The sequence below is a fragment of the Ceratotherium simum genome, chromosome 17, assembly GCF_057802395.1.
Source record: "Ceratotherium simum simum isolate JZ-2026a chromosome 17, ASM5780239v1, whole genome shotgun sequence".
NCBI lineage: Eukaryota > Metazoa > Chordata > Mammalia > Perissodactyla > Rhinocerotidae > Ceratotherium > Ceratotherium simum.
In genome coordinates this window covers 27,475,621-27,730,018 of record NC_141916.1, presented here as the reverse complement: position 1 = coordinate 27,730,018, position 254,398 = coordinate 27,475,621, and the positions used below count along the sequence as shown (strand labels likewise).

Here is a 254,398-nt window from a genome sequence, read left to right as displayed (position 1 = left end):
AAAACAGCATGGTACTGGCACAAAAACAGACACACAGATCAATGGAATAGAATCGAAAGCCCAGAAATAAACCCACACATCTATGGACAGCTAATCTTTGACAAAGGAGCCAAGAACATACAATGGGGAAAAGAAAGTCTCTTCAACAAATGGTGTTGGGAAAACTGGATAGCCATATGCAAAAAAATGAAAGTAGACCCTTACCTTACACCATACACAAAAATTAACTCCAAATGGATTAAAGACTTGAATGTAAGACCTGAAACTGTGAAACTTCTAGAAGAAAACATAGGCAGTACGCTCTTCGACATCAGTCTTAGAAACATCTTTTCAAACACCACGTCTGACCGGGCAAGAGAAACAATAGAAAAAATAAGCAAATGGGACTACATCAAACTAAAAAGCTTCTGCACAGCAAAGGAAACCATCAACAAAACGAAAAGACAACCTAACAATTGGGAGAAGATATTTGCAAACCATACTTCTGATAAGGGCTTAATCTCCAAAATATATAAAGAACTCATGCAGCTCAACAACAAAAAAACTACCAACCCAATTAAAAAATGGGCAAAAGACCTGAACAGACGTTTCTCCAAAGAAGATATACAGATGGCCAACAGACACATGAAAAGATGTTCAAAATCACTAACTATCAGGGAAATGCAAATCAAAACTACAATGAGATATCACCTCACGCCCAGTCAGAATGGCTATAATTAACAAGACAGGAAACAACATGTGTTGGAGAGGATGTGGAGAGAAGGGAACTCTCATACACTGCTGGTGGGAGTGCAAACTGGTGCAGCCACTATGGAAAACAGTATGGAGATTCCTCAAAAAATCAAGGATAGAACTACCATATGACCCAGCTATTCCACTGTTGGGTATTTATCCAAAGAACTTGAAAACACCAATTTGCAAAGGTACATGCACCCCTGTGTTCATTGCAGCATTATTCACAATAGCCAAGACTTGGAAGCAACCTAAATGCCCATCAAGGGACGAATGGGTAAAGAAGATGTGGTATATATACACAATGGAATACTACTCAGCCATAAGAAACGATGAAATCCAGTCATTTGTGACAACATGGATCGACATTGAGGGTACAATGCAAAGTGAAATAAGTCAGAGGGAGAAGGTCAAATCCCATATGATTTCCTTCATTAAGTAGTAGATAATAACAACAATAAACAAACACATAGGGACAGAGATTGGATTGGTGGTTACCAGAGGGGAAGGGGGGAGGGACGAGGGTGAAAGGGATATTTCGGTACATGTGTGTGGTGATGGGTTGTAATTAGTATTTTGGTGGTGAACATGATGTAATCTATGCAGAAATAGAAGTACAATGATGTACACCTGAAATTTTTACAATGTCATAAACCAATGTTACGCAATAAACAAAAAATTAAAAAAAAAATTTATAAAATATAAAATGGTATTTTTTTCTCCGGTTCAAAGTGATAACATAAAAACCAAAACTGTTACAACAACAGAATTATTCTTATTCCTGATTGGTACCAATATTGTTGAGGAAATGTCAACTGACCAAACTAAAGAGTAAATCATTTTATTTTGCTTAGGTTTTATAATCTACTTGGTTTTTACGTCTGTCTGGCCTTTTAGTGGTCACTGTCTGTTTCCCCATTAATTTGGGATGCCCTAAGTTACAACCTCTGTGTGCTACCTCCAAATTAATAAACATCTTACCCAGCTACTAACCAGACATGTGATTACCTTGCTTATCACTCTGTGGTTTTGCATTTTATTCTGAAGTAAAATTGTCAAATAAAAGAAAAACTGCCTAAATCCCAAACCATAGAGTAGGAATACATACTTTAAAATCTTTGAAAAGAAAATCTTGACAATTTTAAAGCTGAAAGCTGTCAATATACTTATCAATCAATGGTCTGTCATCTTGGAAAATTACTCTGAACTCCATTATGGAGAACAAGAAAGAGATAACCTATTTTAGCAGCTTTTCCCAATACCAAAGAGACAAATCTTCCAAGAGCAAAAAGCATCTCTTAGATTGCAATACAAAAACAAATGTGTTTCTGAGCTCAAGAGCTAAGATAATTTCATTATTGTTTCTGAATCATTGAATTGTTGTAAGAGATGTTTGGATGAGTATAGAAAAATTTAGTAAATACGTTACAGCCACTGGCTAATGATGATGGATATTCATCAGGGAGTGATTTGGGAAGAAAAGAATGTAATAGCGCACTGACAAGAAAAGCAAAGTCAATTTCTTCTGTATGATCTTTGTTTTGTAAAATTGCCATGAAATTTCCATGCAAGAGCCCTGGGGTAATCACAGCTATTTCTCATAGACCTACAGGCTAAGTGTAGACCCAGCTTTCAATTGTCATCCTGATGGATGAGAGCCCCACACTGTGAATGATAGGCAGAAAAGCAGTCAACTATATATACTCATAATTTTAAAGCCCTTGTTGACATTGAAAGATAATGCTTCACGTTTCTATTATAGTTTAGGTATGTAGCAAAATTACTTTGTGTCTTTTATTTTTAAAACCTTATGTTCTTCTAAATTTTTCTTTTTAAAATTATGTTCTAATACCACCTGTACTTTTTTTTTATCTCCCAACTTGTAGTAGACATTTATCATACTTTGTGATCTCCTCGCACATTTGGACACCCTTTATTTGGGGAATTGCCTATATTATGACTCGCACTTTGCCAAAATAGAAGCCAGAAGCTCACTTTCCCAGCATACCTTGGAATTAGGAGCGGGTATGTGACCCAGGCTTAGCCAATCAAACACATCCGCTCAAAACTTTGATTGGAAGAGAATAACAAGAAGAAGAGGCTCTCCATGAAGTCTGTCCTAGTGAGGGTGGCAGAGACTGCTGGAGAGAAGACATATAGCCTGAAAAGATGGCAGCAGGAGGCCTAGTAGGGATGTACTGTGTCCAAACTTGGCAGTGGGAGCTGTGGTGTCTTTACCCAGTAGCAGCAGAAGGGTCTATGCTGCAGCAGCCAGGATGTGGTTGGAAGCATAGTGTCCAAGGATGATTCTCTGGCCTTTGCAAAATTCTGTGATTTTATATATACATGATGTATGACAGCCATAGCACAAATGCCAGGAGAGGAGAAATGAAAGTATATACTTGTAACATTCTCATACTATATGTGAAGTGGTATAATATCACATATTAAAGATATATACTATAAAACTTCAAACAATCACCAAAACAGCAAAAGAGATTAGAGTAACTCAGCCAACAAAGGAGATAGAGTGGAATTAAAAAAAAAAAAAAAGGGCCGGCCCTGTGGCTTGGTGGTTAAGTGCGCGCGCTGCGATGCTGGTGGCCCGGGTTCGGATCCCGGGTGCGCATCGAGGCACCACTTCTCCGTTCATCCTGAGGCCAAGTCCCACATACAGCAACTAGAAGGATGTGCAGCTACGACACACAACTATCCACTGGGGCTTTGGGGGGAAAAATAAAATAAATAAAATCTTTAAAAAAAAAAAAAAAAAAAAAAAACTCTATCCAAAAGAAGGCAAAAAAAGAGAAAAAAGGGAAATGAACACCTGGTGGGGAAAATAGAAAAAAAATAGCAAGATGGTAGATTTAAGCCCAACCATATCAATAATCACATTGAAGGTAAATAGTCCAGGCACACCAACAAAAAGACAAAGATTATCAGACTGAATATAAAACACAAAACTCAACCACATGCTGTCTACGAGAAAGCAACATTAAATATAAAGGGTATGTTAAATATTATTATATTTATTTATTATATATTGAATATAAAAGCATGGACAAAGATGCATCATGCTAACACAGTCAAAACAAAGCTAGAGTGACTATATTAATACAGACAAAAAAGATTTGGCAGCAAACAATATTACCAGGATCATTTCATAATAATAAAGGAGTCTATCCATCGAGATTACATACTCTGAAAAGTTTAAGCATCTAAAAACAGACCTTGAAAATACATGACAGAAATGCAAGAAAAACAGACAAAACCACAATTACAGTCAGAGATACAACACTCCTTTCTCAATAATTGATAGAACTAGTATACAGAAAAATAGCATATCATAAATGTATAAAAGATTTGAATAACACTATCAACAACATTAACCTTTTTGACAGAAAACACTCCATTCAACAATAGCAGAATACACATTCCTTTCAAGTATACAAGGAACATTTACTGAAAGTAGACCATATCTTGGGCTTCAAAACTAGTGTTAATAAATTTACGATGATTAAAGACATTCAAAGTATATTCTCTGACCACATGGAATTAAATTGAAATCAATACCAGAAAGCCCCCAAATAAAAATTAGATTAAAGACATTCAAAGTATATTCTCTGACCACATGGAATTAAATTGAAATCAATACCAGAAAGCCCCCAAATATTTAGAAACTAAATAGCATACTTCTAAATAAACCGTGGGTCAAAGAAGGAATCAAATGGGAGATTAGAAAATATTTTGAACTGAATGAAAATGTGAAGACAATAAATCAAAATTGTGGGTTCCCACTGAAGCAACTCTTAGAAGTTCGTAGCACTAAACACCTATAATAGAAAGAAAAAAAGATCTCAAATCAATGACCTTAGCTTCAACCTCCAGATATAAGAAAAGGAAGAGTAAATGAAACTTTAAGTAGAAGAAAGGAAACAATAAAGGTCAGAGTGGAAATCAGGGAAATGGAAAACGGAAACAACAGAGAGAAATCAATGAAACTAAAAGCTGGTCCTTTAAAAAGATTAATAAAATTGATAATTTTCTCACTAGACTCCTCAAGGAAAAAGGATAGAAGACACAAAGTACCAGTATCAAGAACGGGAGATGTTACATCACTATATATTCAACAAATATTAAAGGAATAATAAAAGAATATTACAAACATTTTGTGCCAAAAATTTTGATGAAATGGACATATTTCTTGAAATAGACAAACTACTCAAAAAGAAATACATAATCAGAATAGCCTTAGATCTATTAAGAAACTATTTGTAATTTAAAACTTTTCCATGAGGAAAATTCCAGACCCAGTGGGTTCACTGATGAAGTCCACAAAATATTTAAGGAAGAAATAATATGATTCCACACCAATTCTTTGAGAAAATTGAAGAGGAGGGAATACTTCAGCATTATCCTAATTCCAAAATAAAAGACATTATAAGAAAGCTACAAAACTTGCATGCGCATGGATGAAAAATTTCTAAATAAAATTTTAGCAAATCAAACCCAACAATATATTAAAAGGATAATACATCATAACTAAATGGTGTCAGTCCTAGGAATGCAAAGTTGGTTTTACGTTCAAAAATCAAGGGGCCAGCCCAGTGGCATAGCGATTAAGTTTGCACATTCCACTTCCTGGGGTTAGCCAGTTTGGATCCTGGGCACGGACCTACTCACCGCTCATCAAGCCATGCCGAGGCAGCCTCCCACATGGAAGAAATGGAAGGACCTACAGCTGGGATATACAACTATGTACTGGGGCTTTGGGGAGAAAAAGAGGAAGATTGGCAACAGATGTTAGCTCAGGCCCAATCTTCCTCAAAAAAAAAAAATCAATCAATATAATTCACTATATTAAAAATTTATTTTTAAAAAAGCCGTATGATCATCTCAACAGATGCAGAAAAAACATTTGAAAAAATACACCCATTTCTGATTTAAAAATAAAAACTCTGAGCAAGCTAGGAATAGAAGGGAACTTTCTCCGCTTGATAAAGAGCACCTACAACAAACAAATTTAGTGATGAAAGCCTGAACGCTTTCTTCTTAGAATCAGGGGCAACGTAAGGACGTGCCGTCTCATCAGTTCTGTTAAGTGGAGAAAGGATAGTCTTTTCAATAAATGATGCCGTAACATTTGGTTATCCACATGCACAAAAATTAACTTTGATCCATCCCTTGCATCATATACAAATATGAATTCAAAATGGATCATAGACCTAAATGTAAGAACCTGAAACTAAAAATCTTCCAGAAGAAAATCTTTGCTACTTTGGGTGAGGCAAAAAGTTCTTAAATACAATACGAAAAGCACAATCTATAAAATAACAAATTGATAAATTGGATTTCGTCAAAATTGGAAGTTTCTGCGTTTCAAAAGACACTTCTTGTTTTAATTGAACTTGTTATTTTGAGATAATGGTAGATTCATGTGCATTGTAAGAAATAACACAGAAAGATCCTATGTGTCCTTTACCCAGTTTCCCCCAATGGTTACATTTTGCAAAATTTGTGCAATATCACAATGAGGATATTGACAGTGATACATAGTCAAGACTTAGAGTATTTCCATCACCACAAGGATCACTTATGTTGTCCATTTAGCGCCACACTGACTTTCCTCCTGTCCTCATCTCCTCCTTAACCTTGGAGACCACTAATCTGTTCTCCATTTCTATAATCTTGCCATTTGAAAATTTTATTTAAATGGAATCATGCACTATGTAAACTCTTGCTATTGGCTTTTTTCACTCAGCATAATTCTTTGGAGATAATCCAGGTTGTTGAAAATATCAATATTTTCTTCCTTTTTCTTACTGCGTAGTATTCCATGGTTTGGTACACGACGGTATGTTTACTCATTCACCCACTGAAGAACATTTGGGTTGTTTCTAGTTTTTGGCTATTATAAAGAAAGCTGCTAAACCATTTGTGAACAGGTTTTTGTGTGAACACAAATTTTCATTTCTCTTAGATAAATGCCCTAGAGTATAATTGCTAGGTTATATGGTAGTTGCATATTTAGTTTCTCAAGAAACTGCCAAAATGATTTCCAGAGTGGTTGTACCGTCTTACATTCCCACCAGCAATATATTCTTTCTCTAGATCCTCATCAGCATTTGATGTTGTAGCTTTGCTTTCTTTTAGCCATTGTTATAGGTGTGTCGTGATATCTCATTGCGGTTTCAATTTGCATTTTATTTTTAGCTGCAATATGTTTTATTTCACTGGAAAAATCTATACAAAGAACCACATCTGGTTCCCTCGAAAGAAGCATTTACCACAGCTTAAATAAAGGTGAAGGGAAGAGAGAGAGCAAGAGCTCCCTGCCTTAGGCTGGCTCTGTCACTACCTTACCTCGTACTCTGAGGCCCTGTGTGATGGAGATCACAGGCGTCCAAGAGAATTCTCTGTTGGCCCTCTGGTAAGGGCTTGAGAGCAGCTGTGACATCGTCTCTCTGGCTCACAGACCACAGAAATCCTGAGAGCTGTCATGGTAGTTATCAAAAATGTTTGGGTAAGCAGAATGCAGTGGGGACTGCACTGGTGTTTGCAGCTAGCTACACACAGGCAGGAACACTTCAACTAGGAAGGAAAATATATAATTTATCAAAAATTAATTCTAATATGTAGAAAAACATCTAAATCCTCTGGAGCCAAGACCTGCCCCTTATTTACATTTACAAAACCCCTGAGTGAACCCAGGACTGACAGGGGAGCAGTGGGAAGGGGCCTCCTCGAGGGGACAGTCCCCTACTCTGTAAGCAGATGAAGAGAAGTTAAAGGTGTAGGAGAGGAGATATCTCATTTGTTTATTTTGTGATAGGGCAGAGTGGAATCACTGGAGGAGAGACAAGCAAGACTTAGTCCTGAATTAGTTCCGACTCCTCACAAACTCTAAGACAGATTTTTTGAAAGCTTGGACCAGTTCCTGTGTCCTTGAGAACCAGTGTTAACAAGTGGCTGATCTGAATGCTTTGTTGCCATGGAACCAACGTGGCTTATATTTTTTTTTCAGTTTTTCCCCTCAAAATCCAGGTGGATAAAGTATTGGGTGGGGAAAGTACCAAATAATTGAGGTGAAAAGGAAGGGCAATATGGAGAGGACACTACACCAGCTTCTTGGCCTCAAAGAAGGTCAGATACCAGTGAGGCTGACGATGATGGTCTGAGTGGACCACCACAGGACTCGCTGGTTGGTGCTCTTGCTGGTCAGACGAAAGCTCTCGTCGCCGCCCCAACACCTGCCATAAGGAACCCTCTGCCCACAATTTGCATTTTCCTTTTTTTCTTTTTTGTGAGGAAGATCAGCCCTGAGCTAACATCTATTGCCAATCCTCCTCCTTTTTGTTTTTTTTCCCTTTTTCTCCCCAAAGCCCCAGTAGATAGTTGTATGTCATAGTTGCACATCCTTCTAGTTGCTGTATGTGGGACGCCGCCTCAGCGTGGCTGGACAAGCGTGAATGGGTGCGCACCCGGGATCTGAACCCCGGCCACCAGTAGCAGAGCGCATGCACTTAACCACTAAACCACGGGGCCGGCCCCCAATTTCCATTTTCTTAAAGTGTAATGATGTTCAACAGTTTTTGTGTCCTTACTTGCCATCTGTATACTGTCTTCAGTGAAAAGCTCTTCACGTCATTTGCCTGTTTTCTAATAGATTGTTTTTTTACTCTTGTGTTTTGAGAATTCTTTATATAGTCTAGATAATAGTCTTCTTTTGTTGTTGGATATGTGGTTAGCAAATATTTTCTCCCGGTTTGTAGCTTGTCTTTTCACCTGTTTCACAGAGCAAAAGTTTTCAATTTTGATAAAGTCCAATTTATTATTTTTTCCTTGTAGGGATTATGTGTTGGTTTTGAGGCTAAGAACTCTTTGTTTAGCCTTAGGTCTCAAAGATTTTCTCCTGTGTTTTTTCTAAAAGTGTGACGATTTTACGTTTTACATTTAATCCGGTGATCCATTTTAAGTTAATGTGTGTATAATGTGTGTGATTTAGGTCAATATTGATTTTTTTGCCTATGGATGCCCACTTACTCCAGCATCATTTTGTTGAAAAGGCTTCTTCTTCCGCTGAATTACTTTTGCACTTTTGTCAAAAATTAGTTGAGCCTATTTCTGGGATCGGTTTCTGGGTTCTCTATTTTGTTTCATTGATTTATGTGTCTATACTTCCCCCAATATCACATAGTCTTAATTACCACAGCTGTCTAATAATTCTTGAAATTGGGTAAACTGATTCTTCCCAATTTATTATTCTTTTTTAAAATAGTTTTAGCTATTCTAGTTCCTTTCCATTTCCATTTAAATTTTAGAACAATTTTGTCTATATCTATAAAAAAATCTTGCTGGAATTTTGACAGGAATTGTGTTACACCTATATGTCAATTTGAGGAGAACCGACATCTTTACTAAATTGAATATGTTGAGTCTTCAAATCCATGAATACAGTTTGTCTTTCCATTTATTTAGATCCTCTTCAATTTCTTTAATCAGCATCTTGGAGATTTGAGCATACAAGGCCTGTACATGTTTTATTAGATATACATCTAAGTACTTCATTTTTTTTGAGTGATTGTAAATGGTATGCATTTATAATTTTGGTGTCTACATTTTCATTACTAGTATATAGAAATATAATTGATTTTTGTATGTTTATCTTGTATCATGAAACCTTGCTGAACTCACTCATTTGTTCCAGATGTTTTGTCAAAAGACACTTTTAAGAAAATAAAAAGACAAGTAACAGACTGGTAGAAAATATTTGCAAATTTTATATCTGATAGAAGACTCACATCCAGAATAAATAAAACATTCTCGAAATTCAATAATAAAGCAAACAACTCAATTAAAATATGGGCAAAATAGGGCCGGCCCGGTGGCTTAGCGGTTAAGTGCTCACGCTCTGCTGCTGGCGGCCCGTGTTGGGATCCCGGGCGCGCACCGACGCACTGCTTCTCTGGCCATGCTGAGGCCGCGTCCCACGTACAGCAACTAGAAGGATGTGCGGCTGTGACATGCAACTATCTACTGGGGCTTTGGGGGAAAAAAAAAATTAAACTATGGGCAAAATAATGAGAAAAACACTTCACCAAAGACCATATATAGATTGCAAATATGTATATGAAAAGATGCTTAACATTCATTAGTCATTAGGGAAATGTAAAATAAAACCCATGACAAGGTATTACTACATACCTAATAGAACGGCTAAAAATAAACCTACTGATTATATCAAGTGTTGGCAAGGATGTGGTGGGACTGGAGCATTCGTCTGCAGGTAGGAATGTAAAATGATTCTATCACTTTTGAAAATAGCTTGGCATTTTCTTTAAAAAGTTAAAAATACACCTAGTATATTATCCAACCATTCCACTTCTATGGAGATGAAAGCATATGTCCATACAACATTTTGTTAACGTTCATTAACAAAACGTTAAGGTAGTAGACAAAAAAAGAAAACAATCCAAATGTCCACCAACAGATGAATAGACAAACTGTGGTATATCTAGACATGGAAAACTAATCAACAATGAAAAACAACGAACTATTGGTATATGTTACGATGTAGATGAATCTCAAAATAATTACACTGAGTGAAATAAGCCAGACAAAAATAGTACATACGGTACAATTCCATTTATATAAAGTTATATTTAATGGAAACTAATCTATTGTAAACGAAAGCAGATATTAGTTGTCTGGGAATGGCATTGGGGTAGGGGGACAGCAGGAAGAGATTTCAAAGGGTTTCGAGGAAGCATTGGAGATGGATGGTTATGTTCATTCTTTTTCATTGTGGTGATGGGTTCTCAGATGTACACACATGTAAAAATCTTACCAAATTTGTACAGTTTAAATATGTACAGTTTATTGAATGTCAATTACACCTTAATAAGGCTGTTTTAAAAAGCTTAAATATTTATATGTCATGCTAAAAAAAGACATAAATATCTTTTCTTTTTAATATGCTGACTTTATTATTATTATTTTAAGCACGTAAAACCTTTTTCTGTGAAGGTTGGAAGGTTGGGGGAAAGATAGAAAGGGTTTAGGTATCATTGTGAAGCTGCCATATCACTCATTTTCTGCCCAGCTCTATATTCCTCATACATGAGAAAATTAAAGGCACCAATATTTTTAAAACCACTCATCTTTGGATGTTTTCTTTTTTTTTTGGTTACAAGCAGTTTAACTCAAATCCTGACTGATTTAGAAGTTGTACCTGAATAGTCAGACTAAACCATTAAAATATTAAAAATTGAATTGTTTATCGTTATAATATCCAAAGAGTCGTGTATCCTAAGAAATAGGAAGTATATATTTTAAATGTAGGATTCCTTCCAGATCAAAGGTAGCCAGAAAATACATGTACATATCTTAAGTGCTTAAAAACTATGAAACCCAGTCATGTGATATAAGCAGCCAGAATAGGGTTAGGGCTATGAGACTTCTATGATTAGGCAGAAGAATCAGATACCTCTAAATTGAACCCAGTGATGTGATTTATATAAGCTGTAAATCACATCAATATAGGAGTATAAGCAACGCCAAACCTGTTCCATCAGTCACTAACAAGAAATCAGTCAGCATCAGAGCCAAAAGCTCTGGTTGTGAAACCAACCAGTGATAAGAGTTACAATGAAATTTGATTGAGATGACACAATTATTTCCTTATCAAGTAAGCATCTCTCAACTACTGAAAGAACTAGAATTACAGAAATATTAAAGACAATCAGAATCGTCATATTAACATTTTCATGTTATGGAATCTGAGTATATTTAGAATGTCCTTGTAATAAAAAAAATGGCCTTTTAGAGCAACATATGTCAAGCATTTAATTGTAATTTAAAATGAGTAATTTTTGTGATTGATTTAGACTTTTGGTTTTAAATTAAGCCCCTACTAAATGCAATATTGAAACACTTATGAGAACTTAAGAATCAAATTATTTAGAAGTTTAATTTAATATCTATATAAAAACTAATTTTATACTTGAGGATTTTGTGTAAGTCATACAATCGAAGGACTTAAGGAAATTGAATATTTTATAATTATAAATGTAGATTAAAATATTTTAAAATATTAGATGGGACCTATCAAACATTATTCAGAAGCTGCTAAAATTTACTAGACTTTAAAGTAGAATAGATTTGTACGTTCCACTTAAAACTTTAAAGAACCTTGATAAACTTCAAATTTTAATATCAAAGGAAATCCTTGGATGATCTCTTTTGTGCTGAAAAACTGTTCTTAAGGCTATAAAAATCTCACATTTGGGGCTGGCCTGGTGGCACAGTGGTTAAGTGCCCGTGCTCCGCTTCAGCAGCCCAGGGTTTGCTGGTTCGGATCCTGGGTGTGCACTGACGCACCCCTTGTCAAGCCATGCTGTAGCAGCGTCCCATATAAAGTAGAGGAAGATGGGCACGAATGTTAGCCCAGGGCCAATCTTCCTCAGCAAAAAAGAGGAGGATTGGCATCGGATGATCAGGGCTGATCTTCCTCACACACACACACAAATCTCACATTTAATAAGACTTTTCTGTTTTTATTATGAACTTTGTCCCACCTTCATATTGTCCTTTAAACACTTAGATTTTTAGCCTACAAATTATCCTGTCAGAGAATTTTCAAGAACATAATGCTCAGGGTTACAGAGAACTATATATATATACATGTGTGTTTCTTCTATTAGACTCTGAGTTTCATGAAAGCCAAAATTGCTTCTTAATCTTCTTTGTCTTCTATGGACTTGGTATGAGCTTGGCACAAAGTAGGTTCTCAGTAGGTACTCAGCAGGAGCTCGGTAATAACTGTTGAATGAATTCACTTGTTTTTCTTCCCTAGCCCTTGTACACAGTCCCAGTATGAGGACCCTTGGCTCTTGTTGTGAACATATCTTGGGAGGCTTTTGGTTGCTTAGTATCTGACTCCTCCTCTGATGTTCGGAATATCTGCTACTCTGCTGATCTTGGTGGAGGCCTCCACAGTTACCAAAAAGGCCAAACAATAGTTCTCCATAATCTTGGGCACCTATACCATGGACATATGGTCTAAGGTAAGCCAGAAAACATGCTATGGGAAAACATGCTATGTGTGCAAAAGGCAACCTTAGAACAAATGTTTCCCTATTCCATTATATTTTACATCTTATTACTTATATGTTTTGTTTATTAACTCATTAATCAATTCACTAATTCATTCAATCATTCTTTATTTTGTGTCTACTGTATGCCAAGTACTATAGTAGGTCTTGGGCTCAAAACAGTGAAAAGGAGAGATATAGACCCTTCCCTCATTGAGCTTAATTTCTAGTTTTGAAAATAGTTACCAGTCTTAAAAAATAAAATAATTGCAAATTTTGAAATGTGTTCTGCAGAAAACAAATAGAAGGATAGCTGAGGTAGAAAATAATGGCAGTCAGTAGCCATGGGGTAGCATTGGGATGCTTAGACCTTTCTTTAATAGGGATCATAAAGGGACAAGATAATATTTTAAGCTAAGACTAAAAGATAAGAAAGCTGGCCCAGCAGAGTAGGAGGACAACCAATTGCAGCAGAGGAAATGGCATCATCAGGAGACCTGAGGTTGGGCAGAGTTTGTCATGTGCAAATAAGTGAAAGAAGATCTTGTGACTGCAACACAGGGTGTGATGGAGGAAGGTGATGGGGAAAGAGATGATTTTGGAGAAATAGCAAGGACGAGATCACAGTATCTTGTAGAATGAGTGTCCTCTACTGATAAACTCTTAATAAATTTTTTATTGATCCTCCTTGATATTTTCCTCTCTTCCCGTGATCTTTTGAACTCTAGAATATGATGCTAAATCACTCATTTAGTCTTTACTATTCTTGCATGGCATTCTGCTCCTCCTAGCACTTTCATTGTTATTGTATAGTAATTATAATTACTCATTCTTTTGTAGTTCAAAATAACTCATGCAATTTTTATTTTTACTGTTAATTCTGCTCTCATCAACTTCTCTGGGGCTTTTAAATGCCTGCTTCTAAAATAATTCCTCTAATGATGTTCCACCTGTAGGTATTTTGCCTACATATTCTTACATTTTTTCCTCTGTTCCACAACTTCCCTAAGGCATATATTTTTTGTTCATTCTTACAAACAGACCAATTTTTTCATGAATTACCTCTCAAGCCAACTGTAGCCTACCACATCATTATAGTTAAATATTTTTCAAGAGTGCTTTAGAATTTAAAAAAAATTCAACTGTGTATTTTCACATCTGAATTTCCTCACGTAGTCTTTTCTTGTTACTCAAACAAACATAGACTTGAGTGGACCTTGGAGATTCTTGGTCTCCCACCTTCATTTTACTAACAAGCTCTTTTTAATTTTTCATCCATTATGCAATGTTGAACAATCTCATACGTAACGCTTCCATATCTTAATATCTTTTCATTTAAAATGGCCCAACATTTCCCAATACTTTACAGAGGCCTGTTGGTATTATAAATGTCCATGTAGGCCTTCTTAGCAAATCTGAAAATAAAATATTTAACACACACACATACACATATGTTAAAGTTAAAACATATGCTACTATAAAGCTATAATAATTAAAATAGTGTGATACAGATACAAGAAAAGGCAGAACAACAAAACAGTCCCAGGAGTATTAAGTATTTGGCATATGATAAATGTGACATTTGAAATCAGCATAGAAATTTTGAATGATTTAATAATGGTATTGGGACAACTGACTAATTTATCGGGGGAAAAATATGAGCTGAATTGTGTCCCTCAAAAAGATATGTTGAAGTCCTAACCCCTGGTACCTATGAATGCCATCTTATTTGGAAATAGCATCTTTGTAAATCCAATCAAATTAAGATGAGGTCATACTGGATTAGAGCAGGCCATGATCCAATGACTAGTATCTTTATAAAGAGAGAGATTTGGACACAGCAACATACAAGTAAGAACGCCATGTGACAACAAAGGCAGAGATTGGAATGATACAGCTATGAATCAAGGAATGCCAAGGATTGCCAGCAACCACCAGAAGCTAGGAAGAGGCAAGGAAGGATCCTCCTCTGGAGCCTTGAGAGATTCCGGCCCTGCCTCCAAACTGTGAGAGAACAAACTTCTGTTGTTTTAAGCCACCCAAGTCTATGGTAATTTATTATGGCAGCCCTAGAAACTAAAATAATTAAGCTGGATCTCACTCTTTATATGCAAAAAAAAATCTAGATGGATAAAAGAATTAAATGCAGAAGTGAAACTAACCATGACCCCCAAATAGTAGGAAAAACATGGATGAAAATTTGTATCTTCATGGAAAAGGGAAAGGTTTTTTTTTAAAAATGGAAGGAAAAGATGAATAAGTTTGACATTATGAACATTTTAAACATCTGTGTGGTAAAAGACTTAGTCAAAAGGCAAGAAATCATAAAATAAATGCACAACTCATGGCAGACCAAAAAAAAAAAAATAAAATGGCTAAACTTTTCACAATTCTTTACAGAGGCCAGTTGATATTATAAATGTCCATGTAGGCTTTCTTAGCAAAACTCAAAAGTAAAATATTTAAAACACACACACACATTGAGGATTAATCATCCCTAAACTCCCAGGTAAACAGATTTGTCAGATCTTTTATACCAAATTTACATTCATATCCATAAAGTAATAAAAATGTTATTGATAACAGTAATCGTTCAACTGAAAGTAAGCAATGTGACAAGTAAATTAAAAGACAGGTATTTACATTGCTTAATTAAATTAGGCCCTCTTTTTATACTCTGCCATCCCTTGCAAAGCTGTCCGGGAGATAAGCAAAAGGAAGGCAGGGAGGCTCCCCAGTTACCAGCTGGGATGCTCCAGCCGATCTGCTCTCACCTCAGGGCTGGAGGGAAAACTACACATGTCTACCTCTCTGTTCTGCTTCGTTTGCCAAGGCAGTCCTTTCTTGTTTGAGTAGCTGAATGACCCAATAATACTTTCCAGTTTAAACATGTTTAAACGTCTCCTTTGTCACTAGCTGTCTAATGTGTTACTGAGAAGAAATGCCTTAGCAGAATTTCAGAGAAATGACCTTTCCCAGGTGTCAAAAAGGAAAATGCTGATCTGCATGTTACCATGGAATTGTGTCTGCTTACAGCTGTGTTCCTTCAACGGCAGGTAAAGAACAGTTTAATTATTTCCAAATGCAACACTTCATGTTGGCAAGGTGGTTCATTAGACTTTGAAATATCTCCATAAATCGGTTGTTTTCCTACTCAACTGCAAGCTCTAAATAGATCTGTCTCAAACAATGTTACTGACTATTTATAAGAGCAAAATCCTGTTGCTATAATGCTACAGAGATTCTATGATGAAAATCATGAATTTCTTTTTTAAAATATCTTGGGAAAGAATAAGATTCCATTTATGAGAAAACTCTTTATAAGAAGAAAGTACTCCTGTATTTGTAAGCGTCCTATCACTAATACAATGTATTTGATAAGAAAAGACCACCAGTGATGCTTTCAGTGGTTGCTCTTCCTAAAGACAAGAATATAATGCCAGATGTTTTTATTTCCTGCTATCTTATGCACTGCTGCTTTCACATGTGGAATTTCTATTAACTTGAAAGGTAGCACTGAACCCAGAACAAACGTGTGTAAGGAGAAAATAAGGATTGTCACCACAGTTGTGGAAAAAAATGTATAAAATATACATATATACATTGCAGCCCTATCTTTTGCTGCAATGTATACAAAGGTTTAGTACACATGAAAGAGGGAAGTGCATGTTGATTAATAAATTATAAATTAATTGCTGCTATTAAAAAATGCATGTAGAGGTTAATAAATAAAATCACACCAGTGCTATAAAATGAAAAGTACAAATGTCTCTCTTCCTTTTTCCCCACCCCTCCCAGTTCTACCAAGACCCAGAAGCAATCGGGCCAATGATTTCTACTTCTAGTTATTTTAGTGGTTACCCGACATCTAAGGAAACTTCAGTTTCAGGGTCCTCCAGGTGCATAGGTCTCTCCCAAAGCCCTGGGCATGGCCCAGGAGTGGATCAAAGTTATGTGGAACCTAAAATCTATACATTTGAGAGGACACACTTTCAAGAAAAACAATGCAAAATTACAAATACAACATTGCTGCGCCTCCTCCCAGTGCCTGGCAAGTGAAGATTCCAGAAGCTTAAGCTTCGTTAGTTTCAGGGTCAATCCACCCCTGGTTGCCGTTTTTAGAGTCACCAACAACAGGAGACAGTATCTGTTGATTGCCTACTCATAAGCATGAGACATTTAGCACAGCTACCCTACCTACCAATTTCTCTTTCCCTCATTTACTTTCTGGTTTTTATAGTTGTGTTATTGTGCCATTATGTTGATAGTTAAAGTTTATGACAGTCACTAAAATTATGTTTCTTTTCCTTTGTAGATTCGTTCCAAACGAATAAACAGCAAACGCAATATTACCAAATAAATGATATTTTCTGTTGAATCAGGTAATGTGATTGGATGCCTAAAGTGTTTTCAATCTTGTATCATTAAATCTTCCTACTCTAAGGGGAATCTTCCAAGTAGCTTGGATTTATGATATTCTTAATTTTTCTCTAGATTTCTTTTTAACTTCTTCTGGATCAGATGTAGCTGGCCCTGTTTCTTATATCCCTGTTTTCTTTTTTTCTATTTTTTTACACACTCCCTGGATTAACTCCTCAAATAACATTTTATGTAGTTTTGTAGGAGGCGGAGTTCATGAATGTCCTTCAAAATCAAACGACTTCACAGACAATTGCTAGTTTCAGAAAATGTTCTTTATGCAAAAATTTCAAAGATATGTTTAATTTAGTTATCCCTTATGTACTTTACCATAATAACATGCCTTTAAGAAAAGTTTCAGAGAAAATTATGGGAATGAAAGAAAGCATGGTAGGGATAGTGTGGTAATGCTTAATTCATCTCAAAGCAAATGAGACCATTCTGAGATGGAGTCACTTTTTGTAATTAAAATACAAAGCAGGCATTTATACGGATAAAAGCAAAGAGAAAACAATAGACATTACACTATTCAACCAGAAGAGTTACTATTTTCAAAAAATCTAAACATTTTTCCTAAAGGGTTTTTCTTCCTTTTTGTTCTCTCAATATTCAGGTTAAGAACAGACATGCCTTGTAAACAACACACAAATGCTCTTAATTGATACCTCAGAATGACTTCAGCAATAGCATAAACACTCCTTCGACACTTCAATATACTATTGAATCACCCTTTCCTATTGAGTTTTTGTGAAATAAATTGTTTACTCTGCAAGCTGAGGAAAATTGGCTGTTTTACTACAATTTTAAAAACTCTTCAAAATGCTACACTTACAGAGTCTAATAAGAGATCATATCTTCTTCCTGGCAATTTCCTTAATATTTTCAATAATCATTAATCCTGGTGAAAGGTAAGAATACCTCTTTATGTAACTTTTTATGTATTTGTGCAAAAAAATGTGTTCATGACTCATTATTCCATGGGCATCCAAAGATTCCAACTTTTTCCCCATGTAGGAGAGAGTGGGTTTGAGTCAACACAGCTGACACAACCAGCATGATTGTTTTTACGTACTTATTGTTAATCTGAATAGCTGTCCAGTGGAGAATTGTGTTTTTGCAATAGTTGTGAGTGGGTTGAAGCAGGATATAAGGAGAAGACTCTGGATTTCTGCCTTGGCACTCCCTGATCTTTATGTTCATTTTCTATCCCTAACTTACCAAACACCCACCCTTTACCATTGTATCCATCTTAATACATTTTTAAAGTCTACCCATCAATTTAGTACATAGCCCTGTGCTAGGTCATATGAGGGAACCCAGAAGAATAATAATAGAAATGCCCAAGTAGTTTACACTCAAGCTAGGGAGGCAATATTCGTGGTGGAATTAGGGAACATTTGTGCTGAATTGTATTGTCTCAATACAATAGGTTTTGGAGAAAGAAATGGTCACTCTCGGTTGTAATTGTATATAATTTAGGGTTCTTTGATTGCTAGCAACAGGAACCGACTCTGCCAAATGTAAGAAAGAAAAGGTTTACTGGAAGGAGATCATGATATCCTTACAAAATCCACAGGAAGACTAAAGAGCTGCCCACAAAAATGACAGAATCCAATGGCTAAGCTGTCTGAACTGCTTGATCGTGCTGTAAGAATGCTGCCCCCAGAATAAGAATGCTCCATCTGTTTTCCATGTGTGTCACTCCACTCACATATCAAAATCTCTGGAGAGAAAAATGTGACTGCTCAGACTTAATTCAAATGACAACTCTTTGGCTATGGTAGACCAGGACACTGTGACTGACAACCCACAACAACTATACGTGGACTTCTGCTTTTGCCTGTGATGGAATAGGCCATGATGAAATAATACAAAAGCCAGCCGTTTGAAAGCAACAGTCTGTGAATTACCTCTTTGTTCTTCATTAAACCTCTGTTCTTCATTTGGAATCACAAAATGACCCTCCAAAGAATCCAAATCTAAACAGATTTCTCACAATATTTACAATCATAAACTGAATGATTCCTTTTACTATTCCAGATGATGGTTTGAAGGCGACAGGTCTGAACTGGAATTCTACCTTAGGTGTTTAGTAACTGTTTGACTTTGGATAACTTACCTCCTATAACCCTTCAGTTTCTTACCTTGCAGGGTTATTGTGAGGATTAAGGCCAATTCATATCAGAGTCTATCACAACAGATGCACAAAATAAATGGAAGGATTTTTATTATTATTGAATAAGCAAATGCATCTACAATAGACATAACTGATGAGGTAGATAAGATTCCAATTTTCTATTAAATAAGCTTTCTTAGGCTTCTGTCCACGCTTACTAAAATTCATTAATCCAATGCATCTCCTTCAAATCCTTATTGAATGAGAAAAAAGCATAAATTATTTTAAATGGAAAGAAAAAATAAACAAAGACAGGAATTTGAGTTTTCTAAAATGGTTTATGGGAAGAAATTTTCATTCAGCATAGCCTTGTATTTTGAAACATATTCACCCACCTTTTTTGTTTTGTTTTTTGTATTTTAAGGTGATTGATGGTTTGAGGTCAAGTTTACAGAAGTATAACATGTCACCTGCTGCTGCTAATTAGACTGTTTGTGACCTTGATCACTTTTCTGTCACCACATTCAATATTACATCTGAGTGTCTCATTGATAACCTGTACACTGTTATGTTTGGACACTTATAGTCCTGAAATCTAACAAAAGGCAAAGAAAGGCATATTGTACTGGTAGTGGTAATTATTACTGATTTTTTACAATGAGGAATAGGCTTCCTGCTACAAAATAAAGGCAGGGAGATATATCTGTGGGACCAACAGTGTGTCTAGGGGATGCTCAGTGGGTGCCTCTTGGCACTACCACGCCCAGTGAAAACTGTGGATGGAAAATTGCAGTGACCACAGCCTGACAAGTGCAAGGAAATCAAAGGCACAGACTCTTTGGGATGAAGGTCTGGGTCACCCCAGCAGGCAAACAACATAGACCAGCCAAGGTGCAGGCCTAGGGTGAGAGAATTCTAAAATTGGTAGTGGAGGAGGAAGGTAAATAATATCTATTATGGCCTCGGAGTGAGGGGCAGTACTGGGGACTGCAGCTTGTTTCACCGACTTGCTTGCATTCCGTCTTTGCAGAGATTCCAGCTGGCCACCATATTGAAGGGAATTCTGGAACCAACTGGACTTAATGGAAGGAAAAAGGAGATATGAGTGGTAGGCACAGAGAATGGACTGTATTGGAACAACTCTTAGGTGCCTCTTCTAAGCCTCTTATTCTGATCTTAGCTGTGGAGACAAGTTCCCGTGAAGACTTCAACCAGATTAATTCAGGTACAGCCTGACAGCATGTTGCCTCAGGTCAATGCTGGGCATCTTACTTCCTGCTGGAGGGTTTCCATTATGCCTAGTCATTAGATATCAGAGAAGTCTTTCAGCATTCATGCTTGTGTAACTAAGTAGTTCAGAAGTGTTAATGCCTTGTGGCCTAGCCCTTGACCAATGGGGAAGGGAGGTGATTGATAAATGCTTTCTCTTTTCTTCCACAGTGGATGGTTCTAAGACCATTTCATGAGGCTTTCAGCTGTTCTTACAGAGTTGAGGTCCCTCTCATCCAAAAGTGGTAGCCAACTCAAGATGTATTCCTCGAATGGCTGTCTCTTCTTCCCCATTTTCACTCTCTCTGGCAGTCAATGCTGTTCCCTGGGGTCACATTTCCAAATAAATAACTCTCCAATATGCTTTTCCCTCATTTGCTACTTTTGAAAGAACCCGGACTGAGACAAGAATATAATTTGTATTCATTTAAACCTTATTAGAAACTTACTGTAATTCAGGGTATGCTTTATTTTTCTTACTTACTTTTAAACTGATAAACTTATTTGTTCACAAATAAAATGAGTAAATCTGGACTATTTTAAAGCAAATATCTGACATTCTATCACTTCATCTATAAATATATTAATATGTATCTCTAATATATAAGGCCTTTTAAAAAATGTAACTACATCCCATTATCACATTCCTAAAACTAACAATATTTCCTTAATATTAACTAATGTCTAATCTGTGTTTAGTTTTCCCTAATTGTCTCATAAATGTCTTTTTACAATTAGTTTATTGGAGCTAGGATCGTAACAAGGTTATACATTGTATTTGGTCAATATCTATCTTAAAACTCTCAATCTGGAGTGGTTCTTTTTCCTTACTTCCTCCCTCTCTCGCTCCCTCCCTCTCTTCCTTCCTTCCTTCTTTTCTTTTTCACCATTTATTTATTGAAGAAATTAGATCATTTGTTCTGCAGAATTTTCCATATTCTGGGTTTGGCTGATTGTTTCAAGGTTCACTTTAAATATCAACCCTTTTAAAAATATATAAGCGTCATTCCCAAAAAGTTTGCTTTGCAAAAATGTGTGTTGCTGATTACTCTGGGAATGGTTTCTATCTTTGCTTCCTTGGTGCGGGCTTTCTGATTTCCGACTTGAGTGCTTTGCATTCTCTGATGTTCTGAGGCAAACGAGAGCTCATTTCCTGTTCACTTAGAGGAAAGAGTGACTTCTTTATTGTATGCATGCTGAAAATGTACTTCTACACTGAGTTGTATTCAGTTATTTATATCATACCTCATTCCATAATGATTTGAGGTGTCATACAAATGTGCATGCAAATCAAGAATGTTAAAATAACTTATTAAGTAATTAAGGGCAAAATGAACACTAAAGTAGGAAAAATAAATATAAAACTTCAGGTGTCACTCTGAACAGAATAATGGGCACCACCAAGATGCTCCATGTAAGACACTATTGGTCATTCTGTATGATTGTAACATATCAAGGATAGTACTGTTTGTTCACTACTGAATGCCATGGCTTATAACAGTGCCTGGCCCATAAGAGTCAAAAACAAGTTGTTGACTGACTATTTTATGCCCAGTCACACAGTCTCCATATGAAACTGAGTGAAGCTACATGAGCTATACAGACAATTGAAAACATAAATTCTATTATGTATGCATTCTTGGTTTTGTCCTTCTGGGATTTAAATATGAAGACATTGAGAGTAGTAGCATGTAAGAAGAAGGCCAGAAGGTTTCAAAGGTTTAGGTTCAAGGGTAAATAGGAGAGAAAGTTATTTCTAAGCTTAGAAATAACAATTACTGCTTTCCTTTCATTAAAGATAAGATGATATTTATAAGAGCTTTGCAATGATGCAAGAATAAGGAGTAACTTCAAAATAAAGTCATGACTTGACATTTTACCTTAGTAACTCAGAAAAATATGTCCTGTGATAAACAAAGAATAATAATCTTCAGCTTTCAGTTCATAGAAGTAATTTGGAGCTGAAGGTCATCCACTGAAGTGATTGGAATACTTTAGATTAGGGCTATATGTTTCCCTGAGTGATGCCTACACTTTAAAAATAGAAAACAAGTAATTTAAAGCCCATTTAAAAGTATTATAAAGCACAAGACATTTTTTTAAAATTCAAAACAAAGCTGAAACATAATGAAAATCTTTTTAAAATATTCAGACAAAATAGAATTTCAATGTTTAGATATAGTAAAATGACTCCATAGTTTTGTTTCTTGTTAGAACCATTGGAAATTCAGAGGGATTAAATAAAATTGACATATCAACGAATGTTTCAAAGAGGAAAAGTAACTTGAAAGTACTTTGTAATGTAAATTGCTATATAAACGTAAAATAAAATTATTACTCAGCTCTTACTCCTTACTTAGCATTGTCAGGCAGTGGGGGCAAGGAAAAAATAAATGAACAAATAAACAACCATAACATTTTATTCTTGCCTGAGAGCTGCTGATAGGAAACCCCTGTCATTATAACAGTGTAATAAACTTTTCTGGAAGTCTCTTGTCCCTTTGCTTCACTATTTGGATCAGGATATTCTGATGGCCAGAGATTTTTATATTAGTGCCCGCACAAATGTTTACCAACTGAATGTGTAAGTCAATCTCAAATATTTTTTTCACTAGAGTATATATATGTGTCAATCTCAAGTATTTTTTCCACTAGAGTATACATAAGTGACAGAAAAATAAAACTGTCTAAAGTTTAATGAAGTGACTTCTATGGTACACTAAGCCTTCTTGTAAAAGAATTAAACTGAAACCTAAACATTTAGTAGATTCGATTTATGACCGAGTATTTTGAGTGGAAGGACAATAATTCAGGGTCCTGATGTTACCATATAGTTGGCCATATATTTAAGTCAAAAAAAGTTCAGTTGATTAAATTCATTCCCGTATTCATTAATTCAACAAACTTTTAGTGCTCACTACCACAGCCAAAAACTGTACTTAGTTCTAGCACTATAGAGGGAAGTGAAGCACATTCCTTTCCCTCAAGAGTCGACAATTTAGTAGAGGAAATAAAAGCAAATCTAGGGTTACAATTTACTCTGATGTGAGCCAAGTTAGGAAGAGGTATGTAGAGGCAGCGTTAGGTGAACAAATGAGGGACATCAAGGTCAGCCTGGTGGGGGGGGGGTCGAGTGGGGTAAGAGGGAACAACACTTTATGGGGGTAGTGATACTTTAGCTTATTTTTAATGAATGAGGGAAAAGTGAGAAGGGTAGTCTAAGAAAAGGAAAACTGCATTACACATTGGAGGAAATTCTATAAATTCCATTTGGCTCAAGCAAGGGATGATGATTGGCAACAATTAGAGTGGAAGATATTGTGGAAAGTAGGAGGCAGGTAGTTTTAGGACCTTCAGGCACGTTTACAGTTAATTCTCTTATGTTGAGGTGTTGATTGATTTTTAAGTAAGGGAGCGACATGATCAGATTTAAATACTAGAAAGATGACTCTGGAGCAGTGTGGAGAATAGAACTGAGTGAGAGGGCAACTGGTTAGAGACTATTGCAGTAAACCAGTTCTGAACATGAGGCATAGCATGGTGAGGGAGAGTGCTCATGAACAGGGTAGTGGAAGAACTCAACAGGACCTGGTAACTGATGCCATGTGGGAGGGGAGGGAAAAGGAGAAGTCGAGGGTGGTGCTCAGACTTGAACATCCGGGTGAATGGTGGTGCCCTTCACTGAGATAGAAAACATCAAAAGGGGGAAGATTGGGGAGAAAATAAAGAATTGAATTTTTCAATTGAGTTTGAGACGCGTTGTCCAATTATAGATGTTTAGTAAGGAGTTGAATACATGGCAAACGTCAACATTTAAGAGGACAGAGAAGGAAGAGTCCACAAGAGAAACTGCAAAGGAGTGAGAAATGTGAACTGAGAAAGTGGCCAGTGCAGGAGAGTTTCAAGAGTAAGGCTCCGTAAAACCATCAAAGGCAGAGAGAGGTCAAGTAAGAAAACAAAAACGTATCCATTGGCCTTAGTTGCCTCAGCATGGGCAATTTCAGTAGACGCAACATTCCAGTAGATTAAGGATAGAATCTTAGTGAGAAAGTGGAGATGGATGTCTATTTCTCTTTAAAGAAGTTTGGCTATAAAGTACAGTAGAGATCTTAAATGCTAGCTTGGTAGGAATATAAGAAGTAAGAAAAGAGATTTTGATTTTTCATTTTTTTTTTTTTCCTTTTCAAAGTGTGAAAATGTGAGAGGAAAGAACCTGTGAAGTTTGAAGATAAAGGCACAGAAAATGATTGATAGCAAGTTCCTAAGGACCAAGAGGGAATGGAAAAAAGAGCCAGGCATCAAGAAAGAAGGACATGAAAAGAGAGGAAAAGCTGAGGAAATTCTGGCTTAATTGGATAATTCTCTTAGTCAAGTGATAGCTGTATTTTGACCTGTCTGATATGGTCAGGTAGACATGACCTTAGATTTTGATGTCTTGTCAAGAGAAAAGAAACAGTAGCAGATGGTACCACAATAAGAAACACAGTGGATGGTATATTGATTATAGATGTTTTTGCTTAGAATATCTTGTAAGAACTTCTGTCTAACACTTCCAAAGAGCTATTAATAATCTTACCCATTAAAGAAAAACATTGTCATTTTTCCTTAATGAAAATGTATTCTCTGCCACAGCTGCTATTATCTTATCAACATCTGTCCATACCTTCTGGAAAACCTTGTTTTTCAAATGAAATGAGAATAACAAGCCTGACATTTAATATACTTAATGTGCAATCTGTCTCATGATGCATCAATGGATTTATTTTCAATATTAGCTCCAGATGAAAATCTTTGGGTTGTAAAAGGAAATTACAAGTGTAAATATATTTTAAATATGGTTCCATAAATAATAATGTCAGATTTATCAACAGAGTTACTAGTTTATCTGAAGCCTTGTGATAAGGTTTTCCAAAATGGCTGCACCATTTTACATTCCTATCAGCAAAGCTCCAATTCCTCTATATTCTTGTTGACACATGTTCTTGTTTGTCTTTTTATTTTAGCCATTCTTGTTGGTTGGAGGTGGTATCTCATTGTGGTTTTGATTTGCATATCTCTGATAGCTAATGATTTTGAGCAACTTTTCATGTGTTTACTGGTCAGTTGACTATTTTCTTTGGAGAATGTGTATTCATATCATTTGCCAATTTTTAAATTAGGTTATTTGTCTTATTATTGAATGGTGATAGTTGTTTATATATAGATAGATACCAGTTCCTTGTCAGTTATATGGTTTTCAAATATTTCCCCCCATTCTATGGGTTGTCTTTTCACTTCCTTGGTGGTATCCTTTGAAGCACAAAACATTTAATTTTAATGACATCCAATGTGTCAATTTTTTTTGTTATTTGTGCTGGTGGTGTCATATCTAAGAAGACTGCTTGACCCAACATCATGAAATTTTACTTCTATATTTTCTTCTAAGAGTTTTAGCTCATTAATGTAGGTCTATGATCTATTTTGAATTATTTTTGTGTATGTTATGAGGAAGGCATCCAACTTTGTTCTTTTGTATATGGATATCTAGTTGTCCCAGTATCATTTATTGAAAAGACTATTCTTTCAAAGCATAGCTCTTCTTTTTTAAGATTATTTTGACTCTTCTGAGTCCTTTGAATTTCTATATGAATTTTAGGATCAGCTTGTCAATTTCTGCAAAAAAGCCAGCTTGGGTTTTGAGAGGAATTGGACTGACTCTGTAGATCAGTTTGAGGACTACTGCCATCTTAACTATATTAAGTTTTCCAAACCATGATTATAGGATGTCCTTCTATTCATTTATATTTTGTAGTTTTCAGTATGTATGTCTTACTTTTCTTTCATTAAATTTATTCCTAAGCATTTTATTCTTTTTTGATGCTATTGTAAATGGAATTGTTTCCTTAGTTTCATTTTCATATTGATCATTGCTAGTATATAGAAATATAATTGATTTTTGTATGTTGATATGTAGTTAAATAAATATAGAAAATTTAGTTCATTCAATTTTATGTGGCTTTTCTATAAAGTTATCTTTTTTATAGTCATCTTCATAATCACGATCCTTAGAAACTTGAATGGTCTGAATAATGATTTAGCAGATTGTCTAGCTGCCTTTCATACAAATTCTGCATCTAATAATGCTTTATATCAGAAAGCCACATGTACATTTAGGAGAGGGGTCTGAAGACCAAAACTGATAGGTCTTCAGAAACACCTGGGGAATTTTTAAATATATATTGTCTCTCTTTTCACCCTAGACTGACTAAATCAGAATCTTCGGGGGTGGGGCCTAGATTCTGTACTTTGAAAAATATCCTGACTTAATTTGATGCAGACTATCTGTGAACTTTCATTTAAGAAACACTATGTTATGTTTCCATGAGGCAAATATATTCTTGTGAATTCACTTTGGTGGGGCTATTGGAATGCAATTTATTCACTCATTCAAAAAATTTTCATTGGGGTACGGCCCAGCAATGTAGTGGTTAAGTTCGTGCACTCTGCTTCAGTGGCCTGGGGTTCATGGGTTCGGATCCTGGGCACAGACCTATGCACCACTCATCAAACCATGCTGTGGCAGCATTCCACATACAAAAAATAGAGGAATATTGGCATAGATGTTAGCTCAGTGACAATCTTCCTCAAGCAAAAAGAGGAAGATTCACAACGGATGTTAGCTCAGGGCCAATCTTCCTCACCAAAAAAAAAAAAAAATTCATTTCATGCAGTAAAAGAAAAAGCAGTAAGCAAAGTCAAATCCCTGGTTTCATGGCACTGACATTCTGGTGTTGGGGGAGTTAGGCAATAAACAAACAAATAAATAAATGGCAAAAAGGAAACTAAGCAGGCTAAGGGTTTAAAGGGTGATGGCGATGCAGTTGTAGATTGTGGTCAGAGGGAGCCTTTCTGTAAGGTGATATTTAAACAGAAACTTAAATGAAGAGAGAAAATGAGCCATGAAAATCTCTGAGGAAAAAAAAAATGCCCTGTACAGAAAGAATAGAAAGTTAAAGACTCACTGAGGAGGAGCATGCTTAAAGTGTTCAAGAACAAGGAGGCCACTAGATATGAGGAAGGCGAGCAATTGAGAAAGTAGTAGGAAATGAGATCAGAAAGATCAGAATACTCCACCTCACTTGCATGAGATGAGAAGTTTGTGTATAGGTTTGTAAAGAAGGGTAACATGATCTGATTTAGAGTGTTATGGGGAGAACAGATTATAGAAGGGCAGGCAGGAGGCTGTGGCAATAGTCTTGTTGTGTCGTTCTTAATCTATAGTCTAAGAAACCCCAGGAGAATACCATGAACCTTTCAGGGGTCCATCAAGTCAAAACTATTCTCGTGATGAGTTAAATATTTGCCATTTTCACTGTGTGGACATATGCATGGTGGGGCAAAAGCAATAATGAATAACCCTGCTGGCACCTTAGCACAAATCAAGATGGTGGCATCGAACTCTACCAAAAGTCTTTGTATTCTCCACAACCACAAACTCGCATTAAAAAAAAAGTCTGTTTCACTTAAATATATCCTTGACGAAGTTGTAGAAATTATTAACGTTATTAAATCTCAACCTTGAGAACATGTCTTGTTAATATTCTGTGTGACGAAATGGGAAGTACACATAAAGCTCCTCTGCTATTTACTAAAGTATGATGATTGTCTTGAAGAAAAGCATTCGTGCGAGTGAGTTGTAAGTTGAACTAGCCACCTTCTTTCACTGAATGGAACATCATTAAAAGAACATTGACAAACTATATTCAGACTTGGATACTTGGCAAATATTTTCCTGAAAATGAACAAAATGAGTTTGTTACTTCAGGGAAAACAACTGACAGTATTTGTTGCCAATGATAAAATATGATTTTCACAGAAGAATTAAATTTTGGAAAATGTGTGTCTGCCAGCATGAACTTGATGCTTCCTGATGGTTCAAACACCTTAATGAGATTGGTGGTGATATGTAAAACTATGCCACTCTTCTTACTAATTTTTTGAAAATACAATTATTGTTCATGAATTTGTTATTTATGTTATTTATGTTATTTTGTTATTTATGTTATTTGATATTTATGTTAACATGTTAGGGTTTATTATTGCTATTTTTCAAAGAGTCAATAAATTAAGACACAGCCTTTTATAAGGACAAATACTGCATGATTCCACTTATATGAGGTATCTAAAATAGTCAAACACATAGAAGTAGAGAGTAGAATGGTGGTTGCCGGGGGCTGGGGAGAGGGGGAAATGGGAAGTTATTGTCTAATGGGTACAGAGTTTCAGTCATTCAAGATGATTAAGTTCTAGAGATCTGCTATACAACATTGTGCCTATAGTTAACAGTACTGCAGCATACACTTAAAATTTTGTTAAGAGGGTGAATCTCATGTTAAGTGTTCTTACTACAATAAAAAAAAAAAAAGATAAAGAAAACAAAGACCCTTGGGCTTTCATATCAGAAAGACCAGAGTCAGAGTCACTCGGTGCAACTTTGGGAAAGTTTCCTTATCTGCACATGAGGAAAATATCAACAAACCTTATAAGCTTGTTATGCATATTAAATTAAATAAGGTAACATATTTAAAGAATACAGTACAATTACAGGCATATAAATGGCACATTATAATAGTGTCTTTATATAGGTATTCTTTCTTTTCAAGATTTTTTAAGTTTTACTCCAGCATTATGTCAAACATTGTAAACAAAGTGCACTGTGTTGTTTTAGATATGCCTTTTCTATGTTATGACATACTATAATGTGTTTCTTTAACCTTTATAGAGATTATTTATCCCACATGTGCTAGGAACAAATGAAAAGGAAAAAGTAATGTCTAATGTGTGCAACTGATTTCATTTAACACAAGTCTAAATTTCAAAATATGGAAGAATAAAATTAATACCTTTACTAATCAAGTATGAAATCACTGATGGAGATACAGGCATTCCTTTATTCATTCATTCATTTCCTTAAGATGAATTCATTGAGTTCATACTTTGAGTCAGACAGTGCTAGGTGCTAGTAATCCAAAGGTGGGCAATACGGTTTTTGCCTCCAAATAATTTATGGTCGCTCAGTGAGAACCACAAGTGCAGACAAGTCAATATAGTGTTACAGGTACCATGGTAGAAAGGTCTAGAGCGGAGAGAGGGAGTACCAAAGATAAAGTAGTTATTTTGCTTGTGGGGGATGAATGGCAGTCAGAGGAGTTTTTCTAGGACAAGTGATGTTGGCCTGAATCTGAAAACATAGTATGTATTACGTATTTGTGTGGTAGATAATGGCAGTGGGGATTAGGGGAGAGTATTCTAGGGAAAGAGAACAATGTGAGTGAAATCACAAAGGTGTAAAATAGTATGAAAGGCTTTAGGAGATGACGGAAGTTCCACATGATTGGAAGAGGATTTGAAGATAGGAGGTGGCAAGAATTAAGCTGTTTCTAGGTCATGGAGAGTCCTATATGTTTACACATGAGTGAGCCACTACAAGACAAAATAAAGATCCATATCGACCTCATTTCCATCCAAATCCATCTAAGATATATTTCCAGGAATAGTACTTCAGATTTCAAAAGTGCTTTTTAGATGAAATTTAGGAAGGTCTTTAAAAGTACTTAAAAACAATTGAATATCTACTTCAAAAGATGCTTGGGTATGGTGGGAAAATTTGCAAACACTGGATTTGAATTTTTCTTTGTGACTCCCAGTGCTTTTTTCTGGCAGTTACATGATGAACATCTGCTTGAATCATCTTAGTTTTTATGAAATTTTGCTTACCCACAGAGAGAAACACATATTGTTGGCCCAATTCCAACACGAAGTTTCTTCCTAAGATTTTGAAAAAAGAACAGAAGTTATTAAATTTCTGAGGTGCTTAAGAGACTTTGAAAAATATCAATGAAAGGAGATGTCTAGGGTTGAGCATTTGGAAATATTTAGAAATTCTACACACAGTGGGGCTGACGATGATAGCAGTGATGATGGAACTCTGCTACAATTTTTGAAAACTTTTTTGGTCATATTTTCCATTGAATAAGAGTCTAATCTTTATAGCAAACAAAAGAAAACAACAAGCAAGACATCAATAAAATAAACTATAGAAAAAGATATAACTCTGTGTTATCCTTACACATCAAAATGTTTGTGAAGGCCTCGATGAAATACAACACATTGAGCTAAACATACTTAGCAGGAGGGCTCAATTATACACGCCAAAAGTTCCAAAGAAGAAATGGGAGTCGTGGAAAAGGAAAAGACAAGTTGATATAAGATGCCATTTTATACTCTTTTGAAGTTATTTTTTTAGATCCTGTATTACTTTATCAGTGTCACACTGAGGTAAGAACTGGAAACACAGTGTTCCTTATTGTGGGGGAAAAATTCCCTAAGTACCTAAGTAAAATGGTATCTGAAATAGATAAGTTATAGGTAGGCATACTGGTCACTTCAAAAATAAATGATAGAGGTTCATCCTTTTATTTATTCATTCATAAACCTGCTTTAAGATATTTATTGAGTGCTTACTATGTGCCAGTTTCTGGCTTGAGCAATTTGTTACATTTTATACTATTTAAAATTGTATCTTCTTTAAAGTTTCATTTTATAATACTTCATGTTGGTGTATAAAAATGAAATACGTAGGGGCTGGCCTGGTGGCGTAGTGGTTAAGTTTGCATGCTCCGCTTTGGCGGCCCAGGTTTGAGAGTTCAGGTCCTACACACTGCTTATCAAGCCGTGCTGTGGCGGCACCCCACATAAAAAGTAGAGGAAGATGGGCATGGATGTTAGCCCAGGGCCAATCTTCCTCAGCAAAAAGAGGAGGATAGGCAACAGATGTTAGCTCAGGGCTAATGTTCCCCACCAAAAAAAAAAAAAAAACAAAAAGAGAGAGATACCTAGGAATAAAGTATTTAATTAGGAATGACGCTGCAGTCAAAATGTTAGCCAAGTTCTACAGTCTTCTGAAAGCATGACTGAGATGGGAGGATCCACTTCTAAGATGGCTTATCCATATGGCTGTTGTCAACCAGTCCATCACTGGCTCTTGCCTGGGGGGTTCAGTTCCTAATTACATGAACTGCTCCATAGGGCTGCATGAGTGTCCTCACAACTTGGGAGCTGGCTTCTCCCATAGGTAGTGATACAAGAGAGAGCAAAGGGGAAACCGTAATGTCTTTTATTATCTAGGCTCAGAGGTCAAACCCCATCATTTCTGCATACCCTCTTTATTACACAGGTTAGCCTTATTCAGTGTGAATGGATAACCCACAATGGTATGAATAATGGATGCAGGGATTATTGGAGACTATCGTGGAAGCTGGCTACCAAACAGTCAAAATAAATTATAGATGATTAGAGAATTCTATAGTACTTTTATACGACAATCTATGAGAATATCTTCATGATCTCAGAGCAAAGATTTCTCAAACAAGAAACAAAATACTCAAATTATAAAGGAAAAGATTGATAAATTCAATTACATTAAAAATAAGACCTCTCTTCATCAAAAGACAGCATATAAAAAGTGAAAAACATCATAAATAGAAGATATTTGCAACAACTTTAATTAAAAAGTATTAATATCCAGAATATATAAAGAACTGCAAGCCAACACTAAAAAAATAAACAGCCCAAAAGAAAAATGGGCAAAATATTTGAACAAACTCCTCACAGAAGAAAGAAGAATGGCCTGTAAACATTAAAAGATGGTCAACTTCATTAATAATCAGAAAAATGCAAATTATAGCCGAAGTATAATACCATAACACACTCATCTGATTTGCAAAAACTAAGAAATCTGAGAAAATCAACTTGTGATGACGTGGAGCTAAAGAAATCCTTACAAATGGCTGGCGGAAGTGTAAAGGGTCCAACCATTTTGGATCACAATCTGGTATTATGTAGTAAAGTTGAGGATGTGCATAACGAGTGACGAAGCAATTCCTCTTCCAGAGAAAATATTACAGATATGCACCAGGAAACATGCACAAGTATCTTTGTAGAAGCACTGTAATAGCAAAAAACTGGAAACAACTCAAATGACCAACAGTAGAATGGACAAAGAAATTACAGGATATTTATACAGTGAATACTATACAGCTGTGGGAGGGTGGGTGTAAGGCTGAAGGGAGATTTTTAAAAAAAACTTAGAGACACTATAGCATATTTAAATGCCTGTCAGTAAGGAGCGGGAGGTTGAAAATATAAAAGAGTCAGGTGGAAGGGACATTTCTTCATCATACACGAAGAAAGATTAAGAATAGGTGTGTATTTATTCAACAAATATTTATTGTGTACCCACTCTACGCCAGGCCCTGTTGTTGATACAAGGGATGCAGGTAGATTTGACAACTGGGTGATAGGAATTTGATGGAATGTCTATGTAAAGGCTTTCATTTTCCTACTGAAGTAGGTGGTGAAGTCATTTCCTGAGCGTGATGGAAAAGCTTGGGGCTTAAGGTTTAAGGAGAGTGAAGATTTAAAATTGCGTGGAGAAGAGAGCAAACAAGGCATTGGGTTGGGCAGTGTTGAGAGTCCAGCTAAGGTTGGTGAATTTATAGCAGAATTCCCCATTGTACAATTTTCTCCAGCAATGCTCCGTGCGGGTATATTATTCTAGGATTTTTTTCCCCAAAATGTTGTGACAAAAGGATAACAGGTTAGAAGAATTAAGGATATTGGTAAGAGGTTGTTTGAAATGACAGAGAATGGATGTCACTGAGTTTGCTAATTAAACTTCTAAGGCAGAGTTTATCATTTAAGCATATCCAGGAATCAAGTAATGTTGTTACATATATATCTGATGAGGAATGTTGGTGTTTAAAACCATGATTGAAAGGAAGTTAATGCCCCAGTGGAAACTGACCAAGGAAAGACAGGAGATGGAAAGGGTCCTGCAGATACATTTTGTTCACTTCCTCCCGACTAGAGATGCAAAAATTTCCACATGTCCTGCAATACCAAGTTATGTTTTCTTGTGAAACCAGTCAGGTCAGTAATGCACCCCCTCGTATTTTCTTTTCTTCCTTCCCCACTTCACTTTCCTTTTTACCTCATTCTTGCTTCCTTGGGATTTCACTTCCTGATAAAACAGTAGCTGGAAAGTTTTCTTCAGCCTCTATTTTTTAGGGTCCTTGGAGGAAGACAAAATGAATTTCTCTGCTGAATTTGGAGTTCTAGGTGGCAATTCAGGAAGTGGGGGAGGCAAGGAAGAGGCAAGATAGAAGTGGGAAAATGAATGAGGAGCCAAAGAGGTAGTATGAGGCTCGGGCTGAAGATTTTTAATAACTAGGATGGCTTTTATTCAATTTAAGATGATCATGTTGCTTCAATGTAAAGTCTTTCCTATCCCTTTCCTCCACGCAAATTTAGTAGATTATATTACCTACATATGGGTCTTATTAGATTTTTTTATTTTGTAAGCTACAATAAATGACCAAGTTTTATATCTGGGTTAACATGACCTGGAACAGAAAGGATATTTCCAGATGGCAAGGTTATCCATTAGCTAAACTAATTCAAAGGGCAAAAAGTTAGAAGCCAGAAGAACCAAGAAAATGCAAGACATGGGTAATTTTCAGAAAAGTTGAGAAAAGTTTTATACTGACATAAGGCATGGAATGGGATGATGGAGGAAATTTTATTCAGACATCAAGGTGTCTGGAGATCCCAATGACATTTGGGCTACATATAAAATACATACTTTGTCAAGCAGTGTTCCTAAGCAGAGACTACTACTGCAATTATATGGATTCTTAGCTGTCTCTTTTTATGAGCATATATATATTCATTTATATGCAAAGTCTTTTTTGAAAAAAGGTACATTTTCTTTAATCAATAGTATTCATGCAACTATATATTGATATTAGAATTATTATGGATGTTAATTCCAGCTATGAGATTTTGCTGCTATGACGGTCAATACGTGGGAATTGCTATTTGAGACAATTTATTCAGTCCTGTGCACAGTTGTATTAGGCATGCTATAAGCTCTTCACAAAAATCTTTAGGTTCACAAGGCAATAGTTGGTGATGTCCATGCTCATCTATTATAAGTAACATCACTCTTTATTTTAAATAGGGTGGGGAAAAAAGCATTATGTCTACTAAAAAGACTATATTGTAAATGTTGGAAAAATTATTTCTTCTTGTTCTAGTAGAAATTTCTATTTCTCAGTTTATTAAACAAGCAATAATTTTCAAGAATAAAACCACATACGTTTATAATATATAGAGAAAATGACAAAAATCCTCCTAAAATCTTTCATAAGTCACGCTTTATGCATCTCAATTAAGTTCACAGACACCTGGCATTTCCTAAATCAGAATAACAGCGAAAGCTGCTGTCATTTCTACAACAATTCAAAATATTGCAAATAATTCATGTGAAACATATATACCTTATCTTTATGTTTTGATTGAGAAAAGACTTCTTAGTGACATTGCATTGACCTAAGGTCATAAACTCATGCAAATCAAATGTCAGTTTAAACTGTTATATTCATCTAGAAATTTATATCATTTAGCAATGTGATTTACTCCTATCAGTAGGTAGGAAAACATCTTTTCATTTTTCACTAAGAGTATAACAGTATTACTCAACTTTTTTTAAACCCTTTTTCTAAAGCGTCTTTTGATAAAATACGAGCCCTATAATTTCCTTTAATGTTATTTAGCAAGAAAACAATTCGGTGAGGTGAGTAGGGACATAGATCCTGGAATCAGACACACTCGGTTTTGAATACCAGCACTTATTAGATATGCGAGTTCACACTTCTACATTTGAGTTCCTCATCTTTTAAATGCAGACACTGAGTAGCTACTGCAAAGTATTATTGTGACAAGTCAATGTTATGATACTTTTACAGTGCTTAGATTATTGCCTGGAACATGGAACACGTCTATTATTATCACCGTTACCAACTTTCAAAGAAAATTAAATATATTGATCAAAAGTCATTATAATTCTAATATGATTTTTTTAAACTGCATATTCTCCCATGAATTCTGACACTCTCCTACTTCTTCTTCTCTCTACCCCATATTCTCTCATACCACCCCAAGAATCTGTGCACTATATTCTTAAGATGTTGAATCACATCCTGAAAATTAATCTTTTATCATACTAGTCTATAAACTTAGGACCCATTCACAATTTAATTGTTTTTCCAAAGTTTATTCCTTTACATGGTATATATGGGTGAAAATTTGGCCAATCCTGAAACTTGCTAGCCTAGAACTGATAGTAAGAATGCCATTATACTCTTTGCGCATCAACCCTTGAAACTGAAATATGCTTTTTACTACCTAAACATAATACAACAAATGAACACCGGCTGGTATTTCATGGCACATATTGCAATAACAAACCATTCAATTTAGAAAGAAAAAATATTTTATTCTATTCTTCCAGTGGGTTGTATCAATTAAGACTGTGTTCAACTTACATAACAGACTATAGTAGCTTAAACAACTATGAGCTCAGTTCCCCCATGTAACAAGAAGTCTGGAAGTGCCAGTCTAAGCTGCTGCAGTTGCTTAGAGAACTCATCAGGCTAGCCTCCTTCCATCTGGCTGCTCTGCCATCCTTAGGGTGTGGCCTTTGACCTCTTGGTTATAAGGTGGATGTTCTACCTCCAGACGTCATGTGCATGTCTCAGATGGGAGGAAGAGAGCAGAACGAAGAGCAAAAATGTATTTTATTGGGAAAACAATAGCTTTCCCTTAAGCTCCACCTAGGAAGCTTCCTCTTGTATCTCATAAATCGAGATTACACGGGGACAGCTCTAGCTTAAAGAGAGTCTGGGGAGGAGAATTTTTCTATTGGACACATTGCTGCCCCTAAAATTTGGGGAATGAAGAAGAGATGAACAAATATTAGGTAGACAATCAGCAGTATCTGCCACATGGGTCAAAAAACTTTTACTTGACTTGCAGATATTAAAAAAAATTCTCACAGAAGGCTAGAATGAACCCTGTGGTACTGGATTAGTGTCAGAGACTTTGCTATGAATATCTATCTATTATCTATCTATCTATCTATCTATCTATCTATCTATCTATCCATCCATCCATCCATCCATATATCATCTATCTACATATGGAGAGATACAGAAATAATTATAGAGCTATGTGTATACATAGGTTAATATACATATGTATGTTTCCTAGTTCTATTTGCTGAGAGGGCCTAGAAGCAGTGACACCCAATAGCAACAAACACACTGAGTGCCCAGATCTTGGTTTCTACATACCATTTGCCATTAAAAGCAATCAGAACTTCTTGGAAAAATGGTTGATTCTAGGGCTGGGGCAGGGTAAATACTGGATGAACCTGGAGCATCTTGTAATGCCAGAAAGTAAGGAAGTGCATAAGAATACAAAAGAAAGGGGGCATGTCGAAAGGTCACAGGAACAAGTCTGAAGGAGATCCCAATGGCCAAAGCTGCAACAATTTGGGCAACAAAATAAATAATATGGCATTGGATTATAAACCAAAGTATAAAATATACATGAGTCCATATTGACATAAAGAAATCATTGAATAAACATATAGGGGAGAAGAGATAAATCGTCCTTATAGAAAATTCCAAATAATGTATGCAGAGACTTCCCCCTCCAGGAGGTGGTGCTTAATTCTCCGCCATCTCCTCCACCTTCAGTGTGGGCTGGACACAGCTATCCCCTTCCAAAAGATAGTGAAAAGGAAAAATGGAAAAAATAGCAACTTTACAGTGAAAAAACTTGGCAAGCACTATCTTAACCTAGCGGTCAAGGTTATCTTACTAGTGATACGCCATGTTCATATCGTGCATCTCTGATATGACATGATGAGAAGGGCATTGCCACCTTTTAAGTATTCTACACAAAAACCCATAACTCCAGCCTAATCGTGAGAAAAACATCAGATGAAACCAAATTTGGGGACAAATCTACAAAATACATGTCAAGGTCATGAGAAACAGGCAAAGTCTGAGAAATTGTCACAGACCAGAGGAGGCTAAGGAGACATGACGACTAAATGCAATGTGATATCCTGGATGGGAATCTGGGATAGAAAAAAACATTAGTGGAAAAATGGAATAAATTTCGGAACTTAGTTAACAATGTACCAATATTAGCTTCTAAATTTTGACAAATGTAACACTGTAATGTAAAATGTTAACATAAGGGGAAACTGGGTGAAGGGTATATGGAAATTATCTATACTATCTTTGAAACTTTTCAGTAAATACAAAATTATTCCAAAATAAAAACTTTTTAAAAATCCCCACATAGAGGCCAGCCCGGCAGCGTAGCAGTTAAGTGCGCGCACTCCTCTGTGGCAGCCCAGGGTTCACAGGTTCGGATCCCAGGCGCACATCGACGTGCTGCTTGTCAAGCCATGCTGTGGTGGCGTCCCGCATAAAGTAGAGGAAGCTGGGCACGGATGTTAGCCCAGGGCCAGTCTTCCTCAGCAAAAAAGAGGAGGATTGGCAGATGTTAGCTCAGGGCTGCTCTTCCTCACAAAAAAAATAACAAAAAAGTCCCCACATAGTTACAATTGGAAATGATAATAGCCTGTTAATGAGATGTTATAATGACATCATGAACTTATAACTAATGGTCTCCAAAGCATCTCAGGATGGATAACTACAAATTGCTTAATACTTACAGTTATTGCGTTAATACTAGACTGGTTCAGGTTCCAGATCCTAAGGAAACAGAAGCCCAAGAGTAGAAAGATATTTAATTTGAACTTTTCACTAAACGGTATTTCTAATGAGATTTCTGGATGACTCTAACCTTTTTGAGGTCAAGTGAAAGCTGCCAGTAGGTGCAATTAGCATTTCTATTGTCTTCTTCAAAATTAGGATATTCGTGGTTGAAACCTATGTTTGCAAAAGAAATTGTTATCAAATCCTGCAAGTTATTTCTCCCCACAATCATAGAATTACCTTGAAAAATCCCAACTAAAAATTGCTTCTACTTAAGAACATGCATTTTTAGAGCCTAAGCATTGGCAATCAGCTAAGATTAGTGTAGGAAATCAGTACATCAGAATTTTAATCTTGCTTTGCCACTCATTCTTTCAACGACCTTGAAAAACTTACTTAACGTGTTCCTAGGCCACCAAATGAGGTTGACGAAATTCTCTAGCTTGGGAAAAAAGAAACAATTATGCAATCAGCAAAACAGCAACTTAAAAGAAAGTGTTAAATAAAAATATCTGTTGTGGAAGGACATCATATCACTTTGGTATGTGGTATGTGGTGATCAAAGAGAGATTTATTTTCTCTAGTTACCTATATATTAATAGGAAAGTTCGAGGGCAGTAACAAAAAGAAGTCATTCCTGTTGAGAAATAGAACAAAATGCAGTGATGAATGACATAAAGCTAATCTTCAAAAAAAACCCCTCCCCCCAAAAAACACACTCCAAATATCTTTTTCTTTTTTCTTATAGAGAAGCTTCTTCCAGAAACCCAATATAAATTTAAACATCCTAGGTTATAATTAGCATAACAGCCACGGAGCTTCAACCTTTAAAACTTTCAAAATGAAAGTTTTAGTCTTTCAACTCTGTCACTAAAAATTAAGAGAAAAGAATCTCTCCGAGATATATCAGCATCCTTCCTTTAGTCTCTGACTTTGGATGAACCTTTGGGAGATGTTTGAGTCCTCTGCTATCATGGCATGCAAGCATAGGGGTTATGCGCAAGAGCTAGAACATATAATTCAGAAGAGCTGTGTAATTTTAGAGGAACATCCAGGCTTATTCATTACGTATTTTGCCACCTCACAGAGGTCCACAAGGGGGCACTCTTTTGCTGAGATTTTCTATACATTTTAAGGTAAAAACAGATTTTCTGATAAGGAAATTTGGTAACACTAAATATATACATATGTTTAGTTTCTCATGATTATTTCAATTGTATCATACTAATCAGTTTCTCCCTTTGACATCTTTTTCCAGGTGATTTTTAAAATTGTGATAAAATATACATAACAAAATTTACCATTTTAATCATTTTAAAGTGTACAGTTCAGTGGTATTAAGTACATTCACATTGTGCAACCATCATCACCATCCATCTCCAAAACTTTTTCGTCTTTCCCAACTGAAACTCTATACCCATTAAACAATCCCATTTCCCCCTCTCTCCATCTCCTGGCAACCACCAGACTTTCTGTCTCTATGAATTTGACTACTCTAGGTACCTCATATAAGTGGAATCATATAATATTTGTCTTTTTATGACTCAGTTATTTCCCTTTGCATAATTCTTCAAAGTTCATACGTGTTGTTCCAGATAATTCTTAAACGATCTTTCTCTAACCTACTAAGTACCCAAAGCTTTAGAAACAACTAGGTTAAATGAGGCCCGTGTTATTGGCACTTCTATATTTGTGCTAGATCTTTATTGATCTGTTATCCATTTTTTTCTCCATTTGTTCACATCCCTCAACTTCCTAACTGACTCACCATCATCTGGTGAGTCAAATGCACAACTACCTTCTTTACTAAATTTATCACAGAAATTCATGCCTTACTGTGGGCTTCAATTCTCATTTAAAGGACTTATCATTCGACATTTGCAGTCGAACATAGTAGCAACTTTTATACAAGGTCACAGCATCAAAAAGCAAAAATAATTGACTATAAAATGCTTCCTGATCCAGTATTAATGAAGACAGGTGGGGGATGAGGGTGGTGGTGTGGCCCAGATTAAGTTTGCTTTGAGAGTTCTCTCACCTAGTACCGTACCCCTCTAAACAACAAATATGTAAATTTCTTCACATAGCAAGAGAAGAAAGTATCAACTGGGAAAATTTTAACCAGCTTAATGTACATTAAGACTATAGGCCTTTATTATTATCATTTCCTCTTCTGCATTGATGATGTTTCTAGAAACAAACCAATCAAACAAATAATCAAACAAAAAGACCCACAATGTGTTTCAGGGTTCACCGCATCATCAAGGAAATGAAAGAAATATTTTTGGAGTAGCAGATTGTAATATTGTAAGGAGGTTGGCCTGAGAATACCATAGCCATCTCCTTATATGAGTGAGAAAAATTACTCCAGGGGCAGGCCCCGTGGCTTAGCAGTTAGGTGCGCGCGCTCTGCTGCTGGCAGCCCGGGTTCGGATCCCGGGCGCGCACCCACGCACTGCTTCTCTGGCCATGCTGAGGCCGCGTCCCACATACAGCAACTAGAAGGATGTGCAGCTATGACATACAACTATCTACTGGGGCTTTGGGGGAAAAAAAGTAAATAAAATTATAAAAAGAAAAAAAAAAAGAAAAATTACTCCAGAAGAAATATGAAAGATCGGAAAGCTCCAGCTAAGTGCCCCAATTGCTTGATGCAGCCATGTTGGAGGAGGCCATTGAGAGGACATGACCACTGCTTGACCTCGAGCTGGCCCTGGGCAATTGCAGGCTCCTTACCCCCTCCCCTGTCCTTGGAATGTACGTTCAGCCCATTGTTCTCATGCTAGGAGCCATGAGAGAGCAACATGTTGTTGAGACCATCTGGACTGCATGCACGACTGAACCCAGTTAAGGGCTCTATATAACAACAATAAACAAACACATAGGGACAGAGATTGGATTGGTGGTTACCAGAGGGGAAGGGGGGAGGGAGGAGGGTGAAAGGGATAATTCGGTACATGTGTGTGGTGATGGGTTGTAATTAGTATTTTGGTGGTGAACATGATGTAGTCCATGCAGAAATAGAAGTACAATGATGTACACCTGAAATTTTTACAATGTTATAAACCAATGTTACTGCAATAAACAAAAAATAAAACACAGATTTATTCTTCTCAAAAAAAAAAAAAAAAAAAAAAACTTTTTAAGATCCTGGTGGTTGGGTGCAGAGATCTACTCATCTTGCGCCCGTCCAAGATAAGCCTTGTAGGTAAGTTCCCTTGCTTATTAAACCTGCCATCTACCAGTCTGGAGTGGTCTGCCTCTTTCTTTGATCTCTCCTTGCTCTCTGTGTATGGGGGCTAGTTTCGGATTTCGCCGAGGGAATTCCTAAGGTAGTGAACCAACAAGCCACTTCTGATAGCCTCTGTTTTTATGTAGGTGGTAAAATGATACTTAGAAATTGTTTGAGAAAACATACCTGGTACCAGAGAGGTAAGCTAAATGGCAGCTTGAGATCTCTTGAAGATTTATTCTCATATTTCTTATCTTAGAGGTTGGAAAAGGAATGGGTCTCCCTTACTAGGCAAAGGAAAGATGATTGTAGAAGAAGATGTCCAAAATCCATAATTACGTCATCAATAAGCATGGCCAGGCCTAAGAGTAATACTCAAAATGATTTTTTTCAAAGAATCGACTTAAAGCAGTGAGCTACATAAGTCCCTCCATCCCGTGTTTTTTTGTTATTTTTTGGGCGGGGGAAACAACCCACCTTGGTCTTTTTTGAAAATCCTGATCTTTGATAGAATAGCTTCTGAAATCTTTTCCACACTCCCTTCCCACCCCCCAACTATTCTGGCTAAGATTAATAGGCTAACCAAAAATAAATTCTCCCAAATGATACATATAGTTGATTATTGATCTCCTAGAGAAAAAAAGTATAATTAGTGATAATTACCATGGAAGCTTTCTTTAAAAGAATGTTTAAACCATGGCTCAAGGCAAATTAGGCAGAGTTCCTCATATTTCATAAATTTTTGTTTTATTTTGTTTCCTTTTATTTCTACAAAAATGTTAGAATCTGATTAAAAGGTCAAATGAGAGTTTTAGATAGAAATAAAAACTTTTATTTCTTAAGCTCTGTATTATATGTGGTTACTGTTTTGGGCCAGCTGAATTTGCTGAAAGCTTAGGATAGTCGTTCCAAAGGTAGGGAAGAGAGAATTGTAAAGGGACTGAATAGTTGGTGATCTAGATATAGCTTTAAATTTTGGAAGTTTATTTGACTTTACAGTTCCATTGATTGTAGGATGTTCCCTTCTTTTGAAGGTATCAATAGTTATTTTGGGCCTTGACAGGTTTAGATTTTCTGGACCATTGAATAATACTAATAATTGCTAAGATGTACTTATGTAAGGTGCAATTACACGAATATGTTGTGGATTGTCTCATGTACTCTTCAAAAGGACCCTGTAAGGTAGCATCGCGGAAATTGAAGTCCCTAAAGGTTAACTTGGTAGCTTATGTATAATTGGAGAATTAGAATACAAGCCAAAGTAGTCTCACTCAATATGGGTACTGTGTTCTTAAAATACAATGTCGTGCTGCCGCCCTGGAAGAATCCTTATTTTAAGTAGAAAGGTTTTTACTCATCCTATTTTTTGCAACTAGATAACTATTTTGTGACCTTGGGCAAAACATTTGAGCTGAATTCTGATCTGTACAATGAGGGTCTTGATTTACATTATTTCTCAAGTCTCTTTTTCTTTCTTTTGGCAAGGGAAAGTCCTCCTGCTGAGTGAAGTCATTTTTCTGTCAATGGCTGGCAGAATGGCTTTGGCTCACCCGTACTTCACAGTTTAGCAGAGCCTGCAGACTATAATGTCTGTTTCACTCCACCAGCCAAGAAGGAGCAGGTGGCTGTCAATTTCTTACGTTCTGGGGGAAGCTATTTGTCAGCGATAACCTAGATAACTTTGGATAGCTGCAATGACAGCTCTCCCTTGGCATATGGTATATTTAGATGCTAATCGCCGCCTCACCTGTGAGCATTTCACTTCTTGTTTTACACACAAGCCTGGTGAATATAAAAATGGAGGTAAATAAAAAATAACTGAATCAGCAACTTGGAATTTTATCTCCTCTCTTCCTGGATAAAGACTTTTGTTAGCTGAAAATGCTCCACTAGTTGTCTAGAGGTTTAAGATAGAAGAGGTGGAATGGAGATGCTTGATAATGTGGTTGCTATGCAACCACTTTACAATTATATAGGTTCCTACCACATTAGGTGATACAGAGGGGGTGATAAAGTATGCTCACGCAGTGAGCACATGGAAGATATTTTTCACGTGACAGAGCACAGTCTGAGATCTGGAGTTGGGGAATATATGGGTAAGAAATGCCACAAATGACAAAGGCCTCCATTTATAGCAAGAGTATGGGGCTTCTATTACACGGTTGGATGGGCAGAAGCTCACCAGAAACAGCCTTAGCTTCAATGAAGGGAGACATACACATTGGTCCTTTGAAGCAAGATTTGCTCTAACCAAATGTCAGGAAAGATGAAAAAAAAAAAAAGAAACTAAGAGTATAGTACGCTTTACTCTCATTTAATAAGCTTTGCCTAATTTAGTCTTTACAGCAATTTTGTGATGTAGGTGGTACTAATCTCATTGTAGAAATGAGAAAATGGAGACTTGAGAGATGCTCAGTAACTTGCTCAAGATCACATTATAATTGAGAGTAAATCTGGGATACGAACACAAAACTTTTAGTTCAAGTCCGGTATTTCTCTCATTACATTGTACTTGGTAGGTAATCATTCACATTTATTGTTTCTTTCATATTAGTGGTGTTCTGTTGTATGAATTCCAGAGAATTTTGTTGTGAATTTTGTTTTTAATTTGTACTAAATATCAGGGCTTACTCAATTTCAGAACAGGCTACATACTGATTTTATTGCATTCTGTTGCTTATGTCATTTCCTCAAAGTAGTACATTAACTTAAATAGGGAAATTGTGCATAGTCTAAGAAATAAACTTAAAGTGGTCTTTACAATTTAGCCAGTCCAATCTCTGACTCCTGGGTCGAAGCCCAGGATGGCATGGCCCCACTGAGGGAGTTTCTGGTCCGTCTGTGTATAGCCTGGCCAAGGGCAGGTGGAGATTCCTTTTGGAAGGTGTGGTGTCATGCTGTCTGGAGTTAGAATAAAAGAAGGAACCTGATTGTTTAACATCATAGAGCTAGAGCTAAATAAGTATGATGTCATGTAGAGCATAGTATGCTCTAATCTATTGTCACAATAATGATGAGGATGATGGTTTACCACATTGTGTAATGTCTGTATGGCTTTCACATACCCCAACTCAGTTCATTCTCACTATCACTCAGTGAGGCAAACAGAAGATATTTATTCCCCCTTTTCCTTGATATTCCCCCATTTTATAGAAAATTCAAATGATCAAGGGAAATGAGGCTTACAGACATTAGGTGACTTATCTGAGGTCCCATAGGTGCAAGAGGGCAAGTCAGCAATCAGCTTTATCTTCTGGTTTTTCCATGTCCCTTTGCTATTAGAATCACTGGTGTGTGACGTTGCCACCGACCTTCATTCTTCTCATTTCTCATCTACAACTTACCTCTCCCACGTAGTCTTTGTACTTTTGTTGTGGGGAACCTGGGCCAATGATACTAAATTTATAGTTGCATGAAATTAGATTAAGTAGTTTACATTTTTAAAATGAACCATATACAACTAAACATAGACTTCTGTGTCAATTTCAAACATTTGAATGTGGCTTCCAGCAAAATCTTGGATGAGAATTCTCGCATAGAACTAAAAAGAATTACAAAGTAATTGTTCCATAATTGTCCAGCTCAATTCAACAAACCATACACTGAGTGCCAATTTATGTGCAAATCACAATATTAGGTAGTATGGGGGATAAAATAAATAGATAAATAAAATATTGTCTCTGCCCTTAGTGGTTGATTAATTATGGGGAAAAGAAACACACTCTTTACTTTCTATTCTTTACTTCCTCTGTTGTTCCATTAAGGATTCAAGAAACTCAAGATAATAAAATTTAATAAAATAAGGTCCCCAAATCCTCTGGCTTTCTAAGGTTACTCTCTCTTTCTTAAAAAATGATGTAATATAATATTTTTTGTTACCAAGTGACATCTGGCTGTAGGAAATTTAGCTCCCACCACATCCACAATATTTCTTGAGAATTCACAGGGAATATTTAAATATCTTGATGAACACCTTTCTGTTCTTCCTAACTCCTGCTCAAGGTTCTTCTCTCAATCTGACATTCTCATCATTGCTGCCTCTACAAGATATTCCAAATGTCTTCAATTCACTTGATTGTAAAACAGCGCCAACACAATGCTGATTAGTTATAAATTGCCACAATAATGATGGGTAACAAACAACCACAAAACCTTACTGGCAAACAACACTGTATGCTTTTTGCTCATGTGTCCTGGGTGGTCAGCTAAGTGGCTTTGCTGATCTCATTTGGGCTTGCTCTCGTGTCTAGGAGTCAACTGGCTGTCATGTGATTTAGTAGGACCTTGCTTGTGACATCTGGGGAGGCTCGCCTGTGCTTTCCATGGCTCTCCTCTTCCAGCAGGCTAGCTCGCACATGTTCTCACAGCAGGGGAAGGGGGCAAGAGCAGGCAAGCGCACTCCGGCAGATGCTTTTCAAGATCTGCTTGCATTATGTTATCTAACCTCCCATTGCCCAATGCCAGTCACGTGGCCAAGCCCCACTGTCAGAGTGCAAAAGGACATGGATATGGGGATAAATTCAAGAAAAGAGCATAAAGTAGTTTGAGAAGACATTGAGCCATTGAGAAGACCACATTTCTGTCATTTTGAAAAATCTACCACAGAGTGAGAAAAAGTGAGAATTACAGTTAGGAAGGCAGTTACCATCCAAATAACTTAAGTTTTTCCTTTCCAAAAAGTAGTTATTTAGAAGTTATCTGAAGTGATATAGACGAGTTCAAATGTCCTGTTTCAGTTTTGGAAAATGCCTGAAGTGATTTTTTGAACTTAAAAGTAACTCAAATGCCATATGTTTATTTTTAATATCCAAAATAATAGGAGAAGAGGTGGCTGGTTTGGTTTTGCTTTCTTTTCTCTTATTTTCTTTTTGTTATTGTTATTTTTAAAAGACTAGTTAAGAACTGGATCTAGGAGTGAATATGAATTATGTTATGTTCAGATTATTAACTCTTTTAATAGAATGCTGAAATTACAGATTGGATATATGTTGAAAAACCCTTATAATTTATGCTTTAGAATCTAACTTTATCAGTTAGATTTAGGAAATGCCCAGAGAAAGCAAAATTAAAGTACACTTAGGGAAAAACATTAGAAAATGTGTTTCCAAAACACTATGTCCTTCATTATAAAAAAAATGTGGCCCTTTTCTTCTCACTAAAATGAAAAAAACGTTCTATTATCACCTGTACATAAAAAATACTTCTAGCATCTATTTTCCCTTTAAACATCTGTTGTTCAGTATACTGAACAAAGTAGATATTATATAGCCATGACATTTATAGTGGAATTGAGAATATTTTCTATTCTTAATTTTATTGAAGTGAATTTTGATTTGAAAAATAATTTTAAGAAAACATCATACAATAAAACCATCTCCAGTATAATTTATTTATTCTTTTTTTGAATATTTGAAAGTTTTGTAAGGTAGAAAATCAGAAATGGAACAAGAAAACTATTTCCTCAAACAAGAGAAATCAGGTTATAGCAATGCTGTCCCTGGTTGCCTTGCTAATTTTCCTGAAGATAAGGAGTCATTAACGTTCTCTGAACATCATTAATGTCTATTTAATTTTTAAAAATCATTTAGATATTTATTGTAAAATATGAAATAAGACAGTGGACATAAGTGCCCAGTGATCAGCACTACTAGTGATTTATATTTTTTAGACATTTTTCATAGACCCATTTTATCTTTACTGTAGAGAATTTAGAAAATACCAGCAAGAAAGAAGAAGATAAAGAATCTGCTAGAATCTCATGTCAGGGAGCAGGAATATATCCTTCCAGTTTTTTCTCTGCTTATATTCACATATTGATTCATACACATCTCTACAGGAGTGGAATCATATGCTGGTTTGCAACCTTCCTTTTTCACTTTACAACATATTGTGAATATTTTCTATGTTACTACATGTTTTTCTGCTATGTAGTTATAATTGTAGCATAGTTTCTACTTTATGAATGTACCACAATTTTTAAACAATGTATTGTTGAACTTTCAGATTATTTGCATTTTTCCCTATTATGAACAAATTTATGATGAATATTTCTCTAGCTAAGAGAAATTGCTGTGAGTTCTGAGGCCAGCTTATTTCTTGTTTCACTTCAAAATCTACTTCTTTTTAATTTTTTAGTTATGGTTGTAATTTTTTTGGTCTTGTTTTGATTTTGTTCAGTTTTATTTTTCTTTAGTTTGCTGAAATAGGTCCAAGAACATTTCACTGAATTTTGCACATAAAGAGGTAGTACCTCTTTTCTACACTCTCAGTTCTCTCTGAACCTCAGGAAAATTTTCTTCAATTGTACATTCAATTACTGCCACTGTTGCATTGGTTCTGATCTCTCCTTTAGAAACAAGAACATCCATAGGTATCATTTTCTGAACTTCTCAAGTTTGTTCTCTACACCCATGCCGCCTAAACACCATATGTGGTGCTCAGACCAGCAGCAGTGGAGCTGGTTAGAAATACACAATCTCAGACCCCAGACTCAGCTGATCAGAATCTGGATTTTTAACCAGAACCTCAGGTGATTCCCGTGTACACGAAAGTGTGAGAAACACTACTCTAAATTGCTGATTACATTTTCTTCAACATAAATCCTGCTGTTTCTGACCTTTAGTGCAGATTTTAATTTAGTTGTTCTATTTTGGGCTTCTTTGCAGACACTTTCTCATCTCAGTGTATTAGTCTGCTCAAGCCGCCACAACAAAATACCACAGACTGAATGGCTCAAACAACAGAAATTTATCGTCTCACAGTTCTGGAGGCTAGAAATCTGAGATCAAGATGACAGCGTGGTAGGTTTCTGATGAGGTCACTTTTTCTGGCTGGTGGACAGCCTCCTTCTCACTGTGTCCTCACATGGCCTTTCCTCCGTGTACACACACATAGAGCAATTTCTCTGGGGTCTCTTCTTATGAGGACCTATCGGATCAGGACCCCAACCTTATGACCTCATTTAACCTTAATTACTTCCTCAGAGGCCCCATCTCCAGACACAGCCACACTGGGGGTTAGGGCTTCCACATAAGAATTTTGGGAGGACACAAATGTTCAGTCCATAACACTCAGCATCTTTCCTTTTCATCTTATTTTATTAACCTTCCCTTTACTTCTCATGCTACCGCTTTTTCATCTCATAACATTGCTTTTGGTTTCTCTGTTATTTTTCTCTGACTCTCTCTTCATAGAAACCATGACTCCTTTGTTGATAATACCAGCTTATGGAAATTTTCTCCAGGATCTTATATTTTTTGAAATATTTTTCCTGTAAAAATTTTAATTACCACCCTTTCTTATAAAGCAAAATTCACTTCCCCTCCCCCCAGAGGTCCAATATTTTTTCTGTGTGTCTTACTAATAATTCTCACACAAAGAGATTCAGTCTTAAGTCTCCGTGTTTGTCAATAGACCAGAGAATAAACGGCTAAGCTTCCACTCTTGGTAAACTTTCCAAATCTCTAGCCGAAATGTGGACTGATGTGCTCAGATCTGTTTCATTTCCAGTTTCTTGCTGGCTTTCACGAAGTGTTTTGATTGTCTTCTGAGGTAGTTTTCTTCCCTACGCTACTGGTTCTTTGATACTTTGAACTAATGGGATACATGAAGAATTTTCACCTCCAGGCTTTTTTTCCCTGTATCTCTGGCCATAATTCTTTCCTTTTGGAACTGGTACATTCTTTAGCTCAAAGAGCTACAACCAGTTGCCCCTACATGCTGGGAGTTTCTTCTTTATATATACATAGGAAACAAACAGGAATGGAGCTGGGCATGTCTCCTCTCTGCCGTGTTAGAGAGCAGCACGGTGAAGTAGAGTTTGGCTGCTGATCTTATACACAGAGGGGCAGGTATAAAGCACTTTCTAGACTTTTTCAAGTTCTCTCTCTCTCAAATAAAGTCTACATATGAGGCAAAACAAAGCACTTTCTCCTAATCCTTTGCCACCAGCCTTTTCATTGTCGGACTTTACTACACGATTCCAGCACAAAGTGGTCCAACAATATTAGGTTTCAATATTGTGAGTTTTCATGTGCTTTTCTGTGTTTTCCTTGGCATTTTAAAGGGAAATCAAGTGAAGCTTCCTTCAAGTTATTAACTAATTCCTATTTTGAACCAATAATCTCAATGCTTTTTGTTTATTTCATGTTTTATGCAGGGAAAGGTTGAGGCTTCCTTTACAAAATTGAAAAATGTCTGCCAAATTACTTAAAGTATTTGCTTTGTAATTCTTGGCACCTTCCCAATTTATTCCAAAATATTTTGTCTTTTTTGCCACACATGACATCTTTACTTACTAGTTGAAAATCTTACTTTGCATCTTCCCTACATCACCTACAAAATTCAAGCTCAACTTATTGAGTTTTGTGCCAATAAAAGCAAACAAGAAAACACTAGTGTCAAAATACAAAGTTAAAATGAGTATTTTCCTTCATTAAAGAATACAAAATTGTCTTAAATACGCATTAATGCTAAAATAACTTACTCTAGGACAACAATTTAACACATCAATTTTCTCTTTCAATACAGCTTACATATCATAAATCAACCTCTGATTAATTGATCACAAGGCCATATTCTCCATTGGTTTCTACTCGTGATGTTGGAATTTTTTACATGAAGACAGAAATTGGAGTGCAGCTAACCACTCTTTCTAGATTTATAATGTATGAATGAATAAATAAAACTTGGGAAAAAATGGCCAGAATATTAACAACTAACATTTCTTTAAGGGAACAAATACATTTACTCTAAGAATAGGAAGATAAAAGGCCAGAGCTGTAATACAAGACATATTATGGAAATACTTATACATACTTATGAAATCATGCTTTTTATTTTTTATTTTTTTTAATAATTTTATTTATTTATTTATTTTCCCCCAAAGCCCCAGTAGATAGTTGTATGTCATAGCTGCACATCCTTCTAGTTACTGTATGTGGGACACGGCCTCAGCATGGCCGGAGAAGCAGTGCGTCTGTGCGCGCCCGGGATCCGAACCCGGGCCGCCAGCAGCGGAGTGCGTGCACTTAACTGCTAGGCCATGGGGCTGGCCCTGAAATCATGCTTTTTAAAAAGAATTCTCTCATTTGGGTGAGGAAAGAAGTTATCTATAAACAAAAAAGAAGTTGTTTCACGTGGAAAGAGGCAGAGTATAAACAAAGAAGAAAGATTTCTATTTATTGCAACTATGTTGTAGCTCTCACAGGCTGGTTCTTTTACTCAAATGGACCCCTGGCCTTGAACTGATGATACAATTAAAAAAATTAACAAAAAGAGAAAGAAAGAGAATAAAGGGGAATTTTTTTTCCTCTATTTGGTTTTAACTCAAAGAGCACAATAAATTGCTCCAAATCAGAGCTGAGAACTAGAACTAATATATTTTGTCAAAATTTTCATAGTTTTACTGAATATATCAGTAATCTTTCACTTGAATATTTACATTAGTTATAATCAATTTTGTTACATTCATTGAATTATTCATAATGTATCATCAAACAAAATGTGAAGAATCATCTAATATACAAAATTTATTTGGCTGTGTTTGGTAAATCTCTTTATAGATGTCCCACCGAGATGTGTGAAAAAATCACCTTGATTGCAAAACTATTTAAAAATACAAGCTTTGTGATTTATGGCAATGGATGCTGTTTGTGGCTCATCTGGTCTTTGTTCTGTCTGATTAACACTCAGATCTGCTTCTTTCAAACTTCTACTGGACCTTTGAGTTCCTCTCTCTCTCACTCTCCCCCGCTTTCTTTTTTTAGAAAAAGGATGCTGAACATTACCAATAATGACAAGAAAGAGAAGAAAAAGTGAGATCCATGGGTAATTTTTAAGTTAAAAAATGGTAATATTTATTCATTATTGTCTCTATAGGATAAAATAATTTAAATCCTTATAAATCTAAGTAGATTTACAATTACCTATATCCTAAGATGACACAACAAAATGAGATTTGAACTTAATTGTATGTGGCTTACTCCCCACTCATACCTCCCCCACTCTCCGTCTATCTTTAGAGCTAGCTTTTTTTTAAAAGATAGAAATAATACATTCTTCAAAGTTAAGTTTTTCTTAAGTCGAAGAATTCAAAAGGCAGAGAATGAAGACGAATAATCTCTCTTCCCAAGTGCCAGGTTCAGTTTCATTTCCCAGAGGCAAGCACTCTCAACAATTTGCTTTTGTTCTTTTTGTGGTTACATTTATTCCTATATATGGTAATCATTGGCCTCAATTCCTTGCTGCATTTATCTGCTATGAGGTTTGAGGAATTTAGTTCACTTGCACTTCCACTTTCCAAATTGTTATTTATAGTATCAGTATTAGTTTCCTTTGAAATAATACACCTAAACTTCCTATTTATACTGATTTATGCAATACCTACCACCTTCTGCTATGAAAGATGAAGAACTTAGTACATTTAACTTGTCCTTCATTCCAGTTGTCTTCTTTGATTATCCTTGACTTATATTATTTTACATTTCTGCGAATTATAATGAATGCATTTTTACTGTAACTATAATTATCATTCATATACTCGCTTATAAGTATTGCTTATTTGGCTTCAATTTGCACAAGCAACTTATGTACAAAGCATGGAAGAACTAATTCACTAGTTGATGGGTAGTATGTTCTCTAAGTTTTTGCATGTAAAAAAAATCTTTAATTTTTGCTCATATCTGATTGATAATTTGGATGAATAGAGAATTCTAGGTTTAAATAATTTTTCTCAGAACCTGTCTGATAGCACGCTTCTGAGAACTCTAGATTCTTAGTTCTTTTACTTCTCCAGTGATCGTGTCCTCCACGTCATGCCAATCACTCACTTCCATGATCTTAGCTTAGACATTGTCATTACCAACTCTTCTCTACCATAGTCTCAGACATCCTACTCTCCCACCACCACTATCTTTCCAGCTAAAAACCTGCACCCCAAATTCCTGAACCCCAGTGGACCTCCACTCCATTGATTCTACCACCTTTTTACTGTTCATCATTTCTGTCTTGTTCTCACTTCTTATTACCCACTCTAGAGTCCGTGGTCTATCATAATATATCCCTTGCCTTGCTTTCCCTCTAGTTACTTCTAGCAAAACCCCAACTATAGTTCAAATTGAACTCTTTCTATTCATTGCCTGTCCCCAAGCAGCTGAATGTGGTTGGAGAAAACCAATTAATCATTCTGATTATTGTCACTTTAAATTCATGACCACTAATTTCAAGGGGGCCTTTGCCTGGCACTGCAGTCTGTTACTTCTCCCTAGTTAACTATCCCCTACTTGTCAACTCTCCCAAACAACTCTTTCTCTCCTTTGTTTCTCTTTATAAACTTTCAACTCCCTCTGTATGCCGCACTTTCAGGTGGTGACTGTGCTGATGATACTTTTGCCCTATTTTTCAGCACTGTTGGGTTTTATTCTTTTGAAATCTTCTGTTACATCTCTTCTCAGATAGAGAGAGAGAAGAGGGAGAGAGTGAAAGAGAGAGAGAGAGAGGCAACAGATGGATATACCAGTCACTTCTACTCAATACCTTTATCTCCTTATTAATTTTCATTTATGTCATAGTTTACTCTATTTTCTTATGAAAATTACTCACCATAATTTTTTTCCATAACTTTTCAGAACACAATATGTAATATTTTTATTAAATCCCTGATTTTACCTTATGAATATGATGGGAAATGCTAGATCCAACAATCCTAAACAAAAAGAGAGGAAAATAGATGCTTCATTTATATCCTTACTAAACATTTATTGAATGCCAATCAAGGTAAGACATAATGCAAACTCTAAGGCTGTAGAGATAAATGAACAAAAACAACAAAAATTCCCAAATCTCAAAGCCCAGTAAGATCTTGACAATCTAGTACATCAAAGCCTTCATGCTTAACCACTGTTGTAGTGATGGTGAAAGTAGGAAAGGCTTATATGTTGAATAGCAATAAAATTATGAGAAAGATTCTTCAGGATATACAAGGTTGTTAAGTAAGTTTGCTGAGAAATTTGGGGGAAATATTTGAGAAAGATAAATTATCTATTACTAGAATTTTAGGGTTATGTTATATTTTTTTTATAATAAGGGATAAAGTAAGTGACACTGTAGTGGTTTAAAAACATGTCCACACATTTTTGACACCTCTCCCTTCAAAAGGTGGGGCATAATTTCCCTTCCCTTGAATGTGAGCCAGACTTAATGACTGTCTTCCAACAGCTAGAATGTGGTGGAAGTGACAGTGTGTGACTTCTGAGTTTAGGTCATAAACGACATTGCAGATCGGACTTTGCTGTCTCTTGGATCATTTGCTCTGAGGAAGCAAGCCATCTGTTATGTCATGAGGAAACTCAAGAAGCATGTGGATAGGCTCACATGGGGAGGAACTGAGGCCTCCTGCCAAAACCAGCAACAACTTGGCAGCCGTGTGAGTGAGTCACCTTGGAAGTGGAACCTGCAGCCCAGTCAAGCCTTCAGATGATTGCAGCCCCTGTCATCTCTGATTGCAACCTCATAAGAGATCCTAGGCCAGAACTGTCCTACTAACATGTTCCCAAGTTTCCTGACCCACAGAAACTGTGAGGATACTAAATGTTTATTGCAAAGTTACTAAGTTTTGGGCTAATTTGCTATGCTGCAATAAATAACTGAATACAAATTGAAGTTTATTAAATCAGGAATTGAAGGAGAGAAATAAAAATCAAATTTTAGTGCCCAGACAGTAAATTCTAAAAGCTTATGATATTAGTTATTTTCTATATCAAAGCATAATTGTTTCATTATTTTTTTCTTGGAAAAATTGGTTGTGGAAAAACCCACCTCAGCTGTTAGTGAAAGAGAATAGAATTTTCATTTAAAAAGGAAAGCATAGTTTTATTTTAGGTTCTAGATAAAACTGGGTTGTATAATTTCTTCTGAGCACCTCCTCACAACTTTTTTTGCTAGCTTATGTTAATTTATCCTATTATTAGATTATGAAACTGCTAACTAAAAGGTATTTCAGAAGTCAACTGCCAGAAGAGAGCTTTGAATTATTGCACAATGGATAGACTTATTTGCTATCTGTACAATATACTTCGTATGAAATGTAATTGTTTGCATGATTACAATTTGTGTAAGCTTCCTTACAAATAACTGTAGAAGTGTAGGTAGAAGCTTGACTTCAAAATTAGACTCCTCATAATCCACCTCTTCCCAACTAAGAAAACTGCTTAGTATTCTTGGGTACATAAGAAAATACCAGAATAGGGACGTTTGCCAGGACTTGTGGTTTTCTAAAGGACTGGGCAATGATCAGCTTCAGTTTTATAATAAAGCACATGGATTTTTCCTGTAAGGGACATTTGCCTAAGAAAGAATTCCTTTGATTTGAGAAATGGCACAGCCTGCATAGGTTGTTGTTATATTTTCAATAGACTACTGGGCAAATATACTTTCTTACTTAGGATCCCCACAAGAAATAAAAAAGAGTTCTCTGAAGAGGTTTTAGGTACATTATAAAAAAATGTCATGGTAAGAAGAACATGAAAACACAAAGCATTGTTGCTTAATAATTGTGAAATTTTAGTACGATCATTCTTCCTTTAGATAATTTAAATAACGATTTTATATAAATATATATATGCATATGTATATCTCACGGAAACAATAACAAAGACAAGTCAGATATGAAAGGTAAGTAGTCATTCTAGAAACAGTAGAAACATGAAGCAAAAATGAAGGAAGGTTTGTTGATAGAAACAAAAGAAGTACAAGCATTCCTTAGGAGAAACTGAGTGTTTAGATGTCAAGCTAGGAGAAAAGAAAAAGATAATGAGATACCTTCATATCCAATTGTTTTAAAGAATGATGCTCAGAGAAGGAGGCCAAATTTATCCGTGCCTAGATCAAAAAGTATGACTAGATCCCTTGGGGCCCACCTGGTAGCATAGTAGTTAAGTTGACGGGCTCTGCTTTGGCAGCCCTGGGTACTCGGATTCTAATCCCAGGTGCGGACCTACGGGTCGCTCATCAAGCCATGCTGTGGCCGTGTCCCACATATAAAATAGAGGAATATTGGCACAGATGTTAGCTTGGGGGCAATCCTCCTCACGAAAAAAAAAAAAATAGTATGACTGGGTCCCTCAAAAAATCAAACAAGGTTCGTAAAGGCAATATTATGAGATAATTAAGACTGTGGTCTCTGGAGCCACAAGCCGGGTTTGAACATTAGCTCTTGTTATTGTTATTATTTTTTAAGTCTCAGTGCTTTAGTTTCTTGATCTATAAAACAAGAGTAATAAGAAGGCGATCTCATCGGATTGTTGAAAGGATTAAGTGAGGTAAAACGTATAAAGACCTAGACTAGTACCTAAGCACATAGTAAGCACTCTATAATATGAGCTATTATAATATTATTATTAATATTAACAACACTAATAATAATAATACAAGAGGCAAGATCTCAAGGAAAACTAGAACGACTTCCCTGAAGGAACCCAGATCCAAAAACCCTATTGAGAGTTGTCTTCTCACAGAGGTACACACGAGAGCTTTAGGGTTGGATTAAATCAACTGAGGGGTTGAAAGAGCTGACCCGTTGCGAGGGAAGGTAGCCCAGGTCCGTGGCACCAGAGAGACTGAAGACCGAAGAGAAAACGAAATTAGAAAGAAGAGACTGTTGAGCTTTAATTTCTTTGAACTTAAATTTACAAACTGAAGGAGACTTTACTTTGGATGTTAATTTCTTTCTGGGAATTTAACAATGGGAGCAGGAGATTCGTTTTCAAAACTGGAGCTGAGGACATTATTTTAGTTCATAACCAATCTCTGGTGAGTATTTTAAGACTAGTGACTGAGCGAATTTTGAGATGGGAAATAGGAAAGAAAACGAATTTTTGGCTTAGGGTGTGCCATGTCTGTCGAGTTAAATAATTGATATCTCATTCTGACCAATTTCAGAGACCACTGGGGCCCACTGCTGAACTCCCCAGTTCACTGGTTCAGGGAGATGCAATGGAGAGGCTTTGTAGAAGTGTTATCAACCCATTCGTAGAAGCAGAAATGCAGGAGAGAAACAGAGAAGTTCTCACTCTCCAATATTTTATCGTCTCTTATCCCATTGGGCCAAAGTCTCTTTCCTCCATTTAAGGGAGAGCTGGAAGGGAAGGAACACTTCCAGACTTTTTCTGTCTTCCTATTCCTTATTTCTTATTCCTCCCTATATTAGTTTTTGTAGGGCTGCTGTAACAAAGTACCACAATGAGTGGCTTAAGACAGTAGAAAGTTATTCTCTCACAGTTCTGGTGGCTATAATTCTGAAATCAAGGTGTTGGTAGAACTATGCTCCCTTCTGAAGGCTCTAGAGAAAAATGCTTCCTTGCCTCTTCCTAGCTTCTCGTGACATGACTGCTGACAAACCTTGGCATTCTTGGCTTCCAGTTGCCTAATTCTAATCTCTGCCTCTGTCTTCACATGGCATTTTTCCCTCTGCATGTGTCTCTGTGACCAAATATCCCTCTTCTTATAAGGTCATTAGTCATTGGATTAGGTCCACCCTAATCCAGTATGACTTCATTTTAAATCGATTATATCTGCAAAGACCCTATTTCCAAATAAGGTTCCCTTCACAGGAACCAGGAGTTAGGACTTGAACCTATATTTTTGGGGGGATACAATTCAACCCGCAACAATCCCTAAGTGACGAGATGGTAATTCTGGTTACTTAGAACTTGACATTCATTGGTGCCCATTTAATATTGGGCAGGTTCTTTTTGCCTTAAGATTGAGACTTGAAGATACACCATCCTCATTTATTTCTTTCATCTGGCGCAAGTGGCTCTACTGTGCTTCATTCGTTGAATGGTGTCTATACCTGCTGGGCCTACCCACACAGGAGAAAGAATCACTGTTCTCTGACTCAGTTATAATTTTTCCTGCAATTTGGTGAGCAACTCAGGTTGGCCCTATGCTGTAGAATCAGCTGCGTTCAACTCAGAGGAGGGAATAGGAAACCTTAATTTAGCTGCAGATCTAAACTGCATTCTCCAGTACAGTTTACCAGAAGCACCAAATTTAGAGGGATTAAAGCATGCTTGTCCAGTTTAATCAAGTAGTACTTCATTTCCCATCTAGGCTGTGATCCTGTGTGTGTTCCGGTACTCAGTAATTGTATCTCACCGAAGCTGGTTTCTATCTTATTTCCGTGGCATCTCTTCTCTAGAAATTCTAATATAACAGGATGTCCACTTGAAAGTCTATTTCATGGTATATTTGGTCAGCACTGCCTACACTGGGATTAACACTTCTAAAGGGGAAGGACAAAAGTTATGCTCAGAGAGTATCCTAGGTGGGTGGAGAGCTCACTTGAGTAAGGAGAACGAAATGAAACACACAAATGTATAATTAGGTATAATGTGTATTATAATATAATGTGTTATAATATAATATATAATATACATTAGATCTATATATTAAACATACATTTATGTGTATATACGTACAGAAATAGGTAATATCAGATAGTGATAAATGCTATGAAGAACAATAAAGGAGACAAAGGCTATAGAGAGCGCTTAAGGAGTACTATTTTGGAAAAAGTGCTCAAGGAAGGACTCATGGAGAAAGTGATATTAGAGCAGAGATCTGAATGCAGTGAATTAGCCAGCCATGGTAAGCTCTTGAGGAAGACCATTCCAGACAGAGAGAATAGCAAGCGAAAATGGCTGCAAGTGGGAACATAGATACCCTATATGAAGATCAGAGTGACCTGAGAGGTGTGAACAAAAAGAAGAACAGTCAGAAATGAGACCAGAGAGAGACCCATGGTCTGGAGCACATAAGGCCTTGTACGATCTGACAAGGCCTTTGGACTCCATTCTAAGTGTGATGGGAAGTTCCTGACAGATTTCAAACAAAGAGGTGACATTCCATGATTGAGGTTTTGAAGGCTCACCCTGGCACAGTGTGGAGAAGAGAACGTAGGGAGGCAAGGGCAGAGACAGGAAACCAAGAAGGTGGCTGCTGCAGTAGCCCAGATGGGAGATGATGGTGAGAAGTCAGATTCAGAAGATATTTTAAACACAGTGTCAGAGGCTTGCTGATGACTGGATGTGGCATGAGAGACAGAGATGAGTCTCGATTGACTCAAAGTACTGGACATACCATTAGGTAAAAATCCTTGCTAACTGTATTGTGGTAAATAGTGTCCCCCCCAAATTTATGCCCACCTGGAACTTTAGAATCTGACTTTATTAGGAAGTAGGGTCTTTGAAGATGCAATCAAGTTGTGATGAAGTCATATTGGACTATGATGGACCCTAATCTAATGACTGGTGTCTGTATAGAGGAGGGAAATTTGGAGACAGAGCCACACACACAGAGGGAAGAAGGCCACAGGAAGATGGAGGCAGAGATTGGAGTGATGCAGCCCCAAGTCAAGAAACACCAAGGATTGCCAGAAGCTAGGAAGAGGCAAGGCAGGATTCTTCCCTAAAGCCTTCAGAGAGAACACGGCCCTGTCGACACCTTAATTTCAGATTTCTAGCCTCCAGAACTGAGAGTGAATAAATTTCTGTTGTTTTAAGCCATCCAGTTTGTGGCAATTTGTTAAGGCAGTCCTAGGAAACTAATACACTAATTAAGGTAAATATTGGTATTTTGTTTTAGTTTGCTTTCTTTGAGTGCTAAGAACATATTCTCATAAGTTGGCTGAGCAGTAGTTCCTCTTTTTAGTTTTCTTTTCATACCCTTAGCCTTCTTACTGATTGTTGTCTTTGTGTTTTCTTATTGATTTGTATGAGATTTTTTTTTTTTTTTGGTGAGGAAGATTAGCCCTGAGCTAACACCTGTCACCAATCCTCCTCTTTTTGTTGAGGAAGATTGGCCCTGAGCTAACATCTGTGCCCATTTTCCTCTATTTTATATGTGGGACGCCTGCCACAGCGTGGCTTGATAAGCAGTGCCTAGGTCCGTGCCCGGGATGCAAACCTGCAAACCCTGGGCTGCCACAGTGTAGCACGCACGCTTAACCTCTCTGTCACTGGGCTGGCCCCCGGTATGAGATCTTTCCTAAGAATGGTTTTAACTCTAGGTTACATTTCCTACAATATGGTAAGGTAGAGTAAGTATGGTAATCTTCTACAAACTTTTCAGACATTCTGTTCTTTATTTAAGCACGACTTTCAAAAGAAAAGGCATGAATATTTTGAAAAGGAATTTTAAAGAAAGTTTCTCCAAAAATAGAATTGCTCATTTTATCTGTATGTTATTACAATATTGGCATGCATAATAGCAAAGGTATTGCTTTCGGCAAAACTGAAAAAAAAAAGTATTGTGGAATATGTATTCTTTCATACACTATACCTGCATATGAGTTTTACCTCTTCATAGAAAAAGTCAGGGTTTTCTAGTACTTTTGTTCTGTATATATAGAGGAGGCAGAGAGGATGGGACTTCAAAATTATTGGTTTAGTATAAAAACTGAATTTCAACTGAGAGAATTTTTGGAATGAACTTTGAATTTAATAAAATACAATTCTTTAAATGTATAGTACATGGTATGCATTTTGAAGCTACGTAACGTCTTCTAAAAGTTGGTGTTTGTTTTACGTATAAAGATCTTGTTTATAGTTTTTCTGATTAGCTACATTAAGCTAAAACTGATTCCAACTATTTATTCATTCATCAAGTTAAACTTTTATTTTTTTATTTATTTTTTATTTTTATTATTTTCTTTTTTGTGAGGAGACCAACCCTATGCTAACATCTGCCAATCCTCCTCTTTTTTTGCTGAGGAAGACTGGCCCTGGGCTAACATCCGTGCCCATCCTCCTCCACTTTATATGGGACGCCGCCACAGCATGGCCTGACAAGCAGTGTGTCGGTGCGCACCCAGGATCGGAATCTGCGAACCCCGGGTCACCGCAGCGGAGCACGTGCACTTAACCGCTTGCGCCACTGGGCCGGCCCCAAGTTAAACTTTTAAATACGTCTGTATAAATATCCTTGGGTCTTTTCTGCATGTATATACTGTCTTCCCAAATTAAATTTCAAGTTTCCCCATCAAATATGAAGCCCAAAGTCATGGGCCATACTTACCTACTTCTTTTGTATAGGGAATAATTTATGCATGGATTATGTTATAAAAAGTTACCTGTAAATTGAAACTGTTGAGAAAAATTATCCAAAACTTAAAAATAAGGCATAGCGTCACTGAGTGCGCTTTCACTGCCGTACTAAAGCGTTGTCTGATCAGCCTGCTTAGGGGCATTTTAGAGATGGCACTTTTATTTGACCTACTCTTTGCTGTTAATTGGCCCAGACTCTGCAAAGTTAGATATTACTTTGTCAAAGATTATTAAGTTGCAAATTATTTTTGTCTGCTGGTGAATCAGATGATATCTTTCCAGTAGAAAAGATAATCCCAAAGATTATGGTTTTATTGTCCTGAAGGATATTAATCAGTGTCTTAGTCTGTTTGGGCTGCTATAACAAAATACCACAGGCTGGGTAGCTTATAAACAACAGAATTTATTTCTGATAGTTCTGGAGGCTGGAAGACTGAAATCAGAGTGCAGCATGGTCAGGTGAGGGCTCTCTTCCAGGTCACATGGCAGAAGGGGCTAGGGATCTCTCTGGAGCCCCTTTCATGAAGCCCTAATCCGATATACTGAGGGTTCACCCTCATGACTTAAGTACCTCCCAAAGGCCCCATACCATCACCTTTGGGGATTAGGATTTCAACATATAAATTTGGGGGGGACACAAACATTTATATTATAGCAATCAGTATTTTAAAATCAGACTTTTAGCTATCTTTTTTCAGTGTTCTTTCTTTCATTGACTATATATACTAGTCTCTCCTTTCCTCCTTGGAACCAGCTTTATCATTCTGCTTGTTCCCTAATTGAGCAGTTAAATATCTTTGACATATGCTCACTGTTTATTTTTATGAGAGTTTTGCTTTTAACTCTTTGAAATTCATACTTGACAAAAATGAGAACCTAGAAATAATATATATTGTGGTTAAGCCCCAAACTACCCACAAATAAATTCAGTCTATGATGTACCTGGTATAATACACAATTAAATTTTAGAAAATTAGACTGTTTTAATGACAATTTCAAAATAATATTAAGGAATTTTATCTTAATTGATTTTTTGATGACAGATAGGTTTGATTAGAGAATGAGAAGGAAGTAGGTAGTGAAGGGGAGGTATTTATTGTTATCTATTCTAATAGGACTTTTTAATTTTTTTAGCAGGGAAAGATTAGTCCTGAGCTAACATCTGTTGCCAATTTTCCTCTTTTTTTTCCTCCCCAAAACCCCAGTGCATGGTTGTATATCCTAGTTGTAAGTCGTTCTAGTTCGTCTGTGTGAGCCGCTGCCACAGCATGGCAACCAACAGACAGGTGGTGTGGTTCTGCGACCGGAAAGCAAACCGGGGCTGCCAAAGCAGAGTGCGCTGAACTTTAACCACTAGGCTACAAGGGCTGGCTTCTAATAGGACATTTTACATGTGCTCAATACTTTTAGACATTTGATCTCATTGATTCTTTATTGTCCATACTTATCTCAAATCTTCTGGTGTTTGTTTCCTCAATTTGAGTGTATTCTAATGATGACTCACATTTTTCAGTCACAGTGTCCTTGGTTACAAATAGTAACTTCACGTTATGAAGCAGGTACTCTTATCAACATTCCTGCTTTACAAATAGGAAATCAAGGTATGAAAAGTTGAGGAGCTCACCCGTAGCCATCAAACTAGTAACCGAGAGGCAGAGATTTGAACTCAGGCAGGTTGAGGTCAGAATTCACCTACTTAATCTCAACTCAAGCAGAGCTGACTCTCAATTCTGGCTTTGCAAATAGAGCTTACTCAACCTTGGCTACCAGGAGGGAAAATTGAGGTCCAGGAGAGTTCAAGCAATTTGTCCAAGGTTAACTAACCAATTAGTAGTGATTGGGCTTATTTTGCTAGTTCACAATAAAAAAAGAGAAGGAAAAGAGAAAGGCTAGTAGATATAAAGAGAGAGTGAGATATTGTGATAATTGAGCAAAAGCTGGAGGAGAGGAAATTTGAGGGAGAGGAAATTATTAACAAAGGTGAGTTTGCACATTGAAAAGTTACCTTGGGTAGAACTGATTGAATTGTGCATAAATAAAGGTAGATTGAATACAGAGATATGGCTGAAGGAAAAGCAGAAGATTGTGTAAGTGCCTGTCTGTTAGAACCTCAGTTCTCTGGGGTGGATGGATATTGTGCAACAACTTAACCCAGCACAGTTGAATTATTGTTTAGAGAAGCCGCGGAGCAAAGACTAGAGAAAAGTCAGCAGCGAGTAATAAAATTTGGAACACTGGGCTTCAGATCTTGCGAAGTGTCTACTCAGTCATTTATATCTTTCCACAGCTATATTGCTATATTAAAGCACACGTTTTCATGAATACTGTTGCTGATGATAAAACTCTAATTTAATAATAGAAGAGGTAATTTTTAAATTACTTATTGCATAAAACATTTTTCTTTATAAGCTTTCAGTAGTTCTTACTAGAGTTTGTTGTCTGCCAAGCCTGTAATTGCAAATTGGTGCTAGAAAAATGCAGACATTTCCAACTGAAGAAAAAGAATCTAGTGCCTAACAATTACAATTTGTTTACATCTACTTTTCCTGATTGACATATTAAAATAAATTCGCTCGTTGAATGTCCTTATTCTTAGGAAAGGCATGCTAAAATATTTAGGAGTGAATTGTCATGATATTTTCAAAAGGTAAGAAAATACGTGTGTGCGCGCGCGTGTGTGTGTATGTAATAGAACGAATGTGGCAAAATGTTATCAATTGTTGAATCTAGGTGAGGGGTATACAGGCATTCATTGTATTATTCTTCAATTTTTCTGTAAGCTTGAATTTTTTTATGCAAATAGAAAAATAAAATACAGCATATTGAGTAGAAAATACCACTTCAGATTGTGGATTACGCTCTGTATCTAGAATTGCAGTCCTGAATGCTCTTATTTTTAAATCAATGATTGTTCCATAATTTTGTTTTACTTTTAAACATTTCCTCATTTTGGAATGTTCGTTATAATTTTGATAATAGCTACTTTTTAATTTAACATTTATATTATATGTTAGGAATTTTACATTTATTATCACTAATCTTCACAACAATCCTGAAAGGTAAATGTTATTGTCTCCATTTTTCAGATGAGGAAAGAGAGGCTCTAACACATTGGTCTCTGCCCTTGGTCACATGTGACTGTAAATGTTGGTGCTCTGATTTATGCCCAAGTGGGTCAGAATCTAAACTCTGTGCTCTTTTCATTATATCACCTGCTTCTCATGCTAAGAGATTTATTTGTTGATGGGTGGGCAATGGTCCTTTGGGGGAGAGCCCCTTATGCCAACTAAAACCTATTATTAAAATGATACTCATGCAAGATGAGAAAAATAAACTAGTTTTGCCACTTTTATCTGTATCTCAAAGTTATCGGATTCTGAATGTCTCTCCAAAAAAACCTTCTAAATGCCTAAACCTTCTAACTCGCCTTATTTAATTGGCGTACACTAAACAAGAGGTAATATATCAATTGTGTGGTTGAGATTACTATTTCAAAATATGTTGGCATTTGGCTGTTTTTTTCAAATTCCCGAAATTTTCCATTTTCAAGTGTTCACATTCTTATCATTAAGTGGCACTTTCTTCCCATAAGGCAAAGCATCAGTCATTCACTCAACAAATATTTATCCAGCCCTTCATAAGCCCTTAGCATACTATGTATTCATTTTACTGAAAATCCTGCGGCAATCTTAACCACATTTTGCTTCCATTAAGCTCAACTGGTAACAATAATAACATTACATAATTTTTTTTCCTCATGACTTTAAAGTTTCTAGCATTAGCAAAAGTCTTATAGGATAGTTATTTAGTGGACTATTTTTATCATAACCATTTATTCATAAACTCCAAACTAAACAAGTAAGAATATTTATGTGTACAGTAAGAAAATTCACAAAGTTCTTGATAAAGCCCCTGGAATATTTTAAAATAAGAGATCTTGACTTTGGAAAGATTGCAATATGAGAGTACAGATGAAATGAGCCCTTAGAATCACCTCCAACATGTGCACCTAAGAGAGTAATGATGAGTGAAGAGATCACTGTTTAATTTTTAGGCTGTTAGAGGAAAAGGGTATTTGCTTGAAATCTTGCTAATAAAGCTTGGGTACATGATTGTATTTAAAGTAAAGAAACTTATCTGTAAAGGATAATTTCCTCAAGCTCTGATGACATGAGGTGCTGCTAAGATTCTCTTTCACAACAGCCCCAGGGATCGTTGAGTTCATTTCTGGACAGATCCTTATCCCTTTAAACACACAGGCTCATGACTGAATACACCTCAACTCGTGTTTGCATTTACTTATATTTTTTTCCCTTTTGTGGCTTGAACTGTAAACTCTCCTTTCGAAGTGGTGAGAGTCTTCCCCCGTCTTCCCTCTGTTCCCTACAACCCAGGAGCATTTCAGAGGGTAATGTTCTTAGAGGGTGAACCTGTGAAGGGAACTTTAAAGGCAAGCATTCACTCTAGGAAAAGGCAGAGCGACAACAGCTTTTGCTTCCAAGCCTACAATGGCTTTGTCAAGAGTAAGAAGTGTCTCAGAGACCCAACAAAAACTGGGAAATAGGCTATTTCTCTTGAGGCATGTCCTTGCCTACCTTTCCAGGTCCTTCCTTCATGCCATAGGAAGAGAGCTTCCGGATGGGCTTTAAAGTCTGTCATGGATTCATCTTTCTTTTGTTTGCAGGTTTGAATAATAGACCACTCAGTGTGGGCAGGGAAGACTTTAGGAATAGCTTTTAAAAGATCGGCTGCTATTTTGTGAGCTTTCTCTGGTTGGAGATTGAGGATCTTGAATATCACTCTTGAGGTTATGACATTCTGCTTTTTGAATCTATTTTTGAGCTTCACCAGGTCCTACCAAGATGTACACAAGCTGGTGAGGATCTGCCACACCAGAGTCATGGGTCTGATGAAGACTCTAAATTCTTCACAAAACTTTTGGGGATCCTCCCTGGGTTTAGGAAATTCTTTAACTATGGCCCTTCGTTTGGTTTCGACCAAGAAGTGAAAGATGCCTAAAGGGTATCACCTGCAGCCTCGGGTGGTCTTATTTTAAAAGGTAACTGTTTAATAGTCTCTGTTCAGAGTGGAAAGGCAATTCAGACAGAGGATTAGTAGACCATGAGTATTCGGGTGAAGGAGGATAAAGGGGAGCAGTAGGAGTCACGTCAGCCTTACAATCTTTTGTTTTGGGTTCCTCTTGTGTCTTTAATTTTTCATTAGCCTTTTGCAATGAATCTTTCAACAAAGCTATTTTGGAATCTTGAAGGCTTTTGGAGGCTTCTCCATGCCAATTAAAATAGGTGTCCCATCCTGTTTGTTTGGTTTGGGAACCCTTGCTTTCAAGTGTACTTCTTTAGTAAGATTTTGTCATGTTTGTAGATATCTACAGCTTTCAGAACCATAGTTCTTAAAAATAAGCAGGTATGCTGGAAGGTGGGGCACTCGATTCCTTAGAACTTAAGGATCTTATTTCTTTGGTTAAGCCTTGGGTCTCTCAGAATCAAATTAACACCTAAGAGGTATGTGCCTCTGGCTTGAGGATTTTGTGGTGTTTTACAGTGTACCTCATTGCCCAGAAATTTCTTTGAGGTTGCCTCATGACCTAGTGTCGATCTCACCTGTAGTGTGACCAACTTATCCTAGCACAGGAGTCTTAGATTTAGGTGGTAACTGCTCTAACGGCTTCTAAGTGCTTGACATATGCCCACCAATTTTGCAGCTTTGGCTTCTGAAATTTCTATTAACAATAGATCTATTATTTGTTTACCTCATGTGGACATTAGTGATAACGAACCTCTTATTCTCAAGTTTGTGTACCCAGTGCACAGCAAGCCAAACACTGAGACATCGGTGCTTGGAGATGGAGAAAGGCCCGATTTGAGTTGACCAAGATGAGAAGCTGGGAGCATGAGTTTGCTCAAATCCACCTCAACAAGAGCAGAAAACAGGGGGTTTTATAGAGCTAAGGGGCTTGGCAGGAGGAGCTTCTGAGAAACAAATTGGTCATTCCCAATAAGCCCCTGGGCAATCTGACTTCTGGGCCTCAACAGCTGCTGGGGCTGGCCATCTGGTGATCACAACCTCCCCAAAGGCATTCTCTTTCTTCTGCAAAACAAGCTCACAAATCCTCAAGACCTCTGAGTCACCCCTTAAGTTAGACAGGAAAACAGCAAATTGCTTATTGAATATCTAAAGTAACCCTCAGGTACTTGGCTTCATTAGCAGAAATCAACAGTAACTGAGGAAATGGAACAGTGGACACCAGCAGTAACCAAGGAAATATTGCTGCAGACTGGCCGAGGGCTAAGGACTGGAGTTCCAGGTGGAACCATCTGCCAGCTCAAGCTGATCCACTAAGCCCTGGACTCAACCGGGGACTAACCAAGGGCTAAGGACTGCTGCTCTATTGGAGTCTCCTGTCAGTCTAGACTGACTGATAACCTTGGACTGGAAAGCCAATAAAAGCAGAGAGCTTGGATGCAAAAAATGGAGTTCAGATCCAAGAGGAACTCACCCATGGCTCTCTAAGATGGTGAGAAAGACAGAGAACTCAAAGGGTTTAGTAGGTACCAATGCCTGTGTTTCTCATCGTTTCTGAAACTTCTGATCTCACTGCTACCACCACAACTGTTATAAAACAAAATTCAACTGATTAAAATTTAAAGATCTTATTGATTTTCTTCAACGAATCATGAATCGGGCAGCATCCAATCTAGCACATAGGAAGAAGCTCTGAAGAGCTACACAAGGTAAGAGATTTTATAGGCAGAAGAGAGCAAGAACAATGAAGTCGTACCAGGCAAAAAAGTGGATTGATTATTGCAAGGTTACTTTCCCTATAGGGGATGGCAGCGGTCTATCAGGCAGATTACCTAACTAGTGCTGATCAGATGATTCCTGATTGACTGGTTTAAGAGTCCATTTCTGGGAGAACCAACACTGTAATTAAGTTAATCTCGGTTTGGTGACATGGGCCTGTTATGAGAGGTTTGGGGATTCGATCAGAGACGTAAAAGAAACTTTCCACTCCAAACAAATGGACTGAAGGTATATTTTATTATATAGAGGAGAGTAAAGGCGATAGATCGCAAACAGATCCAAATAGGTCAAATAAAAAGAGGGAAAAACACCAGCTCGACTGGAAAGGGAAAACATCCACATCAGCTGAGATAGCAGCAGATTCGAATAGGTCATATAATGAGAGGGAAAAACATCAAATCGACTGGAAAGGGAAAACATCCACATCGACTGAAGGGAAATGACACAAATCAACCGGAAAGAGAAACACCAGGTTGACCAAAAAGAGAACACATCAGATCAGTTACTCACAACATCCACACCCCACTGCTGGGAGAGTCCCTTCAATTGACACGGCTGGGTGGGAATCACACGTCCTGAGCAAGGTTTCCCTTCCACAGGTGAGACTCTCACCAGGCCTCAGTTTCCAGCAGTTTATATAGACAGTTACAGAGTTTACAGAGCAAGCATCCAGTGTTCCCATGCACAAATGGTTATCAGTGGCATACGTGCACTGAGCCTCCTGGCTATCGTCCCAGCCCAGCAGTTGTGTACGTGCACTGTTTACCCTGGTTATCGTCCCAGCCCGGCACAGATGGCCAGTCTGCCCCAGGCTGTGGCGCCCAAAGGGCCTGGAAATTTTTACACGTTGCAACTATCTCCGTGGGAGAAGGGCTAGTTCCCGCCACGCAGAAAGCATCTTTTATATTTCTTTTTGTGCTGGTGGCTGTGGCTCAATGGAGCAGCCAAGCATGGCTGTACTCATGTCAAGACAGGGCCATAGCATAAGTGACTCCATTTTGAGCCTGTTGTCTTGTTTTTAACAGGACTTGGTTTCTAGATTGTATGATTTTAGAAAATCCAAGAGAGTGGCCCTGGCTCTCATTATCTCCCACATCCTAGAGTGGTGAGGTAGACATTTGACTCTTTGGTTTAGGACTTTCCCTTTTCAAGAGTGTTCACTAGAAATCCATAGAAGAGATAAGGCATACAGTTAATGCTCTTTTCACCTGGAAATAAATTACTTCATCTGTTGTCTGATTCAGCACTGCAAAAAGAGAAAGAACTGAACAGACCTGAAAGGAATTCCACAGTAGGCATCATTTACCAGCTGGGGTGCAATATGAGCCCTCTGAATAGAGTCAGGAGAGGTGGTCGGGTAGAGCAATAAGGCCTAGTCTCAGTTCTACTATTACCAACAGGATGTCCTTGGGAAAGCCACCTCACTTCTCTGGGTCTTAATTCCCTATTTTTTAATATGAAGATTGGATTAGAGTGACGGCTAAGTTCCTATCTTGTCCTGCTGTCCAATCAAGTCTGTCCTTTCCCACTCTAACACTCAGGGATCTGGTGAAGAAGTTTCCATGTGTCCTACATAAACCTGTCATATTATGAACTTTGATTTCATCTTCTTTCATCTTTTCACACTAAACAGTCATAAGTATTTTTTCATACAGAAACTCTTTTACCTTCTACATTACTTTAGTTACACGTTCTTCTCTCACCTTCTCGGGATGTGTTAAGTCATCTTTAAAGTTTCTTGACCTAGAACTTTATTTCACTGCCTTGGAGACAAGATGCATATTAAAGAAACTAAACAAGGCAGGTTTCCTGTTTCACAATTTGCTTCCTTTTTAAAAATGACTTGCGGTTTATTGCTTCTTTTGAGCAAATAACCCCCTATACTGATATTTTCAAGGCTTAAGGATGCTTCTATCTTTGCTAAGGGATGCATCATAGTCATTGTCTTATTATTAGACAACGGATTATTTTTAGCTCAGTAGGTTATGTTGCTTTGTCCTACTGAACCTTATCTGATACTTAAATGTCTGGCTGCATTGCTCAACCCACAGACTCTATTCTTGCTACCTCTTGCGCTGCCCTATTCTCAAGTAGAAAACAGGAGGAACAGACCTGCTTCCTCAAACTAAATAGTGCCTTTTCATCTTCCTACTTCATGCTCAGGAACATAAATCTCAGCAGAGTCTCTAGAGGGCCTGGGCCACAGACAGAATAATATCCCCCAATGTAAGCTCTAGGGCTTGAATGTTGATATGTACAAGATTAGTGAATGGTGCCTGTGTTTCTGGAACTGGACCAGGCGTTTTATATGGGTGGCTTTGACCCTGCTACATCAAACTCATCAATCACAGATGACCCCCGTCCTTTTCCTGAATGCTCTACTGTCATAGAGGTAAAACTGTCCACACTAGAGAGTGCGAGGGATACCTATAGCCAATGTGCTGCCATTTTTTTTTCCTTTTTGTGAGGGATATTAGCCCTGAGCTAACACCTGTTGCCAATCCTCCTCTTTTTTGCTGAGGAAGATTGGCCCTAGGGTAACATCTGTGCCCATCTTCCTCTACTTTATATGGGACGCCACCACAGCATGGCTTGATAAGCGGTGCAAATGTCCATGCATGGCATCCAAACCTGAGAACCCCAGGCCACCGAAGCGGAGCATGTGAACTTAACCACAATGCCACCGGGCTGGCCCCTATATGAGGCCATTCTTGACGCCACCCTGATGCATTTTCTATGGTTATGAGGGCATTGTCATCATACTCTTTGTCACCATTTCCTCTACTCCTCTTTCAACATCTTTTTGTGAGGTCAGTAGAAAAATAAGATTCAGATCTATAATCTGCACTATATCTTTAAGAATGTTCTTTTAAATAAATAGGACATGAATCCAGAGATGGGTGTGAAAGAACAAATGCTCAAATCAATTGGCCCATTTTTAGCAAAAATAATTTGGCAGAGCGTCTACCTTGGTCACGAGGGCTTCATTCATTTAGAAAATATTTAGTGAGTCCTTAATATGATCCAAACACTTTTCTATTTGAACAGGCCAATGTGGTAACTCCTCTTTTGGAGGCTTACAAATTAGCCAAAAGGGCAAACAATAAACAAGTAAATATAATTACATATAAGAAGGAAGTAAGATTACAGAATTGAAGATATAGAGAAATTGACTTGAAGGCAAGCAATAAAAGGAAACTCACCACGCCAATCACTTTATATATATTAACTTTTAATCTTCATAACAACCCTGTATTAGTTTGTTAGGGCTGCTGTAACAAAATACCACATCCTTGGCGGCTTAAATAACAGAAATTTATTTTCTCACAGTTCTGGAGGCTGGAAGTCTGAGATCGAGGTGTCAACAGATTTTCTTCCGAGGCCTCTCTCCTTGGCTTGCAGGTGGTTGACTCCTCGCTGTGTCCTCACGTGGTATTTCCTCTATGCACGCATCCCTGGTGTTTCTCTGTGTGTCCTAATCTCCTCCTACCAAGATACCAGTTGTATTGGATTAGGACCACCCCTAACTACCTCATTTTAATTTAATTACCTCTTTAAAGATCCTTTCTCCAAGTACAGTCACATTCTGTGGTACTAGGGGTTACAGCTTCAACACATAAATTTGCGGGGGACATAATTCAGCCTATAACAAATCCTGTGAGGTAGGTACAGTCATTGACTCCACACATGAGACTCAGAGAGGTAAAATAACTTGCCTGGGATTTGAACTCCAAAATCGGTGCATTTAATCACCATGGTCATGTTTAAGAAAACAACCAATTGAGGAATTTAGGAGATAAGTTATTGGAAACCAGCAGAATTGAGGTGCATCATGCAGCCAAAATCATATGGCATGGATTCAGATGGTCTGAATTCAAGTCCCAACTTTCCTACGTACGAGTTGTGTAGGATTAAAACTGTTAACCATACTGAGATTTTTTTTGTCCCTTCCCCTCTGAACCCCCCCCAAACCCCAATGCACTCTGAAATTTTCTATTCTTTTCCATTTCATTTTTTAAACAATCCTGGTAATAGTTTGTAAAACTGATTTATTGACACACTACTGGGTTGTGGGCCATATTTGAAAAAGTGCATCATGTAGCTTTTGTGGCCAATGTGAACTCTTCTTAACTAGTGATCCTAGCTCAGAGTTTTAGTGTGTTATAGTCTTCAGAAGAAGGAAGTTACATTCTCTTAAGGAAAAAGAAACACATACAATACGATGTTTTAATTTTATTTTTTATTTTATTTATTTTTCTCTGCTGAGTGCTGCTCCCCTGTCCTCACCTATAGTGTCCTGACTGACAGCATGGCCACACAGGAATTAACAGCAAAGTGATTGGATATCAGCTTTTTCATGACCCTCACCCTACATGGGCAAATGCTGCTGGGTCCCCTACCTCCCACTGTGGTTTGAATTTAACCTTCTTGGCCGAGGATGAGAACTGGGAGAAGTAACAGGCTCCACGTGTAGGGTATGGCAAGTGACATTTACTACCTCAAAACAGGAAATGGATAGAACACTTGTAGGCTTGCAAGGGTGTGTATGTGTGTGTGTATGCATGCACACACACACATTCACAGATGCACAAGCGCAAAGAACAGAGTGAAAGAATTAGCTCCAAGAAATAAGATCACTTATTGGCAATGATCTTTAATACATTAACTTGGCCAGTAAAGAAACCTGGGCCAGTGGATATCAGTCTCGCACCAATTTTCCCAATCAAGTAGGTCTCTCCTCTTTTCTTGGGAAGGAGCTAGCAAAAAGATGGAGAGAATGATGTCCTCCCCAGAACATCCTCCAGGGAGGTCAAATATGGAATGAAAATATCTAGCACTCCCTGTGAAGTCAGAACTATTGGTGAGAGTACCTATTTTATAACCCAAGAAAGGAATGTAGGAGAGGAAGAGAAGAGTTCTCTCTACATTTGTCACCCAGAATTTTTAGATGTGCTTTTATATATGCCACAAAATCAAAGAAATACTAAAGCTTTATAAATCTAGAAAGACTAGATATCACAAAAAGGTAAAAACAGTGTATTATGCCCCTAGGGCGATATCTCAGAATCTCCTGTAGGTCAGGGATGGAAGATGTGTAGTTTGAAAAAGTTCCCCTAGTAATTCTGAAAAGCCCCTTCGGCTCTTTTCCATCCCTCTCCCCCTACACACATAAACTGAGAACCACTGATCTCAAGCACGAAGGGCACAGTGCCAAGAATAAGCCCCTAGGGATGACCAGTATTTGAGATTTAAGCAAATGAAGATGAATTTATAAAATAGACCAAGAATATTCTAGACAATTGAGGAATGCCAAGAGAAGATGAAGTCCCAAAAGCCAAAAGTATACATTGTTTCAAGATAGAAAGAGTAATTAACGACATCAAATGCTGCTAATTGGTCAGTAATATTAATAATATTATCATTTTTAATGACAATAATGTACCAGGTGTTTTGTACATATCTCATTCGATCTCACAAGAATTGTGTGAGGTGAAACTGAAGATTAGAGACGTTAAATAACTTGCTAGGATTTAAATTCCAGTCTATATGATTCCAAAGCCCATCCTCTTTCCATGCTGTTCTGAGGTCGTTGGTGGCCTTGGAGCTGGTGGTTTTGATAGAATGTGGGGCATGGAGGTCAGAATGCTCTGAGTTGACACTGTCAATGGGATTTAAGGGAAGGTAGGCAATGAGGACACTGAAGTTTAATTGTGACAAAAAATGAGAGACGTGGAACCAGAGAGGGGAAATGGAGTCCAACTCATGCTTGTATTGTTTATAAGATGCGGTTTTGTATGGTGATTAAGATCACATGCTCTTCACCTAGCCTGTACTGATTGGAATCCAGGCTGCTCATCAGCTGTGTGTTACTTAGTCTCCCAGTGCCTTTGAGTGCTCACCTCACAGGGCGTTTGTGAGGATAAAAAGGGAGTGATACAGGGAAAGAGCTTAGTAAGTGTTATTATTTTACAAGTTTGTATGCTGAGAGAAAGGAAAGAGTGAAGAAGAAAATGTTGACAAGGTAAGAAAGAAAAGGATTCTCTCAGACATTCATCAATACCCTCCAGCCAAAGACCACTAGGAACACACCTGTGGTTGAAGACTTTAGATTTATCACTTTTGGCAGCAAAGGGGAATGCAAGCCTTGAAAAACTTAAGGGGATCTTTCTACTGAGGCTGGTGGAAAATACTTATTATAGAAATTTTGCTTGAGATAGGTGATTTGGTAAGAATTGGGGGGGTTGCTTTGGTAGGAGTAATTCTATGATTAGATATCTAAATAGATCTTATCTAGAAGAAAAGGCTAGATGGAGGCTAAAGATGTAATTGGTAAAGAAGCAGCAATCACTCCTATTAGCCAGCATCTTAGTCTGTTTGGGCTGCTCTAACACAACACCATAGACTGGGTGGCTTAAACAACAGAAATTTATTTCTCACAGTTATGGAGGCTGGGAAGTCCAAGATTCAGTGTCTGATGAAAACCTGTTTCCTGGTTCTCAGCATCTTCTTGCTGTCTCCTCACATGGCAGAAGAGGTAAGGGACCTCCCTGGGGTCTCTTTTATAAGGGCGCTAATCCCATTAGTAAGGACTCCACCCTCATGACCTAATCACCTCTCAAAGGCCCCACCTCCTAATACCATCACATTGGGGATTAGGTTTCAACACACTGTCAATAGCAGCTGGGAGGGGGAGTGTTTGGTCATTTTTTGTGAATTGGACAAAGTTCATGTTTTTGTATGTGTTCAAACATGATGGCAGAGTGGTCTAGTTTCTGTCTTGATCTGTCACAGTCACAGAGTGGCCTTGTCTGATGTTAATGTTCTATGAAATTTTAGGCTCAATAGAACAGAAGGACCAGCTGTGAGGGCCAGGTTGGCTCTTGGCATCCTCAAGGCCTACTTGAGTTTTTCTTCTGGGTTTGGCCTCTTCCCATTATGGGGTCTATATTCGAAGTGGTTCTTGACACTCATTAATAACTTAAAGGTTGACATATTGCAAAATGTTTTAGAGGATTTAAACCTTAAAACTTCAACACATAGTTGATAGACTACTTTTTAAAATATTATAAAATTTTAAAATACTAGTTGAGATGTGCCCACCAAAGAATTCATTTTAATCTCTCATTTAGGTTTTCTCTTTTACTTTAAGAAAATTTCCCAGAAATTTTCATCTCCAATTTTATCCAGAATATTTACAATCAGAAAACCTTTTAGAGAAAATGTTCACCTCAAATTGAAATAGCTTGCTCTAAGAAAAAAATCTAACGAAACAGTCCATGGTGGATATTGTAGTTCAAATACTGAAGTCATAATTGTCTTTTACTTTAATAGCGAGTTAATATGCACAGACATAATAATGGGTAAGATTTTTAAGAACTTCTATAAACATTATAACTTTTTTTTTCCCCCAGACTTAGAAATAACTATTTCATACAGTGGCTTAAGCCTTCTTCTTATATCTTTCCATAATACATCTTTAATATTGCTAAATTGCAAGGGCCACTTATTTTGGATAATTTTCTTTCAGTTAAATTCTACATATGTTTTTTGAGCACTTACTACAGGAAGACCATCACACTAGATGCTGACGCCAAATTTCATGTTTCGTATTTAAAACTGATTCAAAGTGCCCACAGTGTTGGACTCCTTGCTTGGGTTACAGAGATGTGGAGAGCAATATATAGACATTATTCACAAATACAGACCGTCTCTGACTAACGGTGGTTTGACTTTTATGATTTTTTGACGTTACGATGGTGCAAAAGTGGTACACATTCAGTAGAAACTGTACTTCGAATTTTGAATTTTGATCTTTGCCCGGGCTAGCGATATGCAGTACAAAACTCTCTCATGATGCTGGGCAGCGGCAGTGAGCCTCAGCTCCCAGGCAGCCACGTGATTATGAGGGTGAACAACCAATGTACTTACAGACATTCTGTCCTTGTACAACCATTCTGCTTTTCACTTTCAGTACAGTATTCAATAAATTACATTAGATATTCAACACTTTATTATAAAATAGGCTTTATGTTAGATGATTTTGCCCAACTGTGGGCTAATGTAAGTGTTCTGAGCACGATTAAGGTAGTCTTGGCTACGCTATGATGTTTGGTAGGTGAGGTGTATTAAATACATTTAATGCATTTTTGACTTATGATATTTTCAACTTACAATGGGTTTATCAGGATGTAATCCCATTGTAAGTTGAGGAAGATCTGTATTTCTTTGACAACAAAGCAGTAAATCTTAAACTGTTGTTGAACGGCAATCAGGAATAAGAACAATAAATGTAGCTTTTTTTCCATTAGATGCTGAGTTTGTAAAGCCTATTGAAAAATGTTGCAATGCTTATATTTTACATTTGTTAACTTTTCTTTCAAAGATCTTAAAATAAGTCATAAACACCAGAGATATTTTACTTCTAGAAGAGTCTCCTGGCAATGGGATGTGAGCACCCTGGAGAGAGTAAGTCATCTGTTGTGACATTAGCAGCCCAGTCAGTGGATGAGCTCTGGCGGAGGTTCCAGCCTCAAAGTGTTCCTCAGCTCTGCTAAGGACCAATGTGACTCAGCGCACGCTCTCTGCAGTAAGTTTTATATTCTCAAAGTGAATTTCAAGCACAACATATAATAGTCTCAAAAGCAATTGTTGGAAATCACATTTTAAAATTAGTATTATTCAGTAACTTTTTCTCGGAATCAGAATTTTTGAAATGGAGGAAATAATAATTATAATGTCATTATTAATGTGATAAATATCATTTGTTAGCGTCAAGCTTGTGTCATTTATACATTACTTATGGAATTTTAGCACTAGTTACCCAAAGTTTAGTGCGGAAGGATTTAAAGAAATGTTAAATAGACTGCCTGATGTTAAAAAAGGAGATAAATGGCGGAGCTGGGGTTAGAAACCAGATGTTTGACACCAAGGCTTATGATGTTCCCATCATAGTAATAAAGTTTAATAGTTTTGAGTGTTTACTATATGCCAGACACTGTTCTAATGCTACTGACAATAATATTTTATCATTTAATCCTCACAACAACCCTGAGAGATGGATATTATTTCATAGGCACCTAGAGGTTGGGCATGACTAGCCCAAAAGTCGTAGAACTAGTAACCAGCTCATTATTATGCCTCACTGACTCTTTTAGTTGAATAAGTTAGCTTAAAGGACTTTTAGTCAGCCCCACATCTGATGCCTGAACTCTTTCTCTAACTGCCTTTCTGAGAGAATGTCTAGTTGACATTTCCAGGGCTGGGTGAATTACAACTTCCCAAGGCAGCCTATTCCATCTCTGAAATATTTGTCTTCCTTGAGTTTATACCCCTTGGTCAGAGTTTTACCTCTTAAGACAATGTAAAGAAAGTCTTATACCTCTTCTATTTTGCAACTGAATATGGAGTTGGACATTTTGTTTCACGTGGCTTACTGATATTTGAAGTCACAACACAAATTTAAGTGTCTTTAGCATATTCATATTAACTAAAATTTGTAAGCTTCCTCTATGTCTCATGTAATGTATTGATCCCTTTCTTTAGGTTGTATTTATACTCTTTTTAAGAAATTCAAAATTTCCCTTCTACTCAAAAATATTTTGTTATAAAAACTTTCAAAACACACAATAAGCCCAAATATATCAATTACTCAAATTTAATAAACAAAGTTTTGCCACATATGCTTCATCCATCCCTTTTTTTGCTTTTTTTCCTGCTGCTAAAGTATTTTAAAGACAGTAGACATTATGTTATTCCACCCCTACCTATAAATTTCTAAAATTGTATATATTTTCTTACATAACTGCAATATGTTCTTTCCATTTTGAAAAGGTAAAGATGATTTTAGAAAAGATTGCTTCTAAGCTGTTTAAACTCCACACTATGGGAAGGCGATCAGCTTAAATAATTCTAAAAGTTGTGTTATGGTTTCAAGAATTTTATTAGTAGTTCTTTACATTTTTTCATTTCTAAATGAATCAGCAGCTTAAAAATCTTATTATGGAGTATCCATTGAATCACTCTTTTTTTCCTAAAAGTTGAAATTGCAAGAAGAACATAGGACTTTCAGAGCTGTGTATCATTTGCAAACAGCTTGCTTTCTCTTCTGAATGACTTAACATGAGTGAAAAAAAGTTTTCAACAGCTTGTGGCTCACCACAGGAAGTGCAGGGCATAAAATTAATTGTGTAAAATATTACACACACTTTTAAAAAAAGGGAACAAATGAAAAAGAAACCTAATGATCTACTAACTTTCAATATTCTAACTGCCAGGTCCTACATTTTCTTTCAGATGTTCAGTTTTGGGCATTTAAAAAAATTTTACAAATTTGCTTTAATCTTTTTTTCTCTAATGTATCCTTTCCTTTAATTGTAAAAATATTCAGATGCCTATACTACAGAAGAGTTTAATGAACAAAAAAATAAAGAAAAGATAAAAATCACCCACAAATGTCAACATCCAGAAATAAATAGATAATCAATGTCAATGTTATATAGATAGATATAGGTAGATATAAATAATATTTTGTTTTTATATCTTAAAATTATATTATGTAGTGTTTCACATATACTATTCCAACTTATATTTGTACCATGTTATTGTATAACCATTTTTAAATGTTTTGGATATTAGATCTTTCTTATTTGCTATCATATATACCGTTTTTTTAAAGCTTTATTGAGATATAATTCACATACCATATGATTCATCCATTTAAAATGTGCAATTCAGTGGTTTTTAGTATATTTACAAGTATATACGATCATCACTACAGTCAATTTTAGAACATTTTCATCATCTTAAAAGAAACCTGGGGCAGCCCAGTGGCATAACGTTTAAGTTTGCATGCTCTGCTTCGGCGGCCCGGGGTTCACAGGTTCGGATCCTGGGCACAGACTTACACACCACTCATCTAGCCATGTTGTGGCGGTGTCCCATACACAAAGTAGAGGAAGATTGGCACAGATGTTAGCCCAGGGCCAATCTTCCTCCCCTGCCAAAAAAGAAACCCATATCCTTTAGGGACCATCCCCCCGTCCACCTATCCCATTTCCTCCCCACCCTCCAACCCTAAGTAACCCCCACTACTCTACTTGGTCTTTTGTGACTGGTTTCTTTCATTTAGCAAAATGTTTTCAAGGATCACCCATGACATAGCATGTATTAGAACTTTATTCCACTGAATATACCACCTTTTGTTTATCCATTTATCAGTCGATGGCATACATAAAGTATGAAAATGAATAACCTTACACTTATATCTTTAAATCTCTATTATTATTGTTATGATTTGATATTAGAATTTTAAAAGTGAAATTACTTGAACAAAGAGTAGGAGCTCTTTCAGGGCTTTTAACACAAACCGTAAACTATTCTCAAGTTTATAGAAGAAAATTGATATCTCAACTGCTGGTTCAATTTGCATTTCTTTGATTACTTGGGAGGATGAGCAATTTTTCATGTTCTTTGATTAATAGTCTATGAATTTTAGTGTGTTTTGTCTAATTTTATTTTGTGATGCCGATTTTTTTCTTTATTCATTGCAAGAGCTCTTTACAAAATGAGGATCTCACCTTTGCACATATGCTGTTCTGTCTCCATGTGTAAATCTTGCTCATTCTTCAGTTCTCAATTTAATTGCACTCAGTTCAGGTTAAGTGAACCTTACTCTGTTCTGCCTTGCATCCTTGCATGGGATTGTTCAATTGACCTTTTTGCCTGTTTGGCTGTGAGCAGGAGAACTGGAGAGTTCCCAAATAGGGCTGAACACATTTCTTGCCCAGGGGCATCAACTGAGGAGAGCCAGTGGAGCCTGACATCCAGCCCTTCTTAATTCCACAGTCTGCAATCAACAGGGGTCACCTTTTTCTACAGTTCCCACAGAGGTACCCTGGGGGTAGCAGCGGCTCTGGGGACTGAATCTATGTTGTTTGCCATTGCACCTTCAATTCCTACACAGTGTTGGTCAGGAATTAATACATGTTTGCTGAAGGAAAGAAGGGAGAAAAGGAAAGAAGAAAGGATATTAACCTTTTGCCCACCAAATATTTTGCAAATATATACCCTCTGTTTGTCCTTTGCCAAATGTAATTTTAGTGCATTTTATGTACAGGATTAAAAAGAAATTTTAAATTCAATTAAACGTAATGTTCTTTTTTTTTCGCTGAGGAAGATTTGGCCTGAGCTAACATCTGTGCCAATCTTGCTCTATTTTGTATGTGTCACCACCACAGTATGGCCACTGATGAGTGGTGTAGGCCTGGGCCAGGGAACTAAACCTGGGCTGTGGAAGCGGAACGTGCTGAACTTAACCACTAGTCCATGGGGCCAGCCCTGTAATGTTCTTTTTTATGGCAGTCTTTTAAAAAATTTATACTGAGAAAGCACTTCCACAGTTTTATTTTTTACATTTAGTCCCATAATCCACCTGGAATTTATTGTAATGTATATTCTAATGTGAGAAATAAACTTGATACTCTCCTCCAATAATTTGAGCTTCTTCAGAACTATTTCACAATCCTCTTCTTCCCTATTGATTCATGATGTTTCCCTGATCACTGCTAAGCTCTCAAATACGCTAGGCTCTGTTTATGTCTATTGATTCTGTTTCATTGTCTAACAATATTTATGACGATTGTTTACTCTTCTATTATTTTTGCTTTACAATACATGTCACTGTCTAATAGGGAAAGTCTTCTCCCATAATTTTCTTTTTTCAGAATTTTCTTAGCTTTTCTCACAAACTTGCTTTTCTACATGAATTTTCAGAGACATCATGTTTAATTTCACTAATGATAATAAGACAACTGACATTTTGATTGGGATTATGTTAAATTTGTAAATTAATTTAGAATGAATTAATATCTTTATAGATCTTTATTATATTTAATTTTTTTGTCCAGAAACATGGAATATCCATTTATTCCAATCTCGTCATGTATTTTAACAAATTTAAGGGTGTTTTCTGTGTAGGTGTATGTGTATTTGTGTGTTTAATAGACCCTGTGCCCATTTCTTGTTAGGGCAATCCTTAGGGTTTTTTTTTTTTTTATTGTTCTTGTTGTTATTTATGTAAACTCTTTTTTCTGTTATATTTGCAAGTCTTTACTGTTGTTATATTGCAAACTATTGTTATATTGCAAAACATTAAACTTGTGTTCTATCACTTTAGTAAGCTCTTTACTAATTCTAAAAGATTTGTAATCACTCACTTAGGATTTTTAGACTCATAAATATATTTGCAAATAATGAAGCTCTTTCAAATAGTTACTTTTTTGTTGTTTCTGTTTATCTTTTGCCCTATCCAGACTATCCAAAAGAATGCTAAATAATGATAGCTATTTGCCTCATTAGACCTTGAAGTATGTTCCTGATGGCAAATTATAAGAGATTCTGAGTTTCTTGAGAACGGAGCTCATGTTTTTGTCCTTTTTTAAATCTTTAGCACCTACCACAATACCTAGAATAAGGGAGGTGCACTATAAATATTTATTTCATCAACAAGCTTGTTGAAGTGAATGGGAATGTCTCTAAAGTTTCCCCATGAATGATGATCCACATTAAGGGTATATCTTTCTTTTTTTTTTTTTTAAACTTTATTTATTTATTTTTCCCCCAAAGCCCCAGTAGATAGTTGTATGTCATAGTTGCACATCCTTCTAGTTGCTGTATGTGGGACTCAGCCTCAGCATGGCCGGAGAAGCGGTGCGTCGGTGCGAGCCCGGGATCCGAACCCGGGCCGCCAGCAGCGGAGCGCGTGCACTTAACCACTAAGCCATGGGGCCGGCCCAGGATATATCTTTCTATTCACAAATTTATGAGTTTGTTTTGTTTTTTAACTAATCTTTACTAAACTGCTTCCTAATTACAAGAGCAAGAATTACCAGCACTGCTTAGTTAAATGTTTCTAGAGGATTATTTTCACTAAAATATAGATGATCTGTATGTTTTTTTTTTTTTTTTTGGTGAGGAAGATTGGCCCTGAGCTAACATCTGTGCCAATCTTCCTCTATTTTGTATGTGGGATGCCACCACAGCATGGCTTGATGAGTGGTGTGTAGGTCCACACCTGGGATCCGAACCCTTGAACCCCAGGCCGCCGAGGCAGAGCTCGAGAACTGAACCACTACGCCACTGGGCCGTATGTAGGCTGTATGTTCTTTTTTTAGGATAAACTTTACTGTAAGGACTTATGTCAATAAAAATAAATCTATTAGGTGCCAATTCATACAAATATGCTTTGTTATGTTGTATTCAATAATGTAATCTCTACAAATATGGAGGTAAAGAATTTCTATCTGCCAAATGACATAGGTATATAAACATTAGTTTTTCTTGGAACGATGCCAGGCTTAATAAATAACAACAACCATTTTAAGCATATTTCAGACATTTTCTAGATATTTTACCCATGTTAATTTTTGTTCTTCCTGTTAATTTCATCAAAGAACTGTGATGAATAAATTTTTAAGTTTTCAAATATTTTTTAAACGTCACCAGTAGATCCACTTTTGTAAAACTGTCTTCAAAGGACTCATAATCTCTCCAGGAGAATAATAATCTCCAAACCTATATATTTTAGACAGCTATGGTAGAGATGAGCATCATGACTAGTGTTTTATTTTGTGATATCTTTTGTTACATCCTTTGTCTCAGATAGGATGTTTATTGGATTTGATTTATTCAGAAGCTCTGTATTTTATGCAAATAATATTCTAATATTATTTATTTCGGTACAGCGTTCATCTCTAATACAAGTCTAACTTAGCATTTCTTTGCTTACTTTTCTATAAACCCCAGCTTCCAGTTGTTTTGCCAGGAGTTCGAAAGCCTCTAACTTTGTTGGAATGAAAGATTTTTTTTCCCACTGGTTATTAATGTAAAAGGTTACAATGACATACTTCCCTCAAACTCTTTTTTTTTTCTTTTGTGAGGAGGACCAGCCCTGAGCTAACATCCAATGCCAATCCTCCTCTTTTTTTTTTTTGCTGAGGAAGACCGGCCCTGGGCCAACACCCGTGCCCATCCTCCCCCACCTTACATGGGACGCCGCCACAGCATGGCCCAACAAGCGGTGCGACGGTGCGTGCCCGGGATCTGAACCCGGGCTGCTGCAGCGAAGCGCGTGCACTTAACCACTTGCGCCACCGGGCCGGCCCCCCTCAAACTCTTTTTTTAAATGGATCTCACATTAAGAGGCCACAGTGGAGTCATGAGTGATTGTGGATTAAAGGTCTGCTTCTCCTGTGTCACACAGCAATGCTGCATCATTAAATGTTCAGTGTTGTCTCTTGTCCTGGAAGATGGCCAGACTGTGTGATGGCTCCTACCTTGCTGACATAATTGAAATGAGAGCTACCAAGTTGTGTCAGCAACCTCAGAAAAACTGTGAACTTACTGGTCTTCAAGGACCAAAGATTGAAACACATATAACATCTTTGGCCATGCACGTCCCTCACAGTGGCTGCCTGGTCCCCTCACAGACCAGACCATGTGGTAGTGGGTATTTGAGACTGGTGTGTAGTATCTGTTCTGTCATAAGGACCTGGTGGACAGCACTACCGGACATTTGGAGCAGGGAAAATATGGCATTTACATAAACTCTTTAGCAATCCATATCATGGCTCCCAAAGAGAATTTGCCCAAGAGGATCAAGTTCACATACAAAAAAGTATTAGATAAATTATCAACTAAATCAACACAAAAGCATATCACCTTATAAACTAATTTTACTCTCTCTCTGGCTGGAGATCATTGTGTGGGTTAACTTTTTCTCAGTTTGCTTCATGCCACTCAGGAGTATAAAAAATGGTTTGAGATGTCTTTTTGCATCCACTGTCTGCTCTCAAATGTTTGCAACTCTCTTTAAATTTTTAGCTTCAACTCTGTTGCACACTGTGAATATATACTCAGCTGAGAAATAATGGTTTGTTCATCCAACTGCCTTGAACAGGTAGAGCATGGAATCTTTCCAGCCCTTGGAAAAGGGAAATTTATAGCCCTCGGGAAGTCAACACTCCTTGCATTTGAACCAGTGACTACAAAGTTAATGTTTAAGCTGTCTTTAATTTTCCAGATGCTCATGACATTGAAAGAATATTTTTTACTAAGACCATATCAGAGTTTTACCTTAGGAGGGCTTACCTTATCCACCCTTGAGCAAACCACACACCAGTGCTGCCCCATGTTGCCTGGGCCTGTGTAGTTCTGGGTGTAAGACTTCTGCTTAGTCTAGCAAGTCAGTTAATCTGGTTAGTTTTTGAATGTAGGCTCATTTTCAGAAGTGAAATATTAAAAGGTGATAACATAAACCTGAACTGAAAGTAGAAGCACATTTCACCTTCCGTATTTCACACAGAAGTGGACCCGAGCGGCTGCAACCCCTCGGGAAATTTGATATTGCAACAAAGGAAGCAAAACAGAGATAAATGAATCCTGTGCAGTGAGGGCCCATTTTTCAGGTAACAGCCAGATTGGAAACTGCCCTTTTCTGGTTAAAAATATTTGTGATTCATAAAACTTCACGAACTGCTTACTACACAGCACAGCTCTGAGAAACAAACCAACAAATTTACAAATCAGAGAGGCTTTTCCTGCTGAATCAGTAGCTGTAGCCAGTATGTGTGAAAAATGCAATTGAAGTAAGAAAATCTCTTTAAAAACCTGATGAAAATTTGTACTAGATATGAAAAGTTTGAACAGTCACTTAAAAACCCAAGTCCCTTAACGTTGCTTTCAAGGCCATCAGTGGCTTGGACCTCGGGAGCCTCTATGGACTCATTTCTCGTCACTCTCCACCTTGAATTCCACGTTTCTCTGACTTTCTCCAGTTCTCAGTGCATTCTCCTCTCCAGGCCTGTTCCTGGAGGAACATTCTCTTCTCTGACTCCCTAAGTCTGAGTTAAGTGGTCTCCTATATCTTCCTTAACAAACACATCTTTCTCTATCATTATTCTTATTAGCATACTGTACTTAATTCTGTTTTCTAGTTCGCCCCACTGCTAGGCTGCAAGCACTGGCATATCTGTCCTCTCACCATTTGATCCCAAATGCCTGGCACTGACAAGTCCTTCAATAAATATTGGTTGAATGAAGGAGTTCATTGCATAAGCATTAAAGAATTTATTTAAAATTTAAAAAGTCTTAATAGCAGGATCAAATCTTAGATGGCACACTTGTTTGTGCAAACATTATCACTATCTTTATTTTCTTTAAATTAACTGAATTTTAATTCCAAACTATTCTTCCACCGGATGACAGGAAATCCAGTCTCTGTCATTTAGAGGCTGGATCTTTCCCTGGGGTTGCAAAGAATCAGAGAGTTTTATATGTGATCCAGGAAAAGGCTGAAAGGGCTCTGGGGTCCTTCTGGTTCTGCTCCTAGTCCGAGCCTGGAGAAGTCCCACCGATCTCTACTCTTGGGCTACACAGGGGTTCAGGAATCTGAGCTGCTTCTGGGAAGCCCCTGACCAGAGCCCATCCTCCTAGTTGGACTTGGAAGGAATTTGCTTCGAAGCCTGATCACTGCCCTGTCTCCCCAGCTCTATCACCCCTCACTTCTGACATTTTTTTAAATCTTAGGGAAATCTTACCTCTCCCACTCCCTTTCCCTTTCTCCCCACAATAACACCTTCTTGCTTTCATTGGCATTTAGCTTAATCTCTTCAAATAGGACAGGCCTTAGAATAACAAAAACTGGGAAGGAATCTTCTCTCTGAGCCCCATAAATCTTGGGCAAGAAATACAAAGGACACGAATAACCAGTTGGAAATGGGAAGTGGAAGTAAAAATACGGAGAGCAAAATCCAAAATAATTTCCAGCAAGATGACAATTACAAAATCCTGCTACCTCTTGACTCAGGTGATGACTTGGGCCAGATGGCCCGGGATATAAATAATGTTAGATACAGGATCAGAGATAACGCAGATGGGCAAAGAAGATCAGAACCACTTTCCTCAGGTATGAACTAAGGTGGGCACCAATTTCCAGTAAGGAACATCTAGAAATTAAAACCCCAAACACACTGTTTTATTTAAGGTTTTTCCCTCTCTCTTTCTCTTTCACATACATATGATATGTATATCATATTTTATGTTTATATGTACATAGACATATATATACACTCATATAATATATATAATAAATTATATATAATTATAAATTATAATACAATAAATTATATAAAATTATTTAACATAATTGTATAGCATAATAATGATATATAATATATAATGCATATTATGTATTGGATACAATATAATATATACTATATATAATATAGTATATACAATTATACATTATAATTATATATTATATAATAAACATGCAATATATACTATATATGTTATTATATATTATATACATATATGTATATATACATACATATGCATGTATTTATATGATAAGCTTATGTATAATAAACAAATGCATATACAATAAGCTTAAGAATAGGTATTCTAAGAGTTTGAAAAAGGAAGTATGGAGAAAGGGTTATTTCAAAGACAATGGGACAAAATTCAGACGGGTGAGGTGTTTCTAAGAACAGCACAGTATCTGTCATGTAGACTGTCCTCTAGCCTGAGGCATAAAACAAGAGGACTGCAGGAATCAGGTAAGTAAAAACTAAAATCACTATATCACTAAAATCATTTGTGGGGTATTCATTGCATACAGAGGGCATCAGCAGCTTTGGTATCAGCAGAATTTGGCACAATCAAAAGACATTCCTGCTGCTTTGAAGGGACTGGGGATGGTCTCCCTGACTTAGGCAGCAGTGGCCCATGGGGCCCTCAGTCATCGGCAGTAGTCTCATCTTGCTTTTGCTGGGGCAGAGAGGGGGCAATCCCTCTCTCGCTCAATATTTATTGACTCTCTTTGTGAGTTAAGGAACTTGGCTAAACTCCGGGGATACAAGAGTGAGAAAAACTCATAGAATATCATGCGTTTATAATCCAGTCAATAAGGAACAGAAAAAAATAAAGTTAGTTCCCCCTTTGTAGCCAAAAGAATACTTCTGGGAGGCACGTGTTCCTCCAGGCATATTTGGAGGGCCTGACGTTGGCCCAGAGCAGAGGTGACAGCTCCAGAGAACTGCTGTCTGCCTGCTGTGAGTCTCTGGATCCCTAGTCTGGCGTGGCCAGCAAAATGTGGGTTATGTTTTATGATGTGCAAATTAACTGTGTAGGAATCCAAACTTAGTTCTTAATTTTCAGAACAAGTCTTCTCATTTTGTTGTCTCTAAGTCATGAGTCAAAGTCAAAGAGACTCTTATCTGAGGTTCTGGTATTCTCTTAGCCAAAGCAAATCCTAACAATCATTGCAGTTAGGATCTGGGCCCCAGACCTGCCACGTTGTTGGGTGCTTCTTCCTTTCTGTGTCTATAGAGCGATGGCTTTCCATGGCCCACTTCTTCCTGGTGAGAATCGTCCCCAAGTTATATAGTTATGTGTTTGAATCCCAGCTCCACTTCTTACTGAGGCAATTTATAACTTCAACACGATTTCTTGAATTACAGGAGTAATAGCTGCCTCACAGGGCTGTTGAGCTCAAACACATTACATATGTAAAATGTCTTGCATAAAGTAAGATTCATAGATGCTCAGTAGATTTTGTCTCCCTTTATTTACAACTGCCCATCCTCCCTTTATTTCCTAGGTAGCCACCTAAATTGTGGCAAGAAATCCTTCCTGCCCAACATAATCATTGTTGACTGCTGACAAAAACGGCTTCCAGCTTTACCCAGGATGTTTTCATAATCTCCTTGAGCCAGAAGTATGAAGTATCCATACCAGAGAAGCATAGTCTCTCTCTTATGGTTAGTTCTACATTTGCAAACTGTGGTTTTTCTTTTTCTTCTTTCTGCTGTAGCAAGTGCTCTGGGCATCAAGATCTTAGGCTTTTAAAGAATTTTTTTACCCTTCTTTGGGATCATTTATAGACAGAATGTGTGTGTGTGTAGACTGCACAACCATAAAAAAAACTGAGTTTGCTTTTGCAGCCAGCATAATGTCTGTTACCACTTTCATCTTCCCGGTTTCTCTTATTCTTGCCAGAGCTCTACTATGGAATATGGTGAAATGGGTATTTTTATATTCTAAGGATCCTCTGTGACTTGCTTTTTCAGTATTCTTTTTTTTTTAGCCATGTTTCTAGAGACCTTCCTAAAGGAGGTTATACATTTTGATGATAAAATCCCACTTCGGATGTTTATATTAATTTATTATTTAATATTTTTTTTATCATTGAGACTTATCTTTGAGTTGCAATGTTTATACTAACCTGTTATATAAAAATGTCTTCTATCATTCTCTTCTGTTTATTCTTCAAATCAGAAAAATAAAGGCAATGATTCCTTGATGCATTACCCAACTTCAAGATATTTTTACTTCTTTCTTTTTAAGCAACACAAATTTCCTTTCCAAAAAAAATTTCTTTTTAAAAGATTCTTTAGTACCTGAGTATTATTTTCTATGGTGAATATAGCACAAGATTTTTTGGTTAATCTCTGTCAATTGTTCAGCAATTGGATTGAGTCGCAGAAGAAATTTATTAGCAAGAGACTAACATAGTTGAGTATCTTTTCTGTTCTATTATTTCTTCTGCAAACTTTTCATCTTGGCAGTAAATACTGCAAGGAAAGAAGCTTATCTTACTTGCTCAAAACCATCTTCCCAGTAGGTAACAGATGATCACTAAACATTTACTGAATGAGTAAATGAAGGGACAAATGGATGTGCCTTTTAGAGAAGAAGATGGTGGCCTTGACTATCAATACATCAGAAGTTTTATTCTATTTTCTATCAAAATTTTCCCTTTCTGATTCTTTTATTTTGGAATTGACCTAAACTGATTTCTATATCTTGTTGTGATACTTCCAGTTCTATTTACCCTAGTTTGGCTCTGGTTTTGAGTGTGTCCCATAATTGATAATGGGAAGCTTAAAAGAATAAATGAAATTCGAGACAGAGGAAACCAGGAATAGTCTGGTTGGCTCTCTTCCAAGAGGTCTTCTCCCAGAGTGAGTAGCAAACCTGGCATGGTCCCCTGTACTCCTGGAAGTGAAGGCCCAGATACCTCCCCTAAATAGTTAACACATTCACATTTAATTTGTTCAAGGGCATTCACATAAACCAAATTCACCATTCCAAGTAGTATAAAACAAAAATGTTCATGTACAGATTTATAATAAGAAATATAACTGCCATGTGGACCAGAATACACGTACCATCCTGCATAGTGCATTTCTTTCCTGTAAAAATAACAAGCATAATAATAACTAAAATTTTTTGAGAAAACTACAGGGAAGTCAACTTATAAATGCCAGTTTCTTGGTGAGTATGAAATTAGAAAAGCGACTAGATGATTTAAATGTTTAGAACCAACAGGCTGCCTAGTTAAGGGGCTCTCCCATTTGACACAAATTCAAAACTTTCTTTCTTCTAATTGCCAACTCCAACACCTTCCCCATCCTTCACTCTCACAGATGACCTCACTCACCTCCTACCATTACAATGGGAACTCTTCTTATTTCCTGTTATTCCACCTACAAACTCACCTGCCTCCATTGGTGGTGCCCCTTCCTTTTTCCTTTTGGTTACTCTAAAATCTTCCTGAGGTTAATTCCAACCCTGTTATTTATAATCCAGATCATATGCCCACAGGGGCTTCACTTGGAGTTCATGCAATAGATTATCTCCTCTTGGCCTTTCACTCTAAGTTGCTTTATCATAAGACAATACAAAATGGCCCACTCTTGATGCCATCCCAACATCACCTCCAGGATATATGCTTTTTTGGCCAGAGTTGAGCTTTGAGTTGAACTCACTGCCTCCTGACCCCTGAGTTCTGGCTTCAGCCCACACCACTATCCTGGTGTAGCTCTTGGCAGGGGAGCCACCAATCTCCCTGTTGTGAATGCTGAGACACGGTGGCACACTTGCCTCTTGAGCTCATTCTCTCCCTGATCCCTCATTCATCATTCTCCATGGGTTTTCCTCCTAGCTCTTTGGCTATTCTTTCTTTATCACCTTTTTTCGACTTCTCCTTTCCTGTCTCAAGTGTTCTTTTCCTACTCTACAGCTTTTTCTGGGAGATTTCAATTTTCCCTCTGGATCATTTATTATTTTGAAGTTGAAGGCAAACCTATCTATAGCCTACACTTTCCTCTTAGCTCCTGACCTGTCGGTATAAGCACTTACCAACTGTATGTACCCCAGACATGTAACATCTATGGTTCTAAAACTGAACTTGTTCCCCACCTCCTTACCCCTCCCCTCCAGGCCTTGCTCCATTTCTGGTGGTCCTTGGTGTGGTGAATAGCACCATCATCACTGAATTGGTAAGTTTCATACTTCCTCCTTTGCACCTTCACATCAAACTAATAACCAAGTTCAATTCATTCTGTGACTGAAATTTCTTTCAAATTCATCAACAGTTTTCCACCCCTACTGCCATGACCTCATTCAGGCCACCAATGTCTCTCTCCTGGGTTCCTTGAACAGTCTCCAAACACAATCTTCTTTTTCTCCAGTCTTGTCCTTTCAGTCTCTTTTCTCACCCTCAAAGAATATCCCTGCCATCGTGATCACTTGAAAACACAAATCTTTGTCTATCATTATCTTAAGTAAAACTCTGCAATGACCAACCTCTCGCTCTTAGATAAAGTCTAAAGTCCCTAACATGGCTAACAAGGCCCCTCATGATGTGGTCTTGGCTCACCTTCCCTGCTTTATCTCTCACCTCTCTTGCAGTCATGCCATAATTCAGCTACCAGATCTGCCTTGAGGACTGAAGGCTTTTTTCTGTCAGCTACTGTGACTACTTTTGGCAGACAGCCCTCAGTATTATACCTTTTCAGAATTGCCTTAGCTAAAGAGAATTCTCTCATACAAGGTCACACCATTTCACATTCCCAGAATTGCCTGGACCCAATGATGGTCCACATGGAGTAATAAAGACCTAGTCTCATTACCTCAACTTGGGACAACCCCAAGGGCCATCTCAGCTTCAGAGCTCCTGGTGGGTTTGGTGAGCCTTCTGTTGAGACTGTATCACAGCCCAACCTCTCTCTCTGCTCAATCCTGTCTCCTTCCCTCCCTTCCATACTCCCTAGTGAAGAATACTCTCTATTAAACCTCCCACACTAATCTCTGTCCCAGAATCTGTTTCCTGAGGAACTCAAGCTGCAACAACTCCCTGGTTTGCATTCCTGGCTCTTGCCATCCTAAATATTGTTGAGGGTCTAGCATGCCTGTGTTGCTCTCTTGCTCACCTCAGGACCTGTGCTTTCCAGATTAGAAGAAAGGCTTCTCTTATCTTATTTTCCTATTCTAAAAAGATTCCCTTTTTAACGTTTTCTCCTAGTAACTTATACATCTCTCATTACAGTACTTATTACCCAGCACTATAACAACCCTAGATTGTAAACTTCACATTTATCTTCATATCCTCAGTGCCTGGCACATAACAAATGCTCAATAAGCAATTGCTGAATTCATTCATTCATTTATCTTGGTAATAGAGTAGCTTCATCAGAGGGTCAAAAATCCAAGGGTCAAGACATGCTCTCCAATAGTGCAGTCTGCTTTTGCTCCACTCTTCTACCAAAATTTATCTTAATGACCTCTTCTGAATGGGCATTACTCGTTTGCCTATTTTATTCTTTATCTGTGCTTTCATGGTTGACCACCAACCCTCTACAGATAAATACATACATTTGTTCTTTAGATATGTTAATACATTTAATTTGCTAAATATAGTGTTGACAGTCTGGGTACATTTGTCTCTTAGAAGGGATTTTGGTGTATTCTGTCATCTTTTTTATTTTGGTCTTATCTGCTTTTGTTGATTTTATGCTTCATTTTTTTCCCCAAGTTCTTGTGGGGGCTGAGAGCTCTCCTCTGTAGTTCCCATGTTCTGGCTGCCAGTAACAACATACCCCTGCAGTGGAAGGGACTGTATAAACAATTTTTTCTCTTGGTTCTTTTTCTGGTTTGCAATGAAACAAATACATTTTCCAACTGTTGGTAGCAACTTACGTTTTTTAGCAGGCTTTTTGCTCGTCCATGGAAAGAAACACTAATTTGGGGAAAAGGTGACAGTGTCATGTAGAGATAATAAGAGGCAAGAAGTAGATTCAGACTCTTCTTACGCATACTTACAAGGTGAAAAATAACACCTCATTAATATCTAAAAAATACTCGAGGACTAACTCCACTTGTGAAACACTCACCCGTTCCTGTTCCTAGCTCAGTGTGCGCACTGCAGCTGGGCTTCAGAGCTCCCCACTGTGCAGAATTGTTCTCATAAGATCTCCAATGTTACCCAATCTGAAGCGCACTTTTCATTCCTTCCTCCTCTTGCCCTTAATAGCAAACACTTCCCTTTTTGCACACGTGCCTCCATTCTCCCCTTTGTCTCCCCTCACCTCCTCACTGTACCTTCTGGACCTCTTCTTCCTCTTTCACTCCTCACATTCCAGAGTCCCCTCTCTTCCTTCCTTCGCATGCACGGGGATTTCTTCAATCCTCAGGACTTTGTTAGGCAGTCTTAGAACCTTCCCTTTCTCCCGTTAGAGCAATTACTGTGTTGTATTTCTTCATAATTGTTTGAATATCTGTCTCACTAGACTGTGAGCTACTTCAGGGAAGAGATTGTGTCTTTTGGGTCCCTAACACGCAAAGCAGAGCTCAACACAGTAGGTACACAATAATTGTTGACTTAATGACAGAATATCCTGGAAGATACTTGTTTTTATAGTCCAAATTTGCCTTCTTATTAATCTCAAAAAAGTACTCTAAACTAATTAAACAATCAAATTTCTAAATAGTCTGCAAAGATGTGTGCTTCTTATAACATTTAAACAAAATCATCCACTTATGATAGTCATCTAAATTTTCCAGAACTCTAGTACTAGTGGTGAAAGATACGATTGATATACATCTCTTCATTTGGAACATAAACATTTGTGTGCCTTTATTTTATAACTACCTTTGGTAGGGATATGAAACTATGTTCTAAAGATACTGTTTAATTATTGAGTTGAAAAACAACGTTTTCCTAAAAAGACATTCAAGTTACTTTTTTCGTATAAAGGAATGTAATAAAAAGATTCATCATCATTATTCTTATTCTTAAAAGTATTTTACCAGTGGAGATTAAGTACCATGACTAATAATTTATTTTATTTAATCTAAGAAATATTTTTGATCACCTAGAATATGCCCAGCAACATAAAGGCAATGATCTATTTTGGGTGAAGTAGACATTGGATACTTTTTCTGTTTTCTTATGATACTCTTAATATACACAATCACTTGTAAAAATTTTAAACTAGAATATAATAAAAATGTACAAATATAGGAGACTGTTTTCCTGAGCAAACCAAGCATGAAGACTGTGGATACTCTGCTGTTCTAATCTCAGAGTAACTCGGATTTGACTTTAATGAGAGATTATTTCAATTGATAGGAGGAGACTATCACATCTATGATAGCCCTGTGTAATTTTTATCTCTAGTTCAGAAACCAGAAAAAAAGTTGCTTTCTGTATATATAAGGCCCAGATGATAAAGAGTAAGTGCAGATTCAGTGATTAGATAGCCTCTGGCTGGTTTAATGAAACTCACCTAAGAACAACAAAATGATGGAAAAAGTTTGGACAGAGTCTGGGAACTCAGTGTCACACAGTTCCGTTCTGCCTTTTAGTGATGATTTTGAGAAGATCATTTTACTCCTCTGGTCTTCCATTTCCATACATTCAGTTATTCATCCAAGTAACAGATATTCATGGAATGGCTACTCTGTGCCAGGGACTGTTTTGAAGTGTCGGTATAGAACAAAATCCAAGATGTCCTCATGCAATTTACAGCCATTGGTAAAGTATTTCTGAGAACCAGGCTATGTTACTTGGCTTATTGTCTGTGGGCTTTGTAGACTTTTGAATTGTAGCATATCTCCAATGAGTCCACTAGAATTCAGTTTGAATTTTCCTATGCCACATAAAATATGTTGCCTTATATTTATTAGTGTAGTAAGTCATATTCTCCAGCTAAGTTCTCTACTTTTAAAGTAAAAGATTATATTTTATAAATTTCTTTGCCTTTATTTCTAATTATAATATAATATATAATTGCTGTGGAGAACTTGAAAAATACAGAAAAATATAAAGACCATAAAAATCACTTACAATTCAATCACCTAACAAGAATGGCTGTTACACACTTGTTTTTGTTACCTACTTTCAGTAGTTTCATTAGGCATGTACTTTTTTGGTTATTTTTGCAAAATTTGGATCATAATTCTGTAATTTTATGGCATACTTTTATATATTATGAACAAGTTATTATTTCTTCATATATAAACTCCCATATAGATTTCAAATTTGCTAATTTGCTGAATAAAAGAAATTAATTCATTGTTTTATTTATTACTTTGAGCACCAATGGTGTTGAACGTACATGTAATTATTTTTATTATGAAATAAGTTAAAAATGCAGAGTATTATATAATGAACATCCATGTACCTAATAATAAGCTTGAGAAAAAAAATGTTACAGACACAATTGTAGCCTCCAATGTATTCTTCCTGGATGGGTTTCTACTTTTCTCTCCCCAGAGGTAACCACTAGCTAGAATTTATTATTTCCACACACAGTTTTTATACTTTTACTAAATGTATATATATCCCTAAAGTATATGCAACTTTGCATGCTTTATAGCATTAGAATATTGATATCACAGTAGGATATATATCATACTACAACTTTTTAAAAGCCCAGTATTATATTTTTTGCTATTCAGTTATGTTGATACATGGAGCTCTAGTTCATTAATTTTCACAGATTTATACAAGTCTATTATATGGATATATGCAATTTAAGTGTTGATGAATATTCAAGTGGTTTTCATTTTCAATATAAGCAAAAAATGTTGCACCAAGCATTTTTATATAAATTTCCCTATGCACATGGAGAGTTTCTCCAAGGAATGTTTTTGGAGTGTAAGTGCTGGGTCATCAGATACATACATCTTCAGCTCTACTAGATATTGCCATACTGCTCTACAAAGTGACTATTCTGATTTACACTCCTGCCTGTTTTGTATATGTATTCTAGTTGCTCCACATCAAAGCCGATCATTGGTATCATCAAACTTTAAATTTTTGGTTAATCTGAAGGCTATGAAATGGTATAGCATTATGGCTTTAATTTGTATTTTCCTGGTTACTAGTGGAGTTGAGCATCTTTTGATAGATTTAATGGCATTTCCTCTTCTGTAAATTGCCTTTTATATATTTTGTTCATATAAAAATTAGACTATTTAGGGGCCAGCCCTGTGGCCAAGTGGTTACAATTCCACGTGCTTCGCTTTGGTGGCCTGGGGTCATGGGTTCGGATCCCGGGCGTGGACGTACTCCACTCTTTAGCCATACTGTGGTGGTGACCCACATACCAAATAGAGGAAGATTGGCACAGATGTTAGCTCAGGGCTAATCTTCCTCAAGCAAAAAAAGAGGAAGACTGGCAACGGATGTTAGCTCAGGGCCAATCTTCTTCAGCAAAAAAAAAAAAAAATTAGACTATATTTTCCTCTATAATTTGTGATAGTTCTTTTTACATATTCTTATTCTTCTTTTGTGGGTTATATACATTGCAAAAATATTCCAGCCTGTGGTCATCTTTTAACTTTATTGATAAAGTCTCTTGTTATGTTGAGTTTTAAATTTTAGCTTATCTGAATTTAACAATCTTTTCCTTCATGGACTGTGATATTTATGTTTTGTCTTTCCGTACATGAAGGTCATAAAAAGGTCATTTTCCCCCCAAAAATTCTAGTTTCATTTTATATAAAAATATTCAATTCACATGGAATTTATTTTTTTATATGGTGTGAGGTAAAGGTATGATTTGATGTTTTTTCTACAATCATTGGTCTCAGATTCATTTATTACATAGTCCATTCTCTTCCCACTGATACACAATGCAACATTTCTCATATATATTTTCCACATATGTAAGGGTGTGTTTCTGGGTTCTCTGTACTCTTTCACTGGTCATTTTGTATAGCTGTGCCAATAATATGCAGATAAATTTTTATAGCTTCATAGTAAGATTCAACACACTGCTTCATATGTTGGACAAGTTATGCCTGGCATAAGGACATCAGGCGGAAGGGATGGGTGGAGTCTGAAATCCAAATCCTGCTTTGGACACCCTGGCACAGGGCTGTGTCTGCCTGGAAGGAGGGGCACATTTTTCTAATTCACAGGAAGACATTGTCAGACAATTTTTCCTCCTCTGGGAAATTGACAAAGGCTAGTACAGGCCCTGAATTAAGATCTAATTGGGCAATTTTCCCACTTCCTCCTTCTTCAAAAGTGTCTCCGTTGTTCTAGGTCCTTCACTCTTGTTGAAAGCTATAAAAAAATCTTGCTGAGATTTTCATTAGACATGCATTGTTTTTTTATTACTTTGTGGAGAACTGGCATCTTTTTGATATTTAATCTTCTTGTTAATTGATATCATCTATCCATTTATGTATGCCTTGTTAATGCCTTTTAATACAGTTTAATAATTTCTTCATAAAGGTCTTAAAAATATTTTGTTAGATCTGGTCCCAAGTTTTCTCTTTCTTCCTCATTGTTGTTACTGTGTGCAGACACACACACATACAATTACATTTTATAACTGCATGTTACTGATGTTTAGGAACACAATTTTGTATAATTATGAACATACTTTTTTATATTTGTACATTCACAGTGAATTTCCTGTTCAAAACTTTAGTCCATTTTTCTCCTGGGGTATCTATGGAGTGTGTAGGTGTTGTTTCCCCCACACCCCACTGTAATTTGTAAGAACTTTTGAAAGATTAAGGCTAATTGTTTTTTTGTCATATATATTGCAATTTTCTTTTAGTTTGCCATTTATTTTTTACTTTCATGTTTTTTCTTTGCAGGAAATTTAAATTTTTATGGAGTCACATGTACCAATCTTCTGTTGTTTCTTTCTTACTTTTTATGTTTCTTCATACCAACATTAAATAACTATCAATCTATATTTTCTTTTTTAAGTTATTTTCATTTAACTTTTTAATCCATCTGGAATTTGTTTTGGTGTTTGCTGTAATTAGCAATGTCCATTTTATTTTTTTCTTCCCAGGAAGTTAGCCTAATGTTCCAGCACTATTTTATTCTCCACTGAACACTACCTCTGTCATGAATTTGTGCCCGTAGCCTTCCTTTTCTGTCTTGTTAACTATCTGAAGAGTTAATAAGTCTTGGGATTTTAATCAATCAATTAAACATTTTTGAAAGCTAAGAGGATACTTTGCCCTACTACTGCAGTAGTTTGAGAGAATGCTCCCAACAGAGAATTCATGTTTCCACACCGCCTACCCCAAGTCTGGCTAATATAGAGTAGACAGTGAATAGGCAATGGATGGGTGAAAGAACTGAGGAAAAGAGGAGATAGCTTTTTACTTAGATTTAGTTTTCTTTGGACGGGAGCTAGGTTTTGATTTTTTGCGAGATAATAATCCAGTAGACAGAGAAGGAGAAACTGATGCAGAGGAATGGGAAGGCAGGCATGAAAGGGAACATTCCTAGGAATGTTTGAGATATCGATTGGTTAGTCAGAAGTTGAAACAAGTTCAGAAACCAGTTAGGAAGGATATTCTGCAGATATGATAAAGATGACAGGGTTGAGAATTTTTTCTTTTGTTTTGTTTTCATTATGGAAAATTTTATGCAGAGGAACTAGTACCATAGACCACATGAACCCATCACACATCTTCAACAATTATCAATTCAAAAGTTAGTATTGTTTTGTCTCTACCTCCACCCATTTCACCCCTTTCCCCAACACTGAATTACTTTGAAGCGAATCCTACCCATTCTATCATTTCAACTGTAAATATTTTAGCATGTGTCTGTAAAAGATAAAAAGTCTTTATGACAACAAAATATATTCACAATATCCAGGTCGAATTAGAATTGCTATCTTACTGACAATGTATTAAGGAAGCCTAGCTCATTTTGATTAAAGTGGTAGAGTGTAAAGAACCTTCAACTGGAGTTAAGAGATTCACCGGGGTTTGAGTTCTGGCTCTCAACTTTCCATCTGTGTGACTCCAACAATGCTCTTCGCTTAACTCCAAATCTCAATTTCCTCATTAGTAAAAGAAGGATATTGGTAGTTGTCTTATCCATTTCAGAATTGTCATCAGAATGAAATAATAGAAGTGAAAACAAACGATCTAATATTGTGAACCACTAATTTCCTGTCCAGTCATCTCCTTTGTAAATGATCCCCAGGACAGATCATCTTAGGCAATAGATCGTCTTTGTCCAGCCTTGTCTACAGTGTTGCTTGCTTTGGTTTCTCTTCCTAAAAAACATTACTTTGGTACTTATTTTTTAACTTGAGGGTTATAGACGCTGCGACTCGTAAGTAATTCTGAATACCAAGAGAACAATGCTTAGGCTTGTATCTTTCACCTTTTCATTTCATTTACGTTGTGTTTCTCTTAGTTTTAATAGCGCCAAGAACGAACTGATGTTTTTTGGTGCGCCCCCATTATCAGGATCCTACCGAGTGCAAACTCAGATTTTCAAGTTAATTTGGTCAACAGAGCTTCAGATAACAGGGAACAATTTTTTATTTCCTCCTCTACAAAGAGCCACAGCAATCATGGAAAAACATTTAGCTGAGCACATTTTGATTGCTAATATCTCTCTCCATCCTTGGGGGGGAAATTACTCATCTCCCTATAGGGGGAACTCGAAAGAGAATGTTTTCCTAAAAGGGGCCAAGTGGGCGGCGTCCTCTCTTCCCAACGCCCTGATTTCCATTCTTAGACCTGGAGATAGGCGGCGGCTTTAATTTTTCTTCTTCCTAGTTCCCAGGCCTTCCGCGCGGCTGAAGGTGCCCAGGCCGGCGGGTGGCGGCGGGTGGCGGGCCGGGCTGCAGACTGCGCGCCTCCTCCCGCCGCTGCAGGGCTCGGGGCCTGGGGCCGCGGGGGAGCCCGCTGAGTCAGTTTCTTCCTGCGCGACTCCCGGCCGCGCCGCCGCGGCGAGTGGGATCCGGTCCCGGGAGGCGGCGCCCGCCTGGGGTCCCGTCTCGGCCCGCGCAGGGACCCGCTCTCGCCGCGTCCGGACCGCCCACCGCGGTTCTGCACGGCGCCGTACCTCGGCCGAGCCTCTCGCAGGCCGCTGAGCTCGTTTTGGGGGCCTGAGCGGGGGAGGAGGAAGCCGAGGAGGAGGGCCCGGGGACGGGAAGGCGGCGCAGGGCGCGGAGCCGCCGCCTTCCTCATAAACAGGCGGGCGTGGGTGCCGATGGGGCTGGCGGGCAGCGCTGGCCGCGGGCGGTGAGCTGTGCTCGGCCCGGAGCGGCGGCCGGCGCCCCTGCCCCTGCCCGGAGCGGCCGGCCTTGGTGCGGGAGGCGCGGCAGGTTTGGAGCAGGGTCCATCATGGCCAGTGGCAGCTGTCAGGGGTGCGTGGAGGAGGACGAGGAAGCTCTGAAGAAGTTGATAGTCAGGCTGAACAATGTCCAAGAGGGAAAACAGATAGAGACGCTGGTCCAAATTCTGGAGGATATGCTGGTGTTGACGTACGCCGACCACGGTAATCATTTCCAAGGAAACTGTTCCTTTATCCCCCTCCCCCCCGCCTCTGTTGCAAACTTTTCTCCCCCGCACTTTGGAGCTGCACAAAGCCTGGACTTTTGAGAAGCCGCAAACTCTATACTTCTTAGGGTAGAAGAGAGCTGAGAATTCTAGGAAGGTCTTGCGCTCACTTCTTCTGCTTTCTCCCCCCCTTTTCAGACTTAAAAGGAGGGCCGTGAATCGTGACTTTGCTTCTTTTCCCTCACCCACTTTCTTTTCCAGCCTGCAAGATATTTCAAGGCAAAAATGTCCACGTGCCTCTGTTGATCGTCTTGGACTCGTATATGAGAGTCGCTAGCGTGCAGCAGGTAAAGTAGCTGTTTTCATTTCGCCCATTCCCCGATCACTTTGGAAATAGATGTTTTTCTGTCAATGTTATATGCCCAGAGTTCTGGATTGTTTCTGAGATTTGTCTTGACAAACCGCTGACTGATTTTAAGACGGAAGCGTTGTCAAATCATTATCAAATGTTAACGGTGTGAAAGGTCCCACTATGTGCTCCCTAATTGTCTTAAAGAAGTAACTTTATACAATTAACTGACAAAATATGGATGGTGGTGAGAGGAATAATAATGGGTTGAGTTTTCCGTTATTGGCTATGAGTTCATCAGTGTTTAGATCAGATTATCTAAGACTCTTCCCAATATACAGCATGCCCTAGAGATGACACCATTGTGAATAGTTTGGGAAAGGAGAATAGTTAACAATAATAAAATTAATAAAAATAAAATTAAGTAACTGGCAAACTGGCATAGGTTTCAGGGTTTTCTTTTTTTTTTTTTTAATTTGAAGACAGATTTCTAGCCTTCTTTAGTTGTAGTATACCTTGTATTATCTAAAGAAAGTGATGTTTTATGATTCTTCTATAAGTTTAAATTTATACTTTTCAACTGTTTTCATATAAAATGAATGTAAAAGTGAAACATTTAGAATCTGCCTCATAGGAAACCCAGAAATTTGCTAAATTCTTAGATATGTTAAAAAGGGAGCCCTAAGATGATAATTAAGGATGATTTACAGTCAAAACAAGATTACTGCCTATCGTGTTCACTTCCTTTGTAGATTTTGAGATTTAAAGAACTGAAATCAGTTCTGTCATTTGCATGTTAAGTCCTGAAGGGAGAGAGAGTTGAACTTTAAACTCTGCCAAAGTGCAGCGAGAAAGTCAATGTTTCTTAATATATGCTTGAGTGTCTAGACAGATGTAAAAATTATCTGGATCTCTAAATCTGTATCTATCTATCTTTGTCTTTATGCTTATCTCTGTAGCCAGCAATGTCTAGTTTGGGTGAACCATATACCTAGCTTCTTTTCTGTGAGGATATTTATATCTGGGATAAATGGTTACTTTTATTTTTCTTCAACTGAAATATTTCCCATTTGACTATTGATTTTTAGGGTGTTAACATGCAAAACCATGAGAAGATGAAGGCTTGATAAGGACAGTGTTCTTTTTAGCACCCAATGTCTGAATTTTGCCTGTGGAATATGAGTCACTTTTTCACACTGGCCCATTGTGCTTGCTTCTCTCCACCCAAATCATCCCTTCTTACTTGCCTGTGCTTTTGTGTTCAAAAGTGCCTGCTCTGGCAGCCTCCATTCCCTGGACTCTGTGCTTGGTAGAATCACCCCTGCTTGATACCACTCAGAACATTTGGACCCTGGGTGGCTTTGATCTGCAGAGTCCAGAGGAGGCAGAGCTAGACTTGAGAATGCAGAGGAGCCTGGAACATAACCACTACCTAATTCTTCTTCATTTTAGAAACTGCCCAGGCCTGGGCATGTTTGTCTGGAGTGGTTATGAATGTCACTCAGTATCTTTTCCCAGTGAGTACCAGAGACAAAGTATGCAAGAAAATGAGGAATTGTCTTCTGATTTGGTAATTGAATGGAATAGAATAGTTTCAGCACCATATGTGTATTAGTCTGCAAAGAGTATTATGTAGCTTACATCATTTGATTCTCACTGGAATCTCACTGCCCTCTCAGATATCTCACTGGCTATTTTTTCCTTAGTAGGTAGCTCATTTAGGATCACAGAGCTAGGGACAGAGCCAGGACTCAAGTCTTCTCACGTCTTCCAAATCTCTTTCCATCATACAATTCCCTAGCTGCTGAATTCACAAGCTTTTCATTGCAAGTAAAAAGTGCAATGATTTGGTACAAATATTGTGGCCATGGTAGGCATAATGGCACTATCAATTTTAATTATCGGTGGTCTTATTAAAGGGATGAAGAAAGAGGTCTTTCTACTGATATTATAATACTCCATTTAAAAGAAAGTGGGTTTTTATCCTTCAAATTTCTTCATATTACTGATGTAATTAGTATAGATATTCTTTAATGCTTTATGTGTTGAATTAGCTGGAAGTGCTGAATTAAAAGCTTTTAATGATGAATTTAAAGAGTTAAGGTAAATTACCCTTCAAAATTAAATATTAAGGTTTGTTTCCAGAATTCATTTAACATAATATTCCGGACTCTGAATTTTTATTTTCAAAGTCTTTTCATATTCTATTAATGCTCTGGAAAAATGACAATCTTTAGAGAATTGGTAGTTAAGCCAGCTGTCATACTTTTCTTTCCTGCCACTCATCTGTTCATTTCTCTGTGCTCCTCAATTTTACGTTACTTTTCTATGTCCACACAGTTTCAACCTTTGAAGTAAGGAAGCAAAATAAATGAAAGTGACTAAAATTTTCTTTAACTTGTAGACTCTTTCCAATTGTGCATTACTTAGATGCTTGAGTTTACAGAATAATTTTGGTAAAGTAGAACTACCAATTTAATTGAATTGTAACTGTGCAGGATGGGAAGCTTCTCTCTTTGCAAAAGAAGCTTTTAATTGAATAGACTAATGGATCAATTGTTACCTCTGCTTTGCTGCCAGTGATTCTGTTTAATCCTGGAAGCTCAGTTGCCTCCATCTTTTTGCAAAGCAATTACTGATGCTGTTGTTTAACCAACCAAAACAAAACAGGTTTTCTCCTTGGGTCAGCCATGCAGGTACAGAGGTGAGTTTAGCATCGTATGTGATTTCTGATTTATTTCCCACCAGAAGCTGTTCCAAATGTTATTTTCTTAAATACTTGGGGAAAAAATTTCTATGTATTTTATGAAAGCACGAAGTTTAGCCCGTTTCTATGACAGCTGGATTGTCAATGTCTGTTCAGCATATGTGGAGGAGGATGTCCTACTTAAATGTAGGTAAAAATAGCTGTCAGAAATTGCTGCCTTTTCAAGCAATTTGAAATTATGTAAAGGAATTAATGACAGAGTAAAGCAATTCATGCTTAATCCAGAAAAGATTCAGAAATAATATTGTAAAGAGATCTTGTGTAATCATATTTATCTTGTGAAATACCCCTGGTTTACTCCTGTAAACAAGTAAGAAACTTATTCCTTATTGGATGCATAGAAATTTCTCACCTTGTCATTCAGCTCTCTGCATCACTCAATTCCACTTATGCATCCAGTCTTATTTAGCAATAGTCCCCTCCCCTGCAGTAGTCTCCTTTCCATTCAGCACTTTACTCTCCTCACTGCTTGTCAGTTTTAGAAGGTTCCATTTCCCTATTTTGAATGATCAGATTTAGAATTCTTTTGAAATCTGGCTCAAGTCCTGCCTTTTCTATATTATATTCTTCTCTGAGTAATTCTAGCTGACAGTGAGTCCCACTTTCAGGATGCATATTATATTCGTATTTATCACACATCGTACTTAGACACTTTTCTATTAATCTTTAGATGCTACATATATATGCATTTTCTATTTTCTTTGGTTTTTCTTTTTCTGACCATATCAAGTATAGTTCTGTAATATAATAGAGAGAATTGAAGATTCCTTAAATCAAAAGAAGAATATAGAACAGTGAGAGTAGTTAAATTTAATCTCCAGTTTGGAATTAAAATATGTTTTTAAAAAAATCACATTTTTTTCAGAAGTAAAGAACCACTTATTCAAGTTGGCATCATGTGTAGACAGACTGAATGAAGATACATTTAAAATGCATCAGTAAGATCATATTTCATTTAGAAATGTGAAAGAGCTTAGGGACATTTGTGGTGTCTAGACCTCATCAGCTTATATTTAGATGTTCTAAAAAAATCTAAAGGGGCCCATTGAGAAATTGTGCCTCCTCTCCATCTTACAGTGCCTTTCACTTTTTGCTGTAACAGATGTTACATTGTCATCAGACAATGCTATTTCTCTTGCCAGTTATTCTAGCTCCATTACCTGGGGAGCAATCTTTCCTGATCACTTACACTTTGCCATCAAAATCTCCAACTTCCCCTAATCCTCCATTCTAAACCAATTCATTTTTATCCTAAAATTAAAATCCTAAATATTTAGAAGAAATTCTGTCAGGTAGATATGACTTAAAAAGTACTAAGGCCTGAGTCTAGCCTTTCTTGCATTTCTTAATCTTGGTATGTTCTCTAAAACTATCTTTTGTGTTTTATTTTATTTCTTTTTATTTAGACAATAGACATGTCTATTTCCTTCATTATTCAGAAATGTTATAATATTTTTGTATGCCCTTCTGGTATGATTTTTGGAGAAAGATGCTTTCTAAGTATATAGCTTGCTTTTCTTAGTAAGCATTTTAGAGTATCATTGTGTTTTAAAATAATTATTTAAAAATAATTTAGTCACTTGCTCTTCTAAGAATGAAGAGATTCATGTTTGACTGAATATGTTCCATTAGCATGTTTAAAAAATGTGAATATTTGCCTTTCTTGCTTTCAGGTGGGTTGGTCACTTCTGTGCAAATTAATAGAAATCTGTCCGGATACAATGCAAAGCTTAATGGGACCCCAGGATATTGGGCACGATTGGGAAGTCCTTGGGGTTCACCAGTAAGTATGACAGATGTGCAAAAACAAACTGCATTAAATGTTTATATGTATGACAACCCTTCCTTTGATACATTACATTTGCAATTCAAGCCAATCTGGTAAAAATCCTTTAAAATACAGATATTTTTCCTTGAATTGATTTACATTTATAGAGAGCTTTCACCTCAGAAGTATATTATCTAATTGAATTAGAAAACTAACATCTGAGGTAAATATCAGGTGTTATTATTACTTTAATAATATAATAATACAGTTATATAATTGGTTAAGTTGTAGATTTTTGATGACTACTTATGAATTCAAACCAAGAAGAGTTGTCTAATAGAACTGATACAAACCACTAGTTCTTAAAAAAAAAAGGAATTAAAAAGTTCTATAAATAGTAATTTAGAAGTTGATGCTTTACTGTCTTTAAAAAAATACATATATATTTAATGAGCTTAAACCACAGCTTTCAAAATGAAGAAAAAAGAGGAAATTACCTTTCGGCACATCTGCAGCCAAATCTTGAGAGCTATTTTACAAGCTCTGTTACTGCAGTTTGCACCATAATTACTTCAGATGGGACCACTTCTGTAGCCATAATTAGTTAAGAAAAAAATTTCTGAAGAAAAATGTGTTTCCACAAAAATCCTTTTTGGATAACTCTGTTTCTTGATATTAAAAAAATATCTTCTGTCATTAACTTTAGCTGTTCTTTATACCTAATGTGACTTTACCACAGAGAAGTGAATACATAATGCTTCAAATGGCATATTGTTTGTGAAAAACGTAATTTATGCAAAACTAAATCTTATGTCTTTGTATTGTTTCTTAGTATCAACTATAGCTGCAAATTTAGACAAATAACAGCTGTTTGTTTCTAGGTGAGCATATGTGTGCTTATACATTTTTCTGTCTTTGATAAATGTGTTGCTATTCTTCAGTTTCCAGCTTCTAAAGAGTGTGTTTTGAAAAGAACATATTTACAATTAATGTATGTTCTCATCTCCAAACTAATCTCTGAAATTCTGAGTCAGTTCTAAAGTATACAGAATTTAATGAGGAGTTATGCAAAATATACCTGTAATTAGTAATTATAATGTTATGTGTCCCTTGGTTTGGTTGAGAATTTCCAAGATCCCCAAAGATTAGCAATCTATAACCTTAGAGAGTGTTGGAAAACTCATCTAGTCATATTCTAGTACAAACCACCTGTTCAAATTAAATTACATAAACATTTCTACAGGGAGTCTCATTCACTCACATATTCATTCACTCACTCATTCACTCATTCGCTTGTTCATTCATTCACCCTCCATTCATCAAATATTCATTACACTCTTACTTTAGGCCTGAAGTAGTGTGAACAATATAGACACACTGCTCTCTACAGTGGTGTAAATTAGATCTTTCCCAGTAAAAATTTATGTAAACCAGATCTCCCTATATTCAAGAACTTTTTTCCCCCAAAGGCTAAGAGTACTAATGAAGAAATCTCTTGTGTGGTGATGAAGTCAGGAATAGTGGGAATGGTGCAGGAAGAGGTAGGGGCAGTGGGTAGGAGGAGAATTGACAGAGTCAAAGGACGGGGTCTGTCAGTTCCTCACCTCACCAACTGGAGACCATGTGTCAAGTTTCTTGGATCTGGATGAACCTATGAATGCCACCAGGCTTTGTCTTCTCCTAACAATGAAAAGCCAAACAACACTGGGTAGGAATAGACTAAAGATTGCATATTTTAGAATTGATAACTCTGGGACTCAAATTTAATGAATTTGAATTAATTGAATACTATTGATGTACTAGGTTCACTTTCTACTATAAAATATTATCAATTTCCCTTTCAAAAATAGTAAAAATTGATAATTTAAATACTCAAATAGATTCTTAATTTGCATATAAAAATAACATCTTTATTACTTCTCTATATTTTAATACAACATGCATAACATATAATTCATATGTTTATATCAGATATAAAAATAGACTTGATCTCTTAATGCATATATTGCATAATATCTTTGATATAGAATTGAGTGAAAACAGTTAATAATTGAATTTGAATATTTAGAGGAAAAAGTATAACTTTTCTATTGAGACTCATAATGATTCCCTGTTAATTGTCATAAGCCTGGCTCAGGGTTATAGAAAGAAAAAATACACGAGCTTCAATATAGGGAATGAAATACAATGAGATGAATAAAAGTGTAGGTGAGTAAAAAGTAACATCTAAAAAAACAAACATCTATGTATGTTATTTCACTCTTATCTTGATTTCTGTTTTTAATTACAGACTGATTCTTAAAATGCTCACAGTTCATAATGCCGGTGTAAACCTGACAACAGTTGGACTGAAGGCCTTAGATCTCCTCCTAACTTCAGGTAATATATACACACATATATGTTTAATGTTGACTCAAATTTAAAAAAATATTTTAAAGCATTTACTAAATGTGTTTTAATGTCTTTTTAAAGTATGGTAACATAATAGAACCTAAATATGGATGATTTCCAAAATTCTTTCTGTTTCCATTTTCTCCTATCTATTTTCTCTACACTTTTTCTCTCAAATATTCCACCCAATATCTTGGCTGGAAACATCACCTTATATATTACTTATATCTAATTTCTATTCCCAGCTTTGCTCCCAAAATCTGGTCCTACATCTCACATTCCAATTTGCTTGTTGACCATAGATGTCTTTGTCATTATTATATCTTTCTCCATTATATCTCTAGTATGTATTCTATAATATATGTTCTAGGGTATGACATAATAGTAATATTTTAAAAATATATAGCGTTACCTCTTGAGTGCTTGCTAGATGCCAGGCTTCACGTGTAAAATACTTCCATGCTTTTAAAAACATAATCCTCAAAACATCCCTTGAGATAGGTATTTTATCTCAGTTTTCTAGGTAAGGAACACTGAAGTGCAGAGAGGTTGCCTCAGCCAGTGAGTAGTAGAACCAGGGTCTGAGTCCACATGTCAGGTTCTTTCCCTGAGGGAACTTCTGCCTGGAGGATAATGGACCTGAAAACAAAGAACCTTGATACGGTGCAGGAGCCTTGATCATTGCTGTGATAGACACCTGCTATGATATAAGGTTCTGAGAAGAAAGGCTGCTTACAGGGAAGCTGATCATGAAGGACAGGGAGGAGTTTCCCTCAAAGTGGTGGAGAGTGTTTTAGGTCAAGACAGCAGCGTGTGCAGAGTTGCAGAGGCCTGGGAGCATCATGGAGGCTGGATGCGTGGGTGGAAAGATTTTAAATGCCCTCATTGGCTGTGCTAAGTAATGAAGACCCAATAGAAGAAAGAGAAAGGAAGAAAGAGAGTGAAGATCAGAGTATGAAGGAAGAGGGATAACAAAGGCCAGAAGATACTCACCACTTTACCACAGCCTTTTATTAAAATGTATGATGGACGTACTAACTAGTCTTTTGTTTTTTATTTAATTTTATTTATTTATTATTTTCCCCCAAAGCCCCAGTAGATAGTTGTATGTCATAGTTGCACATCCTTCTAGTTGCTGTATGTGGGACGTGGCCTCAGCATGGCCAGAGAAGCGGTGCGTTGGTGCGCACCCGGGATCCGAACCCGGGCCGCCAGCAGCGGAGTGCGTGCACTTAACCGTTAAGCCACGGGCCGGCCCCTAACTAGTCTTAACCATGATTTATTTTAAACTCATCCTTGGGAACCTTTTTTTGGAGAAGGGGGCTTCATTCTCCATTTGGCCGTGGACAGGAAGCTGGGGTTTATGAATTTGAGAAATCTCCTGACACTGACGTATATTGATGTTAGCAGTAGGTAGACAGGGAGTTGGACATGTGTTTTGAAAAGACTAGTACTTTAATTTCTTTCATATAACATTCAGAATTTTGAGCTGTTAGGAAAGTTTCTAATGTGTTGTAAAGTTCGTTTCAGCTACTTATTAGAGGTTAATTTACGAATCATTTTTGTTTGGCTTATTAGTTAATTGATTTAATAGCTATTAGGCACTTTTGTCATGCTGGCTGCTGAGATAGATGAGGCAAATTTCCTACAACATTGAAGTACACAGTCGAGCAGCAGTGTCTAATATAACTTTTTGCAATGAAGGAAATGTTGTATGTCTGCACTGTTCAATATCATGGCTAGTAGCCATACGTGGCTATTGAATAATTGAAATATAAAAAAATGAATTTTAATTTTAATTAATTTAAATAGCCACATATGATTAGTGGCTACTGAATTGGACAGCACAGGCAAAGAGATAAAAAGCACTTAAAGAAATAATTTTAGTGTAATGAGAAAAGTACTATAACAGAGATAGGAAGAAAACCCAATAGAAACATAGCGAAGAGAGCAGCTGAACTCATTTGTAGGAGTTAAGAGCATGGGCATGAACTGCCTAGATGTTAATCCAGCTCTGCCTCTTATTCGTTGTGGACCTTGAGCATAGTCACTTGGGTCACTTAATCTTTCCATGCCTCAGTTTTCTTATCTCTAAAATGGGGATTGCACTTCCCTCATGGGTTTACATGTGTTACAGTGAAATGCTTCAACCCTCATCTGACACGTTATGTGCTCTACAGGTGTTTACTACTGCTACTAACACTCCTATTGCAGTACTACTGTTTTTGTTGACAGAATAGGTGCAGTTTGTGTTATTTCTTGAATTACGGGAGGAGTAGGTTTGGTATGGGAAAGGGCAAGGCCATGCCACACAGCCAGTGCAAGTGCAAAGGGATATTAAAGAAAATGTTTAGTGATGAGCAAGGAGTTCAGCATGTCTGGAGTTAAGACAATGCATGGAGGGATGTGGGGCTGGTGAGATACATATAGTCAGTTTGGGAAGGGTCTAGTTTGTCAGACTAAGGCGTATCAGAAGGCCTTAGAAGATTTCAGCAAGGGATTTACAGAGTCAAATTTGTGTTTTGGAAATATAATGCAGGGTATAAACTAGTTGGGTAGAGGTTTGGGCCAATCAGAGCAATTAAGCAATTGTGTTTGCATTCCCGGTGAGAGCTGGTGAGGTCCTGAGCACAATAGGAATGGAGGGGCTTAGTTCAAAAGGAGTTTTCAAGATATTTAGGAGATGGACTTGAAGGACTTGGTAATGAGTCGATTCATTGGTTGGGGAGAGAATAAGAAGAGAGAGGGGGGATGGAAGAAGGGAGATAACTCCATAGTTTCTCTCTTGGGTAACTATTGGATGATGGTGTCATTGATGAACATAGGGAACAGGAATGGGCTAGGTTTGGGGTGCCTTATGGAATATTCACATGGTGTTACCTAAGAGGCAGATAAATTGTTTCAGGAGTTTAGGGCAAGAGGTCTAGGCTACAGGTATTAACTGGGAATCATAGAGTTATAGTAAAGTGTCCTGGGAATTTATCTCATTTAAAAAGACTGTAGAGCTTATATACATCTGGGGCAGTTAAGTGGTTTATCAAAAAAAAAAGTCTACAAACCATTCATAGTCCTCATGTAAGAATTAACACATTACATGTTAAAGCAGCTATTTACTTAGGGCATATTGTTCTCTTCAAAATAGGTAAAATCACTTTGCTGATTTTGGATGAAGAAAGCGATATTTTCTTGTTAATTTTCGATGCCATGCGCACATTTTCAACCAATGATGAAGTCCAGAAACTTGGATGCAAAGCTTTACACGTGCTGTTTGAGAGAGGTATTTAAAAATGACGAATTTTTTATTTTGATATTTATATAAGAAAAAAGGGTTTCTAATGGGAAAAGTAGAATATAATTATAATAAGAAGGTATCTAAAATTGTACTATTTATCAAGAAGTGGGAGTTGTCAGTCAAGGATAAGTAATGGGGTTAATTTAGAAATATTGCTTGTTTTTGTGGAATGAATTTCATTCATGGGCTGTAACTCATGCAATTGTAGTAGACTTTCTTTCATTGCTTAACAAGGCATAAAGTTCACTTTGCAAACCGGATGTGTAGGTGTTAAGAAAAAAATAAAACTGTGAAGCCAAGCATAGGTTAAATTTGGGTTTATCATGTTGAGTCATCACCAGAGATTTTAGGAATTGCTAAAGGCTTTGTACAAAGAACCAAGAGGTTTACAAAGTGTGCCTTAGGAAAAAGACTAATATGTTTTTTATCACATGGCGCTGAGATTGATAACAGAGACTACCATGTAATTTTAGAGTTGGTTGGAACCTTTAGTCCTTCACTGGCTTGATGAGGAAATGGATCAGAGAGGTGAAATGAGCAACCTGCCTGAGGGCACACAGCTAGTTATCAACATTGTGGTGCAATTTATTGCCATTTTTTGAAAGCACCTTTTGCGTCATTATGACAGCCAACAGTGCTAGGGGTTTAGGATAAGAATGAGTTATGTGGGCCCTATGTCTATATCAGTTTACGACTCTAGTTTCTGGCAGCTCCAGGAATGGAATAGATCACCCTGTATTGTTTAATTCCCTGTCTCCTTCCAGAAGAACTTGAAACAGCTTATAGATATTTATAATACATTAGAGAAAAAATGGATGAGGAAATGGGTGAGGGAAAATAATATGAAGCTAAGTTGAATTTACTACTTACTTTAGGTCCTATGTATTTGCAAAGGGATGGACCAGAAATTTGGCTCTTTGCTTCCTATCAGGCAAAGAAAAGAGATAAACATCATTGGTTACAAAGTTACTTGAGATACAAGTAAACCCATTTATCAGGAGAAGTAATTGGGCTCATGGGAGACCTGAGAAAATCCTCCCATGGGTTTCCCTGGTTGAGATGATAAAGTATACACATTTTGCAAGGAATACAAAGTGTGTTTCAGTGAAAGAGACACTATAAAGAGCTGGAACAGCATGAGCCTGGTACCCAGCTCTCTGATGATCAAGTTTGGTGGAGAAGAGTTTCCTGTGAGTGAAGAATGGAAGAACTGCGTGTCTTTCAGGCTATCTTCTATAAATGTTATATCTGGCAACTAAGCTTATGATAGAATTGGGCAGAATGGAGTTTGAAGTTTCATTGTTTCACAGGGCCTATAATCTTCTGTGTTGCAGTTAGGGGCACATTCCTATTCGTGGAAGAAGGGCTAACATCACTCTCACACCATCATCGTGGGCCCCATCCAGGACATGTGGAGAAGCACTAGGGAATGTTACAAAGAAGATCTGATTCAGTAGAAAGATCATCAGTGATGACAGTATTATGGTTGTAAATATAGACTCAAAAAATTTCAGAATTTCCCAGAAGTATCAAGTTCCCCAGGACATAGTGGCACCTGTAAAGTTAATTTTCTAAATTTGAAAGTATGCTGTGGAAACTGCTCCATAAAATGAGAAAGTTCCACGATACTCATTTTTCAGAACCTAACCAATTTCACATTATATTATGTGCACCATTGGTATAAACTTAGAAAACCAAAAAAGAAATGTTGAGCATGAAGAGTGGTGCATTTTCTAACATTTTTGTCAGCACCCTTATCAGGCTAGGTAAACCAGATTTTTATACATATTTTTGAAGTTCCTGCCCAATAAAATGACTCCAAATGGAACTCATTGGCATGATCAAAAGACTTTAATTATGAAAATTAGTGATGATGATTTTTGATCTCTGATGAAATCAAGACCATTAAGACAGAGTATTTCAAAGTCTAATTACTTGTCGTTTGCTAAAGTTCATTTTTCTTGAACTGATACATTTAGCTGAGCTGCCCTTTAATGGTGAACCATGAACCACTCCTTTTCAACTATTGTGATATGTTCACTTCCAGCAGGCCATCTTTATTAGTCATTGGTCAGTTTTCTCTAGAATCCCCAAAATGAAATTGTAAATAATTTTGTTTTTCTGAGAACTGTTTGGTTAGTAACACTTTTACGTTTCAAAACACAGAGTAACTAATATAGGTCAAAATGAAATTATTTTAATCTCAATAGCTTTTTTTCCCATTATAAAATTCTTAGGAAGGGCTTTTTGCTGAAATGTATTTTTAATTTACATCTATTATATTTACTGTGTCTTATACAACTATCATGAACATTACACTTTTGAGGAATTAAACTTTTATATCATCTTTAAGCTTTTTCTGAATTTTGTCCTTCATTTTTTAGTTTCAGAGGAGCAACTGACTGAATTTGTTGAGAATAAAGATTATATGACGTTGCTAAGTGCATTAAAAAATTTTAAAGGCGAAGAGGAAATTGTGCTCCATGTTCTGCACTGTTTACATTCCCTAGCAATTCCTTGTAAGTAGCCTGTGTGCATGGTTTCTTCTTTTGTATCTGAAAAATTACAATATATGTCCTTTCTGAGTGTGTTTTAAACATATTTTTATTATTTGGAAACTTGTGGATGCTAAACCCGTTTATTTAATTGATTTTTATTTATTGATACTATACTGCAGCTGCCTCTGGGCTTGGTGCTGGGGAAACAGTAGCAAAAAATAGAAACATCTTTCTTGCCTTTTCAGGGCCCGTAGTATCATGCGAGATACAGATAAGTACATAGTGATGACAATGCGTTATCAGGCAAGTGTTGGCAGAAGTACCAAGGGTTATGAGAACAAACAGGGAGTGAGGCAAGATCTTTTAGCAGAGACCTGAGTGATGAAGAGACCTTGTGTACAGGGAGGTGTCAGGTGAAGTGGGGGTGCAGGCAAAGTGTCCCAGGCAGTGGGCATCTTAAGTGTAAAGATGCTGGAGTAAGACAGAGCATAGTGCATTCAGGAAGATAAAAATAGCCCAGTAAACTGTGTTTATGACTGTGTGCATGTGCATGTGCGTTTGCATGTGTGTATGCGCAGCCCCGAGTGTCTGCTTGTGCGTCATTTAATGGAGACAAGGGGAAGGGCTTGAGTAAGAGTCAGTGGATGAGGCTCAAGACATAACCCGATCTTGAAGGGCCTGGAAAGCCACAGGAAGGAGTTTGAACTTGATTGTGATTCTCGTTTAGCATTTTCGTGATGCTTTGAAATCTAGCAACTTTTATCACAAAAAAATATAAATGAGAAGAAATTAATATGCTGTATATGCCACCAGTGATTGCTAATGGGCTAAAATAATGCTCCAGATTCCATTCCTAGTGTGTTGTAAGTGCACACGAGCATTTTGTATTTCATGTATTACCTGTGCGGGTTGTACACGACATACACATGCATTTATCTAGTAATATTTTCATCTTCACATATGTGAAGTTGTGAGGATTTCGTGGGTTAAATAATGTGAAAAATGCAGAATAGTACCTGGTATGTAATAAGTGTTGTAAAAACATTGACAGTATTATTACATAATTAGTGACAGTATTATTACATAATTAGTATTTCATATGTGTATAGTATATTATTTATAATATGCATATATGGTTTCAGACATGGAAATCTGTGGATGTGAGACTTCAGTAAAAGCCCAGTCCCTTTGTGGAAGTATGCCCTTTCTTTGAGATGGTTATAAAATCCATCGTTTTCTTAGTCATGGGAAATTAAACACTTGAAAGGAGATGGGACTGAACAATAATAGAGTGGACATACTTTTAAATTTCTCTGAGTCATTCACTGCCAACAAACTGAATATATTCTTCATTTTGCTTTTCCTTGGCTATATTTATACATTTATTTATTGATTTTGGGCTGGCTGGCTGTTTTTGAAATTCATTGTTTTCCACCCACATCTGACATAACTCCAGTGAAAATGTGTTGATTCATAATGCGAAGGTCAAAGAAAGTAGCAACTAAAAATAAAAATTCAAGCATGTTAAACATTGATTCTAATTGAAAGACATTTGCCTTTGGGTCTTAGAGCAAATCGTGTCTGCTATTCTGAATGAAAGCAGATAATTAAGAGGCCATTTCCTTGCGTTATTACCTGTTTTTCTAAACTTAATGTTTTTTAATACAACATAAACATTAAAAATATATTTTTGGGAAAACGGTTAGTTTTGGCTATGCTGAAAAAAAACAAAAAATGCTTTGCGAACACCTTTTGTTCATTTGTTTTAAGAATAGTCAACATTTCATTCAGACATACAGATTAGTTTTCTCCACGTAGGTTCACACCCTTACTCTCTTTATTGATTAATTGCCTTTCCCAGTGGATTCTTTCCTTCCTTCCTGGGTCACCTCTGTTTGTCCCTTCGTTATATATTTTAATATTAAGCTTCTCCTCTCTCCATCCCCAATTCTTTCCCATCTATCTTGGAGCCTTCAGGAGAAGGCTGCCTCATACACTGGCTGCAGTTGTACTGCCCTTCTGGAATGGACAGGAAATAGATCACAGCTGATTTTAGCTGTTCTATTATGTGACATAATCTTGATTTTCCTTCTGTTGGTTTGAGGAAAAGGAACAATGAAAAGCCATTATCCAACGGAGTAGTGCCTCCTTAGGAAATAGGCCCCAAATTCATTTATTTTAAACTTATGGCCAAGCCATTACATTTTTAGACATTTAAAAGCACTCTCCATTTTCCCCTTATTTTGTTTAAGTTTTTAGGCCAAGAAACAGGAATAAAGTAACTTTCCCTTTATGCTAGTGATGAGTCCTCAATTATGTTAGTAAAGAACAACATAGTATTATTTGTAGCTATTTGACAGAACGTGATAGTTACATTTGGAAATAATAGTCCTTATGCTGCCCTGTATTTACAATCTATATAAGATGTCTTTGCATATTTCAAAGGGGAAATGATTACCTTATTGATAATTATGATTTCTTTAAATTTAGGCAATAACGTTGAAGTCCTCATGAGTGGCAACGTCAGATGTTATAATATTGTGGTAGAAGCCATGAAAGCATTCCCTATCAGTGACAAAATTCAAGAAGTGAGTTGCTGCTTGCTCCATAGGCTTACATTAGGTGAGTTACATAATTCTTGGTGAATTTATTATTACAGTATGTATGATGTAAGTATATATAACATATGTGTGTGTATAAGTTGATGGATAAGTAGCATATTGACATAAATTGGATGGAAAAATTAGGTGACATATAATTCTCGGTTAATTTATTGTCACAGCCTATATGATGTTGGTGTATATAGCATACGTATGTTGTATCTTGATGGATAAGTAGCATGTTGACATACACTGGATGGAAATATTGTAGAGCAGCAAACTGTTCTGCCATGCCTACATGGAATTTTAAAAGGAATGGCAAAAATAGATGTGTGTAATGTAAGAGAAGTCTTATCTTGTTGTTAGTGCTGTGTTTAAAGTATAATTATGTAAATAGTTGATACATACAAAAGAATAAGTGTGATATATGGAAAATGTGAAGCACACTGCAAAAGAACTCCCCACCCAACTTAAGTATTAGTACATTACCAGTGCTGGTAAAGCTACTCTGGGCTTCTTCCTACCCCTGCTTTCTCCACAGAGTTGAACACTCCCCAGAATTTTGTGTTGATAAGTCTTTTGCTTTCTAAATATAGTCTTACTGTATTTGCTTATCTCCCTGAACAAAATTGTTAATTTTTTGCTTATTTTTGCTTAATAAAAATGGAATCATGGGGAATGTTGTCTTCTGCAGTTTAGAAAAAATTAACATTATGTTTATAAGTCTCATGACTATTTTTGCATGTAGTTGTATGTAGTGTTCTATTATGTGGATATACCACAATTTATTTATCCAGTCTCCTATCCATGGACATTTGGTTTCGTCCTTGTTTTATGCTACTACCATCTGTGTTGCTATGAAAATATAAATGAGGGTGAATATCTTTTCAAATATTTCTTTTTTTTTTTTTTTTAAAGATTTTATTTATTCATTTTTTTCCCCCCAAAGCCCCAGTAGATAGTTGTATGTCATAGGTTCACATCCTTCTAGTTGCTGTACGTGGGACTCGGCCTCGGGTTTGACGGAGAAGTGGTGCCTTGGGGCGTGCCCGGGATCCGAACCCGGGCCACCAGCATCAGAGCGCGCGCACTTAACCGCCAAGCCACGGAGCCGGCCCCTTTTCAAATATTTCTTTGTAATTGGTGCTTCCTGTTTTGCAAAATACCTGATTTGTCTTTTATCCATTTTTCCATAGTATACTCTGTCTTTTTTAAAATTGATTCACAGTTTTGGATAACAATGTTTTGGTAGTTTGTTATATGTATTGAAAATATCTTCTCTTGATTGGTGGCTTGTCTTTTCATCATCTTTATGGTGGCGTTGTAATATAGTTTAATTTAATAACCAATTGCTTGGTGATTTACCCTGTTTTTATGTATCTTAAGAAATCCTTCCTTTCCCTAAGGTAATAAATATATTTTATATTTATCCCAATTCTCTCTCATTTAAGCATTAAAGTATTATAATCTGTCTGGAATTATTTTTTATAAAGTAGGAATTCAATCGCTTTTTTTTAATAATATGGAGAGCACGATTTATTTTATGGTTCATCCATTTACCAGTGGTATGATGCACTGAATATGTATTTAATATATATGTATTATTTATAGATTTACCATATATATTATATTATATATATGTTTCTGTTTTTGCTGTTCTGTTGGATTGGTTAATTTGATTTGTCTGGATCTATATCATACTGTTTAAATTACTATAGCTCTGTAAGTCCTGATACCTGAAAGCTAATAGATCAAGTCACCATATAGTCTTCTTTTTTGGGTACAACTTGACTTTTTCTTGGGCCTTTACTATTTCATATAAATTTTAGAATTAACTTATCCAGTTCTTGGAAAACTCCGTTGGGATTTTAACTGGACTTGCACAGAATATATGGATCCATTTAAGAAGAACTGGCAACTTTACATTATAATTTCTTCCATACAGGTCTTGCACATCTTGTTAGTTACTTCTAGATACTTTATTTTTTTTTGTTAGTATAAGTAGTATCTCTTCTAAAATCGTATTTTTGAACCGTGTATGCATAAATAAATGCAAATGATTTTTTGTATCTTGATCTTACCTACCTTTCTAAGCTCTTTTATTAATTCCAACAATTTATTTGTAAACGCTCTTAGGTTTTCTATGTAGCAATTATTTAATTTGTATATGGGGCCGGCCCTGTGGCTTAGTGGTTAAGTGCGTGCGCTCCGCTGCTGGCGGCCCGGGTTCGGATCCCAGGGCGCACCGACCCACCGCTTCTCTGGCCATGCTGAGGCCGCATCCCACATACAGCAACTAGAAGGATGTGCAGCTATGACATACAACTATCTACTGGGGCTTTGGGGGGAAAAATAAATAGATAAATAAAATTAAAAAAAAAAAAAAAAGAAGGGAGTGTGCACAAGAGTTACGTACTCCTGACTTTAATTTGTATATAATGATAATCTAGGTTCTTCCTTACCTATCCTTATATCCATTATTTAATTTCCTTTTCTTGCATGGCCCCAAATGACCAATAGAAGCAGTGATGGTAGGCATCCTTGTCTTGTTCTTGATTTTAAAGGAAATACTTTAATATTCTTCCATCTATAATAATGCTTGTTAGAAGGTTTTAGTTGTTAATCTTGTCTTGTTTGTTTTGTGACAAATAGCTTTTATCAAGTTAAGAAGTTTCCTTCTGTTTTTTATTTGCTTTTATTTTTACATGTGGGCTTTTTTTTCCCCAAATCACGGGTATTGTATTTATCAAATGTAAAAAAATATATTAAGATCTTTGTTTTCCTTTTATCTTGGTAATATGGAAAGTTATATCTACAGGTTTTCTAATAATAAGCCACCTTGCATTCCTGTGATAAATTCAACTTGTTCATTTATTAGATTTTTTATACATTTCTAAAAATCTCTTTTCATCTTCAGATCTGCCAGGTAACATTTGACTATACCTTGTTTGATCTTTTTTTCTTTTCTCCCCTGTCTCTTTTCTTTTATTCTGATTTTCATTTCTTTAATCATTAATACATAGCTATGTTGTGTTCTGTATCCGATAATTCCAATATATGAAATTCTTGGGAGTCTGCTCTATGCAGACTATGCTTGTATGCTTGTGAGTTTCCCTTTGGTTAAGCTTAATCTCTGAGAATCCTGAGGACCTAAATTACAGATGCTCCTCTAGAGATGTTTGTCAGGAGCCAGGGTACAGGACTGACTTGGGAGCATTTTAGAATCTTTTTAAGGTCCAAGCTTAATGTGGGAGACTCTGATTGAGCCACCCTACCTTGGAGAGACTACCAAGGCTAGTCTGTTGATCACAGTGATCCATACTTCCCACAGGCTACTCTGGTTTATCCATTTGCTTTCAGCTCACAGTTCTTGTTTCATCTCCCTGTTGAGCCTCCCCCTACCCCACCATACATAGCTTGGAGATTTCCTTGATATTTTTGTGAGAAGAATAATGTGTTAAAAAGTGAATGGTTAGTGAATAATAAGGTAGGATCATTAACTGTTGGAAGTTGATTCTGATGGCTTTTCCCAAGAAAGATCATTAGAAATGTTTTGTGCCAAATCAAGATTATTGTAATAGGCCTTTAGCTTTTTATCACTTTTTTGGTAAAAAAAAAAAAATCATTGTTCATTTAAAAAAAAACCTAATTTTCATTATTTTATTGTAGCAACTTATATTTTCACTTCTAGAATGATGACTATATCCCATGTATAATTCAGAAATTGATTTTAGCATTAAGAAAGTTCCTAGGTAGTTTTGGTTAAAACGGAATGTTTATAAATTGAATTCTAATTTGCATGTGTGACTTGAGTTTATTTCTTTCCTTGGTAAGCATTTATTTAATGCTTATTGCATGACCAAAACTGTGGAGATATGATAATAATGTCTTAATATTTGCACATTTGTTTCAGTTTCAAAAGTAGTTTCACATATATATGTGTATGTGTGTATATATATACATATTTGATCCTTTAAACAATCCTGGGAGATGGAATATTGTAAATATCTCCACATTTACAGATGAGGACCTATTTCAGCAACTCTGTGTGTCTTATCTAAGATCATGTGGTCAGTAAGGGGTGAAATCAGGCTGAAAACCCAGATTTCTGCATCTCTAAACAAAGAAAAGGATTTCTTCTAAAATATAGTGGCCATTTACTAGTTTATCTCTTTCATCAGGTGAGATGTTGACTCATTATATTTTCATGAAGAAGGACACAGTTGCACAAACTAACTGATATCTGAGAATGTTTTAATGTAATTCAAAAGTTGATTTGTTAAACGTGGCTAATAGAGCAGCACGCTAATATACAACTCTCTATTTCCTGTTCTACAACGTATCACGGTCAAGTTACAACTTGCACGAGTTATATATGAGTTCATCTTAATCCCTTGAAATGAGCCAGAAGAGGAAGTTGTTTTACTGTTATGATTAGGGAAATGACACTTGGTTACCAAACAGATCTATAATGGTACATTGAGGGTGCGTGGCATTCTACTGTTGAAATTAAATAAACCATACAAACTATCATATCATTTATAAGTTTTATATTATTCTGTAACTTTTTTTGAAAATAAAAAACCATCAAATTGTTCATCAGATAAGGATGCTTTTTTTCCTCTCATTTATCTCTTAACAGATTAATATTTGTTCATTTAATAACTGGAGAATTTATTGTCCCTGTTATTGTTTCAAAAGAAGCTGAATAAAACTTTTATCTTCCTCATACTTAAAATAAAAACCCAAAGTCAATAAATAAACAGCATTTTATCAAATTATGTAATCTAATTATGAGTTTAATGCATTTAAAGTCCTTATACAATTTCCTATGTATTTTTACATAAATTGATTGAATATAAGAGAAGGCCAGTCTTACTAGTAGTTGCCCAGAGTCAATGGTAAAGCAACGGTTGAGAGTGGCATGGGAATAATAGTATGGAAAAGAAGGTGAATGGGACAACCTGTTTTGATAAGCTGATAAAGGTAGAAAAGAATCTTTTTGAAATGACTCTCCAAGACTAGAGATCACTAAGTGCTGTGGAGTATGTGGAAGAGCATTGTGGATGAATGTGGAAGAGGCAAGAACATATGGTGTTGATAAAGAAGAGCTATACTTAGTTAAACCGCCTTTTGATTTTGAAGCCATTGATTAATATTTAGTGTGGGCTTTAGGCTTTTCATGATACAGGATCTTTTCTGATTTTGGCTTTGTGTCTCAGGGATCATTTAATTATACTTACAGCTAAATAGGAGTTTCATGCTTACTTCTAGAAGGAAACCTGGTGACTGTTAGTGACTTACAAACAAGCTAAATGGAAGGAGGCACATATTTCTGGAATGTCATTTGCAAATTCTTTCCTCATAAGGATTTAGATTTTTGGGTGTTGTGTTGATTCTCAGAAGAATGAGTGTAAAAAGGCATGGGAATTCTTCCTGGGGTGGGTTAGAGGTGGTGAAATATTCTCTTATTTTCCTTCTAAAATCATCATAGACAAGATCAGGTAATGATAAGTGTGCCAGTGGGTTTTCTGAGTGGTATTCCTTTAACTGGAAGAAGGGTGTTTCAGCAATAGCATTTAATGACAAGGGAGGGCTTTTTTTCTTTCTTATTTTTTAGAAGGCAGGAAAATTAAGCTGTTTTGTACATATTGTACTGCCATGTATACCAGGCACCTCCTTGTTTTTATCTGATGATGATGAGAGGGAGTCAAAGAACACAAGTTAATATAATCCAGACTTATTATTTTTTCCCAGTCATTTCCATTGTCTATTAGAACTGATAATTGAGTGACTGCATGAAATAAATATTCAAAACTTTATGCAATCATATGGAGCTATTTTAATTAATACCTTGGTTAATTAAAGTAAATACACGTTTTTGTTTATTGTCATTAAAAATATTCATCACTGTTCAAATTTATTGATTTAAATACTGTTATATAATTAAAGGTAATTTAAGTTCCATGGATGAGAATTCAGCTAATATCTCACATAACTTTTAGGTAATTTTTTTAATATCCTTGTGCTGAACGAGGTCCATGAGTTTGTGGTGAAGGCTGTGCAGCGGTATTCAGAGAATGCGGTGTTACAAGTTGCAGCACTCAGCTGTTTAGCGCTCCTCAGTAAGTAACTTAACTAAAAAGGAAATTCTGACAGGTGCATTTGATCTTGAATGTTAACATTATAACAAGATAACATTGTAACAAGAAAGTCATATGTAGAGAGGAAGCATTAAATGCCTTTTCTGTCCTAATGTAATTCATTTTCTAGTAGAGGATACTTTCAAGGGAACTAACAGTTGTGATAAGTATACCCTTCCCAGTTCATACATCAGCAAATACATCCTTGATTTAGCTTAGTTATTGGGCAGATAATCTTCTCAATTAATCCTCTTCTAGTCTATTAGTTTTGTTTGGTACCCTCTTCCTCATTTGGTCATTTATCTAGATGGGACGGCAGTGTTATGAGATGTGTAATATACAAAAAAAGTCTTTATAGTTAACCACGGCCACTACTAAAGAATACCTCACTCTGTTGATAGAGTTTCAAAATAGGGACTTAGAGTTGGTCATTTACACTGTAAGTAAATCATATATTTTTGTTTTTTTCAAGCTGAGACCATTTTCTTAAATCAAGACTTAGAGGAAAAGAATGAGAGTCAGGAGAATGATGAGGAGGAGGAAGAAGAGAAATTGTTCTGGCTGGAAGCCTGTTACAAAGCCTTGACATGGCATAGAAAGAACAAGCATGTACAGGTTGGACTCTTTCATAAATACTATAGCTTTTCAAACTTATGTTTGCTCAGTAATTTGTGTTTTGACACGTTTCTTATTTTCCTCCCCTAATCTAGGAGGCTGCCTGCTGGGCACTAAATAATCTCCTTATGTACCAAAACAGTTTACACAAGAAGATTGGAGATGAAGATGGCCAGTCAGTAGTTTTGATTTTATATGATAGAAAAGTTGTTATATTTTTAATCAACCTATATAAAATACCATAACTGTAACTTTTATTGTTAGAAATATTTTTGACATAGGTATTTTTGTTTTAAGTGTTGCTGCAAAACAGTGGTGGATATATAATATTTTGATCCTATTGCCTTCAATAGTTAGTAAAAGGTGGTATGTTGGAGAGTTATTACTGGGAGATTTGGAATCAAAGTCACAGTAATTTAGGAATCTTTGAGAAAGAGCATTTCAATTTTCTGGCTGATCACGTAAAAATGCCATCTTAATTAATCTCAAGTGATGGAAATTGCAGAGCCATCTCTGACCTTTTCTATTGCGGTGACTAGCCAGGAGATGGTCAATATCAAGAATTAGATATGGTTAGAAGCCGCCTATGGTGATTCCTCACTTGATGTGACAGCATTGACCTGTCTTCTCCTGAAAGGCCTGTTTGAAGCTGTCAGTTCTTGAGGAGGCTTTCTATGGGAGTGCTGTTCAAGCATCATAAGACCAGCTCTCTCTCCCAAAGATACAAACTGTAAACGGGAGTTTTGTGTATATCAGATTTGTTTCGTGTCCATGAGCCTTTGTGTTTTATGGCAACTGCTTATATTTGTACTGTTTGCTGTGTATCCTCTGGATTTTAAAATTTGAATGATTTACCTTGGAAATTTAAATAGTAATATTCTACATCTCAAATCCTGGCAGCCTGTTTGCATAGTGATCCACTGCCAATCAGAAGGTAATTTATGACACAGGTGCTATTTAATTAAATATCTCCATTTTGAAAAGAAACAGTAATTTTTTTGAGAACTATATGCTAAAGCAGCATCCTAATAATCCCACTTCGAGCAACCTTTTTAAGAGGTTAAGGGAAGGTAGGTTCATGTTCCAGTTTATAAATTTCAGTCCATAACACACTGATTCCTCAATATCCACTGGAGATCTTTAAAATAACACATTATTAAAAAAGAATATATTTATGCTCTACATTTTTAAAACTCACTCTGCTTCTTTATAATTTTTTATTTTTCCTTTCTTGCTTCCATTATTCTTTTTGTCACTTTACCTTTTTACTCTTAGCAGTTCTTTATATGTCTGCTGAGACTTTTTCCCCTCTACTGCTTATCCACTTTGAAGAAACAAATACTAACTTATTAGTATTTAATGGATTTGAATCTAACTTTTAAATATAAAACTGGTTAACTATAATTCACTCTTGTAAGTGGAGGTGGTATAAAAGATTGTTTATATGCCCTTATTTGTTGTTAGAGACATTAGATAATTATAAGTGAATATTAGAGCTAATTTCTAAAAGGATTACTATTAATATTGTGGTGGAATTTGTGAAAGGTTCCCAGCTCATAGAGAAGTGATGCTCTCCATGCTGATGCATTCTTCATCAAAAGAAGTCTTCCAGGCATCTGCAAATGCATTGTCAACTCTGTTAGAACAAAATGGTAAGGGGTACGCCATATTTTTTAATAAAAGGGAACATATTTTGTGGTGTTTTTTATTATAAAAGCAATACATTGAAAATATATAAAAATGTATATACAATGTATATGTATAAAAATGTATGAAAGCAATACATTTAAATATGTAGATATATGTATCTGACATATAGATATATTGATACATAGATAAAAGGATAAAGAAGAAAATGAACATTTTGGTGTTTTTCTTCTGGACTTCTATGTATGTACTCATATATGACATATGCAATATATTTTATATTTTTTGCAGAAATGGGATTATATTATTTTCTTTTATAACCAAATTTTACATTTTTTTATTTTTTGTGTTTATAAATGTAAATTATCACATTATCATTTTTAATGGCTGTGTGTTTTCCCGATATATGCCTATATTTTATTTTATAAACCAATTTCTTGTTAATGGACGATTAACTTGTGTCCAGTGAGATTTTTTGGTACACATAGTAGACATCAACTGGTTACTTTTTTCGTTTTCCTTTATACTGTGTTCCTGTTATTTTCTTTGGAAAACTTTTTAGAAATGCAATAGGTAGAGAGATATTCACCATTTTAAAATCTGGTAAAATTGTCCATTATAAATTTTTTTTTTGAAAATAGTCCTTTATATATAAGTCTTATAGCTTTGCATTATTAAAGAGAAAAATGGCTATTATATTTGAAGGACTCTGGAAGTTTAAAAGTGAGGCTCATGCTGTTCAGAATCTTGCCCCCATGAACAGGAAATACTGCCAGAAAATCTTGGGAGGAAACTCATCATAATGGCATTGCGACTTGGCAGTGGCACAAAAATATCTTGTAGGATATTTTTAGAGGGAGAAAAATAGAGAAAAACACTGAAAATCTGAAACAAAGACCAGCATTAGCACCAGCTTTTAGTAGAGAACCTGGGTAGAGTGAAAGGAATAAAGAAACCACCTCATGCATGTTTATGCTATTATTGAAGTCAAATCAAGAGGAAAATCACTTCTTCCTTTTCCTCCTTTCTTACTCCACCTCTCTGTTGACACTTTAATAAAAGGCTTGGGCTGGCAAGAGCCCTTAGAGACAGACGGTGCCCCAGAGGGTATTGATGCAGAACAGGAGTGAAAGGGTGTTGCTCTTCTTCAATCTCCCATCTTCTACTGTGCAGAGGCCTGGATAGGGATCTCAGTCCTGCAAATGAGGACAGAACTTGGCTGCTTTTGTGTGGGGCGCCTAAGAGAGGAGACCAACCTTTACCGTGTGCAAACAACATTGTGTTGGTGCTGTAATTCTTAACCACCTGGAAATCATCTTTGATATGCTAACAAAACAACCATGATTTTGTGAGATTTGGGCTGCTTCTTCTTATGGTGTCTGATGATTAGTCACATTTGGAGTCCATCTTGATTTCTTTGTCAGAATCAGTTCTCTGCTCTTTCTAGTTCCTTCCTTCTTAGTTCTTGGCCACCTGCCTGGTAAACCATCCTCAGATCCCTTTGTATTGTCCGTGGAGTTCTGCCTTAGGAGAGTATTAAGAACTTGAGCAGCTTGTTCACCAAACCTCTGTGGGCATCTTCTCATTGAAGGACGCTTGGGAACGTTGAGTCTGCAGGGCTGGATGTGGTTTTCTAGAAAAGTGACTGGATTGGTAGCCAGAAGAACTGGGTTCTACCATGGTGGTCCCAAAGCAAAGGCTCAAACATCTGTGTGACGTTTTCCTCGTTTAATTAATTAATGAATTCAGTTAACATTTACTGAGCTCCTGCGATGTACTAGACGATGCCCTAGGCACTTGGGATACATCAGTTAAATAGGAATCCCAGGCTCGTGGAGCTTCAACTCTAGTGGGGAAAATAGACAAGGAGACTAAATAAAATACGTGATATGTGAGGTAGCCAACAAAAAAAAAATGAAGCAAAAAAGGAGGATATATGTTAGGGGTCAGAGGGGATGAAATTGTGACAAAGCAGCCAGGAAAGCAGGTGACTATTGAAGAAAAGACCTGAAAGAAGATGCATATTGCCTTTTAAGGCAGATAATTTATCACTGAAATGGAGTGCTTGACATCACGAGTATTATGTAGATAGCTGGTAAATGAGATAAAATGTGTAAAATGTTTTGTAAACTCTAAAGTGACTCCATGAGGTAATTTCTTCTCCTAGGTCTAGTGTTTGATGAAATTTCTATTCTCAATTTTTCAAGTCTTAAATTGGGTTCTTAATGTGTGGTCTTAAAGTGTGGTCTCTGGATCAGCAACATTGCCTGGGAACTTGTTAAAAATGTGAATTTTTACTGCCCCATACAGACCTACTGAATCATGAACTCTGGAGTTGGGACCCAGCATCTGTGTTTTAACAAGCCCCCCCCCCCCCCCGGTGATTCAGAGCCACACTTAAAGTATGAAAACTGCTGGTCCAGAATAACTTCCGTCTTGCAAAGTATCTCCTTGGTTAGAATTTAGCCACTTTAGGAGGGGTTATTAAAACTTCTGATGTTCCAAGTAAAATAACCAACTTCTTGTCATATTTTAATGTGTGGTATTCTGAATGTCTTTAAAAGGTATGAGGTTTTCAGATTTGGGCAGTAATTTAGAATGTGTATGTCACTTCCACTGATATCTGAGTTTTGTCCTATCTTTTCTTCCTTTCCAAATTTGAGATTGAATACTCGTTGTTCAAAATAGTACTTAAGTTAAAACTTTCTAAGTTTCCTTTTCTGCCACTCTCAAAGTGTTAAATTATAGTGTATAATGTTGGAATTGATATTTATGTTGAGGCTTCAAGACAATTGGTATTTATATGGAAACTTTAAGATGCTGGATTTGCATTTAGCGAAGAAAGTTTATTATGAAGAGGAAAATTATTCTGCGATCATTATTGCTGGGATATACTTTTCCACATATAATGTAAAATCAGTTGTAAAGCATATCTATGTGTTTCTTAAGCTTTGGCATTACTTTGTGAAAATATGTAATTATTTATGCTCTGTATCAGTGTTTTCCATCCCTTTGCACATGGCGGCATACATAGAAATGATAATGTTTGTATAGTACACAGGGGCAAATGGAGAAAGGAGCACAAGGCTGAAGGCAACCTAGCCTGGTTCCAGCCGCTGGTCCCCACCCCATAGCCCCTGTCGCCTAAAATCTGAGAGGATGGTCAGTATCTCCATGCACCTGTAACTTATTCCCAGATCACTAGTGTCTGGTATACCTAGCGAGTCTTAGCTCTATATAAGTACAGTTATTTTGTGAAGTTGTTTTAAATATTAGAATGAAATTTAACTTTCATTCTTATTTTGGAGGGCATTATTTAAAAACATTTTTCTACAAAAAAACTCCTTTCATCTGGACCGGGGTATGGCTATTACGCTGGAATCCTTACTCTGGGAATGAAACTTTTAAAATGAAAACTCAGCAAATGGTTAATAAATGTGGAAAAAATGGGAAATGGTATACATTTTAAGGAAATAAGCATTAACGATCTTTAAATTGTCAATGAAATGTAAATTACATATGTACCGATATATACTTTCCTATGAATTTGGACTATCTTAATATTCCGTGTCATTGCAAAATTACAAAGATGTGCTTTCATTTCTACAAGTAACATTAAAAAAATCTTGTAGTTAATTTCAGAAAAATCCTGTTGTCAAAAGGAATATACCTGAATGTATTGGAGTTAATGCAGAAGCATATACATTCTCCTGAAGTGGCTGAAAGTGGCTGTAAAATGCTAAATCATCTATTTGAAGGAAGGTAATATAGGTGCATGAACTTATGCAGAATATATAATATTGGACCAAGTCAAATATCAATATTTCAAGCATATTTCTAAGAATGAAAAGAAAAACATAAGGCATTTGAAGATTGAAATATTGCGCAATATAATCTCACATCACTGATATCATAGACTTATTTTATCTGAATATTGAAATAGATGGTAGAGACTCTAGAAATATGTTGAAGGTTTCCTTTTGTGCTTCATGCTTGGTGTTGACTACATTTTGAAAAATGGCAATTATACAGCACATAACCTTAAACAGTTTTTCAAATTATTGTATACGTGTGAAGGGTATAAAAGATAAAATCAGGATATGGCATCTAACTGTTGCTTTTTTACAACTAATATTTATGATTATTCCTTCATTTGAATGAACTTGATCTTCTCTTATTGCTCTCATTCCCTGGGCTGGGGAAGCTTTTAGTCACATCTAGTCCAGGTCCAGAGATGTTAGGATTACATGGCTGGTTAGTGGCACAACGGAGACGATGATGGGGTGGGCTTACGGGGGGTAGCGAGTGGAGGTGGAGAAGAACTGCTGGCTTGAAAAAAAGACGACTAAAACTGAATTCCGTACAGAAAGTGTCCTCGGCAGGATATGCTCAGTGCCTTTTTGTGTTTTATTAGGCCAAAGAATGTGAGGTAACTTTGGCATAGTCTGAGTAAATTTCAAACAAAAAGAGGCTATATAGAAAACTGTCATGGGTAAAAGAAAAAATAAATGGCACAGATATTGCAGTAAAAACTGATTTTGTGTCCTGGCTTTCCCACTACTTTGAGCCAACTCTTTCATCTCTAAACTTCAGGTTCCTCATTGGTAAAGAGGAATAATAATAATAACCTCATAAGTTGTAAGTTTATAATGTAAGGATTAAATAAATTCATTTTTACAAAGGAATTAGGGTAATACGTGGTACATTTTAAACACTCAATAAATCATAGCTATTATTATTAATACTGTTATTAAATCAGTATCAGTGAAATGCATGTAGCATGATAAACTGTATATAACACATCTATAGGCTTATAAGGAATGGGGTTACATTGTTTTTAACATCAGTCCAGCTAATCTACTTATGTTTATACGTATATCAGATCTTTGAGTCATATTTCTTTTATTTAAATGTTGCTCTTGAATATTTAAATGAAAAGTTTATCTTAAATGGTGATTTTTATGGTTTTGCAAATGTGAATCTTTATAAATGAGGCAAAAATCTTACAGTTTAAGGTTCTGTAGATTTTGGGCAATTAATATTTCTGGCTGTTTCCTCATATGTAAAATGTATAAAGTTCCAGGCCTGGGGATTCAAAGTTAACTATGTCAATGTGCCTTCCCCTAAAAAACTCATTCTCTAGTTGGGGTGACTAACATGTAAACAAATAATTACAATACAGTGTGAGAATGCAATGGCAGAGATGTATATAAGACAGTGGTAAGAGTAGAGTGAACCTAGATGGGGTGACCAAAGGAGGGGAGGCTGCAAAGAGGGGATGAGTTTAAACTGGAACTTTAAGATGGAAAAGCGGGACTATATCTCAATGACTATAGAACCATGCAAAACGAGGATATGTTTCTGATATGAGCAAGTTTCAGCTAACATGCCACTGTGCAAAGCAAGGATTGCCTGTATTAAAGTTCTTAGTACCTACTGAAATCTAGTCATGTGGCATTTATTCATATGTAAAAGAAAGAATAGCTAAAATACCTTAGAGAAACCAAGACTTTAATGCAAATAAAACTAATTAAGAATACCACATAGGAAGTCCACAGGTCTTACTCTGGAAGAGGCAGGTTGGTATGTAAAGAGCCCTTGCCTTTGGGGTCAAATGAGTTTATCTTCCAGCCCCAGCTCTGTCACCTCCTCATGGTGGGACTTTGATATTTAACCTCTGTCAATCCAAGTTCTTTATGTGGAAAAATGGGGATGATAACAGCTACTTTACAGGGTTGTTGCCCATTACCCATGTGTAGATCAGAAGGAAGTTTTAGTTTTGTGAAACTAAATAGTAAAAGAATTCTCAATTACCGTGAATTCAACTTCTTGAGGTCAAAGTCTAACTAAACAACAATTAAAAGTGTGTATGCTCATATAATTGAATTCAAATGCATTTTCATATAGCCTTTTCTGATGAAATATGTTGGTTCTGTTTTCCTGAACTTGTTTCAAATTGGTGTTTTTACAAGGGAATCAGGTTGTAGTTTTAATAAGCATTTCAATATTCTATCTCCAGTAACACTTCCCTGGATACAATGGCAGCAGTGGCCCCCAAAATAATGACAGTTATGAAAAGTCATGAGACATTGTTATCAGTACAGCTGGAGGCACTTCGAGCTATTTTACATTTTATAGTTCCAGGTAAGTTATATAATTGATTGTGGGGAAATATAGCAATTTAAATGAGTTTTTGACTTTTCATGAAACATCAACTTTCTAGGCAAAAATTAAAGGAGCAGTTTCTGCCAACCAAATACAAATCTTTTCATTCACCCAAAAATAAAAATAGAGGGAAATGATGAGGTGGAAGGGTTAGATTAATTTATAAGAAAATTTAATAAGAAAAATCAATAATTTATTTACACACTACAGTGTAAAGTGTGGAACTTTACTTCCGAAGAGTGTCCGTCTCTGATAGTTCTTTTCTATTTCTGTTGCCATCAGCAAGTCTAAGTTTTTGGTTTTTTCTGAACTGTAATAATAGCTAAGTAGTTTTCACACTTCCTCTCTTGGCTATTCCCAGTTCTTCTTTTACTCTGTGGTTGAATGAATCTTTCTCAAATATAACCTTGTGACTTTTACTCATTAACTTCAGTGGCTTCCATCCTCCTCCTCTTTACCTCCACTTACATCTGTTGTGATCACATTTGTCCTCCAAAACACATTTAAGACACCTGTTCCTCCATTCATTCAACACATATTTATTAAGTGCCTCTTATGTTCTAAACATTGTGATGACTACAAAAGTATGAAAGATGAATGGAAAAAAGCAGGACTGTATTGTTATAGGAGTTTAGAGGTAGACGGATATGTAAATTATTAATTACTAGACAGAATGAGAGGAGCTAATATAGATAAATGTATAAAAGGTTCTGAGAATATTGACGGATGCACAAATAATTTATTCAAAGGAGTAGGTCAGAGATTGTGGTCTTGAGGTTGAAGGGTGATAAAATATATTGCTGACCTGGTAGAAAGGCAGGGAGGGACGTTTCAAGCAGGAGAAAGTGCACGTGGTCTGGGCTGAGTGAAGGGTGGAGTAGAGGAGAGCAGTGCATGGGGATGAATGTGGAAGGACAGGCAGAGGCCTGAAAGTGAAGGGCCCTGAATGCAATGCTGAGCAATTTGTGCTTTTTTAATGGAAGTCAATTCAAATTTATTAAAGGTGTTTAAAAATTGTAGTGTCATGACCAAATCTGAAATTCATAACAGTAGAACTGTGGTGTAGAGGATGCATGGCAGGAGGAGAGGCTCCTACAGGGGGGATTGGGTTGCAGGCCATGATAGTCGGGTGGGACATGGTGGGGGCCCAGCAATGGAAACAGAGAGGATGGGTCTGAGAGATGGTTGGGAGAAACATTTGTCATGACTTTCTGACTACGGAATATCAGGGATGTTATTTGTTGTTCTGTAAAATTCCCAATTCTTTTGAAACCCAGTTTTATTTTTGTTCTTTTTAAATGAAATCTTCCTAAAGCTACCATTATCTGTAGTCATATAGGTCTTTTATGTTTCTGAGTGTAAGAGTATACTTAGTATAAGAGTATAAATTTTTTCAAGGAGATGGCTTTCTTCATACCATGAACAAAAATAGCTTCTATTCAGTCAATAGTTTTTAAATTGAATCATGGTGTCCCATTCATAGTTATCAGTCAACTTTTGAGATATAGTTTAACAGACATAATTTTTCTTGAAAATATTATTGTGAGTTTTTTTGAATTTAGTTTTAGATTGTAAAAACAAAACAAAACCCTTTTGATTATCCTTAAAGATGTCAGCCTTATTCTTTCAAGGGTGGTTTTGAGTTTTAAAGATAACCAGACATTCAGAACCAAATCTGTTAGTTATAAAATAATACTCTTTTAGTTCAAAAACAAGTTTTGAATATAATATTTCTTTCATTGTTTTTAGATTGATCCTGAAGCAACATTGATAGTCAATAAACATTTAGATGTATTAAATGATGTATTTAAATGATAAATTAAATGATGTTTTTTACAATGATGTTCAGATGTACTAAATGAGTGCACTTGAAAATAATTTTATAATTTTAGGGTTATATTTTGTGCATGGAAATACATATAAATAGACACATTTTATAAACATATCAGTATATAAATACATTTCTCTATTAGGTAAAGGCCTACCCATCTACTTTGCTCTAGGCTACCATACCACACCATACCATACTGTACCGCACGGTACTATGTCATACCATTCTATATATCACTGAGTAACTATGGTATTAGTACACCAGTAGTTTTGAGGTTGAATATGATTCTGGTTTGAACATGTTAAATTGAGATGCTTATAAGATACCTAGATGTACATATACTCATTTATTAACTAGACTATATTCAGATTTCCTAAATGTGACAAAGATGTGCAATACAGCAAATTTGTATAATTCAGTATTTAATTCAGGAACACTTATTGCATCTGGTGTTATGTGTCTTAAGCTTCTTTCAATCTAGTACTGTTGCTTCCTCCTCTTTTTTATAACAAGAACTTATTGAAGTGATTGAGCTGATTGCTTTAATAAAGTAGTAAAGACCCAGTTATTTTAATAAAATATTATTTGACTTGTTTTTTCTTGACTTAGTGTCAGTGCTAGAGGAAATAACGTAAAATTCATTAAGGAGGGACATAGGCAAAATGGGAAGTGCATAGAGGAAAGTGATTATAAATATAAAACCACATCCATAAGAACGATAAAAGGAACTGAATGCATTTAATCTGGAGAAGAGATGACTCAGGAGGATAGAAAAACTGTATTAAAATCCACTAATTTATAGCTAATAACAATAATACCTAACAATATGGAGGACTTAAAATGTGTCAGTCATTATTTGAATTGCTTTATGTATGTGAACTTTTTAAATTCTTGCGGCAACCCATAAGGCAGATATTACTTTTTTTTTCTTTGCCATTTTACAAATGATGAAACTGAGGCATAAGATGTGGAGATTTTAAGGTCGCAGCATATTATCGTGGAGCCAAATTTTCAACCCATGCAGCCTGACTCCAGAGTAGGCTCTTTATATACACATCTGTGCAACAGATGTATATTGAACAACTGTTATATTTAAAGCATTGTACTTGGAACCCTTGGAGATCTGGAGGTGGTTAGGTTATGGATCCTGCCCTCAAAATGTTTACAGATGATACAATTTAAAGGACTATTATGTGGAAAGGAAATTATATCCATTCTGGGTAGTAGAATCTCAAGTGATATAACAAAGACCAGAGGTCAAATTTATGAGAATGTTCATTTGGTCTTAAGAAAGATGTTTAAGAAAGATATTTAATAAGACCCATTATAAGTGGCATGAAGTTTTTACTGCTTTTAGTAGTTACCTCTGCTTATGATATAATTGGCAGCCTTAGAAACTAATGTGGTCTTGGTCACTAAGAATGAGACACAGAGAGTTTCAGTGACTTGCCCAAGGTCATACAGCTGTAGGGAATGTCAGAACTTTTTTGAATCAATTTTAAAACAAGGGCTGAAAGATCCAGGAGGGTGGGAATCCAGCCTCTCTTATTCACTGTGGTATTCCCAGCATGTAGCAAAATCCCTGGCATGTAGTTGACACTCAAATTTTTGTTAAATAAGTGAAAAGCTATGTGCAGCCAACTTATAGTTTGTGTTAATACAAATTATTAAAGTGAAAGATTATACGTAATTTTTTATTAATAATTATTTTTATAGTCTTAGGTTTTGGAAACATCATTCACTCATAATAATTTTACTTATATATTCTACTATATGACCAGTTTTTTTTAACTTCCAGTTTTTTCAAAGTTTTGAGATAGTTCAGCTACAATGTAGCTTAATAAGGGATATGCTTCCTTTAAATAACTCAGTACTATTATACAGCCTTAGAGGACTTTCAATAAAACCACATGCTCTTTACTGGCGTGGTGCTGAAACAAATCTTTTTTCTTTTCATTACTATTCCAGCTGCTCTTTTATGCCTACATTTCATATCTGAGCTTTGTATGTCTAGTCCAAAAAACTTTGAGCTTTTCTCAAGTTGTCCATTGTTGCATAAAAATCTCTTCATTTTTTTGTATGAGCACAGCTTTTTCATACAAAAAAGAGATTGTTACAGAATATTCCTCCACTGTAGTAACTTCTTGCTGCTTTAGATTCAGCAAACGTCCATACACACTGTATTTATTTTATATTTGATAATTAACTATTTTTATAAATTCCTTAAAACGAAGGGTTATTTCTTTCATAAGGAACCATGTATTAGAAAAGAGCACAACGTGTGTATTATTGGATTAATTATGATCGTTCCTAACAAGTGACAATCTGTTCAGCTTAAATCTTTATGAGAAAAGCATTTATTTATTTATCTATTTTTGCATTTAGGCATGCCAGAAGAATCCAGGGAAGATACTGAATATCAACAGAAGATAAATATGGTTAAAAAACAATGTTTCCAGAATGATATTCATAAACTGGTCCTTGCGGCTCTGAACAGGGTATGTACAATATAGGTTTTCTGCCTTTATATTGTTAACTAGAATATGAAATTTGGAGAAACAGGAGGGCTTTTTTAGTTTAAGTTTTCCATCTTCTGTTTACTATGATAGCAGGAAGTTTTGTGGTTAGAGACATAACACAACAATAGGGATATAGAGGGTGGAGAGATGTGCCATTCCAGTTAAGATAAATGTACTATCAACTACAGACTTGGACACATTCTTTTGATTGCTAGTGACATAAATCCACTCGAGTCTGCTCAATCAGAAAAAGAGCTGGAGAACTAGATGTGCAGCTAAGCCTCATGAGTGATGTCAGGAGCTATGGCTAGGGTTTCTTCTGTCTCTCCTCCTGGCTGCTTATCTTTCTTTTCTGGTAGCATGCTGAAAGGTTCAGTCCATGAAGACACACAAGGAACGACATTCAAGTCTTCTTTCATTCCCTGTGCTCGTTTTCATTGCTCTCCTCAGAGATAACCTGTGAATGGTTTGGTGTGCGTTGTTTCTTCCTATTTTTAAGTATTTACATATCTGTGTACATTCGTGATAATATATTGTTGTTAATATAATCAGTAATCATATTAAGTATGGAAAAAGGAGAAGAAGGGAATTATATTGATATTGTGCAATACAAAAGATATTGATGGAATTAAGATGGTTTGGAAGTTTAATGTAAGATGAATTGGTTCTTTATAAAAGATATGAGTAAAGATGTAAAGAATGATTAGGGTTAATGTTTTCATGAAAGGAAGAGAGCTGTCAAGGTAACTAATGGAAATGAGTCTATGTGATTTAGTATACTTTGAAAAATATCATGAATTAGTTAGAATAGCCTACAGAGAGATCTCCTTTGAAAATTCAATTTAAACTGGACTTTGTAATATAGTTGTCTATGATATATTTGAGTCATTTGTACTCAAACCTTAATATGATTCTTGAGTATAGCAATGGGTTGAATTTAGTTCCAGAAATATGTGATGAAAATAAGTATGTGGAAGGAACTAAGTTAGGCACTGGGAAGACAAAAATGAATGGGTTTTTTACCCTTCTGGCCTGGGTCTCATAATCTGGGTAGGGGAATAACAGCCATGCATAAAAGCAGTTGTTCTACATTAGCACTTATGAGCCATATTAGCTTTATGAACAGTATTCTAGGAACATAGAGGAGGGAGCAGTTAATTTGGTTCATGGTATGTGTTGGTGGGAAGCAAGGGGTACCAGAAAAGCTTTATAGATAACTCGGATTCTAGTTAGCTCATCTTTTCTAAAGTTATTGAATATAGTGGAAGGATTTGGAGTCAAGAATCCCAGTTCTGCCAGTAAGTACTGTGATGCTGAGAAAATCACTCAGCTCCCAGGTCTTACTTTCTTTTGCTGTATAATCCCAGGAGAAGTGTTTGAGAATCTCCCTTCCTTCCTTTTTTCCATCCCAACACCTGGGTAATGACACACAGCAACTCACTAAACAGTGACTGTCATTTGGGGGCAGAGAGTTAAGGTCATGGGGAAACAGAAATGGCAATGTATTATTAAAAAAAATCTCTCATGGGGGCTGGCCTGATGGCTCAGCAGTTAAGTGCGTGCTCCGCTTCAGCGGCCCGGGGTTCGCCGCTTCAGATCCTGGGCGCGCACTGACGCACTGCTTGTTAAGCCATGCTGTGGCGGCGTCCCATAGAAAGTAGAGGAGGATGGGCATGGATGTTAGCCCAGGGCCAGCCTTCCTCAGCAAAAAGAGGAGGATTGGCCTCAGATGTTAGCTCAGGGCTGATCTTCCTCACACACACAAAAAAATCTCTTATGTGTAATTCCCCTAATCTTTCACTATGGTTGAGAAAAAAATGCTCTAAAAGATGAATGTACGTATTTCTTTGGCTCTAAAATTCTGTGATTGCATGTCTCACTCTGAATAAATGTTACAAAGCATCAGAGATTTTTAGCTCCAAATACTGCAAACTTATGAAATGAATTACCATTAAATAAGTCTATTCTTGGAGAGCAGAATTCCAAATAAGGTATAATTTCTGATTCAACTAAGACTTACAGTGCAAAGACTATGAAAAGTACTTATTAAAGTGGATCAATGTTTGTATATATATAAAATTCCAATAACATTCAGGCTGAAGTTAAAATCTGTCTGTCATTCCATTTATGCTCAATCCTTTTAGCTTTTTCCACACAAGAAAACTTGCAGTCCTCGGTTGCAGAGAGATCTATTTGTCCAGTATTGTTTCTGGAGAACAAAGAAAATAGGACTCTCACCATTTTGGATGCATCCTTGCTTCGTATGCAGTGACACTGCTGTTGTCTTCAGCCAGGGAACTTATAAAGTCAAACCAATCTTCTGATTAAATGGAAACAAAGAGCTTGTTTGCTTACAGAAACCTTGAAGCAAAGTGTACCTAGTTAAATATTGAAGATATTTATTTCAGTTGTAACTAATGTGCAGTGAAAGGAAGAGCCCATTTTCAAAAGCAACAACAGTAACAACAACAAGAAATTACATAAGAGTAAAGTAAAAAAAAGTTTATAGGACTACTCTAAAGAAAACTGTGAGACTCAAGTGAGAGGTACAAGAGTTGAACATAGGAAAATGTATACGTTCTTTTTTGATAAAATGACTAAGTTTTTAGAAATGAAAATTGGTCTATATGTATAACCTTTAATGAAATAACAATAGTATTTTCTGGAACTAGATAAACTAGTGTAAAATTTTGAGAAAATTAATTAATTAATATGCATGAATAACCAGGAGAATTTTGAAAAAGAGGATAATTAATATGGCCTAACACCAACAGATTATCAAATGTATTATGAAACTTTAGTAATTAAAATGATGTGACATTGGCACTGGAGGAGATAGATCAATGCTACATAATGGTGATTCAGGAAATAGATTCAAATGCAGATGTTCAGTTTGTATATAATATTCCCCAACCGCCTGGCAGAAAATGGATTGCTCAATAACTTGTCTTGGAACATCTAACTCTCCAGCCATTTGGGGAAAGCAAAGAGAGCTGCATATTTACCTTCCACATTCTGCCAAAACACATTCCAGGTGGATGGGATTTAAAGGTAAAAATGAATTTGGCATATAAACATATGAGAGATTCTCATTATTAAAGAATTGTAAATTAAAAAAGAAAAACCTTAGGCTAGCCCTGGTGGCCTACTGGTTAAGTTCGGCGCACTCTGCTTCAACGGCCAAGTGTTCGGTTCCCGGGTGCAGACCTACACCACTGTCTGTCAGTGGCCATGCAGCTCATGTACAAAAAGAGGAAGATTGGCAGTGGATGTTAGCTCTGAATGAATCTTCCTCAGCAAAAAAGAAAAAGAAAAACCTTGTTGGGGGAAGTTTAATAATATCTATCAAAATTAAAATGGACATGTTTTCTAAAGATTTTATTTATTTATTTTTTCCCCCAAAGCCCCAGCAGATAGTTGTATGTCATAGCTGCATATCCTTCTAGTTGCTGTATGTGGGACGCGGCCTCAGCATGGCCGGAGAAGCGGTGCGTCAGTGCACGCCCGGGATCCGAACCCGGGCCGCCAGCAGCGGAGCGCGTGCACTTAACCGCTAAGCCACCGGGCCGGCCCTGGACATGTTTTCTGACCAGCAATTCCCCTCTTAAAATTTATGATATAGATATACCTGCATATGTATGCAAATGTTTTTTAGACTAGAATGTTCATTGTGGCATTATTTGTAGTAAGAAAAATGGGGCAACAAACTAAATGCTTACATGGTAATCATTAGTACTGTTTGCCAGGTATTTTCAGTTCTCCACCTTCTGATGATTCCATTATTTATTAGCTCTTCTGTAGCTAGATTGGATCATGTAACTAGTTTTGGCCAAAGAGTTTAAGTGGAGGTTATGTTCGTCATTTCTGGACCAAATATTTCATTGCTGGTGAGGCATCTTTCAGCACACTGTCTAAGGCACTCTGACCTATAATGTTTGAGATGGTGGTTGCTCCATCCGCAGATGTCCTGGAGTGACTTTGATGAGCAGAGGGCCCTCCTGACCTGTAACACACATGAAGCATGAACCAGAATCGAACCTTTTCTTTTTCAGCCTGTGAAGTTTTGGGGTTGTTTCTACAGATTAATTTAGTCTCTCTTAACAATGCTATCCCTATCAATAGATCCTAATTAAACAAATTATATTACTTCCAAATTATGTAATTCTATGTAGGGATTAAAAAGAACTAGGTGAGATTCCTAATATATTGCTAGAGAAAAATCTCCAATTTTCCGTGAATATGAATGTGTATCACCCAGCTACCCATATTTTTCCTTCATATATGGGAACACATTACGCATACTTGTTGATGAAATTAGTATATTTCCACTTCCTTATGTCTTCTCCCTCCCCTCTATCACTCAATTAAAGCAGATTATATAGTGTTTGCTTTTATAGCTTTGACTGTACAAAATTTTCTAGTAGTTAAGTTTGTGGGCTCTGGAATCAGGATATCTGGGTTCGAATCTGACTTTACCCCCTACAGACTAATGTACCCTTGACAAGTTACTTGAAGTCTTGGTTTCATTATCTATAAAATGGAGATAATAAATAGTTTTTCACTTAGGGTTGTTATGAAGATTTTTATGAGATAATTCATGTAATGTACTCAGTACAGTGCCTGGTGCATAATGTGCACTCAGTAAATGTTAGTTAATGTTACTACTATTGGATTCAAAAGTATCTTTTGACCTCTGGCTATAAAAGATGAGGAAATCGAAGTATTCACACAATCTTCCACTATCTACACCTGTTTTCTCACCAACTTTTGTTAAATAAATTAATTCTACACTGACAAGGTTTAAAATATTTACATTCAGCTCTATAACCATACTTCCTAGGTTTGTTTCCATCCTATTCCTGCAGTTGTGTGTGTTCAATGTTCAGTGCAAGTCCTTTTGTTATAATTTTTTCATTCATCTTTTAGTTGTCTGAGTTTCTTTAAAAAAGGTTCATTCCTGGAACATTTTAATGTTGTTGTTGTTTTTATATTTGGACTCTTGAAAAAACAGTTTGGCTGGTGGTAAAATAGTGGGGTTTTGTTTTCTTTCTTTGAAAACTTTGTAGACACTCCAAAGTCATCAAGTACTGAATGTTTTAGTGGAGAAGTCTGAGACCAGCTTTATTTTTTTCTCACTTTTAAATGACTTGATATTTTTACCTGGCTGCCCAAAGGATTCTAGTTCTTGAAATCCATCCACTTTATTAGGATATATCTCAGTATTAGTCCTGGATAACGGTGACTTCTTTCTAGATATGCATTCAATCTATTATTTTTCTGGAAAGTTTTTCTGAATTGCAGTCGACTTAGCTGGCAGCTAGGAAAGAGGCTGGTGTGGGCATTTTTCCCTTGAGCAGGCTATTTCACTTATTAGAGAAACTATTTTAATTATTTATGTATTCTCTGAAAAAGCTTGGCAAATTATGGAGCATAGGTAATAGAATGTTTCTAATTAATGTCTGTAGGTATCCTTCTGTTTGCATTTCCAAAAATTTCATTTGGACAACACTTGCTAAGTGTAAACTAGTACATTGATTTTAATCCCCATTTGAAAAGCAATGCAATAAATCACTATTTTCAAGACAGAACATTTGATAAAAGAAAGTCTATTGTAAGATTGTAAATATCATACATATATACATATTGTATATACTTGCATATATATATATATTTTCAAATTTATGAAACTCAAAAATCAAATACCACCATTTTAAATTATCGAATATGTGGGGCCGGCCCGGTGGCGCAAGTGGTTAAGTGCGCGTGCTCCGCTGCGGTGGCCCAGGGTTTGCTGGTTCGGATCCCGGACGCACACCAACGCATGGCTTGTCAGGCCATGCTGTGGCGGTGTCCCATATAAATTGGAGGAAGATGGGCACGGATGTTAGCCCAGGGCCAGTCTTCCTCAGCAAAAAGAGGAGGATTGGCAGATGTTAGCTCAGGGCTGATCTTCCTCACACACACACACAAAAAATTATCGAATGGTTTATTTGAGCTCCATCACATGTAATAATATGATACTCTGCCTTCTCTTTTGGTAGACAAATCACAGATTTCCTATTGCAAGTTGTTAGTCATCCTCAAACTGCACCTGAATTAGTTAGAGATGAGGGGAGCTCAAGGTAGCAGAACCAATAGTTGAATCGAAACTTGTTAGAGGTGATGGTATTAAGGACAAGGATAGGTGCTTTATAAATATCAGTTTGATTTGATTTTTAGCATAGAAAATTAGGCTGTGACACATTTTGAGCTTAGGAGCAGGACCGGCTACATAATTTGTGGGGCTCAGTGCAACATGAAAATGCAGGACCCTTTGTTTAAAACGTTTAAGAATTTCAAGATGGTGGTAGCAGAGCATTAAACCACGTGTGGGGCCCTTCTAGGCACAGAGACCTGTGTGACTGCACAGGTGCACACCCGTGAAGCTGGCCCTGCCTAGGAAGCAGGAATGATGATATTAATCAAGCAGAAAGTTCAGAATGACAATCTGACTTTTTTTTTGAGAAGGTAATAGGCTTTTAGCTTTGAACATCTGAGTTTAAGATACTGGTGTCAAGCAAAGAGAAATGTGGGCTTAGAGCTTAAGAGAGTTTAAGCTTGTGCTTTGAGTTATCTGCTCAAAGGTTTCTGTGTCTCAGTTTTTCTTCATCAATAACATAGGGATAATAATAGTCTTTCTACATCAAAGGGTTCTTGTGAAGATTAAATGAGTTAATATATATTAAGTGCTTAAAAGAATATCAGGCGCATAGCCAGTCCTCCTTGGATTTTGGCATTATCATTGTGATTGTTGCTATTATTGTTATGGTGACTTGAAGCTGTGTTAGTGTATGAAATCCCATCCATGAATAGAAGAGTTTTAAGAAAAGAACTTGGGACAAAGTTTGGAGTTGAAAGAAGGAATTGTAAAGGAGATGGGCAAATGAATGGGCAAATGAATGGTTTTAAAGTTTGAGAATAATTAGGAGTGTGGTGTGTCATGGAAACCAAGGGAAGAAAAAGCAGCAATTCAGTTGTTAAAGGACTTGTTTCTTTGAATGGTCTTAATTCAGAATCGTTAGGGCAGAAGTCTGATTATTTGAAATTAAGGGGCGGAGAGAATGTGGAGGTAGTGGGTGTAGATTTTTCTATTAATAAGTTTAGAAATGAAGGAAAAGTGGTAGCTTGATGGAATGGAAGACCAATTTAGGAACAGTCTCGCCCATCTAGAAATTTTTCATCTCTCAGGAGAGTATTTAGCCCAAGGCCTGAGCTGTGGCCGTCACTCAAAATTTATTGCATGGACAGTGAGTTATCTCATTTCATCCTCATAACAACCCTGCATGATTAGGATCATTTTAGAGCTGAGGAAGCTGAGACAGACACTGGGCCGTCCCTCCAGGTTCACTTTGTACCACTTTGAATTTATATGAATATAAATATCTTTATATTTCTTGAATAACACCTTCTGAGTAAATGCCACTTCTGGCTAAATATTTTGTTTATTTTTAATGGTCCTCAGATTCACAGAACTATTAAGTGATAGAGCCAGAATTTAAACCCAAATTTAATTGACTCAAAAGCTGATATCCTTCACTACCCAGGAAGCTGATAAGATGGATATAATGAGAGGAAAAAGTGCCAAGGAAGGCAAGGATGTGAGTGTCTTGTTGAAATGATAGATGAAGTGATGTCCAGGCTGAGCAGTTAGGCGGTGGAGGAGAAGGGCACAAGATGAGAAAACGATGCTTCTCCCCACACTGTGTACAGAAAGAGATGCTGAATTAGGACAATTGAGAGTAATTGAGGGACAAGATTGGGAAAGGAATGAAAATCTGTTCATTGACAGTACAGAAGTGAGGAAGGTTGGAGGGCAGAAGGTTTTGGTTGAAGAGACTACATCAGAGCTTGAAGTCTGGCTTGAAGCTGTTTCAGCTCTGTAGTGTACCTGTGGACGGTCAATCAGAGATTTGGAGTGGAGATGCTGTGAAACAAGTGTCTGTGAAAGCTCAAGTCCTGAGAAGGATAGCATTGCAGTTTTTGAAAGGAAAGCTATTAAGTGGGCCTTCACATCATGGTAGAAAATTGGAGAGCACCACAGAAAAGCAGATGGCCAGTGTAAGAGTTAGCTACGTCACAAACGTCAAAAGAGAGGAGGCGTGGCTGTGATGGTCACATGGTTGGAAAGTGTGTTGACTGTTTTCTCCTCAGTCAGTGAGTAGGGTGGCCTGGGAAAAGAAGTGGCGTCTATTAGAATATCTGTAAATAATGTCAAACCATCTGGAGAAATTGAGATGAACAGGTTGGAAGAGGTCATAATTAAGATCCTGGGCTTTTAAGGCAGACGCATTTATTTTCAAGTCCCAGACCTGACACTCATTAGCTGTGTGACTTGAGCGCTTGTTCCCACATCTTTAAAGTCTGATGAACCTATTGCATGAGGCTGTTGAGGGGAAAAAATGAGATAAGGCATGTAAAGCACTTAGAGTAAAAAGTGAATTCTCCATTAGTATTTTCTATGGTGAGAGGCAGCATTGCGTTTTACTGGTTAAGTACACAGGCTGTGGGATGAGACTTCCCTGATTTGGTCTCATCTCAGCAATTTACAATCTGTGTGACTTCAGGAATAGTTCTCAACCCCTCTAACCCTCAGTGAACTCCTCATCTAATGGGAATGATATTAGTGTGTATTTAATAAGATTATAGTGGAAAAAAAATGCATGTAAAGTATTTAGCACAGTGCCTGTTGCACAGCATGCTTAATAAATTTAAAATGTTAGCTCTTATCTTTATCATAAAGTATTAGTGCTATAAGGCAGAATCAAGGCTACTGATCTTTATTTAGACTACTTAGTTTATATTTTATCAGTCTAGAACTGGCTTTAACTTAGGTAAGTATTAAGAACTCATTTTTAACAGCAATTATTCTTAATTGTCCTTTTTATTTCAGTTCATTGGAAATCCTGGGATTCAGAAATGTGGATTAAAAGTAATTTCTTCTATAGCACATTTTCCTGATGCATTAGAGGTGTTATCGCTGGAAGGTGCCATTGATTCGATACTTCACACGCTGCAGATGTATCCGGATGACCAAGGTTGGTACAATTTGAACTCAGGATTTAGAATAGATTTTTATAGGCCTTTAGCTGTTGGTTGGATGTCTTTAAGTTTTTTTCTTCAGTTTTGAGATTTAAAACAATTAATTTTATTTTTTTCTTTTATTCTTCTAGAAATTCAGTGTCTGGGTTTAAGTCTTATAGGATACTTGGTTACAAAGAAGAATTTATGCCTAGGAACCGGGCATCTCCTGGCAAAAATTCTGGTTTCCAGCTTACAACGATTTAAGGATATTGCTGAAGTTCAGATTAAAGTATGTGCATTATCTTGGGAATTTGAGATCTTGCACAGATTTCTCTTTCAGAGCGGTTGGTGTAATTCCCACTTTGCATTAATGGGGATATTCTAGTTAATTGAAAACCATTTCTCATTTTGTAGTATTTTAATTATAGACAGTGAACAGAATTGGAATGAATCTCTAAAGATCCTGTGTTTCGTTATGAAATCTCTAAAATCAGCATGTTTATTGGCCATTTGTCCTTTCTGTGAAAGAGCAAAGAATGTGCTAAAGAAATTCCAGCTAGCTGGGCTTTATTTGCTTAGATTTTAGATAAACAGAAGTTATAATTATTCCGAAGTTTCTCATTCTCTGCGTTGTATTGTGGGCTGCTTACCTCTAGTAATTTTGCCTCTTGATTTTCTTTTTCTTGCAGTGAAACAATATTTTTAACATTTTTCATCAAGCAAAATTTAAAATGTAATATATAATAACTGTCTTTATAAGGAATTCAAGATATTGGTTTAGGGTTAGTTCAGGGGAGATTAAGAAATAAACTGTAAGTTTTTTTTTTTTTTAATATTAGCCAAACAAATAGTTTCTTTAAAAGTTTCTGCCTTGGTTGTGGTTTTTTAGTAATGCAGTTTGCAACTTTCGTAAACCACACTCAGCAAATATTTTCATAAATCGTGGCATTGACCAGGAATAAAAATGTCTAAGCTCTAACCTCTGCACAGACATTGTTAGTAAATGCGATAATGTGTGTAAAGGTTTTTTTTCATTATAAAGTGCTGAACACACAAAATTCTTAGATTAAAAACAACAATGTGTTTTATAAATCTGCTTTTTATAATGTGCCTCTGCCTAGGCTGATTAAAGCCAAGGCAGAATTAATTACAAGTATCCTAGGGAAGGAAATGATTTTGTGCAGATGTGGAGCTCTCCGTTACTCAGTGTTAATTCATCTAGGCATAAATTTTAGGACCTCTATAGTAGAAGTTATAAACTATTGGCCAGGGGGCTGAATTTGGTCTGCCAACATGTTTTATTTTGTCAGTTCGGTGTTTATAAGTTTTTTAACTTGAATTATGTGCCTTCTCCATATTTGCATTACCTGCCTTGCTGCTGCATTCATTTGCGTTTGCAGGGACCACTGCTCTAAAGGTGGGTGGACCACAGGTCCCTCAGACCTGCATAAATTAAGACTACTTCTCTTATCAAATGTTAGTATTTGTAGAAACTCAGCATTTTAAGAGCTCAAAATAATAATTTTAATATTTAGATTATTTCATTAATATATTATATTGAAAGATAAAAATTTTAAAAGTTTTAAGTTAATCTTTGCCTGAGTTTATTCAAGCTAAAAAATAGTAAAGTCAAAAGTTTATTTTTTCCTGAAAACATCACATGGGTAGAGAGCTCAGACAACTCTTGGGAAGATGCTTGAGGGGGTTCTAAAAATTAGTGGTGTGACTGACCAGTTCTTCATAAATAATTTGCTGTAGGGATGTAAACCTAACAATGCCTTCAGAACTTTTCTTGAATGAAATCTAGGAGCTCAGATTTGTTTCTCTGAGGGTAAAATTTCAGAGCAAAGCACAAAAATGTTGAGGAAATGCTGAGCTGTCTTAGAGAACCTAATCTTCAATCTTGTAATAAAAAATTCACTTTACTGGTTTGTTTGGGTCTATAGCCTTGCTGACTTTGCTGTTCTAATCCTGGTTAATATCTGGCTTTCGTCCTGTAGATATGGCTTCAGACAGGGATCTCTAAAAGCCAAATTTTAGTGGATTAGGCATTTTTTCCTGCTTTGCTAGATGATGGTTTGTTAACTAGCATTTTATTCTCTGTGTGCCTCCTGTATTTCTTAGTAATGAGAGAGCAAGGCATATTTATAGGATTGTTTCAAGGTTTACAGCTTTAAAGTGCAAACCCAATAAATATATCTACTTAGTTAAGTGAACATCCCAGGTTTTAAGTGTCATATACAAACTCTGTTTTATATTATTTATTTATTCCTTTTTGCCCACAAATGCTTATGTTATTATTATTATTTTTGATCACACTTTCAGGGATTTCAGACAATCTTGACAATACTGGAATTGTCAGTGTCTTTTTCCAAGTTGCTGGTGCGGCATGGCTTTGATTCAGTAGTATTCCATCAGCTGTGTTCCAGTATCATGGAACAAAAGGATCAACAGGTACAGCGTTTCTCACCTGCGTGCTAACTGTTACGTATTTAGCTGACTCTAATCCTTGTTTCCATTCTTTTTAGTTTCTAAACCTTTGTTGCAAGTGCTTTGCAAAATTAGCTATGGACGATGAGTTAAAAAGTGTGATGCTAGAGAGAGCATGTGATCAGAATAACAGCATCATGGTTGAATGCTTGCTTCTCTTGGGAGCAGACGCCAATCGAGCCAAGGAGGCAACTTCTTTAATTTGTCAGGTAAATATTCAAGGCCTCACTTTTGTCTTTTCTCTGTTATTTGACTCTGCCATTGTATAACTCTTACTTGCATCCTGTTCTTCTCTGCAGAATTTATCAGTTTATTGCACCATTGCTTGTGATTTGTAGTAGGAGTTTAGATTCACAGAATTTCAGACGTAATAGGATCCTTTAGGTATTATCCAGTCTAATCCTTCATTTTACTTGTTTACCTACCTTTTTAGCTTAATAAATAACTTTCTAAATGTGTCTCCTACTGTACATCTCTATACAAATTGTCTTCCAGACACACTCCACATAACACACAGTTTTATTTTGGTTTGATCATTTCTCAACCATTTTCTCTCTGTTTTCAGTTTCTCTGTCTGGAAAGTTATCCCCTCAGGGCTGTGTGGCCGTGTAGGCTGTGTACCTCGCACCTTTGGGGGCGCCGTTCACGCTGACGTCGCCTGCTCTTGGTCACCCCGCCAGTTGTGTAGCACCATGGTCCTACCTTCCTTCTCTCCCTTTCCTTGTGCACCGTGCAAACACATCTATCTAATTGTTCTACTCTGCCTTCAAAATCTAACCCCAATTCTCTTTCTTTGATAAAACCCTTCTCATACCTCTCAACCTCTATACAAAGTAAAGATTTACTCCTTCTGTAAGTCCGTGACAATTTATGTACACCTCATGTATATTTTGTGAGTTGTATGAAAGTAAAAATGTATAAAGTTCATCTTTGTATCGCTCAGAATATCTAACTCATTGCTTTACCAAGAATATGAATTCAATAAGTATTTACTAAAGTATATTACATGTTATGTCAAGTTATTCTTTGTTGTATAAATTTTAGAGTTTATAATGGCATTCAGGTAACATCATGTATATTTTCTAGAAATTTAATAATATTTCTAACAAAGAATTATGTAGTGATTTAATATATATTATTAGATAACCAGCTGAGTACTATGCTTTCCAATAATTTACTTTTAAAGCCTTACTTTATTTAATTTCCCACTTGCCTATGGATTCAAATCAATTTTTCAACTGTAAGATTAAGTTAGTACTAATTAGCAGTCTACATAAACAGAAACTGAACCTGTAACTCATTTTCATGCACAATTAATTTATGCATTAATGCCAAATAAATAATCAAATTGTTTAAATTTAGTCAAATTTCATGTAAGCAAGCAACATTAAAAATAGTTGCTTCTCTATTATTAAGGTAATTAAATTATTTCTCTCAATAATTCGATACATTTTTATTGCACATCTTTTGTGTGATCTGTACATCATCACATTAATGTGACTTGGCTATGCCAAAGAACCGAAAAGAAACTTTCCCTTCAAATTTTTCATTAGGAAAACAACACACCTAAAAGCACCTGAGTGCAATTACTCTACATTCCTCACAGGAAGTCCTTTCTACTCTTTTTTCAATTTATCCAAATCTTTCTGTACAAAAAACATTTTAGGGGTGGCCAGCCTGGTGTTGTAGCAGTTAAGTTCACACACTCTGCTTCGGCAGCCTGGGGTTCACGGGTTTGGATTTTGGCTGCGGACCAACGCACCGCTTGTCAAGCCGTGCTATGGCAGTGTCCCATGGGAAGTAGAGGAAAGATGGGCACGGATGTTAGCCCAGGGCCAGTCTTCCTCAGCAAAAAGAGGAGGATTGGCAATGGATGTTCGCTCAGGGCTAATCTTCCTCACAAAACAAAACAAAATAAAACAAAAAAATTTTTGAGGGCTGGCCCAGTGGCGTAGTGGTTAAGTTCGTGCACTCCACTTCGGTGGCCTGGGGTTTGCAGGTTCAGATCCTGGACATGGACCTACACCACTCATCAGCCATGCTGTGGCAGCAACCAACATACAAAACTGAGGAAGATGGGTACAGATGTTAGCTCAGCAACAATCTCCCTCAGGCAAAAAAAGAGGAAGATTGGCAACAGATGTTAGCTGGGGGCCAATCTTCCTCACCAAAAAAATTAAAATAAAAAAAAATAAAAAAACTTTTTATTTTATTTTTCTTCCCACATTCTTTTAGACTTAATATGCTTGTTTATATCTTCTCTTCTTCTTCTTCTTTTTTTTTTTTGGTGAGGGAGATTGACCCTGAGCTAACATCTGTTGCCAATCTTCCTCTTTTTGCTTGAAGAAGATTGCCGATGAGCTAACATCTGTGCCCATCTTTCTCTGTTTTGTATGTGAGATGCCACCACAGCATGGCTTGATGAGGGGTGTGTAGGTCCATGCCTGGGATCTGAACCCATGAACCTGGGCTACCGAAGTGGAGTGTGCAAACTTAACTACTACGCCACTGGGCCGGCCCCTATATCTTCTCTTCTTAAAACGAAATCAGATCTTTACATCTATGGATGTATTAAATTTAAAGACTTTATCTTAGTCGTCAGAGATTATTTGTACCTAGCAAATGATAAATATTGATTAAATATTATGGGTAGATTTATTGAACATACCTTATTTTGTACCAGTGCAAAATAAGGTAATCAAGACTATTTATTCATGTTCCAATGCTGCATAATTAAGGAGTGTTCATTACAAGGATGGAGTTTATCTTGTTAGGCTTTCTGAGGAGAATTTAATCATGTAATGTACATGATTGGTAGAGAAGAATATAGAAGGTTAATACTGGGTGTAAAAATGCATGAATAGAGACCTGAAGATAAGACTTATCAAATCATGGTGGGAAAACCAAATATAATGAAGTCTAACTAAAAATAGTAAAAAACACTTCTGTGGTGTTCCTTACCACCTGGGCATGTCTCCGAGTCCTTTACACAATTTAATCCTCACAACAACCTTACGAATAGGTTCTAGTATTATCCCCATTATACAGGCAAAGAATTGAGGCACAGAGAGGGGAAGTAACTTGCCTAAGAACACACTCCTGGTAAGTAGTGGAAAATCTACCTCCTGAGTGCCTGCTTGAATCTCTTGTCTACACAGCAGAATCACGGTAGTGGTGGTGGTGGGGTTGTTCATTCATTCTCGAATGCTGGTTTGAAATATTTGGTTTTGATTGTGGGCTGCATTAATTATAAATTAGAAGATGAGAGAGAAGATTGCAAAGGATAGTACATTATACTTTTGGTAATGTTTGATTATATTGTGAATTATCTTCATTATTATTTAAATGCAAAACTGTGTATTTCTGAGCAGTACTTTTTTCCTATTACTTTCATAATTTTATTTCTTTTGTCTGATATACTTTCTTATATATCTCTCTCTTCATGGCACCATATGCCTAAAGTCACCTTGGATTGTTTGGCTCCCCCAAGGAAAACATCTCTACAAAAATGTGTTGAGCATCTTTTATGTGGAAAGCACAGTACTAGATAATTAGTAAAGAATATAAAAGGGGTTTTCTATTTCAAGATGGTTTCTTTATAAGTGTGTATTGGGAGAGGAGGGAGGATAAAACATGTCATTCTAAATCAAGGCAGACAGTAAGTGCCATATTTTGGAGATAAACGTTTGCTAGGCTACAGGAGAAAGCATTTGTGATTGAGTTTTTTGACCCCTTTGTCCTTCTATCCCTTTATCCCTTCCTCCCTTCCTCCCCTCCTCCCTTCCCCCCTTCCCTCTTTCCTTCCTTTTAAATTTCTTGTGGGTCCTTAAGGAGGATTTTAGTAATTTGCTAGTTAAATAAAATATGTTTCCTGGGCATCATGCTAGGCTACAGAGATACAAACTGAATTGCAATAGTGTCCATGCCTTTCATTCTAGTTGTAAAAAAGACAGGCCTGTCTGGTTCAGTGTGCTAAGTGCCATGTTAAACAAAATGGGATGGGAGCCTGGAGGAGGAAGGGTGTGTGTGGCCCAGGAAGTTGGTAGCAAGAACCTACTGTGCAAGAGACTTTGAAACTGTTTCTTCAAGAATGAACTTCTTTTTGCTGGATGAAGAGCAGAGTTAGACATTTAGGGCAGTAGAAATAGCATAAATGAAGATAATGAGGTTTGAAAAATCGCATGTTGTGTTTGTGGGAATGTCCTGGAGCAGAGGGGTTTTAGAAGATTTCTAAACAGGGCAGTGACTTGATCGTATCTAAAGTAGACATGTACTATAGTGGCTCTGGGGAGAACGGGTTGAAGGTGGGTGATCCTGAAGACTGGTGGGCGTTAAGTTGGTACCATCAAACCACAGAACTGTCTCCTCAAATCCCTTGGACAAATTTTAATTCTGGAGAATTCAGGAATTTCCCCCAACCTCCTTCTTCCCCTGACCTGGTACCCAGATTTTAGAGTCTTCTTTCCTTTGCTTTTTTTTTTTTTTTTCCTGAGGAAGATTAGCTCTGAGCTAACATCTGTTGCCAGTGTTCCTCGTTTTTTTGCTTGAGGAAGATTGTCCCTGAGCTAACATCTGTGCCGGTTTTCCTCTACTTTATATGTGGGTTGCTGCCACAGTGCGGCTGACGAGTGGTGTAGGTTGGTGCCCAGGGTCTGAACGCGCAAACCCAGGCCACCTAAGCGGAACACGCTGAACTTAACCACTACACCATGGGGGCAGCCCCTCCTTTACTTTTATTAATCCTTAATTTTGAGTAGTGAAAGGAGCACAGGCTTTGGAGCCAGCAGGTTTGACTTCAAATCCAAGTCTCTCATTGACTAGCTCTAATGGTTTGGACAAATCATTTATCTTTTCTAAATATTCATCTGTAAAATGGGGATAATAATTTTTATGGTATAGGGTTTTTCTTTTAATAAGGATTAGAGATTATCTGCACAGAATTTAGCACAGTCCCTGACATATAATATTTCTATTATCTATTACTGTGATCTTCTAGTCGATGAAGCATCACGTTCCTTTGCCTTTGAGAAGCTGTTCCTGAGCAGGGCCTGTGGGCTGTCCTCCAGGTTGCTAAGACTTCTCTCTGCTTACTATGGTCACTCTAGTTTTTGTAGCACCTAACATGCTAAGCCACCTTGAGCACGTGCTCTTAAAACATAACATTCAAGGGAAGGCGGAAAACTGAGAGACAAGATATTTCTTCACTGAAATTCAGATTCTTGTCCTGGAAAACCAGAAATGAATGATGACTGTCCTTTGCTTGTGGCACTAACAAATTTTGTAATATTTATAATCTCATTTAGTTATTCTGTCATGAATGAAAGCAGGGCGGTAGAACTTACTGTGTTAAGGTACTAGTTTCCCAGATGTCTTCCAATGAGCAAACAGAAGTCCAGAAAGTGTAAGCAACGCATATAATTGGTGGAACCTCAGGCCTTCTGACGTCGAGTCTGTGAGATTTTTCTCCGTATTTTGTTGCCTCTTTCATGCTAACTGACTCTCCTGTGGCAGACTGATTTATGCTATTCTGATATTTGTGGTGCTAAGCTTGTTTTATTTTCCTCATCTATTTCAAGAATGAGTTTTGCCTTATTTTATTTTGTTTCAATCTACGTTTGAGAGTGTAGAGAGAAAAAAATCACACCAAGTTTGATTTACCAGTCTCCCAAAAGGAAGAAGGACAGGTTTTTAATATGCTTACCTTCTTTTGTCTTTAATAGGTATGTGAGAAAGTGAGCAGTCCCAAATTGGTGGCACTGTTACTGAACAGTGGTTCCCGGGAGCAAGATGTGCGGAAAGCACTGACAATAAGCATTGGGAAAGGCGACAGCCAAATCATCAGTTTGCTCTTAAGAAGGCTTGCCTTGGATCTGGCCAATAACAGCATTTGCCTTGGAGGATTTTGTATGGGAAAAATTGAACCTTCTTGGCTTGGTCCTTTATTTCCAGATAAAACATCTAATTTAAGAAAAGAAACAAGTAAGTATGAACAGGAAGATTTGGTACAAGCCTTATTTTTAGTAGTATTTTTTTTCAAGCCTCTAATCTTTTAGTTATGTTTCATTTCAGGTTGGTACAACTTAAGGCAGAAATATTGCAGGGGGTTTGGATATATATATTTTTTGTCATGAAATGCTTGAAAGTGGTATTATATTTAAATTCTTTATGACCCAGCAAAAATGTATTTTATAAAGATAGAGCAAAACAGCGGAATCTTGCTGAGGGGTTACTTTTATTTTTATATATTTTATTTTTATTATACAAGTAATCCATGCTCATTTTAAAAATAAGAAAACACATAAAAATCATAAGGAAGGAAATAATAATAACTTATTTTATCCATTCTAGGTTATCCATGTAAATTTTTTCCTTGACTTTTTATATGCTTACGTATACATATGCATTAAAATGTATTACAGAAACATATGTACATATATATTTTGCATTTTCAAGTTAATATAATTTGCATTTCAATTAAGGATGTATTTTCTTTATATTTTCAAGTTAATATATATTTTGTATATAGTAAATATATTGATGACAAGTAAGCATCATCCTCTGCTAACATTGCGGTCTTTTTATCTATCGCAGGTATTCCCAATAAATGTGTTTTCAAGCTTGAGTTCCAGCTTTCCCTCTGCTAACTTACTCCCATGCCCACTTCCTTCTCCACAGTGATTATCCTCCATGACTCTTCACCTTAAGGACTCTCTTATTAATAACATGTTTGCTTTACTGTCATTTTTCTGATGCGCTTACCTGGCAAAACCCCATTCTTGGTCAGTCCAACAGTCTACTTTTTCCTCACCTTCACTGAGATGGCCGAATACTGCTAGAGAAAGTATCCATCCATGCATATTTGTGCCTCTACAAATTCGAGGTCTCCAACCTTCCAATGGGCCCTAGAAGATCCAGTCAGACTGAATTTCCCCGTTTCTTAAAAGCTTCTTACACCCTAACTTTCAGGCTTTTCCCAGTGTTACTCTCTCTACCTAACACCCTTACCTTCTCTCTTCACCTGGCTGGTTCTTCATTCTTCCTGCCTCAGCACCATAGCACTTTTTACGGGAAAACAGGTGATTTTTTCCCCCTTATGATTGCAAAGCATTCCACTGCATGAATGTACTATGATTGATTTGAAGTTTCTTTTGGGGAATACTTAGGATTTTTTTCCTAATATTTTGCTATTATACACGCTATTTTAATGTGCATCCTTGTACATAATCTTTTGTGCACATTAAGAATGCCTGAATCATGGCTTCCTATCAGTATATTTACAAACCATTCCTGCCCTCATGAAATCTGGGTGAAAGGTTCTCCTACATGCTCCCGTAGCATCTTATTTCTTACCTATGCTAACACTTATCACATTATGTAATTGTATTTTTCCTTTGTATAATCTACCTTTTGGTAGATTATGTGCACCATGAAGTTCATGTTAGTTTTTTCCATTGTTGTAACCTTAACATATATATTGGTGCTTTGCACATAGTAGATGCTTATTTAATATTTATACTATTGGCAAAAATAAAAATTTGGTAATAAATTATGTTGATAAGCATATGTGGAAACAGGAACCTCACACATTATTAATATGAATTATCCATTAATATTTTAAGTATACATCCATAGTTTTTTGAACCAGCAATATACTGATAGGAATCCATGATGCAGGCATTCTTTTTTTTTTCCAATTGAGGTAACATTGGTCTATAACATTATATGAATTTCAGGTGTACATCATTGTATTTCGATTTCTGTGTAGACTACATTGTGTTCACTGTCCAAAGACTACCATCTGTCACCGTACACCTGTGCCCTTTTGCTTCTTTTGCCCTCCTCCCTCCCCCATCCAGGCATTCTTAATGTGCACAAAAGATTATGTACAAGGATGCACATTAAAATATTATTTATAAAAGCAAACAATTAGGAAAAAAATCCTAAGTATTTCCCAAAAGAAACTATTCAAATAAATCATGGTACATTCATGCAGTGGAATGCCTTGCAATCATTGGGGGAAAAAAAATCTAGCAAATCCAAATGTCTGGATATACAATGCATTATTAAATGAAAAAAAAAGCACAGAACAGAGTTTTTAGTATACCAATGTTGGTGAAAACACAATTGGCATGTGGTAGTCATAAATGCTGGAATATGAAAAGACTATGTCAGGAAAAAACTCCAGAAATGGGTTCCCTGGTTGCCTCTGGGGACTGTGGAAACTAATGAAACATGATTAGATCCATGTTTCCTCACTTCAGCCGATCTCATGTCAACAACCTGCTTACTTTAATCTTTGATTTCTGTTGGAGAGGAATTGTGGGCCCATTGGAGAGGGATGAAGGGAGATTTACCCTTCACTGTATTCCTTTTGTTCTGTTTAAAGTTTTTACCATTGACGTCTTACCTAATTTAAAAAATGTAATAATTTCATTTGATTAATGAGAGGGCATAGCTATAATTTTATTGGTAGCTGGTCTAAGTAAAGAGCATTTTGGATTCATAGCTTTAAAACAATTTTCAGGTGCTGCTTGACTGAATCACATACACGTTATCATGTGAGCTATGAGAGTAATATTTGAAGAAATTTTCCAGGTTATTTGTAGGACAAAGAGGGCTCTGCAAACTTATTTCTTCATAATAGAGCATAATATAAAATGTATTAAAATAGCGAGAAGAGTGTTAACTTTGAAATTCCTTCAAATTTCCCAATAGAATGAATCACTTAGCAAATAGTTCATAACAGTAAGAATATGTCTTATTGAGCATCTTCTATTTTCCAAGCATTGTACCAAACATTTTGTATGCACCATTTCTGTTAACCTTTTCCATCACCCTATGCTGTGTATATTGTTGTCTTCACTTTCCAAGTGAGGACACAGACACTTGAAGAGCTTGTATGTCTTCCAAGTGACTATACTAGGATTTGAGCACAGGCCTGTCTGGCTTCAAAGTCTAGGCCCTTTCCTGAGTCAAGTTAATTTCATAAAGATTCAGTTTTGACACCAAAGCTTCGTGTAAATTTTTATGATTTTTAAAAAATTTAAATTCACTGCCTGCTACTTATGCAATATCACAATTGTGAAGTGACTTTGGAAGTAAGAATAAAAAATTCTCTAGAAGTATGAGAATATATAAGGAACTTTGGTATAATATATGTTTATGTTTGTATAATTCTTGATTTCTAAGTTGCTGGTGTATCTTTTTATTTTTAGATATAGGATCCACCCTAGCAAGAATGGTGATCAGATATCAGATGAAAAGTGCTGCTGAGGACGGAGCGGCCTCAGGCAGTGATAGGAATATTTCTGAAGAAGTACTTGATAAACTTGATGAATGGACCTTCATTCCTGACTCTTATGTGGACAGTGTGTTTGGTCAAAGTGATGATCTGGATAGTGAAGGTATTTATTATTAAAAAAATAGTTCCCTTTATGTTTAAAACACTTACACACTGGCATTGAACAATAGGAGTTGGGATGAAAACCTGATTTAATTCATGTGGAAAAACTTGAGGAAAAATGTGTTCATTATTGGAAATAGTTAATACATACTAATTCCAGTTAAAGCAACAATTGTCCGTAAAATGTATGTCTGCACTACTAAATGTTATAATACTGCCCTTAATTGGTGAATAGTGATGGGTGCATTGGAAACACTCTGACTCAGACTGGAATTGGATTCCATGCTTCATCATTGACTAGATCCTTTTGTGCCTTGTGTAAGCCCCTTACCCTTATTAAAGGTAATGTTGCCAACCTTGCACAATTATTTCTAGGAATTAGAGAAAATGAATGTAAAATGTCTGAGAGAGTGCTTGACAAATAGGAAGTGTTTAATAAAAAATATTTTTATCTTTATTAGAATTAAAAATAATATTAATATTTTAATAACTCACTTGAGATAACTTTAAAAAAATTGACATGGCAAGATGTATAATGACAGTGACTAGGGCCGACATATTTCACATAATGCAGTTTGGTAAAAATGGGATGAGGTACTTTTTTATTAACATAGTGATTGAAAGCTTTGGGTGATAGAATAAAGGTATTTGAGAGGGCAAAAAGTAAGAGTTATTCCAAAATCTCATGTCTCAAGTCCAAGTATTTTTTAAAAGCGACTTTTATTAAAATATAATTAATATAAAATGAAATGCACTCATTTTAAGTATATACTTTCATGGATTTTAAAACATTTATACATCTGTGTAATCAGCACCACTATCAAGTTATGCAACATTTATCTCATCCATAAAAGTTCCTTTATGCCTCCTCACAAAAAATGCCTTGTCTCCCCAAACTTGGGCCCTGGCAACCACTGATCTGCTTTCTGTCACTATAGATTCAGTATTTTCTCAAGTTTCATATAAATAGACTCATACAGTATGTCCTCTGCATGTATGAAGTCTGGCTGTTTTCTCAAGTGGTTGCACCACGTTATACTCCCACTGGCAGTATATGAGAATTCTAGTTGCTCTGCATCCTCATCACACTACAGCACTTGATGTTGTCGGTCAGTTTAATTTTATCCCGTCTAGTGAAGGTGTAGTCCTAGCTCATTTGGGTTTAATTTTCATTTCCCTGATGACTATTGATATTGAGAATATTTTCATGTCCTTATTGGCCATTCATATATTTTCTTTGTGAAGTGTCTATTCAAATCTTCTGCTAACTTTTAATTGAGTTGCTGTCTTATTATTGTATTACGAGTTTTTTATATATTCTAGGTAGAAGTCCTTTGACAGATATATGAATTGCAAATATTTTCTCCCAGTTATAACTTGTTTTTTCACTTTGTTAATGTTATTTTTCAAAGAGCAGAGGTTTTAAATTTTGATAAAGTGCAGTTTTTTAACTTTTTATTTTGTGGTTTGTGCTTTTTCTATCCCACTTAAGAAATCTTGTCCTATCCCAAATTTGTGAATATTTTCTCCTGCGTTTCCTCATAGAAGTGTTAAAATTTTAGCTTTTACATTTAGGTCTGTAATCCATTTGAAATTAATTTTTGTGTATGGTGTCAGTGAAGGATTGACATTTATTTTTTTCCATATAGATATCCAGTTGTTTTAACATCACTTGTTGAAAATACTATACTTCCGCATTAAATTAATGGCATGTTTGTCCAATTTAATTGACCATATAGGTATGGTTCTATTTCTGCATTCTTTATTCTGTGCCATTGATTTATGTCTTTATCCTTAGGCCAGTGCCATACTATCTTGATTATTTTAGCTTAATAGTAGGTCTTGAAATCAGATGGTATAAGTCTTTTGGTGGTGTTCTTTTTCAAAATTGTTCTCACTATTCTAGGTTCTTTGCATTTCCATATATATTTTGAATCAACTAATTAATTTTATGCTGGGATTTTTATTAGAATTAAATCTCTCTATATATTTAATGTATAATTAATATATAAATAATATATTACTATTATAGAATATAGAATTAATGTATAAATAATAATTTCTTTAGAGTAAATCTATAAATAAATTTGGGGAAATTGATGTCTTAATAGTATGAGTCTTCTGACATATAAATGAGATATATATTTCCATTTATTTGTCATTTAAAGTTTCTCTCACCAGTGTTTTGTATTCCATGTTTTTTGATGCTATTGTAAATAGTATTGTATTTGAATTCCAATTTCCAATAATTCACTATTGGTGTATAGAAAAACAGTTGATTTCTTTGTATATTAATGTTGTATCCTATGGAGTTGCTAAACTCATGAGTTTTAACAACTTTTTGTTGACTCCATAGAATACTCTATGTTCACAATAATGTCATTTGCTAATAAAGACAAATTTACTTCTTCCTTTCTAATTCATATGTCTTTTTTTCTTGTCTTATTGCACTGGCTAGGACCTCCAGTACTATGTTGAATAGATGTGGTAAGAGTAGGCATTGTTCCCGGGTTTCCAAACTTAGGGGAAAGCATTCAGTCTCTCATCATTAAGTATGATGTTATTTGTATTTTTTTTCATAGATACCCTTCATTAGGTTGAGGAAGCTCCTTTCTATTAATTGTTTGCTGAGCCTTTTTATCACTAGTGGAAAATGCTTTTCTGCATCTGTTGACATGGGCATATTTCCCTCCTTTGTTCTCTTATTATGGTTAATTACATTGATTGATTTTCTAATGTTAAACCAAACTTGCATTTCTGGGGTAAATCTCACTTGGTTATGGTGTGTTACCCTTTTTTTATATTATTGGATTTGATTTTCTAAAATTTTGTTAAGGATTTTGCATCTATGAGGGATATGTAGTTTTATGTTTCCTTGTAATTATGAGAGTAATCATAGCCTCTTGAAATGAATTGGGAAACATTCTCAACTCCACTATTTTCCAGAAGAGTTTGTGTGTAGGAGATGTATTATTTCCTTCTTAAATGTTTGATAAGATTCACCAGTAAAGCCATGTAGGTATGGAATTCTTTTGTGGGGGGAGATTTTTAATTATAAATTTAATAACTTTAATATATTTATGATTATTTTGATTTTCAATTATTTCTTGCTTCAGTTTTTGTAATTCATGACTTTGAAGGAATTTGTCCATTTCACATAAGCTGCCAAATTTATTTGTTTAATGTTATTTGTAGTAATTCTCTTATTATCCTGTTAATGTTTGTAAGATTTGCAGTGATATCTGGTCTTTAATTCTTGACATTGGTAATTTGTGTCTTTCCTTTTTTTTCTTCTTCAGTCTAGCTCAAGGTTTATCAAATTTATTGATCTTTTCAAAGAATCAGGTTTTTGTTTGATTGATTTTTCTCTATTGTTTTTTCATTGATTTTTGCTCTAATCTTTATTTCCTTTGTTTTACTTATTTTGATTTTATTTGGCTCTTCTTTTTATAGATTCTTAACATGGAAGCTTGGAACGCTGATTGTTAGAACTTTCTTATTTTATAATATAAACATTTAAGACCATACAGATCCTCTCAGCACCACTTTAGCTGCATCCCACAATTCTAATATATTCTGTTTATATTAAATTTTGAAAATTTTCTAATTTTCTTGGTGATTTTTTTTTTGACTCATGAGTTAATTTAGAACAGCATTATTTATTTTCCAAATATTTGGAGATTTTTTACCAGATAACTTAATCTTATTGGTTTCACATTTAACTTTTTTGTGGTCAGAGAACCCACTCTGATGATTTCTAACCTTTTAAATTTATTGAGACATGCTTTGTGGACTACCATATGGTCTATCTTGGTGAATGTTCCATGTGCAATTTAAAAGAATGTGTATTCAGCTGATGTTGGGTCACATCAATTAGGTCAAATTGTTTGTTAGTGTTTTTCTGTATCTTTACTGATTTTTCTGTCTACTTGTATTTGAAAAAGAAGTGTTGAAATTGTAATGTTGGATTTGTTAATTCTCCTTTCAATTCCATCAGTTTAAGCTTTGTGTATTTTGAAGCTCTGTTATTGGGTACACAAAGATTTAGGATTGTAATTTTTTTTTTTTTTGATGACTTAAGCTCCTTATATTGATCCAGGTTTGCATCTAGTATCATTTCCTTCCTCTTGAAGAACTCTCTTTTACATTTCTTGTAGTGCAGATCTGTGGGAAACCTCTATGCAGATTACTGGAGCTCTTTTTCCATGACTCTGCCCCACAACTCCCAGCTAAATTAGTCTCCATGAATGTTGATGTCCAGCTCCTCATCTCAGGAAAGCCATTGGGCTTTGTTTAAATTCTTTCTCCTTGTGCCTATGACCCTTAAATTGCCTCCAGGCAGAAAGCCGGGGTGATCATAAGGTTCACACAGTTTGTTTCTTTTCATTCAGGAGTTACACAGTCCTGCACTGTCTGTTGCTCAATGTCTGAAACCAGTGATTTAAAATATTTTGTCCGATTTTCTAGTTGCCTGTAGGGGGAGGTTAAGTTTGGTGCTTGTTATTCCATCATGACTAAAAGAAGAATTCTCTTTAAGTGTTTTTAAATAAGGGAAAACATTAGAAATGCTAACATAATAATAGTTGATTTTTGGTTATGTAGATTTTATAATTTGTTTTGACACTTAAAATTAATTCTTTATGCTTCTAACATAAAGAGTGGTAGAATTTAAAATTTCAGTTTTTCAGCAATGCCTCCACATTATTTATCCTTAATAATATGATTTATTTATTGATCCTTATTTTCTTGATAATCCATAATTTTAAAATTAGTTCTCATCTCTTCTCTCTCAAAACAATATTGCCAGCTAAACTCATTGTGTTTATTTTAATGTCATTTCATAAATGAAATCGTAAAATATAAAAAAACAAATAGATTGCTGAATGTTAAATAATGAAAGTGTGATTCCAATATTTAAAACAAGATTTGAAAATTTTTAAGAAAAATTCAGAGAAATAGAAAAGAATAACATTGATCAGACTTGTGTATAAACTTTCTCTGCTTCCTGTACATGTATGTATTTATTATAGCGTGTGTAACTATTTTTTTATTTGGCTCTTTCCTACTGTACTATGAGCTCATATGAGGCGTGGATTATTTTTCGTGCTTATCTTTATCCGGCACTTACTCAATGTCTAGTCTATGACAGCCATTCAATAAATATTTATGGAAGAAGAAAAATGTGGTTGAATTTGGAAAATGAAAAGCCAACATGTGTATCGTTTCTGTTTTAAAGATATTACAATGGGAATTGGGCAATTTCCATTAATGAAAATGTGTTTAATATTTTATGATTAAACTGTGATACTAGCGTCTTATGATTGAGTCAATGTTTTTTACTTGCCTTTATCATTTAAAAATAGGAAGTGAAGGCTCATTTCTTGTGAAAAAGAAATCAAATTCAATTAACGTAGGAGAACTTTACCGAGATCCTGCGTTGCAGCGTTACTCACCAAATTTGCAAAGGCATTCCACTTCATTGGTAAGTTAAATTGTGATTATGCTGTGTGTTTTGTTACTGACATTCTCTTGATAACTGAAATTATCTGCCAAAGCTAGGAGCTATTGGTGCAGAAATTCCCTAATTCCCTGATATATGAAAACATTATATACCGAATATATATATAGATAATTTTATATATCATATATAATTTTAAATTTATTTTAAATTATAAATTTATTTTAAAATATGTTCTTATTTATATATTTATATTTATTTAAATATATTTATATTTTTATACTATTACATATAATATATATTATTAAATATAAATATTTAAGTATATTTATATTTATTTAAAATATAAATTTATTTTAAATTGTAAATTATATATAATTTTAAATTTACATTTGTAGACTCTTGGGGCATATATGTTAACTAAATTTCAAAATGGTTTTACCGTTTTTTCTTTTGATAGCTTCATGTCTATGGAGCCCAGGCTAGATCTATGTCTTATGGTGTGGCTTGGTCCCATGAATACTTTAGCTAGAAATCTTACAGTGATTCCTAAGGAAACTAGGTAGGAAAATGTTCTCTTTGCTTCAAAAAATGACAGTGATTTTGTTATAAACATCTATTTGCTTAATAGGGACCCATTTTTGATCAGGAAGATTTACTGAGGCAAAAAAGAAAAAAATTGTCTTCAGATGATTCACTCAGTAAGTATTTGGCAGTAATCATAAGTAAATAGATATTTTGAGCAGAATACAGTACTTTGTTAAATTTCCTCTGATTGTTCAAATTTTCTTGGTGCCAACTTCATCTTACATAACTTTCAAATTATATTTACCTAGTGATTCCACAGACTGTAGAAAAATAAAATACAATTATAGATTTAAAAATTTACCTTTTATGATGTTATTTAGGACACTTTTATCCTTTCTACTGTTTTTCTGAAATGTAAATAATACCCTCACCAATGCCACTCTTCATCTCTTTCTCCAGGTCTATTATTATTATTATTGTTTTTTTATTTTTTGCTGAGGAAGATTCACCCTGAGCTAACATCTGTTGCCAATCTTCCTCTTTTTGCTTGAGGAAGATTCACCCTGAGCTAACATCTGTGCCAGTCTTCCTCTATTTTGTGTGTGGGTCACCCCCACAGCATGGCTGCCAATAATGTGGTGTAGGTCCACACACAGGAACCGAACCCGGGCCACCGAAGCAGAGTGCTCTGAACTTAACCACTAGGCCACGGGGCGGGCCCCAGGTCTATTATTTGTTTATACTACTTATACCACCTGATTAAATATTTATTATTTACTTTCCATCTCTGCCACTGGGATGTAAGTTCCATAGTTTCTTATTCTGCTGAATCTCCAGTGCCTTGAAGATAGCCTGACACTAGTGGCTGATCAATAAACATTTACCATGTGAACTTAAATTACTTGCTTATATTTCCATTTCTGTTTGTTTTTGACAAAAGGGTCATCAAAACTTCAATCCCATACGAGGCATTCAGACAGCGTTTCTTCCCTGGTTTCTGAGAGAGAAAATATTACATCATTAGACCTTTCAGCAAATGAACTAAGAGATATTGATGCCATAAGCCAGAAATGCTGTATAAGTGGTCATTTGGAGCATCTTGAAAAGCTGGAGCTTCATCAGAATGCACTCACGAACTTTCCACAACAACTATGTGAAGTAAATTGAATTTATCATATAACTCTCAGGATATTTGAAGAGCTTTTTGCCTTTATATCTAACTTGCATGGCTAAATCTTTAAAAAGAAGGTTCTACTTTTGTGTCATTGGACAGTAATTCCCCTATTCTTTTGGTTTTCACCTGAGTATCTTAGTCTGTGTGGAGTTCAGAAACATCTTTGAAGGCAGGCATGGAAATGGAGATCTGATTTAAAAGGAATTCTAGGTTCTGTCCTGATGATACATGGTACTACATGTTAAAGTCTATCAAGGCTATGTGTTAATTATACCTTCAGTTATTTAATTCTAGTAAGACAACTTGAACTGTTTAAATTAAGTTAGAGTAGAATTAGACCGGGTTTGGTGGTACTGGCTCTGACTCAGCTACCAACTGTATGACAATAAGAACAGGCTACTCTGACTGCTCTAAACCTTCATTTTGTGATGTGCGAAATACAGAGGCCCAACTAAACTGTCCCTAAGGCATTTATTGAGTTTTAAAATTACATGCAACTTAAAAATTGACTTTTTTGCTCAATAAAAAAAATTTTTGTTTTAAAAATTAAAGTATAAAATAGTCTGTTGATAGGGTAGTCCTCTGAATATTGACTTTGTTCATCATTTTTATGTCCTAAGGATCCGAAATCAAAGAAGATATACTGACAAATTAAAATGATCTTAATACAAATGTTTAAATTATTAAACTGAATTCTTGGATTGAATTGCAAAGTTTGATAAAGAATTATATCTGTTTTTTTTCCCTCAAAACTAGTTGTGTTGTAAATGCATTTTCTAGCCTATAAAATTTACCGTAATTTTGAGACATATTAAAAGCAACATTGCATGATTTTTAAGTATATTTAAGTGGTGTCTTTCCTCTAAAGTTTCTGTATCTGGAGAGAGAGAAGAAAGAAAGATAACCTCTCTCCGACCCCGGTGTCTAAATGTGTCCTCTCTTTCTCCTCCTCCTCTTTGCCTGATTAAATCCTCCAAGTAACAAGGGTCTCAGGTTAAATGTCACTTCCTTACCCTCTGCTTCTGTTCTTCCTTCCAAACAAGGTTGGCTACCCACCTGGTTTATATTTCCATGGCACCTTCACTTATAAATTTTGATCTAAGGCATATTGTTGTCACCAAATTGCGGACTCCTTGAGAGCAGGAACTGTTTCAGGCTTGTTCATGTCTATCCCTAGTGCCTAGTAAGGTCTGACATATGGTAGAAACTTACTAATTCCTGAAGGAATTAATGACGGACACTTGGTAGACAGTCAATAGATATTTGTTAAAGAGTAAGTATAAGAAAACTAGAATTTAGCTTAGCTCAAACAAAGAGAAGGTGAAGAGAGCATGACAAGGTGAGATACATTAGGTCTTTCAAAAACTGGACCAGCTCAGAACCTTCTCTTAAGGAAATTTCAAGTAGACACCACTAGGTGGCACTTTTTGTGTTACTGCTTGTAACCGTGTCTCTTTACAAGAAAAATTCCTGATTAAACCTCGGGAATAAATAATTTAAAAATCTTTCCTTCTGGGGCCGGCCCCGTGGCTTAGCGGTTAAGTGCTCGTGCTCTTCCACTGGCGGCCCGGGTTCGGAACCCCGGGAGCATACTGTCACACCGCTTCTCCGGCCATGCTGAGGCCACGTCCCACATACAGCAACTAGAAGGATGTGCAACTATGACATACAACTATCTACTGGGGCTTTGGGGGGGAAAAAAAAAGAGGAGGATTGGCAATAGATGTTAGCTCAGAGCCGGTCTTCCTCAGCAAAAAGAGGAGGATTAGCATGGATGTTAGTTTAGGGCTGATGTTCCTCACCAAAAAAAAAAAAAAAAAATCTTTCCTTCTGAGTAATCTGGTAGGATCTGAAACAATGGTAGGAATTTTGAGATAGCTTCTGGGGCAAAGATCTGTTAATAAGCCTTTATAATCACTTCAAACTCTTTAGAATTCCCTGTGATGATAAATATATTGATATATAAAAAGGAGCATAGAGAAGTGATTATTTTGTGTATTTTAGCCATTTGACAATAATCCATACCAAAGATTTAAAAAATTGACATAATATGTAAATGGAAGGTTTGCTATTATCATAGTAAAATTAGAAATGCTCAAATATAGCAAATAGAGATTTAAACAAAAAGTTCCATAAAAAAAGGAGGTTCTAAAATGAAACGTGTATTATATACAATGATTGCTTTTATGGCTAAATCTTATTTATATTAAAATATATAACAATTTCTAAAAGCCAGTAATTAAAAAAATGTATTCCCAAGATTATGTTGTACTGCTTATGCATTAATCCATTAGTTCAAATATTTGTTGGGGCCTTTTCTGTTTCCATTTCACTCTTTGCAGGAATAATTTATAAAAAAGATGGATTAAACTCTTTATCTTATTTTTATGAACCTTGTTTTGACAATCTACCTGTTATATTTTCCATGGTTTTACACATTTTATAGCAGAGATGGTTTGACCCGTCAGTATACTGAAGTTCTCTTGTGGATTGTTTTCAATTTTTTTTGAAAATTCTTAGTGGTTGTAGTTACCAGAGATATGGAAGGCAGAAATATTAGTTAAACTTAAGGTCCTCCTATGGTTCATTTTAGAATTTTAAAATATTGTCTTTCCAGACTCTGAAGTGTTTGACGCATTTGGACTTGCACAGTAATAAGTTTACATCATTTCCCTCTTACTTGTTGAAAATGAATTGCATTGCCAACCTTGATGTCTCTCGAAATGACATTGGCCCCGTGGTAGTTTTGGATCCTGCAGTGAAGTGCCCGACCTTGAAGCAGTTTAACCTGTCGTATAATCAGCTGTCTTCTGTTCCTGAGAACCTCAGTGATGTGGTAGAGAAACTGGAACAGCTCATTTTAGAAGGGTAAGAGAGGGGTTCATGGAAGACAAAGGGTTGCCTTACATTAAAGTTTCATAAGGTTGACAAATATGCTGACATTATTTCTATAGTAATGAGTTTTAAACAGTAACATGATAAAAGACAGGCAATTAATATTACAGCTTCTATCAATCAAGTTAAATTTTCACAACTAATTTTAAAATTAATATATCTGCTTTGATGCTATTCTTTGAAGGCAAATTGTTTTGATTTTTTTCCCCAAAGCGTATGAATTTATGCAATTTAATCCTCATTTTGTCTCATGACTAGAAATAAAATATCAGACATATGTTCCCCCTTGAGTCTGAAGGAACTGAAGATTTTAAACCTAAGTAAAAACCACATTTCATCCCTGTCAGAGGACCTACTTGAGGCGTGTCCTAAAGTGGAGAGTTTCAGTGCCAGAATGAATTTTCTTGGTAAGTATTCTGCGTGAGTCTCCTTCTTACCGATCCTTTTGTGTATTAGAGGATGAGTCTTGTATGGAAGTTTTAGGTGGGGATTTAAAGGTGGCATTTCAGTTTAAATATTACACTGGAGTTTCAAATATGAAGTTAACAGATTGGTGATAAAAAGAAATGAGCTGTCAAGTCCTGAAGACATGGAGGAAGCTTAAATGCATATTGCTAAGTGAAAGAAGCTAATCTGAAAAGGCTATTTACTGTATAATTTCAACTATATGATATTTTGGAAAAGGCAAAACTGTGGAGACAGTAAAACAATCAGTGACTGCCAGGAGTTTGGAGGGAGGGAGAGAGGGATGAATAGTGGAGGAGGGGGACTATTTAGGATGGGGAAACTATTCTGTATGGTACTATAATATGGATACATATCATTATACATTTGTCAAGACCTATAGAATGTACAACACAGAGTGAACTGTATTGTAAATTTGGACTTTAGTTAATCATAATGTATTAATATTGGCTCATCAATTGTAACAAATAAATTATGCAAGTTGTTCATAATAGGGAAAAAATATGTATATATGGTGGTGATGGTGAGGGGAGGCGGGTATATGGGAACTCTCTGTACTTTCTGCTCAATTTTTCTTTCTGTAAACCTAAAGCTGCTCTAAAAAATAGTCTACTTTTTAAATATTAAAAAATTTAAAAAATTTATGTTAAAAATAATTTACCAGGTTATTATTGTCATAGGCTAAAATGACAATATTTTGGACTACAAATAGTCATTTAACTTTGGTTCTTTTTAGTCTACAAGACTAAAAATGCATATGGTTGCCTGAGCTGGTTGAGCAGGAATGCTGTTTCCTACTGAAGTTTCTTCATCAATATTTTGGAGTACAATTACTGTTCTTGTTTTTTTAGAAATAAATATAATCATCTAACAGTTTTCAAATTAGTAAGATTAATGTGTATTCATTGAGTTCTTGCTTTGTGCAAGATATTACAATAATACACAATATGATCATCTCTTTTATTAAAAGTCATGGAATACTCTAGGTTCTCTTAGCACATGAGATAACAGGGAATTATGTTCGTTTGTAGCCTGTCTGAACATTCTAATATTAAGGGACAAAATACTTTTATGGCAGTAAACAAGAACTCCCCATATTTTATCTTCCTTAATGGAGGCCACATGCACTTTGCCAGCCACGTGACTATTCTATACCTGACTCAGTAAAATAGTTTTTAATACTGTTTAATAGCAGAATACAGTTTGACTACTTATTTTAAAATATTTTGTTTTGTCAGAACTTTCAGAAACTAATAATGATGAAAGCCATGTTAATTTGCATACTATTTTCCTCCTTTCTCCCTTCCTCTCAACTTCCTCTAATATGGACCATGTTCTTATCATGAGCCTGAAACTGGGGATGGAGTGATTCACTCACTAGTGAGCAAAGCAAACCCAGTCTGTCCTTAAGGAACATGTAGTTAAGTTCAGAAGACAGGTATTAAATAATTATTACGAATAAATGTAATTGTATAGAGTGCTTACTGCTGTGAGGAAAAGGTTCAGGATGCTCCGAGGGTACCTCAGGGGTATCTGATCAGATATGGAGGCGGAGAAGCATCTCTATGTCTGTGACGTTTAAGTTGGTTCTGGAAAGAGGAGCATCCAAAGGACCCTGAGGCTTGGTTATGGTCAGTATGTCATCTCAGCTGAGTCTCACAAAAATCCTATAGGGTAGGACAGGTACGATGTCTGCTTGACTAATTGAGGAAATGGAAGCACCGAGATTTTTGTGTAATATGTTCAGGGGCATAGAATTAATTAACTAGTTGTGAAAGTTTGAATAGACTTAAGTTCAAAAATCTGTTTGCTTTGTACTACACAACTTTAATAGTTTAGACGTGGTCTTATATTTGGGAAGATGCCCTATGGAGGTGATAGCTGAGTGGGACCATTATTAAATATAATCCCATGTGAAATGAAGTTTCAGTTCTTTGATTTTATAAGAATCTTTTCCACACAGAATCTGAACCTCAAGACTCTTAATTCTTAAGTGGAGACGCATTTCTGCTAATCTATTTTGCCACAAATACTTTTTGGAAATAGACGAGGTATAGCATGTACCTTTCTGCTTCTCAGGAAGACAGCTTCTAGCAGTGTTCAGGAACATTTTGACCCTTGAAGATTTTCTAGATAAAGTATAACCCATATTTTTAACCTTGAAAATGACAAGAAATAATTTCTCAAGCCACTTGCATAAAACCATAGATTTTTGGATCGCTAAAGAATCTCAGAGTTCATCTGGTCCAGCTGCTCTATTTTACAGATGAGAAAACAGGCTGTATATGATTTGCTCAGTTTCTAAAACTGTGTTCTACAGAATTTTATTCCTTGGAGGTACCTTATACTATATTTCCCTCTTGGAAATTCATAAAATATGCCAGAATACTGAGAACCTTGAGATATTTCACTTTATTTTACTTGATGTTTCTCCAATCTCTTGAGATCCTATGATCAAAGAATACTTTTATTAAGTAATATTCATTATTATTCTATAGAACACTCTTTATGAGATGGTACTATAAATAATTTTTATCTTTATATTGTGGATTAGTAAAGTATTCAGAAGTGTTTTATCGTTGATACTTAAGAGTGATTTGAGTTAATTGATAATGTATGTCACATAATATCACACATAATTTGAAATGAATATTCTAATAATTTTTACTTTGTACAGATGTTGGATAGATGAATTTATTTTTAGACACTTGTTTAGCTTTCAAGTTAAAAGATTTTATATGTATGGTATATTATTTTAATGTTTAGTGGTAGTATTAAGGATATTACCTTATTTTAAAGATAGATTTTTTTATTGTTAGTGTAAGAATAGAAATTAAATTAAGTGACAGGTCATTGGTAACTGTTCTTATTATAGACTCTAGTGGATCTCCAGTTAAAACAATTAAAATGTCCATTCTCCCATTTCTCTTTTCTGTTAGCTGCGATGCCTTTTTTGCCTTCTTCCATGACAAGCCTAAAATTATCTCAAAACAGATTTACGTGTGTTCCAGAAGCAGTTTTAAATCTTCCACAGTAAGTTTATGATTTTAATTTTAAAACCGCATGAGCTGGAGGAGACCCTTCAGAGACATAGTTTTGATTTAGGCATAGAAATGTAATTGATTTCTAAACCTACTTAGCTTCATGCTTTTAAATCTATGAATGTTTGACTTGTACTAGACAAAAGACTCAAGTTATTACGTGGACTTTTTTACTTTTATATTAATTTAGTGTGCTATTGTGTACAAACAATTTAAGATTATTTAATTGTTGTATTATAATCAAATGAGATTGCACTGGCTATCACTTTAACTTTTAAAATTTCACTTGCTCTGAGAGTTTATGTTGCCAGGATACTGTTAACTTTGAAATTATACTTAAGTTATGTTTGGGTGACGTGTTTGGTGAAGATTAGGACAATTTATGTAGTTCCTGGTATTTGGGGATATTTTTGGTTAATTTCCTTAAAAACAAAAGCTTCCTGTTAACTACAAATTCAGGCATTAATTAGATTTCAACTATGTGGTCATCTTAAATACTATTCTAATTATGTTATACATTATAAACCGAATCCGTAAGTGCATATGTGCAGATATATACATACACAGGCAAATAATACTTAGCCATACTTATAATCTTAGCCATAGAAGGTGTCAGACAGACACCTTAGTTAATAGTTCATTTAAATCTAGCTTTAGAATATGTCAGACACTGTTCTAACTGCTCAACAGTGGATCATCTCTTTAATCTTCCTAAGAATCCTATGAAATAGCTACTGTTATCATCTCCACTTTATAATGAGAACATTGTTTCATTAGAGAAATGAGGTAACTTGCCCAAAGTCACAGTTGTTAAACACTGGTGGTTCAACTTCAGACTCTTCAATTCTCACATACAAGAACCTATAGAATACAGGTGGTCCTATATTTTAAATATAGTGTATTCCTGAAAATGTGTTTGAAAGCCAAATATTTATAAAAGATGATTAGAAGATACATGCCATAAAGAAGTTTCCTTTTTGGAGAACTAAAAATATTATCCAGTCCCTAATTACTACACGTTTAGACACCATCTTCAGGCATACATTTCCAGCATTTTATATGTATTTCTTTAAATTTATTCTTTTGTTTCACAAATGCGCATGCAGTTGGCCAGCTTAAGTCTCCACTAAGGCTAAAAGGCACTGCTTTTGAACGACCTGGTGATTCTCAGCTTTGTCTCAATTGCATTGTTTGTTTGACATGCATGTCTTGTCTCCAATACAGTCAAATTAATTTTCTTGTTTTCACACATTTTTATAAGATAACTAGGGCAAAATCTACTATCATTTAAAAGTAACAGCAAAAATGTGCAGATCTGAATCTTTGTCTAGCAGGCAGTACAGCTATGTGAGCTTAAAATTAATTCATCATGCTTCAAATATGCTGCATGAAAGGGCTCAGTATGTAGTTGGGAAAGTCCAGTCAGCCTTTTACATAGTCAAATACACCACGATCACTGACTATCTTTATTCTTCCTGCACACATACACTTGTATGTGACATATGTTTTTCTGCTATTTTCTGCAAATTTTGGGTAGGGTGTTCCTGCGTAAAAGCAACCAGTTTGCATTGAGAGCCTGCTGTATGCAAGGGGTCGTGTTCAGTGTTGTAATATTTATCACACTGAGACAAGCTGGTAAAAGGGTGTGCCCGCACATAGTAATAAGCTCTAGGACCCAACCTCCAAAGAATCCCTCCAGTTATGGGTTAAATTGAAAAGAGAAATGGGGGCTCTATGCATTTACAAATTTACAAAATTTGTACGTCTTGTATAGAAGGCAGGAATTTTAATGACCATTTTTGCCTTGTTAATTATGATTTCTTAGGCATCATAAACATTTGTAAAACACTTGATCTTTCTCTCTTTCTGAGATTGACATTTTTATGTTTCTGAAGTAGGAAAATTAGGACTCAATTTTGTTTTTAATGGTCCTTATTCATTTAAATGTTGTTGCTAGTGAGACGTGTCTTTTTCTAGCCCATATAGACCTATATGTACGCAAAAACCCACATGCATACTTATAGGTAAGTAGTGTTAGTTTTAAAGTTATGTCTGTTTTTGTTTTTTTATTTTTTGTTTCTATTTATTTTTTTTATTGCGGTAACATTGGTTTATACTATTGTATAAATTTCAGGTGTACATCATTATACTTCTATTTCTGCGTAGATTACATCATGGTCACCACCCAAATGCTAATTACAATCCATCACCACACACATATTCCTAATCTTATTCTCACTCTGGTGAAAATTACTTGTGATGTTATTTCACACATTTTGGAAATACTCATTTTGCTTTTATCTTGACATTATATTGCTTTAGCTTGCGGTCCTTAGATATGAGCAGCAATGATATTCAATATCTACCAAGTCCTGCACACTGGAAATCTTTGAACTTAAGGGAACTCTTGTTTAGTCATAATCAGATCAGCATCTTGGACTTGAGTGAAAAAGCAAATGCATGGTCTAGAGTAGAGAAACTACATCTTTCTCATAATAAACTGAAGGAGGTAAGAGGTCATCTTTATTTGTTTAAAATTATTGCCAATTTGATAATATGCTTTTATAATTTGGATAATCACAAATTATCATTTTAAAATCTGTTATTTGATATTTGTTACTTCTTGAATAAGGTCTACTCCTACTCTGAGATAAATGGATTTATTAACAGTGCTTAATTTCCTTAAAAACAATCACCTTTTGTGCTCTATTTTTGAATTATATGAATATATATATTTAATTATGAATGTGTGAAATGCTTTAAGGGTGTCATTTTATCACTAAATCTCTGATCTGTTAACAGACTCCCAGATACTCTACGTTTCTCTAGTTGTCAGCAGGCCTGTGTTTTTCAGCTGACTTTCTCTCCTACATTCTGAAATTTCTGCATTTCTCCACCATGTTACCCCTCACCCAAATGGGCCAGCCTCCTTTGCTTCACTCCATTGCCTCTGTTATAAATCTGAAATTGATTATCCATTCATCTCAGAAAATATTTTTCTTTTGCCAAGTTCAAGCTTATTGCCTATAAAAGCCAAAAAGTATTAAGTGTCTGAAACTGTGAGGTTCAGAATAACTGTGCATATTTTTTGGTATCTGATGTTTTTGCCAGCAAATTAATGTTTTCTATTATGAAAGTAATGAACATTGCTTAAAAATTTGGAACAGAAAAAGGAAAAAACTCCCATTAGGATGCCACCTAAAGTATAAACTTTTAGTTGTGTTTTAAGAACATTAAGTTGTATATAAGTGTGTGATGACTAGATCTTTATAGCTTTACTGAAGAACATAGTGTGAGGGAACAGACTGAAGCCACAGATGATTGGATTTGAATAGCTATAAAGAACTTCTTGACTTTCAATGTTGTGAAGAAATGAAATATTTTTACTAAGGGAGAATGGGTTTTTAAAGATTATAAATAAGAGACATAGATTGTTTGGGGTAAGTCCTTTATACTTATGTTTTTAAACATTTCTTATGAAAACTATGACAAGCCTTTGGAAGGTTTGAGAATTCTGTTGAAAGGTTGTGCAAGTTGCTGATGAGATCTCTGAGCCTTTCTTGTTTCCTGTCAGCATCTTGTTTCTTGGCAGCACACGTTTCTTCCTTCCCACCAACAGGATTTGCCTCTTTTTGTTTCATTAAGATTCCTCCTGAGATTGGCTGTCTTGAAAATCTGACATCTCTTGATGTTAGTTACAACCTGGAACTGAGATCCTTTCCCAATGAAATGGGGAAATTAAGCAAAATATGGGATCTTCCTTTGGATGAGCTGCATCTTAATTTTGATTTTAAACATATAGGATGTAAAGCCAAAGACATCATAAGGTTAGATAATTTTATTTCCATTTGTTTTTGTTAAGTTTGTTTCAGATTTCCTCTGTCTGTGACGTTGATGGATATATGGTTAGAATTTAGGAAAAAATGTATAGGACTGTTTAATGTTAATATACTATGTGTCATTTGCCTTTTATTTAATGAGTGGGTTTATATGGTGCCACTGCAGAGCTTTTCATTTCCTCTTAGCCAAGCTAATGTTGAGAGAATGGCTTCTCTTCCTTATCATGTTTTTCAGTAGACATGGACTCTAAAAGAGTATTATTACTATTTGGTCTCTCATTACCAATTATACAATCTAAAGAAGTACAGCAGAATATAGTAACTTCTCAAGGTGCATTTCATATAGCAAATAGTTATCATATGTCTATTATATCTTAAAGCATTATAGTTATTTAAATAATATAAAATCACTAGCTTTGATTTTGTTTATAAGGATGAGTAACCTACTCACCCTGATTTTTTTTGAAACCACCAAAACTTCCCAGGAATCACTGTTTCTGGTCTTTACACTTTACAAACTTCAAATATCTTTGATAATGAACTTTATGCCACTCTTTGTTACCTTTTGAGTATGTTGGTCTTACTGTTACCTACTTATAAAATCATTTATTCCCATTTTTACAAAATTACTCCTATATGTATTTATCTTGCAGGTTTCAGCTCAATTATCACCTCTCAGTGTATCCTTGTCTTGACTGTAATATCCAGCAAGGCAGGGACCATGGCTGTGTTCACTCACTATTTACTTCTTGGCACCTAACACAGAGCCTGGCATACAATTAATAATTGTTGAGTTACCAGTGAACTATACTTACCTAATTCTCCTCTAGTTAAATTTTTGTTAAATTTACATTTAACTTTTTGTCTTTCTTTATGAGGAAAGATTTGGTTTTTTGTCCTCCTGAGGTTGATTTAACTTGAAAGGAAAGAGTTTGTTACCAGCTATGCTAAATACGAGTACCTTTCATCCTACGTAATTATTTCCCATGATTTTCCCTCCTGAAACTGGAAAAGATGTGCACATGAAAATTAGTTCAATTCTTACTAAACATCTAGTAGAACTAGTTTTTAATGTATTATGGTATATTATCAAGCCACTATGGAACTAACTATTTTTAAATGTTTAACATTTTTAGAAAAGACAGACACCTGGAGTAATTTAGCAACTGTAGGCATAATTTGCCTTTTTTAAAGCATGACTTTTTTCAAAGAGTGGTGAATTCTTAATAAATAGACATTTGGACCATTGATTTTCTTGTTTATTGGTGATGAAACAGAACTTAAGTTGTATGTGAGAGAATGACTGATTTCGGTAATAGCAGGCACAAGATCTGATCTGTCGGATCTTACTTTCTAAAGCCTAAAAGAAATCAAGAAAAGTAATGATGCCTTTTGTTCAGATTATCAGGAATGTTGGTCAGAGTCCTATTAGTTATGAGAATAGATCAGTCAATATTCCCTAAAATTCACATATGATTTAGTTTGCATCTCTAATTTTAAACTGTGGCAACATTTTAACGGAGTTAAACTATATCTTTCTATACGCATTATATTTTTGAGAACATTTAAAATCTACTATTAATTTAAAGGTGATTTTGTTAGCCACCTACAGCACTTCTAATTAGTTTCAATTATTTTTACATTAAGATTATTAGGAATATCAACATACTATCTGCTGATAGTATAATAGTTCATAAGTATTAATTTATAATGTAACCAATATGATATTGCTATCCATATAATTTATATACATGCAAATATGATATATGTGAATATATACATTATATATACCACATGTGAATATATATGTACACATACACATATATAATGTACCCAATATGACCTCACTATCAAAGTTTAGCGTAGCAGTATGCATATATATGCTACCTTGGTTCTCTCTTATATGGATTTATAAAATTTTATACTTTGTAATTTTTAGTGTTCTATTTGTGTTATTTAAAGAAATACATGTATGTGTGTGTGTATAATTCTAATTAGTATTGCAAGCATATTTTGACATTTTGATTATTTCTGGTGATAGTGTAACAGTCGTTATATTTGATAATGCTGCCAATCATCAACTACACTAACATCACTAACAAAATATATGCATTAACAGTGCATTGGAAGACATGTATGTTATTAGTTATCTAAGCTATGCACTCTTTTGCATACTATATTTTAGAACAGTCTAATATCTAAAAATATTCGATGTGTAAGAATTCACCTATATCTTAAGTACACTGTTCAGCAGTTTATTATTTTATTTTTGTCTTTCAAATACCAGGTTTCTTCAGCAGCGGTTAAAAAAGGCCGTGCCCTATAACCGAATGAAACTTATGATTGTGGGAAATACTGGGAGTGGTAAAACCACCTTATTGCAGCAATTGATGAAAATCAAGAAAACAGATCTTGGGATGCAAAGTGGCACAGTCGGCATAGACGTGAAAGACTGGCCTATCCAAATAAGAGGCAAAGGAAAGAAAGACCTCATTCTAAATGTGTGGGATTTTGCAGGTATTTCTTTCTCTACAATTTTTTATTCACATTTATCTTTTTTTAGAACAGGGATTTAAAAACAGAGTTTTCTCTTCCAATACTCCAAAGAAACCTGGTGGATCCTATGGAATTATTCCAAAGCCATGTATGTCTCCTGATTTTACCCTTGCCACCAGAATGGAGAAGTCCAGGGAGGGAAATGTTAGGAACCGGTAGGTGCCAGTTGAAGCCAAGTAGGTGGTTGGTGGCTGACACATATGCTAAAAGTTGTTAGTCCCCAATAAAAACCCTGTATAATCTTCTAAACATTGTCTGTTGATTACTTTTTCTCTTTTTCATATGCTAAATAGTAGATAGAATCACCTAAAAAAATTTTTTTTTGCAAAAGGTTCTTGCTTGTTATCTGGAAGGCTAAAAAAAGTCTCTAATCTTTATTTAGGTCGTGAGGAATTCTACAGCACTCACCCCCACTTTATGACCCAGCGAGCACTGTACCTTGCTGTCTATGACCTCAGCAGAGGGGAAGCTGAAGTCGACGCCATGAAGCCTTGGCTCTTCAACATAAAGGTCGTCTGTTCTAATTGTTTGAAAATAAAAAAATAATTCTCGTTTTTGTGTCTGTAAAGTAATTTATTTTGGGCAAATGTTTGCTTCAAATAGTCTCTTTAGATAGTTTTTAAATGAAAGTTAGAAGCACTGAAATTTTGAGTTGGGAAATTTTCAGAGTAATTAAGTGGTGACACAAAAATAGTGTGTTCCGTATTGGTGAATGTTATGGATACTTGAACCCTTTTAAGCTATAAAAATTGAAAATATAGATGTTAAACTATTTTTGATCATATTATTTCTTAAATAGAGCATGACTTCCCTAATTTAAAATAATCTGTACTAAAGAAAAGCAATCTGTGCATCACCAGCAATGTCCTCGGTGGCAATTTAGTATGAAGTCCTTCAGATCTTACACTTTTAAATGGTACCAGATTAATATGTTCTCATATTTGGAATATCTTTTTGTAATTTTCCACTTTGTCCCTTACTGTCATGCTGTCAGCTATTTCTTCATGTAATAAAGCTTTTTCAAACTGAGACTAAAGTAAGAGTGACACTCTTTGAATGACACTCCAGTGGACTCTTATGTGAGTCAAGGCTTTAAAAAGGTTTGTGTCGGGACATTTTGGCATGTGTTTTGGCTGTGTATAAGCTTTTTTTGTAATTTTTTAAACTTTTTTTTTCTTACTTTATTATAGTTAGCCAACATGAGCAAATGTTACAGTGACAGTCATACTTGCTTTAGTGGCTTTTTGTTTTCATCACAGACTCCAAATTGAATGACTTTAAAATGAATTCAGAAGATTGAATTTGCAGATAAAGATGAGAAAGTATAAGCCATATTATGTCACTTTGATATAATTTGGGGGCTTATTAAATGCTTGTTTTATTTAGCAGTCCAAAGCACACTTAGAGAATAACCTATTTTAAGGTGTAAAAAAAAAGAAAAGAAAGGAAAAGAAAAGAAAAGAAGAGTACACTACTACTCTTCTATAGGCCTTCTGAAAAGTGGTAATAATTGGATTAAAGGGGGCATAAAAATGACTTTTTAAAAATGTCTTAAGGTTACATTTTTTTGTTAGGTTAAAGGAAAGAAAGTCAGTGATTTTCTTCTTTTTGAAGTCTTTTAATTTCTCATTTCCACTCAAGTGCATGTCGTAGAAAGCAAGTATCAACTGAAACGTAAGCAGTCTTGATTTTGAAATAAACACGAATATTTTGCCTCTCTCCTGTAGGCTCGTGCTTCTTCTTCCCCTGTGATTCTCGTGGGCACACACTTGGATGTTTCTGACGAGAAGCAGCGCAAAGCCTGCATAAGTAAAATCACCAAGGAACTCTTGAACAAGCGAGGGTTTCCCGCGATACGGGATTACCACTTTGTGAATGCCACTGAGGAATCCGATGCTTTGGCAAAACTACGGAAAACCATCATAAATGAGAGCCTTAATTTCAAGGTAATGTGGTTTATGCCGACTGTAGGTTGGCAGATGAATAGAAGTTATTAGTTCTCAGGTTATGCAACTGCTTAGAAACATCAGAAGTCTTGAGAAGAGAACAATTATCTTAAAATTGTGGGGTTTTTTCATAGCTGTAAGCATTAATAAAGTACTTTCAATTTTAAAATTATTTATTTATGCCATACTTCATTTCAAGTTCATAGAAATGGGCATAAAAATAATTAGAGGATCCTGAGAGAAACTAAGAGCATGTCTGAGAGACTGAGAGAATGTTTCTGAGAGAATCTGAGAAAATCTCTTTCCCTTAGTGCTCTTTCTCTTCCAGCTTTCTGTAATGATGGTGTGATCAACAGGATAAAAGTGGATATTCGGGTCTTGGGATCATCTTTCTTCTATTATTCTTTGACTGTTCTTTTTCCATTTGCTCCATTCTTTTGGAATTCCTGTTTTATGCACATCTTGATCTTCTGTGCTGTTCCTTCATGTCTCTTGTCACTGTGATTCTCATTCTGAAGGTCTTTCCCTCAGTATTATGAGAGCTCTTTCATTTGGTCGCCAAGATCACTAATTTGGTTTTTTTAAAGTGTGTAAGCAATATTTTAGTTCATACAAACTGGCTTTTTCATTTTAGGCATTATGTTTTGATTTCCAAAGTTCTCTTCTGGCAAGCCAAATGTAATTCGTAAAGCTTTCATAGAACACAAATAAATTTGTTATCAGGGAGAGCACTTGTTTTTCATTCTTGCAGGAAAAAGAAATCTCTGGTTTCTACAGAAAGCATGGTATAAACGGTACTGAAAAATGCCCTGAATAGTTCAATATGACAAACACAATGGTGAATTTCATTGTTAGCCCCTGTTGACTTAGCTCATTAGTGCTAATGATCAAGGCCATGGCTTATAACTAGGTCTTGTTTTGCCTGGACAGTCCCAGCATAATTATTAATAGTGTCCCACTACATTCTCAAAAGCATTCCAGTTTGGATGATAAATTATATGGTCACCCTGGTTATAACGTGTCCGCCAGTTAGCTTAGTTTTGTTCCATTTTCACAGATTATGCTCCTATTCGAAACCTAATGAGCCACTTCTAAATGTGTTAGTCTTTGTGGTGCCCAGGGAGAGAATTTGCATGTTTGTATCTTTCAACACGTTTATCACAGTCACCAAAAGGTTTTACCAATGGTGGATCAGTAGTGGCATTTCATGTAAGAAGAATGACATATTATTTATTTGCAGATTTTCCTACTCTCTTGTGAAACATATAATTAGAAAGCAATATGATTTTTAAGAAACAAATATACAAAATTCACACATTCAATTAAAATATTCTCTTTTTCCAAGTGATTTTCTTCTGAGGCTATACCTATACTTATAGAACTTTGTTGTTACTTATAATACTTTAATAGCTTCTCTTTCTAACATTGTTGTCAGAGCATACATTATATTTTTAAGCAGACTTCTTGGAGGATGAGTTTGTTTTGAAAAAGCCCGAATTTATTTGAAGCTAAGTTCGTGGATAAAGTGGTTGGTTCATTGAGGTGGACCAGTACTGCTTTAGGCTAATAGCAATATCACTATCAATCAGTAAGACCAGGTTTCTTCCTGCTCTTATAAATGAACTCTGAAGGCAACACCATATAAGGAAGTAAAACAAATGCTTTGAGAAAGGCAGCATAATTTGGAGAAATGTGTATATTGCTAGTGGATGTGCCGTTCTGGCATATTGGTTTGAATATCCATTTGATTGCTTTGCAGGATACTGACTCTTTCAGGATGGCCCAGACCAGATGGCCTACCAGAACTTGAATATTCTTTCCTCCCTGAGTTGCTTCAACTTGTACTCAAATAGCAGCTTTTAATCTACTTGAGATCATTTGTTTTGCCCTCTCATTTGTTTTTCATCTTCTCCTTTTATCTTGACTCTTCTCTAATATTTCCCTGTCTCACTCTTATTAACATATATCTGTGCAGACTCTGGAATAAAAGTTTTTTTTTTCTAGCTGTTGGTGACCCAATAATCAAACTAAAAGGAAAAGTAAGACAAAATAGAGTTCAGTGCCAACAATACCCCTTTCAATCTTTTCCAGCCCCTTAGCAGAGTGGGATCCTTTGCTGGCCCTGTACCCCAGCCCTAGAAAATTCATCCCTTTGCTACTTGATTTGTTTTCTGTGATAACTTTTGTTTATTTCTACATGTAGATTTTCTTCCCTGAGTTAAAACATATACTTCAATCTGAAGTTCTATTTTATCTTAATTTGTAAATGATGAAGAGAGGGAATATGAAAAGTGGAGGTTAGTGGAATTACATTTAATTTTCTGGGGCAAGGGATACATGAAAAGATTTTTGACATGACTGTTTATGGATAAATATGTAAGTAATTGTTATGGTTGCTGTAAGTCAAGCTCCTTAAAGTTCTAGCTGCAAATAGAAAAAGAGCAAATTAAAATTTGTATGTGTGTGTAATAAAGTCCAATTTCTGTTTGTAATAAGTTTGAGAATTTAAATAGAAATTCTGATAGTTATTGGCAGGTAAAAAAGAATATACAAGGATATTTTCCTGGGTGGAGAATGGAGAGAGTTTGCCACCTGGTGGTTCTCAAAGACATTTTAGTTACTATTGTTAGAATTGCATTTCTATTTAAAATTAGATTTTCAAAAAAAAAAAAAAGGTTTGGAAAAGATTTTTGTTATAAAAACTATCATCTTAAGGCCATTCTTTTTAAAATTTTATTTTATGTATTTTTGAATTAGTAGACAGTGATTAAATTCTAAGGGAAACAGACCAAAAATAATCCTCTCACGTCGGAATCATTGGTATTTAGATGACTTGTTATTTTCCCAAGTTCAAGGTTTCATGAAAAAGCATAGCCTGGGTGAGGAGATTTCGTGTTTCTCTCCAGATTTCACTGTTGATATGTACATTCCACTAATATAACATTTTGCAAATGACAAGCACAGAATTTAATATTTTACCTCAGGGTGTGGGTATTTTCATCTAATAAACATGGTCCAAAAGCTCTTGTAATACTTACTGATTTCTTATGCTAGCATATCTCTGCATGTGAATTTAATGTCTTAGAAAATAGAAAATTCTTTACTTATGGTTAGTGATTTATCCTGGGTTTTGCCATGGATTTTCAGGATAGTTAGATAAATATTTCCATACTATTTTATTTGATAGTTCTTTCTAAATTGGGCTCTGTGTTCATATTTTTCTTATTTCATTATCATCTTATTTATTCCTCACGATTTAAATGGTTTTACATCACATTTTGATTTTATTAAAAAAAAAACTTCTCAGTAATATATTTTATATTTTATATATTTTATATTCTATATTTATATAGAATATTTTATATTCTATAAAAACTATTAGCACTGAATTTACCAACCACCTGACAAATGTATGAATAAAATGGATTGTTACAGCTTGTCATTTGTAATTATGTAGATCCGAGATCAGCCTGTTGTTGGGCAGCTGATTCCAGACTGCTATGTGGAACTTGAGAAAATCATTTTATCGGAGCGTAAAGATGTGCCAATTGAATTTCCTGTAATTAACCAGAAACGATTATTACAACTCGTGAAAGACAACCAACTGCAGTTAGATGAAAATGAGCTTCCTCATGCTGTTCACTTCCTAAATGAATCAGGTTTGTGTGTTTTCTCGTTTCCTACTTTTTCAAAGCTTGGCTGTTGTAGTTTATAAAGATGTATCTGAACCTTATTAGAATTTGTTTAATATTTAACAGAATATCTACAAAATTCTTTAATAGGCCATGGATTTTTTCTTTTTGGAAGATCTTCATTTGCATTGATGTCGAATCATATATCATGTCATAAGAAAAAAGTTTAGAAATCATCTAAGGGCACTAGTGGAAAGAGTCTCTGAGCAGGAGTTAAAAACATTTGGGTTCTAGAACTTGACTTTACCATTCAGGAGCTGTGGAACCGTGAGCACAAGCCATATCCTTTCATAGTATCAAATGAATTTAGTGTGTATGTAAGTTATTTGTAGAAGTTATTCTCCTATAAAGGAGAATTACTATTGGCATGGTCTAACTGGCACTTAGAGAATCACTGGTTGCCTGAGATGATGCAGCTACTGTGTAGCAGATCTTGCTCTGTTGCATCACACATTGTCGGTATGATCTCACGAATGAAAACTCTCAAACCAACTTCAGTGCGAATTATGTACTGGATCAGTATAACCATGTTGGAAAGAAATTTGTGAGTTGATTTGTAGTGCTAGAGTAAGTGGCTAGCAAGCTACTTTTGATCCCTAGATTCTGTGGTATGAAAAATAATCTTCATGTGGATTCTAATCTGTTCCTTTTCCCCGTCATTCTTAAACCAGTAGTTTTCTGAGATATTCTTTGTTTCTTACCTATATTTGAAAATAAGATGTGTCTTTGTAGAGTACAGTTAGAAAGCCAAGAAGAAATTTACAAATTTCTATTTGTTTGTAAATATTTGCTCTGCAATGCATGGCGTTGTCTCAAATATGCTTATATATCATCATTTTATATAGTTGAAAAAATACTTCTTTATAATATTGGGACTTTAGAGCTTGGGAACTAAGATGCCCAGGTTTTACTCCCAGCTTTGTCGCCAACTATCCTAAAGTTTCCTCTCCTGTAAAACGTGGAGGTTGGACTAGATTCTCTCTAAAGGCCCTTGATATTTGTATATTCCAGATTCCATGTTTCATTATTTGATTTTTGCTACAGGGGTCCTTCTTCATTTTCAAGACCCAGCCCTGCAGTTAAGTGACTTATATTTTGTGGATCCCAAGTGGCTTTGTAAAGTCATGGCACAGGTTGGTGTGTTGTATTTTTGTGACATGGGGGTAAGGATTGAAGAGAAGAACAAATGGCACTCAGAGCATTGAGCGTTATAGAGTTTGTGTTCAGTTAAGATAGAAACTACTGTAAATATAGAAAACTGTAGAACACTTCATGTAGAAGACTGCTTAAAGAAGAGCTTCATGGGAGAAGGGAAGATATCTTAGAGTTCACTTTAATGTCTTTGTTTCCAAGTCCCAGACAGATGTTTGTACCACTCTGTTCTGTGGTGCTTTTCTAGATCCTGATGATATCTTTGGTTTGGTTATTGACTTAGTCAATTGAATGAAAGCTTTGTGAAAATCCTTGGGGTAAATACATATAAGAAAATTGGGTTGATGAGCCTGTGAAACTTCTATCTAGAACATGGAGGGGAGTTTTGACTCTTGAGTGGAATGGTCTGAGCTCTAAATGCTTCCAATTTTTGAAAGTTTTGGGTGGCGGTGATTATGGCTGTCTTTTCTCCATTTGTATTTCATATGGAAAATTATTTCTTCTCCCAATGATAATCGATTACCACTGAGTTTATATTAATTAGTTATAATAATCCATCTTTATAGATTTGTCACAGAAAACCACTCAAGCAGAACACACTAGCTCAGGGTTTCTCAGTGTCAGCACTATTGACATTTTGGGCCAGATAATTCTTTGTTGTGTATTATAGGATAATGGCAGCATCTTTGGCCTCTACCCTGTGTATGTTAGTAGCACCTTCCCAGTTATAATAAGCAAAAATGTGTCCAGACATTTCCAAATATTCCCGGGGATGCAAAGTCACCCCAGTTGAGCTTAATCATGATCTGAAATGAGCTCAGGGAGGATGTCTCTAGCATGTGTACTCACTGGTAACTATTTTGTTTATGAGTATAATTTGATAATTTTGCATGTGGCTCCCTGAGTCCCTAAAATGATTATATCTTTTTACATTAGAAGTCTCTCTTCTAATTAAACCATAATGGTAATTAAATTCCCTCAGATAATCTTGAATGACAGTTCCTAAATTCTATCTAAGGAAAAAAAGGAAAATATTTGTAAGAGGGAGCTTATATGGGGCTAAATTCTATACCACAGAACTTGAGAGCATATTGAAACATTATCGTAACTGGCAATTAATTGTAATGTGGTAGTTATTATTATTTTGGTAGATGTTTTTAAAGTAGATTTCATCCTCTGAACATATGCCGTGAAAAGGGCGATTTTACTCATCTGCTAAATGATAATGGAGCCAGTGATGTGGAGTGGTCAAGAGGCACAGGCTCTAGAGTCAGCATGACCTGTGTTCAAATCTCTTCTAACACTTACTAACTTTGGGACATTTCTTAATGTTTTAAGCCTTTGTTTCTTCACTTGTAAAATAAGAACAATAACAATATCTTCTACAGTGCCTCCCTAGTTCAGTGTAAGTGAGCACTACATATTAACTAATTTTATATTTGACCTATTTACTAATGAAAGGCATTATTTTAGGAAATGAATCTTCACTTTGAAGACATATTCATGTAGTTTTGGAAAGCGTGCCAGGTATGGCACTAAGTAAAAAATATGTGAGGTCGATGCATTCTGGACAGCAAAGGGAGTTTTAAATATACTCTGAAGATTTTGTTGTCTTAGGTGACACACTATAACTCTCAGAAGATAATTAAACTCTGTGTAGTCAAGAAAAGGCTAAAGTTGTACCAAAAAGTGATATGTTTCCATATGCATTGAGAACATTTAAAGTTGCACACATGTGGATAACATTGGGGTGGGCATATCTTATTCAGTAGAATAAGGACGTGGTTTGAATCAGAATCACCATCTTTTAACATCTTTTAAATTTCCACCATGACCGCAATAAAATCTCTGAAGATTCTATGGAGTAATTAAGTTGAAACTCCATGAAAATTCTTCTCATTAGCATATTTATACTATAAACATGTTAATTTGAGTGAGAATTAAGTCAAGAATTTGAACAGCTCAAAGTTATTTTGAAAGATAGATCTAAGGGGTCAGTAAAATAATAATTTAAATTTCTCATTAACTTAAAAAATAAATACCATCCTTTTTATTTATGCTGATATATTGAAATATAATGTCATTTTCACTAAGGTTTAAAGAGAATGAAAGCTATAAATAATCAAGTGAAAATAAGAATGTCTTGTCTGACACCCATCAGCAAAAATAAATAGGGGTATTCACCTCCATGAATCATCAAGGCAAGGGCAGAAATAATTTCATGGTGCAGAAGCTCTAATAAGTCCACCCACCCTTTCTATGCCCCGAGCTGTTAGGTCACTAAACTTATTAAAGAAGTTTCCATCAATGCACAGAGAAGTTTGCAAAACTCATTTAACTGTATGATAAAAGAGATATGAAAAGGACTTCCTGAATTAATCAAGTGGAGCGTTAAAAAGCTTGCATGGCAATTTAATCTTGATAAAAACTTGTGTGAGGAATTTGGAAAATTCTCTTTCCTTGCACAAGGGCAAAAGTTAGCCTTATAAGTTACTAGGCAGAAGGAATAATAGGAGGTCTTTTAAAGGTGTTAAAACTAAGATAATGTTTCAATTTTTTATTGCTATTGACAAGATACCCCCAACCTTGGAGTAGGAACATTAACAGTTTATTATTTCACTATTTTGTGGGTTGGCTGGGCTCAGGTGAGTGGTTCTGCTTCACGTGACGTTGGCAAGGGTCATTCATTCACTTGACTTCTTTTATCGAGCTGGGCTGGAAAGTGCAAGAAGGCTACACTCACATTTTTGGTGTGTTGGTGCTCATCCATGTGGCCTCTCATTTGGCTAGTCGTCTTAAAAGCTAGGTCCAGAACTGGTAAAATGTCGGTTCTGCCACATTCTAGTGACCAGAGCAACGAAAAACCTTGTTCAGATTCAAGGGGAGGACAAACGGATGGACTCCATTTCTTGAAGGATTGAGCAGCGCACATGTTTAGGGAGAGAAGAAATTGACATGTCCATCTTTGGAAACTATCTACTACAAATAGTGGTAGCACACCATGGATCTATTAAAAAAAATTAAGCACAAACCTCTTTTTTAAATTCAATTTATCTAAGTAAAATAAATTAGAATAAGTATACAATAATGGCTAACATACAAAGAGTTACTTATGTGCTTTTCAAAGATTATCTCATTGAATTCTCGGAGCAGCTCTTTTAAATAGTACTACATTAACCCCATCTTGAAGATGAAGGAATTGATGGACAGAGAGTGTAAATAATTTATCCAAAGTTACATATTCAGGAAGAAGTAGAGTTAGGATTTCAAATCAAGTGGTTTGACTCCAGTGCCTATAAACCAAACCCTAGGATAAAAGTGCTCCAAACTTCATTTCTCCCAAATTCACCCATTCAACAATATTTATTCAACACCTGCCATGTTCCAGATATTGTTCTGGTGCTGGGGCTGTAGCAGTAGACGAAACAAGGTTCCTGCATTCATGGAGCTGACGTTCAAATGGGAAGAAATAACCAATAAATAAACACTCAGCATATCAGGTGGTATAGAGTGCTACAAAGAAAATATAAAGTATGGTTGGAGATAGCGAGTTGTCTGACAAGGGCTTAGCAACTTTAAAAACACTAAAACAGCAAACAATTTTCCTCACCACCTAAATTGTAAGAGCAATCTGGGCTGTAAAGTACACAATATGGAAGAAGCTGCAAACTATAATTTTTATTATTTAATGACCTATTGTACCTTGTCATTAGAACCATTATGTTCGATCAATCATGCATTCATTGACTCAATAAACATCATACATACAAAAGAGAAATATAGAGATGAATAAGACAAGTCCTTGGGCCTAAGAATTTTGCAATCCAGTGTCTCACCCAGCTACAGGGTAATGTAAATAATGTTTGCTCCTATTTATGTGTCCCTTAAACATTATAGATCTGCTAAAGAAAATTAAGCACAAACCTCTTTTTAAAATTAATTTGGCTAAGTAAAATGAATAGGAATATGTAGATAGTAAAGGCTAACATATGAGGGCTTACTATATACTAAAAATCATCATAGGTACTTTGCATGCTTTTTTTTCTGTTATCTTATTTCATTCTCATAGCATTTAAGAGTCACTCACTTTTTTAAATCTCATTTTACAGAGAAGGAAACTGTGGCTTAAAGAAATTAAATACCTTTCCCATGGTCACACAGCTAGAAGTAGAGCCTGGATTTGAACCTGGGTTCTTCTGACATATTTTTAACTGCTATGATGATAATCAAAGCTCAGAGTATGGTCTCCACATTAGAATAATCTGGGTTTCTTGTTAAAAAAGCAAATTCCCAAGCCTCATCTAAGACCTACTGATTCAGACTCGGTGGGGTCCAGCAAAATTCAGTAGTTACTTTGGTGAGAATCACTAAACTGTACTACATTGCCTCTCTTCCCATTGATGGAAGCCATCTCCTATTATATAAATGTAGAGTAACATTTCTATTGCAAACCTGTAGTGATAATACAGTCTGGGAGATAATTTCCCTAAGAAAATATTATTGATGAGACTGTAATAAGGACATGGAGTATTGGATTGATCTGTTAATTGGAGCTGGGGAAGGCTTGAGGTTCATTAGTTTCAGAGGATCTCCATAATTTCTGATCTGAATTCACTCCCTTAATTTAATAAATTTTTAGGAGGAGGAAGGGAAGTGGATGCCCCACTGGGCTTCTAGGCTATATGGCTGCTAGCTAGAGAAATTAGGTCCCGTGTTGTAGCTGACAACGTTAAAATTGTTCTGATCATTTTCAGTGAGCAAAGAGACATGAAATGCTTTAAATTCAAAACTTTTCAGAAAATAAATTCTGGTGCTTATTTACAAGTTTGAATCTTTCAGATTTTGACAGTGAAAGTGGAAGACTGTCCAAAACATCCTAAGGGAATTATTTCACGTAGAGATGTGGAAAAATTTCTTTCAAAGAAAAAGAGATTTCCAAAGAACTACATGTCACAGTACTTTAAACTCCTAGAAAAATTCCAGATTGCCTTGCCAATAGGAGAAGAATATTTGCTGGTTCCAAGCAGGTAAAACAAAACTTAAAAATTTGATTACCGTATGAAACTTGCCATCTATTAGATTGTTTTAATTGTCAAAATAACTTTGGTCTATGATAAATGTACAATTTTTTTTTTGCTTCTGTAAACTTTCTAGTGAAGTATAACATTTACGTTTAATAAAAACATTACAGTTAACATTTTAAAGATACTGTAACTGACATTTTATGTATATAATTACTATTTGGTTTACCACTGTTTAAATTATTTAAGAAAGGTAGATAGTGGAGATTATTTTTTATGTGTGTCCTTATATGGTACTGATTTATTATATTACACAAGTTCTGGGGAGATAGTGAGTTTTCAACAGTCTTAAAAGAGTTTATGGCAATGAATTTTCAGAGGAGCAAGGCAACATGGTGGAGCCTATGTTCTAGCCTTGTATTGTAGAAATTTTTCTTATTGCTTTATGAGCCACCTGGGAAATGTTATATAGTAATAGGACATTGAAAAGTCTCAATTGCATTAGTTAATATATGGTACCCAATTCCAAACATAGATATACAATTTTTTTTAGGACATGCACTTTTTCAAGTTTTATATGATTCCTTAACACTTATCTGTGCATAACTAATTGTAATAATTTATTTATTAGTGTAAATAGGATTACTGAAAAAAATTTCATGCATCTACTACATCTGAGCATGCATTTGAATTGATTAAATAACCACTGAATTTTTGAAGTAGGAAGAGCATGTAGCAAAAGAACATTATAAAAAAGTATAATTGCTTAGAATATTTATCTTCAGTTCATCAATTTCAGGCAGTAAAGTGCTTTGGTCAGCAGGGTCGGGGGTTTTATGAAGCTGTATAATGATGGTGTCCTCGTACCTTTAGTTTGTCTGACCACAGGCCTGTGATAGAGCTTCCGCATTGTGAGAACTCTGAAATTATCATTCGACTATATGAAATGCCATATTTTCCAATGGGATTTTGGTCGAGATTAATCAATCGATTACTTGAAATTTCACCTTACATGCTTTCAGGAAGAGGTATGTATTTAATTAAGACAATACTTAGAGAAGTTAGAGGGAAAGCATATTAAAATTCGTATGTCATTTTCCCAGAGTTTACTTATTTGTAAGGCAGCTGAAAATCAGAAAGTAAGCTCAGAAGACCTCAGAGTGGCGAATGTAAAGACGCATATGCTCATGTAAGTTCATGCAATTTGCAAGAAGAAATTCCTCAGGTCCTCACTCAAAGCCCATTTGTTCTTATTTTAGATACATTTACAATAACTATGAATATCTTGCTTTCTAAGCCAAAGCAGACTAGAGACAACAATTTTTAAAAGGTGAGATTACTAAGAGTCATTGATTTAAACACGCACACACACACACACACACACACACACACACAAATGAACAAACGAAAACTAGAAATGACCACCACTGCAAAGTCAGGGAGTTTTTCTTAACAAGTAGCAGGTCCTGATGATTCAGACCATTCTAACCGTTCCGTGTAGGGACTGTAATAGCTCTATCCTGCTGCAGAGTCCCTGAGGGGTTTACAAAATAAATAAATAAATATAAATGGGTGTTTATAATGCTAGCTCTTCCTCTAGAAGAAAGAAAGATGTTAGTGCTTCAAAGGGAAAATATTATTTTTTTAAATTTAAAATCAGCTTCATGCCGGTGTTACTGTACTCTGAAATAAACCTTATCTTGCTTGCAATTAATCAACATATAGGTAGTTACATTGTAGTAAAATGTTCAGGAAGTTTCAGTTTTGGCATGACCACTAACTTCTTTTTAAAAGTTATGAGAACTTATTTACAATTCTCTTTCATCATATATTAAACTACTTAACACCATGAACCTGAAATCGATCTTAGGATAGCTACTGGGCATTTTGTTAATTTCATTGCAAAATTAAGGATAAAATTTTTAATACCATATTTAATAGATATGGATGAAGACTCGTATCACTAACGATGCCAATAGTTTCTTTCAAAACAAATATATCTCTATTACTTTCACTCGTGGTGTAGGCAGTGCTTTTTTTCCCTTTAATTTACGGAGTAGTTAATAATTAATGGATACATTTGGGTCCATTTAAACTTCTTTCAGAACGAGCACTTCGCCCAAACAGAATGTATTGGCGACAAGGCATCTACTTGAATTGGTCTCCAGAAGCTTATTGTCTGGTAGGATCTGAAGTCTTAGACAATCACCTAGAGAGTTTCTTAAAAATTACAGTTCCTTCTTGTAGAAAAGGTAAGGAAATTAATTCAAAACTTTGAATTGTACCACTAAGGAAATCTAAACATTTTTTAACTGTATAGTTTTTCTTTTCTAGCTTTGAGACAGAATAAGGTTCAGATAGGGTGTTGATGAGCTCTTCTTTGTATCATGTAGGCTGTATTCTTTTGGGTCAAGTTGTGGACCACATTGATTCTCTCATGGAAGAATGGTTTCCTGGATTATTGGAGATTGATATTTGTGGTGAAGGAGAAACTCTGTTGAAGAAATGGGCATTGTATAGTTTTAATGATGGTGAAGAACATCAAAAAATCTTACTTGATGACTTGATGAAGAAAGCAGAAGAAGGTATCTGTTGATTAAAACTTATAGATGTTTTTAAGTGATCTTTTCAATATTTGTGAGTTTTGTGATAAATGTAAAAATTATTGTTATCCATAAGAGATGAGTTAGAAGATACTATATTCAATTATAGTGACAGTTCAGAAAAATGGATTATATTTATTACCAATAAGGTCTTGTGTTCTAGAGTCAGAAAAAAGTTGATTTGAGAGTTTGAATACTGGCTCATTGAGCAACATAACCTCATCTGTGAAAGGGAATACTAACCAAACCTACCTAATAGAATTGTTACGAGGATTAAGATAGATGATACATGGAAATAACTGAACAAAATGTTGGCCATATAATAAGTGCTCCATGGATGTGGTAAAAGTAGAGAATAGATAATTTCCTAGTCAGTTGTCAGATAGTCTAAGGCAGTTCTGAATTCTACTTTCTAATGAGTGACCCTGGGAGTAAGTTTTTAAAATTCCAAGTAGATAGATATTAATTGAACCTTTAAAACTTTCTCAAATTTTCTAGAGAAAAAGAGGATTGGTAAGAAAACCTGAAAGAGTGATTAGAAATCATAAAAAATATGTATCATTTTTGTAAGTCAAAAGCACAAATTTACGTACCTCCTTAAAAGTTTGTTTTTTAAAAAATGTCTTTTGTACTTCTTAGGAGACCTCCTAGTAAATCCAGATCAACCAAGGCTCACCATTCCAATATCTCAGATTGCTCCTGATTTGATTTTGGCTGACCTGCCTAGAAATATTATGTTGAATAATGATGGACTGGAATTTGAAAAAGCTCCAGAGTTTCTCTTAGGTAACTATTTTTGTTTATTTGAGAATAAAAATTAGGATTTTCCCTTATAATCTAGAAAATATTTAAATATAATTATATTGTCATAGTTTTTGGTATTTTCATATATTTTTTAAAATGTTTTTTCCTTTGCAATGATATATTTTCAAGTAATGTTGTATTACAGATCTGGAATTTGCTTTGCACACACTTTTGTAGACTAGGTTTAAGATGAGGATGGGACTACCCCATCCTCATATTTATGAAATATGTCCTTGCATTTGCTTTAATTGACAGGAATGGGGGAGGCAGAAAGGAGGTTTTCAGTCTCAAAAAGACAGAATAAGTATAAGATGGCACCTCTGTGTAATCATAGTAGCAGTTTTGTTACTCAGTATGACAATCATGAATTCTCATATAAATATTCATAAAAAACCAATTTGGGATTAAAAGTTCAAAAGCATTAAATTGGTGACATGCTCAAGTTCTAAACATTCCCGAGAGTCATTGGGAACTATGAGGACCATTGGGTTGATTTAATATAAAGTATTTGACGACAATTCTGACTTGACTTTGCAGAGTTTTTGTTGTGTGTATATACATTTAATTTTAATTAAATTTCCACAGAGGGAATGCCTAAAATATGTCTGTAAGGACATTAGTATTATTAACAAAACATGTCCAAAATTTGTGACATGACATGTAAAGGTGCATAAACTCCCTTGTACCTTTATTATTTACGTTGACTGGGAAATTTAGAATGGGTTTAAATGCTTTGGGACTCTGAAAGTGAATATGTTAGTAACAGTGGGTCAACACAAGGTGCTGAATTGTCAACTCTGAATCCTAGATCTTAACCAACACCAAACTTGACTTGTTATTCAGAGGTTACAGGCAAGTACCAGACATACTGTATTCTTTCTCTGAAGAGGTCTCAAGCCATCAGACGCAGCTCCCAAAAGTCTCTCTCTTTTTTTTTTTTGTTTAGATGTGTTTCAGATTAATGGACACGTTTTGAGCAATGTATGTAGAAATGTGTTCACAAGGTTCATTTTGAAGGACCTGTGTTTTTTGTTTCCAGTTTTATTGAGATATAGTTGACATACACCACTATATAAGTTTAAGGTGTACAGAATAATGATTTGACTTACATATATTATGAAATGATTACCACGATAAGTTTAGTTAACATCCATCATCTCATATAGATACAAAATAAAAGAAAAAGAAAAAAATGTTTTACTTGTGATGAGAACTCTTAGGATTTACTTTCTTAACAATTTTCATATATATCATATATCAGTGTTAACTATAGACATCATGTTGTATATTACATACCTAGTACTTATTTATATCTGGAAGTTTGTACCTTTTTATCACCTTCAAAAGCACCTGTGTTTTATATTCTATTAACTTCACAGATAGGAAAATGTTTATATGAGTACTCCCCATTCTCTAGCCCCATGTCCCATGAACCCATAAATTACATGTTTATTTATAAAAAGCAGTCTATATCAGGATTTCTCAACCTCTGTGCTGCTGCCATTATGGACTAGATAATTGTTTGTTATGGGAGCTGTCCTGTGCATTATAGGATGTTGAGCAGCGTCCTTGGGTTTGACCCACTAGATGTCAGTAGGATCTCCTCACCCATCTCCCCAGGTGTGACAATCAAAAATGTCTCCAGACATTGCAAAAGGTGGGAGGTGGGAATAGGGGAACGACATTACCCTGGCTGAGAACCACTTATCTAAACAAATCAGATATATCCTTCTAAAAACATATCACAGTCAGAGACTCCCCAGTATCTTGATGCTAGGGTGATCTGGGGGAGGTCATTCTTTGCCCTCCTCCTCCGTTTTCCTTGTAGGGCAGAAGTGAATTTCAGGCTTTCAGTTAACACTTTCCTTCCCGGAAAGGAGTTACTATTAGTTAGTGACTAATAAGATACATCTTAAGAGACTAGTGAATATTAATAGACTTGTTTTGTGAATATATTTTTAAATATACATGTATGGGGTTTTGTGTGTCTGTCTGAGGAGTTGTGGGGTGCATTTCCTCTTTGAGGGGCTGTTTTTCCAGAGAGCCACAAGAGAAAGATACTTCAGTGGTGTATTTGATGGGGTTAGGAAGATTTCCTTACCTTCAATTTTCTTTCACACCTTAGTGTCGCAAATACACAACAATAGTCCTTAACCTTATTTTTGCTCTTGTCAACCTGAAAGATATGACAGCCCACACTCCATTTTAGTATGGCAGTGATTCTGAAATGGCGAAGGGCTTTAAAAAAATTAGAAATCTCTACTACTCCCACCTGAAATTTTTATATATCTCCCTGGAGTGTATTTATTCTCACTGCTCATTAAAGGTTTTCTTTGTTGTTGATAGCTGTCCAGATTCAGGGAAACCAGAACAGGATGCATCTATGATTTAAGTCTCCATCTCTCCTACCCACTCTCTCCCTTCACCCTCCATTTGCTTTCTTTCTCTTTTCTATCTCCTGTTTACTCAATCCTATTTTGATTCCAATATCCAGTATAACTGTTCATATAGCCTTCATTTTCCCCTGAAACTCTCTCAATACCAACCATATTAACTAATGGTTTTAAAAGTTGAATATGTAGAGCCAGCCCTGATGGCCTAGTGGTTAAAGTTCGACGCTCTTACCACTTCAGCTGTCCAGGTTCGTTTCCCGGTTGTGGAACCAGAACACCCATCTGTCAGTTGCCATGCTGTGGTGGTGGTGCACACAGAAGAACTAGAAGGACTTACAACTAGGATATACAACCAGGCACTGGGGGACTTTGTGGAGAAAAAAAAAAAGTTAAATATTTATTGATTACTGGTGAGAAGGGATGAGAGGATACTTAAGACTGATAATACACAGATAATACTTTTAACATGTTTATAATCTAGTAGAAATACGACATATACTCAGATTAGTAATTTATTATTTTTATTTTTAATGTATATTGTTTCCCAGAATAAAATAATGTGTGCTTATATATACTTATCATAGAGATTTAAAAATTACAAATTACAAATACAATTACAATACAAATTACAAATTACAAATACAAATTACAAATACAAAAATACAAAATATCTAAGCTTCCCATAAATGTGTAATTTCACCACTTAGAAATAATGTAACATTGTTATATTTTCTTGTATATTTTTCTGAGTTCATTCACTTATGTTCATCAAGTGACGATATTTCAAGGTATTATATGAGAACCATAAATTCTATGCAAATAAGGATATACTGTATGTCAGTGAAGAGTAATAGTGCATGGAGTTGACCATGGTCCAGTTCTCAGGCCTTGGTTTTTCATTATGTATTGTGCTTTATAGACTTGATAAACCCCCCAAAGGTTGAAATGATGGGGTAGCAGAGCTCTTTAAGTAACGGCATAACAAGTGTATGGAGGACTGAAGATACAAAGCATGTTCAGGAAATTTTGGCTCTCCAGTTTGTCTAGAACAGTTGTTCTCAACCCTGGTTGTTCATTACTGTTACCCGGGGAATTAAAAGAAAAAAAATATCCTAATGACCAGTACCTCCTGGGACTTATTAGGTCAGAATCTTTGAGAGTGGACTAAGACATTAGTATTTTCAAAAAGCTTGTCACATGTACTGTGTGTCCAAAACTGGGAGGAGAACTACTGGACTAGGGCCTAGAGAATGAGAAGTAGACCAAGAAGAGAACTGGAAAGGGAATTCAGGGCCACAGTATGAATATGAAACTTATTTTGGATTTCATTTAGTAGTGGGGGACAGGAGTGGGGCAGCAAAGTCGACTGCCAATTAGCTTGGGGCTAGGCCTGGGCAAAGAGCTAAGATATTTTTCAGTTTTGACTCCAGAATGACCACAAAAAGAATTTTCTTTTGTTTTTATCAGATATATGGAAGGTGGAATAAAAATTAGTTTGGAGAAAAGATGATAAATTGGCTTTTGATGGAATGTGATGGAGATTTGGGGAGCATGCCAGTGGAAATCACCAACACAAAGTTGTAAATCTAGGATTGAGTTCAGGAGGTAGCTTGTGGCTAGAAATGAAAATGTGAAAATTCTCTACATATAGGGAGGGATAGATGAAATCAGGGAGTGGGTAAGGTAATTGAGCGTGGAGTGTGTAGATGGAAGACAGGAAGGCTAGGCACAAAAGCTTTAGGTGCATTTTAGTTCATGGAGTAGTACCAGAAAGAGGAAGCATTAAACGAGATTGATTCATTGACTCAATGAAACAAGTGGGTCAGATTTCTCTTTGAGTATACAACAGATATAACTTTTTTAGTTTTTCTGCTTCTTAAGATTAACGTAAATGCTTTGTACTTTCTTTTCAAAAGGTGATGGCAGTTTTGGATCAGTTTATCGAGCAACCTATGAAGGAGAAGAAGTGGCTGTGAAGATTTTTAATAAACATACCTCACTCAGACTGTTAAGACAAGTAAGAAATCCAGTAATATTATTACATTAAATCATACATTGTTAATCTCCTGGAACTCTTGTTTTGCCTGCCTTTGTGAAAATGCAAAATGATGACTACATTTCCCCCCAAAATTTACTTGAGTTTAATTATGAAATCCTGTTTTGTCTTTTCTTTATGGATTAAAAAAGATTTGTTTTGTTTCTCCTGTTGAGAAATAAAGAAAAGACAGTATTCTAAGAATTCTTGTTCTAGGGTTCACAGTTACATACCACAAGTACAGAAGAAAAGAGAGTACCTCTTTTGCAATCTTGTATTTCAAAGGAACCAAAATCCGTACACGTGTAAAGACTTCTCTGGGCCTCAGTTAAGTCACATGTTCTTTTCTCACCAAACACTTATGTTCAGGGCAGTGCTATATGCTGATTAGCTTAGGCCTGTGTTACTGAACCAATCACTGTGGTAATGAGGATGGTATTATTGAGAATATTCCCATCTTTCCCTGAGGCTGGGGTTGGGGTCAGTTCCCCTTAAAGTTCATGGGCCACATGAGTGAAGGTTGGACACCTCAGGAAAAATCAGATACCCTTAGGAAGAAAGACAGGTGAATGGATATTGAATGCATAATCGACAGTGGTCACTCCAGTACCCTCTCTTGTTTTGAGTTCTTGGGGGGATTTATTTCTTTTTTCTGAGTCTTTCCTGATAGTAGGAATGAGAGAGAGAGACCGCGTAAGAGGAGAGGTAAAATCCAATGCGAATGATTCAATCCTATGTCAGAACCTAACTGTATTTTTTAATCTGTTCAGTCCTACTCTTTCCCTTGGCTTATTACAAAAAAATAATGTGTGCTTATCTGAATCTAAATAACTTGTATAAACAAAGAAAAATAGGAATTTACAATATATTAGTTACTTTGAATAATGAAAATAATTTCATATCTGTGCAAAATATCCTGGAGTAATTTTGATTATTAGTACCAAAAGTTACACTGTCATTCTAGGAATAAGCTAATAAACATTTTGTATATAGAAGCAAGTTTATGGACCAAATCTGGGCCCAGTCTTTTTCAATCTGTAGGCAATTTGTTGTATAGATTTATTTTTCAACCTTGGTCATTAGTCTTCAATATGTTTCTTTTTTTTTTATTTATTTATTTATTTATTTATTTTTCCCCCAAAGCCCCAGTAGATAGTTGTCTGTCATAGCTGCACATCCTTCTAGTTGCTGTATGTGGGACGTGGCCTCAGCATGGCTGGAGAAGCGGTGCTTCTGTGCGCACCGGGGATCCGAACCCCGGCCGCTAGCAGCGGAGCGCGAGCACTTAACCGCTAAGCCAGAGGGCCGGCCCTTTCAATATGTTTCTAATATTATGTAATGTGATTGAGAAGCTTGTTGGAAATCAGAACACTAAACACGTATACAGGACTGATTAGTGTATAGGCAGCTAGGTGAAGCGAGGAAATGGTAGAAGAAATAGAAGCAGTAGAGTGTGCATAATGTGCTTCCTCTTTTAAAAAAAAGAAAAGGAAAGGAAAACTTTCAGTGTTGGGTGCTGCATTTTGAGGGTGATTCTACCAGTGGTCATGAATTCGGGCCAACCTATTACACTTCCTTGCTCCTTTCCCTTTGCAATCAATGAGCTGCTTTCCTAGGAGAAAAAAATTCGATTAGGTTTCTGCCTGTGCCTGCGAAAGAAAATAGACCTAACTTGACTTGTTTTCATCAGTTTTAACCAACTGAGCTTATCAGACATAGAAGAAAGAAAGATTTTTATCTACTAAGGAAATATGATTGCAGTCTGAAGCTTTTGTTCTTGGAAGATCCTCTCTCAGGGTATTCAGCCTTTCTTCTTCAGCTTGCAGAATTCGCCACACTTCAGTTTCCTGATAAATGCAGTTGGCACTGATACTTCTCGTTTTTGAAGCTGGTTGTTAAGAAGCAGAGCTTCTGCAGAAGTCACAGTTTGAAACATGAATCAATTTAATATCCCATAAGCTATAAATTTTAACTAAATTACAGTTGCAGAGTAAAGTGAAATCCACAGAATAGAGTGTATATGAAATTAAAAAACAATATTATAAAGGAGATTGTAAAGTCTTACATGTTGTGGTCTAGGAAAAGGATTCTATCAGAATGGAGACCTCTCTGTTCAAGATAAACTGATGTCTCTGACTTCTTGGGTTGGAGAGAGATTGTTGCTGCTGGGGATTGCTTTAGTAAGTGTGGTCCAAGGCAGGTCACTCTGAGGAAGTGATAGTATTTGAGCTAAGATCTGAATGGCGGGAAGCCTTTAGCTATGTGAAGGGTGAAGGGATTTCTAGGCAGGGGGATCAGCAAGGGCAGAGATCCTGTGGCTGGAAGGAGGGAGCTGGGCATGTGCCAGGGATTGAATGAATGCCAGTGTGGCAGAAGGGTGGTGAATGAAGAGGAGAGAGAAAGGAGATGGGGTCTGAGAGGTAGGCTGGTGCCAGATTAGGTCAGGCCATGAAAGCTGTGTAAGTACATGGGATTTTAATCTAGGAGAAATGGGAAGTCAGTAGAGCGTTTTCAGGAGAGGGGATACCGTATATTTCTGTCTTAGACATTACCCTCAGTAAACGCTTCTAGTCATTAAACCAGAGATGATAGGCAGGTTGTACCTCACATGCCAGTTGTAGCTGATCAGTAGTGGCTACTCAGAATCCTGGGCTGAGAAAGATTCTGTGGCTAACTATGATTCAGTAGATAAGATTGACATGACCCATTAGCGTGACCACAATGTGTGGACTGTTCCAGCATTAAATGTTCTGATAGAAGTAGAGCAAGGGAAAATAGAAATTAAAATTTTAATTCCAAATATAGTTTTAAAACCAACTGTTATTCCTGAAAATGTGAAAAATACAAAAAAGCTCAAAGAAGAAACAAAGTTTGCTATAATCGAATCACCCAGAGAAAACCATACTTAAGTGTTGATGCACTTCAGGAAGGAGATACATGGGTAAGAGCCGATGTGGTATTACTCTGAAATGATTGGACTTTTGCAGGAGCTGGTGGTGCTTTGCCACCTCCACCACCCCAGCTTGATATTTTTGCTGGCGGCTGGGATTCGTCCTCGAATGTTGGTGATGGAGTTGGCCTCCAAGGGCTCGCTGGACCGCCTGCTTCAGCAGGACAAAGCCAGTCTCACCAGAACCCTGCAGCACAGGATCGCACTACATGTGGCTGATGGCTTGAGGTAATTCATGAGGTCACGTTGTTTTCCATTCAGTGTATGACAAGTATTAGCCCAAATTTACTCTTAGGCTCTGAGAACAGCACTTCCCAGTAACCTTGTGTCCCAGTAACATTTCACAAAAGAATTTGAGTGAAAAACTACCATTTCCCTGATTAAATTTTAAAATTTGATAAAACAAGAGTAGGAAGACCATGTGGAACCCCATAGCTAGTAGTAGCAGAATTTGAACCCAGGAGTTCTGCTCCAGATCCCATGATCTTAACCCTGTATTCACCTCCCTCCCCTAAAAAAATATAGGTTGGTCTTCAAAGTATCAAGAAAAGTGTCAGTTATCATGGGTAGTTCTAATAAGGAAAGATTAGTCCATATTTCTGAATGGGACTAGAGTGATTTTCGTTGGGTTGTCCTACGGTACCCTAATGTGTTTCAGAGGCACACCCAACCCTGCAGCCAGATGGCAGCTAGGCAGAGCCTCGGAGAGGCAGCACAGCAGAATGGAAAGGTCATGGTCCTTGGAGACAACAGGACTGGGATAAATCACTGCTCCACACACTTAGTAACTGTAATTTCATATCTCTGATTCTCTTTTTTTTATAGTCTGTAAACTGTGACTAATACTTAATGCAAAACATTTTGAGGACTTTTGTAATAATTGATGGCATCGCAAATGAAACTTTCCATTTCCCCCTCCTCCTCTGCTCCCCGTCTCCAGTCATCCAGTTCTTTCACCATGCAGGCATCCTTCGTTCCTTCCTTTCTCTCACATCCCACACCCAATACTTCAGCAAATATTTTCAGCTCTGCTGTCAAAATATATCTTAATGCAGCTGCTTCTCACAACTTCTCTCCCTACCACCAGAGTCGAAGCTGCTGTCATCTCTCCTTGCCTAACTGGTCTCCCTACTTTCACCTTTGCCGCATAGAGCCTATTCTTCACACAGGACAAAAAACCACACAGAGTGTTTTTTCTAACATGGAAGTTGGATCAAGTCTTTCTCCTGTCATTAACCCTCTCCTACCTCACTTTCTAGTCACTGTGTTCAGCGACTCACCTCCCTGAGGTTTCCTGAATGTATCAGAGGGTTTATACCAGCTCTTCTCTCAGCCAGGAATGCCTAACCTCCAGATATCGTCTTGGCTCACTTCTCATTTCGCTCAGGTCTCTTCTCAGAGAGGATCTCCCTGACTACCTTTTGTCTCTTTAGCACCTATAGCACTTCTTGCTGACTACTATTCTTCATGTTTTCATTAAAAAAATTTTGTTTATTGTCTGTCTTTGCCACTAGACTCTAAGAGCCGCGATAGCAGGAACTTTTCATCTCATTCACCGACGCATCCCCAGCACCCAGAACAGTGGGCCCTCAGGAATATGTGTTGGCAGTAGGGAGAAGGGAGAAAGGAGGAAGGGAGGAAAACAGTGCCTGGCCATCGTAGCCATACAGTGGATGGAAATTTCCTTCCCTTTCTTCCCTTCTGAAATACTGTGTTTATTCCTTTAAGGCAGTATCCAGAAATGTAAATGAAGTGACAGTAAGGAAAACAAACACTGCTCACAAACAAAGCCAAACCAGCAGGATATAATTATTAGTAGTGCATAGAGAACACAGTAAGTGCATCAAATAAGTAGATTTCCTTTCCTGAAAGAGTCCAGAAACTACTGGAAAACACACAGATTATTAAATGAAACAGGAATACAAAGATTGGGCTTTGGGTTGATATATTGGCTTTTGAACACTAGGGGGAACCTTGTGTTAGATTAATCAAGATAAAGTGCATTTATGTCTCATCTATTTCAAAGCTGTCTTGGTCACGTTCCTTAATTTAACTAACTCCAGCTCCAATTTTTCCCTAATTCTTTCACATAATCCCCAAAGTGCTTATTTATAAAATGAAGAATTGCTATTTTTATCTTCACCAATATTTGTAAGACCTCATCTCTAAAATAACTTATTCTGGTTCTTTGATACCTTACTTTAAATAGCTAATCCAGCAATTTCTGATGAAGTAAATGAAGTTTCAGCATATTTTCCTATAATTTGCCTGATTTGTACTCAGTATAATGCCAAGACAGCTTTCTGGCTCTTGTGCCACAAGAGGCTAATAGATTTCGATGGCTATCAATCTTCTACCAGCACTAAGTATATTTTAAAAACTGAGCATTAAGATTTGTCTTCCCAAATATATTTTAGCTTAGAGCTGTAACTACAGAGGTAGAAAGAGACAATAAAATCACACTTCTTTGGAATCCCTTAAATGATGGAGCTGTTTAGAGTGACGTTCAAGAACTTTCTTCACATTACATATTCTCTCTTCCACAGTCTTGCCTTCAACTATTAGCTTACATCTCTAATTCAGTCCACTCTTTATTATAATTCTCAACTACCTATGAAGATATAGTCACCTATATTTCCCATAAGTTTCTATGTTTCAATATTTTCAAAATTGAGTTTGCTGTCTCTGCTACTCCTCCCACCATGAATCTGTTATTTCTCTTGTATCTCCCACTTACTGATGAAAATCCTTGTAGTCACACCAACCACCTTCCCCAAAAACTAAATATCCATTTGTCTACCAGGTCCTTGACTATTTTACATATCTTTTTAATCATTTATTTTTGTGTCACTACTGCTGTTTTGGTCCAGTACCTCCAGGGAGTCAGAATATTCTTAAATAAAAATCTAATTATGCTTGAAATTCCCTAGTATTTCCCAGTTATCTCCAAAGTACATTCAAACTCCTTAGGTAGCATCAAAACTCTTTATATATGCTTCTTGTCTGCCTCTCCAGCCTCCTGCCACTCCACTGCCCACACTCTGTATTCATGCTGAAGGTCTTGACTTTTCACTGACATCCATGTCTATCCGCATTTTTCATTCCTCTCTTTCCACAAATTTGTTGGCTTAGAGAACTCATTTTCCTCTTGCATTTGCTCACATACCATCTCCACGATGAAGGTGGATGGCCCCGTGAAGAGCTGGCTTCACTAACACTTGTTTCCTGAGTCGGCTCCGTGCAGGACTTTGTGTTAAGTGCAGAAGAGGGAAAGGTAGAGATTATATTGCTCTTATCAAGGTTGAAAACTTTCAGGCTAGTGGGAGAGTCTACTTTGCTATCCTTATCTCTGTGCTTTTCTCCCTCTGGCTTCTCTAGCATTTGGTACATATCACATTTGTGCAACCTCCTTTGAGCGCTTGTCTCCTAGATTGTGACCCCTCAAGAGCAGAGATACAAAGATGGCTTTATATTCCCTAGGGACTGGCTCTCAGAGATGCCCAATATATATTTGTTAAATGAATGAATGCATTCTATTTTTAGAATAATTCTATTTAGGATGAGATAAAGTTCACTTTAAATTATAAAGAAAGGAGTTTCTTAGCAATATTGATGATAATCACAATTAAAGAATGACTGAATATAGACCGGTTTATTTTAATAAAATATTTGACAATCCTCCTTGTCACATAATGCATAAATTATGGCTGAATTATTTTCAGTAAGGCAAGATCTACACTTGTTAATATTTCAACAGCTCTTTTGCTATTCTATTAAAAGCTGTTAAAACTGTACTTTTTAAGATTAAATTCTATAATTGAACATTTTAACTAACCCAGAGATCTCTCCCTCCCACTGACTTATTTCAAATTAAGTTTAACTACTTTTTTTTTAACTTTGGGAAGTATTCTGAGAGAGTCTGTATTCTACAAATATTTTGACAGAGGCGTGCATTGTGAAGGATTTGGATGCTATTCAGTTATACATGACTTGGCTTTCACTTTTTTCTCTTTAATCTCTCAGCTTTTCTCTGCTGCAGGGCAAGAGTAGCTAATGGCCTTTCAGTAAGCCCTTAGTAAATTTTTCTTTCAAGCCCATTACTTATTGTTAAGGTCAGCTTCATTAGTACATTTATCTTATTTTCAGCCAAAAATATGTATACGGAAATGAATAGGCCCAAGGTCAAATGTCCTAACTACATCCTGGAAGAGAAAGAAGCTTCTACGGCATTAGTTGATGCAATTAACTGATACATACACTCTAGGCTGTCATGCAATGGAAAGTTCAGGGTATTGCTGCCACTTGCTCCTAATTCCTCTAGCATATGATTGGTACTGTAAAATAGAGTAAATATTTATTGATATAATGTGAACCAAAACCAAAAGCCACAAACGAACAAAGGATTTAAATGTATCTCCATTAACTCCTGTGAAAAATTGTTCTTTCAAGGTAGGTCATAAGATACGTGTGAGATCACATGGAGAGCAAATTTGACGTCATGGGGGCAGGGAAGATGGAGTTGGGGAAAATCTGAATTTTGTGGATGTGTTAGGAAAGGTTAGTAATAGAGTAACTTTAGTAGTTGGGGCACAGTAGTAGCTCTCTGGCCGTGTTTCCAGAATGGGAAAGAACTGGTTGAGTTTAAAACTTTATTTTGTTTTTTTCGTATTAGCTAGTTTTTATTCTTTACCTCCAGTGTCTAACTTTAGTTGCTTATGATTGAATGGATCGGTCTCTATAAGGAAAGACTTTAACATCACCTAACATCACCTTTCCCAAACCAATGTTTTATTCATTCCAACTCTCAGTCCAAAATGTTCTTTATTAACCTTAATTTATAATAGAATTGGATTTAAAGTAAACTACATCTTCAAACAGGATCTGATACTGATAGCTAGAAAAGTCTTATATTTTGATTTATTATTGAAAAAGTAGAAAACATTTTCCAAAAAACTAAGAAGCATTTTAGTCAGAAAAAATAAATATCAAAAGAGAAATGGAATAGAGAGACTTTAAAAAGCTAAGATAAACTTCTATATGGTTTTAAGAAAATCAAAACTATTAAATGAGAGTGACAACAAAATCCTATGAAATCTTATTTAACATTTTTACATTTTAAACTCATTAAAATATTCGTATGATCATTGAGGGAATTCAGAATTCCTTTTACGTGATTATTAAGGTATAGGAAAGAAAACTCTCCAAAAATTGGTACTTTGTTTGAAGTGGTTGTACCTTAAAGTTTAAATCACTCACTTATCAGGATTGACCTGGTTTTTTTGTTTCTTTTTTTTTTTTGTGAGGAAGATCAGCCCTGAGCTAACATCCGATGCCAATCCTCCTCTTTTTGCTGAGGAGCGTTGGCCTGAGGCTAACATCCAAGCCCATGTTCATTTGCTTTATGTGTGGCACACTGCCACAGCATGGCTTGACAAGTGGTGTGTCGGTCCACACCCGAGATCCGAACCTGTGAACCCCAGGCAGCCGAAGTGGAGTGTGTGAACTTAACCGCCACACCGGGCCAGCCCCGCCCGTGTTTTTGTTTTTATTTAGAGCATAAATTTGCTTTATGATATTGGACTTGGTTTTTTTTGTTTTTTTTTTTTTTGAGAAAGATTAGCCCTGAGCTAACATCCATTGCCAGTCCTCCTCTTTTTGGTGAGAATGATTGGCCCTGGGCTAACATCCATGCCTGTCTTCCTCTACTTTATATGTGGGATGCCTGCCACAGCATGGCTTGATAAGTGGTGCATAGGTCTTTGCCTGGTATCCGAACCCATGAATCCTGGGCCGCCGAAGCAGAGCTTGCAAACTTAACTGCTATCCCACTGGGCCAGCCCCTGGACTTGTGTGTTTTGATTTCCTTCTATAATATCTCTTAACTTTAAGGGTCAAACTTAGCACAGAATTTTTGATGTTTTGCATAATGGACATACATATTTAAGGAAATCATGACAGAAATTGTAATAATGTAATCACATTTTAATAAGATGGCCTGTGCGTTTTCTGGCAGATACCTCCACTCGGCCATGATTATTTACCGTGACTTGAAGCCCCACAACGTGCTGCTTTTCACCCTGTATCCCAATGCCGCCATCATTGCAAAAATTGCCGACTACGGGATTGCTCAGTACTGCTGTAGAATGGGAATAAAAACATCAGAGGGCACACCAGGTAGGTGATAAGGTTTACTTGATAATTCCCTCTTCAAGATGGATAACCAGTGTCTTCAGTTGTGAGTTCAGGAGAATCAAGAGGACACCATAGCCAGTCATGTTGTGAACAAATATTTATTGTGTGAATAACTGTGGCCAATATATAAATATAAACATATTTGAGTACAGGGTGCTGGCCCTAACCATACTGAGGGTTTCTGTAATTATGTTATATGCATCATTATTAACTTTCTTAAATATGAAAAAGTATGAATTCCTAAATACTTCTGGCCTAAGAGTTTCGGATAAGGGCTTTGGGCCTGGAGTTCTTGGTTGCACTGTTCTTGATGCAAGCGTACTTTCTTTTTCTTGTCGGTTGGTGCAGGAGTTTAAACCTTTAAACACTGCACTTAGGTTTTCTTTCTTCATAATTTATAAGTCGTTAATACTTCAATAGTTAAAAATAATGGAGCTTCTCTATTTGGCCCTGTATAGCAAGATGAGTCATGGTTACTATATAAAACATACTCATTCTGGATACCATTATATCTATGGTCTCCAGGAATCACCAACATTGTTTTCTTGCCTTAGATTTTAATGTTGCCTTTTGGGGTCATCCCCAACCTTTTTTTTGTCATGCCTGTTCTAATAATCCTATTACTTCTGCTGTTAACTGACTTTCTACTGGTGAAAATCCATTTCCTGTGTTCTTGTGTTTTCATGGTCTTATGTTCAGATATGTTCTTTCTACATTATGTCTACCCCATGGAATCCTCCCTCCCTTTGTCAGCTCCCATTTCCCTTCCTCTAGCCTCAGGTTCATCGGAATCTCAGGTTCTGATGAGTAAGAAACAGTGATAGGGCAAGTGATCTGTACAGACATCTTGTCTTTCAGATTTCAGTTTGAGTGGGAATAGAAAATTGAGGTGTTGGCATCTGTTTAGGGGAGGACAGCTCTATCTTTAGAGAAGTCTTATTTAGTTTATTACCTGTAAATAAAGTTACAGGTGGCTTTACATCATTTTGATGATTACAGGTCAATTAAAATACATGCCTAAGACAGAAGAAAATACTCTATAGAGAATATCGGACTAGGCAAAACATCCTAGTTTGTTTCCTACCCAACCGCCCACAACTTGTGTACTTAGTAAAGCAGATAGCCCCAGCTTCCAATGCCTGGTTTTATTTTTGCCCTGGATACATATCCTCTCTTTTGTTTTACATAGCTATATGTTGGAAGTAGAAGGCGCATTCACATAAACATTTCAAAGTATATATTCTGGCTACCGGCGTCTCTGGGTTGTTCAATAATAATAAAATATCATCTCTTGAGCATCTGTTGTGTACCAGGCTCAGTGCCAGATTCATTAGACACACAGTGTCTTATGCTCATGCCAGGGCTGAACATTAGCTTTTATCTTCTCGTGTGTAAAATGAGGAAGCTGACTCTCAGCGAGATTATGTAATTTGCACAGTCACACAGAAAGTGGCCAAGATAAGGACTCAATCTAAATGAGAATTGAATCCAGAGCTATTTGGCTTTATATTCTATAGTGTCTCTCCTAGATCACATGCAACTCTAACATGTACTTACAGAGGTTTACGTATTCAGTTTTAATATGAATTAAGATTCATATTAATTCATGGTAATTTAATAAATGTTATTAAAAAACCAAAGTAAACAAAACAAAATGACAGGGCCACAAACAGCAAACGTCGTCAAGTATAGGTTTGGAAGAATAATCTTAGAGGATGGAATTCCACAGGTTTATATACTGCCACCTAGAAAATGTGGGCACATTGGGCCAGCCTGGTGGCGTAGTGGTTAAGTGTGTACGCTCCACTTCTGCGGCCCAATGGTTCGCAGGTTCGGATCACCGCTTGTCAAGCCATGCTGTGGGGTGTCCTATATAAAGTAGAGGAAATGGGCACGGATGTTAGACCAGGGCCAATCTTCCTCGGCAAAAAGAGGAGGATTGGTAGCGGATGTTAGCTCAGGGCTGATCTTCCTTACACACACACACAAAAAATGTGGGCACATAACAGGAGTCTTCTCTTGGAAGACCTGCTCATTACTCTCGTGTGACACAAAGGTGGGTTGGGCCACTCTACTGAGGCCTGCAATTCATTCCCCCTCCGTCCCCCAACCCAGTCACTCTGTTCATGGAGTGGAAATCCTGCCATTGAACCCTCATCCACCTACTTGGATAGGAGATCTCTCTGGTCCCTGTTGACTCTGCTCTGGGACTCGAGCCTGCCACCTCACTCCGTGGGCTGGGCCAGCTAGCAGCCAGCTCAGTTCAACTCTGTTCAAATTCATGGCTCTTTATGTTAAGTATCTGACTTCCTGATTTGGGTCAAAACTTCTCTAAAGTTCATTATCCAACTGATTCTTCATATCAAGCCAGATGCTTGTTCCTAATCCCATTTAATCTATTGTATCAAAGTGCGGTAACATAAATATGGAGAAAGATCATGACAAAAAAACTCAGAGCCTGATTCTTTTTGTTCTGACCCCCTCTTCCCCCAGGCTGCTTAGTATACTGTAAGCATTTTTTTCTCTCTTTATGCCGACCTTCTCTTTACCGTTATTGTATTTATTATTGTTAGAGCACTTCTAATCATGTCAGTCTTAAACTCTGCCTCAAATCGGAAATAACAGTAACTGTCACCATTGCTATCACCGTCACCAAACTTTTCCTTCCCCAAAGCAATTATGTTTGAGAAGAAAATCGTTCCCTTTCATATCATTTCAATTATCTCCTTGTCTTTTCCTTTTAATGGATCTTCCTGTTAATGTTATAACTTTTAACTTTGAAACTTCTAGAGAAAGAAAAGACCATGTATTTGTTAAACTTCTGTGTATTTTTGTACTAACCCTTATTGTGGTGCATTCACCCTGTGTGTGCATTCGAGTGTGGGTTCATTATCATTGTCTCGGAGAAGTCGGCAATGGGAGCAAACCTTTCTGTGGCACAATTACAGTTGAGCTGAGCCTCATGCTTAGCCCTTTGCATGGGTTGATTACTCATTTAATCCTTATGACCCTCTGACATAGGTCCTATTACTATTCCTGGTCTACAGATAAGGCAACTAAAGCTTAGGGACCATTAAAAATATCTACAGGGTTGTACAAGATGCAAACCCAAGTCGCCTGAGAGCAGAGCCCCTGACCAGGTACCATCACAGCTGGAATGCAAAGGTGGAAACAATTCAGTTATTGGCAAGAACCACAGTTCAGTGTTTGTCCACATTTTGAAAGGTAAATATGGGATGGATTCTTTCAACTTTAACTAACTTGGAGAGCTTCAACTTTAACACAATCAAATGGATATATTTATATTATATCCTGTTGGGAGTGACAGTTAATTCTGGGTCCTGTGACAGTTGCACTGTTGACTGAGATGGATGCTGACTGATGGCATCAACTCTGCCAACATCCATAGAAATACAACAATCTTTGGGTAAATAAAAATGTTATTCTCTGGTTATACACTATCCTCTGATAGAGATTATGAAACATGTTCTGCTCATATGTCTCTGAAAGTAAAAAAGAAAGAAAATATGTGTTTCTGTGCATTGTGTGATATATAATCAGACATAATTTATAAATTTCTCATATTTTTGATCTATGGATCATTTTTTAATTTACTCATTGCATTTGTTAAAGGCTTATCTGAAAAATTATATCTAAAAATAGTTTTTAGACAATGAATCCTTTTTCCCGATTATTTTAACATTATAATTGTTATGATGATTCTCCAAGGGAAAATTATCCTCATTTTTTGTTCATTTATTCATGCATTTGGCAATAATTTATTGAATGTTTGCCAAATACCAAACTGGTGCTACTACTTAATAGCTGTGTGGTATTCATCAAGGTTCGCTTTCTTGGGCTCAGTTTTAGTTTCTGTAAATTGTGATGAGAAAAATAATGCCTACCTCATAGGGTTGTTGGAAGGGTAAAATGAAATAATCCATATGAATAACATAGAACAGGGCCTGGCATATTGCAGTTGCTCCAAGTATGTTAGCAATTGCTCTAGTGGTGAATTTGGGGAATTCATGAATTTGCATGAATAAATGTAACTTTTATCCTCCGGAAGCACATGTTCTGTCAGGAGAAATAGGGCTGTAAACAATCTTAAAGCATTGTGTCAGTTTCAATAGGAGATCTAGGTCAAGGTAGAGAGACAGCACAAGAGAGCAAGTGATTAGCTGAGCTATAAGTTGTCAGGAATTCTTTCATAGGGAAGGTGATTCTGGAATTATATCTTAAAAGATAAGCTGGAGGCTTGAGAAAAAAATAATGAAAGAGCGGGAGGAGACATTCCAGGCAAAAGATACTAAGGTATAAAATGACTTACCTTATTCACGTAACTGCAAGAAATTCTGTATGGTGTAAGTGATAGGTGGAGGATGGAGGATTATTTAGTTAAGTATTTTTCAATTCTGGCTGTATATTAAATAACATGTAGAGCTTTAAAAAAAATGTATCCACTTGGATTGTATTCTTTACAATTCTATTTCAGTAGATGTAGAGCAGGGACTCTTAATCTGGCCACACGTTAGAAGCTCCTGGAGGACTTTCCAATATATGGGTTCCAGGACCCCACTCCCAAGGATTCTGATTTAACTTGTTTGGGTGGAGGCCAGACATTTATGCTATTTAAATGATCTCCAGGTGATTTCAATGTTCATCCAAGGTCAAGACTTACTGGTCTAGAAAGAAGTTCAACAACATCTGCAGTTTTTTAAGCACCACAAATGATTCTGAAAAAGTGTGACAATTTTCTGGCTCATGAAGTGCTTTTAAAATCATGCCAAATAGTTTAATCTCTTAGGTTACGGGAAGTCATTGAAAAGTATTCTTATTCGTTAGCAAAAGGTTCCCATCTCCACATCATATAAATAGTATCATTGCTTGTATAAATCAATTGTATGATGGGCAGCCAAAAATCTGGTACCGTTTCACAATGGGGGAAAATGTTATTTATAGAAAAAATTTTAACAAGATAATTAGCATTTATCTTGATTTAGATTTAAAATCTAGATTTAGATTTTAACAGTATGAGCCTGTGATATAAACAAAAAATTATGAGAGTGAGTAAATATGAATAGAGTTCAGATTTGTATTCAGATTAAAAAAAGGCAATCTCAATTATTTTAAATTGACCTTTCACAGTGGTGCACATTCTAGGCACTGCAGTGGATTCTGTAGATATAGAGATAGACATGACTAAGGGAACTGTTGACTGTCTGGAATCTATGCGACAAGGTTGTGGAGTCAGACTTTCCGGGTTTGAATCCTTGCTCTACCACTTACTAGGTGAGGCTGGAGAAATTACCTAACTTATGCAGTCCCTAGTAATAGTCTCTATCCCAGCAGATTGTTGTGAAAATTAAGTGAGAAATTCATGGAAAATATTTAGCACAGTGTCTGGCACATTCCTAGCTGCCTTTGCCCTCCAGGACTCCCTGCTCTGTCTTCTAACTCTGGGGGCCCAGGCTCTGTCTTCATTCCCCTTCCCGGTGGGCTGGAAACTCTGCCAGACGCTCTGAGGACTCACCTTGTTTGTGTGCTCTCTCTCAGGGATTACCGTCCTGTACTCCTGGTGTCCAATGTTTCATATATTTTTGTTTGGTTATTTTGTTGTTTTATGTAGGATGGTAAATCTAGTCCTTGTTATTCCACCTTAGCTGGAAATAGAAGTGACACGTGTTTAAATAAATGACTTGAACGGCCTAATACAACAATGTACATTTAGGATTTCAGTTAGCACTTAACATTTCTAGTTTTTGAGGGCCAAATGCTAAATAGGGTGTCCATGCATATGGTCGTTTGGTGTGCGAGCACCATAGTTCATTCACAATATCAGATCATAGATCGTGTGGCAATATTGTCCCTTTGTAAAGATGCAGGAAATGTTCCTATTTCTAGCCTTTCCCAACGGCAGGTAATATTAAAAGTGTTCATTTTCATCCCAAATTAAATTCAGTGGTGCATATATTGAATAGCTTGAAAGTTTATTCTTCTTGTCACTACTATGGTGACAAGTATAATTAAATATGTGGCAAAAACCTTTTAAGAACTTACAGTTGCTCTTCCAGAGAAGTCCTCAGTGATAAGGATACACATAAATAGCTTGGAGACTCTTCTCATGGTTTAGATTGATAAAGTTGGTAGTTTAGGTTTTAATACCCTCAGTCCCCCTCCCTGCAACCATTTTGGTTTTGTAGGTTAAGGACTCCATGATGAGGCATCTCAGGTAAGTCACTTTAAAGTAAGATTTGATTTGCAAAACATAAGGGCATAAGGTGAAAGCTGCAAATGCTGTTGAGCAGGTCAATAGATGTGTTTCTAATAAATTAGTAGAAATAATTCTTCACACTCTGGTAACATAGAGATATAACTATATCTAGATTTAGGTGTGCTTAAGGTTTTTAGGTAAGTATTTTATTGTAAGTTTTGCTTCATTAATTTGTTTTCTTTTTCTACTTAATATTTCATGGTCATCTTTCTATGTCAAATATCAGTTTTAATAGTTATATAATATTTCATTGCTAGTGTGTACAGTAATTTACTTAACCACATCTTGATGTATTTGTAAATTTTTTCTAACTTTTTGATATACTGAAAGTGCTTTAATTAACAGACTTGTAAATTAAAATTTTTTTCATTTATGAAACTAATTTTTTAAGCATTAAATGCTTAGGAATGGTATTGCTGGGCATACTATTTTGAATTTTGAAACACTGATTCCCTTCTAGAAAAGTTTGTCAATTAAAATTCCCTCAATACCTGAATTAGCTCACCCATTTCCCCTTCTAGGTTTGCTAGTGTTTTTAATCTTCATAAAGTTAATAGTCAAAAAGTGACAATTTGATATTTTTAGTTTTCATATATTTAATCATTTATTTGCTTATTTTTTTATTTGAAGCCAAGCAACCTGTTATATATAGGCCGTATATTTTTTCTTTCATGTTTTGTACATTTTTGTCTTTACTCATTTAATCCACTTTTTTTTCTTATTCATTTCTAAAGCTGATTTTAGCTAATGTTGAATCTTTGTCTTTCATGTATTACAATGTTTTCCAGTTTATGGTTTGTCTTTTAACCTTCTTTATGGCATTTGGCAGTTGCAGAGTTTGAATCTTTTAGGTAAACAAATTTTCTATTCTTTTACCTCTTGGAATCTGATTTTCCTGACGTGTTTAGTCAGTGACGTATGAAGGGCAGGGATGGTAGGAATCATCTGCCCCAACACAAGCAGTTGCTTATTATTTGTAAATTCTCTAAAGACAATATATCTCCCTCAGTTCTCAGCCTTTCGGCCTCTACCACCACACCTTTGGTACAGAGAGTGATTAGGAATTGAATTTTGAATTCCAATATTATCGCAATATTATCGTCTTAATTATGAATATTCCTTTAGTACTTAGCTTTATATTCTACATTCAAACTTTTGGTTCATCAAAATTTTATTAGGTGTAAGGAGTAATGTAGCTCCTCCCTTTTTCTTTAACAAACAACTGATGCTTTTATCATTTATTAAAATTCTATCTTCTCTCCACTGTTTTGAATGCCACCTTTACCTGTCTCACCTACATATTTGGGTCTAAGTCTTCCATGCAGTTTCAGTGTTGTGTCCTTTTGTTTTGATAGAATTTTGAATATTTTAATTTTATAATTTTATAGGACAATCTGATTTAAAGTGCTGTTTACACAGCATTTTTGAAATTCATGATTTTCAAGTGGATATTATACCCTTTTCCGAGAAACAAATTATGGTAATATTTTATGTATTTTTGTATTTAAAGGTATGGATTGTAGATAATATGTCTCATGTTATTCTACATGCTTTGTTGATTAAATGTTATTTTATTGCTAACTATGACAACGTATTTGATCCAGACTGGTCCATTTGATGGATTATAGTATATCATCATTCAATGTTTATTATTTGAGAGAGATTTTTCCTAACAGTTATCTACTCTCCATAGATAACTGTAGAGGAAATTATTAGTGCAATCAAGAAATTAGAAAATCATTAAGAAATTCATTGGATGACTTTCAAGAAGCATTTAGAAGTGCATTGTATTATAATTGAGATACCCCCTGAATATATAAATAAGGATTATGTTCTCCTGCTGGGGATCATGTCAATGAAAATATTTATTTTGAAAGGGAGAAGGTAAGAGGTTAAAACCATTTCCATTTAGAAGTAAATACTCCTTTCCATATACTCACAATTATCTTTTGCAGTGTCCCCTGACTCATTATGAAAATAAATTCTAACCTTCTGCACAGCTCTGAGATCTGTGGAATGATGCCTAGGGGTATAAAACTATTGTAAAGGATATATGCATTGGATGAGAATTTGGACTAAGTGACCCCTCAAGTCTCTTCCTGCTCTAAGACCCTGCGATTCCAAATCCTAAGGTTTCTAACAGTAAATTCATCAAGGAAAAATATGCTGAATATTTTAATAGTCTTTGAATAGTACCTTGATATAATAGATACCCAATAAATGTATTGAATGAATAATAAATAATTGGATAAGGTTTAAATTAGCCTCCAAAATCCTTTTTAAAATCTCGAAAGGTCAGCATAAATATTGTTAAGGAACTAGCTAATGTGTAGGTAACATTATTTTTAAGTACTCTTGACTTTACCATTCATTATCTGTGTGGACTTAGGAAAACATATAACATTTTTAAAAGGATTATATTATTTGTAAAATGAAAATTCCTCATCTGCCTACCGCAGGTGATTCTTGTGCACAGCAAATGAAATATTCAAGAAGGTATCTGTAAAATGCCATAGCAATATGAATTAGGAGCTATTGTGATATGTTTACATTATGTCACAGGTACAGTTTATTAGGGATCTATTTTAGAACTGTCTTAATTACTTACACAATTCTTTGGCTTAGAGTTTGAGACTGATATTATGGCTATGTAGGAAAATGTTCTTATTCTAAGGAAATGCATATTATCTTTAGGGCTGAAATATTGTATCTGCAATTTAATATAATATGTCAAATATCATGTATATAATATATACAATGTTATATGACATATAACATATGTTATATATGCTATATATAATATATACATATGTATGTGTCTATATGTATATATACAGAGAGAGAGAGAAAGAGACATAAAGTGAGAGACAGAGACAGAGAGGGAGAGAGACAGAGAGAGACAAATGTGTGAAATGGAAACAGTGAGTATGTGTTTGTGTATGTGTGTGTGTAGAAAGAGAGAGACTGAACAAATGTGGCAAAATATAACTAGAGAATGTTAACAATTAGTACAGTGGGGGCTATCGTGCTCAAATTTAACGTTTCCATTCTTTTGACGCTTCCTGTCCTTCCAGCCTGGTGAAGGACTGCTGAACTTTGTCTTTTGCTGCTAAGCTCTCTGTCAAAGAGAACTATTTCCAGATTTGGTCCATTTACTCCTTGAAGGTCATGAATTCATACTTTGTTATATTTTTCTGGCTGTTTATTTAAACCACTATAACCAGCATACATGTTCATGATAGAAAATTTGGAAGTATAGAAAGAAAATAAAAGCTACCCATAATTGCAGCACATGGAAATAATCATTGTTACATTTGGGTGTATTTCTTGGTAGTCTTTATGCACATTTTCCTCCACTTTTTATTTTGAAAATGTTTAAGGCTACAGAAAAGTTGAAAGAATAGTACAATATAAATTTATTGTACTATATATTGTACATTTTTTTGCCACATTATGCTTTTCTCTCTCACTCTCTTTGTATATGAATATTAGTCTTTGAAGTTGAGTTGCGACATCATGCTATGTCATCCCTAAACATATTGGCATGTATTTTCTTAGAATAAGGTTTTTTTTTTTTTACATAATCACAATACCATTATCACAGCTAAGAAAATTAATTCAGTTGATTTTTGTCACATATTTGATAAACTTTCTGTGTATTCAGAATTATATCCTACTTTTTTTTTTCATTTACATTATAACATGTCATTTTAAAAAATGATTTTTAAGTTTCTGCATGGTATACATTATTTAACCAATTTCCTTTCCTTTTATGGTTGTAATTCTTTAGATTGTTGTTATTTTTCCTATTATGAATAATGTTGAAATTACTCTTTTTTTCTGAAGAATTTAAGAGTGATGTATTTCTATTGTGGAATGAAAGGTTTTATTTCCCTTTAAAAGAATTTCAGGCATGAACCAACACCTGAGAGGGGCTTTTATTTGTTTTAGTTATGGTTTTATTTTTATTTTTCTATTGGGTAAAAGGAGCAGAGTCACAACTTCTTGAAATATTGAAGAGATTGGAATTTTGGTCAGGTTAAAGTGACTTGGAGTGAAGTCTAGAAATCTCCCTCCTGACCCCTCCTTTGTTGGAAACACTGTCCTGGGAATAGCCATTATTAGGAATGAGAAAAATGATATAGGTTTTTTTTTTTTCCCCTATTAGGCTTCATTTCTTCAATTATGAAACATTACTTAATAATTTATTATTGAATGTTTATCCTTATTATTCTTCAAGATCAACCTTGAATCGAAATGTCCCGGGACAGGGCTGTTAATTGCTTGATCAAGGTGTCACCTTATGAGATGACATGGCCTGGTTTAGAACTCATCTCCCTGACTCTTCATCAGCTTATATGCCTAGGTGTATGCCTCCTTGGGTGTATGGGCCTTGGTGTTGGGCATATTTATTAATATGTCTGTTTACTTTCAGGGTTTCGTGCACCTGAAGTTGCTAGAGGAAATGTTATTTATAACCAACAGGCTGATGTTTATTCATTTGGTTTACTACTCTATGACATTTTGACAACCGGAGGTAGAATAGCAGAGGGTTTGAAGTTTCCAAATGAGTTTGATGAATTGGCAATACAAGGAAAATTACCTGGTAAGTTTTATTTTATCTACAGTAAAGATTATTTTTTTTTAATTTCAGCAGCTTCATTTCCAAGTTATTTAATTGTTGTTGTATACTTAATTCATTTCACAGCTGATAATTTTTTGTTAAGTGCATGAATATTCTTAAATCCTGTGACTAATAAAAAGCACATGAGTAAGGTAGCAGTTTTAGGTTTTTGTTTTAATATCCCAAATTAATATTGATGTATTTGGTATACGTTTAGAAGAATACTCAGAAAAGGAAATTGCTATTGGAACTCCAGGTTAGTGATTTCTGTTCTCATAAAGAGTTACTACATGCCCATGAGCCTGGAGAGTTTTCATTTTCTTGGAGTGAAATAATTTATATGCAGGAATGGAAGCTTGAATTATTTAATAATAATTTGATAATTTTTAGCAGCAAATGGTAATAAGAATTAGTAAATGAGTATTTAATGAGGTCAAATCTCGTTTTGACTGGTTATCATTAAGAAATTCTAGGACTTTGTCATTCATTCCTTGACTACTACTTCAGTTCCTACTGCAAGATATTCTTTTAAATATATTTAGCTATTTCTCATATTTTCTGCTTTCCCTTTCATTTAAGAAATATTTTTGAGTGTATTATATGTGCCAGGTATAGAGAATGTAGCTTTAACTATCTCCTTTGAGGGAATCTTTAAAGATTCCCAGTAAAAGGAAATTTATTATACTTTGCATAAACTTTAGACACAATCTAGGTCACCTCCCTTGTCTTACCAGTTAGCTTTCCAGTGAAAGTTTCCAAGTCTCTATTCTACAACAACCAGAAGAATGGCATGCCTCTTATAAAAAACAAATGTACACAAACCAACTGTGGGGATCTGAGGATTAAATGCTTGCCTACTTTGAATATTTAAATAAAAAGTATTTCCATAGAAGTCTAATTATTATATGAACAAAAGTGTTTTCAGAGTCTATTTGAAATGCTGGAATGGAATGAAAATTTATTATTTTATTCAATTGGTATTTGTGTCTCTTTTTTATACCATAAAAAATCAAGAAATCTTTTTTGATATCTCTAGTAGAGATAAAGCTAATGAAATTAGCTGTTGTGAGAAGTAGATTCATAATAAATATAGGATTATGGAGATCAGTGTTTTCCTTTGCAATGTCTGGATCTTTTATATGCATTGAGAGGAAATAAAATAATTGTTCTGATTTGTCTAATGTTCTAGTATGATATGTTTTTGAATGTTTTAGATCCAGTTAAAGAATATGGTTGTGCCCCATGGCCTATGGTTGAGAAGTTAATTAAAAACTGTTTGAAAGAAAATCCTCAAGAAAGGCCTACTTCTGCCCAGGTATTCTTATAGTCAAAATTTATCAATATTTTGTACAGAACATCAAATACATACATATATGTATACACATACACATGCATATATATAGTCTTCACATATATATAATCAAACATATAAATAAACACACACACAGTTTAAAACAGTTATAAAGCAAAACTCCTATATCCTCCCCCACCCCAGGCACAAAGAAAAGAACATTGTCAACACCCCAACAGCCGCCATGTGCATCTTCCTGATTGTGTCATTCTCCTTTCCGTATAGAGGTAGCCACTCTCTTGACTTTTTACATAATCCTTGCTTTTCTTTTCTTTATGATTTTGCTACCCAGCTCAATTTTCCTGTATCCATAATTTATTTAAATTGAATCACAATCACAAAGTGTTCTGAGGTTTCTCAGCCATTCTCCCATCATTGTAAGCTTCATTCAGGTTGTTGAATGTAGCCGTTGATTATTTTCACTGCTAGTCCATTCCACTATTTGAGTGCACAATATATTTACCCATGATCGTGTCAATGAATATTGGTATTGTTTCCAGTTCTTTGCTATTATAAGCAGTGCTGCTGTGAGCGTGGTTGTATATGTCTCCTGCTGCAGCTTGTATGAGAATTGCTTTGTGGTATGTACCTAGGAGTTGAATTGCAGAATCATTGGATATGTGAATATCCAAACTGGTTTCTGAACAAGTTGTTCCGCCTTAACATTCCATCATCTGATATTAGGGTGGCTATTTCTCTATATATTCTCTTTAAATTTTGGTACTATATGACTTATTTTTTCCATATAGGTTCACTCTTGTGTATTGACTTACATTCCCATAACTACTAATAAGGATGAGCATCTCTTTATGTGTTCCTTGGTCATATATATGTCTCCTCTTCTGGGAAATGTTTATTCATTATTCTGCCCATTTTTCTATTGGGTTATTTGCATGCAAATGAAGTAAGAAAAAGATATTCTTTATATATTGTATAGCTAATTCTTCATTAGTTACATCTGTTGCAAATTTCCTTTCCCAATTTGTAGTTTTTTTAATTTCCTGTAGAGTGCCTTTTGATGAACAAAATTTCTTGATTTTAATACAGATAAATTTAACAGCCCTTTTTATGGTTATTATTTTTGGGGTCCTGTTTTAAGAAGCCATTATCTCTCCCAGAGTCACAAAAATACTAACCTATGGTTTCTTTCAAAAAGTTTAAGTTTTGCTTTGATATTTAAGTTCTTAATCCATCAGGAATTGACATTTTTATCTGGATCCAATTTCCTTTTTTTCATGTGGATAACCAGTTGTTTCAGCTTCGTCTATTAAGTAGTTTCTTCCTTTTTCCCCATTGATCTTTTTTTTTCCATTTCTACTGTGTAATTTGTCAACAATACATACACATATCCGCACACACACATTCACTTCCATTGGTGAACTTATCTATTCTTCCTCTAATACTATCCTGCCCTAATTCCTATAGCTTTATAATCTCCTTTCTCCACTTATTTTTCTTCTCTAGGAATGCTTTAGCTATCCGTAGGTTTAGTTTTTTCATATAAATTTTAAATTCACTTTGTCAACTTGTATGAAAAACCCTATTGTGCTTTGGATCAGACTTTCATTAAATCTGTAGACACGGGGGAGGATTATATCCTTGTGAAATTAAGTCTTTCTATTCTTGAAGGTGGGTTTTCAATTTAGGTCTTCTTAAGTGTCTTTCAATAAAGTATATAGGTCTCGCACATCTTTTTCTGGATTTTCTTGCTGCAAATTGCTTTAAACTCACTTCATGGCTTGAGAGTTTTTTTTTTTTTTTTTTTTGAACCCCCAGGTAATGGGAATCTGTTCTATAGATCTTCTTGAGAGCAACCTTGTGAATAACAATTCCTCAGGGTTCTTTTGGCCTTTCTCTCTTTGTCTGTAAAGTCTGAAGGCAACTTTCCTTGTGGAGTGGGAGCATGGAGTGACTTTATTTCTGGTTCCTATTTACTCTGACTTTCGGGTCCCAGCTTTAAGGGAACAGGACCTTTATTAGACTTTACTTTGGGCAGGCCTAAATTTAAGTGTCTTTTCCATCGGCCCCACAAGGTATCCAAAACCACACATCAATTTTGCCTTCAGTAGACAAATGCCTTCAGGGCGTTAGGGTTCAACTGACCTTTCTGGTTTCTATTTTTCTATGATTTTGACCTGATAATTCCTTATGGTATTGTCGGATCTTTAATGTTTTTAAGAGATAAAAAGTTGAAGAGTTAAATTTTTTAGGAGTTAAAAAAGTAATTTCTTCAGCATTTTAAGTTGTTTTTACCTGGAAGGTTTGTCCAAATAACCTTTTCTACCATATTATCAGAAACAGAACTCTTGCTATGTTTTAAACTGAAACAGATTTTAATAGACCAGAATAAGAGCTGTCTTTATGTTGTGGACTCTTGATTTGGTATCATAATTCATTGAAAAATTTTTTTCAACTTTAAATTTCATACTCAAAAATAGCTGAGTACTAATACATTGACTTTACTCAAACATTATATGATCATCTTGTCTACTTGCCCTACTTTTTTTTTAATTTTGGTTATTACCAGTATTAATCACATAGACTTTTAAAAAAATTTTTTCACAGTGAAATTTTCCATAGCTTAATTATTGTTTTACTTTTTTTCTTTCATTTTTAATTATGCTTCACCTGTTTTCTATAGATTACATAAGAACCTTGAGTTTTTTTTTAGTACATGGTAGTATTCAAAAACTTTGACATACCTATTGAATCTTTAAAATACCGTATATACTAGGTAAGGTGGGTAACTTCATCACCTTTGTCAGATGAGGCACCGAGAGAATGAGGAGCTTTCTCGCGGTCTCATGAGTGGCAGGCAAGTGGCTGTGTCATGGGTCCCTTATTCCAGTTTCCTGACTTCTGGTTCTGTTTCCTTACAGTGGCTCCACTCTGTCTCTCTAGTTCTTTAGTGCTTGAAGGAAAAATGTAAAAATAGAATCTAGAGGTGATTTGTGAATTTTGTTACCAAAGCTCAAAATGTCTTTTCCCTTCAACGGGTAGAAGGTCCATTCTACTGTTGGCCCAAGTGTTTATCGTCAACGTGATGTAGCTCTGCCGTATATAATGGAGTGAAGAATAGCTCCCGACTCTGCTAAATTTCTGTTCAGTTGGCACCTCTGAGATTTTCTTTTCTTTTCAAGTTATAAAACATACCATACAAACAAAGGAGTGTATATCATGCACAGTTTAAAAATAAGTCTTATTTTAATGTAATTTTATCTATCATTTGGATTATTAATCTTGTTGCTCTACGTGGGTTACAGTTTAGCCAACAGATTGAGGTTTTTCTTGATAGAGCTCTAATGTTTACTTCTACATTATGTGCAATAATATGATCTTTCACGAGGACATGTGTTAACTTGACGTGTGTTGTTTTTTTATTTTTAAACTTTCTCAGGTCTTTGACATTTTGAATTCAGCCGAGTTAATCTGCCTGATGAGACATATATCAATACCTAAAAACTTTATCGTTGAGTGCATGGTGGCCTCCAATCATAGCAGCAAGAATGCAAGCATTTGGCTGGGCTGTGGGCACCTAGACCAAGGACAGCTTTTGTTTCTTGACTTAAATACTGAAAGATACATGTGTGAGGTAAATCCAATTTTACATTTCAATTAGAGATACTTTAGAAAACTTACTTTGCGGATTATTTTAAAGCATGTACCAGTTAAAAAGTTACTTAAGAAGAAATTAAGTGAGAGCTAATACAGGAGTATTATTAAATTAGCTTTCTGTTAGAACAAGAATATTCACATGAAATTAAATAGTCTGTGTTTTGTTTTAAAATCACATATGGGTGTCTTAGGTCAGGATCCCTAGAAATGGAGCCTGAGATAGAGAATCTTGTATGAGTGATTTAAGGAGAGACAAACTTTTAAGGAAGTATAGGAAGCCAGAACGAGCAGGGGAAGAAGCTTAGCAAAAATGTAGTTTCCGAGGAAGTCTAGCTTTGGTCTTTACCCATAAGAAACCCTGGAGTATGAATAGCAGCACAGATGTATCCTTCCACCAAGCAAGGGGTCCAGTGGTTCATTCTCACATGTCTGTCAGTCATTGGCCACAATCTGCCCAAGGGTAGGGGTGCCATAACCTCCCAGCCATTTCTGGGCAAGCCAGCTCCCATCAGCTGAGGGCAGTTCCGTGGTGAAGGGTGTAACTCTGAGCTGTTCGTAGTCAACACTCAGAGCAGCTGGTGGTGGTGCACCTGACTGATAGAGGAGCTCTGGCCATGGATTCTATTAGATGGATCAATAAATTGTATTGGCAAATATAAATTTTGAAACAAAAAATAACCTAATATTTTGACTGTTGTTTTGAAATAAATGTTGTGCCTAAACATTATTATTATTTTTTTTTGCTGAGGAAGATTCGCCCTGAGCTAACATCTGTAGCCAGTCTTCCTCTATTTTGTATGTGGGTCACTGCCACAGCATGGCTAACAAGGGATGTAGCTCTGCACCCGAGGACCGAAGCTGCGAACCTGGGCCACCAAAGTGGAGTGCACCGAACTTAACTACTAGGGCACTGGGCCAGCCCCCTAAACATTATTCTTAAGATTGAACAGTCCTCTCGTATTATTTTGATGAGTGAGAAATGATACTGAGAAATAATTTTCAATATTTAATTTTAGTTTCAGATGCACTCTAGTTAGGCAAAGATTGTTTGCCAGTTAACCCATTTATCATTGAAAATTAAATAAAATTGGCATTGTTTTTATTTTTATTTATTTATTTTATTTATTTTTATTTATTTATTTTTTGTGAGGAAGATCGGCCCTGAGCTAACATCTGCCAATCCTCCTCTTTTTGCTGAGGAAGACTGGCCCTGGGCTAACATCCATGCCCATCTTCCTCCACTTTATATGGGATGCCACCACAGCATGGCTTGCCAAGCGGTGCGTTGGTGCGCGCCCGGGATCCGAACCAGCGAACCCCGGGCCACTGCAGCGGAACATGTGCACTTAACCGCTTGCGCCACCGGGCCGGCCCCTGGGATTGTTTTTAAAATTAAAAGCAAGAAAGTAAAAAGAGTTAAGTATGTGGATAACATGATATTTTCATTCTATACAAGTTCTAGTCCCTTAAGCTAGAACAAAGTCTTTTAGAGTGTGTTTTGTTTTCTTAACAGGAAGTAACTGATAGTAGAGTACTGTGCCTAGCATTGGTGCATCTTCCTGTTGAAAAAGAAAGCTGGATTGTGTCTGGGACACAGTCTGGCACGCTCCTGGTCATCAATACTGAAGATGAGAAAAAGAGACATACCCTTGCAAAGATGAGCGATTCCATTACTTGCTTGTATTGCAATTCCTTTTCCAAGCAAAGGTATGGTGGTGAATTTGACCACTGAGGGAAAATTACATACCTTTTAGATGACTTAATTGGTGCAGAATTGTTATAGCATCAGCAAAGATTGCTCATTTTAAACATTTTCCTATTGGTTTGAATATATTAAAGGGAATTGTGGGAGACCACAAAGGTATCTGTTACTTTTCTGTATGCAGATCAAACTGAGGCATTTATAAAATAGGTCAATCATTTCTTCAGGCCCTTCAGCCTTGCTCCTGGTGTTACCTCCCCTGTGACTTTAACTGTTTGCCATTCCTCACATCGATTTACCTTTGTAGGCCCTCTTCAAAGATGATTTCTCTCTCATTCTTTCTATGAATACATATATATTAATAGCCTATTATGTACCAGTCTAAAACCTATCAGTTAACTAACTTCCAAACTGGAAAAAAGATCCAATAAATGAATTTATAAGTTGTTAGTAGGTGAAGATGACTTAACCATCATCCGTTGCAGGGATCACATCCCAAAGGAATTTATCCAAATGGCAGAATTTCAGGTGTAATAGGTTGGTTGCTGCAATATTTGGGACAGGGTGATTTCTGGGAGCCATTAAGATTATATTGCTTATACTTCTCTAGTTTAAGTCAGTACCGGAAAATAAATATTAGAAAGATGTGAAGCACAAGTTTTTGGCGGCTGAAATGTAAACTCCACTGGCAGTTTTTGAGTTGAAATTATTTGGATATTGTCAAAGAAAAATTGCATTGGATGGAGTTAAATAGGCAAGGAAAACTTTGTTCAAGACTATTGCAATAGGGGAGAGAGACTGAACTCAACTCAGTTGAGACAAAAGGTGGGAGAGTTTTTAAGTGCTGGGATGAGCTAGTGGGAAAGTACTGGAGGATATTGGGGGGGGGGAGGTTGTTAATGTGATTAGGTCATCTATGTTTGCTAATGGTTGCTTATTGAAGTTAGGCTCCTACCCTCCCACAGAGACTGGGAGATAGGGGTTCTATTATTCTTGGTGATGACATTTCAAAGGGAGGCCTCCCAGGTCCTTGAGAAAGACATTCCTGGATTATAAAACTGGCAAGAGGGTAGGAGAAGATTTACATCTCAAATGGGCAGAGAAGGAAGTTACAATTTAAGTTTTTCAAAGTAAATGCTGTAAGAAAAGGAAAGTCAGAGGCCTATAGGCAGGAAGAACCCTGTCTAAAGTTTAGTCAAGCTAGAGGGAATGTTAAGGCCATCTTGGTCAATATAAGCATTGTTTTTGTAACTATCTTGAAATTTTTCCTTTTAGCAAGCAAAAAAATTTTCTTTTGGTGGGAACTGCTGATGGCAACTTAGCGATTTTTGAAGATAAATCTGTTAAGGTAAATGTTGAATGCATTCTACATCAAAATTTATAAGTTCTTTGTTTTATGTATGCTCATCCCACTCCCTTCCTAAATGATTATAAACTCCCTGAAAACAAGGATGATAAATTCTGCTTTGTATCTTTTTATTGCCTCATAAAGTCTTGTATAGAATAGATTCTGTATGAATACTTGCTGATTAACTGTATATTTTATATGAATGAACTAGGGATAAAATGATAAATGAGATCTGCTTTATAATGCTAGGTGTGGAGATAATTCTATTTTTATATAGGTGAAGTAGATAATTCCTTATAAATATATTGTGGAAAGAACAAAGGAAACAGGTTTTAAATCTGGTTTGCCACCACCTTTTTCTTTAGCCGTGAAGAAATCATTTAATTTTCTATTCTTTAGATTCTCCTTTATCGTTAAAGCATTTACTCTTGCATCCATCCGTTCATCTGTGATTCCATCTATTTATTCAACGTCTTACCCATTCATACTCTTTATTATCATAAAAGCTTATTATCTAATGAGAGACAAAGAAGTAGAATGTATTCCCTAGGTTAGTTCCTGTACAATTTTTGCATAGAGAAGTGAAGAGATTGGCTATAAGGATAATTGAATTGCGTTGAATCCTGTTTCTATAAATCCTTTGAAAAATGTAACATGAATTTTGATTTTAACTCCTCTAACCATTTAAGATGGGAAAGTAGCTTTTAGAAAGCTTAAATTTTACAGTGTTTCTTTCTGCAGGTACTCAATTTACTGAATGTGTCTTCTCTTTTTGGCAAAGTGTAAAGGAGCTGCTCCTTTGAGGATACTAAATATTGGAGATGTCAGCACTCCACTGATGTGTTTGAGTGAATCCACAAATTCAAGTGAAAAAAACATTATGTGGGGAGGATGTGGTACAAAAATTTTCTCATTTTCTGATGATTTTAGCATTCAGAAACTCATTGAGACCAGGACAAATCAGCTGTAAGTTATTCCTGTCTATACAACTAATTTACCATTTTATTCATGTTTATTCTTTATAATTGTGTCAATAATGCTATTGATAATCCCAAATGAAAATCTTTTAAAATGTATAATTTATTTTTCTATTATAAAATTAAACATCCATTATAGAAAACTTAGAAAATTCCAGAAAGCAGAGAGACGTTAAAAAATTACCCAGCCTAATCACATTTGGGATAAAATGTGAAAACCCATGGTAATCTTAATAGTATTTATCATTCTAAATTTTTAACATTTTCATTATCTCTGTATCAGATTAAACATATGGAATTTGAAAGGCAATCAACTCAGTATTTTACTAAATCTATGGATTTGATACTTATGTTATGTTTTAGATAATTTCCACTAACTATTGATTGTAGGAAACATAGGCCTCAGGAATAAAGTCCTCACTAGATTTGATAATTATACAGACGTCCCCTTTATAGAAAAGTTAGTGATACCAGTTTCAAGCAAGAATAAAATAAAATATAAACCTTGTCTCAATTTGTTGTTTAAATTTTTTAAGTTGTATTTTAAACAAATCATTGCAGTTCTTATTTAGTACATTCTTCAGTGAGAAGCAGTGTAGGGTGGTGAATAAGAGCGTAAATTGTTCAAATATTGGCTTTGCCATGTATTGGTTATGTGGACTTGGGCAAGAACTTCTCAAATCTTCAGTCCTCTCTAACCTGAGGAGTGTAATGTACTCTGTCTCAAAGGGATATTTGGAGGACTAAACAAGAAAATTAATATAAGGAGCTAATGTAATCCCCAGCACTTGGTAAGCTCTCGGTCGATATTAGCTATTATTATGAGTATTATTAGCTTTGAGTCACAAATCCTTATCTCAGGGAATATCTTAGTTTCTCAATATCCATCTAGTTGCCTAAGAGAAATTTGGGAGTAATCCTTGACTCCTTTGTCCTTTACTCTCTTTATTCACTTGACTCTCCTCCTGATTGACTTGCAAATCCTTGTACTTCCTACCGTTCCCACTGCTGCAGCCATGGGCCAGGCTGTTATCCATCATCTATGGCCGTGTTAACAACAGCATCTTTCTAGTCAGTTCTCAATCTCCAGTTGTGCTCCCTTCAATCCATTCTCAACATTGTAGACAGAAAGACTCTTCTAAAATGCAAATCATTCTAATGCCACTCTCCTGCTTAAAACCCTTCAGTGGTATCCAATTGTCCTTTGCATGAAGTCCAAATTCCTACCAGGCCCTTCATGACTTAGCCCTTGCTTACCTCTCTGAATTCATATTTTGCAGCCTCCTTGCCCTCTGTGCCTTATCCAAACTGAAATAGTCTCAGTTCTTGAAGACAACCTGCTCCCTTTCACCCCCTGCCTTCACATCTGGTTGTCCCTTTGCCTGAATAACTACTATACTTCCTACCTGTTTTAGTCCTAATGTCACTTCCTCCAAGTGGCTGTCTCTGATCCCACCTGTGCACATTAGGTGCCTGGGATACATTCTTCATTGCATCTGTTATTTTGTACACAACAGCTGTCACACATTTTTATAAATATATTTTCAAAAATCTTTCTTAATACCAGTAGACTTACAGGTTCTCAACATTGGCTGCACATTAGAAACCACTCGGTAGCTGAAAATAATCTGATGCCTAGGACCCACCTCAGCCCAATTAAAAAAGATGAATTAAGCCTGGGATGGGGCCCAGGCTTCAACATTTTTTTTTCAGCTCTTAGATGATTTTAAAGCGTAATCAGGGTTCAGTTACACTGCTATATACTGTAAATTCTCATAGATGAGGATTTTAGTTTTTTGTCTTGTTCATACATTTGTTTCCTAGCAGGTGGTAAATATTTGGATGGACTTATTCTCATTCTGTAGTTTCCATTTTAACCAACCTGTACAAGCCTGAAAATATTTAAAAAGAAAGGGCCCCTAATTCTTTTATTTCATAGAGCATATTATGAGATCATGGTATCAATCAACCTCCCAAAATTTCACATAAGATTTGGAGTATAGATGCTTTACTAGAGAGAACACCTATAAATATCAGGCTCTTAAAGATGTTCATCTCTCAAAAGAGATTAGGACTTCTTTCATAGACATTTGGAATTATTTGCTCTCTTCTCAAAAAGGGTCCCCTGTTGCCTACGTCTCTGCCCTGCTAAGCAGAGATCATATCACTAATTAGGGGCTATTTTCTCATCATTACCCTCCTTATCATCTTCAACATGCACCAACTGAGAGGCATAATGGACAGTGAAAGATGATTGTGGCCTCTGGAGCCACAGACTCCACAGGACTAGTTTGGAATCCTGGTTCTGGAACATGTTAGTCAAGTGGCCTTGAGGAAGTTATTTAGCATTTATACACTTCTCTTTCTGCAATTACAAACATTGAGATTTATAATATTTTGTAAGATTTTTATTGAGGGTCAAATGGGATAATACGCAAAAGTTATTTTATAAATTCCAGAACTCTGTGCAAAACTTCGTACTAGTTTGAACTGCCACCCCTTGTTATCTTCATCTCTCTTACCAGAATAGAAAAGGTGGAGGAAAAAAACATCTTCCTACCTTAGGATATAAAGATTATTACATCCCTGTGGTATTTGCATGTCATCTATCTGATTGAATTACAATTTTAACCATTTTACCTTTTTCCTGATTGCTCATTTCTCCTGTTAGTTTCTTCTTCATCCATCTATCCTTCTGTCCATCCACTTAACAAACTGCCTGCTTTGTTAACCAGGCAGTTATTAGATAGATACTAATCTATCTATCTACTGTATATATCTACTAGAGAGATAGGTACTTATCCATGATAATGCTACTGGATTGTGAGTTTATAGAAAAGACATGGTCCTTGTTCTTAAGAAATTACATTTATAGTCTAGTGTCAGGGACATATGAATAAATACAATTTTGTATTTAATAAGGTCTGTAATATTACAGCTACACCAGTAGGGGAAAGGGAATGATTGTTTTTTTTTTTTTTTTTGATAGGTCAGGGAAGAATTCTAGAGGAGCTGACATTTAAGTTAAGCCTCAAGGGATAACTTAGAGTTTGCTGTGCAGATGGGGCCTATGGTAGCCAATCTGTTTGCAAAATATGTAAATACCAGTGTCCTAGGTTGGAAGGTAGATCTTTAAAAATATTTGTCATTTTCCTTTATTTTCAAAGGGGGAAAATGACAATTTGTTTTCTATTTCTGTTTCGATGAAGATGTGGATTTTTTTTCCTCATACCTGGACTGGCTTGTGTTGATGAAAAGATACCCTTTAATATTTGAGGACACTGCCACTAATGTTTATTTTAACATTTTCTGTTTTATAACTCTAAGTGTAAATGGCTAACCCTTAATTTCCCAAGCATTCTCGACAATAAAGAGTTTATTGCAATATCATAAAGTCACAGATAATATTTCTTTTAGAAGTCAAGAAACTTTGCATATTTAGACAGTATAAAATTCTACAAGAACCAGATAAAACTGAAATTAAAACTAAACGACATTAGTCATAATCTTTATTTTATTATCAAGGGAAAAAAAACAAAGTAACCAAAAGTAAGTAAACTACCAAAGTAAATTATATATTCAATTCAAAGTGGTTAGGGGAGAATGTGAAATAATTGCCAATACTCTAGCCTGTTTCTTTCTTCGAAATGGGGTTAATTTTTTATATGCACTAAGAGCTAATATAAGGTTGCATTACATATGGAAATAGAAGAAAAATGAAATAGTGGTCACATTCTTTTTTTTCCCTCCTAGGTTTTCTTATGCAGCTTTCAGTGATTCCAACATCATAGCAGTGGTGGTAGACACGGCTCTCTATGTTGCTAAGAAAGATAGCCCATTTGTGGAAGTGCGGGATAAGAAAACCGAAAAACTCTGCGAACTAATAGACTGTGTGCACTTTTTAAAGTAAATTCATTGGTTTTTAAAAAAATTTTATTTTATCGTGGAAAGAACATAACATGCCATCTACCGTCTAAAATTTTTAAGTGTATAATATATTACTGTTGACTGTAGGTGAAATGTCATTGGTTCTTTATTTTATGTTTATAAGAGCTGTCTTTACACCTCAAATTTCACGGGAGGAAGTATGGCTTATTTTTCTTCCTTTCTACCTCTAAATAGAAAATTAAAAAAAAAAACCTCAGAAACAAAATTGTTAATGCTTTTCAGCACCATTTCTTGGTATCCAGAAAATGTCATTTTGAAAAAAAAAATAGGAACACAATATATATGGTTCTTTCAAGATATTATAAAGAATATTCTCTAATGAAAAGGAGTACATTATTAAAAGTGACCATACTGGATTCAGTGCTGGCTGTACACATATTTGCATCACACTGTCAAATTTTACGACTTATAATTAGATTATAGGTCCAAGGATACTCTGCTCTAAAGATAAAAAGTCGCAAAACAGTATAAAAATATGAGGGAAAAAAACCTACTGGATTGACCAGTGCACTAACTATAAGGTGAGAGATCAAGATGCCAGACTGAGAGCGCAGGTCTTAGTCTCATACAGCACACCACAGAGAAATCTCAGACTTTATGTCACGCATATCTTTTGTGCTGCTGCTGGGAAACAGGACTATTGCCAACCTTATTTGCTTGCCACTTTATATTTTTGTTTTGTTTTCTTATTTGTTTTATTGTATTTTTTTTTTTTTTTTTGCTGAGGGAGACTGACCATGAGCTAACATTTGTTGCCAATCTTGCTCTTTTTGCTGAGGAAGATTGGCCCTGAGCTAACATCTGTGCCCATCTTCCTGCATTTTATATATGGGACGCCGCCACAGCATGGCTTGATGAGTGATGTGTAGGTCTGTGCCCAGGATCTGAACCTGCACATCCTGGGCTGCCTAAGCAGAGCACGCAGACTTAACCACTACATCACCGGGCCAGCCCCTCTTTTATTTTTACTGAACATATTTTTTATACTCTGGAGATCATTTAGATTACACACTATATCCATAAAATGAGATTCGGAGTTTACTTTCCTGGAATCTTACAGTTTTTCTCAGGATGGCTGACGGTTCTGCCTAGTAAAGGGCCCCTTACTTCTTGAATTTCCAAAATTATTAGGATTCTTTTATTTCTAGACACCCCATTTTTGTCAAGAATTATTCATTGGCTCAGGGAAAAATTCAGTGGTTTGTATTGATATTTTTTACATGTAAATGACTATAATTTTATTTTTCTTTGTAACTTTTAGGCTTCATGGGAAGCTTTTGAAATGAAATTTTTTTTCTTTATATTGGGCAAATTTATTCTTTTTTTTTTTACTGGATTACATAGGCTTGTTATTTATAAAAATTGTATCTATCTTATTTCAGCATTTCTTGAAGTTAAGGGGCTATTGTGTTGTCCTTGATAATTTATGCTTCAAGTAGAGAAACGTGACTGGCATTCCGTATTTAGCAAAATTAGTTTTGTACAGTTTTAGTGATATATAATGTATACTGTTATGTATTCATAATTTAAAATGTTATATATGTGTATATATAAATAGAAACACATCTACTTTATTTCTTAATTGTTGATAAATTATTAATGCATACTTTCTTTATGATTTTAGGGAAGAAATGGTAAAAGTAAACAAAGAATCGAAACACAAAATGTCTTATTCTGGGCGAGTGAAAACTCTCTGCCTCCAGAAGAACACTGCTCTCTGGATAGGAACTGGAGGAGGCCATATTTTACTCCTTGATCTTTCAACTCGTCGAATTATACGTATAATTTGCAACTTTTGTGATTCTGTTAGAGTCATAATGATGGCACAGTTAGGCAAGTTTCTTTCCTTTAGATCTTTTTTTTAATTTTCTCTAAGACTATAAAAATATGCTTTTATTTTTAATTTAAGTTTTCAGTTTCCAATGCCATTTCAAGTATCTTATGAGTTCACATAATGAAAGATAGGACTGGGATAAATTTTGAATAGAGTCATTAAAAAAATGGAGAGAGTAGATGTGCTCAGTCCCATAAGAGAAGCAGGTTATTGCAGCTGCACACTAAATTTGGATCTTACTTTCTCTTTTTTCTTTATACCTAAGGCAAAAATGGGAAATACATAATGTTGTTTTTTTACTTTTTGATCAAAGAAATTAAAGCAAATGTTTATTTTTTGTTTGTTTTTGTGAGGAAGATCAGCCCTGAGCTAACACTCCTGCCAATCCTCCTCCTTTTGCTGAGGAAGACTGGCCCTGGGTTAACATCTGTGCCCATCTTCCTCCACTTTATATGGGACGCCACCACAGCATGGCCTGACAAGCTGTGCATCGGTGCATGCCCGGGATCCGAACCTGGGCTGCCGGCAGCAGAGCGCACGCACTTCACCGCTAGGCCGCAGGGATGGCCCAGCAAATGTTTATTTTGATGATGGTTTAAACTTCTCACCTTGTTAAAGAATCCTATTTGATTTTTCATGCTATAAACGGATTTATGTTCTTGTAGCAATATATACTGAACTCCACAATTTACAAATATTGACAAATCATGTTTTACTCAAGCTTTTATGTCTTTTCTTGTTCCTACTTTTCTATTTAAATAGGAAGAAATTATGATAGCGCATGAAATATATTTTCTGCATCAAAATTCACATTTCATTATGTTCTTTTGACTGACTGTCTGGTTTAGAGAATACTAACAGTATATATACAAAGTTGATCACAAAATTACACCATGGGGTTAAGTTCTCAAAATTAGAGTTTATGTAACTTTAGCAAATAAGTGAGAGAGTTTATGTAACTTTAGCAAATAAGTAAGAGAGTTTATGTAACTTTAGCAAATAAGTAATAAAAGGTTTGACAGGGTGAAGAAAATAGTAGATTTCTTTCACAGAATATAAAAGGAGGGACAAGTGTTTCTCCTCATCCTCACTCATTTTCCACTAATGGATGTCAGAGTTGCACAGAAGGAGTTAGATTAGATGCTCCTAGTGATTGGTTCCTCTCAGGATACATGTCTACACAAGCCGAGTGGTAGGTCTATACTTGCCTCTCTAGTCTTGTCCTACCAAGGTTGTTACATCATCTAATGTAATTTGTATATACTTTGGGACCCAAATGGTTGTCCATTACTGACGTTATATGGAATTTCAATGAGTTTAATAGATTATTAAAATAAAGATAAATTTAAACACAATCTACAAGGTGCGGCAGAGTCTGGCTTCGTCCCACCTCTCTAGCCTCCATCATTTACCACATGCCTCTCAGATGTTTCTGATCTAGAAGAACGTTCAGTCCCTCTTAAATACCGTGTTTCATCCTGCCTCAGGGTTTTGCGTGTGCTCTTTCCTTCTTTGCTTAGTTAACTTAGTTAATTTTGTTAACTTAATATACCTTTTTGGCTTACTTAACTCTTACTCTTTTTGAAATGGTAGCTTGTGTGTCAAAATCTCAGAGGAGTCGACACCAATTAGGTCCAAGTTCTCTCTTTTGGTTCTCATAGCACCTCTCTTGCATAGCATTGATCCTGTTCATGATTTTTTTTTTTCATTAATGTCAGTTTCCTCACTGGAACATAAACTCTATGTGGATCGGCTCTGCATGTGTTTGTTCATCCCTTTATTCCCAGGGCCTAGCCTAAGGCCTAGTATACAGAGACTTTTGATGAATGCTGAATAAATTAGTGACTAGAAGAAAGTATGGTTTTTGACAGAGTATCAATATATCCATCCATCCAACTCTGCATCCAAATGCTTCACATTTGACCAGTGCCTTATTGTATCCGAAAGCATATATGGATATTTCATGTACATTATTTCATTTAATATTATGACTTTGGGCAGAGGGGTAATGTATAAATATTAAGCCAATTTTGCAGAAAGGTTAAGCTATTTTCTCAGATTCACAAAATTAATAAGAATTATACCAAGGAGTGGATCACAAATTTTCTACCTTTAAAAAATTACTGGTATTCTTGGAGAGTTTTTTATTCAATATAATTGAGGTGTCTCCTAAAAAGTAGAATTGAAAATGAAGTTCCAAAGTTTTTGTGTCTGAAAATATGAACAACTGTACTCTTTTTAGTCCAACTTATACATATTGTTTTAACAGAAAAATCCTATTTTTTTTTTTTGTAAAGGAAGCCTTAAAAATGTAATGCTGGTTTTGGGGTATAACCAGAAAAGTACTGAAGATATGCAACACCAAAAAGGTAATGTTTAATAAGATACTATATTCCAAACACAGTGCAATGACATGGATGATAATAATATGTGTTTTATACATTTATAGTAAATATTACATATGCTATAAAACTTTAAGCATTTTTAATTGGTGGCTTCTTTTAGTGCAAATAATTTAGTAATAAATCTTCAAAATTAAGTTTCAGTGATTTAGGAGTGTTAAGTATTTATTTTTGCAGATGAAGTAGAAATATCAACCCCATACAATGAGAATTAGCCCAAGTTTAAACTAAATGTGGGTATTTTTCCTTACATCTTACCTATAGTCATACGAAGTCTGATTTTGAACAGTTTGAAAAAGCTTTATTTCTTTCAGAAAATCAAATGTTAAGTTATTAAATGTCCACACTTTTTGAAATTTAGTAGTTAGCGCTATAATGTATTTTAAACATTTTCCAAGTGTAATTTCTTATAAATGGCAATAATATAGTAGATTATTTTTAGCTGTATTTATAGTACATTTATCCAAGGCAACTAAATATAAATTAACCAAATTGGAATAAAATCAAAATGCCTTATGGCAGATCTTTGAAACATGATTTCATTTTTTCATTTTCTAGAGATACAATCTTGCTTGTCTGTTTGGGACATCAATCTTCCACATGAAGTGCAAAACTTAGAAAAACATATTGAAATGAGAAAAGAATTAGCTGAAAAGCTGAGAAGAATATCTGTTGAATAAGAGGGGTATGGGAAATCTTTGTCTTTGAATGGGAAAATTATTCTCTTCTCTCTATAAATATTTCTTTAAAAAATGTTTACATATGAAAAGGGTACCTCCGCTCTTTGAAATAGCTCATCTGTATATGAAGGAATGTTTATATGTTTTATTTTAAATATAAATATGTGTAAAAATAGTTACCAGTGGAAGTATGTTTTAAAGAACTATTTAAAATGTGATATTGTATTTCCTATATATTCTAATTAATTTTGTGGATTAGGTCATGAAAGGAAATCTAAAAAGCACTTAATTGCAGTACTCATACTAAAATTTACAAAGTGGATAATTTTTTGTTTTGTTATCCATGATGAAGGTAAATTTTATTTTTAATTCTGTGCTTAAGACAAGACTATTGCTTGATTACTTTCTAGATATTCTGCAAAGTGGAATAAAAATATTAGGACAGTTTCCATGTAATACATTCCTTCTTAGATTGCTTTTAAATGCAGTTATGTACGCTTGTAAATAGTCTATTAATTTTCACTAGTAAATGCCTTCATGAGGACGTGAGTTCTCTTTGTTGCTTATGCAAACAATGCATTTCACACAATTTCACTCAATCTAAAAGAAAAGGCTGTGAAAAGTGCTGATGAGAAAATGTAACATATTGTCAGAGTCCTCATCCAGGAAAGACACAGCCACTCTCTCTTTTCCTATTTTGCAACTCTGTCTTTGAATTGTGGATACCCTGAATTTCTATAATTGGTGTAAATACAATGTTCAGTCTTTTAAGTGGCATTTTTATGTTTTTATTTTGATTCTCAGCACTTAGCCAGATCACTGGCTACTTGTTCCTAATCTTTACTCTAATGCTTTTACTTGTCTTCTTCCTAAATTTGTGACCCTGCAAATCCTACATCATTCAGGTAGAAACCCTATTTTCCGAATTATGGAATTCCACAACTCCCGCCAAGACCATGGGGAGTATGTAACACTCTTCAATTTGCTGAAGAAGTGATGAGTACCTGCTAACCTAGTCTTCTAAATATACCTAACTTGTTTAAGTATCTTCCCGTGGTAGGAGTATCAGGGCCAAGTACGTAGGTAACAATTTGAGTGTCATTTCTGCTTTAAGGGAAAACATTTTTGGTAAATCCATTGGACTTGGCCAATATTCATTATTTCAAATGATTCCCTATGATAGGATAACTAGTCCATTTAATATTCTCAGAACTGACTGGCATTTTATTATATGAAAACTTTAAATTTCTTTATATTAAGGGTAATCAAATTCTTAACTCTGCAAGATTCTCCACTTTTCAAAGGGACCTATGTTTCAATTTATTATGTAGTTAAAAAAAGTCAGAAATGATGGAGGTATTTGTTCCTGTGATATTTCTTATTCTTACGTTGTATTTATATGCAACTTTTTTACAAAAGACAATTATGGAGAAATATGTAAATGAACATTGTATTTAAATGGAATAATAAACATTTTTTAAAGCATGTTGGTGAATTTGAAAACTTTGTGATAATGTTTAATTTTTTTACATATAGGTCTGTAATCCATCTAATATGAAACTTTGTATTAATTTGTGTATGGGACATTCCACTATAGGAAGTGCTAACTAAAGTTTTCTCTTGAGGATTTATTCAATTTTCTATAATATCACTAGTTGTCAGGATTCCAGGATAAAACCTGATAGGCATGATATAGTCTATTTTCAAGTTCTCATAAAAATTTTCTTGAGGAGAATTGTTCATTCTTGAGTACTGAAACAAAAAGTAAGATTTTAAAACAACTGATTTATAAAAAAAATAGACAGTCATTTAAAATTTTTCCTGATTAGAGCCGTAAAAATAAACTGCTAATCATTATCAAATCATAAGCATTTATCTTAACAGAAAATATTCTTTTGGGAGAAGTTTTGAATTCAAAAACGGGGAGCCTCTTTGAATCTAATTCTGCCAAGCACTATGGATTGTGTGAACTATTTGAACTAAAATGCAACTTATTTTTCATCAAGACAGTAAGATATATATTGATGAAACACAGCAGAAGTAGCAAAAAAGAGTGTGAACTTTCCAAAATTAAAGGTGAACATAGAAATGTTGAGATACCGAGAGGTGATAAAGTTCAAAACCCTTGGGACTTTGTGTCTGTATATAATCCATCATTGTGGATAGCTTAACACCTAAACTGAGAAACAGTGCTTTTCATGGTGAGTCATCAGAAATACAGTAAAATCTTAGACCATACCCACTCAGGAGAAACTGAAATCCTCATTCTCCATTCTGGCCAGTTTTCCAGGCTGGGTGTCATTGTTTCCAGTAACAATTCAGAAGCTGGCTGCTTAAAAGTGTGTAGGTACTTTCTGATCCCTTAAGGCATTTGGAGTGTTCCAGCACCTTGACTTCCAAGTGGGAGGCAGGGAGGCACCAGACCCAAAGGTCTACAGTCTGAGCTCCCTGTGAGTGGTGAGCAGAGGCACAGTTCTCTGTCTGCACTGTCCTTCCTCTGTTCTTGGTTCCCAGGCTCACCTGGGAAGTCTCTGCTTGGGGGTGTCTCAGCCTAAGGCAAAGAGTGGGGAGAGGGAAGGAGTCTCAGCATCTGGGTCATGGGGGCTGCTGCGTGGCCTCCATGAGAATCCACTGTCCCATAGCAATCAGGGCCTGGGAAACTAGACTTCATGGAGTACCTAATATGTGTCACTCTGACCTGGGCTTCACCACATTTACCCATCTGAACACCACCCCATTTATTTATGAAAATACAAACCGGTGTGATAAATATTGTGTTAGAAGGATTATGGGGAAGTAGAGAATATGTCTACCTGGCCAGAGAGTGGAGATGCTGGGAGGGTCACATACACACAAAAAGCTAATATTGAAGCAGAGCCATTCAGGATGAATAGGCACTCAACAATCCCGGGGTGGGATAAGCATTCTAGGCAGAGGAATCAGATATGAGCTGTCTTGAGAACATGAGGTTATTTTAAAAGTATTCCATCAAATATTGAAATTTGCGACAACTTCCCCCTCCTAGAGAACTTACATGTAGTGTGTACAGGAGACACTTAAGTAATTGAAGATGCAAAAGAAGTATGTATTTATGTATTGATATAGCATTTTTTATGAAAAGAGATTATAAAGTGAGTGAGCTTTTTTTGGGTGGGGGAGAGGAGTTGGTTTGTTAGGATGAACTGAGGAGAGATGTTTCAAACACAAAGTTTATCTTATAGGTTATAAAATCATAAAAAGAATCTATGACTTCATGTATACATACAGTATATGACATATGGGATTTTCCCTGTCGCATTGCAAAATGAGCCAAAAGTAACTAACTCAAAGCATTTGCTATCATGATAAAAATAAAAGAAGGTATGTTGAGCCGGCCTCATGGTTTAGCGGTTAAGTGTGCGCACTCTGCTGCTGGCCCAGGTTCGGATCCCGGGTGCGCAGCAACGCACCGCTTCTCCGGCCATGCTGAGGCCGCATCCCACATACAGCGACTAGAAGTATGTGCAACTATGACATACAACTATCTACTGGGGCTTTGGGGAAAAAAAAGGAGGAGGATGGCAATAGATGTTAGCTCAGAGCCGGTCTTCCTCAGCAAAAAAAAAAAAAAAGAGGAGGATTAGCATGGATGTTAGCTCAGGGCTGATCTTCCTCACAAAAAAAAAAAAAAAAGAAGAAGGTATAATGTGGAAATGTAATTTACTACAATGGAAGCCCAGTGAATAAAATGTTTTGCAAGCTGATTCTCTTATGCTGGCAATGTTTTGATTTCCTGTTATTCCTAGTACAATGCAGATGAGGTATATGTCAGAGTAATTAGGCCACCACAGATAGAAGCTGCTTGTTAGTAAGAGTATTCTCTGACCATAAGCTCTACTTAGATGGATTTCTGCTGCCAATCATCAGATGCATACATCTTTGTCACAAGACTGAATAAGAAAATCTTTGCTACACACAGATCAATAAGAACATTGCTATTTTTGACTGGAGTAATTGCTTTTGGAAAGAGTGTAAATGTGGGTTTCTTTGATGAGAGACTGCAATTCAGGATAAAGAAAGCATGCCTAAAAAGATATCTAAAAAGAGCTTGTACATTCAAATAAAACATATCCTTCAATAAAGTCACTTTTGGAGGCTCTGCATTTATTTCATCAATGCTGCCATTATCATTCATTCTTTTTTTACTTCACCCGTTTTGGCAACCCTCTCCCCCTCAACCCCTGCCCCAGCCTCTGGCAACCACCAATTTGTTCTCTGTATCTAAGAGCTTGGTTTCTTGTTTTTGTTTTGTTTTATTTTGTTTTTAGATTCCACATATATGCAAGATTATATGGTATTTGTCTTTCTCTGTCTGACTTATTTCACGTAGCATAATGCACTCAAAGTCCATCCGTGTTGTTGCAAATGGCAAGATTTCATTCTTTTTATGGCTGAATAGTATTCCATTATATGTATGTATGTATGTGTGTATATATATATATATATATACACGTGTACACCATATTTTCTTTATCCATTAGGTTGTTTCCATTTCTTGGATCTTAAGAACATGAGGGTGCATATATCTTTACAAGTTAGTGTTTTTCTTTTCTTCAGATTAATACTCAAAAGCTGAATTGCTGGAGATTTATTAACGCCCAGTTTAATAATTTAAAGAATTTAAATTATTAGCAATTTAAATTTAATTTTAATAAAAAAATTAATCTAAGAGTTACTTTAAAAAACAGAGTGAAAAAAGAAAAAGTTACAAAAGAAAGTAGTGAGAAGGATCATACATTAAGAATTAGAAAGACTTTGGACTAAATTTCAGATTCAGCGTTTACTAGCTCAGCGAACTGGATCAAGTTGCCCAAATGGCCAGAGAACCAGTTTCCTTATCTGTAAAATGACAACAGTAGTGTACCGACCTTCTAGAGAAATGAGATAATACATATGAAATTATGCAACTAATTTCCAGACAAGTCACATGTAAGGACCATCTTGTGGGATTTCATATTGGACCTCAGCTTCATTAAAACTGTATTTTTTTAATAAATTGTGCATTATTGTATGTCATGCATCTTTGGAAATTGCTCCTGCAACCATTAATGATAAATCCACTGGTGCCATAGGCTTTGATCTAATTTGCCAAACGATTAACTTAAAGCCTGAAAATAAAATACAAGTTAGATTTGTATTGTAGACAATACAAATTAGATTTATATTCTTTTAGTGAAACCCACGGCCAGATATGGGTAGAGAAATGATCTCTGCCTTCATCCTGTCTGTATCGTTGCCTTCTTGTCTGGTTCCATTGCTGCTTACTGATCTACTTTTCTATCCTACACTGGTTTAGATTCCATGTCAGCCTGTAACAGCAAGGGGATTTTGCTTGCATCGAAATGCAAGTGGTAGTTGCAAAGAGTTATCAGGGTTTCTTGGTCTGCAATTACTGAAATAAACACATTAAGTGCCACTTTATCCATGGTATTAACTACGGACATGCTTAATTTGCTAATATGGAGATCAGCGCAATTGATAACATTTGTGATTTTCTCTACTCCAGTGAACTGTCTGCAGCTGCCAATTTTCTGATGCTACATCCTCTGTTCTGAGCAGGGTAATGTTTTGTGCCGCAGAGGGGAGGGCTATTGCTCTTTTTATTGCTGTTGTTGTAGGGGGTAAGAGTGGGAAAAGAGAGCAACATTGAGGTTGAGAATCGTCCCATGAAAACTCTTCTGCCTTACCACAGAATTACTTTTTCTATGTAACTTCCATACATTACAATCAACCTGTGTGCTCACCTTCTCTCTTACAATATGGGATTTTGCTATTTACCTGTTTCATATCCACTATGTCTGAGCTACATTACTGACTAGCACAATGCCTGTGGCACATAATTATGTATGTCAAATCAAATTTGGCGTTCAAAACCCTCTATGAATTTCTGGACAGTTTTCTCTTCATGCAGTAGGAATTATAAAATAAACGAGATCATTTCAGTTTTATGTGTCTAGTGTGCTTGAGGAAAGCTGGGAGTATCTTTGTTTAGTAAGGGATTTTATCTTAAAGATAAACATAAGTTTTAACCACATATAATAGAATGTGTTCATTGGTATATAGCTATTTCAAAAGTAAAAACAATTGGTAGCAATATGTAGTAATATCCTAAGTGAACTATTATGTTAAGCTTTTAAGTCAACTCAATCACGTTTTCATTAAATGCTCTCAATTATTTTATATACTTTGGTGTTCCACAACGATAATTACTATGTGTCATTTACAGAGAAATAAATTGTCTTTCATCTGTTGACTGCTGACATTTTACTTTTTACCTCCTCCTTTTGGATTATTGACTTTGTATTAAAGAAAATGATTTTCCAGATGTTGACTTATTTTCTAAATGTCATGATATAAATTGGTCTATAAATTATTTAATCATTCCTTCAAATAATTTTTATATTTTCAAGGTAATGTAAATAGGAAGAAAGAAAATTGACATAATTTATAACATTGACTGAAGAAGATTTTTATAACATAATTGCACATTATGGATAAAGTGAAGAAGTATTCAACCTAAATCTTTAATCACTACTTGAAGGCCTGTCTGTCCAAAACTTGTGGAAAAATCTCCCTTGCAAGTTTACACAGACAGAAGAATTAATCTTTTTTTCATTTTATGTGTCAGAATCAAAGAAATTATAGAAGTTGGGAGCATGGGCTCTGGACTCATGGCTCCCATTTCCTAGTAATGCCCGCTCTGTTGCTCAATCTCTCTTTGTGTCAATGTCCTCATACGTAAAAAGGCAAAGAAATACTATCTCATACAGTTGTGAGGAGCATGTTCTTCTCAGATCCTCCTTATCCCCAAACCTAAAAACTTTTAGGTGCTTTATATCTGTTGATGAGAGGAAGGTGAGCTTTGAAGTTTGAAGCTGGTAGATGGATCCAATATTTGCTAACTATTCATTCTGCTGAGTTCCTTGAGTGACAGACTGAGGTTTTTGGATTATATATCACAGATATCAGTGACCGAGAAAGCTGGTTACTTGGCATCCCGTTGAACCAATTCTTTAAATATTTGTTTGGCATTTCTGTAGTAGGAGCTGGGAGAAACTAACTTTGTGTTAATGAAAATTACGTGAAAACAAACTTGCTTTGGTTTTATTTCCAGTAATACAGCAACGATGTAGAGAAGTCTGTCTGCTGACAACTAAAAAGTTTGGATAAAAAGAAAGGAAACATCTGATCAGATGGTATGGAATGATCAGACCAAAATCAAAGTGAGGGTGAGACCACAACTATGTAAGCAGAGCACCAAAGCTGTTTTTTGCCTGTGAACATTTGCTGATTCCAGTGAACTTGAGCTGCAGTTTCCTCAGCTTCGAAAGGATTGGAGGATAGAGGACAAATCCCAACACACCCGAAGGTCGAGAGTCAAATAGACCAATGTTCCCATTAGGCTGGGACACTGAAGGGGTACATCTCAATGTAAGTGAGAAGCAGAAGTACAACTGCCCCACTGTCTCTCCAGGGGGAACAGCGAGGTCCTGAGAAGGCCCGTAAGCCAACTCTCCTAGAGTTGCAATCCAAGTTCTCATCCTCTATATCATTGAGAAAGAATTACTCAAGCTATTAATTAAATGAAAAATTGAATTGAATTAGCTAGAAAGAGGGTCAAGTTATTTAGATTTTGATAAATATATATGTATTGTCATTTCTAGAGTAACTACTAAAAGAATAAGTACAGAGTCTATGATTTCCAAACTAGTTGAGGAGAAAAAAGAAATTATAAAATGTTTTTCAAACAAATAAAGGCAAGAAATGAATGAAATAGAAATATAGAAAAATGGGACAGATAAAAAAATATAACGTAGGTATAAATTCAAATATATTAGTGTTTACATTAAATGTAAATGAACTAAATGATCCAATGAAGACAAGATTTTAAGACGATAAAAAATAAAAATCTATCTGTACACTATGAGATACATCTACATTTTTAGAATACGTAAATGTTGAAAATAAAATAATAAAAATACACACACACACACACAAATGATAACCAAAATGAAGCCAAGGCAGCTATATTAATATCAGACAAAATAAACTTTAAGGCAAATATCATTACTAGAAAAACGAGGATCACTTCATAATGGCAAAATTCACCGTGAAGATATGACTTTTAAATTTATATGCACAATATGCATTTGAGTTTATATAATCCCATATTCTCAAATCTATAAAGCATAAGGTAGCAAAACTACAAAGAATAATTAGAAATCTCTGAGAGATTTTAACATACCTCTCTCAGTAATTGATAGAACCACTAGACAGAAGAAGAACAAATCAGTAAGGACAGAAGTTTGAATAGCACAATGAACAACTTTTGATGTAATGGACATAAGAACATTGCAACTAATATATTTACCATATGGGTTTTTTTCAACCACACAAGGAACATTTACAAAAAATGACCATAAACTGGCCCATAAGTCATTAATTTAATCATTGAATTTTTAAGGGCTGAAATCATACAAGTTTATTCTCTTACCAGAATGCAATTAAGATAAAAATCAATTGCAAAAAGCTGTCACAGGTTGGCTTTCCCGGCAAGCCGACTCAGAGATAGAAATTAGTGTGCAGAAAGTTTATCCGGGAGTGCTCTCTGGATCTACACGTGGTGGTGGGGGCGGTGGAGAAAGAAAGCAGGATGGGGCAGAGGGAGAAGTTGGATGGTGTCACAGATATAACAGGGCCTCAGTTAACCTCAGGGAGAACTTTGAAGCTGCTGTAGCCCTTCAGGGTTGTCCTAAGTTGGGGTGAGGGGCATAGGCCTTTATACCTGTATAGACCATTGCCTGTGAAGTACCTAAAGAAGGGAGAGTGACCTTGGGCACGACAACACTTTCAGTAGAGGCATCTCTAGGAAATGGCTGTAAGATAAGTTGACAAGCTTCCCGGCAAGGGGGAATGCATCCTTCAGTTCTAGGTGGCATCGAAGATCACCTATGGTAGATAACTAAAATATCAATGTTTCTAAAGTATAAATACGTGTGTATATAACCAACTTCCCTGAAAGTATTTGTTGATTCTGGTGAAATTGGGATGAGGTTTTGAAGGACTTGAGGGGTACATGGGACAGAAGATGTAAATGAGGACCCACCCAATGTGGAGAGTCTAATTAAAGACTCATTTCTCAAATAAAACTGTAACCCAAAAGAGCTATATTCTCAGAATAAAGGTAAACCAGACTCCACTCTCCCCTTACTTTTGCAGCCCCTCCCTCCAAGTAAAATTGTGTTGGTGCTGAGGGTAGAAAGGTGGTGATAAAAGAATCTGAGACGTTGTAACTCTGAAGTCATAATAGATTTACAGGCCAAATTTACATCAAGTGTGTCCAAAAAACATTAGGTTATTTATTACTGAAAGTAGTTAAACTGGTAGTGTTTAGGTGCCTGGAAGAAGAAAATCTATATCTTCTTTTAGATAATACACATTTATCCTATTTCTCAAATAATATAAATAAGTTTTTAAAGACAATAAGCAATGTACAGTCTAAATAAACAAAGCCGACAAGAAAAGAAGACAACACAAGAGAGAAGCTTCAGGATCAACTCAGAGCAGAAGGAGACCAGCTAAGAGTCCAAATGTTAGAATTGTGAAACATAGAATCTGAGAAAAAACAAACTTGAAAGTTTCTTCAGGGGGCAGGAAACTATAAGTATGACTAAGGAGATTTCAAAAAGAATCAAGTGGAACTTCTAAAAGAGAAGAATACAATAACTGTAATTAAAAGTATTGTGAGTGGGTTTAATAGCATTTTACACACAGATAAACAAAAAGTTAATAAACTGGAAGATAAACCAAAAAAGTTTTCTAGAATGCAGCATCAATAGAAAAATAGATTGAAAACATAAACTGAATTGTCAAGAATCTTGTAGGATGGAGCACAAAATGTCTCACATATGTCTGACTGGAGTGTCAAAAGAGGGAATATAGGGGAGAGGAATGTTTGAAGAAGTAATGGCTGGGAGATAGCTAGAACTGATGAAAGATACCAATCTATATATATTCAAGAAGCCTTGAGAATTGAAATCAGGATAAATTAAAAGACATTTCCACATAGACGCACCGAAGTGAAAAGCAGAACATCAAAGAAAAAGATCCTGATGATTCTCACACACACAATATTGAGTAAGAAAACAAAAAATATACACAGAATGCTTTGGTTCATGTAAAATGAAAAAGAAGAACTGAACTCTATTGTTTAGGGATACATAGATAGATGGTAAAACTATAAAGCAAATAAAGAAATGATGATTACAAGTGTCAAGATAGTGATCAACTGTATAAAAAAGGGAAGAAATTATGACTGAGAAGCAGGCAGTTGGGGGATTCTGCGATGCTGGAAAACCTTCTCTCTCTTGATCTAGTTGGTGGTTAGTTGGGTTTTTGTTATATAATATTCCTTAAGTTATGCATTTATTTTATATATTTATTAATGTATGTTTTATCTCAATTGAAGAATGGAACACATTAATTTACTTCCAGTGAATTCAGTAAAACTGTCCTGAAAATATTTCTTAAATTTCTGTAGCTTTCATCTCTTCAGGTTTAGTTTTTTCCCAGCCTTCCTACTGTCCTTCGGTCCTTTTTTCCTTTTTCCTTCTTCCTCCCTCCCTTCCTTCCTTCCTTGCTCTTTCCCTTTCTTTCCTTTTCTTCCTTCCTTCCTTCCTTCCTTCCTTCCTTCCTTCCTTCCTTCCTTCCTTCCTTCCTTCCTTTCTTTCTTCCCTCCCTCCCTCCCTCCTTCCTTCCTTCCTTTCTTTCTCTCTCTTTCTCTCTCTTTCCTGCCTTCCTTCTCTCTCTCTCTTTCTTTCTTTCTCTCTTTTCTCCCTCCCTCCCTTCCTTCCTTCCTTCTTTTTTTCTTTCTTGAGGTATAATTGACATGTAATATTACATTAATTTCAGTTGTACATGATTTGATATTTGTATATGTTGCAAAATGATCAGCAAAATAAGTCTAGTTAACATCCATCCCCACACCTAGTTACAAAATTTCTTTTTTCGTCATGAGAACTTTTAAGATCTGTTCTGTTAGCACTTTCAAATATGCAATACAGTATTATTAACTATAGTCACATTACTGTACATTACATTCCCATGACATTTGTTTTATAACTGGAAGTTTGTACCTTTTGACCCCCTTCACTCATTTCACCCCCCCCCATCTCCTGCCTCTGGTAACTACCAATCTCTTCTCTGTATCTGTGAGCTTGTTTGTTTGTTTTTTTAACATTCCATATATAAGTGACATCATATGATATTTGTCTTTGTCTGTCTGACTCATTTCACTTAACATAATGCCCTCAAGTTCTATCTATGTTCTTGTAAATGGCAAGATTTTAACATTGAGTTAAAATCATTCAGTTTCAACATTACAAATAAGACTATACATGTAAAATAATTCTGAAATTTTAAGCTTAGATTGTTGAGAATTGAGACATACTGGGAAGTAGAGAAGAGTAGCAGGTTTGGTGCAGGTGATTATTTAATTTTTTACATCTTTATTTAAACTTCTTGTAAAAGATAGAAATGTTCAGTAGGCAGTTGTGAATGCCGAGCCAAGACTCAGAAGAGATTGTGGGGTCAGAGGTAGATTTGTAACTATTGAGAGATCATTTGTATTAGTCTGTTAAGGGCTGCTATAGCAAAGTATCAAAGACCGGGTAGCTTGAACAACAGAGATCTATTTTCTCCGAGTTCTCAAGGCTAGAAATCTAACATCAAAGTATCGGCAGGTTGGTTCCTTCTGAGAGTTGCGAGGGAAGGAGCTGCTCCAGGCCTCTCTCCTTGGCTTGCAGATGACCATCTTCTCCCTGTGTCTTCACAGCGTCTTCCTTGTGTATACATCTCTGTTCAAACTTCCTCTTCTTATAAGAGAACCAATCATATTGGTTGCTGTTGCCCAATAATAGTCATATTAGATTAGAGCCTACCTTAATGATCTCATTTTAATTTAATTACCTCTTTAAAGGCCCTATCTCCAAATATGGTTACCTTTTGAGGGACTGGGGGTTAAAACTTCAACATATGAACTTTTGAGGGGACACAGTTCAGCCTATAACACCATCGTTTTAAAATGGGGGAGAGTATGAGATGGCCAATGCAGACAGCATACTGGAAAAAGAAGGCTCTGGAAAACATCCATATTCAGAAGAGATAGGAGAGGACAGGCTGAGAAGGAGATAGTTTAAAGAAGGAGATGATCAGTGGAATCAAAAGTGGCAGAACATTCACTGAGGGATCTATCCGGACTGAATAAAGCAAAAGAATGTGGTGATAAAGCCAGATGTGGTGACCGTTCAGAGAAGGGAGTGTATAGAGTGGAAGATTGACTGAAGTGGGTAGAGGAGAATGTGTAACTAAGAAGGTGCGGGCCAGCCCCGTGGCTTAGCATTTAAGTGCACTCGCTCCGCTACTGGCAGCCCGGGTTTGGATCCCGGGTGCGCACCAACACAGCACTTACCTGGCCGTGCTGAGGCAGCGTCCCACGTACAGCAACTAGAAAGATGTGCAACCATGACATACAACTATCTACTGGGGTTTTGGGGAGAAAAAGGGAAAAAAAATAAAAGGAGAAGGATTGGCAATAGATGTTAGCTCAGGGCCGGTCTTCCTCAGCACAAACAAAAAAAAACAATAAAAAGAGGAGGATTGGCGTGGACGTTAGCTCAGGGCTGATCTTCCTCACACACACACACACAAAAGAACGTGCAATGAGAATAGACAGACAGCAGTGCATGTTAAGAAGTAGGAGTAGAAAGAAGGCACTGATATAACTGTGGGGCTCATTATGGGGGACAGATGATCTTTAAAAATATGGCTTTAGATTGAGCACAAGAAACCATTTCAATGATATAAATGCAGAGAGAAGACACAGACATAAAGCTAATGTCAGAAATATGGCTTGCTACAGACTTCTTTATCAAGAGAAGGCCAGTGTTCAAATTGCTCTTAAAATTTTGTTCAGGGAAGTTGATGCTTTAGCTGTAAGTATCAATGCCACTATAACATCCTGCTTAGAATCCTGACAAAATTTCTTGTTTACTTTCTTATAAAATCACTATCTGAAAGTCTGTTCTAATGTTTCCAGTTTCTTCTGCCTACTCAATACTACTGTAAAAAATATTTAAGAAGTTAAATTGGAGGTGGTTATTTACTATAGAGAATTATTTATTGTCTATATCTAATGTTAAATATTACTTATGTTTAAATAATTATATCAATTTAAATAATATTTATTTAAAAATTTAATTGTATTTTTATTTCTCTTGGTATGAAACTTCTGATATAACAAAAATGTTTTAATTTTCAGCCAGTCAACTTTCCAATATAATTTCAGATTATAATACATATGAAAGTAGGAAACTTCTTGTTCCATGATCCAAATAGGTACTGTTTAACATTTTCTGTATTTCCTCCTGGTACAAATGGTATTAAAAAAACAAACTATCTTGTTCAAATGGATGCTATTGTTCTTTCAACCGTTGACCTTCCCTCTGACAGTGTATCATTAAGTGTACAGACACTTAAGCCACATCCCTTTAAATCAAGAAGGAAACATTTGACTACTGTTCTTTTTGATGGGTATGCTTTTAATCTATGTACAGTAGTTATGCAGTGTATGTTTTAGTATTAGTAGATGGTTTTATCCAATTGGTATACTAATACAAAAGAGTTAAAAAGTGCCTCATTTCCTTGTAAAAACAGGCTGCCAAATGAGAAGTTCCAGAACAAAAATGAGTCTGCCTCCTAGGACAATTATTTTCTTTTTAAGAACCCTATTTAACATTTGCTAAATTGATAGTTTTAATTCCTTTTAAAATACTTTTTCTCTTATAATAATATCAATCATGAATACTTTGAAATCTCAGAAGATAAAAAAGAATAACCTGCAGTGACGTTCTAAAAGAAGTGGTTTGGGCCGGCCCCGTGGCTTGACGGTTAAGTGCGCGCGCTCCGCTACTGGCGGCCCGGGTTCGGATCCCGGGTGCGCACTGACGCATCGCTTCTCCGGCCATGCTGAGGCCGCGTCCCACATACAGCAACTAGAAGGATGTGCAACTATGACATACAACTATCTACTGGGGCTTTGGGGGAACAAATAAATAAATAAAATTATAAAAAAAAAAAAAAAGAAGTGGTTTGAGGATAGAAGCACTAGAATCAAACAAATGTAGTTTGCAGCTTTTATTCATTACCACTGAATTATTTGGTCCTTCATGAAAATTTTAAAAACTCATAGGAAGGCCACAGATATGAATATAGTATACTGGCATTTTATTGTCATCTTGACTTTTAGCTCCACTATAAACCAAATTTCATCTGTGGTTATTAACATTATAGTGAAAAAGTTCTAGGAAACGTCATTAAAACTTTGTGACTATTTTTCACTACGAGGCAACTCTGAGCTGGTGAAATCAAACAAAACTGTTAACATTGTTAGTATAGCATTTTCCCTTGTAATAACTGACGATAAATCTGGACTAGAAGTTTCAAATGATGGGAATCTTTTTTTAACCATCAGTATTTTCGCAGTTTCGCTAGAGTGGGTCTAGCTCAATGCATGCTGTTACATTGAATTAAATCTCTTAATACAAATAGCTTCAGTACTAAAACTTATTTATGATTATTATTATTTAATGTAATACTCTATTTTTGAGCCCAACAAAATTATTCATTAAATCATTCATTCAATATTTATTGAGCACCTAGCATGTGACGGGTCTTTTCTAGGTACTGGGACTCAGCAGTGAAGAAAACACATAACGATCCCTGCCCTAATTGAATTTACATTCTGTTACTAAAGACAGATGATAATTAAATATATTAAACAGCTCAAATCAAAACGTATACATTAGATGGTGGTGAAAGCTATGGAGGAAAATAAAGCAGAAAGGAGGGTAGCGGGAAGGAGTGTTGTGGGGTGAGGTTTGTAATCTAAAGTAAAGTATTCAGGGAAGGTGTCCATGTGAATGTAGTATTTGAACAAAGACCCAAATGAGGTGGAGGAGTGATATCTGGGGGAAGAATTAGCAATTGTATAAAAGTATAAAATGACAGAGAGAATTTAAAAGATCTTTTAATTTATTTTGAAATTAAAATATTAATTTTAATTAATATTAATTTTAATAGTGTGCAATATTAATAGTGCCAAAGAATTATATTATCTAACCATGGACATCTGTTTAAAACATATGCAAATTATCCACATTTTAGTTCTCTTATGTATAGAGAGGCTTTAACTTATTAAGTCTAAAGTTTATAGCTCTGAGAAAAGTTATTTTGGAGGAAAAATAACTACAGCATTTAGAAGTGGATACTAACTATTTGCAAAATATGTCATCAAAACTCTAGCTTTAATGAGGCGAGGGAGCACATTCCACGGATATCTGAGGAGAGAGTATACCAGGGAGCAGAAAAAGCAAATGCAAAGGCTTTGAGGTGGGCTTAGCCTAGTGAGCTCCCATGGCAGCAGGGAGGCCTCCGAGGCTGGAACAGAGAGAGTGAGAGCAAGCAAGTAGTGGGAGAGATCAGAGTTGGGGCTGATGGAATAGTGCCATGTAGGCCATGTTAAGGGTCTTGGTTTTATTTTGTGCGAAATGTGGGGTCATGCAGGGTTTTGAGTAGAAGAATGCATGATATGAGTCAGTTTGCACAGGACCACTCTGGCTGATGTTCTGAGATTAGACCACAGGGGATAAGTGTATAAGCATGGAGACTAGCTGGAAGTCCACGGGGTAATCTAGGTGAGGGGTGATGGTGGCCCAAATGAGCGGAACCAGGGTGGTGGTAGAGGAGGTGGGGAGAAGAGGTTTCACTCTAGACTTATTTTAAAGTGAGAATCAATAGGATTTTCTGATGGAATAGGTGTGTGGGGAGGGGCTGGTGAGAGAAAAAGGGGAATCAAGGATGGCTACAAATTTTGGGGTGAGGTATCCAGACAGACTTTCCATTAAATGAGATGGAAAAGACACTGGGAGAAATACATTTGTGGAAGGGGTGGATCTGGAATTTCCTTTTGGACACCTTAAGTTTGAGCTGCCTATTAGATATTCAAGTGAAGATGCTGAATGCAAGCCTGGAGGTCAGGGGAGCAGTCCAGGCCAGATATATAAACCTGGAAGTCATGAGTGTATAAATGGTATGTAAATCCATGGAACTTGGGTACAATCACCAAGCGAGTGAAGTGTTTAGAAAAAAAAGAAGAGATCCAAATTTGAGCCTCAAGGCCTGCGTGTTACGAGATCCTGGAGATGAGAAGGAATCAGCAGAGGAAAATATGAGGGAGTGGCAAATGAAATAGAGAAAAACTGGGAACTGCAGAAATCAAAGTGTACCATGAAGGAAGACTTGATCAACTGTGTCTTAAATGTTGAGAGGTCAGTAAAATGAGGACTAACAACCTACCATCAGATTCACAAAAGAAGATCACCGATGTCCTTGACAAAAGCACATTTTGTGCAGTGATGGAGTGAAAGCATGGTGGGAGTTGAGTAAGTTCATGAGAGAATAAGAGGTCAGGAACTGGAGTCAATGAGCACAAGTATCTCTTTTGTGAAGTTGAACCATTAAGGGGAACAGAGAAATGAGAAGAGAGCTGGAAAGGAAGTGAATTCAACAGTTCTTTTTTTTTTTTTTTGGTGAGGAAGATTGGCCCTGAGCTAACATCCGTTGCCAATACTCCCCTTTTTGCTGAGGAAGATTGGCCCTGGGCTAACATCCGTGCCCATCTTCCTCTACTTCATATGTGGGATGCCTGCCACAGCATGGCTTGATGAGCAGTGCGTAGGCCCGTGCCCGGGATCCAAACCTGCAAACCCTGGGCCGCTGAAACAGAGTGCTTGAACCCAACTGCCACATCACCGGGCCGGCCCCAGCAATAGTTTTTGTTAAAAATAACAGCTTTATTGAGATATAATTCAGCTACCATAAACTTATTTTGTTTTGTTATATTATTCATTTTTTAGTAAGGACAAATAATAGCATGTATTTATGCTTTTGGGGAATAATCCAGAAGAAGAAGGAAACCTTGATGATATAGATAGAGATAAACAAATTACCTGCATAATGTTCTTGGATGGAATCCAGTGAACAAATAGGAGGGTCAATCTTAGATGGTGACACAGAAAGATTATCTGTATTAATAAGAAGGTAGGCAGAGTCCAGGGTACAAATACTAGTAGATGGGTATATGTGGAGATGAGAGCTTGCAGAGTTTCTCTTTTGATAGCTTTTATTTTCTCAGTGAAATTGGAAGTAAGGTCATTAACTGAGAAGGAGGATGGGAAGGAACTATTGGATGTCGCAGAAGAGAGACATTATAAAGTAGAAGAATGTGAAAGCAAATGAAGTATAAAATATAATTGTCTGACTGTCCTAAGGGCCCACTTGGAGTAAGGAATATAAGAGAGACAAGTTAGCATGACTGTGTATTTCTAACCTGTCATGTTCATCTGCATGGTTTAGGGAGAGAAAAGGAAAAAAGTTTCATTTAAGTCACGGTTGGAGTTTTGCCAAGCAAGTATAGAGAGGGTCAAGGGAATTGAGGGTTCATGCAAGGGAATGATGATAATGATTAACTATAGAATTTAAGCCAAGTAAGAAGGTACTTGAATTGTTGAGGAGAGTGAGGGTGAATGAAAGGCGTAGGATTAATGGATTGTGGGTCCCTGTGAGAGCCAGTAGATTGTTGCAGTCAGAGTACTAGAACACGTGATCTGGAAAGAGAGAAGTTGGTGGTAAGACATTAGAATGCTTGAGATTGCATTTGACTTTGTTCATAATGCATTTTCCACCTGGAATCCTTCCCTGATTCTGCATGCCCAAGTCCTATCTACTTTTCTTTGTCCAGCCCTTAAACCACCCTCTCCATTAAATTTTCCCTGATTCTCTTAAGCTAAAAGAAATTCAACCTTCCTTGGAGCTTCCATAGCATTTCACCTGAACTCTGCTAATGGAAATTTTCTGCCTTGAATGTATTCTTAGTTATCCCCAAAGCCCCCAAGTAACCTTATGTTTCATTCTGGTCTCCTACATATCTAAGCTCATTGCTGACACATAGAATAATCATGTCATAATGGTAATCTGAAAAATGGACTCTCCAAGACCAAATCTTCTTCACAATGAAGTCACGCATGATAAAGAAAAGAACATCATAATGTGAGTCATATATCTCAAAGGGCAATGTTGTCTCTTAACTATAATTTGTGTGTGTGTGTTGGAAGAAAATCCTCAATGTACAGTCTTCACTTATGAATTATTGAAACAATCAGAGCTGGGATATAGAAAAATTATGAGGTCAGCGAAGTCAGTCATTAGCCTCTACAACCTCTGTAACCTCCTTCTCTGTTCTCCGAGTGGGTCCTCTCATCCAGCACTCCTGTGTCCATTGTTTGCTGCTCTCCAAATCCCTGCCCACAGGGAAAACTCCGATACTTTCACTTAGATTAAAAAATGCATGGCCTTCAGTAAACGTGTTACCTTAAACAGGAAAATGCACTTTAAATATTTATGTGTGTTGAATTCTGTCCCCTTTCAAAATGATTTAAGGAATCAGCAAGTAGCCTAAGGAGGTTTGAGGGAGGCAGGGAGCACATGAGTAGAAGCATTCAATACGTATTGGTGAGGAGCTCAGAGAAGGCAGACATTGTTTATTTCCTTGAGATTAGTCAAGAAATGAGTGGGTAAAGGAAAAGGAAAGGGATGCATGTCCATAGTTTTTTTTTACCTTTCCTAGGACTCTTCTGCTTTTCTGGAGACAATAAACTGAGGACTGTTTTCCCTTTGGCTACTGAAGTCTTCTCAATAGTGATTGGGAGCAGACAAGAAGCAGATGGCATCATCAAAGCTATGGAGCTGGCCCTTCTGTTTTTCAGGTCCACCTGACTGGTATCAGGGATTCCTCTAATTGTAGATCCTCTCTGCCCTGCTCAGCACAGGCCAAGACTTCTCCTTTTAGATCCTAACTTGAACTTCCTCCCTCCATCCCAGAATATCTGCATATATGTTCACGGATGGTATTTTCTATTTTATTTTATTTTTGTCCTAAAACATTCTTTTTCTGATGTTCTAATTTTCATATGTTTTTCTACTTATTTATATATCTGATTATAAAGTTCATGGTAAAAATGTATATCATTGGAGTATTATGAATCCTTGTGAGTAATAAAGCTATTGCTGTAACCATGGTGAATTTATATGTTTTAGTATGTCTATACCTAAGCCTATGAGATAGTTATATATTTCTCTAAGGAAATATGTATTAATATATTGACAAAGAGTTCTTTGTTTCAAAGTAGGTTAATGTTTACAATACGTTCTGTTGTTAAGGGAGAGATGATTACAATATTTAATCACAGTATTTGAGTTTCTTGAGGTATTAAGACTTTTGCAATGATTAATAGGGTTCAGATAAATGTACATCATCAGCATATTTGGTTTTTAATCCTGGGGCTTTTGGTTCCTGCCTTTGCTGTTTGCACAGGGTGGCAAGAAGGCAGGGTCTGGGTTTCGCGTGAGCTGGACTTGGTCCAAGATAGAAGATGTCACAGAAATAAGACACTAAACTGACTTGAAACGGATTTCGTCTTTGGCATGCCATGATATTTACCTTTGCTCTGTCGTTGCTAAGTTTACCACACCTTCCCCATGACGAGAGACAGTGGTATGAGTGGATATAAAAACTCTGGTTAGAGGGTCCCTTGCGGATCTGGTTCTTCAGGATGACTGGTCTCTGTTTCTAGGTTCCAAATTCCCACCATGAAGTTGATCTTTTCATGCTTGGTTTCGGCACTTTGCGTCTTCTGCAAAGGTAAGGGACTAATGTAAATAATCCTTTCATATTTGATAGCTCCATGTATATATTTGCTTAAATGTTTAGTGTTCTCTACTTCAAACATTTTTCTCCCTGGGAGATCTTTCCTACACCTCAGAGTAAGATAAGTAAGAAAACTAGCTTTTCATCCTATTGGGTGTTATTTCAGCTTTAAAAACCCTGTCTTAAGGATATTTATCTTAAGGATAAGCTTTTAAGAATTAAAGGATAGAATCTTAAGGATTTTGTGTATTTATTTATAAGGCCATGGTGGGAAATAAGAAATATACCTGGAAAACTGCTCTTTGCAGAAAGTCCAGGTGGCTTAGTTGATAGGTAAATGCATTACTTAAAATGATATAGATGAGTTTTATTAAATAAGAAACTTCCAGAATAATAAATTAATGTTGAAATATCACAATTATTACATATAAAAGTATACGTAATGATATATATGTAAGATATATATGTAATATACGTAATGTATGTGTTATGTAACATATACGTGTAATACATATATTGTATATATATTTAGAAATATTAGTGAACAGGTTATTCAAGATGCATATGGTGTTATTGTTTGTTACTCTTATTCATCACAGTTTATCCTTAATGACTCTATCTTGAACTTAAATCCACATTTAGACTAAAGACCCATACTACTAACTGTGATTTTTATAAATCAAGAAAGTATCGCCAATTAAAAGAGCAGTTCATCATCAAAAGAAAATTTTATAGGGAAAATATGTCTTAAACTAACAACTTTCCTAGATACTTCAGAAAATCAGTTAATTAATTTCTGAAATTAATTGAAAGGTAAGATCACTAATTAATTTTGCTAATTAAAAATTGAGCAAAATGAAAAAATCTTTAGAAATGAATGTATTTCTTGCCCTTTGGTTCTGATTCTGAAAAGGGCAGAAATATAGTTTAATGTAATTGAATTAATGTAGAAATGTAATTAATACATCTAAACATAAGGGGAAAGGTCTGCAAAAGGGAGGATATTTGTTCTATATCTAAACTTAAAATCTATCTTCTAAATTTGGGAATGGGGTACATTTTACTTTTCTATGGGAAGCCAGAATATAGAGGACTACAATGATTTGTTGTGATTAAGAGAAAATATCTCTGTCCTTAATCCAACTACCTGAGAAGTTGTCTGATGGACCATTAGAAAATGATAACTTCAAGTAATGGTGACTTTCGTAATCTTATATAGCACTTTGCTATATTCTTCATTGAATGATATATCTCAACAAAATGTGTTTTAAGATTATTTTCTAAAGTATATTAAATTCACCAGAAAATTGGAGAACGTTTCTAAAGTAAATTTCTAGTTGTCAATGATAGTTCTGGGAAATGACTATGAGTATTTCAATAAGATTTCTATAGATTGGTGATTTATTGACAAAATTCAGAGATTTTGTGTATTTATTTATAAGGCCATGGTGGGAAATAAGGAATATACCTGGAAAACTGCTCTTTAGTTGAGCAATTTAGAAATTCCAGGTGGCTTAGTTAAAATGAATTTTTATTGCTTTTAATGAGGTAATGCTTGTCATTATGCTCCAAACTCAGACTTCCTTCATTTTCAGTAGGTTACAGAATGATCAAGTTCTGAGGATTGGAAGTTGGCGAAGGTAGATACTTAGGAGGCATCCATAAAATCAATCAGAAGAAAAATTTGTATTGTTTAACCAATAATAGCTATACAGAAAGAAAGAAAATTAGAAAACAGTTCCTTGGTTAAGTGGAAAAAACTTCAGTGATAGGAGATGTAGATCTGGCATGAAATAGATATGTATAATCAATTCTTATTTTTTCCCAGGTTATTCTATCTTCTTAGCAGAGAAAAATCTACACAATTGATTGTCTTTTCTTTTTTCTTTTTTGTCTAATTCATTGCTAAGGAACACCTTAGGCCAGAAAATGTTTAATGAAAATAAAATCAGGTGAAATTTATACTTCAGATTGACAGCCATATAGTGTTTTGATAGTGTGAAAAAGATTTAAAGTACTGCTAATATTAATTTGTGGGTTTAATTTATTTGGCCATATATATTTTGAAGAATGAGTTGACATTGAAAACTTAGATTTTAAGCATGTTGATAGGTAAATGCATTACTTAGAAAGATATAGATGAGTTTTGTTACATAAGAAAGTTCCAAAATAATAAACTAATATTGAAATATCACAATTATTAGATATAAAAGGTAGCTTGCTTATATTGAATTAAAAATAAAAATGGAAAAAAGACTATTCTCATAGTCTTAAAAAATGTGCTACAGAGAAGTATAAAATGACCTAACTGTTATTACTTCTTTCTTTCATTTTGTATAGATGGAGAAGCCTCATTTTACAGACAAAAATCAGGTCAGTATCTTTCAGAAATTAATCTTTACTTTGAGATATCA

At 35.9% G+C, this 254,398-nt stretch overlaps 1 protein-coding gene across 1 annotated transcript; it reads left to right on the top strand.

Moving 5' to 3' along the window:
• Positions 1-98,173: 98,173 nt before the first annotated feature.
• On the top strand, positions 98,174-233,608 carry LRRK2 (leucine rich repeat kinase 2). Its single transcript, XM_004441150.3, has 51 exons — positions 98,174-99,084; positions 99,348-99,433; positions 103,876-103,985; positions 106,261-106,349; positions 109,504-109,638; positions 112,038-112,172; positions 114,642-114,773; positions 120,757-120,876; positions 121,367-121,509; positions 121,605-121,684; positions 123,055-123,161; positions 126,789-126,918; positions 129,176-129,300; positions 133,538-133,650; positions 142,601-142,745; positions 142,881-143,020; positions 145,057-145,185; positions 145,260-145,430; positions 150,942-151,200; positions 154,437-154,625; positions 159,988-160,106; positions 160,714-160,783; positions 161,551-161,768; positions 164,402-164,652; positions 164,938-165,086; positions 168,084-168,177; positions 170,508-170,694; positions 171,831-172,012; positions 174,312-174,541; positions 174,963-175,090; positions 176,308-176,526; positions 179,984-180,185; positions 181,263-181,351; positions 186,210-186,397; positions 187,265-187,419; positions 188,497-188,643; positions 188,785-188,976; positions 189,634-189,780; positions 194,108-194,208; positions 197,214-197,404; positions 203,190-203,350; positions 214,078-214,248; positions 215,481-215,581; positions 219,015-219,209; positions 220,746-220,939; positions 222,210-222,282; positions 223,064-223,248; positions 227,013-227,165; positions 228,832-229,040; positions 231,339-231,410; positions 232,002-233,608. Exons 1-51 carry the CDS (start codon positions 98,931-98,933, stop codon positions 232,121-232,123), a joined length of 7,587 nt encoding a protein of 2,528 aa, XP_004441207.2. The 5' UTR covers positions 98,174-98,930; the 3' UTR covers positions 232,124-233,608.
• Positions 233,609-254,398: the final 20,790 nt, after the last annotated feature.

Bases quoted from the DNA above. Each gene is read 5' to 3' on its own strand.
- LRRK2 (XM_004441150.3), top strand. From the start codon at position 98,931: ATGGCCAGTGGCAGCTGTCAGGGGTGCGTGGAGGAGGACGAGGAAGCT. The intron at 142,746-142,880 runs GTTGGTACAATT...TTATTCTTCTAG, and splicing joins GATGTATCCGGATGACCAAG to AAATTCAGTGTCTGGGTTTA. The intron at 223,249-227,012 runs GTAAGTTATTCC...TTTCCCTCCTAG, and splicing joins GAGACCAGGACAAATCAGCT to GTTTTCTTATGCAGCTTTCA.